The 274,628-nt window shown below is 49.1% G+C and overlaps 9 protein-coding genes across 17 annotated transcripts; 4 read left to right on the plus strand and 5 right to left on the minus strand.

Annotated features, from left to right (window-relative positions):
* Window positions 1-25,004: 25,004 nt before the first annotated feature.
* Window positions 25,005-60,178, minus strand: STARD10 (StAR related lipid transfer domain containing 10). The gene is made up of 6 exons (XM_070944124.1): window positions 60,017-60,178; window positions 36,147-36,294; window positions 35,191-35,294; window positions 33,237-33,354; window positions 31,220-31,272; window positions 25,005-25,232 (listed from the first exon to the last, which is right to left on the minus strand). The coding sequence occupies exons 1-6, from the start codon at window positions 60,176-60,178 to the stop codon at window positions 25,005-25,007; spliced, it is 813 nt and encodes a 270-aa protein (XP_070800225.1).
* A 9,436-nt stretch (window positions 60,179-69,614) lies between these two features.
* Window positions 69,615-139,326, plus strand: CLPB (ClpB family mitochondrial disaggregase). The gene is made up of 16 exons (XM_070943044.1): window positions 69,615-70,200; window positions 72,112-72,163; window positions 79,387-79,473; window positions 86,017-86,120; window positions 91,164-91,292; window positions 104,016-104,113; window positions 111,761-111,875; window positions 124,468-124,545; window positions 128,281-128,336; window positions 129,666-129,710; window positions 130,400-130,561; window positions 134,577-134,733; window positions 136,081-136,154; window positions 137,047-137,166; window positions 137,676-137,780; window positions 138,602-139,326. The coding sequence occupies exons 1-16, from the start codon at window positions 69,657-69,659 to the stop codon at window positions 138,854-138,856; spliced, it is 2,181 nt and encodes a 726-aa protein (XP_070799145.1). The 5' UTR covers window positions 69,615-69,656; the 3' UTR covers window positions 138,857-139,326.
* A 15,880-nt stretch (window positions 139,327-155,206) lies between these two features.
* On the plus strand, window positions 155,207-162,599 carry PHOX2A (paired like homeobox 2A). 2 transcript variants are annotated; one of them, XM_070944126.1, is made up of 3 exons: window positions 155,207-155,423; window positions 158,653-158,840; window positions 162,144-162,599. In XM_070944126.1, the coding sequence occupies exons 1-3, from the start codon at window positions 155,210-155,212 to the stop codon at window positions 162,597-162,599; spliced, it is 858 nt and encodes a 285-aa protein (XP_070800227.1). In that variant the 5' UTR covers window positions 155,207-155,209. The 2 variants fall into 2 exon arrangements, with proteins under 2 accessions (XP_070800227.1, XP_070800226.1); XM_070944125.1 differs by having other exon boundaries at window positions 155,210-155,423; window positions 158,653-158,867.
* A 7,635-nt stretch (window positions 162,600-170,234) lies between these two features.
* INPPL1 (inositol polyphosphate phosphatase like 1) lies at window positions 170,235-219,344 on the minus strand. Its single transcript, XM_070943046.1, has 28 exons — window positions 219,149-219,344; window positions 201,277-201,340; window positions 198,579-198,729; window positions 197,931-198,051; window positions 197,365-197,505; window positions 194,628-194,718; window positions 193,388-193,477; window positions 192,362-192,460; window positions 191,071-191,221; window positions 189,714-189,820; window positions 189,433-189,535; window positions 188,569-188,765; window positions 187,418-187,535; window positions 186,156-186,252; window positions 184,974-185,112; window positions 184,680-184,779; window positions 183,821-183,909; window positions 183,019-183,100; window positions 182,654-182,743; window positions 181,581-181,694; window positions 180,720-180,808; window positions 180,411-180,498; window positions 178,924-179,079; window positions 177,853-177,940; window positions 177,311-177,463; window positions 175,408-176,149; window positions 174,927-175,063; window positions 170,235-173,204 (listed from the first exon to the last, which is right to left on the minus strand). Exons 1-28 carry the CDS (start codon window positions 219,334-219,336, stop codon window positions 173,120-173,122), a joined length of 3,870 nt encoding a protein of 1,289 aa, XP_070799147.1. The 5' UTR covers window positions 219,337-219,344; the 3' UTR covers window positions 170,235-173,119.
* Window positions 219,345-222,612: 3,268 nt separating this feature from the next.
* LOC139317168 (folate receptor alpha-like) lies at window positions 222,613-228,077 on the minus strand. Its single transcript, XM_070944127.1, has 5 exons — window positions 228,031-228,077; window positions 225,795-225,930; window positions 224,202-224,390; window positions 223,592-223,727; window positions 222,613-223,082 (listed from the first exon to the last, which is right to left on the minus strand). The coding sequence occupies exons 1-5, from the start codon at window positions 228,036-228,038 to the stop codon at window positions 222,811-222,813; spliced, it is 741 nt and encodes a 246-aa protein (XP_070800228.1). The 5' UTR covers window positions 228,039-228,077; the 3' UTR covers window positions 222,613-222,810.
* A 4,834-nt stretch (window positions 228,078-232,911) lies between these two features.
* Window positions 232,912-237,882, plus strand: ANAPC15 (anaphase promoting complex subunit 15). Of its 8 annotated transcripts, XM_070944129.1 has the most exons (6): window positions 232,912-233,047; window positions 233,533-233,609; window positions 235,108-235,233; window positions 235,383-235,442; window positions 236,652-236,792; window positions 237,475-237,882. In XM_070944129.1, the coding sequence occupies exons 3-6, from the start codon at window positions 235,114-235,116 to the stop codon at window positions 237,550-237,552; spliced, it is 399 nt and encodes a 132-aa protein (XP_070800230.1). In that variant the 5' UTR covers window positions 232,912-233,047; window positions 233,533-233,609; window positions 235,108-235,113; the 3' UTR covers window positions 237,553-237,882. The 8 variants fall into 8 exon arrangements, with proteins under 8 accessions (XP_070800230.1, XP_070800229.1, XP_070800234.1 ...); XM_070944128.1 differs by lacking the exon at window positions 233,533-233,609; XM_070944133.1 differs by lacking the exon at window positions 233,533-233,609 and having other exon boundaries at window positions 237,505-237,882.
* Window positions 237,883-244,149: 6,267 nt separating this feature from the next.
* On the minus strand, window positions 244,150-248,575 carry TOMT (transmembrane O-methyltransferase). The gene is made up of 3 exons (XM_070943689.1): window positions 248,314-248,575; window positions 245,251-245,447; window positions 244,150-244,470 (listed from the first exon to the last, which is right to left on the minus strand). Exons 1-3 carry the CDS (start codon window positions 248,573-248,575, stop codon window positions 244,150-244,152), a joined length of 780 nt encoding a protein of 259 aa, XP_070799790.1.
* Window positions 248,576-252,289: 3,714 nt separating this feature from the next.
* LOC139317170 (secreted frizzled-related protein 2-like) lies at window positions 252,290-258,328 on the minus strand. The gene is made up of 4 exons (XM_070944137.1): window positions 258,282-258,328; window positions 255,869-256,374; window positions 252,751-252,828; window positions 252,290-252,597 (listed from the first exon to the last, which is right to left on the minus strand). The coding sequence occupies exons 1-4, from the start codon at window positions 258,326-258,328 to the stop codon at window positions 252,290-252,292; spliced, it is 939 nt and encodes a 312-aa protein (XP_070800238.1).
* A 5,913-nt stretch (window positions 258,329-264,241) lies between these two features.
* Window positions 264,242-273,248, plus strand: LAMTOR1 (late endosomal/lysosomal adaptor, MAPK and MTOR activator 1). The gene is made up of 5 exons (XM_070943047.1): window positions 264,242-264,418; window positions 267,998-268,140; window positions 269,136-269,213; window positions 270,611-270,737; window positions 272,463-273,248. Exons 1-5 carry the CDS (start codon window positions 264,377-264,379, stop codon window positions 272,553-272,555), a joined length of 483 nt encoding a protein of 160 aa, XP_070799148.1. The 5' UTR covers window positions 264,242-264,376; the 3' UTR covers window positions 272,556-273,248.
* Window positions 273,249-274,628: the final 1,380 nt, after the last annotated feature.

Genomic DNA, 274,628 nt, shown 5'->3' on the forward strand with positions numbered 1-274,628 from the left:
TCTTCGATTCTTGAAAACACTTTTCGGAGTGTTACTTATGAGCCAAAGCAGATGCCCCTTCCCCTCTTGTGACCTCCAGCCGATCGTCTTCAACCTCCTGCTCTGAGGTATCTTTAGACTACAACCCCCATCATGCCCAGCCAATGCACCCATTTTCCTACCCAACTGATCAGGTTAAAAGCCACAACCAAATCCGTCTGGCGGACGTCTGGTTAAGAAAGGCCGTATAGACAGTCCTCAATTTACGACTACAATCGATCCCCAAATTTATGTCGCTAAGTGAGACGTTTAGGTGAGTTTTGCCCCATTTTACGACCTGTTGCTAAGTGAATCATTGCAGTTGTTAAAATTCGTAACGCGTTAAGTGTTCAGTGAATCCGGCTTCCCCAATTGACTTGGCTTGTCAGGAGGTCACAAAAGGGGATCACACGTGACCCCAGGACACTGCAACCATCATAAATATGAATCAGTTGTCAGTTGAGTCACAGCTGAATTTGATCACGTGACCCTGGGGATGTCGCAACAGTCATAAGAATGTGAAAAATGGTCACAGGTCTCTTTTTTCAGTGCCGTAACTTTAAACAGTCACTAAACAAATTGTTGAAGTCTTACAATTCATAAGTCAGAGGTAGTGGTGAAATCCTACCGGTTCTGTGGGCGTGGCTTGGTGAGTGTGGTGTGGCCTGGTAGGCGTGGCTTGGTGGGTGTGGCAGGGGAAGGATACTGCAAAATCTCCATTCCCTCCCCACTCCAGGGCAAAGGATATTGCAAAATCCCCATTCCCTCCCCACTCCAGGGCAAAGGATACTGCAAAATCTCCATTCCCTCCCCACTCCAGGGCAAAGGATATTGCAAAATCCCCATTCCCTCCCCACTCCAGGGCAAAGGATACTGCAAAATCTCCATTCCCTCCCCACTCCAGGGCAAAGGATATTGCAAAATCCCCATTCCCACCCCACTCCTGGTGCCAGCCAAAGGTGGTATTTGCTGGTTCTCCGAACTACTCAAAATTTCCACTACCAGTTCTCCAGAACCTGCTGGATTTCACTCCTGGTCAGAGGACTCCCCGTACTGAAAAGCTGTTTTGCTCTCTTCAAGCCTTTTGCAAACTTCCTCCAAGCCCCTTTTCCCAAATATAATTGCTAAAAAAAACAATATTCTAAAATTTAAAACAGCCCAGCTCCTAACCTTAATCTCAGCCTGTTTTAATGCCTTTCGAAGAAGGGAAATTGAAAAAAAAAAAAACAATGCACCAGATTAAGTGTCCCTGCAATGCCAAGGACATCATAACAAGAGTTGTGTTGGTTTTCACTATCGGATTAACACAAACATCCCTATTCTGTATCTCGGCTTTTAAGAGCTCATCCCATATATGCAGACTCAACTATTCTCTTTGCAGGTGGCAAAGTTTTCTTCCACTATTTGCAAATTGCACATTTGCACATTTCTTTAGCATTTGAAATGTGGATTTACAGGCAGCTGTTGGGTTGACAAAATCAGAAAGGAGGAGGGGATAAGCCACCTGGAAAAGCCAAGGGAAATGATCAAAGCCATTAAAAAGCGAAAGTTAGAATATTTCAGACATGCGACACCCGGAAAAATACGCCATATTTCACTTAATCCTCCAGGGAAAGCTTGAAGGCAAAGGAGGTCCAGGCAGAAAAAGAAAGGACATCGTGGCTTCAAAATCTAAGGGTTTGGACAAAACTCAGCAGCCCCTTTTTCGTGCGTCTGTTGATCAAAATAGGATCACCAACAGGATCGCCAACGTCCGATGACGGATATGACACAAGAAGAAGAAGAGATTGGCAAGTTATTGCAAAGTTTGACAACCTCACAAACTCACACAAAGGGAACGCTGCAATAGGGGAAAGGACCAGGTGTAAGTCGCCTTTTTTTTCCCCCCAGTCCGGTTGTAACTTTGAACTGTCACAAAATGGACGGTTGTAAGTTGAGAACTCCCTGCCTTTATTTATATTCTTCGAGCATCAAACATGGTCAACCCCCGCAAACCCCCCCCCCCCGAAAGTCTCTTCCCAGGTGCAGAGGGGCCAGCCCACCTGTTTGTCGGTTGTTATTGTACTGCAAATTGCTGTGCCCAACCTCCCCCGTGGGAGCAGGCGAGGCAGCTGTGACCGCCTCAAAGCTGTGGCTGGAGGACTGAATTGTGTATTTGCCACGGAGAGCCACAAATGCTCCTTCTGGGTGGCTCTCCTGATGTTCTCCCCCCGGTGTCCTCTTTTGAGGGAGTTGTCTTCTTCTTCTTCTCCTTCTCCTTCTCCTCCTCCTTCTCCTTTCTCCTCCTCCTTCTTCCTTCTCCTCTCCTTCTCCTCCTTCTTCCTTCTCCTCTCCTCCTCCTTCTTTCTCCTCCTCCTCTTCTCCTCCTCCTTCTTCCTTCTCCTTCTCTCCTCCTTCTCTCCTCCTCCTTCTCCTCCTCCTTCTTCCTCCTTCTCCTCCTTCTCCTCCTCCTTCTTCTCCCCCTTCCCTTTCCCCCTCCTCCTCTTCCTCCTTCTGCTCCTCCTTCTTCTCCTTCTTCCTCCTCCTTCTTCCTCCTTCTGCTTCTCCTTCTCCTCCTTCTCCTCCTTCCTCCTTCTGCTTCTCCTTCTCCTCCTTCTTCTCCCTCCTCCTCCTTCTTCCTCCCCCTCCTCCTTTCCCCTTCTCCTCCTCCTCCTTCTCCTCCTTCTTCCTCCTCCTCCTTTCTCCTTCTCCTCCTCCTTCTCCTCCTCCTTCTTCTCCCCCTTCCCTTTCCCCCTCCTCCTCCCCTTCTCCTTCCTCCTCCTCCTCCTCCTTCTCCCTCCTTCTGCTTCTCCTTCTCCTCCTTCTTCCTCCTCCTCCTTCTCCTCCTTCTGCTTCTCCTTCTCCCTCCTCCTCCTTCTCCTCCTTCTGCTTCTCCTTCTCCTCCTCCTCCTTCTTCCTCCTCCTTCTTCTCCCCCTTCTTTCCCCCCTCCTCCTCCTCCTTCCTCCTCCTCCTCCTTTTCTCCTCTTCTCCTCCTCCTTCTTCCTTCTCCTTCTCTCCTCCTTCTCTCCTCCTCCTCCTTCTCCTCCTCCTTCCTCCTTCTCCTCCTCCTTCTTCTCCCCCTTCCTTCCCCCTCCTCCTCTTCCTCCTTCTGCTCCTCCTTCTTCTCCTTCTTCCTCCTCCTCCTCCTTCTCCTTCTTCCTCCTTCTGCTTCTCCTTCTCCTCCTCCTCCTTCTGCTTCTCCTTCTCCTCCTTCTTCTCCCTCCTCCTCCTTCTTCCTCCTCCACTCCTTTCCCCTTCTCCTTCTCCTCTCCTCCTCCTCCTTCTCCTCCTTCTCTTCCTCCTCCTTCTCCCCCTTCCCTTTCCCCCTCCTCCTCCTCCTCCTTCCTCCTCCTTCTCCTTCTCCTTCTCCTTCTCCTCCTTCTCCCTCCTTCTCCTTCTCCTTCTTCCTCCTCCTCCTTCTCCTCCTTCTGCTTCTCCTTCTCCTCCTCCTTCTCCTCCTCCTCCTTCTCCTCCTTCTGCTTCTCCTTCTCCTCCTCCTTCTCCTCCTCCTCCTTCTTCCTCCTCCTCCTCTCCTTCCCCCTCAGGGGTGAGTTTCAAAATCCGTTGCTACCGGTTTGCTCATGGGTGTGCGCACGCTCACGGACACTTCTGCACATGTGCAGAAGCATCCAGGCGGGTGGGTCGAGCCTCCCGCCACTGCCACTACCAGTTCGCCTACCGCTGTTTCTAATACTGATGATGCTACCTAGTTAGGTCATGAAACGTCTGCAAGAAATGGTGGAAGACTGAATTGTGTATTTGCTACCGAGAGCCACGAACGCTCCTTCTGGGTGGCTCTCCTGATGTCCTCTTTTGAGGGAGCCCCGAACTCAGCCAGACCAACCTCTCAATCAAAGGGGCAAAGCGCTTACTCATTTATACAGGCAGTCCTCGACTTACGACCATGTCTTTAGTGACCGTTCAAAGTTACAAAGGCACCGTAAAAAAAGTGACTCACACTTACGACCGTCGCAGCATCCCTGCGGTCCCGTGATCCAAATTCGGATGCTTGCCAACTGACTCGTATATTTACGACAGTCGCAGAGTCCCTGGAGTCGCGTGATTTCCCCTTTGGCGACCTTCCGACGAGCAAAGGCGATGGAGGAAGCCGGATTCACTTAACAGCCATGTCACTAACTGAAGGACTGCAGGGATTCCCTTAGCAACGGTGGCAAGAAAGGCTGGGAAATGGCTGGGATGAAGGCTATTGCTGAGCACATTGTAAGCCGCCCTGAGTCTTCGGAGAAGGGCGGCATATAAATCAAATTAAAAAAAAAAAAAATGGGGCAAAGCCCTCTTAACCAATGTCTCGCTTAGCGACAGAAATAACTAACCTATATTCACTTCCCCAAGGGTAAACAAATGGGGGGGGTCTCTTTACTACAGATAACTGGTGGTTTTTAAGAAGCCCCTTGTCTGGGATGGTCTAGGGCAGGGGTCTCCAACCTTTTGTCACATTCTGCACAGCCATTTTCTTCTCCCGATTCCCACCCCTCAACCCAGTTCCAATTCCCGTTCTGCCCCCAACCCCCTCCCCTTCTTTTTCCACCCCGTAAGAAACAGGCGGCATCGTGTCCGCTAAATAATTCCCCTTTTCCGTCTGCCCCATTTAATTCCTGGCATTCGGCCTCCCGGAGAATTCCCACAGGAAACGGCCACCGAAAAGACGGTCACCCTGTTTGCAGAGGGAGTCGCACGACCCAGAGCGGGACCCCAGACCCACCAGCTCACTCCTGCCTTCCTCCTTCCTGAGAAGCTGCTCTTCTAGCTGCGGGGAGAGGATCCTCAGAGCAACAGCTTTGCAAAAATGCCATCTTCTCTCCTTCCTAAGTGCTTGAAGCAAAGCGGTTCTGCAAACATGGCCAGTCCTTGATTTACGACCACAGCTGGGGGCTAGGATTTCCGTTGCTAAGCAAGGCAGTTGTTAAGCGAGTTGTACCCAGTGACCTTTTTCGCCATGGTTAAGCGAATCTCTGCATTCAAGTGAATGGCAGGTGGTTGTTGAGTGAGGGGTGTCCAATTTTATGCCTTTTTTTTCCCCATGGTTGTTAAGCGAATCACCACACAGGTAGTCCTTGACTTACGACCTCGATGGAGCCTTGTTAAATGAGTTTTCTCCCCTTTTACCAAGTTTCTTGCCAGAGTTGTTAAGTGAATGACTGCAGCTATTGAATTAGTAATATGGTGAATCTGGCTTAATATGGTAATTACCAGTAATAATGAATAAAAAATAAATGGTAATTAATAATAAAATTAATATGGTGAATCTGGTTAAGTGCATCTGGCTTCCCCATTGAACTTTGCTTGTGAGATGGTCATAAAAGGGGATCACATGCAACCGTCAGTTGCCAAGCATCCAAATTTTGATCTCGTGAGCCTGGGGGGGAATGCTACAACGGCCGTAAGTGTGAGAAATGGTCATAAGTCGCTTTTTTCAGTGCCGTTGTTAACTGCGAATGGTCACAAAGTGAACTGTTGTAAGTTGAGGACTACCCGTAGTTGTTAAGCAAATCACTATAGTTGTTAAATGAATCATTTGGTCTTTAAGCGAATCCGGCTTCCCCGCATTGACTTTGCTTATTGGGAGCCCGTTGGGAAGGTTGCAAATAACAACAGTGGCAAGAAAAGTCATAAAATGGGGCAAAACTCACTTAACAAATGTCTCACATAGTAACATTTGCAGTCATAAGTCGAACACTACCTGTACTTAGTTAAATCCGCTGGTGAAGCAGTAACTGTTGTGGCCCACCAGCTGCCAGTGGAGCTGTTGGCAGACCCAGACAATGAGGAGGTTGGGGAGGGACTGGGGCCGGTTCTGGAGTCTGGGGAAGGCTCTGATGGATGCTCTGCGACGGACGCAGAGATAGAGCCAGGGCCATCCGACATTTCCCAGCCACTGGAGAGGCAGCTGCCTTTGGAGGCTGAGATGAGTGAGGAGGAGGAACAGCTGGGGCCTGTTCTGAATGCACGTATGCACAGAGGAGGAGTTAGGAGAGGAGAGCAATGGAGGACAAGGAGTCAACTCGGGAAGCAAAGCAAACATGGACACAGATTGGCCTCTCCCTGGCTGGGGAATAAATAGAAGGAAAGGGGAGTGGTGATCGTAGGAGACAACCATTCGTATTTCTGGAGATTTTGCTCATGGCGTTTCGTGCCACAAAGACTGCTGGCCAGGACTTAAATTGCAGCCTTTTGACTGGGAGCTCAATGATCGCAAGGAGCTGATAAGCCCTGTTACTGCAGTGAACTCCTTGCAGGACTCTTGCCTGGAATTTTCGGTGGGCTGAATGCAATTAATTCACGAGAGGTAAATGAAGAGGGTTTTTTTGTGACCAGGAGTCCGTTTCTTCCTTCGGCTAAGGCTGGGTCAGAACAGGAACCAGGACCTTTAAATTAATGGGACTTCCACCTGCCCTGTGTAATGGGACATCTCACTCCGTGCTAAAAATATCCCTTGGGAGTTCTTGAGAACTTCCTGGCTGGCAGCCACTTCCCAGCGCTGCAAAGCCCCTTCCAGCTTCTCCTGAACAAGCCCTGACCGGCAGCTTGGCGGCTTCCTGCCTTTAAAAAACCCAGCCTCCGCTCTTGGCATCCATGGGCATTGGCAGAGGGAGAGAATCCAGATCACCCGGAGTGCTCATACCACTTTATAAGGCCTTGGTAGAAAGGCCACATGTGGAATTCTGCACCCAGTTTTGGTCACCACGATATTAAACAGACGTTGAGACTCTGGAAAGAGTGCAGAGAAGAGCAACCAAGAGGATTAGGGGACTGGAGGCTGAGACATATGAAGAACGGTTGCAGGAAGTGGGCATGGCTAGTCTAGTGAAGACAAGGACCAGGGGAGACAGGAGAGCATCTTCCAATATCTCAGGGGCTGCCCCAAAGAAGAGGGAGTCAAGCTATTCTCCAAAGCCCCTGAGGTAGGCAGGACAAGAAGCAACGGGTGGAAACTGATCAAGGAGAGAAGCAACCTGGAACTAAGGAGAAATTTCCTGACAGGGAGAACAATTAACCAGTGGAACAACTTGCCACCAGAAGTCGTGGATGCGCCAACCCTAGAGGCTTTTAAGAAGAGATGGGACAACCTTTTGTGTGGAATGGTGTAGGGCAGTGATGGCTAACCTTTTTGCCATCGTGTGCCAGGAAGGGGGGGCAGGGGGTCACACGCGTACATGACCACACCCATAATTCTATGCAACCCCCCCACGCCCCCCACTCACCCCGCTCCTGGCATGCAATGGCCTGGAAGGCCCATTTTTCTTTCTCACCTGGCTCCAGGACCTCTCTAGGCGTCTGGGGAGGGCGAAAACAGCCTTCCCCACCCCTCCGGAGGCCAAAAATGGCCCGTTTGACAACTTCCAGTCCCATCGGAAGCTGAGCTTGTGTGCCCACTGATATGGTTACGTGTGCCACCTGTGGCACGCATGCCATAGGTTCGCCATCACGGGTGTAGGGTCTCCTGCTTGAGCAGGGGGTTGCACTAGAGGACCTCCAGTTGTTCTGTTGTTGTTCTGTTGTTCTTTTATTCTGTTCTGTTATTTGCAGCATTCACCGGCTGCATTCACACCACACACCAAACCCGGATAATGAACCGATCCTCATTCTAGGTTTTCACAAGGCAGTGACCCCATAAAGTAACGAGACACAGATTTGCACGAACCCAGACCCACAGACCCAAACACAGACTTTAGCACGTTTGCTAATAGCAACGCCCCAATTTTCATTGGCCGGATCAAATGTTCGTAGGAGACCAGCCGTGGGAAGCCGACCGATGCCCTGCTCATTCCTTTGGACAAGTCTTTCCTAATTATTTGACGGGATGGGGGGAAAAAAAGAGAATGTAAAACCAGAGCAGTCCTCCCCATCCTCCCCAGCCAGCAGCCCCAGGATGGTAAGCAGTGGGAACTTGATGCAACCAATCAAAGAAGGCAAGACAAAGAACTGGCTGGCATTACCTGGCCACGTGCCCTGGGTGTGCACCGGGGGTCGGTGGGGGGGAGGAATATCCAGCTCAAATGCAGGATTTCATTTCAGGTATTCACATATAAATACCATGGTGGAGCCACATAGTAAGAAGGCAGCTCAGACACGAGACCAAAGAAATGAAAGAATCCTGGACAGAAACAGACACTGGTTAAGGGTGCTGTGGTACAGAGACCCTCAGGCCTTTGGGGTTGGAGGGCACGTCTGGAATTGATAGAAGAGAATATTTGTAGCTCAGGGTCGAACTGTGGGGTCTCTGGATTTGGTGGCTTTTCTTGCAGACGTTTCATTACCCAATTACGTAACATCCTCAGTGCTCCAAGAGAGGCGGGTCTGCTCCCTATTTATATACCAGTAACTTGTCCTGCCAGTATTGCTGGGAATGAGGTCTTCTCCTTGGCAGCTCCTTGATTAGGCTGGGCCAGATCACATTCTCTCCAGCGTCCAAATCCCAGATAAGCAGGGATTAACCCCAGACAAACAATACAGCAGAAAGCAATATCAGTACTATGGGGTGGTAGAAGATGGGGCTGCCCAGGGAAGCAACGCAAGTGTGCCAACTCAGCTCAAGATTGCTAAGGCAACCTTCACCCTGCTGGCCGACACTTGTCGAATGGGACTACCCCTTCCATCATCCTCAGCCTCGCCGCCTCCTACGCCAGCGGAAAAGTTACGGGAAGCGTAATCCAGAAGCCGACAGTTCCTGAACCGGCCTGCCCAACGATGCCACTTCGGCTATTCAGCCGGGCAGGCTGGCATTCCTGCAGCGAGGGGAGGTCAGCCACGGAGCAACGCCGGAGGAGAAAGAGGCTCTATTCTCCAGCCCTCCTTTCCTGGCAGGCGGAACAGGCCTCCCATTCTTCCGGCTTCATAAAAGAAGACGCCAATAGCCCCCCCACCCCTTTAAGAGCAAAAGAAGAAAACCCCAAACTCAGCCAGAGGGGAAAGTGGTCTCCATGCCCTTCCGAAGGGGCCTCGGGTGCAAAAGCTGCTTCCACAATGAGACCCATCAGCCAAAGCCTTCCAGGGCCCAGAGATGACCCCACACACTCCCCCCAGGGACCCACAAGGGACATGGAGGGAGGGGGGAATCCCAGCCTGACCTCCCTTCCAGCTGTCTCACCTGGCCGGAAGAGAGGAGGAGGGGAGGGGTCCTCCAAAGGAAATCTATCCGAGCCCAGCATTCAGTGTAACGCCGTTTCTTAACTTTGGCGACCACACAGGGGCCGGAGAGAGCTGGGCGGGCCATGCTTGACCGCCAAGGGATTGGGGGCCCCATTCTTCTCCGGCATAAAGAGCCATTCTTCCCTTGGGGGCTGCAGGGGGGGGAAGTAAGGGGGGCTGCCTCCTCCTCTGTCCAAAAGTTATTTCCCAACAAAAAAGCCAGAATTTTTGGCCGCTTTAGAGGCTGCACAGATCTGACCGGGGCATCTGGTCTTCCAAAGCCACAAACAACGTCCGAGTGGGTTTCCAAGGTGGGGGGACGGGACATGCCCCCCCTCCAGTATTACATCAACATATGGGACACACCCAGCAAAAGGGCCTAGAGCCCCCTCCCCTCCCTGCGTAAGGCCAGCATCAAAAGCAGCCTTTTGCAAAGATTTCCCTTCCCGGCTTTGACTGCCTACCAGATACAGGTAGTCCTCGATTTACGACCACAATTGAGCCCAGAATTTATGTTGCTGAGAAACTTGTTAACTTTTATTTCCTTTTACGACAGTGTTTCTCAACCTTGGTAGCTTGAAGATGGGTGGACTTCAACTCCCAGAATCCCCTAGCCAGCAGCACTGGCTGGGGGATTCTGGGAGTTGAAGTCCACCCATCTTCAAGCTTCCAAGGTTGAGAAACACTGTTTTACGACCTTTCTTGTCACAGTTGTTAAGTGAATCACTGCAGATGTTGGTAACATGGTTGTTAAGTGAATCTGGCTTTGCCCATTCACTTCGCTTGTCAGAAGGTCGCTAAAGGGGGATCACGTGACCCCGGGGTACAGCGAGCGTCATAAATACGGGTCAGTTGCCAAATGTCCAAAGTTTGATCACCTGACCACGGGGCTGCTGCAACGGTCGTTAAGTGTGAAAAACGGTCATAAGTCACTTTCTCCTGTGTCGTTGTAACTTCAAACGGTCACTAAATGAACTGTTGTAAGTCGAGGACTTAGCTGTATTCAGAAGGCCAATGCAGAAGGGAGATTTGGCAAATGTATCCCGGGCTTTATGGGTTGTCCTCGACTTACAGCGGAGGACTACCTGCAAATGGCTTTTTCGTAGTGCCATTGCCTGTCTGAACGGTCGCTAAACAAATGGTTGTAAGTCGAGGACAACCCATAAAGATCAGCCTGGGATACATTTGCCAAATCTCCCTTCTGCATTGGCTTTCTGAGTACAGCTAAGTCCTCGACTTACAACAGTTCATTTAGTGACCGTTTGAAGTTACAATGAGTAACTTCACGTAAATGACACGAGTTGTAATCCTCAATTGTGGGTTCAGTGCCAGTCTATGACCCACTCTGCCAGGCTGCCACGAATAAATAAACAAACAGTAAAATAAAATAATAAAATAATAAAATAATAAAATAATAAAATAATAAAATAAAATAAAATAAAATAAAATAAAATAAAATAAAATAAAATAAAATGAAATGAAATAATGAAATGAAATGAAATGAAATAAAATAAAATAAAATAAAATAATAAAATAAATAAAATAAAATAATAAAATAAAATAAAATAAAATAAAATAAATAAAATAAAATAAATAAAATGAAATGAAATAATGAAATGAAATAAAATAAAATAAAATAAAATAAAATAAATTGAAATGAAATGAAATAATGAAATGAAATGAAATGAAATGAAATAAAATAATAAATAAAATAAAATAAAATAAAATAAAATAAAATAAAATAAAATAAAATAAAATAAAATAAAATAAAATAAAATAAAATAAAATAAAATAAAATAAAATAAAATAAAATAAAATAAAATAAAATACATGCCACAACATGGATCCCAAGATCAGCGGAAAGAGCTCAGCCGGTGTTCCAGGGTTCCTCTCCAGCACCCTGGGCAACCTTGGCACCTTGGCACCCCACCAGTGCCAAGATGTTGCTAAACACAGACCCACCCACGCACCCACACACACAGACACCCCGAGGGCCAGCCCAGCCCCTACTTAGGGAGGGGCACACACCCCCAACCCCCTGCGTAATTCTGCTCTGGGTTCAGCCAACTGGCCTCCTTGGGAAACGCCCAAGAGAATCCATGAAACTTAAGAGGAAAATCTGGACTTTGGATGGTTGCACGTCAGGGGGGGGTGGGGGGTGGAGAGAAAGGCGACAACCGAAGTGTGGCCTGTTGTGAGAATCATTGATTAATCATGTTTCTGCACCACCCAAAGCCAGGGAGACTCTGGGCAGCTTTTCAAAAGATTGGAAACACCGATCGAACCGTGAAGATTTGATTCTTCCCACCAAAGGGCAGAAGTGGGTCTATCTACAGGCCATTTCCGGTCCAGAAGGGGCATCCTGAGAGCCTCCATCTTGCTTCCCCCCTTCCCCCTTTAAAAAAAAAAAAACAGCAAGAAGGGCACGTACAACAATTGCTAACCTTTCCCGTTGCAAAAATCTCTCCGAAGGGCAGGATTTGCACCAGGGACCCCCCTGCACTCTAGAAACGCACAGAGGGATGAAGAATTGGGTACCAGGAAATTGTGGGCTGGGGACGGTAGAGGAGGTGTAAAATTATCACCCACAGTTACCAAAGAGCCTTGGTAGTACAGTGGTCTAAGGCACCCTGTTATTAAGCTGGTTATTTTAAGACCAGCTGCCTGCAATTACTGCAGGTTCGAATCTCGCCAAGGCTCAAGGTTGACTCAGCCTTCCATCCTTTCTAAGGTAGGTGAAATGAGGACCTAGTTTGTGGGGGCAATAAGCTGACTTTGTATAAATATACAAAAGGATGAAGGCTATTGCTTAACGCACTGTAAGCCGCCCTGAGTCTCCGGAGAAGGGCGGCATATAAATCAAATTTAAAAAAAAAAAAAAATCTCTCCAAAGATGCTTCTGAGTATTGTCCTGACCAGGTCAGGGCACCAAACAGATTTTATTTTCCTAATAGGAGAGAATACAGGTAGTCCTCAACTTATAACCACAATTGAGCCCAAAATTATGCCGCTAAGTGAGACATTTGTTAAGTCAGCTTTGCTCCACTTTACAACCTTTCTTGCCACAGTTCTTAAGTGAAGCCCTGCCTTTCTTCAATGAATCTGGCTTCCCCCATTCATTTTGCTTGTCAGAAGGTCGCAAAAAGGGATCAAAACAACCCCGGACACTGCAACCGTCATAAGTACATGCCAGTTGCCAAGTGTCTAAATTTTGATCCCGTGACTGCTGGGATGCTGCAATAGTTGTAAGGGTGGAAAAAGGTCATAAGCCATTTTTTTTAGTGCAGTTGTAACTTTGAACAATAACTAAACAAACTGTTGTAAATCAAGCCCTACCTCAGGATTAAACAAACCCCTCTCCCACGTAGCACTGATGATGTTCCCTAGTTGGGTCATGAAACGTCTGCAAGAAAGCAACTCAGAGAGCACCAAGAACCCCATAGTTGTTCTCCTCCTCCTCCTGCTCTCCACAAATCCCCCTCCCTTCTAGCACTGATAATGAAACCTAGTTAGTTAATAAAACCACCAACCTCAGGGAGAAGAAAACCGCAAAAAAACCACCAACCTCAGGGAGCCCCGAGGACCCCACACTCCTCCTCCTCCTCTCTGCCAACTCCCCTCCCTTCTAACCCAGATGATGTTACCTAGTTGGGTCCTGAAATGTCTGCAAGAAAACCACCAACCTCAGAGACCCCCACGGATATTTTCTTGCTCAGATCAGAATGGAGATCCAGCCGCTTTCTCAATCTTTCAAGGAATCCCCTCAGAGAGCACATCGCTCCAAAAAGATCAGGGGCACAACCTCCTCTCTGCTGCCCAGCCATGTTACACCTCCTGCGCCCACCCAGAGAAAGCCCACCTGCCCCCTTTCCAAGCCCGGCCCAAATTTCCTTCCAGAGCAGGCCGGACTACATTCCCCATCGCTGCGGACTACATTCCCCATGGCTGCCCTGGCTTGGGGAAGTTGCCGCCTGACCCTTGAGAGGGGAAGAGGTTTGAGGAAGCTCAGAGGCCCCTCTGAAGGCTTTGGAGGTGCCAAGGACCCACCTGTGCAGGTAGGAGGAGGAGCAGGAGGGGAGGAAGGGGGGAGGGCTGATATCTGGGGAACCCCCTCCCCACCCAAGCCCCGGAAACCTCTCTGCCCAAGGACCCTGGTCTTCAGGCTGGAGGGCAGGCAGCGCAACCCCTTCCCCGGCCAAGGGCTTGGCGTGGGCAGCGTGTAAGGCCGGAGAAGCGGGCCGGGGGCTCCGTGCTGAGCCGCGCATCCTCGGACGGGTCCCGCGGTGCCTGGCGCTGCCTGTCCAGGTGAGAAAGGGGCAATGGGGAGAGACGGGGACCGCTCATCCTCGCTGCCCCGCTCTGGTTGCACTCCGCGGCCGCCCACCGGCCACCTGGCGCCCTCCGGAGATGGGGGCTCGCTGGAGGGGGCTGAAGCCTCCTCTTCCTCCTCTTCTTCTTTCTCCTCTTCCCTCCTTTTCTTCCCCCCCCCCACCCAGGAGAGCCTCTCCGCAGGCGGAGACTCAACAGGTGAAGTTTCCCGGAGCCGGGAGAAGCGGGGAAACCGCCGGCTGCCCCTTCCCCTTCCCTGCCCAGCCACTTACTTCCCTGCGGGGGCTTCGGGGGTCCCAGCCCAGCGTCCCCCGGGGGCCTCGGCGCGTCTTCGGGCTGCGCTCGGGGCGGCTGCGGGGGCGTCTCCTGGCCGGCCGGAGGGAGGGAGGGAGGGAGGAGCGGGTCGCGCCGCCCCCGCCGCCTTCCGCGGGCAGCCCTAGCCAGCCCGCCCCGAGGGGAGCGGCAGAGGCGCCGGGGACGGACCCCGCCGAGCTCCGCCTTCGCCCGCCGAGCCAAGGGAGGCTCTTGGGAGCGCTGCCCACCTGCCTTGCCCGCGGGGGAGGATGGGCTTTGGCATCCCGCAGCTCTCTGGCCGGGCAGCGCTCAGGCCAGCGGGCGGGCGAGAACCCGTAGCCGCTTCCCACGGCCGGTGAACGCTTCGGGTTGATCTGCGGGCCCCGGAATCAGGCCGCTAAATCAGGGTTTCTCAATCGCAGCAACTGGAGGATGGGTGGACTACAATTCCCAGAATTCCCCAGCCAGCATGCTTTAAGATGGGTGGACTACAACTCCCAGAATTCCCCAGCCAGCATGCTTTAAGATGGGTGGACTACAACTCCCAGAATTCCCTAGCCAGCATGCTTTAAGATGGGTGGACTACAACTCCCAGAATTCCCCAGCCAGCATGCTTTAAGATGGGTGGACTACAACTCCCAGAATTCCCTAGCCAGCATGCTTTAAGATGGGTGGACTACAACTCCCAGAATTCCCCAGCCAGCATGCTTTAAGATGGATGGGTCTCAATTTCCAAAATTCCCCAGCCAGCATGCTTTGAAACAGATGGACTTCAACTCCCAGAATTCCCCAGCCAGCATCCTTTGAGAGGGCTGGACTGGACTTCTCAAATTTCATGCAGATTTCTTTTTAACCCAGTAGAGCTCAAAGATCAAAGGAAGGGCAGACAAAAGGCCCACAACTCACCTGCTTGATCTTTGCTCCTTCTGACTTATTAAATCGTGCAGTGGGAATTAATTCAACCTCTATTAAAGGTAACCAACCGCAGGAAGAAGGTTGAGAAACGGGTGGCCTTACAATCCCAGGTACATGGGAGGGTGGGACTGATTTCCTGGACGCCTTTTTAAGTGGGATTTTGTCCACAAATTGTTTTTAATTAGGCCACCCATCCCACTTCCACGAATCTGGGCAATTAACAATAAATTAAATAAATTATTCTAGAAAGAGTGCAGAGAAGAGCAACAAACATAATTAGGTGGCTGGAGACTAAATCTAACAAAGAACCAGTTGCAGGAATGGGGTGTGTCTAGTCTTATGAAAAGGAGGATTAGGGGGGACATGACAGCAGGGCTCCAATATTTGAAGGGCTCCCCCAAAGAAGAGGGGCGTCAAATTATTCTCCAAAGCACCTGAGGGCAGGACAAGAAGCAACGGATGGAAACTAATCCAGGAGAGAAGCAACCTGGAATTCAGGAGAAATTTCCTGACAATGAGAAGGATTAATCGGTGGAACAGCTTGCCACCAGACATTGTGGGTGCTCCACCACTGGAGGCTTTTAAGAATAGACTGGACAACCATTCATCTGAAATGGCATAGGGTCTCCTGCTTGAGCAGGAGGTTGGACTAGAAGACCTCCAAGGTCCCCTCCAGCTCAGTTATTCTGAGATCTCCAGTCAGCTTCTCTGCAACTATTTTCCCTTCCAACTCTGCTATACTGTTAAATTAAAACTGTAACAGTCAAACAATTAAAGAGAAATTGTGTTGCCATTTTTGGGATACCTGAGGGTTTGTTTTTATATATCCTATCTTCCCCAAAATAAGACACCCCCCCCCGATAATAAGCCCAATTGGGCTTTTGAGCGCATGGCAATAAGGCCAAGCGCTTATTTCAGGGTTCAAACAAATATAAGACAGGGTCTTATTTTCGGGGAAACAAGGTAGATAGATAGATAGATAGATAGATAGATGATAGAGATAATAGATAGATGATAGATAGATAGATAGATAGATAGATAGATAGATGATAGAGATAATAGATAGATAGATGATAGATAGATAGATAGATAGATAGATAGATAGATAGATGATAGAGATGATAGATAGCTAGATAGCTAGATGATAGATAGAGATGATAGATAGATGATAAATAGCTAGACAGATAGATAGATACCCTGTTTCCCCCAAAATAAGACCTCCCCCGATAATAAGCCCAATTGGGCTTTTGAGCGCATGGCAATAAGGCCAAGCGCTTATTTCAGGGTTCAAAAAAATATAAGACAGGGTCTTATTTTCGGGGAAACACGGGTATGACTACAGCAGCAAGTTCGTTTCTATGCCCAAAGATGGAAAGAATACACATGTAATCCTCAACTTATCACCACAATTGAGCCCAAATTTTCCATTGCTTAAGTAAGACAGAAATTAATGGAAGCAGCTAGAAATGAGGAAATTGGTTGCATTGCTCAGAGACAATAATTTGATTAAATGTCAGGCAATCTGGTGGCCATTGATAGATTTCTTACAGGATAAAGAGAAAAAGCCACTTTTGACCTGGGATTTTGCTATCAGATGTAAATAATCTTATATTTAAAATATACAGTCTTTTAGATGACATGAAAAGTACATTTCAGGAATACTGATTTTTAGTAAATTGACTGTTAGTATTTTAAAATATTGTACAGATTGGCTTTATTTCTTTAAAAGTAGCTATATTGGTATTGTTAATATGAACTAAAAGTCAGTCAGAAATACCTTTGTTATATTTGGTGTATTTTTTGTCACTTTTAATGTGTTTTGTGATTCCCTTTCCTTTTTCCATGTATGTTAGTTTGTATTTTAATGTATGATGTTGAAACCTAATGAAGATGTTATTTTTAAAAATCATATCGTTCATTTGTATTTATTTATTAGCTTTTTCCTGCATTTATTATTATTATAAATAACTCAAAGTGATCAACAGACCTCATACTCCCTCCTCCTATTTTCCCCACAACAACAATCCTGTGAGGTAGGTGGGGGGGGACTGCCCCAAGGTAACCCAGCTGGCTTTCATCATGCCTACGGGCAGGACTAGAACTCCCTGTCTCCTGGTGATTGGCCCAGTCACTCAGCCGGCTTTCATAGCTAAGGCGGAACTAGAACTCAGAATCTCCTGGTGATTTTCCCAGAGTCACCCAGCTGGCTTTGACACCTAAGGGCAGGACTAGAACTCCCTGTCTCCTGGTGATTGGCCCAGAGTCACCCAGCTGGCATTCATGGCTAAGGTGGAACTAGAACTCCCCGTTTCCTGGTTTCTAGGCCAGCACCTTTAACCACTGGACCAAACCACCTCTTTCTAGAGTTTCAACATCTGTTTTATATTGTAGCAACCAAAACTGGACGTAATATTCCAGGTGCAGACTTCCCAGGGCTTTATAAAGCAAGATAACTTTAACAATACCGTAACGTTTTGCATCACGGTGGAGTCAGCGCAACTGAATCCAGCGTTTACTGACCGGATGCCCTTCCTGACGCCTATACAGAGTTCACAGCAGACAATTACTCATTGAGCCCAGAGACAGAAATATCTGCCGCAACCTGGGATCCAATTTACAGCCTCCTGATTGTGAGGCCAGAGCTCCATCTCTTGGCCAACGTTCTCACATGATCTTGAGTCTATCCCTCTGTTAATGCAGCCTAGGACTGCCCTGGCTTTTTGGGCTGCTTCTGCACACAGCTGGCTCCTATTTAAGTGATTATCCACTCGGACTCCAAGGTCCCCCTCGCTGTTAGTGCTATTGAGCCAGGTTGCAGCTGTGCTACAGGTAGTCCTTGACGTACGACGGCAATTGACCCCAACATTTCTGTTGCTAAGTGAGACATGGCAAGAAAGGTCATTAAAAAAGTCACAAATCTATTTCTTCACCCTCAAAGTTAAAAAAAGGCCTTTGCCATTAGCACAAGCCTTGCCGTGAGGTTTAGTCTCGGAGTTTATCCATCTTTCCCTTCCCTTCAGGCCTCATGAAAACCCTGGCAGAGACGTTTTTATTCAGGTTCTTATTATGTTGCATGATTCAGAATATCCGGTTCTTTGAAAGTCATCGGATCAATTTCAGGGAATTCAGTTGCAAACAAAATTCGCCAAGGGGGTGTGGGTATCTGTCTGACGAGGACAGTTGACAAATGATTGCACCTCTTTAGCCAGGAATTCTGGGTTTTTGCAAAAGGTGAGTGTCCCGTCCAGGAACTCCTTGCAAATTCTTGGGGATGGAAAGCAGAGATGACCAAGAGACGAAAGAGATATTGAAAGAAAGTGGGGAAACAATGACACGGAGTCCTCGACGTATGCTGATTCCTTTTAGGACCGTTCGAAGTTGCAACAGCATTGAAAAAAGTGACTTACATCCAGTCCTCGCACTTATGACCGTCACAGCTTCCTCACGATCACATACACAAAAGTCGGGCACGTGTAATTACAACACTGGCAGCATCCTGGCATCACGTGATCCCCATTTGCAACCTTCCCAGCCAGCTTCCGACAACCAATGTCAATGGGGGAAGTTGGATTCACTCAATGACCATGTGATTCACTTAACAACCATGGTTTGCTTAAGAACCACAGCAAAAAATGTAAAATTGGGTGTGACTCACTTAACAACCGCCTCACTTAGCGACAGACCACACCCTCACCAAAATGGCAGGGCAAGCCACTTGTTTTATAAAAAGGGAGCTCCCTATTAGCATTGATGATGTTAACTAGTCGGGTCATGAAACGTTTGCAAGGAAACAGTCAAGCTCAGAGAGCACCAACCCTGAGCTACCTATATTCTCTTCCATTGGAATGTTGTGGTTTTCTATCCTTTCAGCTTTCAGTCTTTTATTTTGGTTTCAATTCTTTGCAGAGTCCCCAGGGAGCAGAGTCTCTTGCAACATCTATCAGTGCGTGTTGCAAAAGCATTTCCATTCCAGCCCATCCCCACGGGGGAGTCTTAACCAAGACAACAGGAGGATGACTCAGTCACAGCTGCCCCCAGAGCTATGAGTCAGTGGGAGGCATGCCTTCCCCCCCTCCTCTCCCTCCCTCTCTCTTTCTCTCTCTTTCTCTCTTATTGTCTTGCTCCTTCATTCTCATTCTTTCTCATTCTCCCTCTCGTTCTCTCTCTCTCTCTCTCTCTCTCTCTCTCTCTCCCCCCACATGGTCAGCAGCCGCTATACAAACCTGGATCTGGACACTGAGTCACTACCTCTGCCGAGGCAGGAAGCCATTGGATGTGGGGGAAGGGAGGAGAAAGACAGGTTTACAAACTTACCTGTTATGATTCAGGGGGGGGCATTGCTAGCACTTTCATTCGCTATCATTTTTTGGTGTGGGAGTTAAAACTGGGAGGCTGGTTTAGGAGATGGTGGGGAGGGTGGAATGTGTGTCTGTGTATGTTTGTGTGTCTGTTGCATTTCCAGCTCTGCAGCTTTGCCCACCTGTTCAGAGGTGAGGGAGGGGCCTTCTGCAAACGGGACCCAGGGGGTCCCTCAGGTGGCGGAAGTTTGACCAATGGGATTCTCTCATCTCAAGAAACAGAGCAAACTGAGCTTTAAGTCTTCCGCATACAGCAAGTCCTCAACTTACAACTACAATGGAGCCCAAAATTTTGCTAAATGAGTCTAGCCCCATCTTACGACCTTTCTTGCTCCCGTTGTTAAGTGAATCGCTGCAGTTGTTAAATTAGGAACACGGTTCTTGATGGATGGTGGCTTCCCCACTCGCTTTGCTTGTCAGATGGTCGTAAAAAGGGATCGTCACGTGACCCTGGGACACTGCAACCGTCATAAATATGAGTTCAGTTGCCAAGGGTCTGAATTTTGATCAAAGGACCAGAGAGATGCTGCAAAAGTCGTGTGGTTTTTCAGTACCATTGTAACTTTGGTCAGTAAATGAATGGTTGTAAGTCAAGGACTACCTATATAATGCTTGGCTGTGAAGCCTGCAATCTTCTCTCTCTCTAAGGCAGCGCATCTCTTGCTTGGCCACCTTGAAGATGGGTGGACTTCAACTCCCAGAATGCCATGGTGGCTGGGGGAATTCTGGGAGTTGAAGTCCACCCATCTTAAAGGGCCAGGGTTGAAACATTGGAAAAAACAGCTAGCAGAATAACAGGTTTTGCATCCAAGGAGACAGCAGGGGGCGCTGTTTCATCCCCGCCTATTATTTCCCTGCCTCGAATTGGAAGAGAAGTTTGGCTAGAAATCTGAATTTCTTGGATGTTGCAGCTCTGGCTCGTTTTTTGGACTTGTTTTGGATGTTTTGAAGATAAATGGACGGACAGACAAACAAACAGGCCCTATTTTTCCCTCTTGTTCTGGGAGGCTGGCTGGCCCCTCTTCACCATCTTTAAGAGGTGAGCACCCCAAACACTTGCTGGTTTTTAATTCCCTTCTTTTTCTTTTTTTAACAGGCGAGCATTCTGGCAGTCTTGCGGGCTGGGGAGAATGGAGGCTGTAGTGGAGTGCCCTTAGAGGAATGTCCTCATCTACAGGTAGTCCTCGACTTATGACCGCAACTGAGTCCTAATGTGTTGTTCATAAGTGAAACATATGTTGAGTTTTACCCCATCTTACAACCTTCCTTGCTAAGTGATTCACTGCAGTTGTTAAGTGAGTAACATGGTTGTTAAGTGAATCTGGCTTCCTCATTAGACTTTGCTCACCAAAGGGGATCATCACATGACCCCCCAAGACACTTCAACTGTCGTAAGTATGAGTCAGTGGCCAAGCGTCTGAATGTTTATCATATGACCGCGGGGACACTGGTCGTAAGTATGAAAAATGATCATAAGTCACTTTTTTCAGTGCCATTGCAACTTTGAATGGTCGCTAAATGAACCTACGCGCTTTCCGCCGTGCCATCAAAACATTTCTATTTCAGCAGGCCGGCCTGGCCTAACCTCTCTTTTAAATTGTTTTTAAAAAAATTTTAAATTTTTAAATTTTAAACTTGTCTTATGAACTTGGGGTGTTTTAAATTTCGTTTTCCTGGCCAATTATCTAATTGTATTTTAATGGTTTTTTAACATTTATATTATATGTATTTTATTCGGCTGTTCACCGCCCTGAGTCCTTCGGGAGTAGGGCGGTATACAAATTCAATTAATAATAATAATAATAATAATAATAATAATAATAATAATAATAATAATAATAATAATAACAACTGTTGTAAGTCAAGGACTACCTGGCGGGCAGAGGCTGACCCACGTTTTGATGTCCTTGCTGATCTTGGAAAGTTCTGAATTTAACCTGCGCATGTTTAACTAAGGAGGAATTGCTCAGGTGTGGCATCCTTTCAGTTTTGAACTTTTCAAGGGTTTGAGTGGGTCAATTAATTTGATTGATTGGTTTCTATAGCTGCCCTGCTCACCAAACGACTCCGGGCAGCTCACAATTCGAAACATATTTTTAAAACATTTAAAAAAACAATTGATGAAGATTTTGCATTATTGTGTTGCTACTGTGTGAGCATCTCTCCCATGCAAACCAACCTTGGCACCTTTAAGACTTGTGGACTTCAACTCCCAGAATTCTCCACCTTGTAGAATGATGGAGGGGATGAGAAGGGTCATCTAGTCCAGTGTTTCTTGGCCCCTTTAAGAGGGGGGGGACTACAACTCCCAGAATTCCCCAGACAAGAGGAGGAAGAGAAAGAGAATGGTCTTGTTGGGGGAAGTTGGAAGAGCTGGCTAAGGAATTCTGGGAGTTGTAGTCCACAAGTCACAAGTTGTAGTTGCCCCCCTCTCAAAAGGGGCCAAGAAACCCTGGAAAAGATGACCCTTCTAGTCCCTCCCAACTCTATCATTCTATCAGGTGGAGACAGACTCTGGACAGCAAGGCAGGTCCATGGGCTTTGCGGTCACCTGCTGGCCCATTCTTTTAGGCCCCTCATTCGAATCCTGGCACTCGTTGCAGGACGTTTTGCTCCTGATCTTCAGGGCAGCATGTCATCTCCACCTCTTTGCAAGTGAGACACTCAAAGAATTTGAACTCCGTTTATTTTGAAACAAATGGTCCAGTAACAAGATATGAAATCCCCTTCCCCCTTTTTTTAAATCCCGCCCCCCCCCCCCAAATGCAAAAGGGGCTATAGGGAAAGCAGCCCCTGAAAGCTACAGTTACAATCCTACAGTTTAAGGCTAGTCAAATCTCACTTTTCCTGCTCCACTAGCCTTACAGACTCGGCAGGGGGCAGTGAGAGTAAGAGAACGAGAAAGAGAGAGAGAAAGAGAGAAAAAGGGGAAAGAGAAAGGAAAGAGAGGGAGAGGGAAAGAGAAAGAGATAGAAAGAGAGAGAGAACGAAAAAGAGAGAGAGAATGAGAAAGAGAGAACGAGCGAGAGAACAAGAAAGAGAGAGAATGAGAAAGAGAGAGGGAAAGAGAAAGAAAGAAAAAGAGAGAGAGAGGGAGAGAGGGGAGGTTCCATGGAAAGCATCCCCCCAATATCTCCTGCTGCTTGACCCCTGAGGTAGGGGCTCCCCCACCAGGCAAGGTACTCCCCAGCATAGAAAGAGTGTTAATAATCCCAGAACAAAGGTGGAAAAGTTGTCTCGGTTGCCCCCAGCTGCCTTTCCATGCTTGGTTTAAGGGAAGAAATGGCAGAACTGGGGGTGGCGTCAAAAGAGGCACAAGCCTAGAATCCTTACATAGCCGCAAACTAAGTCCAACTTCACTTGAATCCCCTTGACTCTAGCAGGTGCTGATCGCGAGTTGAGAAGATTCCCTAGGCTTTTAGCAATAAATCAGGTTCATTGAACCTTCACCTGTAGACCTGGCCTTTCCCACCTGGATTGGCCCAAGATGGCCTGACTGGGAAGGGCCCCCCCCCATGTTTTGTAGGCAGCTCATCCCCCCCAAAAAATTTGCTGACACACAGATACACACACACACACACACACACACAGAGCTCAATTTCATTGGGAGGAAGAGGAGCACAGCAGAGGGTGTCCAGCTGCAAACAGTTTAGGCTGGCAAGGTGACTCTGCTCTTGGACGTGGCCCATCTGGCAGCCGGAGAAGGCTGTTGCCATGTTCAGCTAGGTCACACCGTCAGAATATCGTGCCTCTATCTCTGGTGGCTTCAACTGCCCGTTGGACAAGAGCCTGAAGACCTCAGGGATCACTAATGATGCAATGTGATGGAGATGTCCTCTACAGCAGGGGTCTCCCACCTTGGCAACTTTAAGACCTGTGGAGTTCAACTCCCAGAATTCCTCAGCCAACTTTGCTTTCCATAGCTTTCCACAGGTCTTGAAGTGGCCAAGGATGGACTCTCCTTCTCCCTACCTATCCGAGAGCGGGCCCAGAAGGACATTGGCTTCTTGGGGGGGTGCCATCATTCTCCTCCTGGGTCCAGCTGAAACCAGCAGGGTCAAAGCAGGGAGCTGATGTCCCCCCCAAAGTAGCCGGAGGCCCCCCCATCTCCAAGCTGAAGGACTTTACAGGTGGACTCACCCAGGACATGAAGGCAGAACTCACAGCCACTACAGAAGGCGGCCAGATGCTTGCAGATGAGCCGTGGGAAAGAGTCTTAGAGTTAAGGTTAGGGTCCATCTCTACCTTCCATAAGCAAATCACACTTCATGCCCATCTTTGTACAGGTAGTCCTCGACTTATGACCACAATTGAGTCCAACATTTCTGTTGCAAAGCGAGAGACTTATTAAGTGAATTTTGCCCCATTGAACAAACGTTCTTGCCACCGTCGTTAAGCGAATCAATGTAGTAGTAGTTAAATTAGTAGCACGGCTGTTAAGCGAATCTGGCTTCTCCCTTGTCTTTGCTTCTCAGGAGGTTGTGGAAGGGGGTCACGTGACCCCAGGGATACCACGACCATCATAAATACGAGTCAGTGGCCAAGCGTCTGAATTTGGATCATGTGACCCTGGGGAATGCTGCAACGGCCGTAACTTCGAACGGTCACTAAGTGAAGTCGAGGACCACCTGTGAGGTGAGAAAGCAAGCGGACGTGCTACGGTGGAAGTCATGCCCACCCATAGGTCGCAATGGCCCTGCCCAACATCCAGGGCTTTCCATGAGACCCGGGGGAGGGGGGGCACGGGGGAGAGGAGGCGTCCACGGGGCACAAATGGCCGTTGGGATGTTGCCACCAAAGCTCTGGTGGCGTTTCGTGAGTCTTGCCAGCGGGAGGCACGCAAAAGACAGGCAAAGCTGTGGGCAGAACCATCGTGGCTGCCATCCTGACCCATCCCAGAATTTTGAATCTCGGAGAGACCCACAGGGAGGGGGGCACTCTGGGTGCACTCTGGGTGGGTTGCTATCGGTTCGCACCGGTTTGGGCAAACCGGTAATAGCAGCAGCGGGAGGCTCCGCCCACCTGCCCGGATGTCATCAAATGCACTCTGCACATGCGCAGAAGCTTCAGAAGCTGCACGAGCGAACCGGTAGCAAAGGTAAGTGAAACCCACCACTGCCCTGCTCCTTCTTGGGTCGAGAAATGGTGGGGAGAGGGCCTTGGCAGTGTGTGTTGGGGGTGGGGGGGTCCTGTCATGTGGGGAGGGGCTTTTTGGTAGGTTCAGATGCTGCCGTCCACTAGGATGCAGCAATAACGCAACACTGAAGAGGTTGCAGGCGTAGGTAGGACCCCCCCCCCAGGGCTCCCTGGTCAACGCTGGAGGAAGCTGAAATTGGAAATCCAGCAGCCTTCCACCTCTTGCTGGGGGGGGAGGCCTTCTACCCATGTTGTTCCCCCCCCCCAGTAAAGGCAAAAGGCTTTGCAGGGGGGGGGTTTCCCTGCCAAGGTAGCCCCCCCCCCCATCTCAACCTCTCCAAGGAGCAGCAGATGCCTTCATGGGAAGAAATGTCCTCCTTCCTCCGGATTACCTGCCGTCTTGCAAAGCTCAGGGGTCCCGTGGAAAGACCCCGGCTCTTCTTCCCTCCCCCCACCCCTCTGTGCAGCCAAAGGAAGGTGGCCGTTGCAGAAAAAGGTAGGAAAGAAACCAGCCACAGGAGGAGACGGGGGTGTCTGGCATGGGGGGGGGGTTGAAGGGGGAATAGCCAACATGATGGGGTGCCTTCCTCCGAAAACCTGGCTCTCTGCCTGAAGCGTCCCATGACTCACTGACCCTCCAGAGAAGGAGAAGAATCCTGTCCTATGACCGGCACTAAATGAGGCCGGCCCACCCTGCCTCCTTTGCAAAGACAGGAGTTGCACAGACAAGAAGGAGCCCAGGTGGGTGGGTGGGTGGGTCAGAGTGGGTGGGCGGCACAGCTCTCCCCGCCCTCCCCTCCCCCCCCCCTCCGGCCGGTGGGCCCTCAGTTGACGCTGTCCTCGTCGCTGCCTTCGGCCCGCTCCTCCTTGGTCTCGGCCAGGCTGCTCTCGTCAATGTTCTCCAGGGAGTCGGCGTGCTGGATGGAGAGGTCGGAGAGGGCCAGGCTGGGCAGAGTATTTTGCTCCGGGTAGAGCCAGGGCTTGAAGTGGGGGCTGTGCTTCTGCTTCCAGTCGGGGTACTTGACGCAGGCCTTGTACATCTTCTTCATGGCCTGCAGGAGGAGGAAGAGGGGGAGAAACAAAGTCAGCCGAGGGAGGAAGAAGGGAGGAGGAGGAGAGTTAGTTGAGACACAGGAGAAAAAAGGAAAGGAGGTAGAAGAGAAAGAGAAAAGTTAATAGAGGAGGAGGAGGAGGAGGAGGAGGAGGGGGGGGGAAGAAGAAGAAGAAGAAGAAGAAGAAGAAGAAGAAGAAGAAGAAGAAGAAGAAGAAGAAGAAGAAGAAGAAGAAGAAGAAGAAGAAGAAGAAGAAGAAGAAGTAGTAGTAAGGCGAGACACAGGAGGAAAAAAGAAAGAAGGAAGAAGAAGAGGAGGAGAAGTTAATGGAAGAGGAGGAGGAAGCCTTCGCCCGGCAAAGGGGGGGAGGAAATTCAGAAGGCTCTTCAGCTTCAAAAGTCACTTCCTCCAGAGATGCCTTCAGAACTGGAGGCTCAGCTGCTCAATCCCAAGGACATGCAGCTGCCTCCTCTCTTGAGGAACACCAAAAGACCTTCTGATGAGGTCAACAAAGCAGCCTTTTCCTCTTGGGCATTAAAGCTCCAATCCTAAAAAGGAGCAATCCCAGAAGCCTTCTTTTGGATCAAGGACATCAGCAGACCAACCAAGAGTTGGTCATCCCCAGGAGATGTCCAAGCTTCCAACCTGGAGCACCACCCAAAAGCCTCCTTATCGTTGCCCGAGGAACCCAAAGACATTTCAAACTGAGCTTCCAGGTTCTGAGGAAGACGGCTGGATTTCAAATGCCTTCAGCTTCCTCTGTTGAAGGTCTTGGTGGTAAGCTCAATGCTTGGTGGTGGAAACTAATCAAGGAGAACAACTAGCCACCTATCTGAGATGGTGTAGGGCAGTGTTTCTCAACCTTGGAAGCTTGAAGATGGATGGACTTCAACTCCCAGAATTCCCTAGCCCACTGTTTCTCAACCTTGGAAGCTTGAAGATGGGTGGACTTCAACTCCCAGAATTCCCTAGCCCAGTGTTTCTCAACCTTGGAAGCTTGAAGATGGGTGGACTTCAACTCCCAGAATTCCCTAGCCCACTGTTTCTCAACCTTGGAAGCTTGAAGATGGGTGGACTTCAACTCCCAGAATTCCCTAGCCCAGTGTTTCTCAACCTTGGAAGCTTGAAGATGGGTGGACTTCAACTCCCAGAATTCCCTAGCCCAGTGTTTCTCAACCTTGGAAGCTTGAAGATGGGTGGACTTCAACTCCCAGAATTCCCTAGCCCAGTGTTTCTCAACCTTGGAAGCTTGAAGATGGGTGGACTTCAACTCCCAGGATTCCCTAGCCCACTGTTTCTCAACCTTGGAAGCTTGAAGATGGGTGGACTTCAACTCCCAGAATCCCCCAGCCCAGTGTTTCTCAACCTTGGAAGCTTGAAGATGGGTGGACTTCAACTCCCAGAATTCCCTAGCCCAGTGTTTCTCAACCTTGGAAGCTTGAAGATGGGTGGACTTCAACTCCCAGAATTCCCTAGCCCAGTGTTTCTCAACCTTGGAAGCTTGAAGATGGGTGGACTTCAACTCCCAGAATTCCCTAGCCCAGTGTTTCTCAACCTTGGAAGCTTGAAGATGGGTGGACTTCAACTCCCAGAATTCCCTAGCCCACTGTTTCTCAACCTTGGAAGCTTGAAGATGGGTGGACTTCAACTCCCAGAATTCCCTAGCCCAGTGTTTCTCAACCTTGGAAGCTTGAAGATGGGTGGACTTCAACTCCCAGAATTCCCTAGCCCAGTGTTTCTCAACCTTGGAAGCTTGAAGATGGGTGGACTTCAACTCCCAGAATTCCCTGCTGCTGGCTGGGGGATTCTGGGAGTTGAAGTCCACCCATCTTCAAGCTACCAAGGTTGAGAAACAGTGGTGTAGGGTCTCCTGCTTAAGCAGAGGGTTGGACTAGAAGACCTCCAAGCTCCCTTCCGGCTCTATTCTGATGGAATGATGTGTTCCTACACCTTCAACCTGTTCGGTGTTGCCTCACCGCTGCATGGACTGCAGCATCCGAACCTACCCAACAGTCCCAACAAGACCCCCACACACACACACTCTGCCACGGCCCTCTCCCCACCATCTCTGGACCTAGGAAGGAGCAGGGTCCCCCCCCCTTTCCATGGGTCTCCCCAAGATTCAAACCTCCCTGCAGATCTGCGGGCCTCGGGGCTCAAAACGGGCCAAGCCGCTTTTGGCAATCTCATTCCCCACCGAAAGGGCTCCCGAACTCGTCTTTGTCACGGGAGAGAAACGCAACGATCCCTTTTCAAACAGGACGGCATTGTCGGGGAACACAAAGCCGCCCTCGAAACTTAAGACCTTTTCCGTCTCTGGAAAGCCGATACGCTTCAAGGCGACAACAAAGGCAGCCTCCTCGTTCTTTGTCTGCTTCTCCTGCAGGTTCTTTCTTTTTTTTTTTGTCCTCTTCCCCCTTTTCATTAGCGGGAGGTTCGGTTGCATTTGCTGACGGGGTTGTTTTGTTTTCCACGGCCATTGTGAGCAGGAGGCTTCACGCCATCTCTCAGCAACCAGGGGGGCCGCTCATGAAGGGAGGGGAAGGGGACGGGATCAGAATACAGAATAACAAGAGTTGGAGGACCTCGGAAGTCTTCTAGTCCAGGGGTCTCCAACAGGGTTGGCCACTTTAAGCCTGGAGGACTTCAACTCCCAGAATTCAACTCCCAGAATTCAACTCCCAGAAAGCAAAGCTGGCTGGGGAATTCTGGGAGTTGAAGTCCTCCAGGCTTAAAGTGGCCAACCCTGTTGGAGACCCCTGGACTAGTCCAACCCCCTGCTCCAGCTAAGAGCTTGTTAAGACTTGACTCATTTACCGTACAGTTACATTAACAGAATCCTACAACTACAGAGGTGGGAAGGGATCTTGGAGGTCTTCTAGTCCAACCTCCTGCACTATTTCATTCCAATGGCCGTCTAATCTCTTCTTAAAGACCTCCAGGGATGGAGCACCCACAACTTCTGGTGGCAAGTCGTTCCACTGGTTAATTGTCCTCACTGTTAGGAAGTTTCTCCTCGATTCCAGGTTGCTTCTCCGCTTGATTATTTTCCATCCATTCCTCCTTGAAGTGCCTTCAGGTACTTTGGAGAATAGCTTGACCCACTGGTGAAATCCAATTTTTTTTTACTACCGGTTCTGTGGGCGTGGCTTGGTGGGTGTGGCAGGGGAAGGATATTGCAAAATCTCCATTCCCACCCCACTCTGGGGCCAGCCAGAGGTGGTATTTGCAGGTTCTCCGAACTACTCACAATTTCCGCTACCGGTTCTCCAGAACCTGTCAGAACCTGCTGGATTTCATCCCTGGCTTGACCCCCTCCTCTCTGTGGCAGCCCCCCAAGTATTGGAAGGCTGCTATCTGTCTCCCCCAGTCCTTCTCTTTACTTGACTAGCCATGCCCAGGTCCTGCAACCGTTCATCGTATGTTTTAATCCTCTAATCACCCTGGTTGCTCTTCTCTGCACTCTTTCCAGAGGCTGAGAAGCTTGTGGGATGAAAAAAGGAAAAATTTCAAGGAAAAAAACCCCAAGAAAGTCCAACTTTGGGACAAACTGATTGATGATGGAGCTGATCCAGGAACATCAGTCCAGAGAGGTGCCTCTGCTAATCTCTGCCAAACACTTCTCACAACCCACAAATGCAGTCTTATATTCTTTTGAAAGCCTTTTCATGGCAGGTTTTCCTTGACCAAAAGAAGCCAATTTTGTCCATAGCCCCTGAAGGCAGGAGAGGAAGCAACAGACGGAAACTGATCAAGGAGAGATCCAACCTCGAACTCAGGAGGAATTTCCTGACAGTGAGAACCATTTCAGGTAGTCCTCGACTTACGACCATTCACTTAGTGACCATTTGAAGTTACAACAGCACTGAAAAAAAGTGAATGTTCACACTTACGACCGTTGCAGCGTCCTCATGGTCACGTGATCAAAATTTGGACGCTTGGCAACTGACTCGTATTTATGACGGTTGCATCCCTGGGTCACACGATCCCCTTTTGCGACCTTCTGGCAAGCAAAGTCAAGGGGGAAGCCAGATTCGCTTAACAACCGTGTCACTAACTTAACAACGGCAGTGTTTCACTTAACAACGGTGGCAAGAAAGGTTTGTAAAATGGGGCAAAGTTCACTTAACAACTTTCTCATTCGGCAACAGAAAATTTGGGTTCAATTGTGGTTGTAAGTCGAGGACTACTTGTCACTAGTAATTTGGCCATCTTCCTTAAGAACCAATCAAAACTTTCGCTATCTTTGGTCAATTTCACTCCCCAAATCCAAATCACCACCAGTTTATATTCCAAGCCCTGAACTGCATCTCTGAGAGCAAAGCGATTGCCCGCAAAAACGTATTAAACGTTCTTTGAAGAGCCTCATATCTTTGAAATGTTTCCTCTTCTTCTTTTTTAAATTCCATCCACCTCATTTCAAGATCAAAGGGACCTTCCAGCCGTTCCCCAGCAGAGACCTTGCCAACTCTTCCTCCCACACCTGCTGCCCTCAATAATTCATGCCCATCTCAGCTCCGCTTTTCAACTTCCCATAAAAAGGAATCAATAAGCTCCGAGTCTTGATTGATTAGCCCCAAAACCTCCAACCTCTGGATTTTTTTTTTCCAGCAACCTCCCCAATATTCTCCTAAGAAGAATCGCACAGAGATAAAACTTCTGTAAATCTGCAAAAGTAGGTTTTGCAAGATCTATTTACTATCCAAAGCGTTGCTTAAATGCCAGGGTGGAGAAACAGAGGAGTGCTTTTCAAGATTTAAATCACCTCTGAAGTCCAATATATCTTAACCTCACTATCTTCTCATCTCATAAACCAACAAGAATAATCCTTTTTTTACCCTCTATTAAATGTTTTCTTAAGCAATCCTGCCAGGGCAAGCTACACTATATAAACAGAGAGCAAACCCCACATTCTGTAGCACTGATGATGTTCCCTACTTGGGTCATGAAATGTCTAGAAGAAAATCAGCAAGCTCAAAGAGCACCCACAGTTCTCCTTTTCTCCTTTTCCATCTCCTTTTCCTCCTTCTTCCTCCTCCTCTCCTTCTCTTTCTCATTCCCTCCTCTTTCCTTCCTCCTCCTCCCTTCTCCTTCTCCTCTTTCTCCCTGCAAACCCCACTCTCTTCTGGAACTGATGATGTACTCTTCCTCCTCCTCCTCTTCCTCCTCCCTGTAAACCCCTCTCCCACCTAGCACTGATGATGTTCCCTAGTTGGGCCATGAAATGTCTGCAGAAAAACCAAGCTCATAGACTCCAAAGACCTCCTTCTCCACCAAGGACCACACAGTTCTTCTCCTTCTCTTTTCTTCCTTCTCCCCCTCTCTCCAACACCCCCTCTCTTCTAATACTGATGATGTTCCCTAGCTGGGCCATGAAACGTCTGCAAGAAGGCAGCCAAGGACCCCACAGTCGTCGTCCTCCTCCTCTTCCTCTCTGCAAACCCCGCATCCTTCTAGCGTTGATGACGTTACCTATTAGGGTAATGAAACATCTGCAAGAAAACCACCAAGCTCAGAGAGCACCAAGGATCTCACGGTTCAACCCTGAGCTACAAATATTATTATTTTAATCTTCCCAGAGAAGTCCTAATAGTGAATGGATTTGAAATGGAATAAACAATGGATGAAGATGGAGCTGCGTTTGGATGATCTTCTTATCCAAGGCACATCATTCTCCCACCTCTTCCCAAAGGTGCTTTTCAAAAGGCAACAGGACATTCTCGTTCTCATCCAAGAAGCTTCTTTAGATCTGGAAAAGTTCTGAAGCTTCTTGGACGAGAAGCAAAACGTCTTCAAGAAAAAAACAGAAAGTCCAGTTGCCTTTTGGGGAAAAAAGCACCTTTGGGATGGCTGAGAATAATCTCCACAGACATATTCCCACCTATTCCCAGCCAGAGGTCTTCAACCTCCAGCCACTCCTGGCCACTGGATGAGCCCAGGTGAGCCAGGTAGCTGCAGAAAGAAGAGAAAAATGGATCCCACCTTACCTTGGGAGCCAGGAATTGAGAAGATTTATTCACAACCCACTTTGGCAAAGAACCTGCAACGGAGAAAAAATCGAAATACTGATCAGGGCACGACTCGCTCAGGCTAACCAGTTTAGATTACAAGGTAATTCAGAGATACAGGTAGTCCTTGATTTACAACCATTCATTTAGTGACCGTTCACTTACAACAGCACTGAAAAAGTGACTTTTGAATGGTCCTCGCACTTACGACCTCCAGAGCACCCCTACGGTCGCATAATTCAAAATTTAGGAGCTTGGCCACCAGAGTGTATTTAGAATGGTTTGCAGTGTCCTGGGGTCATGTGGCCACCACTTGTGGCCTTCTCACAAGTTAAGCCAACAGGGGAAAGCCGAATTCACATAACGACCCAATCACTCACTTAACAACGGCAGTGAATCGCTTAACAGCCGTGATGAAAAAAGGTCGTAAAATCGAACACGGTTCTCTTAACAGCAGCCTGTCTCAGCCATGGAAATTCTTCTCCCAATTGTGGCCATATACACGAGACGCCGGTCAGTTCCACGGCCACCTGCGCTCCTTGTATCAATGACCCCCCCCCTTCCCCACTTTTGGGGAAGTGATCCACACAACACAACTATTGTCAGGGAGTTTGGAAGCCACACAAGCCATGAATATTTGATGCCACAAAGCGATTCCATGTTAGTAGCTACTGATTTATTTATGCGATTGGAAATCCACCAATTATGTTTTAGAAATGCAGATGGTCTCCTTTTCAGGAATGAATCAATCAGCTGGCATCTACGGATGGGATTTCGGGTAGTCCTCGGTTTATAGCCGTTCACTTAGCGATGGTTCAAAGTTACGACGGCACTGAAAAAATGGACTTATGGCCGTTTTTCACCCTTGCAGCATCCCCATGCTCAATCGATCAAAATTTAGTCAGTCGGCAACTGGTTTCATATTTATGACGGTCGCAGTGTCCCAGGGATCATATGATCATATTTTGTGACCTTCTGACAAGCAAAGTCAATGGGGAAACCAGATTCACTTAACAACCGTGTTACTAACTTAGCCACTGCGGTGGTTCAGTTAACGACTGTTGGCAAAAAAGGCCATAAACTGAAGCAAAACTCACTTAACAGCTTTCTTGCTTAACAACAGAATTTTGGGGCTCAGTTTTGGTTGTACATTGAGGATTACCTGTATTTATGACAGTTGCACTGTCCTGGGGTCATGCAGTCACCACCTGGAACCATTCCAGCCAGCTTCCGGAAAGCAAAGTCAATGGAGGAAGGCAGATTCACTTAACGATGTGATTTGCTTAACAACGGCACTGATTCGCTTAACAACTACGGCACAAAAGGTTGTAAATGGGGCACAACTCATTGGACCACTGCCTTGCTTAGCAACAGGTATTTTGGGCTCAGTTGTGGACTATATAGGTAGTCCTTGAGCTACGACCACAATGGAGCCCAAAGTTTATTTTGCCAAATACGATCACAATCGACCACAAAAATTCCATGGACAAGCAAGTCAGTTCTTAACTGAGCTTGCCCCATTTTACGACCTTCCTTGCCACGGTTGTTAAGTGAATCACTGTGTTTGTTAATTTAGTCACACGGTTGTTAAGCGAATCTGGCTTCCCCGCTGACTTTGCTTGTTGGAAAGTTGCAATAGTGGATCACGAGACCCCCTGCCACCGTCATAAATACGAACCAGTTGCCAAGCCTCTGAATTTTGACCATGTGCCCATGGAGACGCTGCAAAGGTCGTAAGTGTGAAAAACGGTCCTGAGTCCCTTTTTTTCAAGGCCACTGAGACTTCAAGCAGTCACTAAATGAACAGTTGCAAGTTAAACCAATTTCGTTGTCTACAGGATGTACAATGACAACAAAGGCTTTGAATTTAAGGATTACCTGACCAAATCAATATTTGCAAGCACAGCTTCCCAGGAAGCAAAGCCCAAAGTCTTGCACCTCTGCCCAACCGGGTGGAGTGACTCCCTTGGCGCACGGTGGGAGGGCACAACCTTACCTTTGGGGTCTACCTGAGCAAGGTAGGTGAGGCTGCAGTTCTTGGCTCCTTTGCCCTGGATCAGGTAGCCCGTTTGGATGGAGACGGCTCTGACCATGTCTTTCCGCGGAGGGTATTTCTAAAAAGAGACCAGTGGAAAACTTTAACTCCCAGCAGCAAAACCTGGAACCGGCCCTAACATGATGTGTGCATTTACTCCGATCAGAATAGAGCTGGTAGGGGCCTTAGAGGTCTTCTATTCCAACCCCCTGCTCGGGCAGGAGACCATTTCAGACAAGTGACTGTCCAATCTCTTCTTGAAAGTCTCCAGGGATGGAGGTCCCACCACTTCTGGTGGCAAGCTGTTCCACTGGTTAATTGTTCTCATTGTCAAGAATTTTCTCCTTAGTTCTAAATTGCTTCTCTCCTTGATTAGTTTTCACCCGTTGCTTCTTGTCCTGCCCTCAGGTGCTTTGGAGAATAGTTTGACCCCCTCCTCTTCTTTGGGGCAGCCCCTCAAATGTTGGAAGATGGCTATCCTGTCCCCCCTAGTCCTTCTCTTCACTAGACTAGCCAAACCCAGTTCCTGCAACCGTTCTTCGTATGTTTTAGTCTCCAGGCCTCTTAATCATCCTAGTTTTTCTTCACATTCGTTTTCTAACAGCCACGGAGCCCGTGGAAGCATCCTAGAGCAGAGTCTCCAACCTTTGCAACTTTTTAGCACCTGTGGACTTCAACTCCCAGAATCCCCCAGCCAGCCAGGTTTCATAACCTAAGATGGAACTAGAACTCGTAGCCTCCTGGCACCCAGTCAGAAATACCGGCTTCACATTTGGGTCACACTTTTGCTTCGGTGCCAGTCTGCCTGAACTGGGGTGGGTGGGAGGGAGGGAGGGAAGCTGAAGGGGAGGGGTTGCATGTAGGAGCCCACAGTTCACTGTGCCGGCTGGAGACTCGAATTCAGTCCTTTGCATACCAAGGATGACCACTCCAGCAACATCAGCATCTAGTTTGATTGGACCATCGAGGGCTAACCGGGGGGTAGGGGGTGGGGGGGATCCTGGCAAGGGAGGATTATTCTTGGGAATAATTGGTGTGGGAACCTTAGATCTGGCTTTGGTCTACTGTACTCTGCTTGATCTTTAGTAAACTATACCTTTTTCAACAAATGGAGTCTAGGATCGTTCTTACTTAAAGGTTCTAGCTGCTACAGGGCCCAAGGCAGAACTAGAACTCACCGTCTCCTGGTGATTGGCTCAAAGTCGCCCAACCAGCTAAGGCAGGACATAAACTCATCGCCTATTGCTTTCTAGCCAGGTATCTTAACCACTAGAGTCCAAACTGGTTCTCATTTGGAGTATTTTCTTGGTCATAATTTGGCAGTGGTTATCAGAGAAAAGTGGAGATGAGGTGAAGGGAGAAGGAACCGGAGATGGAGATGGGATGGGATGGAGGTGGGGTGGAGGTGGAGATAATCTGGGAATTGGAGATTGGATGGAGGTAGAGTTGGGGTGGAGATGGAGGTGGAGAGTCTCGGAGATGGAGATTGAGATGGAGATGGGGTGGAGATAATCTGGGAATTGGAGATTGGATGGAGGCGGAGTGGAGATGGAGATGAAGATGGAGATGGTCTTGGAGAAGACGATGGAGAAGCAGGAAGATGAAACCCCCTGGACAGCCTGAAAGCATTTCTCTCCTCTCTTGCCTTGGCTTTCCAGAGAACTGGGAAGGGGCCCCTTTAGAGAGGCTCCCCCCTCCATTACTTCTAGGGGCCGAGATCTCCCTTGCCTGCATCTCTTCCTCTTGCCTCCCTCCCAAGGCGATTCTCGTCCCATCAGCGCTTCAATGGCACAGGTGGTGGCTACAAAACCATCTCCGCCTTTCTGACCCCACTGAGGCTGCCCAGAAAATGCCCCCCTCCCCCCTCCCCAGCCCCCCTCCCCAGCCCCCCACCCCAGAAACCCCTGTTACCTACAGGATGCTTGACCGAATAGTTCATGATGATGTAGTCGCTGCCCATCGGTAGCCAGGAACGCAGCGTGATGACATCTCGGTTCTTCAAGGGTTTGGGACACTTCCCTGCCGGAGGGGGGAGAAGAGAAAGGGGCTCAGATGAGTCGGGGGGGCTCCAAACAGCTGGACAACCTCAGCGGCTGATTTCTGCTTCAGATGGGAAGGCGCTTCCGGGCAGCCAAAGATCCAGGGTGGGATTTGAATGATTCCACCAGCCTTGAGAGACTTTAGAAGGGAGGCGCCTGGGGATCAGGACTCTGGTTGAGCCAAGCCTAAATGCTCTCGGTCATTTGAGCCAGGCTAAATCCCGCACTGTCACAGAAATTAACCCAGCATAAATAAACACCTGAGATAATTTCTACTATGGGGTCCTTGGTGGTCCCTGAGGTTGGTGGCTTTCTTGCAGACGTCTATTGACCCAGCTAGGGAACATCATCAGTGCTAGAAGGGATGGGCATTGCAGGGGGGAGGAGGAGGAGGAGAACTGTGTGGTTGTTGGTGCTCTCTGAGCTTGGTAGTTTTCTTGCAGACGTCTCCTTACCAAACTAGGTAACGTCATCAGTGCTAGAAGGGAGTGGGGGGGTGTTCTTGGTGGTTCCTTGATGAGGCCGTTCTTTACGGTTTGATTGTTGGTCTGAGTTGGTTGTTCCTTGATCAGGGTAACACTGATCGGGCAAGCCGTCTGTATGTAAACAGAGGACAAACCTTACTCCCTTCTAGCACTGATGATGTTCCCTAGCTGGGTCACGAAACGTCTATGGAAGACTACATTTGATGACGAAGCTTCCTGCTCTAAGTATCAAATCCAGAACTATAACTGGGCACTCCGGGGTGAGTCCCCACAGCTCAGCCTCCCTCTAGGGCTTATCTGGTCCCACCTCCGCCTCCCCCCCCCCCCCGTCCACCCCAGTTTCTCACAGGCGTAGTATCCGACATCTGCGTTGACGGTCAGCTTGCCGATGTCGAAGGTCTCGATGACGTTGGTGTCCCACTTTTTCCTGTACTCGATGTCGTGCAGCACGTCGTACAGCGTTTCCGCGGAGATGTCTTTGCAATCCATCCTGCACTGGAGAGAAACCTCTGTAGGTTTACGTGGGAGTAAGCCCTGCTATGTTCCATAGGACAGCTTTCCACTTATGGTTAGTCCTCGACTTAGGACCACAATTTGGGAGGTCAAAATTCCCATCGCTAAGTGAGACATTGGCTTTGTCCCGTTTTACGACCTTTCTTGCCCACTGTCCTCGAGTGACGACCACAACTGAGCCCAGAATTTTTCTGCTAAGTGAAATAATACGACCACAAAAATTCTGTTGAGAAGCAAGGCAGTTCTTAAGTGAGTTTGCCCCATTGTACGACCTTCCTTGCCACAGTTGTTAAGTAAATCATTGCGGTTGTTAAGTGAGTCACGCGGTCGTTAAATGAATCTGGCTTCCCTGTTGACTTTGCTCTTCAGAAGGTGGCAAAAGGGGGTTACGTGACTCTGGGACACCCCGATTGTCATAAATATGAGTCAGTTGCTAAGCGCCTGAATTTTGATCATTGGCTCTGGGGATGCTACAACGGTCGCAAGTGTGAAAAATGGTCATAATTTTTTTTCAGTGCCGTTGTAATTTGAATGGTCACTAAATGGACTGTTGTAAGTTGAGGACTACCTATACTGCCCCAAAGTGCCTTACTCCGAATCCAGAAAGACAATTGCTGCCATTTGGATTCGGCCCACCGGTCGAGCAAGTGTCTAGCCAAATCTCCTCTTTCTCACAGGCCAAATCATTAGGATTAACGATGCGCTTTTAAGCTAATGACTCATTAAAATAATGAAAGGAAACCTCTGTCCCAGAAACGCGGCTGAAGAGCCTCCCATCAAAGACGCCACTGGAGGAAAAAGATATGCAAATTCAGAGATGTTTTTCGTGTTAAAAATAGTTTAGGAAGATATGCATTATTTATATATATTTTTTATTTATTCCTTTAGAAACGGCTCTTCTCTCTCGCGGACCGTGGAAGCAGGCATACAAACGTAACAGCTATATATAAATATTGTAATAGGAGGCAGTTACAAGCAGGAATAAAACAATAGGATTTTAGTAGTGATCAAATAATAGCATTATTAATTCTTCCCCCTACGGGGCAGCCCTCTGTCGAGAAGAAAGCCCCACTGAATTCAGAGGAATTTACTGCTGGATAAAAGGAGTATAAAATTTCAAAAGTCTTTATCATTATCTATACAGGTAGTCCTCGACTTATGACCACAATAGAGCCCAAAACTTCTGTTGCTAAGGGAAACATTTGTTAAGTGAGCTTTGCTCCATTTTACGACCTTTCTTGTCGCAGCTGTTAAGTGAATCACTGCAGTTGTTAAGTGAGTCACATGGTCGTTAAGTGGATCTGGCTTCTCCCATTGACTTTGCTTGTCAGAAGGTCGCAAAAGGGGATTTATTTTATTTTTTTATTTTATTAAATTTATATACCGCCCTACTCCCGAAGGACTCAGGGCGGTGAACAGCCAAAAAATAAAACACATAGATTACAAAATTTAAAAGACAGTATAAAACCACATTAGATAATTTGGCCCGGGACAAATTAAAACACCCCCAATACTCACGTGACTTCCGGGACACTGCAACCGTCATAAGTACGAACCAGTTGCTAAGCGTCTGAATTGTCATCACGTGACCATGGGGATGCAGCCACCGTCGTGAGTGTGAAACCGTCGTGAGTGTGAGTGTCATAAATCACTTTTTTTCAGGGATGTTGTAACTTCACTAAATGAACTGTTGTAAGTCGAGGACTACCTGTACAGATAACTACTGGAATATAAACTTCAGGACTTACGACCCTGCGTTTAGTGACGGTTTGGAGTTACAAAGGCATTGAAAAAAGGGACTTATGACAGAGTCCTCAGTCTTATGACCGTCACAGCATCCTCATGATCACATGATCAAAAGGTCTTTCCCACATCCCCCGTTTACAGGTCTAAAAACTAGCCCTGGAAGGAAACTTTTAGATGTCCAGGCTGAGCCTGAGGGACGGAGGCGTCAAATACGTCATCGGTCTCGAGTCCTTCTCCACTCACAGGAGATCTAAGTCGAGCCCACCTTGAATTCTGTTGACACTTATCTATGGCGATTCTCAGTCTTCCAGGTCATGGTTGTCCCAAAGGTGCTTTTACAAGAGACAACTGAACTGGGTTTTTTTTTTTTTGAAGAGGTTTCGCTTCTCATCCAAGAAGCTTCTTCAGTTCTGTTGACTCTTATCTACAGTCAATTTGCTTTGGCTGTTAGTAGTTCAGATTCTTGTAGAGAGTTTAAGCTTGCAATAAATCTTTACTCCCATTTGAACTGCCTGGACTTCCTGATTTTCCCACACTGGACAAGGCTGGAATTCACTACCCCTTCTCAGCCCACCTGCTCCAACATCTGGACCCCTGGCCAGCATCTTCCCCTCGCCCTGCCTTCTCCATCACATTGCCCTCAGTCCTTTGCAGTGAATTTGCAATGCATTCACCAAAGCCATGACACAAAGCAGGGAGTCCCTGACTTACGGGCACAATTAATTAATTTAATTAATTAATTAATTTATTAAATTTATATACCGCCCTACTCCCGAAGGACTCAGGGCGGTGAACAGCCATAAAAATAAAACATGGAAATACAAAATTTAAAATAGAGATAAAACAAATTAAATAAATTTGGCTGAACCATATTTAAAACCCCAATAATTTAAAACCAAATTTAAAATTCCCATTTAAAAGCGGAGAAGTTTAGGTCAGGCCGGCTTGCTGGAATAGGAACGTCTTAAGCGTGCGACGGAAGGTACGCAGATCCGGAATCCTCCGTATCTCGGGGGGGAGCTCGTTCCAGATAGTAGGTGCCCCCACAGAGAAGGCTCTCCCCCTGGGGGCCGCCAGTCGACATTGTTTGGCCGACGGCACCCGGAGGAGCCCCTCTCTATGGGAGCGTACTGGTCGGTGGGAGGCTATTGGTGGTAGCAGGCGGTCCCGTAGATAACCAGGTCCTAAGCCATGGAGCGCTCTAAAGGTGATAACCAAAACCTTGAAGCGCACTCGGAAGACCACCGGGAGCCAGTGCAGCTCGCGCAGGAGGGGCGTTACATGGGAGCGCCACGTCGCTCCCATCACCACCCGCGCAGCTGCACTCTGCGCCAGTTGGAGCCTCCGAGTGCTCCTCAAGGGGAGCCCCATGTAGAGAGCGTTACAGTAGTCCAGACGGGAGGTGACGAGGGCATGAGTGACCGTGCGTAACGAGTCCCGATCCAGAAAGGGACGCAACTGGCGGATCAGGCGAACCTGATGAAAAATCCTCCCGGTCACGGCCGTCAAATGCTCTTCTAAAGACAGCCGTGAATCCAGGAGGACACCCAAGTTGCGAGCCCTCTCCGTGGGGGCCAATGCTTCGCCCCCAATAGTCAGCGATGGCACCAGCTGACTATATCGGGACGTCGGAAACCACAGCCACTCGGTCTTGGATGGGTTGAGTCTGAGCCTGTTTCTCCCCATCCAGATCCGTACGGCCTCCAGGCACCGGGACATTACTTCAAGGGCATCGTTGGGGTGGTCTGGGGTGGAGATGTACAGCTGGGTGTCGTCAGCGTACTGATGGTACTCCACCCCGAAACCACGGATGATCTCGCCCAGCGGCTTCACATAAATGTTGAACAAAAGGGGCGAGAGGACCGATCCTTGTGGCACCCCACATATAAGGGGCCTCGGGGTCGACCTCTGCCCCCCTGTCAACACAGACTGCGACCGGTCAGAGAGAAAGGAGGAGAACCACCGCAGTACGGTGCCTCCCACCCCCAACCCTTCCAACCGGTGCAGCATGATACCATGGTCGATGGTATCAAAAGCCGCTGAGAGATCTAATAGGACCAGGACAGAGGAACAACCTCTGTCCCGAGCCCTCCAGAGATCATCCACCAACGCGACCAATGCCGTTTCCGTGCTGTACCCAGGCCTGAAGCCCGACTGGAACGGATCTAGATACGTCGTTTCATCCAGGTACCGGGGAAACTGTCGTGCCACCACACTCTCGACAACCTTCGCAACAAAGCGAAGGTTGGAGACTGGACGATAATTAGCCAATATTGCCGGATCCAGGGAAGGCTTCTTGAGGAGAGGTCTCACCACCGCCTCTTTCAAGGCGGGGGGAAAGACACCCTCACTCAATGAAGCATTTATAATCCCCTGGAGCCAGCCTCGCGTCACCTCCCGGGAAGCCAGCACTAACCAGGAGGGGCACGGGTCCAACAAACATGTGGTCGCATTCAGTCTACCCAGAATCCTGTCCACGTCCTCAGGGGTCACAGAGTCAAACTCATCCCAGATAACATTCTCAGGACCTGCCCCCGTCACCCCCACTGGATCTACCCAGTCGGAGTCCAGATCTTCCCGAATCTGAGTGATTTTGTCATACAGATACTGAACAAAGTCCTCGGCTCTTCCCTCCAAGGGGTCCTCCCTCGCTTCCTGGTGGAGCAGGGAGCGGGTCACCCTAAACAGGGCGGCCGGGCGGTTATCTGATGACGCAATAAGAGCAGCAAGATGAGTACGTTTTGCTGCTTTTATCGCCACTAGGTAATTCTTAATATGAGATCTTACCAGTGTCCGGTCAGATTCAGTGCGACTGGCCCTCCAACTACTCTCTAGGCGTCTTTTCCGGCGCTTCATCTCCCTCAGCTCCTCGGTAAACCAAGGAGCCAGGTGAGATCGGCGCCGGGTCAGAGGCCGCAAAGGCACGACTCGATCCAGAGCTCCAGCGGCCGCCCTATCCCAGGCGGCCACTAAGTCTCCAGTCGAGGCGTGAGCCAGGACCTCAGGCATTGGCCCAAGCTCCGTCTGGAACCTATCAGGTTCCATCAGGCGCCTGGGGCGGTACCATCTTATCGGTTAACCATCCTGTTGTTAAGCCAGACCTTTGTTAAGTGAGTTTTGTCCCATTTTACGACCTTTCTTGCCACAGTTGTTAAGGGGGAAGCTTTGTAATTGTTCTTGACTTGCTGTAGCATCTTGAGCTATGTTTCTAGACCTCAAGAAGACGGGTGGACTTCAACTCCCAGAATTCCCTAGCCAGCTTCAATTCTGACTTCAATTCTGGGAGATGAAGTCCACCCATCTTCAACTTCTTGAGGTCCAGAAACACAGATTTAGATTCTTGTTTTGCTCCTGAAATCTGCACAGCGCTTATTCTACGGATTGTCCAAAGCTCCACCACACACACACACACACACACGTGTGCGTTTGTGCATGTGGGCAGGCATGCCACAGGTCCCTTGTGCCACCAGCAAACTGTCACGTATCTGTCCTGCTTTCCCAGCCAATGTGGGCCTCAGGTTTCGCTTTCTATACTCTCTCATTATTAATCAAGTTACAATTTACGCCGGCTGGCAAGCCGAGCCACTAAATATTTCATCGGCCCCCATGAAATCATGCCTCTCCTGCCACCCGGCCAGCCGACCAGCGCCTGCCGGACAAAAGCAGAGGGGTCTCTGCCCCCCGCAAAGGTCGGGACCCTGCAACCTGAGAGTCACAGACAGCTGTGAGCATCCTCTGCGGAGCGTCAGATGGGGTGGAAGGCGAAGGAGGCCTTTTGCCCGGGGCCACGTTGCATAACTCTGCTGGTTTCAAAGGCTGATTTTTCCACCCTGGATGGATGAGGCCAGAGAGGACTCCTTGCAAAGGATAGCAGCAGTCCAGGATTTGAGGGGCTGCCCCACAGAAGAGGGGGGGGTCCACCTCTTCTCCAAAGCACCCGAAGGCAGGACAAGAAGCAACGGATGGAAACTCATCAAAGAGAGAAGCAACCTGGAATTAAGGAGAAGCTTCCTGACAGTGAGGACAATTAACCAGTGGAACTGCTTGCCACCAGAAGTTATGGTTACTCCAACACTGGAGGCTTTTAAGACGAGACTGGACAGCCATTTATCTGAAATGGTATAAGGTCTCCTGCTTGGATATAGGGGTTGGAGTAGAAGACCTCCAAGGTTCCCTCCAACTCTATTGTTATTAAGATTAAGTGCGCTGGCACAGTGGTTAGAGTGCAGTGCTGCAGGCTATTTCTGCTGACTGCCGGCTACCAGCAGTTTGGCAGTTCGATTCTGACCGGCTCAAGGTTGACTCAGCCTTCCAGCCTTCCGAGGTGGGTATAATGAAGACCCAGATGGTTGGGGGCAAAAGGCTGACTCTGTAAACCGCTTAGAGAGGGCTGTAAAGCACTGTATATAAGTCGAAGTGCTCTTACTCTCCTCCTGCTCCCTCCTTCCAGCACTGATGATGTTCCCTAGTTGGGTCGTGAAACGTCTGCAAGAAAACAACCAAGTTCAGGGAGCTCCAAGAACTCCACAGTGTTCTTCTTCCTCCTCCTCCTCTCCACAAACCCCCCCTCCCTTCCAGCACTGATGATGTTCCCTAGTTGGGTCGTGAAACGTCTGCCAGAAACTCACCCAGCTCAGAGAGCACCAAGGAGCCCCTCACGCCTACATCAGTCTATCCCAAATCCTCAGGAAGGAGTCAGCAGGCCAACCAAAGGGCCAAATCCATCTGTCTGACTAATCCAATCAACCTTAACAATTAATTTATTCAACGCATATGTCAGCCGACCCCCAGCAACTGCGAGTGCGAAGGAACGGCAAAGCGGCAAGGACTCCGACATCAGCCGAATGACAGAGTGAGAACAGAGATGCAAAAACAAGTAAAGCGAGAGGAATGTTGGATCCCAATTATGCAGCCTTTGAGGCCGTTTTTCAGTTTATATCTTCCTGTTATTCTCATTCCCTCGATTTCTTTCTTGGCTTTCACCCTCCTTCCTGCGGGTTTTCAAGTTTGCAGAAGAGGCACGATTGGTTAAAAATACTTCCCAATAAATCATTGGGAATCTGGGACTTAAATTTTGTTTTTATATTTTTTTTTAATCTCCTGGAATTTCTTCTACCAGCCCCTCCTGGCAACCGGCAGTCTAAAATAAAAGGCCAGCCTCCATGACCGAGGCTCTAAATGTCTGCACTTAGGAGGTTTTTAAATATATTTATGCATTCGGCACACCCCCATCAATATGCATAGCCGTGCAGGAAGTTCTCCACTTACGACCGTTTGGCTCAGTGCCCATTTAAAGCTACAGTGGAATTGAAAAAAAGTGGGTTACAGATCGTCCCCCACTTATGACTGTTCACTTACTGACCATTTGACCTTAAAACAGCACTAACGAGTGACTTGCAGGCAGTCCTCGACTTACGACCATCCACTTACTGACCATTTGGAGTTATAAGACATGGAAAAAAATGATTTTCAGGTAGTGCTCAACTTACACCATTCGTTTAGTGACCGTTCACAGTTGGGTACTGGGTGACTTTGGGCCAATCACCAGGAGATGGTGAGTTCTAGTTTCACCTTAGACATGAAAATCAGCTGGGAGACTTTGGGCCAATCTCTCCCTCAACCGGTCCTGTCCAACCCACCTCACAGGGTTGTTGTTTGCGGGCAAAATAGAAAGAGAGAATATGAAGTATGTTCCCCACCTTGAATTATCTACACTAATAATAAACGTGGGATACAAGTAAGCAAATAAATATAAATTCTCCCTTGCGTGGATTCCCTGCCACATGCGTGGGCCACTCCCAGACCCTCCTTCTGTGTCCTGGCCCCCCCCCACCTGGGTTTCTGGGGGTCCCTCCAAGGACTCCCCTCCAGACCAAAGTAGATCGCTTGGTCAGATTTGAACCCGGGCTGGGCTTCTCCTTTCCAACGAGGCCACCGAGAGAGCGGATGACATTTTCATGGATTTCTCACAGATGCTTCGAACTCCCTTTCGCCAACCAGGAACTGCGCCAGATGCCACAGGAGGGGGGGGTCTCTCTTTTCTCCCAGGGTCCTGAAATCCCCCCCCAAATCTTTGTTTCGATATCATGTTGGCGGTTGAGAGAGACGCATCGCTTCCCCCCACAGAGTGCTGAGTGCCCGCTGCCCCCAAGGATGGAAAGTCGGTTGCTGGCAATGCTTCTGCGCATGACGGAGCCAACATGCCAACCGACTCCCAAGCAGGCACTTTCTCACCTGGGGTGCCAGCCTGTTGTTTTTTTCACCTGCCACTTCAGCAGCTGCAAAAGCTCTCCTGGCGCACGCCCAGCCAAAATACAGGGAGCCCTCGACTTACGACCATCATGGGGCCCAACGTTTCTGCTGCTAAGCGAGACGTTTGTTAACTGAGTTCAGCCCCATGTAATAATAATAATAATAATAATAATAATAATAATAATATTTAAATTTATATACCGCCCTTATGACCTTCCATGCCACGGTGGTTCAGGGAATCGCTGCGATTGTTAAGTTAGTCACATGGTCGTTAAGGGAATCTGGCTTCCCCTTGCTTGTCAAATGGTCACAAAAGGGGATCACATGACCGCCAGGAACACGACGACTGTCATAAACATGAATCAGTTGCGAAGCACCCGAATTTTGATCACGTAACCACGGGGATGCTGCAGTGGTCGTAAGTGTGATAAATGGTCATAAGTGTGAAAAATGGTCATAAGTCATTTTTTTCAATGCTGTTGTAGCTTCAGACAGTCACTAAGTGATGTGTTGTAAGTCAAGGACTGGGGAGAGGTTGAGACTCTCCCTTGCTGTATACAGCAGAGAAGTCATAGAATCCTAGGCTGGAAGGGACCTTGGAGGTCATCTAGACTAACACTCTGAGCGTCAGTCCACATGGCCAGATCAGGGAAGCCAGCTCGCCCCTTTTACACATCGGAGCAAAGGTTTCTTAAGTCCTTACAAAAACCGGAGCTGTATGTTGTGAGAGAGAGAGAGAAGCTGAGGAAAGGGCAGGGGATCATGGAGGGAGCAAGGGTTGCGAGGAGGAGGTTTACTCCTGCTTTACAATGGGGATTTTATTCTAGTTTTGCAATGGGGATGCAAGGGGATTTACTTCTGCTTTACAACAGGAGTGCAAGGCTTAATTCTGCTTTGCAATGGGGAAGCAAGAAGGCTTACTCCAGCTTTACAATGGGGATGTGAGGGGAAAGTTAACTTCTGATTTTCAATGGTGTTGCAACCAGGATATTTACTCTGGCTTTACAATAGTGAGCCAAAGAGGAAGTTTCTCCAGCTTTACAATGTGGTTGCAAAGGGATTTACTCCAGTTTTGCAATGAGGATGCAAGGAAGAATTTAACTCCTGCTTTATTACCTGGTGGCATGGAGAAGGTTTACTCCAGTTTTACAATGGGGATGCAAAGAGGAACTCTACTCCAGCTTTACAACACCAGCCAGGCCTTGACTGCAAAACACCCTGTCCCAATGCGTTGAAGATAAAAGCATACCCAACCCCCCTCCCCAAATTCTTCTCCTGAGAACCCAGTTTGGATAAACAGTGGAGTGGGAAAAGGGGGGGGTGAGATAAGGATGCCCCTTCCACCCCTACCCCCACCCCCACACACACAGCCAAGACAAGGAAGGCAGAACTGGGAGGAAGAGCAGCCAGAATCAAAGGCTGCCTGTCAAAATGCGGAGGATTTGGGAGGTGGGGCTGACACCCCTCGGATGAAAGGGAAGGGAAGGAAGAGAGATGGAAGTGGGACAATCCACACGTTAATATTAATGGAGAAGTCAAAGCGACTGTCGACAGGCCCCCTTGCCAAGCTCTGAGCCGCCGATGGGGAAGGAGAAGTGAAAGTGTGAGTTCCCTTGCCTTGCGAGAACTGATAATGAATTATGTGCCGAAGAGGGGGAGGGGGAGGGGGAAGAAGGAGGGGGAAGGGGGAGGAGGGGGAAAGGAAGAGGGGAGGAGGAGGAGGAGGAAGAGGAGGAGGAGGAGGAGGAAGAAGAAGAGGAGGAGGAGGAGGAGGGGAAGAAGAAGAAGAGGAGGAGGGGGAAGGAGGAGGGGGAAGGGGGAAGAGGGGGAAAGGAAGAGGGGAGGAGGAGGAGGAGGAGGGGAAGAAGAAGAAGAGGGGGAGGGGGAAGGAGGAGGGGGAAGGGGAGGAGGGGGAAAGGAAGAGGGGAGGAGGAGGAGGAGGAAGAGGAGGAGGAGGAAGAAGAAGAAGAGGGGGAGAGGGAAGGAGGAGGGGGAAGGGGGAGGAGGGGGAAAGGAAGAGGGGAGGAGGAGGAGGAGGAAGAAGAAGAGGAGGAGGAGGAGGGGAAGAAGAAGAAGAGGAGGAGGGGGAAGGAGGAGGGGGAAGGGGAGGAGGGGGAAGAGGAGGAGGAGGAGGGAAAGAAGAAGAAGAAGAAAAAACAACAGCTTGACTGCGAGTGGAGTTGCATACACGCATGTGTACCAGCCCACCACTTGCATGGCCCAGTTCCAAGTAGGCCGTGGCCCAGTAGTAGGCTGCGACCCAGGGTCGGGGATCCCTGATCTAAGGAGCTGCCCCAAAGAAGAGGGGAGGGGGTCAACTTATTCTCCAAAGCCCCTGAGAAGACAGGACAAGAAACAACGGATGGAAACTAATCCAGGAGAGAAGCAACCTGGAATTAAGGAGAAACTTCCTAACAATGAGGACAATTAACCAGTGGAACAGCTTGCCACCAGAAATTGTGGGCGCTCCATCCCTGGAGGATTTCAAGAAGAGACTGGACAGTCACAATGTCTGAAATGTTATAGGTTCTCCTGCTCGAGGAGGGGGTTGGACTAGATGACCTCCAAGGCCCCTTCCAACTCTGTTATTCATTTATTCTGTTATTCAGAACCGTTGTAGCTTTGAACAGTTGCGGAACGAACGGTTGTAAGTGGAGAACTCCTTGTATTCCCAGGCAGTGGAGAAAGAGGATCGGATCCGAGCGCATCTGGCAGAAAGCTGCTCCGAGGGACCCCGCAGCCAACTCAGCAGAGCTCTCCGACTCCGAGCCCGTCGTGACTCCCGGGATAGAATTAAAGGGCCGTTTTTAGCTCCTGACGCAAGGCCACCCAGGCCCAAAGGCTCTTTACGGCCATTGTGCAGCTTCGGAATGGAAACGGGAGCTGGCTGTTGACCACTTATCATCCCGCAGAGAGGAGGCCGGTTCTGGGACAAGTGGAAGGCAGAGCGTTGGGGGATCTCCAAAAGAGACGGGCAGTTCAGAAATAGGAAATGTGCATGAATAAAACAAATAAATAAATACAAGTGGTCCTTGACTTATGGCCACAATGGAGCCCAAGATCTCTGTCGCTAATCAAAACAGCTTTAAAGTGAATTTTGGCCCATTTCACAACCGTTCTTGCCACAGTTAAGCGAATCCAGTTTTAAGAAGAGATTGGACGGCCATTGGTCTGAAATGGGGTGGGGTTTCCTGTTTGAACAGGGGGCTGGACTAGAAGACCTCCAAGGTCCCTTCCAATCCTGTCATTCTATAATTCTGTTACAGTTGTTAAGTGAGTCACAGGGTTGTTAAGTGAATCTGGCTTCCCCATTGACTTTGCTGCAAAAGGGGATCGTGTGATTCCAGGATGTTGTGACCGTCATAAATGTGAGCCGGTTGCAGAGGCTCCGATGTTGGATCACGTGACCATGGAGAGGCCGCAAGGGTCATAAGTGTGAAACATGGTCATAACTCGCTTTTTCAGTGCTGTTATAACTTTGAATGGTCACTAAACAAACTGTTGTAAGTCAAAGACAACCTGCTGAGACAAGTTTTTAAGAGACAGGTTGAGATGCCATTTCATAGAATCCTCGGGCTGGAAGGGACCTTGGAGGTCCTCTAGTCCAACCCCCTAAGTCTCAGCCCCTGGGACCAGCATAGCCCGATCAGGGAAAGGTTTGTTGTAACTTCGAAGAGTCCCTGAATGAATGGTCATAAGTTGAGGAGTAGGGAAAAACACATTGAGAAAAGTTGTGAAACCCGTCAGGAGTTTTCTTCCTTTTCCTCTTAACAAAAATGAAGGGGTTTGGGGCAGTAGTGGGTTTCAAATCCTGTCGCTACCAGTGGGCATGGGCGTGCTCACGCGCATGGGCAAAAGCTTCTGCGCATGGACAGAAGCAGTGGTGGGATTCAGCCAGTTCGCATCTATTCGGGAGAACCGGTTGTTAAAAGAAATCTTATTTTGGTTTTTTTCCACTTTGCAGGGCTAATCCTGTAAGGAAGGCAGGAAGGGAACATTCTGCTGGTGTTTCTAGCCTAATCTTTATTGCCCTGCTTACAGAAACTGCCTCTCTGCTTAACCCTTGCTACATTGTAACAGCTAAGACGAAGCGCCCATAGACGTGAGTGATGTTGAATTGGCCACGCCCACACAGTCACATGACCACTGAGCCACACCTACCCAGCTGGTCATTAGGGCAGAGAACCGCTTGTTAAATTATTTGAATCCCACTACTCGGCAGAAGCGCCCGGGCGAGTGGGCGGAGCCTCCCGCCGCCATCGCTACGCAAACCGGTAGCAACCCACCACTGGTTTGGGGCCGAATAAACACCACCGCCCTTCAGAAGTGGGGAGGAGAGGGAGAAGGAGCCTCCGGGTGGCGATGCCAAGGCCATCTGTGCAGGGAGGGAAGCTGCCACAATTTGCAGCGTTTGAGTTCTGCTTCCTCCTCTTAAAATAAAAAACACGATCTCAAACAGCAGCCACCACAGCGCGTAAATCCTGCAAATATTGACTCTGGGAATGTGTGAAAACAACACCAGGAGGATCCTCAGAGTAGGAGGCAGATCAGGGCTGGGGACCATCTGGGCTTTTGCAGCAGAAGTCAAAGCTACGAAACAACAAGCCTCATGCTAAGCCAGGCCAACTCTAAGAGGCCTGGACTTCAACTCCCAGAATCCCCCAGCCAGCAGGTCGCGAGTGTGAGAAGCGGTCGAAAGTCCCTTGGTTTCAATGCTGTTTAACGTCAAAGGGTCACTAAATGAACGGTCGTAAGACTCACGACCACGATCGAGTCCAAAATTTCTGTGGTTAAGTGAGACATTTCTTGAGCGAGTTTTCTCCCGTTTTATGATCTTTCTTGCCACGGTTGTTAAATGAATCACTGCAGTGGTTACGTCAGTAACCCAGTCGTTAAGTGAATCTGCCTTCCCCATGGACTTCACCTGTCTGAAGGTCGCAAAAGGGAATCACAATGACCCCAGGGACACTACGACGGTCCTAAATGTGAGTCAGTGGCCAAGCATCTGAATTTTGATCATGTGACCATGGGGATCCTGCAACGGTCGTTAAGCGTGAAAAACAGTCATAAGTCACATTTGTCAGGGCCGTTGTAACGTCAAATGGTCACTAAATGAATTGTAAGTACAGGTAAGTTGAGGCTACCTGGATCTGGCTCTTTTCCTGCAACGGGGAGGGAGTGTCATGCACGCAACACTCTGCAAAGTGCGACAACCCGCAACCAGGAGCACAACAGGGATTGCAATAACTTCCACTCTGAAGGCCTTCGCCAAACTGGAAAAACAAGACGAGGGTCACGGAAGTCCCCGTCCCCGCAGGAGGAGCCGAGGAACCGGTTCCCAGCCCCCGGGCAGGACGTGGCACCGCTTGGCGCGTAAGGGAGGCGCTCAGGGATCGCCCGCCTGCGGTTTTCCTCCCGGGGGGTGGGGGTGGGGAGTGGAAGGTTATACATTGGGAGAAGTCGCCATTAACTGAGCCGGAAGAGGAGAGCTGTTTGTCCAGGAAGACTCTGACTTAGCTATTTTAGGAAGGAAGGAAGGAAGGAAGGAAGGAAGGAAGGAAGGAAGGAAGGAAGGAAGGAAGGAAGGAAGGGAGGGAGGGATGGGATAGGGAGGGAGAGAGGGAGGGAGGGGGAGGAAGAAGAGAAGGGAGGGAGGAAAGACGGAAGGAAGGGAGGGAGGGAGAAGGGGAGGGAGGGGAGAGGAAAAAGAGAAGGGAGGGAGGGAGGACAGAAGGAAGGAAGGAAGGGAGGGAGAAAGAGGGAGGGAGAGGAGAGGAAGAAGAGAAGGGGGAGGGAGGGGAGGAAGAAAAGCAGGGAGGAAGGAAGGAAGAGAAGGGAAGGAGGGAGGGGGAGAAAGAAGAGAAGGGAGGGAGGATGGAAGGAAGGAAGGAAGAAGAGAAGGGAGGAAGGGAGGACGGAAGGAAGAGAAGGGAGGGAGGGAGGATGGAAGGAAGGAAGAAGAGAAGGGAGGGAGGGGAGAGAAAGAAGAGAAGGGAGGGAGGGAAGGAAGGAAGGAGGAAGGGTCTGTCTATCTATTCTCTCTCTCTCTCTCTCTCTCTCTCTCTCTCTCTCTCTCTCCCTCTCTCTCTCTCTCTCTCTCCCTACCTACCTACCTACTTAGCTGCCTGCCAAAGTATCTTCCTTCAAGCTACGGATGCTATTCTGGGTTTTGATGCCCTAGAGGCGGGGGGGAGGGGGGGAGGTGGAATTCCAGGGCTGGGAGGGGGACCTCCTGAAGCCAAGGCGGCCACATGACCAATCAGTTTTACAGCCCTTATGCCCCACCACCTTCATAGCTCCATCGTGGTCGTAACTTGAGGACTCCCTGCACAAGACAGCCTGAGGTGGCTGATGGAGGACGATGCCCACGGAAGCCTTTCGTGGCAGATTCAGATCTCGGCTTTCCTCCCACCCAGCAAAATCTCCCCTGGGAATCACTTTCCCCAGCCAAGAGCTCCGGGCAGATGCTGAGGTTGCCTTCTTCTCCAGCAACCTGCCTTTATTTAACCCCAACTGTAAACCACGCCGGCTGTCAAAGGAAAAACGCTTTACGGCGGCTCTTCCAGGCCTCTGCCGGTAACTTAAGCACCGTTAGAGACGCTGAGGGGATAACCACGGTGGGAGCAATTACTGGAGGGGGTTTGGAGAGGAGGGGGGGGAAGTCACCCATGGAAGAGAATATTTGTAGCTGTGAACTGAAAGGCTCTTCTCTTGCAGACATTTCGTGACCCAACTAGGTTACATCATCAGCGTTAGAAGAGAGTGGGCTTGCGAGGACGAGGAGGAGGAGGGAGGGGTCCTTGGTGCTCTCCGAGCTTGGTGGTTTTCTGGCAGACGTTTCATTACCCAATTAAGTAACATCATCAGCAAGAGGAGGAGGAGGAGGACTGTGGGGTCCTTGGTGTTCTTTGAGCTTGGCTGCTCTCCTATAGACATTTCATGACCCAGTTAGGTAACATCATCAGTGCTAGAAAGGAGAAGGGTTGCTCTCTGTTTATATTACAGTAGCTTGCTCTGACAGTGTCGGTGTGAGTTGTTTTCTTCTTCATAGTTCCTTACTTGGGCTATTGTTTGTCTGGTGTTAGTCCCTGCTTCTCTAAGTGTTGACTGCTGGAGGCGATGCATTCTGGTCCAGTCTGATCAAGGAACTACCAAGGAGAAAAACCACATTCCCACCAACACTGGCAGGGGCAAGCTATTGCGTGCCAACAGGACTGAACCCCACGCTCACGTGCACTGATGATGTTCCCTAGTTGGGTCATGAAACGCCTGCCGGAAAACCACCAAACCCAGAGAGCACCAAGTCCTCCTCCTCCTCTCCATAAACCCCCCTCCCTTCTAGTACTGATGACGTTACATAATTGGGAAATAAAATGTCTGCAAGAAAAACCACCAAGCTCAGAAAGCATCAAGCAGTCAACACTTAGATAAGCAGGGACTAACACCAGACAAACAATAGCCCAAGTAAGGAATTATGAAGAAGAAAACAACACTCAACCTGGAAGTTGTCCAATTTTTCCCTTCTGCTCTCTTTCTTCCCATGTTAATAAACAAGACTGACCATCTCCTGCTCCATCCCTTTCCTCTCTGACCACCAGGGATTACACACACACACACACACACACACAGAGAGAGAGAGAGAGAGAGAGAGAGAGAGACATGGTCTTCCTTTTGCAGTGCATCCATTGTCCTTTGGAGGTTCTCCTCCAACCACAGAGCTTGCAAACCTTTGGTAGATCAAGAGCCATTTAGAGCGGAGGCTCCCCCTCCCTTTGCATCGATGGGTCTTATGGGGGGTGGGGGGAGGGAAATGGATTAGGAAAGCAGAGGGCCATTAGTGGCTGCTGACATTACAAAAAATACAGCCAGCTCCACTGCAACCTTCGGATGCTAATAAACTTCATTTCACGGCCTCCTTAAATTAATTAGCTGGAATAAGCATCTACAAGGAGGCCCCCAAGATAAGATTTAAGCAGGCGGGCAAGGCCTCTGAACTAAGCCAGAACAACGTGCTAAGTACAGTTAGTCCTTGACTTATAACCGTTTGTTTAGGGACCGTTCGAAGTTACAATGGAGTTGAAAAAGAATAGGATAGCGTAAGATAGGATAGGATAGGATAGGATAGGATAGGATAGGATAGGATAGGATAGGATAGGATAGGATAGGATAGGATAGGATAGGATAGAATTAGTGGAATGGGTAGGATAGGATAAGGATAAGGATAAGGATAAGGATAAGGATAAGGATAAGGATAAGGATAAGGATAAGGATAAGGATAAGGAGAGAATAAGGAGAGGAGAGGAGAGGAATGAAGAATAGAACAGAATAGAACAGATTAACAGAGTTGGAAGAGACTTTGAAGGTCATCTAGTCCAACCCCCTGCCCCAAGCAGGAGACCCTACGCCAGTGATGTCTTACCTTTTTGCTGTCGCGTGCCAAAAGCGGGGGAAGCGCGGGGTCACACGTGTGCATGCCCACACCCGTAATTCAATGCGTTTTGCCCCTGCGCATGCGCCCCCCCCCACAAGAGCGTGAGACACCCACCCACCCCCTGCACTTGCCCCGCTTTTGGCACGTGATGGCCTGGTGGGCCCGGTACAGAGGTGGGTTTCAGCAGGTTCTGACCAGTTCCGGAGAACCGGTAGCGGAAATTTTGAGTAGTTCAGAGAACCGGTAGTAAAAATTCTGACTGGCCCCGTCCCCCCATCTATTCTCTGCCTCCCGAGTCCCAGTTGATCGGGAGGAAATGGGGATTTTGCAGTATCCTTCCCCTGCCACGCCCACCAAGCCACGCCCGTAGAACCAGTAGTAAAAATTTTTGAAACCCACCACTGGCCCAGTAGGCCTGTTTTTTCGCCCTCCCCAGGCTCCAGAGGCTTTCTAGGAGCCTGGGGAGGGCAAAAACAGCCTTCCCCATCACTCCAGAGGCCCTCAGGAGCCCGGAATTCCCGTTTCCGGCCTCCGGAGGGGCTCCGGGGGGGATGGGGAAGGCCGTTTTTGCCCTCCCCAGGCTCCTAGAAATCCTCTGGAGCCTGGGGAGGGCGAAAAATGGGCCTTCCCCAGGGATGGGTTCTACTTACCTTTACTACCGGTTCACAACGGGATTGCGTGCGTGCAATCGCTTTGCTTACCCACGCGCCAAGCTTCTGCATATGCGCTGATTGGCTATGATGACATCCGGGGCGGTGGGCGGAGCCTCCTGCTGGTTTTACTATCGGTTCTTGCGAACCGGTCCGAACCGGGGGCAACCCACCACTGTTCCCCACCCCCCTGGAGGCCCTCCGGAGGCCGGAAACAGCCTGTTTCCTGACTTCTGGTGGGCCCGGAAGGCCCCAAAATCAGGTGGCCGGCGTGCACATGCGCACTGGAGCTGAGCTAGGGCAATGCTCACGTGCCCACCGATATGCTCCATGTGCCACATGTGGCACATGTGCCATAGGTTTGCCATCACGGCCCTACACCATTTCTGACAGATGGCAGCCCAGTCTCTTCTTGAAAGCTTCCAGTGATGAAGCGCCCACAAAAAAATGACTTATGACCTTTTTTCACACTTAACGTCCGTTGTAGCATCCCCATGGTGACATGATCAAAATTCAAACACTTGACAACTGACTCATATTTATGACGGTTCCAGTGTCCTGGGGTCACGTAATCCCCTTCTGTGACCTTCTGACTAGCAAAGTGGAGGGGGAAGCCAGATTCACTTAACAACCGGATTACTAACTTATCCACTGCAGTGATTCACTTAACAAATGTGGCAAGAAAGGCCGTAAAATGAGGCAAAACATGCTTATCAAGTGTCTCATTTAGCAACGGAAATTTTGGGCTCCATTGTGGTCGTAAGTCAAGGACTACCTGTCCCCTGGATTTGTCAGCATTTCAAACTAGCCCTGGTCTACTTTGAAGGAGAGATGCGTCATCCCAGCAAAGCTGAAAAGTTTATTTAACAGATTAACAGAATTGGAAGGGACCTTGTAGGTCATCTAGTCCAACCCCCAGCCCAAGCAAGAGCAACCCTACACCGTTTCTGATAGATGGCAGCCCAGTTGCATTTCTGTGCTATGAAAAGATTTGGCTGCAAAATCTGTAACTCTTGTCGTTGGATATGCTGACTGCAGCAAAAATTCTTTATGTCCCCAAACGGAACGAGGGAACAATCTCCGCAATGAGAGAACGGATGGAGTTAGCAGAGGTGGCCAAATTAAGGCCTTTAATTAAAGAAAAGATCTGATCCTATTTTGTTTCCGCTTAGAAACCAGTTCTAGACTTTTGGGGGCTTCAAACAGAAAAAAAAATGAAATTCTGACTTATTGGGATTTATTGATGTTTGTTGTTACAAAAATGGCTAGTAGTAAAAAATAAAGTTGAGGCTGTATATTATTATTTTTTTTGTTCTACCACACTGAATAAAGTTGGAAATTAAAGATTTTGTTACACTTTTCTAGCCTCTCTTTTCCCTTCCCTGTTTCTCTATTCTTTTTGTTTTTCTTTGTATTTTATATGACCACAATTTCAATAAAACCTACATTAAAAAAAGAAGAGTTATATGCAGATTTCTGCCAGTGAACCTGCTGCTAAAAAGATAAAATGACATGTCTCTTTTTCATTTATATTATGATAATTTCAATAAAATGATATCAAAGTATATTTTTTTAAAAAAGAAAAGATTTATCTGCTAAGACTTCTGCTGATGAACTTGCTGTTAAAAAGCCAAAAGGACATTCCCTCTTTTTTATTTATATTATGACAATTTCAATACGACGATATTAAATTACATTTTAAAAAAATTATCTGCAGATTTCTGCCAATGAACCTGCTGTTAAAAAGCCAAACGGACATTTCCACTTTTAGCTTATTTATTTCAGGACCGGCTAGGAACCTTACGCAGAGGTTTATAATCCACGTGTTAAAACCAGACCGAAGAAATCCATAGCTTTTCGCTGAAAAAAATGCAAAGAGGGCTTTGAGCCTCTGGTTTTGGGAGGGATTCTTGCAGATAAAGGGCAGATTGTGGCTTTGATGGGGATGGAGAGGACAGCAGGCCCTTATAAGATGGATTGCTTCCCCTGATCTCTTGAGAAGATTAAGGGGAGGGAGGGGGGTCATTGCTACGAGGCTCAGACGGCTGGTCTGAAGCAGAGAAATGGCCGAGGGAAGGTGGACAGAGGAGGGGGCCATAAAAGCTCCCCCCTCCTCTGTGAGGCAGATGGGCGGTTTAAAAATCTGATAAAAACAAAAACAATACAAAACGATCAGAAAAAAAAATCATCCCAATTCCATAAAAGAAAAGCTTTGGGTTGGTTTGTTTGTATCCTGCCTTTATTACTTTTACAAATAACTCAAGGAGGAAAATCTATCCAATACTGTATGACTGTAACCTTGTTCCTTGCATCCTTACGATTTATATTGACTGTTTCCTAATATGGTTTTATTGCTTATTTGTTCCCTACGACTATCATTAAGTGTTGTACCTTATGATTCTTGATGAACGTATCTTTTCTTTTATGTACAACTGAGAGCGTATGCACCAAAGGCAAATTCCTTGTGTGTCCAATCACACTTGACCAATAAAGAATTCTATTCTATTCTATTCTATTCTATTCTATTCTATTCTATTCTATTCTACTCTACTCTACTCTATTCTATTCCTTCCTCTTCCTGTTTTGCCCATAACAACAAACCTGTGAGGTGGGCTGGGCTGAGAGAGAAGAACTCCGTTTAAATTACTCAGCTGGCTGTCATGGCAAAGTCAGGAGCCACCATCTCTTGGTGATAGGCCCAAAGTCACCCAGCTGGCTTTCATACCCAAGGCAGGACTAGAACTCATGATCTCCTGCTTTCCAGTCTGGCACCTAACCACTAAACCAAGGGTCTCCAACCTTGGCAACTTTAAGACTTGTGGACTTCAACTCCCAGAATTCCTCAGCCAGCAAAGCTTTGGGAGTTGAAGTCCACAAGTCTTAAAGTTGCCAAGGTTGGAGACCCCTGCCCTAGACCAAACTGCCTCAACCTATTTTATTGTGGGCAACTGGGTGACACGGGAGTCGTTTCCGTTTTGTTCCCTGGAGCTGAACTTTCAGCTTCCTTTTCCTTGGCGTTTCGAAGCCTGCCAAAGCTTTTTCTCCCTGGACCGCACAGGGAATTTTGCTAAATGCGCAAAGAATCTGCTAATCAGCTTTGAGCCAAGAGGCAAGAATGGCAGATCGGAGGGAGGAGTGGATTGTGCTTTTTGTGGTGCCCTGGAAGCAAATTCCTTGGCAGCCTGCAGGCCAATTCAAAAGCCAAAGAAAAGAGGAGATAAAACACTTCGGGGTAGAAAGGAGTATGAGTGGCAGAGGTCAAACCTCCCTGGGGGGAAACAGGCCAGCCTGCAAGAGAGCAAAACCTTTGTGGAAGGCACTAGATGGGGAGGGTGGGATCCCACCTGCCTTCCTCTCCAGAAGTACCATGGGGCTTTGTGCTTCAGGTAGAAAAAAAATGAAACTTTGATTTTTGGGTTTTGCTGATAGGTTTGTTATGATAGAAATGGCTGGTCTATGCAGCATATTACGGTGTAAAAGTAAAAAGTTGAGGTTGTAAGTTACTCCCTTATGTTACTGTGCTAAAAAGAGTGGGAAGTCAGTATTTTTTCCTCCTCTTTTCCCTTTTATCCTACACTTTTTCCTCTTCCTTCGTTTTCTAATTTTTTTTGTTTCTCTTTGTTTCCTGTATTTTGTATCTGGATAAATGAATATAAAATTTGAACACACACACACACAAAGAAAATAAAATATTAAACAGGAAAACTAGCAGAAAGATCATAGTGGGGAGGATTGGGTCCTTGGGATCCCTCGATCCCAGATCCCTCAGGGACTGCAAGGTGAAAAGCAGGCCTTGGAATAGATCCCCGTGAGGGCATCAACACGTCTCACCCACCAAGCAATTAGAGGAAGGTTTGGCCACCATACCTGGAAGAGTCAGAATCTCCACACCTTTCGCAATGCAGTGCATGGAGGTTGTTGCAAAATTCCAGGTAGGGCATTAGGAGGGGGTGCCCCCCTTCTCCCCCCATGCCCTGCACCCCCAACCTCCTGTGCCTTGGAAGAAGACCAGGACACACCAACAGGACCTCCAAGTCTCTTGCCTGATCCATCCTCTGCGGGAAGCCCAAGCCAAGGACCACCAGATCACCATCTCAGGTGGGTCCACCTCAACCCATAGTCTCCATCCAACCCAAGACCTTTCTGATCACGCCTCCCCCCTCCCCTAATCACAACTTCCCCCCTTAGGGCACAGCTGGAGAAGAAAGGCCAACCCCCCCAAGGGCCGGTTTACCATCCACAACCATCCAACAAGGAAGTCCACCCTCTGCATCTGGCAGGGTGTGAGTTGGGTTGTCCAGTCTCTGAACCTTCAAAGGAAGATCCAAAAGATCAGACATCGAAATAAGCCTGCATTCAACACAACCACAAGCCAGAACTGAGGCACGTTGCAAAGGCTGAGTTTGTGTTACAGGCCAAGATAAAACGGATAGTTTGGGGCTGGTTGTGTGGTGGGAATCCAACTTTTGGTGGAGTAGAGTTGGTGGGCGAAGGCAGGCGGTCATCTGAATCACCGCCCATCTAGGTGGGCCCTGAAAGATACGAGAACCAGCGACTGCCATTGGCTTTGGTTAACCTGGTTAGTTTGGGGAGAGGCGTCACTGCTTCATAAAGGAGGGTTATGGCAGAATATTATTGTTCAAATGCAGGCAGTCTTTGATGGACGACCCTGATGGACCACAAGAATTCTGTTGGCAAGCAAGACAGTCCTTAAGTGAGTTTTCACTTGCCACAGTTGTTAAGTGAATCACCGCAGTTGCTGAATATAAATGAATAAAAATAAATAAATAAATACAAGTGACTTACAGCCACAATGGAGCCCAAGGTCTCTGTCGCTAATCGAAACAGCTTTAAAGTGAATTTTGGCCCATTTTACAACCGTTCTTGTCAGGGTTAAGCGAATCCAGTTTTAAGAAGAGAGTGGACAGCCCTTGGTCTGAAATGGGGTAGGCCAGGGCTTCCTATTTGAACAGGGGGTTGGACTAAAAGACCTCCAAGGACCCTTCCAATCCTGTCATTCTAGAATTCTGTTACAGTTGTTAAGTGAGTCACAGGGTTGTTAAGTGAATCTGGCTTTCCCATTGGCTTTGCTGGTCGCAAAAGAGGATCATGTGACTCCGGGACGCTGCGACCGTCATAAATGTGAGCCGGTTGCTGAGCCTCTGAATTTCGATCACATGACCATGGGGACCCTGCAACGGTCGTAAGTGTGAAAAATGGTCGGAAGTCACTTGTTTCAGTGCCGCTGTAACTTTGAACGGTCACTAACCGAACTGTTGTAAGTCGAGGACTATCTTTGTAGAACCTGGTTCACACAAGCGTGAAAGCTTCCCCAGGATTCTTCCTTGAAGGGCAACCGAGGGGGACAATTGTGATTCACTTAACAACTGTGTCAAGAAAGATCGTAAGATACGGCAGAACTCACTTAACAAATGTCTCGCTTAGCGACAGAGATTTTGTTTTCAATTTTGGTCGTAAGTTGAAGACCATCTGTATTTTAAGTTTCTCACAGCAAGCGTGTGTGCATGCATAAACACATCCTCAAATGCACAGACGCACCATATTTGCTCTTTTTTGGAAGCTGCTCAGACCTACAACATACAGGTAGTTCTCACAAGGGAGCCCAACATTTATGTGGCTAAGCGAGACGTTTGTTAAGTGAATTTTCCCCATTTTAAGACCTTTCTTGCCACCTTTGTTAAGTGAATCACTGCCGTGGCTAAGTTAGTAACACCATTGTTAAGTGAATCAGGCATTCCCCCTTGACTTGGTTAGTCAGAAGGTCGCAGAAGGGGACTATGTGACCCCAGGATGCTGCCACCGTCATAAGTACATGCCAATTGCCAAGCCTCTGAATTTTGATCCCGTGACTATGGGGATGCTGCAATGGTCATAAGTGTGAAAAATGGTCATAAATATGAATTAGTTGCCAAGCCTCTGAATTTTGATCACACGATCATGGGGATGCTACAAATGTAACTGAAAAACGGTCATCGGTGCTGTTGTAACTTCGGACGGTCACTAAAAGAGTAAGTCGAGGACTGCCTCTATGGGAACTGGCCTTCTAAGGAGGAGGCTCTGGCCACCCAACAAACATATACAAGAGAAGAAGAAGCAGCTTCTTCTCTTGTATATGGAGAAACCTTCAGCTGCAAAGTCCCCCAAAGTCCCATCCTGGTTTTTGGGGTGCCAGGAAAACCCAGAAAAGCACACACACACACACACACACACACACACACACACACACACACACAAATGCACACAGAGCGAGAGAGGCTTCCTCTTCCGGTCACAACCCTGGCCGGCTGACCACACCAGCCTCAATGCTGCCAAACTACCTCTGAAGGACACCTCTGTGGCAGCCAGAAATCCCCAGAACCCCCAAGCCCAGAAGGGGCAGCCAGGAAGTGAGGGGGGGCTGCCTGGGGGCTTGACCAGCCCCCCATCCAGTTTGCACCCCACAAACTCTTGGAGTGGCCAACCTGGCCCATCCCAAACCCGGGAGTGCAACTGAACCCCAAAACCTGGTCAGGCTGAAGCTGGGCCAGCATAGCAGCAGCCAGCGCTTGGGGTCTCCGCCCCCCCCCCCAAAAAAAGGGGAGGGGCGGACCAGGGCAGGTCTTACCTTGATCTTGTGCAGGGACTTCTCGGCCTCCAGCACCTGGATCCAGACGGCGATGCCGGATCGGTGGTAGGTGAGGTGCCAGCCGGCTTCCGAGGTGCATTCCGTTCGGAAGTGGTCGAAGTCGCGATCGTCCGGGATCTGCACGCTCTCCCGGCCGGACATGCCGCCGCCGGAGACCCCCGGCCGAGACCCCCGCCCGGGCTGGGCAAGGAGGAGGAGGAGGAGGAGGAGGGCTGGCCGAGCCAAGCGCCTCGGGATGCGGCTCTGGGCGCAGGTCTGGCCGCGGCAGGGCGGAGTGGCGTGGCGTTGGCGGCCGGCCAAGCGGACAGGTGAGTCACGCGCAGGTGAGCCGCCTCCTCTTCCTCTTTCTCCTCCTCTTTCTCCCCCCTCCTTCCTCCTCCTCCCCTTTTTCCTTCTCTTCTTCCTCCCCCTCCTCTTCCCCCTCCTTCCTCTTCTTTCTCCTTCTCTCCTTCCTCTTCTTCTTCCTCCTCCTCTTTTTCCTTCTCTTTGTTTTTCTCCTTCCTCCTCCTCTTCTTCCTTCTCTTCTTCCTCCGGCTTCTCCCTGCCCCGGTCGGGGCTCGGCAGCCGGGCTGGGCGGAGGGAGGGATGGAGGGATGGAGGCTGCCCGGGAGCAGCTGCAGAGAGGCGGCCGGGCAAGCTCGCCTCTGTCGGGATGCGGCACGGGAGCAGCGGCAAGCCGGCGCCCCCTTCGCCTCCCCCCCCTCCTCGGGCGCCGCCGGTGTCTGCCGGGTCCTACCGCCGCTCTCCGGGGCGGCCGCCTTCCCCAAGCAAGCAGGTGTCCCTGCATTCACACGTTTGGCCGGACACGAGTCAGGAGGCTTGCTGAGTGGAGGGTGGTCGGAGTCGTATTACCTGGACTTCCCCCCCCCCCCAGAGAGGGCTGGTGGGACTCAGCCAGATCCCAGCAGGTTGGTTTGAAAGTGGGTTACAGGTAGTCCTCGACTTACAACAGTTCATTTAGTGACGGTTCAAAGTTACCAAAAAATGGCTTATGGCCATGTTTCACACTTACGACCATTGCAGCATCCCCATGGTTGCATGATCGAAATTCAGACACTCGGCAACTGACTCATATTTATGACGGTTGCAATGTCCCCGGGGACACGTGATCCCCTTTTGTGACCTTCTGACAAGCAAAGTCCATGGGGGGGGGAAGCCAGATTCATTTAACAACCAGGTTACTAACTTAATAACGGCAACGATTCACTTACTAATTGTAGCAAGAGAGGTCGTAAAACGGGCTAAAACTCACTTAAGAAGTGTCTCGCTTAGGAGCAGAAGTGTTGGGTGCCGTTGTGGTCGTAAGTGGAGGACTGCATGTATTTTGTGGCTTCCTGTTGGATCAGCTCCCTCTGCCCGCAAATTGACCCTCTGGCTATATTTGTTAATTTGCAATAAATGCAGATGCTCCCTCTGAATTGTATGGGTTTATTGATAAATTTACATCTGCCCCCTTCTGGCAGGCGAATAGTTACCAACAATCAAAACTTCATTAAATAAAGCAACAACAACAAAAAAATCAATAATACTAAATTAAGATCATAGCCCTCCTACTGCCATTACAGAAAAGCATGGAAGACTGGAATGGTATGAGAAATTCTGCACTGGGGGTGGGGGTTGGACTAGATGGTCTCCAGGGTCCCTTCCAGAGCTAGGATTCTATAAATTAAGGTCACTTCTTGCATTCTCTCTTCAGGCCACGGTGAGAAGCATTTAGGATGAGGGTCATTTTGTATTTTGCATTGATTATGCTTTCAATTTTTTTTTTTTTTTACTGGTTTTCTAGAGTTTGCGACTGGAAATTCTCAGTTTCTTCCAGGCCTTATTACAGGTAGTCCTCGATTTACGACCATGGCAATTTGCACCACAATGCAGCCGCCATCGACTTTTACTGGCCCCTGCAGCCCACAAGAGCAGATGCCACGGGGCATCCATGGCTCTGGGTGAGGCTTTTACTGGCCCTGCCGGGAAACCTGGCCAACCCGCCAGAATAAATAACATTCCGGCTGGTGGAATATTTGCCCACGGAACACAAGCCGGCTTCCCCCTCCCTGGGCAGGAAAGAGGAAGAAGGAGCAGCCAGGCAGCAGAGGCCTCGAAACCTCCTTCTCCGTCGTGGGTGAGACGGGAGGGGCGTTTCCTTCCTCCTTTTTGCAAAATGCTCGGGGGAGCTGGACTCTGCTTTGCACCCGGGGCCTTGCGGAGAACAAGGGAAAAAAGGGATTGAGCCCAGGGTCAACAGGTCAAATTTATATGCTGCCCATCTCACTATGTATGCAGAATTCATCTTGGAATTAGTTAAATTAAGAACCACTGTGCTGTAATAGTTTAGGTGCTAGCTTGTAAAGCAGGAGATGGTGAGTTCTAGTCCCGCCTTGGGCACGAAAGCTGGCTGGGAGTCTTTGGGCCAATCACCGGGAGACGGTGAGTTCTAGTCCCGCCTTAGCAAGAAAGCTGGCTGGGAGACTTTGGGCCAATCAGGAGGAGACGGTGAGTTCTAGTCCCACCTTGGGCACGAAAGCCAGCTGGGAGACTTTGGGCCGATCACCAGGAGACGGTGAGTTGTAGTCCCGCCTTAGCAAGAAAGCTGGCTGGGAGACTTTGGGCCAATCACCGGGAGACGGTGAGTTCTAGTCCCGCCTTAGCAAGAAAGCTGGCTGGGAAGACTTTGAGCCAATCACCAGGAGACGATGAGTTCTAGTCCTGCCTTAGCAAGAAAGCCGGCTGGGAGACTTTGGGCCAATCACCAGGAGACGGGGAGTTCTAGTCCTGCCTTAGCAAGAAAGCCGGCTGGGAGACTTTGGGCCAATCACCAGGAGACGGGGAGTTCTAGTCCTGCCTTAGCAAGAAAGCCGGCTGGGAGACTTTGGGCCAATCACCAGGAGACGGTGAGTTCTAGTCCTGCCTTAGCAAGAAAGCCGGCTGGGAGACTTTGGGCCAATCACCAGGAGACGGTGAGTTCTAGTCCTGCCTTAGCAAGAAAGCCGGCTGGGAGACTTTGGGCCAATCACCAGGAGACGGTGAGTTCTAGTCCCGCCTTGGCCACGAAAGCTGGCTGGGAGACTTTGAGCCAATCATCAGGAGACGGTGAGTTCTAGTCCCGCCTTAGCAAGAAAGCCGGCTGGGAGACTTTGGGCCAATCACCAGGAGACGGTGAGTTCTAGTCCCGCCTTAGCAAGAAAGCCGGCTGGGAGACTTTGGGCCAATCACCAGGAGACGGTGAGTTCTAGTCCCGCCTTAGCAAGAAAGCCGGCTGGGAGACTTTGGGCCAATCACCAGGAGACGGTGAGTTCTAGTCCCGCCTTGGGCACGAAAGCCGGCTGGGAGACTTTGGACCAATCACCAGGAGACGGTGAATCTGGAGTTGGGCCAGTCCCTAACAGCTCAACCCGACCTCACAGGGTTGTTGTGGGCAACAAGGAGGACGAAGCAACATCAGGTACATTCTAATCCTTGAGTTACTTATAAAGTCATAAAGACAGGATAAAAATATAAGAAACAAACAAAAATAACAAATGAGCGTCTCCCAGCCACCTGTGAGGCTATACTTGCAGTGTCTGCAGCTGTGGCCTGAACCCCCCCCCCCCCTTCTGCCTGTCGGGTGAGCATGGCCGACAGCCAAAGAGCCCTGGTAGCGCAGCAGTCTAAAGCACTGTTATTAACATCAGCTGCCTGCAATTACTGCAAGTTCAAATCTCACCAGGCTCAAGGTTGACTCAGCCTTCCATCCTTTCAAAGGTAGGTAAAATGAGGACCCGGATTGTGGGGGCAATAAGTTGATTTTGTATAAATATACAAAAAGTATGAAGGCTATTGCTTAACGCATTGTAAGCCACTCTGAGTCTCTGGAGAAGGACGACATATAAATCAAATTAAAAAAAAAGACACTATGGCAAAGGTTTGGATCTCGCTAAAAAGAGTCGGAAGGGCTGTGAAGGAAGTTGTGTGATTCATACACACCCATACACAAACACAAACACACCCCACTGCCCCATTCCTGCTTTTTTCTTTTTAAGCTTCCAATTTGCCTTAGGAGATGTTGGCATGGAGCCCCTGGGATACTCGTTGAACTGGTTCACACCGTGCCCTAAAACCAGGATTGATTTAACTACGGTTTACTGATTGATTGTCTGGATTTGGGCAAGCTACTGAGCCATAAACCGTCCGTTAGCCAGCAGGGTGGCTGAGCCCACAAAATAGGATAATCCACATTAATGTGTGTTATGTGAGCTCCATCGCACAAGCCCTTTTATTTATTTATTAAATTTATACGCCACTTGTCTTGCTGCCTCGAGCGACTCTTGGGTGGCAGGTTTACAACAGTAAGAAAGCACGCAGGTAGTCCTCAATTTACGACCACAAACGAGCCACAAATTTCCGCTGGTCACTGTGCTTGGCCCGTAAAGACCCTAAACCAGTGTTTCTCAACCTTGGAAGCTTGAAGATGGGTGGACTTCAACTCCCAGAATCCCCCAGCCAGCGTTGCTGGCTGGGGGATTCTGGGAGTTGAAGTCCACCCATCTTCAAGCTTCCAAGGTTGAGAAACACTGCCCTAAACCCTGTGAAGACTGGAGGGAGGCAGGATTAGCCTTGCCCCAATTCGGGGCTGTAGGTCGATCCTTTGTAAAGGATTTAGAAAAAAATTGCAGAATTTGCTGGCTTTCAGCAGGCAGCTTAATCTTCTGCAGTAAAAAAATCAGATTTTATTGCACCTTAAAGCCCAACTCGTTTATTCAGATTTTTTGGGAATCACATACAGCCAAGGGACTTTTCCTAACGTCGTGAATTATTTGGCGGGGTAGGGATGGGGGATTTTCTAAGAATTTCTCCCTGCGTCTTCCAGGCCTGCAAAGTTGATGCTACATGGAGTGGAATCTCTTCGGTTTCTTGGCAACGCTGCTCTAGGAAGATTGGCTTCCTCTGGAGAAATTCCGCACCGAAAATGGTCTGAATGCGGTGACCGAATTGTGCAGCTTGGAATAAATAAATAATTGTCGATGTTTGTAAAAAAACAAGGTTTAGGGAACAGTCAAGAAGTAGCTGGTGGAGCCCACCTGTGCAGCTTTTCTATTTTATTTTATTTTGTTATTATTATCATTATCATTGTCATTATTATACTTTTATTTATTAAACATGAAACTCAGTCAACTGAACGTTTAAAAATGTATCACAAATACCACTGACTGGCACTGGTGGTTGATATGGGTTGCTGCCAGCATCCTAGGGATCAACCAAGTTAAAATGAATGTTGTTCTGAGTAGCACAGTTTTTTGCAGCTCCAATGGTGTTATTACAGAAAGCTGCAATATGATTATCAGTTTTGTTTTATTGTTTTATTTCATTTTATTTCATTTCTTATTGCCACGTATCTCAAGAGTCACTGGGCTTTATTTGATGTTTGATTGGATTGGATTCCATTGTCCTTATTTTTAGTCCAATTGTATTCTTTTTGGGTGTGATTTATTTATAGAATGAATGACTGATTGATTGATCTGGTTTGATTTCTATAGTCGCCCATCTCAACAAGTGACTCTGGGATCTCACTGGTGCATTGGATTGGAATTTGTCGTATGTGTTTTTAGTCCAAATATTTTGACCCTCTTTTAATTCTGTATTAGATTAAGGAGCAAAAGGGCCCACTGGGGGCAGCCTCTAGCTGATTGTGGGTGAGGCGGATGGGAGACCACTCGGAAATCTCAGCTTGCAAGCTGGGCTGGAAAGTGAAAAATTTGTGGAACGCTGCCCAGATCAGTGCAGGATGCATCATCAGGAATTGAGTGGGTCTTTGTGTAAGAGGCGAAGCAGGTATACAGGACAATGGCTGGCACGCACAAAACGCTTGGGTGAAAAGAGGTTCCCCTCTGCAGATGCCAGGTGTGCCTGCACAGGGCACTGATGCAAAGCTGCGTTTCTTGCAGCTGAGAAAAAGCTAAATTTGTCTCTCCGGTTGGGTAGCTGCCTGTCTTTGTCACTTCCGGTTGAGCTACATGTAACCCAGTGTGTCTCAGCCTTGGCAACTTTAAGACAGGCAGACTTCAACTCCCAGAATTCCCCAGCCAGCATAGATGGATAGATGGATGGATGGATGGATCAAGATAGATAGATAGATGATAGATAGACAGACAGACGGACGGACAGATAGATAGATGGATGGATGATATTTATTTATTTATTTATTTATTATTTAATTTATATTGCCGCCTATTCACCCATGGCGACTCAAGGCGGCTTACAGAATATAAAAACCACATTTAAAAACAGTAAAACTAATAAAAAATCAAATAAATTAATGCAATAAAATCATCCCACACCCCCTACCTCCTGCCCAGAGGTGGGTTTCAGTCTGGAGAACCGGTAGCGGAAATTTTGAGTAGTTCGGAGAACCGGCAAATACCTTTGACTGGCCCCGCCCCAATCTATTCCCTGCCTCCCAAATCCCAGCTGATCGGGAGGAAATGGGGATTTTGCAGTATCCTTTCCCTGCCACACCCGCTAAGCCATGCCCACCAAGCCACGCCGACAGAACCAGTAGTAAAAATTGTTGAAACCCACCACTGCTCCCCCCCAGCGACAGCCGATCACACGGGCCTTTTAATGGGCTCCATCCGGCTCTGGGTTCTCCAGGCCCACTGGCAGAACCAGGTCTTCAGCGCCTTCTGGAAGAGAATTAGAGTGGGATAGATAGATAGATAGATAGATAGATAGATAGATAGATAGATAGATAGATAGAAGAGAGAGAGAAAGAGAGAGGGGGGCAGGCAGGCAGGCAGTTGGAACAGCTTCCCTGCAGAAGTTGTGGGTGCTCCATCACTGGAGATTTTCAAGGAAATATTGGACAACCATTTGTCCAGAATGATATAGGGTATCTTGCTCAAGGAGGGGGTTGGGCTAAATGACCTCCAAGGTCCCTTCCAGGCCAGCCCTATATTTTTATGAGTCCATGATCAGGACCCAGGTTGTTGGAGGCAAAATGCTGACTCTGTAAACCGCTTAGAGAGGGCTATAAAAGTACTGTGAAGTGATATATAAATCCATGTGCTCTTGCTAACCTGGGCAGGGGGTTGGACTAGAAGACCTCCAAGGCCCCAGGCGATTCTATGATTCTCTGCTGGACACCTCAAAGGGTCCCAGGGGGAAGACACCCCCCCCGAGCTCCTTTGCCAGACTCCAGGCACTGAGCCAGACCCCACAGCCCCCTCCCCAGCCCTTCCTGCCAGTATTTGTTTCCCTGCCTGGGCATGTGTGGGAGGCCGAGGAGAAGAAACAGGGGCCTGGATGCGAACCTGGGCATGTAAACAAGGGCAGATGGGAGACAGCAGCCCAGAGGCTGCAGGGATGAGTCACACAGGGGTGGGAGCTGCCTCTCTGCCACAGCGAAGGTGCAGAGCACATGTCTGCCTGCGTGCGTGTGTGTGTGTGTGTAGCCACAGGATGCTTTGCACACATGTACAACTCTCTTTACTTTCCTTGCCGGTCCCACATTACCTGCCTTGATTGCAAAGTCAGTTGGTTTAGCTGACAATGATATATATATATATATATATACATATAGATAGATAGATAGATAGATAGATAGATAGATAGATAGATAGATAGATATGACAGCCTGTTTTTTTTTTTAAATCCCAAGAGGGCTTGGGGGTTAAGCGACCCAGCAGCTGTTCCCCAACCAGCACCTCTCCAGATGAGCAGGGCAAGATGGGAGTTGGAGTCCCAAATATCTGGAGGTTTAGAAGGGGCTTCCTGCCAGCAAGGAGGCTGATCATCTCGCTTCCTCCTCCTTCCACAGTCTAATATGGTATTTTTTCCCCTTCCTTCCTTCGTTCCTTCCTCTCCCTCCCTTCACTCTCCACCCTCTTCTTTTTTCTCCTTCCTTCCTTCCGCCCTCCCACTCCCTCCCTCCCTTTTCTTTACTCCCTCCCTCCTTTTCTCTCCTTCCTTCCTTCTCTACCTCCTGCCTGCCTGCCTGCCTTCCCTCCCTCTACCTCCTGTCTCTCTCCCTGCCTCCTTTTCTTCTTCCCTCCCTCTTGTTGTCCCCAATTCGGGTCTGAGCCTGGGGCCGCAGCCAATGAAGGAGGCCTGGCACAAGGTGCAGGTTTTGATTGCTTTTTATTGGGGTACCCCAAGGAAAAGAGTTCCTGGCCAAAATGCCAAGAGAGCCAAGAACAAAGGATTAAGAAAGCTTTATACATTTTCACTAAAGAAGGCGAGACAAGGCGGGATAATAAGAAATATCATCTAATAAACATTTTAGTAATAATTCTACAATTTGTTCTCTTGGTCTCTAGCTGTCCTTATTCCTAAGCCTTGGCTAATGAATGCCCCAGGAGTTATCTAATATACATTTTATTTGCTGCAGGCCATCATTATTCCTAACTTTTAGCTGAGCTCTGCAAGTTGTCTAACTTTTGTTACTTTTATCAGCTTTCTAACCACCCAGAATTTTTACAAGCTTTAGACATGCATACTTCCTGTGGATAAGCATTCTTTGTTCTTGCCAGACTCCATAATTACTTCCTGATTTACTTTCAAGTGTGTGCCAGGACCTCGCTTTATTTTAACAGACAGCCAAAAGTCACTTAACAAATGTTTCACTTAACAACAGAAATTTTGGCCTCAATTGTAGTCGTTCGCAACGGAAGCACCTGTGTGCAGGTGCATAAGGTTCTGCACATGCGCAGATCGTCAATTATGACGTCCAGGTGAGTGGGCGGAGCCTCCTGCCGCTTTTACTCACTGGTTCTATAGAACCGGACAGAACCCGGAGCAACCCATCACTGGTCGTAAATCGAGGACTACTTGTTTAGCTTTACCATTTAAAAAGTCCTTACATGGCCTCCGTTTCTTACTCTGCCCCCAATTGTGGTTGTGTTTATTTAGCATCTAGCATAGAGCTCATGGAACCAGCACAAGTAGTCCTCGACTTATGACCACAGTTGAGGCCAAAATCTATATTTGCTAAACAAGATAGTTAAGTGAATTTTGCCCTGTTTTACCACCTTTCTTGCTGCAGCTTTCCCCCCTTTGACTTTGCTTGTCAGAAGCTGGCTTTTCTGGGCAGGTTGCACAAGGCTTTGAATGACAAACGTTGCAAACTGTGGGGATTTGCACAATCCTCTCCTCTGCAGACACACACTCACACAGACATTCCATGCACAGAGGCGGCTGGGGTGGAGCCAGCAGACAGCTGGAAGGGTTGAAGTCGCCAGTGGGATAATTCTCTGCTATTACATCTTTCCCATAAACCTAACCATCAACAGAGGTTTCCCCATGGTCCCCCCGCGCCACTCGGGTCTCGAACTCGCGGAGCCCATACGGCTGCCGCGCTGCCAACTCGAGGCCACGCCCTAGGTTTCCCCGTCTGGCCGTGACGTCAATAAAGCGCCTCTTTGTTTACGCATGCGCTCCCGCGGCTCCATGGGAATCGTAGTCTCCCGCCGCCGGACGCCGTGGCGCCAAGCCGAGCTGGGCCCTTCCCGAGGACTACAGCTCCCATGAGCGCCCCCTCGCCTCCCCTGGCGCGTCCCCTTCGCAGTGGCGCCGCCCTCCCTGCCGCCATCTTGGTTTCCCGGGTGACTGGAGGAGCTGGCCGGCAGCGCTCGGCCGGGAGAGGAGCGCGATGCTGGCCTGCCTGATGACCAGGCCCGTCCCGCCCGCTCTCACCAGGCTCCTGCGGGCCACGGCCGGGCGCCCGCTCGCCAAACGCGGCACGTCGGCTCGGGAGTCGGCCGGCCGAGAAGACGCGGCCCGCTGGGCCGAGCGCGAGGAGCTGCGCTTCCCCGCGGCCGCCGCTAGAGGTCGCCATGGGCCCGTTCGGACGGCGGAGGAGAGCGGCGCAGAGCTGCGGAGGCGGCCGGCGGCCTCTAGGGGGCGCCCTCTGGCCGGCGGGGAGCCCTGGGGGGCCCCGTGGGGGCCCGGCGTGGCCCCCGGAGGCGTCTGGCTGCCCAGGCTGCCCCGCCCGGAGGAGGAGGAGGAGGAGGCCCGGCGCCCCCCGCTGGAGGAAGCCCCCGGCCGGCCTCGCTTGTGGCCCAACCCGGCGCCCGCGGGCCGCCAGCGGCGAAAGGAGAGCCGGGGTCGCCGGGCCAGGACGCCCGACCTCTCCGCCTCGGCCCTCGCGGCCGCCGGGCTCGCCCTGTGCTACAGCCGGGGCCACCTGGGCAAAGGTGACTGGAGGGGGGGCTCCTTGGGGGGGAGGGGGTGGGGGGACCCCCCAAGACCCTCTGAGGAGCAGGACTGAAGGTCCCCTCTGCGGACACAAGGCATTGACAGCCCCCCCCAAGAGCCAGAATGGCCCTGTGTGTTGGGGGGGGTACAGGAGCCCCTGGCATGGAGGCTCCCCTTCCACTGATTGCCCTGCCTGGCTTTGATGGGGGGGCGGGCTGGACTAGAAGGCCTCCAAGGTCCCTTCTATTCTATTCTAAAGGCCCTCCCTGCCTAAGTGCCCTCTCAGCCCTCCCCTTTGGGGAGGGGGGTTTCCCCCAGACCCTCTTGAGAACCAGGGTTGGGTCCCCTCTGGCCGTGCCAGGGACGGCTGCCCTCTTCTGCAAAAATATAATAGGGGAGCTCCGGGGTTTGTCCCACCCCAGGAATCGGTGATCCTGCAGTGCTTCTGCAGAAGGTGGCAGCTGCCCCTGGCATGGACTCCTCTAAAGGCCCTGCCCTCAACCTGGAAGGTGCCCCCCTCAGCACCCATTGGGATGAAGGATGTGTGGGGAGGGGGGTGCCCCCAGACTCTCTGAGAACCAGGACTGAGGGTCCCCTATGACGATACCAGGGGCAGCTTCCCCCTCCCTTGCAGGAATTTGCAGAGTGACCCTGGTTTTCCCTCCCTCCCCTCCCACCCCAAGAGCCAGAACGCCCCTGTTGTGCTTTTGCAGAAGATGGCATGGGGGTACCTGGATCATAAGGGTCCTGCCCTCAACTTGAAAGTTGGCTGTGGGCTGCTTCGGTCCATCCCCCCCCCCAACATTGGAATGAAGGAATTGTGGGGAGGGGGATCCCCAGGTCCTCTAAGGATTGGGTCTGGGTCTAGGCAGCCCTTATACACAGGCCAGGGCAGTTGCTGCCTGTCTGTAGAAACTTTGCAGGGTGACTCTGCCTTTGATCCCACCCCCACCCCCCAAGAGCCAGAATGCCCCTGGGGTGCTTTTGCAGAAGGTGGCAGCTGTCCCTGGCATGGGCACGGGGGCTGCCTGGACCATGGATGCAAAAGGTGATTAGGGTCTGCCACAGCCTCCATTGGGATGAAGGATGCATGGGGAGGGAGCTGGGCTGCTGGGTGGAAGAGGCTCTGCCATGCCCTTAAGGATCGTGGAGCTGCTGAGTCCAGGCAGTCCCTGTGCCCATGCCAATGACTGTCGTGCAAAAACCTGGCAGGGTGATTCAGGCTTGTCCCCCTGCCCAGAGCCCAAATGACTCCGTAGTGCTTCTGCAGAAGGTGGCAGCTGGTAGCCCGGTTGATTCAGGGCTGGGGGAGATGCCAGCCAAGCTGCCCCCTCCCAGGGTGACTTTCACAGCCATGACACAAGATTTAGCCCATCTGACAGGCAGAGAGGGGACCTGGGGCCCCAGCACAGGCAGCCCTTGACTTAAAACCACAGTTGGGACCTGTTTTTCCACCTTGCTTAGCAAGGTGATTGTTAAATGAGTCACCCCCAAGTTTTACGCCCTTTTTGCCACAGTTGTTAAGCAAATCATACAATTGTTAAGCAAAACCCACAGTTGTTAAGCGAGTTCGGCTTCTGCCATTGATTTTACTTGTCAGAAGCCAGCTGGGAAGGTCGCAAATGGCGATCACATGACCCCTGGACAGTGCAGTCATCATACATACATGCCGGTTGCCAAATACCTAAATGTCTATCACGTACCCTTGGGGATGTTGTGATGCAGCTGAGTGCAAGGACCAAAATCATAAGTCACTTTTTGCAGTGTTGTTGTAACTTTGGACGGTGGCTAAGTGAACGGTTGTTAAATTGAGGACTCCTTGTCCATGCTGCAGATGTGGCTGCCAGTCTCTTCTTTTACCCTGGTCCCCTCCTCTTCCTCACGTTCCTTCTCTCTCTATCTTTTTTCAGAAGAGACCCTCCTGGAAGCCGTGCGACTCAACAGTGTTCCTGAAGTGGAAAGGTGAGATCTTGAGGACAGATTTTCTGAGCAGTGGGCCTGGGGGGGTAGGGGGGGTGGAGACGCTGTCTGGGAATCCCTACTAGCTCTGCACACACCTGTCTTTAGGGGTGGTTGTGCCCATGCTGGCGCTGAACGTGGTATTATGGGGCTCATGTTTCTTCTGAAATACGTCGCTTGGCTCACTTGCTTGAGATAGCAATAGCACTTAAACTCATATGCTGCTTCACGGTGCTTTCCAGCCCTCTTTAAGCGAATCCTGGTCCTGGGTTATCTCTCCGCTTGGTGGTTTGGTGGGATAGGGCCTGGCTGGCCCTGCTTCCTCGCCGAGATCTTGGCAGAGGCAGATTCTTCAGCCAGCCGGACTATGAAACTGTAACCTGTAAGTGGGAGAAGAAATGGGATCTGCCCACCTCCCAAGGAGAGCAGCTTTGTTGTGGCTGCGGAGTTCAAGTTTGCAGCTCCCTCTCTTCCTCCCTTCCTTCCGTCACCTGCCAGGCGGGCGAGGCGCTTGGCTGGCAGCCCTGAGCACAAAGTCAAACATGCCCTTTGGGCTTCGGCTTTTAAGCAGCGGCTCCCGGAGTCACTCAGCCAGAACTCTGAATAGAGGCTCCATATGTCTTGGGCAGGGGGCCGGGCCGGGGGAAGCCAGGGCCTGGGCTGCAAGAGGAGATGCCCGGAGAGGTCTCAGGGTCATCTGCCTTGGCGGGGTGGGTGGGGTGGGGTAGCGGGACTGCTTAAGAGCCCAAACACATCCGGACTGATACTGGGTGGGGGGGGGCTTTGCCCCATCGGAAGGCCTTTGGATGGGATTGTGGCTGGTGCAGGTGGGGAAGGGAGCTGGCCCCCTAAGATTCCTGCTAGGGAAGGATTTGTAGCCCCTGGGAAGCTCTTGCACGGGGGTCTTCCTTGTGCAAGCAGAGGCCTTTGCTGATAGAATATTCGTAGCTCAGGATCCTTGGTGCTCTCTGAGCTTGGTGGTTGTGTTGGCAGCTTTCTTGCAGACCTTTCACTACCCAGCTAGGCAACATCTTCTGTGCTAGAAGGGAGGTGGGTTTGTGGAGTGGAAGAGGAGGAGGACAAGGAGAAAGACTGTGGGGGCCTTGGTGCTTTTCTTCCAGATGTTTCATGAACATCATCAATACTAAAAGGGAGTGGGTTTTGTGGGGTCAGGGTGAGGAGGAGGAGGAGGAGGATGGAGGAGTATTTGAAGCTCAGGGTTGAACTGTGGGGTGCTTGGTGGCAAGTTTTCCTACAGACTTTTCATTACCCAGCTAGGCAACATCATCAGTGCTAAAAGTGGGGTTTGCTCTCATTTTCTACAGAAGTGGCTTGCCCCATCAGTGTTGGTGGGAGTGTTCTTGGTAGTTCCTTGATTAAGCTGTTCTCTACTGTTTGATTGTTTGTTTATTTGTTTGTTTTTTTAATTTGATTTATATGCCGCCCTTCTCCGGAGACTCAGGGCTGCTTACAATGCGTTAAGCAATAGCCTTCATCCTTTTGTATATTTTATACAAAGTCAGCTTATTGCCCCCACAAACTGGGTCCTCATTTCACCTACCTTAGAAAGGATGGAAGGCTGAGCCAACCTTGAGCCTGGTGAGATTTGAACCAGCAGTAATTGCAGGCAGCTGTGTTAATAACAGGGTGCTTAGACCACTGTACTATCAAGGCTTTGATTGTTTGTCTGGGTTCCTTGATTGGGATGTTGTTTATGCCTTGGTTGTTAGTCTGGTATGAATCCACAGCTGACGGGGCAAGCCGCTTGTATGTAAACAGACCAAACACCCCCTCCCTTCTAGCACTGATAATGTTACCTAGTTGGGTCATGAAACGTCTGCAAGAAAACAACCCCTGCAGGGCCCCCACAGATCTCTCTTCTTCCTGATGGGCAGCTGAATTGGCCTCACCCTCAGCATCTTCAGCCGGGTTCCACCACCTGGTGCCGCTGCCCTTCTGTTGCATTAAAGAAGTGACTAGATGGCAGTAGAGGCTGTCAGAGTCATTAAAGATTCTCCTGCAGACCCTTTTGCTCTAGAACGGCTCTCCGTAACCCAGTGGATGTCCTTGAGAGGTTTGGGGAACGCAGCTCACAGAATTTGCAAACAACACGGGCAGTTGCGATAGCTGGAAATTCAGTCACTCTCCTTCATTTTGTGAGGCGCCAGGCTGGGGGAACCTGCCCTAGAGTTTGCGCAGCATATGTGGGGTTGCGCCAGTGGCTCAGCAGACTGATAGCATTGTGATTAACACCAGCTGTCTGCAATTACTGTAAGTTCGAATCTCCCCAGGCTCAAGGTTGACTCAGCCTTCCATCCTTTCTAAGGTAGGTAAATTGAGGACCCAGTTTGTGGGGGCAATAAGCTGACTTTGTATAAATATACAAAAAAGTACGAAGGCTATTGCTTAACGCCTTGTAAGCCGCCCTGAGTCTCCAGAGAAGGGCGGCATATAAATCAAATAAAAAAAAAAAAAAGTGGTGGGTTGCTCCCGGTTCGCAAGAACCGGTAGTAAAAATTTGTAGTAGTTCAGAGAACCGGTAATAACATTGGCTGGCCACACCCCCGAACCGGTCCCTGGCCCGGTCGCCGCTCGCTTATCCCACCCACCTCATCAAAGGCTTTTTTAAAAAAAAAAATCTTTAAAAGCATTTTTTCTACAACCTCTTCGGCCGAAAGAAATGCTTTTAAAAGTAAAAAAAAAAAAAAAAAAAAAGCCTGATGATTGCGTGGCTCAGCTGGGATCGTCAGAGGCTTTTAAAAAGCAACCTCAGCCGAAGAGGTTGTAGGGAAAAAAAATGCCTTTAAAAGCCTCTCTGACAATCCCAGCTGAGTTGCCTGATCGTCAGAGGCTTCTAAAAGCATTTTTTTCTGCAACCTTTTAAGGTTGTAGAAAAAATGCTTTTAAAAGTAAAAAAAAAAAGTTGGCCACGCTCACCCAGTCGCATTAACCCCCACCAAGCCACGCCCACAAAATAAGCCATGCCCACAGAACCAGTAGTAAAAAAATTTAGAACCTGGGTTCCACCTCTTTGGGCTGCTCTTCCGCCAGATTCCTTGGGCCTCCTTCAGTTAAAAATGTAGACGACGATCCACATCGGAGAATTATATGAAATTAGCAATGAAACGTCCTTGCTGGTAAATACGTTTGGCTGTCTAGGAGCTGAGCGGTGGCCACCCCTTTATTGATCAGTGATTGTGATTAAATCAGACAGGGAATATATTAACGGTGATCATGAATCCTCCGAACACGAAGTTCAGTCGTTTCACAGAGCTGCTAAGTCGCTCAGCATCAACATGCTGGTTTTATTTTATTTTTAAAAAACCCACCTATAATGGAACCTTCGGCACCCATTACATTGCTCACTGCAGCTCTGGAGTTTTTCAGTTCATCTTGGAACCGCCAAGCAACCGACCCCCAACCCGTTGCCTTCCAGAAAAAGTGGACTTCACTTCCCATAGTCCTAAGTGAGAAGTCCGGCCCAACATCCCCAGAGAGCAGCAGGTTGAGAATTTATTGTTGAGGGAGCATCACAGGTTGGTGTTTCCTGTCTTAGCAAGTGTGGGTGGATTCTGTTCGGAAAGACCTCAGCTCAGCCTGGCCTCTTCACGGCCTCAGTGGTGCATTCATGGCTGCTGTAATTGAAGCCATGGAATGTCCTTTCCCTCTTTTCCTGTCAGCTTTCCCAAGCAGGTTGAGGAACCTTACAATAGAAGAGAATATTTGGAGCTCAGGGTTGAACTGTGGGGTCCTTGCTGCTCTCGGAGCCTGGCTGTCTTCTTGCAGATGTTTCATGACCCAACTAGGGAACATCATCAGTGCTAGAAGAGAGGGAGGATTGTGGAGAGGAGGAAGGGAGGAGGAAGGAATGAGAAAGAGAAAGAAAGGAGAGGAGGAAGAGGAAGAAAAGGAGAATTGTGGGGTCCTTGGTGCTGTCTGAGCTTGGTGGTTTCTTTGCAGACGTTTCATGGCCCAGGTAGGGAACATCATCAGTGTAGGAGGGAGTTGGGTTTGTGGAGAGAAGGAGAAGGACTGTGGGGTCCTTGGTGCTATTTGAGATTACCTGTTTTCTTGCAGACGTTTCATGACCCAACTAGGGAACATCATCAGTATTACAAGAGAGTGGGTGTTGGGGAGAGGGGGAGAAGGAAGAAAAAGAAAAAAAGAAGGAGAAGAACTGTGTGGTCCTTGGTGGAGGAGGAGGTCTGTAGAGTGTATGAGCTGAGTGGTTTTCTTGCAGACATTTCATGATCCAACTGGGGAATATCATCAAGGGAGTAGGTTTTGTGGAGTGGAGGAAGCACAAGAGGACTGTGGGGTCCTTGGTGCTCTCTGAGCTTGGTGGTTTCATTGCCTACTTAGGTAACACCATCAGTGCTAGAAGTTTACTCTCTGTTTATATACAGTAGCTTGCCCTGCCATTTTGTTGAGATATGGGTTTTTTCCTCCTCTGTTGTTTCTTCATTAGGGTTTTCTGCTTAATTATTTGTCTGGTGTCAATCCATGCTTATCTGGTGATAGGCCAGAGAGCAAACTCTCTTTTGGAGGAGCTAAATACAGTGGTGAGCAAGGATCCCTGGCTGGTGGGATTGCCGCCTGGTGTGGGAGGAAGACAGCACTGTATCTGCAGTCTTTCCCCGCTCTCAAATTTGTGTACATCTCCTCTGTATTTCTTCATTATGAGGTGGTTGCACTTGCACAGCTAAATTTTGCAAGCTGCAGGAAAAGCAATGAGAATTTGCTCCTCTGGCAGGCTTTATGGGAAGGCAGAGAGATGCGTTTATGAAAAATTGGGAACCGAAGAGGCTTTCCAAGTATTTCAAGCCCCCCTCTCTCATTGAGATATTAAGCATCCTGTTTATGAGAGCAATGAAATTGCTTGTTTTCATACTTTGCGTACTCCAAATGTGATTTATCGTTGCGATATTATTCAGATTCATTTTGTTTACGTCTTTGCAATGATCGCAAATAAAACAAATGTTGTTTTTAAAGCAAAGCTTTTGTTTAAACATCAGAAGCTTTCAGGCTTATAACATACGATTAAAACTCAAGTGATTCTCTTTGACTTAACAACCATTATTAAAATAATCCGTGCATAAGAATCTGTGCTGCAGGAGCCCATGAGTGAAAATAGCTGCAGAAAACGTTATACTGATTCTTTTACGCATCTCAGGAGTTTATAGAAATCAAAAAACAGATAGTCCTTGATTTATGGCCACAACTGAGCCTAGAATTTCTGTCGCTAAGCAAGAGAGTTGTTTAGTGAGTGAGCTTTGCCCTGTATTACAACCTTTCTTGCCACAGTTGTTCAGTGAATCACTGCAGTTGATAAGCTAGTAACCCGGTTGTTAAGTGAATCTGGCTTCCCCACTGATTTTGCTTGTCAGAAGGTCGCAAAATGGGATCACGTGACCCCAGGGACACTGCGACCGTCCTAAGTATGAACCAGTTGCCAAGCGTCTGAATTTTGATCAGATGATCATTGGGGATGCTGCAACGGTCATAAGTGTGAAAAACAGTCATAAGTCACCTTTTTCAGGGCCATTATAACTTTGAATAGTCACTAAACGAACTGATGTAAATCGAGGACTGCCTGCACTGTTGTAACTTAGAGAAGTCCTTAAGTGAACAGTTTTAGACCAAGGACTCGATGTGAGGAGAACGCAGGCGCTCTCTGTTTGGAAAATGGAAGATTTGATTTATTGCATTGGGAAAGACTCAAAGCTGATGACTGACTTTCCAAGAAAATGAGGCCTTTTGAGTCTTTTTCGTATGTTTGGAGTCATGAAATCCATTGTTGCCTTAAGGGAAAACAGCAGCCAGGCTGCCAGCGTAGACTGGAAGCAGCACTCTAGACTGGAGCTTGGGGAGGGGTCTCTCTGAGCCCCCGCTGAGCCTGTTTCAACTCCTGAGCCACTGGAATTGCAAAGCTGCCATCCTACTATGGATTAAGCCCCATTGACCTCAAGGGAGGAACCCTCTGGGTGATGTAATACGATAAGGAGCAATTAGCTGGAGACAGGGGTCTGGGTGGGGAATCTTGGGGGAAACACCCCCCCCCCAAATGCAGCTGTTGGCGTGGATTCCATGGAACTGCATCCCCATTCACAAAGGGAGCTCTTGTTGCTGCTGTAAACACAACCATCTGCCTTGTTGGCATCTTGTCTTCTCTTGTAGACAATGGATGGGACGTCTTAGATCAGGGGTCTCCAAGCTTGGCTACTTGGAAGACTTGTGGACTTCAGCTCCCAGAATTCCCTAGCCAGGACTTACATCCAGCACGTATTGTGGGGGGCGGGAGGGTGTACTTACGACCTGATTCAAAGTTCCCACGCTGTTGTCATTGCTTCCCCAACCCATGGTCACAGGACGGGATTTCAGGAACTCGGCAATTGGGCTGCACTGTGACCCACATTCAGGTGTTCACTTCCGGTTTTGGGTGAGTCCAAGCTGGCAACCCTGACAACCTTTTTTTCTGCTCTGTATCCATAGGTGAGGCTGTTGCATATCCTGCTCTTCCAGAGCCCCCAGATAGAATAGGATGCTTGTCATGTGGGGTCTTTGAGCTGGGTGGTTTTCTTGCAGACGTTATCAGGATCCAACTAGGTAACATCATCAGTGCTAGAAGGGAGGGGGGGGTTGACCTCTGTTTATGAACAAGTAGCTTGCCCTGTCAACGTTGGTGCGTACACCTGTCACATATATAAACAAGGAGCTTTTATAGCACTGATGATGTAGCCAAGTTGGGTAATGAAATGTCTGCAAGAAAAGAACTAAGCTCAGGGAGCACCGAGGACCCCGCCACAGCCTTCCTCCTCAACCCTCTTCCTCCTCCCCCTCCTCTCTTCAAACCCCACTCCCTTTCAGCACTGATGATATTACCTATTTGGGTCATGAGGCGTCTGCAAGAGAACCACCGAGCTCAGAGAGCACTAAGGACCCTACAGTAGTCTTCTTCCCCTTCTTCTCTTCCTTCTTTCTCTTCCTCTTCCACTTCGCAGTCCCCCCTTTCCTTCTAGCCCTGAAGATTAGGTAATGAAAGATCTGCAAAAAAAACCCCAAAAACCCAGCCAAGCTCAGAGAGCACCAAGGATAGCACAGTTCAACCCTGGGCTACCAATATTCCCTTCTGTGATGCCTGTAGAAACTCCGCTGTTCCCAAACCATGTTCTTAGATGCAAACTCGCATCCTGGCTGATGAATATGTTGTCTATTTGTCTCTTCAGGTTGTTGCAAGAAGGAGTTAGTGTGAATACCCGACATAAGCTTGGCTGGACTGCCCTGATGGTAGCAGCGATAAACAGAAATTCAAGGTAAATAATTAAAAATATTGGAACTAAACAAACAAACCGGAAGAAAAAAACCCCATCACATTGTGGTGAAAATTGTCTCATGGGGCCTTAGGAGTTAAAGAGACGGCCTGGGTTGGAACTGAAATTATGTTTGAAGGAAACTCTCTGGCAAGAATTCCAGACGAGCCGAGCAAAACAATTTCAGGATTTCAATGCAGGAAGTCCTCGCCTTAAAACCATTTGTTTAGTGACCGTTCAAAGTTACAACGGCACGAGAAAAAGAGACATACAACCAGACCTCACACTTACGACTAGTGCAGCATCCCCATCATTGCGTGATCAAAATTCAGACGCTTGGCCAACTGACTTGTATTTATGACGGACGCAGAGTCCTGTGGTTACTTGATCCCCTTTTGCAACCTTCTGACAAGCAAGGCCAATGGGGAAGCCGGATTCACTTAACAACTGTGGCAAGAAAGGTCGTAAAACGGAGCAACACTCGCTTAACAACTGCCTCGCTTATTAACAGAAATTCTGGGAGTTGAAGTCCACAAGTCTTAAAGCTGCCAAGTTTGAAGACCTCTGCTTGAAAGCTTAAGGGTTGTGTTTTTTTTAGAAGAGTGTTTTTTCAAAGTTGGCACTTTTAAGATGTGTGGATTCCAACTCTCAGAATTTCCCAATCTATCACTTCCCTTCTCTCCTCCACTGGCCTGGAGATAGACTGCTACACAACTTTTGGGTGTTGAAAAGGAAACTTACCTGCTCTGGGTGTTAGAAAAAAGGTCAAGTCATAATCTCGTCGTCAGCATGATAGCTGCTTGTGGGGAAGTGTGGGGATTTAGTGGCAGTTCCGTAAAACTCTGGGCTGGAGAGAAGAGTGCTCTGCTTTGATGTGGGGTCCTTGGTGCTCTCTCAACTTGGTTCTTCCCTTGCACACGTTTCATGACCCAACTAAGTGACATCATCAGCACTGAGGGTGTTCCCTAGTTGGGTCATGAAACCTCGGGAAGAAAAGAACCCAGCTCAGAGAACATCAGTGACCCATAGTTCAACACTGAGCTACAAATACTCTTTTCTATTGGTACCAAGTAAAAGGTCAAGCAGAAAGAGGTACCTTAATCAAAGAGCTACCAGGGAGAAAACCAGACTCCCAGCAATATTGGCACGGCAAGCTACTGTAAATAGACCAGAAGCACACCCCACACTCCATTACACTGATGATATTAACTAGTTGGGTCATGAAACATCCGCAAGAAAAAAACAAGTTCAGAGAGACCCACAGTTCTTTTTTTCCTCTTCCTTCTCCTCCTCTTTTTCATTCCATCCTCTTTCCTTCCTCCTCCTTCCTTCTGCTTCTCCTCTTTCTCTCTGCAAACCCCACTCTCCTCTAGCACTGATGATGTTCCCTAGTTGGGTCATGAAATATTTAAAAGAAAACAACCAAGCTCAGAGAGCACCAAGGACTCCACAGCCATCATTGTCTTCCTCCTCCACCTCCTCCTCCTCTCCACAAACCCCACTCCCTCTTACCACTGATGACGTTCCCTAGTTGGGCCGTGAAACATCTGCATAGAAACCACCAAGCTCAGAGAGCACTAAGGAACCCTACAGTTCTCCTTTCTTTCTCCTTTTCCTTCTCCCTTCTCCTTCTCCTCTTCCTCCTCTTCCTCTTCCTCCTCCTCTCCTCTTTCTCATTCCCTCTTTCCTTCCTCCTCCTTCCTTCTATTCCTCTTTCTTTCTGCAAACCCCACTCTCTTCTAGCACTGACGACGTTCCCTAGTTGGGCCATGAAATATCTGCAAAGAAACCACCAAGCTCAAAGAGCACCAAGGACCCCAGAGTTCAACCTCGAGCTACAAATTTCCTTTCTCTCTCGCTCCCTCTTTTTTTTCTAATTTTTCTCCCCCAGTCCAGGAATAGCCTGTCCGTTCTGTGCCCTCACACCCCATAAGTTCCCAAGACAATCACCCGCCCTTTCAGGCCAGCTCTTCACAATGCCTTCGGTCCACAACTAAATTCAATTAACTTTTATTTAAAGACAAAAGGCAAAGAGGGAGAAAGAAATCCAATTTTGGGGAACGCGGGACGGCTGGTTGGAAGGGGCTTTGATGCTACAACCTCTCAGAGGCGCTTGACTTAGTCACAAGTTCATAAGCCAAAAAAAAAAGGGGGGCTTAATGTTTTGGGAAAACACTGGTATTAAACGGGCGGACAAAGGCCGAATATCCGCTCTCGGGCGACAACACTACGAATCCGTGTGCCGAGTTCGTGTGTGGTGGAAACTTTGATGTGCGCTATGACAAGCTGAAAGTCACGAGCTCCTTGGGGAAGGCCTTCGGAAGGGGCCGAGAGGCAGGCGGGAGCCTTGAATCTGTTGGTTTAACTTTGATGTCCCAACAGCCACAGGTCCCCTTATTTGCACGGCTGTGCAAGGATGAGTTTAGCAGCCCCTTTGCACTTTTTTCCAAGGGACAATGGTCAGCAATAGAGTGTGACCGTTGTTGACCATTCCGAGGGACCAGTGGAGGGGAACGAGGTTTTCGGAGGCGCAAAGAGAAGGAGGAGAAAGCCTGTTCATGCTACAGCAGTTTATCCCAGATGGCCTTCCGTCCTCGTCTTCTCTCGCAGTTTTTCCGCTGGAGAAATATCCCCTCAGCCTCTCATGCTGCCTGGTTCAACCAACGTGGTCTAGATCTGCAGTAAATAGACTCTCTAACGCAGTGTTTCTCAAGCTTGGTAGCTTGAAGATGGGTGGACTTCAACTCCCAGAATCCCCCAGCCAGCGCTGCTGGCTGGGGGATTCTGGGAGTTGAAGTCCACCCATCTTCAAGCTTCCAAGGTTGAGAAACACTGCTCTAACGGAATGACAAGAGTTGGAAGGGACCTTGGAGATCTTCTAGTCCAACCCCCTGCTCAAGCAGCAGACCCTATACCAGTGACGGCAAATCTTTTCGGCACCGAGTGCCAAAACTGGAATGCGTGCCTGCGTGCGCTGGAGCCCGGAAACCCAAAGACTGCGCCGGCCAGCTGGTCTTTGCATGCACCAAAGCACCGAAAGAGCAGAGGACTCTGCGTACCACATCTGTCATGCATGCCATTGGTTCGCCTATACCATTTCAACCGTTCCATGGTTGTCCAATCTCTTCTTGAAAACCTCCAGTGTTGGGGCACCCACAACTTCTGGTGGCAAGCCATTCCACTGGTTAATTGTTGTAACTGTCAGGAAATTTCTCCTTAATTCCAGGTTGCTTCTCTCCTTGATGAGTTTCCATCTGTTGCTTCTTGTCCTGCCTTAAAGTCCTTTGGAGAATAGGTTGACTCTCTCTTCCCTGTGGAAGCCCCTCAGATACTGGAAGATGCTATCCTGTCACACCTAGTCCTTCTTTTCATTAAATTAGACATACCCAATTCCTGTCATTCTTCGTCATATGTCCCATAGGTGCTTTTTCCTTTGTTTTTTCCTTGAAGACGTTTCGCTTCTCACCCAAGAAGCTTCTTCAGCTCTGACTGGATGGTGGGGAAGGGAAGGATTGATATTCCTTGCAGAGCTGAAGAAGCTTCTTGGGTGAGAAGCAGAAACTCCTTCAAGGAAAAATAAAGGAAGTCCAGTTGCCTCTTGAAAAAAAGCAGCTTTGGGACAATCCTGACCTGGATGACTCAGGATCTGCAGAGACATATTCATTATATGTTTTAGCCACTTTTTTCGGTGCCCTTGTAACTTCAAACGGTCACTAAATGAACTGTTATAAATCGAGGAGGCCCTGTACTGAGACGAGCTCTCCCCCGTCCTGCTGAGGACCAGTGATTTGCTGGCTGAGAGGTGCCACGGTGGCTTCCAACTGGAGCAGATGATGGGCATTCTGACAGGTGGGGGCAGGAGGAGGCTGCAGCCCAAGACCGAGGAAGGTCGACTTGAAGCCGATCTAATAATTAATATGTAATTATCTGCCTGCTTTTGTTAAGCTCCTCCAGCGGGGGTTCACCTTCGCCAGGGGCTCCCTCAGCAGCTGGCACCCCCCCCTCCACAACACACACACACACACACACTCCGAGCTTCCTCGCAAGCATCCCCCCCCACTCATCCAGCCCCCCCCACCCCACCCCATCCACCCACCCCTCACAGCAGAAAGCACTTACTGTCATTGATTTAACTGCCTGGTGAACTTTAGTTAAAGGCTGCCCTCTGGGGTCAGGGCAGATTGATATGCCTGCAGATGAGGGTCTTTGTGGCCTAATGCAATTAAGGCCTGATCAGCAAATTAAAGGCCTGGTTGGGAGAGGCAATGCACACATTATTGAAGCTGGGGAGGCTGCCCCTCTCCCCCCACCCCCCACCCCTCCGAAATGACGAAGGACGCCTCTTGCAAGAACCCCCTTGGTTTCGGGTGCACCTGTCCAGGTCTTTTCATCCCCTGCAAGGCTCAGTCGCATCATGCAGGAGAACGTGAGAAAAGCCCAGTGGGTCTCCAGGTAGTCCTCGACTTACGACCACAATTGAGCCCAAAATGCACATTCCTAAGCGAGACCCTTATTAAATGTGTCTTAACCCTGTTTTACGACCTTTCTTGCCACAGTTGTTAAGTGAATCACTGCAGCTATTAAGTTAGCAGCACGGTTGTTAAGTGAATCTGGCTTCCAAATCGAGAGAGAAACGATAGATGACAGACAGACAGATGTGGAGAGATGGATGGATGGATGGATGGAGAGAGAGAGAGAGACTGTACTTGCACCCTTCCCTTCTGAGCACTGGAAAGGGACCTCCGTTTCGGAAACAAAAGACTTTTCTTACATTTTTTTTTCCTTTCCGTTTGTTTGAATTACCTAAACGAAAGGCATTCATCCCACAGATTTGTCCTTGGTGTTTAATTGTTTGTCTCTGGCCATAGCCCTCTCCCCGTGCCCACTGGATTCTGGGGCTGCATGTCAATGCAATAAAGACGTCAGAATGGCCTTTTAATGGCTGTGCCACTTCCCCGTCCAGCTTGGCAAAGGCTAATTCCACTGGCAAGGGGGGCTCTGTTTTGCTACCTGCGAAATTGGACAGGCGCAATCAATACCTGCCATCACTCAAATGTCAGGCTGGCTCTGAACGATGGGAAGGATTCAGCCTGGCATTCGGTTGGGGCGCTAGGCTGAAGGGCAGCTGGGCTGGCAGGACTGGATCCAAGAGATCTGTTCCCAGAAGTCAGCCGGTCCTGGCCATCTGTGTGGAAGTGGGCCGGATCCATTGGGCAGGAACCGATTTGCATTGGAAGAAGCAGAGAGTGGCAGAATCTCTCACCACCCTCACAAGGCAGGAATGAATAAATGAAGCCACCTCGGACACGAAACAGCCTGGCTTTTCTAGTGTATTTATCAGGAATTGCTTAAAAATAACCAGACAACTTTCCAGGCGATCGTATGAAACAATTTTAAAATATACCCAAAAATGGTGTATTTGAAAAAAGGCTGCCTTACATTTCCCCCCACCCCCCTTTCAGATCAAAGGACTTCAATCAAATGGACTGTATTGTTCATTTGTTATTTATTTTATATCCTGCCTTTATTATTTTTTTATAAACAACTCAAGGCGATGAAATAACTAATTCCTTCCTCATCCTGTTTTCCCAACAACAACCCTGTGAAGTAGGCTTGGTTGAGAGAGAGGGACTGGCCCAAAGTCACCCAGCTGGCTTTCATGCCTAAGGCAGGACTAGAACTCACTGTCTCCTGGTGATTGGCCCAGATGCCTGCCTGCCTGCCTTCCTTCCTTCCAGGGTGGATAAAAATCAATGATTTTTTTAAAAAAATAAAAAAAATCAGATTTTTTTGATTTAAATCGGATTTTTTTGATTTTTATCGAATTTATTTTAATAAAAAACTTTTGGGGTAAAAATCTATCGTAAGATAGTTTTCTATTTAAGATACATAAATAATTGAGTTTATTCAGCATGAAACGGAGCTTAGTTATGTAGCAGGAGGCTGTATATTTTGCAACATTGGGACTATCAGTGAGTCAACAGTGGGTCAAAGGAGTAGCAGAGATGGCAGTTGCTCTTTAAAAATTATGATTTAAATCGAGTTGATTTAAATCAAGCCTTTTTACTAGTGATTTAAATCATGATTTAAATTGTGATTTAAATCAACTCGATTTAAATCAAATCCAGCCTCCTTCCTTCCTTCCTTCCTTCCTTCTACCTACCTACCTACCTTCCTCCTTCCCTCTCTCCTTTCCTTCCTTCCTTCCTTCCTTCCTTCCTTCCTTCCTTCCTTCCTTCTACCTGCCTACCTTCCTCCTTCCCTCTCTCATTTCCTTCCTTCCTTCCTTCCTTCCTTCCTTCTACCTACCTACCTTCCTCCTTCCCTCTTTCCTTTCCTTTCCTTCCTTCCTTCCTTCCTTCCTTCCTTCCTTCCTTCCACCTACCTACCTTCCTCCTTCCCTCTCTCCCTTCCTTCCTTCCTTCCTTCCTTCCTCTGCCACTGTTTTCCATCTCACCCTTTCTGGTAGCTATTTAAGTCCTTTCTCAGCTACTTCCAGCCCTTCCCGGATCTGACCTCGGCCTCTCTTCTGTTCCGCCTCCACAGCGTGGTGAAGGTGCTGCTGGCGGGAGGAGCTGACCCCAACCTGGGAGATGAGTTCAGCAGCGTCTATCAAACTGCCAAAGAGAAGGGCATCCATTCTTTGGAAGGTAACCAAAACTCACATCCCGCTCAGATTGTTCTTTCCCTACCAGGAGACCCTGGAACAGGTGCATGCAGTTAAAAGCACCTGTTCAGATGAGGATAGCTTCACCTTCATCTGGGTTTGCAAGCACAAACCAAGGCTTTGATGGTCCAAATCTCACCAATAGAGACCCACGTTCTAGATTAGGGGTCTCCAGCCATGGCAACTTTAAGACTTGCGGACTTCAACTCCCAGAATTCCCCAGCCAGCTGGAGAATGTAAACCACCTAGACAGAATGAGAATTTTTCCGTTTTGAAGAGCAAACGGGATTTTAAGAAATCCTCCTTTTCATTCTGAAGCAGCAGCGGAACTAAAATTCGGCACAGCTTGTCTCTAGAACTGGCCCTCTTCTCCCCCACCCCAAAAAACCTCCCGCTGTTTATTTGGGAAATGCCAAAATAATAACAGTACAATGTTTCTCAACCTCAGCGACTTTAAGGTGGGTGGACTTCAACTCCCAGAATTCCCCAGCCAGCAGCCATAACTGATGGGGAACAGAGGGATTTGAAAATCAGTGAAATTGAAACAGATTTGCACTAATCTGCTGATTTTTTTCTTTCTTTTTCTTTACATATATAGTATGATTAGACGTTGGGTCAATTTGATTATGAGACAGATAGACTTCCTCATCCGGAATACTTGTGTATTCAATATAGTATTTTTCTTAAATAAGGACAAGAAAGCTTGTAACAATTTGTAGACCCCTTAAATAAGGGGAAAATTTCAGCATCCAGCCAGGATGGATTCTTTATGTTTAATGTTAGATCTATTTGACAGTTGGGGTCCCCAACCCCACTTTTTTTTTTTTTTTGTACACAGGAATTACTACCAATAAAGGAGAATTACTTTTTTGGTCGTTTGTTAGTGTTGGATGTTCACTTTTCTCTTTTGTTTTTTATTCTTGTTGATAAAAAAAATAAATACAGGTAGTCCTAAATGTACAACAGTTAACTTAGTGACCGTTCAAAGTTACAAAGGCACTGAAAAAACTGACCTATGACCATTTTTCACACTTACAACCACTTTAGAATCCCCCTGGTCACAAATGCTTGGCAACTGGCAGGTACTTATGACGGTTGCGGTGTCCCGGGGTCACATGATCCCCTTTTGCGACCTTTTGACAAACAAAGTCAATGGGGAAGCCAGATTCGCTTAACAACCATGTGACTCACTGAACGACTGCAGCGATTCACTTAACAACTGTGACAAGAAAGGTCGTAAAACGGGGCCAAACTCACTTAACAGATTTCTCACATCATAAATTTTGGGCTCAATTTTAATCATAAATTGAGGATTACCTGTATATATATATATATATATGTGTGTGTGTGTGTGTGTGTGTATGTATTGTGTGTGTGTTGAGAGAGAGAGAGAGAGACGCCAACAAAGGCTAAACTCAGGGTCAGGAGATCAGATTTGCCAGGAGAAGGAAATTCCCTGAGTCACAACAGCCATTGTGCGTGTGCAAGCACACACACACACACGTGGTCAACCAGCCTCTTACAGCACACACCGCACTATTAAACACAGACAACAGGATGTCGATTTATCTTGCTAGACTTTATTTAAGCCCCAAATACATCAAGCCGTAAAGTTAATATTTTTGTCTGGGTTCCCTGCCCTTTTCAGCCCATATATATTTATATATTATATGACGTTCTGGATCAGGGTGTGTGTCGGGGGGGGGGTGGAGAGGAAGAGCTGGAATGTAGGAAAACCAGGCCCCCTCGAAAGGAAGCCGCCTTAATTTGTTTGCTTGACATGTTTTATTAAAAAGAATAAATTCACTTGCATTAAAAGAGAGAGAGAGAGAGAGAGAGAGAGACGGGGAGGGTTTGAGAGAGAGAGAGAAAAACTGCCTTTGTTTTCTGCAGCTATTTTTTAACGATTTGCATATTTTGTGTGTAAATATATATATATATATTTTTGGTCATAAAAGCCTCCGAAGCCAGGGAGAGGGGTGGGCTCCACTGCCACCCTCCTCCTCCTCCACCACCGCCGCCACCACGCCTGCTGCACAAAATATATTAGAGACATTTATATGGATGGCAGGGAGGAGAGATGGAGAACTGAAAATTTCCAGGCTCTCCGTGATGGATGGCGGAAGAGGCTTCCCTTGACGCTTTATTGAGTTTGCGATGATTATCTCTCTCCCGGAGACATTTTTTATGGATGACGGTTGAGCTGTCATGCCGGACCAGGGGGGGGGGAAAGCTACCTAACAATAATAACACTTTAATCTTTTTACTGCACCGCTCCCTAGTATCTCAGATTCATCTTCCCTGACACCAGCCACTTGATTATCCGGCCCCTCCCTGGATAGGCAAAGGAGGGAAATAAATAAGCGGACAGCCTCTCTTTCCCCCACCCCCTTTTTTTAAAAAAGAGGGAAACATACAAAAGTGTGGGGTGGGGGGAAATGCAGCCCAGGAAAAGAAGGTCCACCTTATCACTCTGATGGCTCCTTCTGTAGGTGTTGAGATTTATTTGCGTTAATGCCAGCTGGGAGGGATGCTGGCCATTAATTACAATATTTTAGATTTGGCTGGGCTCATCCTTAACCAGCCACCACCCAGGAAGGGGAGGGCTGCCTGCTGCTTCTCAGGACCCACCTCTGCAGGAAGAGGGGGGGGGCATCTTCAGGGGCACATGGGCTCGCTAAGTGGCTCAAACAGGGTTGGACTAGAAGATCTCCAAGGTCCCTTCAAACCCTGTTAGTCTGTGTTCTATTTGTGTTTTTTGTTTCGTAGTTTGTATGGCTGCCCGTCTCGTGTGCATGACTCTGGGTGGCTAGCAGCTAAAAACAGGCTTAAAAAAGTAAACGTCTCTGGACATTCTCCATCATCCAGGTCATGGTTGTCCCAAAATTGTTTTTTTCCAAAAAGCAGCTGGACTTTCTTGGGGTTTTTTTCCTTGAAGACATTTCACTTCTCATCCAAGAAGAAGCTGATTAAAGAACTTTTTGGATGAGAAGCGAAACATTTTCAAGGAAGAAAATCCAGTTGCCTTTTGGAAAAAGCATCTTTGGGATACTTAAAATAGTAAAAAGCAACTTAAATTCATGGCATGGGTCCAAGATACCTGAGGAACCATCTTGCCCCAAAGGGACTGGCCCACCCACCCACTTTGGCAGGGTCCAGGAGAAGGGCCTTTTCTGCCATGGCTCCCACCCTCTGGAGCACCGTACCCTTCGAGGCAAGATCCGTGCCCTCCCGTTTCGCCTTCCAAAAGGGCCTTAAAATCTGGCTGTGCCAGTTGGCCTGGGGCCCTGGACGAGCCTTACTGGGCGTTGCCATTGAATTGAACAGGCGAGCCCACCTTCCCCCATCTTGGCTAAATCTCAATTTTAGCATGATAGAGCCAAGGCGCTACAGCTATATATAATATTTATATATTAATGTGCTTTTAATGTGCTGTAAACCACCCAGATTTCACATGACTGCAAGACGGGTGGCATATAAATTTAATAAATAAGTAATAAAAAGTAAAAGCAATAGGAATGACGTAAAATAACAAGAGCAGCCAAGCCACCCAGCGTCACAATGAATGAGTTGAACAGCCATGTATGTTCTCTTTAATAAATTATTTTTTTTAAAAAATGTATATTTACTACTTGGATCTTTGCAAGAGAAAAGCAAGATTTAAATATTAAGAAATTAAGAAATGAAAACTGAGACAATAGATTGATCAAACATGGTGGGTTTTTAAAAAATTATTTTTTAATTTTTCTGTTCTAGAAAAATCTACCATGTTTCCCCAAAAATAAGATCCTGTCTTATATTTTTTTTGAACCCTGAAATAAGTGCTTGGCCTTATTGCCATCGCTCAAAAGCCCGATTGGGCTTATTATCAGGGGAATGTCTTATTTGGGGGGAAATGGGATAAGCATGTATGTTCCAGAGTGGGGAAGAAATAGATCACTTTTTTTCCCCCCAGAAGCATAAGAAATTTCCCATTGAACTTCTTCTAATCTTTAAATAATGTGTGTGCTTCAAATTTCCCAGTCTAGTTCTACCATTGAAAAAAATGCCAGTAATGCCAGGGGAAAATTTGCTCTGGAAGGTGTACGTTAGCAAAAATAATATTTCAAACCATTTGTATGTTTGTTTATGCAGTCACTGCATTAAATATAGACTGATCTATGCCAGATGACTTGCTATATTCTATTAGGAAAACTCTGTTTCTTCATTAGTTTTACCTCTAATAAATTTACATCTCACCCCCTGCCCCTCCGGGATTTCGAGGCATAGAACTGTGCAAAGTGAGGTCTCTGCCTTTTTGTGCAAGGCTGCCAAAAACAGACACACCACACAGATTCCTCAGGAGAATGACTCAAAGTCGGTCCGGTTAAATTGGCAGGTTCATCCTTTGTTGGGCATCTGGAAGCTCCTCTTTTGGTCTGGGCAGAATTGTTTCCATACGGATAGAAGAGGAGCTTTGTAGATCAGGTTTGAACCGTGGGGTCCTTGGTGCTCTCTGAGCTTGATGGTTTTCTTGCAGATGTTTCATGACCCAACTGGAGAACATCATCAGTTCTGGGGGTGGGGGGGAGGTTGCAGAGAGAGAGTGGAGAAGGAAGAAGAAGAGGATGGTGAGAGTCCTTAGTGCTCTCTGAGCTTGGCTGGTTTCTTGCAGACATTTCATGACCCAACTAGGGAACATCATCAGAGCTAGAAGGAAGAAGGGTTTGCAGAGAGGGAAGGGGAGGAGGAGGAGGAGGAGGAAGAAGAGGAGGAGGATGGTGAGAGTCCTTAGTGGTCTCTGAGCTTAGCTGGTTTCTTGCACACATTTCATGACCCAACTAGGGAATATCATCAGTGCTAGTAAGGAATGGGATTTGCTCTTGGATTATATACTAGTGGCTTGCCCTGTCAGTGTTGGTGGAAGTGGTCTTGGTGGTCCCTTAATTGCACATCACACACACACACACACACAAAATGAAGCAGCCTTTTTTTGCTAGAGAGCATTGCTTTGTCCCTAACTGACTTTCTCCCACCGCCCCTGCAGTGCTGGTCACCCGGGAAGACGACTTCAACAACCGCTTGAACAACCGGGCCAGTTTCAAGGGCTGCACGGCGTTGCATTACGGGGTGCTGGCGGACGACTACACCACCGTCAAGTTGCTCCTGGAAGGAGGTAAGGGGGCCACTCACGGGGGTGGAGGAGGGGAGCTGGGCTTTCTCTTCCCTTCTGGACCTTCTCCAGGTGGTCTCCCTCCCTGTGGGGTTAGAAAGACGTAGGCCAAGGCTGGAGACGAGGCTTACTGCCAATTGTGGAGGGTGGTTTTGGGGTGAAAAGAGAAGGAAAGGAAGAAACTGTCCAGAGATGGGGGTGCTGAGTCCTTTGGCCTCTGTGTTTTCTCTCTGAATTTGTCCCCATTTACAGGTAGTCCTTGGCTTACGACCAAAGTTGAGCCCGAAATGCCTGTTGCTAAATGAGACATTTGTTAAGTGAATTTTGCCCCATTTTACGACCTTGCTTGCCATGGTTGTTAAGTGAATCACTGCAGTTCTTAAACTAGTAACACAGTTCTTAAGTGAATCTGGCTTCCCCATTGACTTGGCTGGTCAGTAGGTCGCAAAAGGGGATCACGTGACCCCAGAACCCTGCAACCGTCATAAATATGAGTCAGTGGCCAAGCGTCCGGACTTCGATCATGTGACCATGGAGATGCTGGAACGGTCGTAAGTGTGAAAACGGTCATAAGTCACTTTTTTCAGTGCGGTTGTAATTTTGAACAGTCACTAAGTGAAATGTTGTAAGTCGAGGACTACCTATACTTTGCTTCCTTCTGTCACTTTAGAAGGGGCTCACTTAAAACAGAGAAGCGTCTTTCCTTGCAGAGGAAAGTACTATTTAGTGTGTAGCTTTCCAGATTCTTCTTATTCCTCAGCATTCAACCGATTTTACTACAGGTTTTCCCTAAAATTGTTTCCGTCAAATGTGTGACGAAATGGGGTTGAGGGGTACCCCCCGGACCGTGAACCAGCTCATGAGTAAACACACTGAGACTGAAATGATTCTGACAGAGGCGTCTTGTGTAAAAATACAATTTACTTTAAAACATTTAAAAGGCACTATGTCTTTAAGAAAACACATTAAAAACAAAGTCTTATCTGGGTATGTGAAGCAAGGCTATCTCCCTAGATCCCTCTCCACAATACCGAAACAGTTCACAAAAGAATAAAGCTAGCATGAAGGTAAGCAGCTTCGGCGTCGATACATCATCAAGGCCATCATAATGGGAGCAGCACGAGCTTCACAGCTGAAAGTCACCTGAAGTAAAAACAGTTCAAACAGCAAACATTGCTTGAAGCTTGTGGGAGGAAGAAGGTCCAGCAACAGCAGTCCCGATGATAGCTTGCGTGCTACAAAACAGCAAAAGGCAAGCATCTGTGGGAGTCTCTCTGCAGCGGCGTCTGGAGTCCTTATCTGCATTCTTCTCCCATCTGCGGCATTGCACCAAGCTTCCTGCAGGAGTCTAGGCCCGAGTAGCAAGCAAAAGGTCCTTGCTTATATAGGGAGTTAACCTGCAATTAACTAGGGCGGGGAAGGCTTGCAGGTAATTGCCAACAGTAGATGGCTTGATTAAAACCATACTGTTTGTGAGTAGGCAGATAGCCACAGCAATCCTGGAAACACTCGTGACAAAATGTGTTGACTGACAGATGCCCAGCCCATATTTGGAGGAAAGTCAAGTTAGGAAGCCAAGAAGAGCCAGAAGGTTATCAAAGATTGCTGGTTGGTGCGGATGACTCCTAAGTCAGGAGTTTCCAACCTTGGCAACTTTTAAGATTTGTAGACTTCAACTCCCAGAATCCCCCAGCCAGCCAGGAATTCTGGGAGTTGGAAGTCCAAAAGTCTTCATGTTGCCAAGGTTGGGACCCCCCTCCCCTGCTCTAAGGTATATGAAGAATTGCCACGACTCATACAAAGCGGCCTACACTGCAGGACTGGCCAGCAAAACTCCTGCTTGTGAGCTAAGCTGGCAGTTACAAGGGACAGGTCCTTTTTGGTGCCAGAAAGTATTCCATGAACATCAGCACCTAATCCTGACTAGCAAATCCCAGCTTGTGGCCTTCTGGATATTCCTAAAATTCCATTCCTGGCGTCTCTCCCCTTCCCATCCCGTTTCCCTTCGCCTGTCATTAAGCAACGTATCATGTAACATGATGCATTAAGCTTATATGATGATCTCCCTGCCATTCTGTGGTGGTTGTGATGACTTTTGTGCTTACACTTGCTTGTGTATTGTTCTTGGCCGTTTGAGCTCTTAAATTTTGCGGAGGGTTTGTCTTGACTCTCAAAGGAAGAAGCTACGCCAGGGCTAGCCCAATCGTAGCGGAGGGCACGCATTCCTGGGACTTTGTCCCGAGACCAAAGCTTCAGGCCTCCCCCCCACCCCTTTTGCTTATCGCCTCCTCCAACAGCCTGCAGCCCCTCTGTGGAGAATGCCACTTGCACTCTGACACCCGAGAGGCGGGCACTTCCTCCCTGCCTTGGGCAAACAGCCTCCCCCCACTCTCCTTTCTCCAGCCCCCTCACCTGCCTTTTCACAGGGTGCCCTCTGGTTCCTGAGCTGGCTGCTCTGCCCTCGGGGCCAAAGCCATTAACTCCCCCCCCCCCCCGCCAGCTCCCTGCTTAAACCCGGGGCCCCCTTTCCTCCCTCTTCCTGGCTGGAGGCAACCTCCCCGTCACCCTTCACCCTGCTGGCAGCCTTTGGGCTGAATCACTTGACCCTTCCTTGTGGTCAGTCTGTGTGTGCCCAGCAGACCGCGAGAGGCAAGCCCCTTCTCGCTCAAACCCCTCAGTCTCCTGACCCCAACTGACACACACCCAGGGAAGGCAAGCGTCCGCCCTGCCTGGCCAGGCCTTCCATCCTCAATCGATCCAGAGGTTTTGTCTCCCTTTGATGGAGAAAAGAGGGCCTACAGACCTCCCCCCCCCCCTCTTTGCAGCGGAGTTTGCTATTATCACGCCCACCCACTCGCCCGCCTGCCTGCCTTTTGAAGCAAGACGGTTATTATTACGGGGATTTCCATGGTTGGGAATGGAAAGTTTTGTCACCCTTCTGGCTCTGGGGCATTTGGGGGAAATGGAAGGCACCCTAAGAGGACGGAGAAGGCGCCCCAACGTCACGGAGCCAAGCCACCACGGCTGGACGGGTCGGGGCAGGATCGATGCGCAGCCCGAGGCCAGGAGCATGGGCAGCTTTTGACCCCTTGGCAGAGGGGCTGTGTTTGCCTTTCTGGGTCAGCACACTGTGGGTAGTGGCGGTGGTGCAGCATTATTACTGCTACGCCTGGTCACACAATCTACCAGATGTCTAGGCTGGATTTGGCCAAGGAACTGGGGTAGGCAGAAGTTGGTGTTGGAAGTTGGTGTTGAAAGTATCCAGAATAACAGCATAAAGAGTTGGAAGGGACCATGGAGGACTTCTAGTCAAGCAGGAGACCCCTGCCCTAGACCATTCCAGATAAGTGGGCATCCAACCTCTTCTTAAAGACCTCCAGTGATGGAGCCCCCACAACCTCTGGAAGCAACCTGTTCCATTAAGCTGTTGATTACTTGTTCTAACTGCTAGGGCGTTGGTTATTCCACATGTTTTGGTCCTCTCCTGCATTAGTTTCCATCTGTTGCTTCTTGTCCTGCCTTCGGGGGCTTTGGAGAAGAGACTAGAATAACAAGAGTTGGAAGGGATCTTGTAGGTCATCATATCATTGCAAGATGCCAGCTTCTGTTTCTAGTCAAACTGCCTTTTGCAGTTGACCGATGGCAGATTTGTCACTACTGATGGTGTTCAGGTGGGGCTCCAGATGTTTTGGGATTGCACCCAAGATGGCTGTTGTTATTATGGTTGCCTAGTCAGCCTGATGTTTAGACTGGATTTGGCATTTTTAATCTAGCTGACAAGGTTTTTCCAAGGATCTGGGATAGACAGGTGCTTTCATTTGATGGGTGCTAAACATCGTCGCAGGATGAAAACTGTTCCGAGTAAAACTGCCTTTTGCAATCGACCAGCGGTGATTTTTGTCAATGCTGGTGGTATTCAAATAGTGTTCAAGTAAAATAATCATTATTACATTATTATTATTATTATTATTATTTATTTATTTATTTATTTATTTATTTATTTATTTATTTATTTATTTAATTTGTATACCGCCCTTCTCCCAGAAGGGACTCAGGGCGGTGAACAGCCAAAATTAAAAACATACAAATGCAAAAGTTAAGATAATTAAAAGAATTAAATCATTGGCTACCCAAATTTAAAACCCCATATTATTATTATTATTATTATTATTTACTAAATTTATATGCTACCCATCTCCCTGTCCAGCAGCTCTGGGTGGCTTGCAGCCTCTTAAAACCACAGTGTAAAACAGTGAGAGCATTAAAAACTTTTAAAATATTCAGCATTAAAATTAAAACATTAAAAGTACCCTGCCCAATGCTCTGTTGCCGTTGCATTTGGAGATGATGTCTTTCTTTAGCTCTCTTTCTTTATTCAACTTTAGCTCACTATAAGCATCAACTGATTATAACCCCAGCATCAATCAATCAGAATAGAGCTGGAAGGAACCTTGGAGGTCTTCTAGTCCAACCCCCTGCACCATTTCAGACGAGTGACTGTCCAGTCCCTTCCTGAAAAAGAACTCTTCTTTGTCCTCACCGTTAAGAAGTTTCTGCTTAATTCCAGGTTGCTCCTCTCCTATGCAGCAAGACAAATTCCTCTATTCTATTCTATTCTATTCTATTCTATTCTATTCTATTCTATTCTATTCTATTCTATTCTATTCCATTCCATTCCATTCCATTCCATTCCATTCCATTCCATTCCATTCCATTCCATTCTATTCTCCTTGGTGAGTTTCCACCCATTGCTTCTCCTCCTGCCTGCGGGTGCTTTGGAGAATAGGTTGAGCCCCCTCTTCTTTGGGGCAGCCCCTCAAATATTGGAAGGCTGCTATCATGTCCCCCCTGGTCCTTTCCTCTAGAGTAGCCAAACCCAAATCCTGCAACCGTTCTTCATATGTTTTAGCCTCCAGGCCTTTAATCATCTTACCATATTTCCCTGAAAATAAGACCCTGTCTTATATTTTTCTGAACCCTGAAATAAGCGCTTGGCCTTATTGTCATGCGCTCAAAAGCCCGATTGGGCTTATTATCAGGGGATGCCTTATTTTGGGGGAAACAGGGTAGTTGCTCTTCTTCGCACTTTTTCCAAAGTCTCAACCTCTTTTTTGTACTGTGGTGACCAAAACTGGTTGCTGGATTCCAGCTGTGGCCTTACTAAGGCTTTACAAAGCGGTACTCATACTTCATGTGATTTTGATTCTATGCCTCTGTTTAGACAACCCAGGATTTTTATTAGCTTTTTTGGCTGCTTCCCCACATGGCTGGCTCACGTTTAAGTGACAAATGCTGAGGTTATAATATAATATAGTGTAATATCGTACAGTATTAAAATCATACAATATAATATAATATTTAATAATATAAGTAGTACTTATATTTAATGATGTAAGTAATCCTCTTACAACAGTTCATTTCGTGACCGTTTGAAGTCACAACGGCACTGAAAAAAGTGACTTATGTCTTTTTTCACACTTACGACCGTTGCAGCATCCCCAGGGTGGCAACTGACTCATATTTATGACGGTCCCAGGGTCACGGGAGCCCCTTTGGCGTCAAGGGGGAAGCCAGGTTCATATTAACTGCAGCAGTGCACTTAACAACCGTGGCCAGAAAGTTCGTAAAAATGGGGCATAACTCACTTAACCACTGTCTTGCTTAGCGACGGAAATTTGCTCGTAAGTGGAGGACTTCCTGCGATATTAGGAAGGAGGGTTCCTTCAAAGCCCCCGGAGCTTTGGTGATGGGGCTGAGGTCCTAATAGGATCCAGACACCCCGGAGATTTCTTTGGGGTCCCGTCTATGGGCTGCTTGCTATTTTCAGTCCCAATTCCTGGCTCCAGGAAGGGTGGCGTGGCAGGCCTGGGCCTCAGTTGGTAGCCAGGACCCCCACTTGCATCTAAGCCTGTTTGTGGGGAGGGGAGGCTGTTGACTTAGTCGTGGCCGAAGAGAAGGACACAAAGGGAGTCCGGCCTTCGGCCCCCAAGAAGGACGCCAGCTACAAAAGAAGCCCACACACGGAGCGCCTCCTTCGGCTGGATTTATTTGTTTATATATCAAGCTTCTTAACTGGCCATCTCCCTCACAGAGGGGCTCCGGGAGGCGTTCGGTTTAATGAATATCAGAAAACATTAAAAAGCCAATAATTGAAGATTAATTTTTTTTAAAAAAAAACCCTAGAACAGCATTGCCAAGATGGAACGATCCAAGATGGGAAGACTAGGAGTTGTTCATGGGGGGCAGGGGGGGTTTCCTCATGGGGCCATGGCAATGGGGTCACTTAACAACCATAATAAAAAAGGTCATAAAATGAGGTATTTAAAACACAGTAAATGACCCCACAGTCGTCCTCCACCTCCTCTACTCCACAAACCCTATTCCCTCGTAGCACTGATGATGTTCCTTAGTTGGGTCATGAAACGTCTGCCAGAAAACAACCCAGCTCAGAGAGCTCCAAGGGCCCCACAGTCCTCCTCAAGTCCCACTTCCTTCTAGCACTGATGACGTTACATAGTTGGGTCATGAAATGTCTGCAAGAAAACAACCAAGCTCAGAGAGCGCTAGACACCACACAGTCCTCCTCCTCCGCTCCACGCACCTGTCTCCCATGTAACACTGATGATGTTACCTAGTAGGGTCGTGAAACATTTGTAAGTAAACAACCCAGCTCAGAGAGCATCAAGGACTCCACAGTCCAACACAAGCTACAAATATTTCCCTTTAATCCTGGTTTATGCACATGCAGACTGAGGCTACGTTTATCTACATTGTGTTCCATTATAAGGTATTTTGTTTCATTTCTGGCTTAACCCAGTGCACGGACCCAGCTTTCGATCTTCCTGCACAATGAATTCAGAGGGGTGATTTCTTAAGATTTGGGCTGGGAGCAGGACATCTCCCGTGCCCTTTGGAGAATTTCCAGCAGGAGTCCCAGAAGATGCAGGGGTCACCCCCATGGAGCTCCTTCAGGAGGGAGGGTGGGGCACCCACGAAGGGGCTGCAGCTGAGGGCAGCCCGCCTTCCCCACGCCGTGCCCCGAATCCTCCCTCCCTCCCGTTCAACATTTGCCAGAGAATGTGATAAATTCCATATTGATTCCTTTGGTCACACTGTAAATTTTGCAAAAGATGATTAAATAGCTCAATCGTCTCTGCCGGTGCCAAGGCTCAATATTTTGCAGGCCGGCTGTATCGACCTCTCCTGCCTGCGAAGGCCGCCAGCTCCAACCCAGAAGCCCCAGATCGGCAATTAAACTCCAATGAGACCAGGATGTAAAAGCCAATCAGCTTTGGCATGCCGACACGGGCAGCGCCATCCGTGCCTGGCCGGTCCACAGGTTTATGTCGGTGTCGAAGCTTTTAAGAATAGTTTCCCCACAACTCAGCCTTTCCAAACTACTTTCTACCAATAACAGCCGTGTGTAAGGCATTAAATGGCAAAGTCGGGTGAGCAGTGCGTGTGTGCGGAGGCACGCTGGGCAGGGATCAGCAAAAGTCAGCTGCGTGGCTTGCCAATCGGCTTCCGGGTCCAAGGCAAGATGTTGGTCCTTGACTTACGACCACAATGGAGCCTAAAAATTCCTGTTGTTAAGTGAGCTTTGCCCCATTTTACGGCCTTTCTCACCCTGTTCGTTAGATGAATCACTGCGGTCGTTATCTTAGTAACCTGGCTGTTAAGCGAATCCGTCTTCCCCACTGACTTTGCTTGTCGGAAGGTCGCCAAAGGGGATTGCTTGACCCTGTCTGGAATTTGATCCCATGGCCACGGGGATGCCACCAGAGTCGTAAGAGGAGAAAACGGTCAGGGGTCACTTTTCAGTGCCCTTGGGATTTTGAATGGTCACTGAATGGACTGTTGTAAATGGAGGACTCCCTGTGCTTTAGAAGCCCCATACGGCGTGGGTCCAGGAGCTCTCCCAGACTTCTCTATATCGCTCCAGAGCGCTTTGCAAGACTCTCTATGTATAATAAAATAAAGTTTTTAAAAAATAGACACCTGGTTTCTCTACTCTCCCCACAATAGAGGGAAAGCCTGTAGATGGATCGGTTGGAAGCTCACCTGGGATCTTCTCTCTCTCTCACACACACACCCCACTCCGTTCCTGCAGTGATGAGATTTATTTATTTATTTATTTATTTATTCCTATTTCTATGCCGCCCACTCTCCAAGGACTCTGGGCGGCTTACAACAAAGACAGTATACTAGATAGCACATTGTCCCCAACAATCTGGGTCCTCATTTTACCCACCTCGGAAGGATGGAAGGCTGAGCCAACCTTGAGCCGGTGAGATTTGATCCGCTGATCTGCTGAACTAGCAGTCTGCTGAAGTAGCTGCACTACTGCACCCTAACCACTGCGCCACCTCGGCTCAAGATTCCCTAATTGGGTCATCAAATGTCTGCAAGAAAAACCACCAAGCTCGGAGAGCACCAAGGACCCCCTCCCCCTCCTCCTCCTCCTCCTCCTCCTCCTCCTCCCTTTCTCCTTCTACACAAATCCCCCTACCCCTCCTAGCACTGATGATGTTCCCTAGTTGGGTAATGTAAACGTCTGCCAGAAAACAAAGAGCACCAAGGACCCCACAGTCCTCCTCCTCTTCCTCCTCCTCTCTTGCCAACCCCTCTCCCTCCTAGCACTGATGATGTTCCCTAGTTGGGTGATGTAAACGTCTGCCAGGGAACCACCCAGCTCAGAGAGGCCAACCTTCTCTTGCTTAGCACAACAGTTCCAGAGAGAAGATGGAGAGCCTGGTCCTTGTGTGGCCTGTTTTGGGGCGGTTGAGGCGTCGCCCCTTTGGAGACCAGGCACCCATGGACACCCGAGGAGCTTTCACCCCTCATCTCAGTCGCAGGCCGCTGCCTGTTGTGGTGGGCCCCTAAGTGAGAAAAGGCTCACTTCGCTCTTGGCAAGCAGAGCAGAGGGTTCCTCTCCTCCTTCTCCCTGTCTTTCTTCCTTTCTTCCTTCCTCTGCTTTCCAAAGCCACCTGCTTTTGAAGTGTTTGTGCCGCCCCCATATTGGAAGTGCGTTTATTTTACCGGAAAGAAGGGCGATCATGTTAATTCAATCACGGCCAGGCTCTGGAGGACAGGAGTCTCTTCCTATTACTTTAACTAGCCATGTAGAGCAATAAGGATGTCGGGACTTGTCAGGGATGACGGCTGATGACACCGCGTCATCTCCTCCTATCGCTCCCAGCGCCGCTCCCTCCCGGCAAAGCCCGGCTGCTTTGGCGCTGGGAACGCCTCTGGGAGTCGGTGGCCCTAGACAGCTCACGCCTACCTACCTGCGTGTGTCAGCGCAGACGTGCAAGCTCACCCTGCCCTTGTGAGTGAGTGGCTGCTAGACTCCAAAGGGTTGTGGCCCTTCGGAATCTGATGAATACAACTCTGGCCTTAGACCTGTAGGTTTGTTTGTTCATGTATTTTATTAGATTTCTATCCCGCCTTGATTGCATTTATATTTCTAAGGAATTTCATTTCTTTCACGAGCACGGAGGGAGGCGTGGTTGCCTTTTAAGGTCATGAAATTGGAAAGTCCAGCATCTGATTCCCACCTCAGGCTGAAAGGGGGATCGGACACCCATCAGTCTTGACTAATTCTGCACGTTTATATCCATCCATCCATCCATCCATCCATCTATCTATCTATCTAGCCATCCAGCCATCCAGTCATCCATATCTATCTATCATCTATTCCATCTTTATTATTTGTTTAAATAACTCAAGGCAGTAAAGAGCCCTGGTGGCACAGCAGACTAAAGCACTGTTATTAACATCAGTTGCCTGCAATTACTGCAAGTTCAAATCTCGCCAGGCTCAAGGTTGACTCAGCCTTCCATCCTTTCTAAGGTAGGTGAAATGAGGACCCAGTTTGTGGGGGCAATAAATTGACTTTGTATAAATAACAAAAGGATGAAGGCTATTGCTTAGCGCATTGTAAGCCGCCCTGAGTCTCCAGAGAAGGACGGCATATAAATTAAAGCAAAAAAAAAAAGTACTACTTCCTTCACCTATTTTCTCCGTAACAACAACCCTGTGAGGTGGATTGGTTTGAGAGAGGGACTGGGCCTAAATCACCCAGCTGGCTTTCATGCCTAAGGCAGGACTAGAACTCACCACCCCCTGGTGATTGACCCAAAGTCACCCAGCCGGCTTGCATGCCTGAGGCGGGACTAGAACCTGTTTTATGAGGCTTTTCAGCTACATATTCCAAGAAACCAGAGATTTTGGAGGGAAAGAAACATTTCATTGGAATGTCGGAAACATTGCCGGAGTACAGGCAGTAAAATGTGCTGAAAGTGGGAAATGCTGCATAGAAAATGTTGAACCTGGAAATTTTTTCCAACCCTCTTCTTCTGTTTTCTTTTGGACAATCAGTGGAACAGAAGTTGCCTCCAGAAGTTGTGAATGCTCCAACACTGGAAGTTTTTAAGAAGAGGTTGGACAACCATTTGTCTGAAGTGGTATAGGGTTCTCAGCCTGAGCAGGGGGTTGGACTAGAAGACCTCCTAGGTCCCTTCCAACTCTGTCATTCATTCTTTTGCCACTGAAATCAGAACGGGTGTTCTGGAGAGGCTGCATTCAATGTTGCTTTACTACACTTATGTGTCCTGTACACACACACACACACACAGATAGACAGACACCCATGTGTATGTTCATTTAGGAGGTTGACAGCCAAACACCAGGGAAGACCCCCCCACACCTCACCCACCAGTGGGCTTCTCCTTCTCCTTCCCGCTTGGCACCCCCCACTCACCCCTCGCTGTGGTGTTATTAACTAAGCCTCCTCCCAGCAGGTTCCCCCCCCGCCCATCCATAATCCCTTCCCCGAGCCCCTCTATTGACAGCGATCCGGAATCTGGAGGAATCCAAGACAAATGATGAAGAGGATGGAGTTAATAAAATTTGAAAAATTGAGAACTGTCGCTCTGCTAAACTTTTTTCAATACCTCTGACGGAAACATATTTCCCCAATGAGTGACCTTCGGCAGCTGCTCGGGCTTTGCTTTGCTGCACCGATGCTGGGGGTGAACCAGCCTGCTATTTATCAAATATTATAAGTCAGGGCCCACTCGTACCGGCCAAGATTTGGGGAGGGGGCCTCCCAATGCCCCGCAGAGCCCCCAGGCGTTGCCCAGGTGTTGATTCTCGGCCGAAGACAGCTAGTGGGAGGTGACAAATGACATCCCGTTCCGATTCCCAAAGGTTGGAGCCCTATCAGCAGGCGTGGGCCTGGCTATATCCAGGAGAGGCACTTGCTGCTTGGGAGGGGGAAGGACAGCTGCCCCCCCCCTCCCGCTACAGAAGGGGGCCGGGGTCAGGCCACGCCTCTTAGGACAGCCAGCAGCCCCCTCTGCGCCCGGCTAGCAAGTGTCCTGCCACCAAGTTATTTATGAAAGCATAATATTTTATTGCCGTGGGTATCGGAGGTAGAGATCGACCGGCAGAGTCTGGTGGGTCTATCAATTATTGCAGCAATTAGTCAAGTCGTCAAAGCCATTAACAGGGGAATTAGACCAATATTGGTGAGCCGTTATTAATAGATTGACGGCAGGAGGAAGTCCTGATGTTCTCTGAAGATGAGGCAAAAGGTAGCCTCCAGGCTGGCTGCCTCCAGGGACCCCCCTCCAAAAAAACTTTTCTCCTCTTCCTTGGAGACCCCGGCCATTGCCTCGTCACAAAAGAGCTGCTGCGTTCTGTCTCTTGAAAAGGTTATTGAGCGGCCTGCCCTGGCCGCCCATAGAGAATGTCACCTGTTCGGATGGTCTCTCTGGGAGGCGATGAGGTCCCACCACCGGAATGACTCTGCGTCGGAAGTTTATGGAACGCATTTTTCATTCCGTAAGCAAATATAGACAGGAGGATCTTGGAAAGGGCTAATTTTGGTCTCTCGGCCCGCCTTCTTTCGTGTCGGTGTCTCGGGCTCGCACTGGGCTTCAGGGGAGAAGCAGGCAGGGACCCCTTTCAGGGAAGGGCTGTGATGTGCACCCCTTCTTTATGCAAAAACATGGCACCCCCAAGGTACCTGTTGCTCATCTCTGTACCTTTCTGGATTGTGATGGAGGGAAATTGCCCTCCCCTTTCTTCCTGGAATAGAATAAGAGAGTTGGAAGGGACCTGGGAGGTCTTCTAGTCCAGCCCCCTGCTCAAGCAGGAGACCCTATCGCATTCTAGACAAATGGCTGTCCAGTCTCTTCTTAAAAACCTCCAGGGTTGGAGCCCCCACAGCTTCTGGAGGCACGTCGTTCTCATTCCCTCTTCTATCCTTTCTCCGCCTCCTCCTCTTCTCCCTGCAAATCCCACTTTCTTCTAGCACTGATGATGTTCCCTAGTTGGGTCATGAAACATTTGCAAAAACAACAACCCAGCCCAGAGACCCCCAAGAACCCCGCAATTCCACCCTGAGCTACAGATACTCTGCTCCATTCTTTTGATGCTGCCTCCTCTGGCCTTCATACGTGTTCCACGGTCCTTCCCTCTTTCCAGCCTTGGTCATCCCACGGATGAAGATCGAGGCCATAACCCAGAGGTCTTCAAACTTGGCAGCTTTAAGACTTTTGGGCTTCAACTCCCAGAGTTCTCCAGCCAGCACAGCTGGCTGGAGAATTCTGGGAGTTGAAGTCCACAAGTCTTAAAGCTGCCTAATTTGAAGACCTCTGCCATAATCAGAGGGTCTTGGAAGTCCCTCCCAGATGTTGAGTTGCGTTTCTTTCTTTTCAGGTGCCAACCCCCTGCAGAGAAATGAAATGGGGCACACACCCTTGGATTACGCCCGCGAGGGAGAAGTCATGAAACTCTTGAAAAGTTCAGCCACAAAGGTGAGGAATGGGGGATTCATTTTCAGTGGGCTCTCTCTCTCTCTCTCTCTCTAGCTCAGAAGCACAAGTCAAACGTTTCCCTTAATTATTTGACTGGACAGTCAGAAGGGTGCTTGCCAAGTGTTTGGGCAACCCCAAATTAAAAATTAAATGGTATATATATTAATACGCTAGAAGTTAGTCATACAGTTCAAAATGGGTCTTTGGAGGTTGTAGAAGTGAAAGCAGGGTTCCCCTGGACAAGTGAACGTAAAACATACAGGAGGGTTAGCAGTTTAATTGGCCCTGGGTATGTGGGTGGCAGAATCCTGATCAAAATAGCACAAGAGGTAAAAAGATTGGGGAAGAGCAGTGTGACGTTATGCTGGCCAGGGAGGGTAACAGAGCAGAGGTTTGCTCTTGAGTAGCACACCAAGAAAGACTGTTTCTTAATATGTTTCTTAATTTAAAGAAAACATGCGATAGAGTGAATCAAATGGAATACTTTGTGCAAAGTATCAGATAGAAAAGCTGGTTGCTCAATGCAACCAGCAATAAGAGAGAGAGAAATTGATTGATTGTGGTATTTATATGCTTACATTACCTTCCATGTAAAGTCAATAAGAATGACCACTTAAAAACATTTTCGCTGCCGAATCTCCCTGTGATGAAAGGCGAGCCTGTGGGATGGAGATGCTTAGAAATAACTCACTATTGAGCAGCGAGTAAGTTAAAAATGCCCCATTGTTTGTTAAGTGTATGGATAAATTTATAAGGAATGCTTGCGGTGACAGTAAAGGCAGGTTGCTTCGAGACATAGACGTACGTGTGTTTTATTTATTTTTATTTATTACATTTATGTGACCGACTGTAGCAAATGTGCAACTATTTTTGTATGTAAATGATGATCCCATGTTCCAAACACAAGCTTGAAGGCACCCAAAAATGTTAGGTAAATTGTAAGATGCGGTCAGAAGTACAGATTTGAGAATTAATACATCAAAACCAAGTACGGCAGAAAAAAATGAATGGTAAATTGTACTATAAATGTACAATTATACTATAAATTATACTATAAATGGTGGATAATTAGATCAAATAGATCAATCAATCAATCAAACAGAATAGAGCTGGAAGGGGCCTTGGAGGTCATCTAGTCCAACCCCCCATTCAAGCAGGAGACCCACAATTGAGCCAAAAAATTATGTTGCTAAGCGAGATAGTTGTTAAGTGAGCTCTGGGTTGGGAAGGAGGCAGATTATAGAAGTCCATTCTGTAGCTTTTGGGAAGTGAATTCAGGAATATAGGCCGTTCTCTGTATTCCCCCCGCCCCTCAGTCTGGTGTCTTTCTTGCTCAAAAGGTTTTTTTACTAATTTGTGACACCTTTGAGGTGACTGAGAAGGAACACACATTTTATGCTGATACCCCAACTAGAGCCTTCTGGACTTCCACGCTTCCTTTATGTTGACACTCTACCAAAGACCTGAACCCGAAGGCGTTCCAGCTGTTATAGGTATGACTAGACCTGCTCTTCCTCTTGGTCTCTCCGATCAAAAACCAGTTCTGGAGACCTCACTTAAAAAAAATATTGGTAAGATGGAGCAAATCCAGAGACGGGCAGTGAAAATGGCGCAACGTTTGAGGGGCAAAACGTATCAGGAGAGATTGGAGGAGCTGAATAGGCAGAGCCTGGAAGACAGAAGAGAAAATGGGGAAGGGGGTTGAAACCTTGAATGGCCCTGACCTGATGTAATCTCCTTATCATAAGACCAGGGGTGAAATCCAACAGGTTCTGACAGGTTCTGGAGAACCGGTAGCGGAAATTTTGAGTAGTTCGGAGACTACCACTACCACTAGTAAAAAAAAATTGGATTTCACCACTGCCTAAGACCCATCAAAAGACTCACAAGTGACTCACAGCTGACCCACTACAAGACCTTCACTTGTCACACCGACATCTGAAGCCCGTATCAGCAGAAGAATACCGACAATGACACCCCCTAAACTCGGCTGAAGATGTTACTCGGCTGAAGTGAGTAGGCTTCTAGAAGGCAGCGTTTTCAATAGGAAGCAGAAACCAAGCCGCCCCCCCCCCCCCCGGCATCCCCTCCAACTGACAGAAGGGAAGCTCAAGGATCAGGTTACAAAGGATGAGTCCTGGAAGCCACTTCCAGCAGAGGCAGTGGGTCAGCCGTCATCAGTAAGTAACTGGGTTTAAACATGCTTGGGAACACAGGTCCACCCATGGACAAAAAAAGAAAAAGAAAACAAAAACAAAAGAGCAGACTTGATGGATCAGTAGGTGGTTTTTTTTTTTTCTGCCATCAGTTTCCCATGTTTCTGTATTTCTGAAATAATGCCTTATTTTGGAATCTGCGCCATCTCTGTATGCTGGTGAAGGTGATCTCCAATTGCTTTTCTCGTTGTCGTCTCCATACATACGATGGAGGTGATCAACCCAAGGGTGATGTTGACTGCAAAATCCAGAGGCCATCGGTTTTGGGGGAGGGAAAGGAGGACAAGCTAAAGCCGTCACCATTTTAATTTGGGTAAAAGCAACATCGGGTGTTGGCGTCTTCTATCTCTGCGAGGAGGAGAAGAAGAAGAAGAAGAGAGAAAAACAATGTCTTGCTAGGTTGGATGAGTCCCCGGGGTCTCCTCCTGAAAGTCAAAGCTCTTCATTACTTAAAAGATGGTTAGAAGAGAGTCTCCGTGTCTCCCGTACAGACCCTTCAACCTTGGACAGAGAGAGAGAGAGAGAGGCTGTGATTTGTGGATAGACGGGAACCACTGAAGGAAATGCGATGGTGCGCGCATAAAATCTTTCAACTCTTCCTGGCTCATCTGGTGATGAATTCACCGCTGTAGGGGAATGCCGTGGCAGATGTGGCACTCACCCAGGAGAGCTGGCTCCTGCCCCTTCCCAACCTTTGAGGATTTATGGGCCGCTATCATCCCCACTGGAGGATGTATTGGGGCTGCTACTCACAGCAGAGACACGTCCCATCCATTGTCTTCGCACACCAGTGACAAAGCAACAGGAGGTTTCCACTGACGGCTTTCGTTTGCTTCGGGAAGGGCTCCCTTCTTCCATGTAACGGAATATAACAGAATCTCAAGAGTTGGAAGGGACCTTGGAGGTCTTCTAGTCCAGCCCTATAGCATTTCAGACAAATGGCTGCCCGTTCTCCTCTTAAAAGCAGACCAGTGATGGAGCACCCACAATTTCTGACAACTTTGTGCCCACCTGCACAAAAAGAGGTCAGGTTACGGGTGGAGCTTTTTCTGAGGCAGCCCCTCCCTCAGCAATGGAAGTCTGCCGTGGAACAACAGAATAGTAGCATTGGGAGGGACCTTGGAGGTCCTCTAGTCCCACCCCCTGTTTAAGCAGGAGACCCTACATCATTTCAGGCAAATGGTTGTCTGTCCTCAGTTGCACACTGGCTCACCAGCTACATCCGTCCTGCTCCGTATCACGACAGCCACGAGTTCTCCAAAGTATCCCAGTATGCAATAAACGCCCATTTTGTCAGCTTCAGCATAAATAAACCTCTTGAATTTGGAATGTGAGAGAAAGAAAGAAAAGTTGATTTGAAACATTGGCAGTTCTTCAAGCTGATGGAAATCGGAGCCCGTTCTTTTACGGAATCCACCTGTCAGTCATCTCGGATAATATATCCAGCAAGAAGCCTTCAAAATGTGTTATGGTTTTGTTTGTTTTTTTGCAAACATAAAAAAGCAAAGGAGAAAAGAATTGGCCTATATATTCAGAAAGACATAGATGTATAGGTGGGGGAAAGGACTTGGAGGGCAATGATATATGCAGAGCCTGAGGGGGGGCAGCGGCAGGCTCGGTCCTCCCGGATTCAGCCCGGCAAGGAGGTTCCTCTGGGATCAGCCAGGAAGTTATTGCTCCATATTGAAACATCAGGACGGGTGGGGGTGGGGGGGAGTCTTCCGTCTCAACGGATGCCAGCAACCAAAATTGGTCGCTTTTGTTTATTTAAAAAAAAAAAAAACTCCATCACAGTCGTTCCCACAACAGGAAAAACTTCCCTGTCCTGCAATCGGTTATGCAATCAATTTTGAGGCTGAAGAAGCATTTTTTAATGCTTCCATCGTGGTGAAAACGGAGAGTGCTAATGAAACCAGTGGGAAGGTACCGATAGAAGCGAATATTTGTAGCTCAGGGTTGAACTGTGGGGTGCTTGGTGCTTTCGGAGTTTGGTGGTTTTTCTTGCAGACGTCTCATGACCCAACTAGGGAATATCATCAGTGCTAGTCCTCCTCTTGCAAACCTTCCTCCTTCTAGCACTGATGATGTTTCCTAGTTGGGTCATGAAACATCTGCCAGACAACAACCCAGTGCAGGCAAAGGGAAAGTGGAAAAGAAAAACTGCCTTGTTGGATCAGATCATTTAGCCAACTGTAAATTAAAAGACCCTCTCTGCGACCACTTTTGAGTAATGCAATTCCCCCTCCCCGGAAGACAATACATTTCTTGGCCAAAGATGAAGCCCCTCTCCCTACCATGAATTCTTTGGAACAGGGGTCTCCAACCTTGGCAACTTTAAGACTTGTGGACTTCAGTTCCCAGAATTCCTCAGCCAGCTTGGCCAAGGTTGGAGACCCCTGCTTTGGAAGAGGACTCTTGTCCCACCACGGTGCAGGGTTGTTTCTATGCATAGATTTTTCCTCCCATTTGCTATGCCATGGGAGAAATTCTGTCCCGTGGGTTGCTGGATTGGGCACACGGAGCTTAAACTTTGGGGCTGCAAATGCCAGGATCCTTAGCCGGTTGGACGAAAAGACGCTGCCAGGAGAGGGAAGGCTACCAACACAGATTTTATGGTTGGGTTTTGGCTCCAGATGAATGTTACATCATGGCCTTTGATGATCTGCTTTCAGAAGCCAGCAGTTTCTTAAGGCTGTTTGTTTACCTCTCATTCACTAGTGGATGTTTTGGTTTATATCTGTGATATTTATACCCTTTTGTATTAGAAGAAGAAGCAGAACGGTACAAATGAATTCAATATCAGTAATCAAAATAAAATTTCTCGTCTTCCCGTTATGCATAAATTATGCATTCTGCCGAAATTGGAACCCTGAAAGAACACAGCCAATGCTTTGGTAGAAACATCTTAAAGCAGGATGAAAAGTTAGCCTGAGTAGCGTATGTGCACTTTACAAATTGAGGCAAAAGATGGAGTTTCTGTGGAGGGTTCCTTAAAAACCTCCCTGATCATAAGGCCCACAGCCATTGTGCCCTGGTGTGTACTTGCGGGTGCGATGTGTGCCACATCACTGAACACCTACAACGGACCTTGAAAACTCAGCAAACAGGAAGAAGAAGAATCGGAATCCTAAGAGAGCTGGAAGGGGCCTTGGGGGTCTTCTACTCCTACCACCTGCTCAGGCAGGAGACCCCCATACCACTTCAGACAAGAGACGGCCCAATCTCTTCTTAAAAACCTCCAGTGAGCCCCCACAAGTCTGAAGGCATTCCACTGGTTAATTGTCCTTGCTGAGACCTTGAGCCAATTATAGGTGTCCTCGACTTATGACCGCTCACTTAGCGACAGTTCAGAGTTTTCCCTGAATCTGATCGCCCTGCAATCACATGATCGTCCTTCAGGCTCTCTGCAAAACAGCTGCATTAACTCTAAAGCCACATCTGGTTTTCCACACCCATAGAAAGCAGTGGGTTTGCATTTACGACTGCCATGTTCGCTTAATGACGGGGTGCTTGCCCTTAACGACCACAGTGATTCACTTAATGACCACTGCAAAAGAAATGTCATATGACTGATCTGAAAAGGGGGACTTACGACCTGAATTCGAATTTTGGGCCAGGTGTCGTCCCTCCCCCCCCCCATAGCAGTCACGTGATTGAGACACTGCAACACGGCTGCATTAACCCTAAAAATATAGCAAAGAAAGGGGTTCACACTTACGACCACCGTGTTCGCTTAATCACTCGCACTTACAAGTCTGATGATTCACTTTAATGACCATTGAAAAAAAAAAAGTTCATAAAATCAGATTGGTCACACGACCAGCCCCTTTTACAACCTGACGACCATAATGAGCAGGCTCCATTGCAGTCATAACTTAAGGACTACCCATATTGTGCCATCATACAAATGATGTAAATCGGCAATCGCCCAATCTTTCTGCCCCCAAGAACTGGTTTCATGGAGGAGCATTTTTCTATAGACCGGGGTGGGGGTGGGGTGGGGGAGTGGGATGGCTTCACACACTACCTAGCTCCTGCCCAAGTGCAGTCGAAGCTTCACATTCCCGCCCGCTGCTGGTGTGGTCCGGTTCCTAACAGACCACGGCCCGGGTTGGGGGCCCCTGATGGATCTGATCTGCATCATGGCATGTCAGTCTGGCTTCCACTCTGTTCACGCCAAAAGAGGCATGGGAATTTTTTTTTTTTTTATTGAAAAAGTTTTAAAACAAACACAGTTTCCCCACAACCCTCCCTCCCAACCCCCCCTCCCCCTCCCCGACTTCCCAGAGCAGAACACAAGGTATTTCTATTGACCTTTAACAATAAAACTAAATTGCATAACCAATCATTAAACTAACACCCCCTAAAAAAAAAATCCTTAACCCCCCATATATAAAATCCTATTTCTTAAACATATTACTTCTAATATCACTTATATGAGGACCCAGTTTGTGGGGGCAATAAGCTGACTTTGTATAAAATATACAAAAGAATGAAGGCTATTGCTTAACGCATTGTAAGCCGCCCTGAGTCTCCGGAGAAGGGCGGCATATAAATCAAAATAAATAAAAAAAAATAAAAAATAAATAAATATAGCGCTTATATCAATAACAGAGATCATTCATAAGCTATTTGATATTTTTTGGTCTGATACTTATTTTGTATATAATCAATCCATCTTCTCCAGTCCTGTATATACCTTTCTTGTGTGTGATCCTTCAGATATGCTGAAATTTTAGCCATTTCAGCTAAATTAGTTACTTTCAATATCCAATCATCATTAGTAGGCAAAAAGTCCTTCTTCCAATATTGTGCTACCAACAATCTTGCTGCTGTTATCAAGTTCAAAATCAGTTTAGTCTCTGCAACTGTACAGTCCGTAGTTATACCCAGTAAGAACAACTGTAGAGTAAATTTCAGTCTCTTTTTAAGAATAATTCATGGGAATTTTGAACTGTGTCCCGTGTCTGTTGCTTTCCTGCCCACTTCTGGCCTCCATGTCTTCTCACCAAAGCCTTGAGACTTTTGAGCCTTGTCCTAGAGCAGGTGTCTCCAACCTTGGCAACTTTAAGCCTGGAGGACTTCAACTCCCAGAATTCCCCAGCCAGCTGGCTGGGGAATTCTGGGAGTTGAAGTCCTCCAGGCTTAAAGTTGCCAAGGTTGGAGACACCTGTCCTAGAGGGAAGCCAAGCTGGTTTCCCGCCACTGACTTACCTCCCTCTTCTAGAACAGGGAAGATGGGTGGCTGGACAGAGAGTGTCCTGGTCTCCTGGGGTGCTCTTGAAAAGAGGGTGCGGTGCAGCTTCCTCCAAGATGGCTGGGAATTTCTCTGTCCCCCTGCAGGGAGGTTCTCACCACAAGCCAGACTGGGCAGGGCTGCGAAAGGGAGACCAGGATGTCACGAGCGTCTCTTTTCCTGCCTTTCCCACAGTTCCAGGAAGAGAAGCGCCGGAGAGAAATCGAGGAACGCCGGCGGTTTCCCCTGGAGCAGCGACTCCGAGAGCACATCATTGGCCAGGAGAGCGCCATCGCCAACGTCGGAGCCGGTGAGATGGGGAATCCGACTCATTAAGACAGGGGTGTCAAACTCGACTTCCTTGAGGGCCGCATCAGGGTTGTGTTTTTGACCTTGGGGGCGCAGAGTGGGTGTGGCCAGGATGGGCGTGGCCAGCTTGACATCACTCACGTTGGGGGCGCCTGTGGTGGCCTGAGCGCTCTCCCAGAGAAAACGGGCTCCTAAGACGGCCCCCTGCAACCCTCTGTCAGTGAAAACGGAGCTTGGGAGGGCCCGCAGGCAGGCAGGCAGGCAGGCAGGCAGGCAGGCAGGCAGACAGACAGATAGATAGATAGATAGATATCTGATAGACAGATAGACAGATAGATAGATAGACAGATAGACAGATAGATAGATATCTGATAGATAGATAGATAGATATCTGATAGATAGATAGATAGATAGATAGATAGATAGATAGATAGATAGATATCAGATAGATAGATAGATAGATAGATAGATAGATAGATAGATAGATAGATAGATATAGGAGGAGAGAACATAAAAAAATGATGGATGGATTACATAGATAGATGATAGAAGACAGATAGATGGGTGATAAATAAAGGAGATAATAGATAGATAGATAGATAGATAGATAGATAGATAGATAGATAGATAGATAGATAGATGATAGATAGATATAGATATCTGATAGATAGATAGATAGATAGATAGATAGACAGACAGACAGACAGACAGACAGACAGACAGACAGACAGACAGACAGACAGACAGATAGATAGATAGATAGATAGATATAGGAGGAGAGAACATAAAAAAATGATGGATGGATTACATAGATAGATGATAGAAGACAGATAGATGGGTGATAAATAAAGGAGATAACAGATAGATAGATAGATAGATAGATAGATAGATAGATAGATAGATAGATAGATAGATAGATATAGGAGGAGAGAACATAAAAAAATGATGGATGGATTACATAGATAGATGATAGAAGACAGATAGATGGGTGATAAATAAAGGAGATAACAGATAGATAGATAGATAGATAGATAGATAGATAGATAGATAGATAGATAGATAGATATAGGAGGAGAGAACATAAAAAATGATGGATGGATTACATAGATAGATGATAGAAGACAGATAGATGGGTGATAAATAAAGGAGATAACAGATAGATAGATAGATAGATAGATAGATAGATAGATAGATAGATAGATAGATAGATAGATAGATAGATGATAGAAGACAGATAGATGGGTGATAAATAAAGGAGATAACATAGATAGATAGATAGATAGATAGATAGATAGATAGATAGATAGATAGATATAGGAGGAGAGAACATAAAAAAATGATGGATGGATGGATTATGTAGATGATAGAAGACTGGATCGGTGATAAATAAGAGGAGATAACAGATAGATAGATAGATAGATAGATAGATAGATAGATAGATAGATAGATAGATAGATAGATAGATGAGGAGAGAACATAAAAAAATGATGGATGGATGGATTATGTAGATGATAGAAGACAGAGATGGATGGGTGATAAATAAGAGGAGATAACAGATAGATAGATAGATAGATAGATAGATAGATAGATAGATAGATAGATAGATAGATAGATAGATAGATAGATAGGTATAGGAGGAGAGAACATAGAAAAATGATGGATGGATGGATTACATAGATGATAGAAGACAAGGATGGATGGATGATATAGATAGATTGATAGATCTGATAATGGATGAGATAGATAGACGATAGAAGACAGACAGATGGATGGATGATAGATAAGAGAGAAGGAGAGAAGATAGAAAGAGATGATAGAGGGATGGATGGATGGATGGATCCAAAGACGAAAGAGCAGGACATGAAGCAAAAGGTGGAAACTTACCAAGGGCAGATCCAACCTGGAACTCAGGAGGAATTTCCTGAGAGACAAATGGCCAGTGGGTGCTCCAACACTGGAGGTCTTCCAGAAAGAATGGGCAGCCGTTTGTCTATGTTGGTAGAGGGTCTCCTGCTTGAGCCGAGAGGGGAACTAGAAGAGCGTTGCCCAACCTTTTCAGCTTGTTGGCCCGGCGCAGGGGGCGGGCACATGTGAGTGGCAGGCACTTAGGCTCATGCGCAAAGCACCATTCGCACAAATGGGACTTCTCCCCCGAGTGCAAGCGTCCTCCGCTCACACGAGTGGAACTTCACGTGGGCACACTTGCCCATTTCTTCCGCAGCTCAGTTTCGAACAGGCTGCAGCCCGGTTGTGGGGTTAGGGATCCCTGGACTAGATGACCTCCGAGGTCTCTTCCAACCCTGTTATATTCTATGTTCTGTGAATGCCAGCTTGGGACTTGGAGGATGCCTCTGCCTTCTGGGTCCCAGGGGACAAACCCTGGCTCCTGGCAGAGGAGACCCATTCCTGTCCGGTTGCTAAAACCTCCAGCGTAGAAGGACTCCTGGCGTAGAAGGATTTCCACTTCCAGCTCTGTCTCAGGGAGCGTAGTAAATAAAGAATATTGAAACTCTTTGTCAGCCTCCTGCTCCAGAACTCCCCTTTATGTGTTCAGGGGACGATTACAAGCCGGAGATGAATGGATGGATGGCAGGGGTTAAGGGTTTGCCTTGCTTTGTTCTCCAGGGCCAAAGGGCACATTGGGACTCTGGACCAGGTTACCCATCGCCCGGGCCTGCTCCCTGGCACTTAGAACCATCCAGACAATTGGCCTCTAATGGGGAAGGGGGGGTCCTTACTGGCTTTGGCGCTGACGGAGAATTGCTGCCAAAGGGCTCCATGGCCCAGCCTCTTCTGTGCAAGGCTTGCTTATTTACTTATATACTGCTGATGCCACTTGGACTCCAGCAGATTGCAAGAACACATGCGAAATCTGCAGCCACTCAAAAGCAGAGCCCTGGAGCAGCTTAGCATTTCACATGTGCAGTGGTAACCCGCTGCCTGCAAGTTCGTTGCTGCAGAGACCAAGGAGAAAGATAAAAGTTGGGTCCAGAACGCGAAATTAACAGCTATTTGATCTTCCATTTAGCCATGAAAGAAAAACATGTTTTTGGTCCACTCTAAAATAAGCCTGAAAACCAGTAGGGACTATACTAGTCCCTCCCTCCCTCCCTCCCTCCCTTCTCCTTTTCTTTCTCCCTCTTCCTCTTTGCCTCTTCCTCTTTCTCTCTCTTACACTTTTCTCTCTCCTCCCTCCCTTCCTTCCCAGTTTCCATATTACCTCCCTCCCTCCCTCCCTCCCTCCCAGCCATCCATCGCCCAGATAGGCATGGAGAGTGACTTTAGACCTTTGGTGTTCATTGCAGCTCAGAGGAGGAAGTGCCTGGGCCACCCTAAAGCCAGGTCGGGAACCCATTGGAGGGATTTTTGCCTGCAGGCACAGGCAGGAGCTGGAATTAGATTGCAGATAGAAAAGGGTCTTCGTAGCTCAGGATTGAACTGTGGGGGCTTCATGCTCTCTGAGCTGGGTGGTTTTCTGGCAGACGTTTCATGACCCAACTAGGGAACATCATCAAAGCTAGAAGGGGGTGAGGTTTGCAGGGAGGGGGAGGAGGGGGATTGAACTTGAAGGGAGTGGAGTTTTTGCTCTGGGAACTGATGATGTTCCCTAGTTGGGTCCTGAAACATCTGCAAGGAGACCCCAAGCTCAGAGGTCCCCAGAGGTCAAGGGCGCAGTTATGCCTGTTTTTGCAGTGCCCAGCCTGCAGATTGGAGAAGGCAAAGGGTGGGGAACCAGAGGGAGCTGGCAGGAAGAGGCATCGCCTGCCTGGAGTTCATTTGACGTCTCCCAAGACTCAGCGAAGGGAACAGTCCTCCCGACTCAGCTGCAGGAAAGGAGGCTGCCTCCCTCTCTGGCTGAGAGAAGCATCTCCTGGGCCAGCGTGAGAAACAGAGCATCGGATTAAGGTGGGGCCTCGCTCGGATGCAGCCGGCCTCTGTTTTGGCTCCAAGACCTGGAAAATACAGGTAGTCCTCGACTTACGACCGCAATTGGGCCCAAAAATTTATGTTGCTAAGCCAAACGTTTTGTTAAGTGAGTTTGGCCCCCTTTACGACCTTTCTAGCCACAGTTGTTAAGCGAATCACTAGTTAGTGACACGGTCGTTAAGTGAATCTGGCTTCCGCATTTGACTTTGCTTTCCGGAGGGTCACAAAACCCCAGGACACAGCAATGGTCATAAGTATGAACTCGTTGCCAAGCGCCTGAATTTTGATCTCATGACCCTGGGATGCTGCAAGGGTCAGAAGCGTGAAAAACGGTCAGAAATCACTTTTTCAGCGCCGTTGTAACTTTGGACGGTCACTAAGTGAACTATTGTAAGTCGAGGACTACCTGCAGAATCTGAGAGACTCTCTTCCTTAGCCCAGAGGCAGAAACGTCCGAAGGCTCAGCTAGGAAGTGGGTGGGTGGGGGGCAGCTGTCCTGGAAAACAGGACCTCCAAGTTCTCTTTGGAGACGGGTGGTGGGTGAGAGGATGTGGGTCCCCCATGCTCACCCACAGCCTGGCACCCTGGTAGGACTGAGGCCGTGGCGGCCGGCAGCTGGGGAAGCTAATTCAGAGGCCATGATTAATGGAGAGGGGTCCTCTGATGGGGGGGGGGGGGCTGCCTTGGGCACAGGAGAGAGCAGCTGCCTCCCTTCGGGAAAGTCTCTTGATTGAATTACCAGGGAGCAGGCGCCCGGCCTCGGCTGCCTTCGCTCTTGGGCAGGGACCAGCTGCCCTCTGCCACCCTCTGGGTCGGAGCTGGTGGGTGTTCGTTCCTCCCACTGGGCTTGGCGTGCCTGTGGACTTTGGGGAGAAGCGGCAGCCTGGGGTTCCTGGTAGCCTCTGGGCAACCCAGAGCCCCCCTCTTTCTTTCTTTCTTTCTTTCTTTCTTTCTTTCTTTCTTTCTTTCTTTCTTTCTTTCTTTCTTTCTTTCTTCTCTCTCTCTTTCCTTCCCTCCTTCCCTCCCTCCCTTCCTCTTCCTTTCTTTCTTTCTCTCTCTCTCTTTCCTTCCCTCCCTCCCTCCCTTTCTCTTTCTTTCTTTCTCTCCCTTCCTTTCCTCCATCCCTTTTTCTTCCTTCCTTCCATTTCCATTTTCTTCCTTCCCCCTCCTTCCTTCTTTTTTTTCTTTCTTTCTCTCTCTCCCTCACCTTCCTTCCTTCCTTCCTTTCCTCCCTCTCACTCCCAGGCTCAGAAGCCCCTAGCCAGGTTTTTAAGGCCTTGCAAAACGCCAGCAAGGGGGGGGTTGGCTCTCTAATCTCCGAGGGGAGGATATCCCACAGAGCAAGGGCCACTGCAGAAAAGGCCCGTCTTCTAGTCTCCCACCAGCTGATACTTTTCGGATGACGGGCTCTGCAGCACACCCAATCTGATGGATTGAGTTGTAAGGTAGAGACCCTTGGAAAAAAAGGCAGGTAACCTGGTCCCAGACCACGTAGGGCTTTTAAAGTCGAGAACCAGGACCTGGAATTGCACCCGAAAACCTACCACTAGCCAACGCGGCTCATACAGGTGTGGTGTTCCACCGAGCCATGTACCGGCCACCATTTGGTACCCGCCTAGCCGCATTCTGCACCAGGTGAAGTTTCCAACTTCTCTTCAGCCTGTCTCCTAAGAGCCCTGGTGGCCCAGGGGTTAGTGTGCAGCATTGCAGGCTGACTCTGCCCACTGCCAGCAGTTTGATCCTGACCAGCTCAGGGTTGACTCAGCCTTCCGTCCTTCCGAGGTTGGTAAAACGAGGACCCAGATGGTTGGGGGTGAGAGGCTGGCTCTCTAAACCGCTTAGAGAGAGCTGTAAAGCACTGTGAAGTGGTATATAAATCTTAAGTACTATTGTTATGGCTATGAGCCGTGACGGCGCAGTGGTGAGAGTGCAGTACTGCAGGCTACTTCTGCTGACTGCCAGCTACCTGCAATTTGGCGGTTCAAATCTCACCAGGCTCCAGGTTGACTCAGCCTTCCGTCCTTCGGAGGACCCAGATGGTTGGGGGCAAGGTGCTGTAAACTGCTTAGAGAGGGCTGGAAAGCACAGAGAAGCGGTATATAAGTCTAAGGGCTATTGTTACAGCTATTCTGCTCAAGGAGGGACACTGAAAGATTGCAGAAGGGAATAGCCAGTTAACAGCCATGGCTAGAGGTTTTCAAAAATGGACTGGAAAACCCTTTGACGGGGGTGGAATTGAGCAGGGGGTTGGACTACAAGACCTCTGAGGGTCCCTTCCGGCCTTAGGATTCTATGTTCTTCTGGTATCACCGACCCAACGGGTGCCCCATCCAGCCCCACAAAATGAATTGATTTGATAAATGGACATTTATTACGCTCACAAATTGGCTGAAACCAATTTTGCTCACGTCGACCTCTGATAACTGCTGGGGTATTGATTTGTGTAAAGTAATACAGTGAATTTATCAGTTCAATCGCTGGCTGAAGGGCCTCCCAGAGACCCGGCACTCTCTGGCACTGGCGTAGTTGCAGACGGCAAAATAAAACCTGCCTTTGGAAAGAAAGAAAGAAAGAAAAAAGAAAGAGGGGAAAAAAAAAAAGACTTTCGACCTAGGGCCAGCCTGAAGCCCCCCCCCCCCCCCCCGGCCTCCCTCCCTGCCTTTCCAGAGCCCCCGGCAGCTCCTGAGCTGGAGGGGGTCCTGGGACCCTTGGGTCAGCGCTGGCAGAATTTTGCCTGGTTATAAGGGCCTCATCCGTCTGAAGGATGACTTGGAGTCCCTGAATGTCCAAGGATGAAAAATTAATGAAGTGGCAACACAAATAAGAAGTTAAACTTCTGATATTTTTAATGCCTCGTCAGGCCGGGTTTGCTGGGCTGCTAAGTGACTCTTTTCACCTACCAAGCCTAATAGTGACAGTGGCTGGAGCGTTTCTGCTGTCTTTGACCCTCCAAGGAGCTAGTCCTCATTGGAGAGGACAGTGCTTTAGGGTGGGCACCCTAGGATTAGGTCTCAGCCCTGGAGGTTTTCTGCATTTTCCTTTCTTTTGGGGGCTACTTTCTAGCACTGATGATGTTACCTAGTTGGGTCCTGAAATGTCTGCAAGAAAACAGTGAAGTTCAGAGAGCCCCAAGGACCCCTGAGTTACATTCCCCTACGGTGGCTTCCTTCCGTCCGCAGACGGCACAGAGGAAACCGGAACAGCCTCTGGGAGTGACCGGAAGGTCTAAGGGGAAGGCTGACGGCCTCAGTGAAACGGAGCAGAGGCCGAGGCCACGTTCTCTGCTCAGGAGAAGGGAGTCAAAACTCAGGTTTTGGATAGGAGATTTGGGCTGGTTGGTAGGATATCGTACAAAGGATCAGGATTGCAAGTTGAGTAGGAGCCTGGCTTGTGATGATGATCTGCTAGTGAGGCCACGCTTGGAGGCTGAAACATATGAAGAACTTCCTTCCTTCTTTCCTTCCTTCCTTCCTTCCTTCCTTCCTTCCTTCCTTCCTTCCTTCCTTCCTTCCTTCCTCTTCTCTTTCTCCCTCTTCCTCTTTTTATCTTTGCCTCTCCCTCTTTCTATCTCTTTGCCTCTCTCTTACACTTTTTTCCTCCCTCCCTCCCTCCTTTCCCTTTCTCCCTTCCCATCTCCCTTTGGGGATTGCAGGAATTGGGTATGTCTAATCTAACAAGGAGAAGTTCTAGGGTGACACAATAGCATCTTCCAATATTTGTGGGGCTGCCCCAGAGAAGAGGGGGTCAACCTATCCTCCGAAACACCTGGGGGCAGGACAAGAAGCTGCGGATAGATGCTCCTCAGAGGGAGAGCCAACCTGGAAATACTGCAAGGAGAAATCTCCTGACAATGAGGACAATTAATCAGTGGAAGAGGTTGCCTTCAGAAGTTTGGGTGCTCAGCTGGCGGTTTTTAAGAAGAGATTGGACAGCCATTTGCTCAGAATGGCATAGAGTCCCATGCTTAAGCAGGGGGTTGGACTAGAAGACCTCAAAGGTCCCCTTCCAGACCTAGTATTCTAGGATTTTATGTGGCTTCCTGCTAAAAGGGCAAAATGAACAAAAACACGGATTTCAAATCGTGGACGAGACTGATTTGTTCTCCCTTAGTGAGACACATACACACCCTTGAATATTGTCTCCCGTTCATTTAAGGAAAACTTCAGATAAGCCTTGAGAAGAAGGACATTTTCCTAGTTATCTGATGGAACGAAAGCACTGATTCACCATCCAGATCCTGCAGCAGAATGACTCATATCGAAATAGGAAACCGTGTGTTGCTTTGTTGCTATCTAAACTCGTTTCTGCCACTCGTGCAGAGAAAGTTAGAGAGCCAGGGATGAAGTCCCCTCTCTTGGCTGCTGAAAATCCAAGTCAACTTTGCTTTGATCAGCTGAGATTTTGCCAAGTTCTCTAAATATCTGTGGGCCTTGTTATCAGAAGACATGTTGGAGTATCCCCATGCTCAGTCCATGGGGAGGGAGGGAGGAAAAGGAAGGGAAGGGAGGAAGGAAGGAAGGAAGGAAGGAAGGAAGGAAGGAAGGAAGGAAGGAAGGAAGGAAAAGTTCCAGTGCTCCCTGCTGGCTTCCCACAAGGAAGGTCACTGGGGAAGCCAGCAGGAAGTCAGAAGTCGCTGCTCCCATTAATTTTCCCCCACCTTTGGTCATTCTGTTTCTCTGTTTAGATAAGGAAATTCTCTGAAACGATGACCCAACAGGACAGAGGTTATCGATAAATATTTTTAGCATCTAACTTTTACATTTTGTTATGCTGATATTCTATATCCAGAAGTAGCTGTCCTACAATGTGGCAGCTATTTTCCCAGACTATAGATTACATCAGATGTTGGGCAATTTTTGAAGAAAGACCAGAATGAATAAGGGCAGGACAGAAAATGTTCTGAGCTCTCAAGGTAGCCTGGAGACAAAGCTCAGATATTGAAAAGGTCACTTTCTGAGATATTGACTAGAGGAACGTTCCGTCTTTCTCTAGACATGTGAAAAGCTAAAAGTATTTACACACGGGTTCCTTGGTGCTCTCTGAGCAGACGTTTCGTTATCCAAGTAGCTAACACCATCAGTGCTAATGACGATGCTAGCAATGGTGATGTTCCCTCGTTGGGGCATGAAATGTCTTCAAGAAAACCAGCAGGCTCAGAGACCACCAAGGGGCCCACAGCTGTCCCCCTCCTCCTCTCAGGGAAACCCCTTTCTAGCACTGGAGATGTTCCCTAGTTGGGGCACGAAACCCCTTCAGGAAAACCCACCAAACTCAGAGAGCACCAGGGACCCCACCGTTCAACCCTGAACTACCTATATCCGGTCAAATGCCGGGGAAAATCAGGAGATTGAAGTGAGGAGAAGGATTTATTGCAAGCTTAAACTCCCTACAAAAACCTGAGCTACTAACCGTCAAGGGAAATGAACGGGAATTACAGCATTGATGGTGAGGTTGGATTTAGATCTCTTGCGGGCACGCAGGGATGGGTGAGTTAGGATGCATTTGACCCTCAGGTTCAGCCTGGTCACCTACATTCAGGTAGTCTTCAACTTAACAACAGTTCATTTAGTGACTGTGCAAATTACACCGGCACCGAAAAAAGTGGCTTATGACTTCTTCACAGTTACAACTGTTGCAGCACCCCCCACGGCCCTGTGATTTACATTTGGACGCTCAGCAACTAACTCGTACTTAGGACGGTTGCACCATCCTAAAAGTCACGTCATCCCCCTTTGCGACCTTCCGACAAGCCAAGTCAATGGGGAAGCCAGATTCACTTAACAGCCGTGTTACTAATTTAGAACTGCAAGTGATTCACTTAACAAATACGGAAGAGAAAAGTCGTAAAATGGAGCAAACTCGCTTAACAAACTTCTCACTTAAGAACATAAATTTGGGGCTCAGTTGCGGTCGTAAGTTGAGGACTACCTGTATTCTATCGATAGTATCCTTTCAGTACTTTCTGTTCTGGAAATCATCAGAGGTCAGGGCAAAGTATCACGGGCATTGGTTGGCCAAAGGGCCTTTTGAGGGTCTCCCAGTGGTCACTTCCTCCACGTTTCCAGTTGAGAAGACCTGGAAGAACCATGGCCGTCCCACCTACGTACAGCTGCCTTAGCTGGCACTCCTTGGAGACTGGCCGGAAGGTTCCCAGGCCGCATGTGGTCTTAAAAATGTGTCTTCCTTAAAACTGGCCCTCAGCTCCAAGAAAGGAAAGAGTTGAGCTCTCCGTATGATATCTAAAGCCTTCGCTGTACCGCTTGCTGACTTTCCTGGTTGATCTTGGCATGGTGAAGTGGTTCCCCTGAATATGCGGCAATGCCTGCCAAATTGGCGGTTGCCCCCCCTGACTGAAACCTGCTTCTTGAACATTTTCCAGGGCGTGTGGCGTCAGGGTCAGGAGGTGGGCTGGCTGGCGTAGTCAGGAGAGGGCTCCCCCATGCCGGAGTGGCCTTGAAAAGTCACGTTGTGGTAAGTAGACCTTCTAACAGGAACCAGGGGGATATTGGGGTGGGGGGCAGGAGGAGGAGGAGGACAGGAAGCAGAGAGACAAAGAGGGCACGAGATTTGTTCCAGGCTTGGCTTTTGCCAGTTTTGACCAAGAAAGGAAGCGGAAATGGTACGTGAGCATTGGGCAGAAAGCAGGACTCTCTCTGAAATGTAGGATCAAGGCTGAAAACAGAATTCAGAAGGTGCCTGGAGCACCTTTTCAAACCAAGCACTTGCATTCAGAAGCTTTTGTGAACGTGTTGTTGGTTAGGCAGATGCAGGTTTCGTGGGAGACGCATCACAAGAAGATGATCTCTGTAGCTCAGGGTTGAAATGAGGGGTCCTTGGTGCTCTCTGAGCTTGGCTGTTTTCTTGCAGACGTTTCCTGACCCAACTAGGGAACATCACCAGTGCTAGAAGGGAGGGGAGTTTGCAGAGAGGAAGGGGTGAGGAAGACGACGGTTGGTTCTTTGGTGCTCTCTGAGCTTGGTGGTTTTCTTGCAGACATTTCCTGACCCAACTAGGGAATATCATCAGTGCTAGGAGGCAAGGGGGATTGCATAAAGGAGGAGGAGAACTGTGTGGTCCTTGGTGCTCTCTGAGTTGGGTTGTTTTCTTGCAGATGTTTTATGACCCAAGCAGGGAACATCATCAGTGCTATTACCATCATCATTAGCAGTGAAGATCTTACCTAACTTGGTAATGAAACATCTGCAAGAAAACCACCAAGCTCAGAGAGCACCAAGGACCCCATATTATCACTTAACAATAGTAATGTGTTAAAAACAATAACCTGTGTTTGTTCGTGACTTCTAATATGGCCTGAAACGTTTTGATGTTTATGAGATGGGCGACCTCTCACAGTTTAACTCCTGCTGACATTTTGGAGTTTCTGAGAGGGAGCTGGCTCATACATTTAATACCTGTTGCTTCATTATTCTGTATCCCCAGATATTCCTTCCTCTGCAGTAGAGTCTCTTGGGAGGCTGAAAAGCTCTGATCTTACTTAGTCCTTCTTTAAAATCCTGATTTCAAACTTCAGCCTGCTCATCTTTTTCCAGGAGCTTTTTGTTGTCTTCTGTAGAATCCAAATGCGACTTTAGGGGAAGAGCATCTGATCCTTTGTGTGAAGTTGTTGGGGGCTGGGAGGGGGCCGTTGGTCTAGAGGGGTGGGCGCAAAGGAGATTCTGAATTTACAGCAAGTTTGCTCCCTGTGTGGATGATCTTGCCCTCTTTACTTGTTAGAATCTCCCACTTGTTAGAAATATTCTACTTCTTAGAATTTGCTTCGGATGCTACCAGATTCCCCTAGAATTTTGCCTAACATGGGTGCTTTGGAAGCAGAAGACCCACAGATAAGGAGTCAGCCCCCACTGCCGCTCTCTCCTTGGGGCTGGACAAGGCCCTTTCCAGCCCTATGATGCCATTATATTCTGTTCTGCTCCTCTCGCCTCTCCTCCATTCCATCCTTCCTTCTTCTCTTCTCCATCCTTCTTTTCTCTCCTTTGCCCTCCTCTTCTTCCCTCTTCTTACTCTCCTCTACTCCTGGCATTTCAGCCTTCAGTGCTCCTCTTCTGAAGAGGACCTTCCTCTGTGGTGGATGTGGCACCTTCTCCGCATCCACCCTTACACACACACACCCCCCGGTGACCCCCACGTGCTGGTCTGTTCTGTGACCTTGATTGCAGTTCTGCTTGCCTTCCCGTCAGCATCAAAGAAGCATTGAGCCTCTCCTTGCCAGCCCTTTGCAAGCTGAGCCCCCTTCCCCTTCCCTCCCTCCCTCCCCCCCTCCCCCCCCCCTTCCAGATCCCTTTCTGGTTCATTCAGTCTCCATCCTCCTCTCTGGTTTCCCTGGCAACCCTAAGTGCACATCCTGGAAAACTTTACCCGAAATCTGCTCTGGGCAGCTTTCCAAATCCATGCTAACCTGATTAGGTACCTCTGGGGCCCTTGCTGGCTAATCAAATTAGGTCTCTCTAATGGCAGCCAGGACTCTGAGTGGGCAGAGAGCAGTAAAACATAGTGTATACTTAGTGATAATTATGCTGGCTGTTGTGTCATTGATTTATACGCCATTCCCTTTTCTCCCTTTCTTCCTTTCTTTCTTTTTTTAACTTATGCGCCCAGATATATAACACTCCCCCCCCCTTTCTTTGTTTTTCCTTTTCCACGGGCAGCCATCCGGAGAAAGGAAAATGGATGGTACGATGAAGAACACCCGCTCGTCTTCCTCTTCCTGGGATCTTCGGGAATAGGTAACGCTGTTTTCCTTCCCTCGAGAAAGGAGACACGGCGACCGAGAAGATGCTCTGCGGCCGTCTGGGGCCTTTGCTGCTGTGTCCCTTTGCTTCAGAGGGATAAACGAGGAAAATTGGGGGAAAGGAAGCCACCAAGATCTCAAAACACCCCTGAGCTTCCTTGTTTTCTTGCAGACGTCTCATTACCCATGTTACGTGACACTGATGAAGTTACCTAGTTTGGTCATAAAACGTCTGCAAGAAAACAAGCAAGCTCAGAGAGCACCAAGGACCTCACAGTCCTTTTCCTCCTTCTCCTCCACTCCCTCTCCCACTTCTTCCCCTCCTCCTCTTTTTCCCCACAACTCACATACCCTTCTAGCACTGATGAAGTTACCTAGTTGGGTGATAAAATGTCTCGAGGAAACCACCAAGCTCAGACATCAGCAAGGACCCCAAAGTCTTCCTCCTCTTCCTCCTTTTCCTTCTCCTCCTCCTCTTCCCTGCAAACCTTCCTCCCTTCTAGCACTGATGATGTTCTGAAACGTCTGCAAGAAAACCTCATTTCAACCCTGAGCTACATATATTTTCCTTTATTGATCTCAAACACCCTTCTGCCATACATTTTTAAATTTTATTATTTATTAACAGAGTTTATAAGGCCATCCACACACTCCTGGTGACTCCACAAGGCTTACAGAAGTCAAACTCCAACCCCCCACCCCCACCCTTGGTGACAACAGTTAGATCAAATCTTTGGTGGGCTCCATATCTGCACTGCCACTCAAGGGGGGTGGGAGGAGGCTACCTGAGTTTAATTTGGAGATTGTTCTCTATGGGATGGTGAAAACCCTCAGGTGAGGAGGAAGTGTATGTTGGTTTAAGGCAGGGGAGTCCGACCTTGGCCCCTCTTAAGACTTGTTGGACTTCAACTCCCAGAATTCCTCAGCCACCTGCCAAGATTGAGACTCATTGGTCTATATCAGTGTTTCTCAACCTTGGTAGCTTGAAGATGGGTGGACTTCAACTCCCAGAATCCCTGCTGGCTGGGGGATTCTGGGAGTTGAAGTCCACCCATCTTCAAGCTACCAAGGTTGAGAAACACTGGTGTCTAGATGGATGTCATCAACAAGTTTTCTTCCCCACCCCCCCACACGCACACACACTTTTGTCTCAATTTCTAATTCCACGAATCCAGGTTGCAGAAAATGAATCCTCCTGAGTAGCCAAGAAATCCAAATTAATCCAGATTGAGCATTACGAAAAGAATAAATTTCCCTCCCACCAACAAATAGATTAGCCTCCATCGAGAACCCTACAGAATACATGTAGTCCTTGATTTACAACCACAATTGAGCTCAAAATTTCCATTGCTAAGCAACACAATTGTAAAGTGAGTTATGCCCCATCTTATGACCTTTTTTGCCATAGTTGTTAAGTGAATCCGGCTTCCCCATTGACTTTGCTTGTCAGAATGTCACAAAAGTGATCATGTGACACCTCTCCCCCCCCGATCACATGACCATGGGGAGGCTGCAAGGGTCGTAAGCTTGAAAACTGATCCTAAGTCACTTTTTCAGTGCCGCCGTAACTTTGAATGGTCACTAACCGAATAGTTATAAGTTGAGGACTACAGTTCTATTAATTCTACATTAGTCCTGTAGAACTTAACGAATCAAAGAGTTTCTTGTCTCTATTTCAAAGCAAGTGGTTAGAAGACCAGCTTCTTGGAAATTCTAATCTGGTGTTTGTCAGCTGTAGCTATTTGATAGACTTCAACTTATGGGTGGATTTTTTCCGATCAGAACAGAGCTGGAAGGGTCCTTGGAGGTCCTCTAGTCCAACCCCCACTCAAGCAGGGGACCCTATACCATTTCAAACAAGTGATTGTCTAGTCCCTTCTTAAAAACCTCCAGTGATAAAGCATCCACAACTTCTGATGGCAACTTCTGTTCCATTGGTTGATTGTCCTCATCGTCAAGAAATTCCTCCTCAATTCCAGGTTGCTTCTCTCCTGGATGAGTTTCCATCCATTGCTGCTTGTCCTGCCTTCCGGGGCTTTGGAGAATAGTTTGACCCCCTCTTCTTCTTTGGGGCAGCCCCTCAAGTACTGGAAGACTGCTCTCATGTCCCCCCAGTCCTTCTTTTGTCTAGACTGGCCATTCCCAGTTCCTACAACCGTTCTTCATACGTTCAACCGTTCTTTAACTAAGAATTCTCCAGCCAACATACTAGATCCACGTATCTTAAAAGTTACTGAGGTGGGAAAACCAAGGAATGGCTTTTGACGGTGCTGAAAAAACAATGGCAGCAAAGAAATATCAGGAGTTTTATCATGTTACTGTTTTTAATTTTTGTAGTTTTAGAACTGTAAACCGCCCACAGTTGCTTGGTTGAATTGGGCAGCTATAGAAATAAAAAAAGAAAAGAAGGAAAGAATTTCTCTTCTCTGGTGTTCCCCTCTTAAGCAGGCAGAATACATTTTTTTATAGATGGATAATTTCTGGGTTTTTTTCCTAATTTGTTGTGTTGTTTCCTATTTTTACATTGTTGTTTATAGGCTGCTTAGAGTCAAAGAACTACAGTAGAAACAAACCCCTCATAATCTATAAATAGTAAATAAATCTCAAAGGTGCTTTCACCTTCGGGACACCTGCCAGGACATCGGCTACTTGCAGAGACACACCTGGCCAGGAAAAGCTCTCCAACTCTTGTGGGCTGCCCTGCCTGCTGGTACATATCAAAATAGATTTGCTTTGCAGTATACATTTTGAATTATTAATCGTCTCGTGCCTAGACTTTTACGACCAGAGTTGCATATAAATCCAGTTCTCAAAGAATATTGTGTTCCCAAGCATTCACTGCTCCTTGTCTCAAGATCATCGGAAAGCTGCGTTTTAAACCAGCATTCCTGGCCTGATCTGTTTGCGACCTTCCCAGCTAGCTTCCAACAAGCAAAGGCAGTGGGGGAACCCTGCGATTCACTTAACCAGCAGTGATTTGCTTAACAACCCTGCCAAAAAAAAGTTCATAAAATCGGGTACAACTGCCTTGCTTAACAATGGAAATTCTAAAAATAATAACAGGATAAAAGAATTGGAAGGGACCTTGGAGGTCGTCTAGTCCAACCCCCTGCTCAAGCAGGAAACCCTATATACCATTTCAGATACTCAGTGGCTGTCCCATCTCTTCTTAAAAGCCTCCAGTGATGCAGGGCCCACAATTTCTGATGGCAATTTCTGTTCCACTGTTAGGAAGTTTCTCCTGAATTCCAGGTTGCTTCTCTCCTGGATTAGTTTCCATCCAATGTTTCTTGTCCTGCCTTCAGGGGCTTTAGAGAATAATTTGACCCCTCCTCTTCTTTTTGGCAGCCCCTCAAATACTGGAATATTAGAATACTGCTATCCTGTCTCCCCTGGTCCTTCTCTTCACTAGACTAGCCAGGCCCAGTTCCTGCAACCGCTCTTCGTATGTTTTAGCCTCTGTTCCCTAATCCTCTTGGTTGCTCTTCTCTGCACTCTTTCCAGAGTCTCAACATCTCTTTTTTTTTTAACATCGTGGCAACCACTATCCTCACTCTCTAAGCATCACCAGCAGCTGGCTCTTGTGCTATTGTTGCAACAGGTGTTCTATGCCCTCACAGTTAGGGACACATAACCCAATTGTGGCTGTAAGTGGAGAACTACCTGTATTTTGTAGCGTTCATGGGAGCCTCTCTCCTCTCAACATCTCCTGCTCTTGCCTCCTGAACAGGTAAAACTGAGTTGGCCAAGCAGACTGCCAAGTACCTGCACAAAGACGTCAAAAAGGTAAGATCTCTTCTCACTGGGAAGCAACAGCCCAGGTGGGCATTGTGTGCAGGGCCAGGAACGGAAGGGTCAGGCTGATACACGTAGAATCGGAGGCTCTAATCTTGCCCGTTTTAGAGCGTGTGGACTTCAACTCCCAAAATCCCTTTGGCTGGCTGAGGAATTCTGGGAGTTGAAGTCCACAGGTGTTAAAGTTGCCAAGGTTGGAGACCCCTGTACTAGAGGACCTGAATCTTGATGGTAACTTGAGAATCAGGCGTTTTTTTAACCTTTTGCCAGACGGAAGAATTCTTAGAGAGAAAAGGAGCTTTGCTTTACATTCCAGTGAGGCCTCTCTCTTTGCAAGCAAACTGGTGCTTTTCCCACGAGTAATAACTACCCATTCCCCGGAAGCCTTATTTCACTTCCACAGACATCTGCAGATTTAATTTGGCTTGTGTTTTATTCTGCTCATAATTTAAATTCTTTGTTTGCGGAGGGATGCCATATATCTCTTGGTATGTTTGCAAACATTTAAATAGTTTTAATACTCTGCTATTCCATTTCACAAATTAGCGTTAAATTTCCTTTTTTTTTTTTCCTAATCACCCCCCAAAAAGGAAGAAAGCAATCTTAGTGACAGCTCCTGATGGGGATTTCCAAGAAATGCAACTAAATTTCCATTGTCAGCGATAAAACTCAGTCTTTCACCTTACTGTAGGTTTTATTGTTTAATATCCTGCCTTAAAAGTGGGATACGCACAGGCCTTCCTTCAGTCACGAGCACAACTGGGACCAGGATTTCTGTTGTTAAGCAAGGCGGCTGCTAAGGGAGTCCTGCCCAATTTTGCCACAGTGTCAAGCCGATCAGAATAGGGTTCCCTTCCTTTCAGTGGATCTGGCTTAGGAGCATTTCAGGGAACGGAGTCTTGCGAACGGCATCAAATAAACAGTCAGCCTCCATGGTGTAGGAGGACATGAGTCCCTCAAAGAGATCGGCCTTGACCTTGTCAGCAGACGCCAATTTAATCTTCAGAAGGGGCGAAACGTTACCCCAAACCTTTTGTAGAGGTTGCTCCCTCACTTGAATGGCTTGAGTACTTTCGACAACATCTCTAATTCAGTGGTGAAATCCAAGTTTTTTTACTACTGGTTCTGTGGGCGTGGTGTGGCTTGGTGGGCGTGGCCTGGGAAGGATACTGCAAAATCCCCATTCCCACCCCACTCGGGGGCCAGCCAGAGCTGATATTTGCCAGTTCTCTGAACTGCTCAAAATTTCCGCTACCGGTTCTCCAGAACCTGCTGGATTTCACCTCTGCTCTAATTCCCCTTTGCTTCTTTCCTCTGCAGGGCTTCATCCGCTTGGACATGTCGGAGTTTCAGGAGAGACACGAGGTGAGGAGGAGGAGGAGGAGAGGTGCCATTTCTGCCAGGCCTCACCAGCCTGGTGCCCTCTCAACCCATCAGCCCCTCTTGCATACCCCAAATACCCCTCTCGCCTTCAGAGGTAGGACTCTCCCCAAGGGCTTGGCTGCACTCCGCCAGGACCCCAACGTAGCCGGCCCTGCATGGCGTGAGCTGCTGTTTCTCTTGCTAACATTTCTTACTATTTGCTAGTCTCAGTAGAAAAGAATACTTGTAGCTCAGGGTGGAACTGGGGGGGTCCCTGGTGCTCTCTGGGCCAGGTGGTTTTCTTGCAGACGTTTCAGGACCCAACTAGGGAACATCATCAGTGCTAGAAGGGAGTAGATAATGAAGCTGTGGGTGAAGGAGGTCTTTCCGTTTTCTTCGTAGCACTTTCCTTCCTTGGTCTCTCTCCAACCTTTGCCAGATAACAAAAAATTTGCGTATCGATTGAGCCACAGAAATCATGTTTCTCAGGATAAGATCCCAAGGAGTAATACGTATGAATTGGGATCATAGCTGGTGTGGTTGGATTCTCTCTATTCCACATACGGCTAATTCCTCCTCAGGTTGTGGCTTCAGGAGCCACGTCCTCTTTCATAGGGGGAGGGAGGGGGAGGGACGGCTTGCTTTGAACCCCAGAAGTCTGGATGAGGTAACACGGGGGGTGTCTCTTGCAGGTGGCCAAGTTCATTGGCTCTCCCCCGGGCTACATTGGTCATGACGAAGGGGGGCAGCTCACAAAGAAGCTGAAGCAGTGCCCCAACGCCGTGGTTCTCTTTGATGAGGTGGACAAAGCCCACCCAGATGTCCTGACCATCATGCTGCAGCTCTTCGATGAAGTAAGATCAGTCTCCTTGGGGTTGCTCTGGGTTCCAGGTCATTCATTCGTTTGTTCATTTCTTCTGGGTTCCAGGTCATTCATTCGTTCGTTCATTTCTTCTGATTTCCAGGTCATTCATTCATTCGTTCATTTCTTCTGGGTTCCAGGTCATTCATTCGTTCGTTCATTTCTTCTGAGTTCCAGGTCATTCGTTCGTTCATTTCTTCTGGGTTCCAGGTCATTCATTCGTTCGTTCATTTCTTCTGGGTTCCAGGTCATTCGTTCGTTCATTTCTTCTGGGTTCCAGGTCATTCATTCGTTCATTCATTTCTTCTGAGTCATTCATTCATTCATTTCTTCTGGGTTCCAGGTCATTCATTCGTTTGTTCATTTCTTCTGGGTTCCAGGTCATTCATTCGTTTGTTCATTTCTTCTGGGTTCCAGGTCATTCGTTTGTTCATTTCTTCTGGGTTCCAGGTCATTCATTCATTCATTTCTTCTGAGTTCCAGGTCATTCATTCATTCATTTCTTCTGGGTTCCAGGTCATTCATTTGTTCGTTCATTTCTTCTGGGTTCCAGGTCATTTGTTTGTTCATTTCTTCTGGGTTCCAGGTCATTCATTCGTTCATTCATTTCTTCTGAGTCATTCATTCATTCATTCATTTCTTCGGGGTTCCAGGTCATTCATTCGTTCGTTCATTTCTTCTGAGTTCCAGGTCATTCATTCGTTCATTTCTTCTGAATTCCAGGTCATTCATTCATTCATTTCTTCTGAGTTCCAGGTCATTCATTCATTCATTTCTTCTGAGTTCCAGGTCATTCATTTGTTTGTTCATTTCTTCTGGGTTCCAGGTCATTTGTTTGTTCATTTCTTCTGGGTTCCAGGTCATTCATTCGTTCGTTCATTTCTTCTGAGTCATTCATTCATTCATTCATTTCTTCTGGGTTCCAGGTCATTCATTCGTTCGTTCATTTCTTCTGGGTTCCGGGTCATTTGTTCTTTCTTTACTTCTGGGTTCTTGATGATTCATTCATTTGTTCTAGGTTCCAGGTCATTCACTCCTTCATTCGTTTGTTCCTTGGCTGTCCCATCTCACTGCAGTGACTCTGGGTAGCATATAGAGTTAAACCAAATAGCTTTTTATGCAGCACTCCACCAGTTGAATTCCATCCCACCTCCTCTCTGACTTCCAGTGAAGTTGGTTCAGGCTGCGGGGTAGAGAACCCCCATACCATTCATTCATTGGACCTTGGAACCTTCAGATAGATATGTCAGCCTCTTCTCCAAAGCCCCTGGAGGCAGAGGAAGAAGGAACGGGTGGAAACTAATCAAGGAGAGAAGCAATCTGGATTTAAGGAAAATTTTCCTGACAGTGAGGACAATTAACCTGTGGAACAACTTGCCTCCAGAAATCGTGGGTTTCTCCATCACTGGAGGTTTTGAAGAAGAGATGGGACAGCCATTTGCCTGAAATGGTAGAGCGTCTTCTGCATTGAGCAGGAGGTTGGACTAGAAGATCTGCTTCCAAGTGTATTCTGTGGTTCTGTTAAGCTGGACCCCTAAAAGCTTCCAGTAGACAGTCAAAAACCAGGCTGGTAGATCCCCTCCCCCTCCCCAAAAGCTCATAAAATCAGGTCAGCCCTGTGGGTGACCCACAATACGACCATCCTGACTTAACATCTGTAATGGGACCAGTATGCCCAGCTGTGTCATTGAGTGCCAGGGAGCCTCTGCACCCAGCTGGGTCAGGGGAGGCAGCCCCCAACCCTAAATCCCATCAGCCGGCATGGAGTGTCCCAACCCTCTGCCAACCTCAATTCTTCGCATTTTGTTAGGGGAGGGGGGAAATGGCGGCGTCCTTGGTGGTGCCATTTCAGGGTTCTGTAGTTGTTGTTTTTTCCTTTTCTCCAGGATTAATAACGCTGGCATTTTTCTTGCATAGATCACGGTGGCAGCCGCTAAATGCGAAATCAATTCCTGAACTGCCGGTCTGACAGAGCAATAACCGAAATGTTAATCCCCAGCTCTGACACAAATGTGTGTCGTTCGGCTGGACAGGACCGCTCCTGGCGACACTTAGAAAGGGGAGGGGGGAGCAGACCCGCCCCCCCCCCAATTCTCTCTCCTCCTTGCTGCTGCTGCTCCTCCTCCCCTTACCAACCATCCCTATCTTTAAAAGATCCTTAATTTAGCATTCTCAGAACCGGATAGCCATGCATGCAGGGGCCAGCGGTACTCCTGCCCTGCCCCAAAATTCAGCGTCCCGTCTCCCTTCTGGGTGGGGGGGTCTTTGGACCCCCCCCCCAGCTCAGAGCCTGAAGCCCAGGCGGTTCATTTACCCTGAGCAAAAGTCCTCGATTCAGGACCACAAGGGAGCCCTAGATTTCTCTGGCCAAATGAGTTTTGCTCATTTCACCAAAATGTACGATGTTAAGTGAGAAATTCGTTAAACGAGTTTTACCCCATTTTACGACTTTTCTGCCCACGGCTGTTAAGTGAACCTCTGCAGTCATTAAATTACTAACCCGGTCATTAAGCGAATCTGGCTGGCCCATTGACTTTGATCGTCAGAAAGTCACCAAAGGGGATCACACGATCCCAGGACACTGCGACCGTCATAAATGTTGAGCCAGTTGGCCACCAATTCAACAACAGGTGCTCCCTGATCTGGGTGGTTTCCTTGCAGACGTTTCATGACCCACCTAGGGAACCTCATCAGTGCTGGAGGGGAGGGTGGGTTTGCTTTCATTTATACCCAATAGCCTGGGGGACTTCTCTTCGGCCTGACCAGGCTTACGTCCACTTTGTCCTTTTTTTTTTTAAATCAAGTTTTTTATTTTATATTACATATACATATCAATGCGTGAACAGTACAGATAAAATAGTATTATTGATCATAGTTATCACATTCATTCAGCTTATATATTTCTAATACACATTTATATCAAATTATAATTTTCCATTATTTCATATTGTTTAAACATAGATAAAACTACCGCCGTTCTGTTTCTAAATCTCCCTCTTATCCTTGCACTTGTCTTATTTTATAAAAGTATCTACTAATATTCCCCCTTTCTCTTATTTCTGTCTTTATTCTAACTTTTATTCATGTCACTATTATATTAAAAGACGTTCCCTTTGTATTACAATACTATCCTTTACTATTTCATTGTTCAATATTTAAATATTCAGTTCTAATACCAATCACAATATTATTTAAATATGCAAATTAATTCTATTCATATTCTTTTTATATTCTTCCAATCTATATGATTCCACTGTTAATACACCTGTTTATATGAAAATATGTTCTTTCATCATTTTATTACTCATTATTTCACTTTATTATTCCACTGCAAATCATAATATTATTTAAACAACTCAGTAATACTATTATTTAATCTCTAATTTTCCCATTTTTAATACTTAGTTCTTATTCATATTTCCCATATTCACTCTTTGAATCTATTTAGATTAAAATACTATCCTTCATTGTTTCGTTATTCAGTTTTTCAATATACTATTCTAATGCCAATCATGATATTATTTAAACATACAAAATAACTATTCATATTCTTTGCTTTCATCCAATCTATATAATTCTAGTATTAATACACATGTTTATATTCAAATATGTTCTTTCCTTATTTAATTGCTCAATGTTTACCAATCACAAATGTTATTTAAACTTACTTAGTAATTCCATCATTCAATCTCTAATTTTCCCATTTTATTATTACTTTTGTTTCATCATGTAAAGGTATATATACAAGTAATCCCTCAATCTCTTATTGAACACATTCCTATCTCTGTTCTAATTCCTCCTCCTGCCACCGTTATAAAAGAAAGAAAAAGAAGAAGAAAATATTTTTTCTTTCGTTTTCCTATCCGCCTTCTATCCGTCATCTCTTGCCCGCATCAATACTTTAACTCTTATTCTTTCTTTAACTTGCCTCCCATATTCTTCTCTTGAATCTTTATCTGTGTCTACATCCTGCCCAGTCAATCTAGCGTCCGCTCTGTCTTCCGAAGGGCCGGCTGACCGACGGGAAGGGGAAGACCATTGACTGCAAGGACGCCATCTTCATCATGACCTCCAACGTGGCCAGCGATGAGATCGCCCAGCATGCGTTGGAGCTGAGAGAGGACGCCATGGAGCTGAGCCGGAAGAGGATTGCCGAAAAGCTGGGTGGGTACCTGGCCCTTCCCTGCGGAGGAGACCCCAGAACCCCTGGAGGCAGCCCCCTGCCATTCTCTCCTCTTGGCTGGACTGCCTGCCCTTCAATCACAGGCAGTCCTTGACTTACGGTTGACAGTTGAGCCCCACATTTCTGTTGCTAAGCAAGACATGTTGTCACGTGAGTTGTGCCCCATTTTACAACCTTTCTCACCACGGTTGTTAAGTGAATCACTTCCATTGATAAGTTAGCCATACGGTTGTTAAGTGAACCTGGCTTCCCCATTGACTTTGCTTGTCGGAAAGCTGTGAAAGGGGATCCCGTCACCCCAGGACCCTGCTGCAACCGTCATAAGTACATGCCAGTTGCCAAGCGTCCAAGTGTTGATCACCGGACCAAGCGGGTGTTGCAACGGTCGTAAGTGTGAAAAACAGTCCTAAGTCCCTTTTTTCAGGGCCGTTGTAACTTTGAACGGTCACTAAATGAATGGTTGTAAGTTGAGGCCCACCTGCAGGGTAGCTCCAGACCACAGGACCGCCTTGGCTACTCAAGAAATAGAAGGGGGTCTCCCCTTTGAGAGAGCTGACTTGGAGGGATGGACGGAAGGATGGAATAGAGGGAGGGAGGAATAGGTGAGTGAAAGGAGGGAGGGAGAGAGAGATGGATGGAGGGATGGATAGAGGGGGTGGAGAGAGGGAGGGAAGGAAGGATGGACGGATGAATGGAATAGAGAGGGAAGGAGGAATAGATTGAGGGAGGGATGGAATAGAAGGAAGGAGTGAGGAAGGAGTAGATGGAGGGAAGGATGGACAGGGATGGAATACAGGGAGGGAGGGAGAGAGGAATAGATGGGTGGAAGGAGGGAGGGAGAGAGAGATGGATGGATGGATGGAGGGAAGGATGGATGGACGGATGAATGAATGAATGGAATAGAGCAGTGTTTCTCAACCTTGGAAGCTTGAAGATGGGTGGACTTCAACTCCCAGAATCCCCCAGCCAGCACTGCTGGCTGGGGGATTCTGGGAGTTGAAGTCCACCCATCTTCAAGCTTCCAAGGTTGAGAAACACTGGAATAGAGGGAGGGAGGGAAGAATAGATGGATGGATGGAGGGAGGGAGGGAAGGAAGGATGGATGGACGGATAAATGGAATGGAGGGAGGGATGGAATAGAAGGAAGGAGTAGATGGACAGAAGGATGGATGGAGGGAAGGATGGACGGAATACAGGGAGGGAGGGAGGGAAGAATAGATGGATGGAGAGATGGATGCCAGCTATCCCTTTCTCCACCCCCAGAAAGGGTCCTCCTCCCCCACCCCACCTGCTTCCTAACTGCTGTGTTTTGGGCTTTTGTCTTCCAGACGACGTCCAGGTGACGGACAAGATAACCATCTCCAAGCAGTTCAAGGAGAACGTGATCCGGCCCATCCTGAAGGTACAGATGGGGCTGTTTACCGCCCTGGGCCTGACCGCTCTGGAGTGTCAGAAACGGCAGCCGGGGGTGGGGGGGTTGTTTTCTTTCGCCCGCTGCTTCCACTGCCAGCTGTACCCAGAAGGCCTCGGCCTGAGTGGACCCCAAATCTCAGGCTGGTTTCTTCTTCGCCTTTGGAGGGCTTGGCTTTTGCCCCCTCTCCCCCCCCCCGGGAGAAATCTCGGAAGCCCCCAGGGCTTCACAGAACAACAGGGTTGGAAGGGGCCTTAGAGGTCATCCAGCCCAACCCCCTGCTCAAGCAGGGGACCTTATAGCAGGGAGCTGCCAGCTGGCTGAGGAATTCTGGGAATCGAAGTCCACCGGTCGTAAAGGGGCCATTGTGGTCCACCCTTGCCCTACACAGGTAGTCCTCGACTTACGGCCCTAATTGAGTCCAACCTTTCTGTGGCTGAGAATCTGAATATCTGTTGTAAGTCCAATCTCTCCTGAGAAACCTCCACGCACAACTTCACAAGGGAATCCTGCCTCTTCCATCAATAGCGAGGCAGTAACTTAGTGGGCGTCGTGATAGAATAATTAGCCAGTGGAACAGCCTGCCACCAGAAGTTGTGGGTGCTCCATCACTGGAGGCTTTCAAGAAGGGATTGGACAACCCTTTGTCCAGAATGATATAAGGTCTCCTGCTTCAGCAGGGGGCTGGACTAGAAGACCTCCAAGGTCCCTTCCAACTCCGTTATTCTTTTACCTGATTCAATTAAATTTATACGCCCCCCTATCCCGCTCTCCAGAGCCATCTTATCCCTCCCCGCAGCAATTTCCAAAGGGACAGTAGCGGATGGGTCTGTGCCGGCCGGTCCCCCTCCCCCTCAATGCTCCGTTCTTTGCCCTTCCGCAGGCTCACTTCCGGCGGGACGAGTTCCTGGGCAGGATCAACGAGATCGTCTACTTCCTCCCCTTTTGCCAGTCGGAGCTGATCCAGCTGGTCAACAAGGAGCTGAGTTTCTGGGCCAAACGGGTAAGTCCTGCCAGCCTTGCCCTCGCTTGGACCGCCCGCCGCTCCCACTTCGCTACAGGTAGTCCTCGACTTACAACCGTTCATTTAGGGACCGTTCAAAGTTGCAGCAACACTGAAAATAGGTGACTTAAATTTTCACACTGACGACCGTTGCGGCCCCCTCCCCATAGGCCACGTGATCAAAATTCAGACGCTTGGCAACTGGCTCACGTTTACGACGACCAGCGAAGTCAGTGGGGGGAAGTCAGATTCACTTAACAACCGTGTTGCTAACTTAATGACTGCGCTGATTTCACTTGACGACTGCGGCAAGAAAAGTCGTGGGATGCGGTTTCAAAACTCACATAGGGAATGTTTCACTTAGCAGCAGAAATCTTGGGCTCGATTGCGGTCGTAAATCGAGGATTAACCTGTATTCAGGGAGCAGAATCTTCTCCTGCTGAAAACTTCTGATCTGGAAGCCCCCTGTTGGCAGATTCGCTCATTGCTGCTCCTTCCTCCCCCTGCAGGCCAAAGCGAGGCATAACATCACCCTGGTCTGGGACAGGGAGGTGATGGACGTGCTGGCTGACGGCTACAACCTGCATTATGGAGCCCGGTCCATCAAGCACGAGGTGAGCTGAGGCCGGCTTGGCTTTCCTTCCATGCCCCCCCCCCCCGGAGCTCAGGGGCAGGACCCCCACCCCACTTCATCCTTTTCCTTTTGCATTGGGGTCACCATTCACTTTTTCCCAAAGGTTTCTGTGCCTGCTATTTATTTATTTCTCTGTCTGTCTATTTATCATCTCTCTCTCTTTCATTTGTCTGTCTGCCTATCTATCTATCTATCTATCTATATCTATCTATCTATCTATCTATGTGCCGCCTTTTGTTGTTGTTATAAGTAACTTAAGCAGTGGATGTATTTAATACTTCTTCCTCCTCTTTTCCCCACAACAGCCCTGTGAGGTTGGTTGGGCTGCAAGAGAGAGACTGGCCCAAAGTCACCCAGTTAGCTTTCTTGCTAAGGCAGGACTAGAACTCACCGTCTCCTGGTGTTTAGTCCAAGGCTACCCAGCCATCTTTCATGCCAAGACAGAACTAGAACTCACCATCTCCTGGTTTCCTACTTTTCCCAGGTGCAGTGAGTCAAGAAGCAAAAAAAAACCTGCACCTCCTTTCAAATTCTTTTTCACTGAAACACAAGGACATTCTGCCAACTCCCAACCAGTCTGGGTCCCACTGTATCCCAGTTATAAATTATCCCCCACCCCCTCCTGTAAATTCTGAACAGAGAGCGCAGCGTAAGGTCCCTTTCACTGGGTTTATTTCCCCCCCCCCCGAGATCTGAGGTTTGGGGCCCTGCTGGCTGATGTTCCTTTGGAAAAGGCCGCCTGTGCCAGTCTTCAGACACCTGAAGTTGCCTTCCGCAGTGCCTGATTTCCCTCTTGGCCAGGTCGAACGCCGGGTGGTGAACCAGCTTGCCGCGGCCTACGAACAGGACCTTCTGCCCCACGGCTGCACCCTGAGGATCGCAGTGGACGACTCCGACAAGCAGCTGCTGAAGGCCAGAGGCCAGGACGGCTCCCTGCCCGCCGAGGGCCAGCGGAAAGGGCCCACGCTGCGGCTGGAGATCCTGGAGGACAGCAAAAGCCGGAAACTGGACATCCAGGCCCCGCTGATCCCTGACGAAGTCTCCTACCCTTCCTAGGCGCCAGCCCTCGGTGCCCCGGGGCAGCGCCTGGCAGAACAGAACAAGAGTTGGTAATAAAGCAGTCATAGGACATGGATCTGTCTGTGGGGAGGCAGCTTTCTCTGGAGGGCAGCAGCAAGGGCAGCTCTCCACCCTCCAGATACCGGCTGGGTGCGTGGGAGTTGTAGTCCAGGTCAACCGAAGGGGGTCGGAGGAGGAGGGTCCCAGGAAGAGGGGCGTCAATCCGGGATGATCGCTTAGAACCCAGGGGAAGCTTCAATCCGGTGTCCTTATCATGTCTCAGGTAGTGGGGTGGTTCCTTGTCCCATCATCCCCGCCCAGGTTGAGTGCCTGATCTCTGCCCCAGAGGCTCTCCTCCCTGGTGAACGGGGTGTGGGGCGGAGTGGAGGTGGTTTCCAGCCCCCAGGGCAATAGGGGGAGGTTTAAGTTATTGCAATTGTGTTGGAATAAATGCTGTGTGCATCTTAGCTGTGTCTTGTCTTGTTTTGTCCTTGGTCCTCGAACGGCCACCCGGGAAGCCCTCAGGCGAAAAAGGGGGAGGGGGGCTTTTGGGACCTGGGATCTCTGCTTTCTTATCCTCTAATAAGGCCCTCTTGTGGAATTGCACGTAGTCCTTGACTTACTTGAGCCCCAAATTTCTGCAAGACGGTTCTTCAAGTGAGTTTTTACGATCTTTCTTCCCACCGTTGTTAAGTTAGTCACACGGTTGTTAAGTGAGCCCGGCTTCCCCATTGACTTTGCTTGTGTGAAGGTTGCAAAAGGGGATCACATGACCTGGGACAATGCAGCCGTCATAAATACGAGTCAGTTGCCAAATGTCTGAATTTTAATCACCTGTCCATGGGGACGCTGCAATGCTTGTAAGTGTGAAAAACTATCACAAGTCACTTCCTTGAGGCCGTTGTAACTTCGAACGGTCACTAAATGAGCTGTTGTAAGTCGAGGACTACCTGTAATACGCTAGTCCTTTTCTCTAGACTGGCCATCCCCAACTCCTGCCAGCCGCCTTTGCCAGTTTGAGCCTCCAAGCCCCATGATAGTCTTTGTTGCTCTTCCTAGCGTCTCCATCCCGTTTTTCTCTCGGCAGCATCCTCTCCTCTCCTCCGTCTCTCAAGGCCTCTCCCACAGCCCACACCGGTGGCAGAGCTGCTCGCTGCCCTTCGTCAAAGCCTCCAGGCGTGTCCAGAGTTGCCCAGCCAGGGCATTTCTCCTGGGGGTGGTGGTGTACCGAGGCGCCCTCTCCAGCCCCCTCCACTCAACAGAACCCCAAGCGTGCGTTGATCGATGGCTCCCCACCAGCCGAGCTGCCTCGGATCGCCTGGTGTGGCGTCTGCCCATTGATTGAGCTTGCCTGGAGGTTCGACTCCTAATCAGATTAGGGAGGCAGGATGGAGGACGAGAGGAGCGAGCGGGACGCGAAGGCCTGGGCGATGAGGGGCATTTATCATTCTCCGCTCTGGTCTGCCGTTTGCACGGGTTCTTTAAAGGGGGGGGGGAGGGAGGAAGCGCAGCTGAGAATGGGTGGAGAACCCCCAGATACGTCAGCCTTACCAAGGGTTGGAGGAACTCAGTTAAAAGGAAGGGAGAGAAGCTGTGGTCATCTTTCCCTTATCGGACTCACAGAGTTGGAGGGGACTTTGATGGTCAGAGTAGAGCTGGCAGGGACCTTGGAGATCTTCTAGTCCAGCCCCCTGTCCAAGCAGGAGACCCTATCCCATTTCATTCCAATGGCCGTCTAATCTCTTCTTAAAAACCTCCAGTGATGGAGCACCCACAACTTCTGGTGGCCAGCTGTTCCACTGGTTAATTGTCCTCACTGTCAGGAAATTTCTCCTTAGTTCCAGGTTGCTTCTCTCCTTCATGAGTTCCCATCCTTGTTGTTCCTTGTCCTGCCTTCAGGGCCTTTGGAGGATAGGTGGACCCCCCTTCTTCTTTGTGGCCACCCTTCAAATCCTGGATGACTACTAGGGTGCCACCCCTAATCCTCCTCTTCTGTAGCCTAGGCCTGGTGGACACGGGCTGGGCCTGTTGAGGAAGACCATGGTCCTGGGGAGGGGACGGAAGAAGGGACACCTGGCTCCATGTTTTGATTCCTTGGCTATCTTGGAGCCTCCGTTCCTCAAAGGTTCAGTTTGCACAATGACTGAGACCTACAAGCTGCCTTCCAGGTCAGGCCTCCTTGGTCAGGGAAGAAGTGCGGCTCAGACGGAAAGTGAACTCGGTCACTAAGCGAAGGGTGCCTTTGCAAAGGCCACGCTTTGTGTTTGGTGATGACGATGATGATGTCCCTTGGGAGGCCAACGCTTGGTGACTCTCTGGGCCAGACCTCTCCACATCTTCCGATCTTGCACTACAGGTAGTCCGCGACTTACAACAGTTCATTTAGTGACCGTTCAAAGTTACAACGGCACTGGAAAAAGTGACTTAGGACCGTTTTTCACACTTATGACCGTTTCAGCATCCCCCACGGTCATATGATCAAAATTCAAGTGGTTTGGCAACTGGCATGGACTTATGACGGTTGCAGTGTCCCGGGGGGGGGGGTGTCAAGTGATCCCCTTTTTCAACATTCTGACAAGCAAAGTCGATGGGGAAGCCGGATTCACTTAACAACCGTGTGACTAACTTAACAAATGCAACGATTCACTTAACAACTCTGGCATGAAAAGTTATAAAATGGGGCAAACCAGAGGTGAAATCCAGCAGGTTCTGACAGGTTCTGGAGAACCGGTAGCGGAAATTTTGAGCAGTTCGTAGAACCGGCAAACACCACTTCTGTCTGGCCCCAGAGTGAGGTGGGAATGGGGATTTTGCAATATCCTTCCCGCAGGAGTGGGGAGGGAATGGGGATTTTGCAGTATCCTTCCCCTGCCACGCCCACCAAGCCACGCCCACAGAACCGGTAGTAAAAAAAAATTGGATTTCACCATTGGGGCAAACTCAATTCACAAGTGTTTAACTCGACAACATAACTGTTGGGCTCAATTGTGGCCATAACTCAAGGAACGTGCCCTAGCTGGCCTCGGCTTTGATGGTGTCCAATCTCCAGTCAGTTCCCCCCGCGTGACGTGGCCGAAGTACGTGAGACGCCCTTTCGTAATTTTGCTTTCTAGTAACATGCCCAGTGTTAGTCACTCCTTGATTTACGACCACAACTGAACCCAACATTTCTGTTGCTTTGCCCCATTTTACGACCTTTCTGGCCACAGTTTTTAAGTGAATCACTACAGTTAAATTAGTCACACCGTCATTAAGTGAATCTGGCTTTCCTCTATTGCTTGTCAGAAGGTCGCAAAAGGGGATCACGTGACCTCTGGAACAGTGCGACCGTCATAAGTCTGAGTCAGTTGCTAAGCGTCACAATTTTGGTCTGGTGACCATGGGGATGCTCCAAGGGTCGTAAGTGCGAAAAACGGTCCTGTCCCTTTTTTCAGTGCCGTTGTGGCTTTGAACGGTCGCTAAATGAACCGTTGTAAGTTGAGGACTGCCTGTACTTGGTTGTAGGTCCACTTTGCTGTCCAAGGAATCCGCAGGAGCCGCCGCCTCCAGCACCCCAGCTCAAACAAGTCAGTGTGTGGGGCTTCCTGCCTAAGCAGGGGGTTGGACTAGAAGACCTCCAAGGTCCCTTCCACTATTCTATTCTATTCTTCCTCTCTTGCTCTTTAAAGGTCTGCCTTTCCCAACCATGGTTAGCTACGGGGAAGCCCATAGAGCGAACTAACCAACATGGATTTGGTTGCCAGGCTGATGCCCCCGGCCTTTCTATATTCGGCTCCTGATCATCGTTGCTGGGCGACCCGGTGCCATCCGGCCGCATTGGGCTGCATGTGCCAGTTTGAGCGATGGGCAACCGCAGGGAGGTGATTTTTTCTAGCCTTATTGACGTTTATTTCGGTGATGGAAACTTCACCGGCTGCACAAAACCTTCCCTGTGTTTCGAGAGTGGAGCGTACGAGGCAGATGATGCCGTCTTGATGGCATGTGGCCGTGTCCCCTGGGCACAAGGCACGGGCTGCCCACCTCTCCTCCGGAGCCTTTAACTCGCCAGGGGTGGGCACGTGCGCAGGAGAGACCCAGCCAGTCTGGCATCCCGGCTGTCCTTGAGCAAATTGTATTTCCATCCCAGGGAAACATTCAAGCCTTACCGAGACCTGGCAAGCGTCAAGAGCAGCGTAAACATCTCTCCGGAGGAGGCAGCCTCGGGCAAACCGGGCCCTGGACTTGGAAGTCGTTCTGCTTGATATATGAATCCTCGTGGGACAGAAAGTCTGTGCCTCCCCCACCCCACCCCACCCCACCCGCAGAACGAAGGCTGCCTGGTTTGGCTTGGCTCTGAAATCTAACCCACAGTGGTTAGGCGGAGACCATCCTGGCTTAATTCTCTTAGAAAGACCAGGGGAGACAGGATAGCAGTCTTCCAATATTGGAGGGGCTGCCACAGAGAGGAGGAAGGGGGGGGCAAGCTATTTTCCAGGGCACCTGAAGGCCAGAGAAGGAACAATGGATGGAAACTGAACAAGGAGAGATTCAACCTGGAAATGAATTTTCTGACAGTGAGAACCATCAACCCATGGAACAGAAGTTGCCTTCGGAAGTTGTGGGAGAAAGGGCGGCAGTTCGAATCCCTAGTATAGGTCTCCTGCGTGAGCAGGGGGTTGGACTAGATGACCTCCAAGGTCCCTTCCAACTCTTACTGAGCTCCATCCCTGGAAGCTTTCAAGAAGAGACTGGACTGCCATCTGTCAGAAATGGTGTACGGTCTCCTGCTTGGGCGGAGGGTTGGACTAGAAGACCTTTAAGGTCCCTTCCAACTCTGTTATACTCTGTTATTCTATGTTACTCTCAGAGTCACCCACACCCTAGTCACTTCCCTTGACTACTACAATGAGTCCTACCTGGGCCTGTCCTTGAAAACTATCCAGTAGCTTCAATTGGTTCAAAAGGCAGCAGCCTGCATGGTTCTGTGCAAAGGTAGGATTTGCACACAGGTCACCTCTCTTGCAGGAGCTCCATGGGCTGCCAATCTGCTGCTGGGTCCAATTCCAGATGTTGGTTGTCACCTTTAAAGCCTTACATGGTTTTGGGCCAGGTTCTTTGAGGGACCCTCTTTTCCCAGTGACAGACACCTGGCCCACCAGAGCAGGGAGGCAGGGGGATGTTAGGGGTCCCTCTTTAAGGAGGTCCACCTGGTGGGACTAAGAAGAAGAGACTTCTCCATGGTGGCTCCCTCCCTGTGGAGCATCATCCCTGCAGGGATAAGATCAGCCCCCATCTTGGAATGTAGACTAATCGGCGTTCATTAAAATGAAATTTCGTTGCATGCAGCTCTCAAAGGGTGACCACCTCCAATAGACACTACACGAACATGACAGAATAAATAAATACAAAACTATGCATATACCCACATACATTATATGACATGGAGAAACAACACAGTCTAGTTCAGATGTATGCATGTACATGGCGAGAGAAACGAATCTTGCAAGTTTACCAGACAGATGGCATAAGGAATAAAGCTGTTCCAGAATCTGGTAGTCCTGCTAGAAATACTTCAAAACCTCCTCCCAGAGGGGAGCAACAGAAATAGACCATAAAGTGGGGGTGTGGGGTCTCTCAATGCTTTGACCTCTAAGCACATGGCGCTTATAAGCAGCATCCTGAATAACAGGAAACGAGCTCCCTATAATCTTCTCCACTGTCCTCACCACTCTCTGTAGGGACTTTCTATCTGAAGCGCTGTGGCCACCTAACCAAACAGGGATGCCGTTTGTTAAGACGCTCTCTTTCGTGCCTCTGAAAAAGTGGCTAGGACAGAAGGAGAAAGACGTGCTCTCCTCATCCGACGAAAGAAATGCAGACGCTGGTTTGCACGCTTCATTAAGGATGACGTGTGAAGAGACCAGTTCAGATTGCTAGTTATTTGCACCCCCAGATACTTAGTACTGTTGACCATTTCTACACCCGCATCCTTGATTGATCCTTGATTAGTGCTTGGTTGTCCCCAGGGGAATGGAAGGTTTATTGGGGTTTCGTATTCGGTTTTTCTCCTTGCAGAGTCACCGAGAGTGAGTTTAGGGGATGTACAAATTGTCTTCATAAATAAAGACACCTCCTTCCACCACCAGGAAGGCAGCAGGCGTAGAGCCCACTGACCCACCTGTTTGATGGTTTTTCCGTGGTGTCTACGTGGCGTCGGCAAAGAGGCTGCAGCAGCGGCACGCTTTTTCAGAGAGCGGGCGAGGGTGACGGGGCTGCCTTTGACAGATGAAATAAATGTGCCAGAGCAGCCGAAGCAAGAAACAATAAAAACCAGGCCGAGGCTGCAGGAGAGAAACAGCAGCCTGTGACGCCGAAATTCAATTACCGGCAGCCTTCAGCCCCATGTCGGATGGTAATTCAATTAGGGCCAAGCAGGTTCCCAAAAGCAGAAGGGCTGCTGAACAGAGGGGTCGTCAGCCCCACGGCGGGCCGGCTTCAGCTGCCTGCTGAACAAACAAGGCTACCGAGGGGGCAGGGGATCGGGGGAGGAGGAGAGATGGGGGGCCCTGCTGGAACTGTGGGGCTCCCGTGGCCTTGGGCCTGTCTTCTCCCAAGATGGGAAGCCGAAGGCCACCTGAGAACGGCAAGGGGGGCCCTGGCTTGAGGTAGCCTCCTTGCCTCACGGTGGCAAGGGTGGTCTTCCATGCCTGGGGGGGGGGTGAAAAGCCTCCAGGCCTCTGGGTCCCTTTTCCAAACCCTGAAAGGTGGTGTGGCCACCAGCCTCATCTCCAGGTCTGAGGAGCACCAAAAACCTTGATATTGTGGCTTTTTGGAAAACAGGTTCATTGGGTCTTGTCTATCCTGAACATCTGGTTGAAGAAGCTCATCGATGTTCCTCAAGCTTCAGCCTTCTAGGCCTAGGGCAAGGGTCTCCAAACTTGGCCACCATATGGCTGGTGGACTTCAACTTCCAGAATTCCTAGGGCACCATGGCTGGCTGAGGAATTCTGGGAGTTGAAGTCCACCAATCTTAAAGTGGCCAAGTTTGGAGGCCCCTGTTCTAGGGCATCAACTCTTTTCGTCTTGGGAAGCTACCTAAGATAGGTGGCGATCATGTTACACAACCAGTGTCGAACCCAGCAACTCACGGGAAGCTTGTGCCATGAGGGAGGGTCAGAATCCTTGGGTGGGGATGTCTTTCCCTGAGAAGACCTTGCTTTGTGCCTTGGTTGCCTTCCCATTGACAGCCACCAGAGAAGGAGGGAAGAGAAGATCTGAAGTTCAAGGTTGAGCTGTGGAGTTCTTAAAAACCAGAATCAAAACCCATCCACCCTCATCCTGGTGATGTTCCTAAGTTGGGTCATGAAACGCCTGCAAAGAAACAACCAAACCCAGAGGGCACCAAGGAACCCACAGTCTTCCTCCTCCTCCTCCTCCTCCTCCTCCTCCTCCTCCTCCTCCTCCTCCTCCTCCTCCTCCTCCTCCTCCTCCTCCTCCTCCTCCTCCTCCCCATAAACCCCACTCCCTTCTAGCACTGATGATGTTACCTAGTTTGGGTCATGAAACGCCTGCAAGGAAACCATCGAGCTCAGAGAATACCAAGGATCCCACAATCCTTCTTCTCCACTCGGCAAACTCCACTCCCTTTTAGCCCTGATGATGATCCCTAGTTGGGTCATGAAAGGTCTTCAAGAAAAGCACCCAGCTCACAGGGCACCAAGGACCCCCAGTTCAACCCTCAGCTACAAAGATTATCTTCTATTGGTACCGGGCAAGGGAGCAGGCAGAAACCCTCATCAAAGAGCTACCAAGGAGAAATCGTAACCCCACCAACATTGGCAGGTCGAGCTACAGAATATCAACAGTGAGCCAACCCTCTTCCTTCTAGCACTGATGATGTTACCAAGTTGGGTGTGAAACGTCTACGAGAAAACCACCCAGCACAATGAGCGTCACAGATTATGCAAGGAGGTGAGTTTCAAGCTACCCAGGAATGCCAAGAGGTCCAGGACTCCGTAAGTGAGCAGATTCTCCCTGGACCAACAGCCCCTCATCAAGAAACAGTAGATTTGGGTCCAACCTTGGGAGCCAATCCTTGGGAAGAGAAGGACCCTCCCTCCAAGGCTGGCCATCAGGAACCCTATGCTTAACAGCTCTTGGCTGAATCCTCTGGTCTTGAGGAAGCCAGTTGGCATCCGCCCATCTGCTGAGAGGCACATCTGGCTCAGAGGGATGGGTCTCCATCCTGACACACCGCAGAGGAAGGGTCTCCTTTCTGCTAAGGCCCTTTAGTTCTTATGTCCTACCGTATTTATTTATTGCAATGTCTTGGATTATTGTGAGACCGTGGGGTAGCAGAGGAGTTTAAATTAATATTAATATTTTTGCAGATCCCCTGCGGGGCTCCTCCATCCCCTGGGGAAACTCTGTGTCCCGGAAGTGGGTCTCCCCAGTCTGAAGGCAGCACCTTCACTGCCACACACATCATCTGGCTGGCTGTGGGCTTAGAAGAGGACAAGGCTGTTTCCCCAGTCCTTGCCAAACTCTGCCCAGAATAGAATACAAAGTTGGAAGGGGCCTTGGAGGTCTTCTAGTCCAACCCCCCGCTCATGCAGGAGACCCCATACCATACCACAAATGGAACAAATTCCAATCTCTTCTTGAAAACCTCCACTGATGGAGCACCCACAATTTCTTGTGGCAAGCTGTTCCACTGATTAATTGTTCTCCCTGACAGGAAGTTTCTCCTCAATTCCACGTTGCTTCTCTCCTTGCTCAGTTTCCATCCATTGCTTCTTCTCCTGCCTTCTGGTGCTTTGGACAATAGTGTGTCCTTGCTGGATATGTTCAGGTGGAAAATCAGGGGTTGCCCCCTAAACCGGGAATCTCTCAATGGCCCTCCAATCCCTCCCCCCTATGTGATGAGGAATCTTCTGCTTTCTGGTTCCAGCACAAAATGTGGTGAGGGGCCCTTGCATGTCCAAAGGTTGCCCACCTCCATGGGTCTCCATAGGATACGGTCAAAAAAAGTTAAGATGGCAGCCACAATAGGCAACTCGAAACCCTCCAGGCTCCTGTTGCACTATTTTGATTATTTTGAACATATCCTGCAGAAACACCCCCCCCACAAGCCCCCTCCCCCCACCTCTGAGCTAAGCCCCCGGCCCCTGACTGGATTCACCCTGTTTTAACCCTGGCTCAGATGTACAGGTAGTCCTTGACATATGACCACAATTGAGCCCTAAATGTCCATTGTTAAGCAAGACAGCTGTTAAGTGAGTTTTGTCCCATTTTATGACCTTTCTGGCCACAAGGGAATCACTGCCATTGTTAAGTTAGTAACACAGTTTGTTAACCGAACCTGGCTTCTCCACTGAATTTGCTTTTCAGAAGGTCGCAAAAGGGGATCACGTGACCCCCGGGACACTGAAATGGTCATAAATGTGAACCATTGCCAAGCCTCCAAATGTTGATCACATGACTATAGGTGTACTGCGACGGTCGTAAGCATGAAACACGGTCATAAGTCCCTTTTTTCAGTGCAGTTGTAACTTCAAACCGTCACTAAATGAATTGTTGTGACTCAAGGACTGCCTGTACTTATGTATCGTTTATTATTAATTTATTAAACTTATTCACACACGCGCAACCCCCCCCCCCATCTCGATGCGGCTTACAATCGGAGTCTTCCTAAACTCCGTCCTTTCCCAAGGTCTGCATTCCATCTGGGAGCAGTAAAGAAATCTTCCCCAAAGAGACCCCCGACCCTAAATGAAGACACCCGCTCCAATGCAGAACTCTCACTGCCCCCCTCTGCCCACCCCCGCGCGCCTCTTCTCCACGGAGCCCACCGGCGCTCCAGCAGAGAAGGATGACGTAACTCGTGGCAGGGAGGAGGAGAAAAATAAAGACAACCCCCCCCGTCGTAGTCCTCCTCCACCCATCCACCCACCCACCCACTCGTAGCTTTTTGCAGCAGCCTGGCCGCAAACTCAACCTGCGACTTTCGATTTGCAGAGCAGGTGCTGCACTTCCCGCCTCCCCCCTCCCCCTCCCCCCTCTTCTCTTTGTCAGGTTCCCCCCTCCCCTCCAGAAATGCCCCCCTCCCCCGCCCCGGCTTCGGGACAAGCGGGGAAGCGCGCCTCTCCTCCTCCTCCTCCTCCTCCTCCTCCCTTCGCGTGGCAGCCTCCTGCCTAATTAGTTTAGAGGGAAAACTTAATTCAATTAACTTTTTCACAACTCCGGCAGGCTGACAGTTGGGACTCTCTTCCACCAGGCGCCTTGATCTAATTAGCTAGTTTAGCAACCTGCCCGTCTCCCTCCCTCCCTCCCCCCTCTCTCCCCCCTCTCTCCCCAGCCCGGTCTCCCCTCCAGCTGTGGGGGGAAGGGGGGAGGCTTCCGCGGGATGGGTTGGGGAGGGGGTCGCTGGAATCCTGCTGGGCTCCCTCTGCCAAGGGGAAGGACCGACCCTCCGCTGACCGGCCAGCCCCAGACAGCAAGGGATATCCTTAGTCCAGGGTGAGCCATGGTGGTGGTGGTGGGTTGCCTCTGGGCACGGGTCTAAGGGGCCCATACAGGAGCATGGCCCTTCCCTTTGGGGAGACCAAGGCCCATTAGCCCTTGCAAATGTAATGTAATGTGGTGTACAGGTAATCCTCGACTTACAACCATAACTGAGCCCTAAATTTCTGTGGCTAAGCGAGACAATTGTTAAGTGAATTTTGCCCCGGTTGTTAAGTGGATCATTGCATTTGTTAAGTTAGTAACATGGTTGTTAAGTCCAAATTTTGATCCCCTGACCCTGGGGAGGCTGCAACGGTCATAAATGTGAAGAATGGTTCTGTCCATTTTTTTCAGTGCTGTTGTAACTTTGAACAGTCACTAAACCCTTTGTTAGCTGAGGACAACCTGCCATGTAATTTTAATGTGATTATGCACACACATGTATGTGTATGTGTATGTTGATATATATATATATTCATTTCAAGGTTGTAAAGCCACCCAGAGTCACCTCGTGGCGTGATGGATGGCAAACAAATTAAAGAAAGAAAGAAAGAAAGAAAGAAAGAAAGAAAGAAAGAAAGAAAGAAAGAAAGAAAGAAAGAAAGAAAGAAAGAAAGAATTGAGGCTTCAACTTGTTGTGGGCCATCCAGGAAGGTGAGTTGAATGTTGGGTCATAGCCATGTGCCGGTTTTGCCCTCAGAGGGTCCCTGGCATCTTACTCTGCCATCTGTGGCTTCACATAGTCTGGGCTGAACTGGCCAAGTGTCCAGAGAAGCCTCTCTCGCCCAACATGGTTACAACTGACCTGCAACTTTTGAGCGAAGAAGGCAGTGAAGGAATAAAGATTCTGTTTCACAGCAGCCCAAAACCTGATCTGCAAAATTTAATAGGGGGGGGAGGTAATAAACTGACATTTGGGGGTGCTGGGCAGAGCACATCAAATCCAATCCTGCCCTTTAAATATAAGCCAAAGTCTAAAGCAAGAGTGTCCAACCTTGGCAACTTTAAGACTTGTGGACTTCAACTCCCAGAATCCCCCCAGTCTGGATGATAGGTAGATAGGAAGGAGAGGAGGGAGGGAGAGAAAGAGAAAGAGAAAGAGGAAGGAAGGAGGGAAGGGGAAGGGGAAGGGGAAGGGGAAGGAAAAGGAAAAGGAAAAGGAAAAGGAAAGGAAAGGAAAGGAAAGGAAAGGAAAGGAAAGGAAAACAAGGTGAAGGAAGGGAAGGAAGAAGGAGGGAGGGAGGGAGAGAGGGAGGAAGGAAGGAAGGAAGGATTGATTCAGTGTTAGGCAAAGCTGTAGAAACTAGAGACCCTCAAATTTTAAAAAGGCTCTACATTCTTCCTTTAAACTAAAGCAAGAAACCTCTCCACTCGATAAGCGTTCTCCGGATACAATCCAACATCATTTTAAGGCCGGGAAACATTTTTTTGAATGAGCATCCATTCACGAATCTGGCGGGTCCTTTGATTAACAATGTGGGGACTCGGAGGCGGGCTTGCAAATTTCTCCGCGGGGCCCCTTCCCTTCCCCGCCCCCCCCCCTTTACATACACACAATGGAGAAACTGCAGCCTTCTCGCCCCAAACTTGATTTCAAGCAAACCTCGGGATGAAACGCGGCCCGATTCGAGGTCAGGAAAAGACTCGGGGGGGGGGGTCCCCCGTTGGCTGCTGAAAATCACCGTGTCAGCCGCTCGAAGTGGCTTGAGAGCGAGATGGGCGGCGCAGAAATGTAATAAATAAAGAATAAAGCAAAAAATGACCTGGTGCCAATCCCTCCACCTGTCCAGGGACACAAAGCCTTGCATGGAAGGGTTGCACGGGGAAGGCCGGTGTGCGCGCGCGCGTGGGCAGGCTGGGGCCAATTTCTCACGACCACGAGTCAGGCTTGTGCGAGGCTCTTCTGTGCAGGGAGCTTCACCCAGCTGGTCTCATGAGGGTGGCAGGAAATTGATCCCACGCGCCTGCCCGCCGGCCTCCCCTGTGCAACAGTTGCTCGCCGGTTTTCCAGCAAGGTTTTGGCGTCTCCAACGGATTTTTTGCCGCGCTGCTCCCGCTTCGGGTCTCTGATTTCCTGGCCCGTTTGGAAAATCGCGGAGGATGCCAGCGCTTTGCCCTGCCAGTCGCCAACCTCCCCTCCTCCGTCCCCCCCCCAAATTCTTCGAGAGGCTCCTGAGGAAAAGTCGCCCCCCTCGAAAGGGCGGACAAAGGCTTGGATGCTGATTTAGACTTTGAAATCTCCCTTAGCGAAAGTGTTTGTCTTGAAAATGCCCTTAATCCTTCTGCTTTGCGCCCCTGGGGTGGGAGCGGGGGAAAGGGCCCGGGCTTTCAAATGCATTCGTATCCAGGGGGGCTTTTACCCTAACGGGGGTGGGTGGGCTGCATAAACAAAGGCAACAGAGACCAACTGAAAACGATGGGGAGGGGCAGCTGGATTGTTAAACATTTTTTATTATTATTTTCAAAACGGAAAAACCTGGAAGAGTCTTCCCCGAAGGAGTGAGTCTTCAGAAGGATGGACCACCGCACCCATCATCCCCAGCAGTTGTTAGGAAGGCAGGCTCCACGAGAGGGGAATTGGCGACCAGGTTGTCTCCTCATCGAATCCACCCACTGAAAACTCCCCGTTTCTCGGAATGATCACAGGGAAGAGATGGAATGACAGCATTCCGATCGCCAACTTCTCTCCTGGAATCCATTGGCAGGGCGGGGCTGGGGGCTGGGGGCGCATCAGTGATTTATTGTGCAAGGGGTACACCGGGCAACGGCATTGGTGTGCAAGAGAGACGAGTGCTGCCTTTTCTGTCGTTTACGGGATAACAGAATACCAGAGTTGGAGGGGACTTTGGAGGTCTTCTAGTCCAACCCCCTTTCCTCCAGGCAGGAAATCCTCTACTATTCCAGACAAGAGTCTGTCCAGTCTCTTTTTTAGAAACCTCCAGGGATGGGAGCACCCACAACTTCTGGAGGCAAGTCGTTCCGATGTTAATTGTTCTCACTGTTGGGAAGTTTCTCCAGGTTGCTTCTCTCCTGGATAAGCTTCCATCCGTTGCTTCTTGTCCCGCCTTCATTTGGAGAAGAAGTGGACCCCCCCCTCCTCTTTGGGGCAGCCCCTAAGATACTGAAACGCTGCCATCATGCTAGTCCTTTTTTTCGCTAGACTAGACATCCCCAATTCCAGCAACCGTTCTTCGCATGTTTGAGCCTCCAGCCCCCTAATCCTCTTGGTTGCTCTTCTCTGCACTCTGAGAGTCTCCACAGCTTACAAATGAAGGCGAATCATCATCACCGTAGATTCTAGCGGTTTTAAGTACTACAGCCAGAACAGCCCAAAGCAGAGAGAGAAGTCCCCGAGGGAGGATGGGCTCCAGCCAGAGTTCAATACTTGGCAGATAAAGCCAACCCAGATGGGATCCTCTCAACATCTTTTTGATATACTTTCTGGAGCTCAGTCCCAACATTGACAGGAAATCTGGAAGGGGCAGAAAGTCCCACCTAGACTCCCCCCCCCCGCCCCCGGCTCTGCAACCACAGCCAGGCCAGGCAGGCAACTGACTCCGAAGGAGCCTCCAGGAATGTCCGAGAAATGGAGGTCAGAGGAGAAAAGTCTGGTGGGAAGAGGTGCTTAAAAGCAGGATGCCTGAAATGCAGATGTTTCTTTGGCAGAAACTAAGATGGATGTTGGCTACTTGGGGGGTGGGGGGGCTTAACAGGCAGCTGGCGGAGGTTTGCTTTCCTTGGTGAGTTCTACATTGTAGGAGAAGAGCCAGGTTAGTCCGTAGGAGGGTGGCTCAGCTTCAGCAGGTTTAAGGTGAGTGGACTTCAACTCCCAGAGTTCTGGAAGCTGGGGGATTCTGGGAGTGGAAGTCCATCAGATTAAAGGATGCAGCTGGGGGAATTCTGGAAGTCCACAAACCTTAAAGCATGCTGGGGCGGGGGGGGGTCTGGGAGTTCACATTGCTGAGGTTGGGAATCGGGATTCTAATTTATGGGCGGATTTCACTCGAACCGGAGGGGGGAGAGGTTAGGAGTCTAGGGCCCCCAAGAATCTTCTCTGGCTCCTTGAACTCTCATCCTTGTGGCCATATATTAATAAACGTGTTTTCAGTTGGTTCTCGGGGACTCCAGCCTTCTACTACAACTCCGGGGCCGGCTTGGTTTGCACATTACATCCTGCACCCAATCCTAGTTAAAATAAAAAGTCTTTTTTTTTTTAACTTTTCACTTTTTTCTAACGTTTCCTTCCGGGAATTAATAGGGAGGATCTGTTTGGAGATGCCCTAGTTAAACAGAACCAAAGGCGCACGAGTGTGTGTGTGTGTGTGTGTGTGAGAGAGAGAGAGAGAGAGAGAGAGAGACAGACAGACAGACAGACAGACAGACAGACAGACAGAGAGAACATCGTCTGTCCATCCGTCCGTCCATCCATCTGTCTGTCTGCAAGAACAAGACAGGGAAATACAGCAGTCCTTTTCTTTTCCTCCGATATTATTTCCTTCCATTTGTTTTATTTTGAAAGGGTATCTACTTTATTCTCTCCTTTCCTTGCATTTCCACACTCCGTTAAAAAAGAAAAGAAAAAAGAAACAGGGCGGCCAATGACACCCTGCTTTCGTTAAGCCTCCCCCCAATTTTAACCCTTTCAGCCCAGGGGCAGTCTTGGGCAGGATGAACAACAGGAAATGCCTGTGGATTCACCTCAAATTGAATAACCTTTCCCCCAAGAGGATCCCGGGGTTCAGTCCGGCTGTGGGGAGGGGGAGGCAGTGGGATTAGGGAGGAATATCTGCCCCATCTTCAGGGGAGGGGAGCCAGGCCAACAGACCCAGAGATGCGCTCCTCCCAACACCTGGCCAGTCACAGGTACCACAACATTCACACAAGACGCTTAACCAGGCCTGTGAAAGACCAAGCGACTTCCTGCAAGCAAGGATTAAGGTTAACCTGGATTGGGATGGGGGCAGTCCTGACGTGTTGCATCAACTCATCCTGTTGGCTTAACTGCTACCCTCCTTGGTGAACAGAAAAGACGAGAGGGGGGAGGGGATATCTTGAATTTGCGTCCTGAAAGTTGATTTATTGTCCCTAACAGGTATTTTGGGGTCATTGGGCAGGGCTGTAAAGCAGAATGAGGCTGCAGAGACCCTTATGAATTACGGGAGAGGGGGCACAATGGAGCCATCCTGAGAAAATGCCCTGTAATGGGGGTCCCGCCAAAGACCCTCCCTCGGGCACACTGGGAGGTCCAACCCAACAGCAATACCTGAGAAGGTGAGAAAATTCATACTCTTCCTCCTAATATTCCCCCCTCCCACTGTTTCTTAGCTGGATGGGGAGGCTGTCCCACGCCCACTCCCATTTGACTCTTGAGGCCAAAACCTAGCCAGGCAGGCCGATCTTTGCAAGTCTGTTTAAGGCGTGGCTGGCTGGGGAATCCTGGGAGTTAGAGCCCACAAGTCTTCAAGTGGCCAAGGTTGGGAACCCCTGGGCTGGGCTCTGATGCTGCCACACACCAGCCAGACCAGGTAGGCCCTCTTCTGCAACTTGGAGAAGAGGCAGCTTTTCTTGGGGAGACCCGAAAAGAGACCCTCGCGGAGAGGAGGGCCGCTGATCTTTGAGCCTCTTTTCCCGGCGACCCCCTTCCAAAGCCAAGAGGGTCAGGTTGAGGGGCAACCCGTCGGGGCAAGAGCGCACGCGGGACCCCCGAAAGGGTTAAGGGAGGGGGCGGGGCGGGGCGGAGGGGGGCTTGGCCGCCGAGCCTCCTGCCGCCGCCGGTCCCAGCCGGCCAAGTATATCTCGCCCGCCCCGTCGCTGCGCCGCCACTTGGCGGGCGGGCGGGCGCAGAGCCGGAGCGGGGGTCTGGGCGCCATGGATTACTCCTACCTGAACTCGTACGACTCGTGCATGGCGGCCATGGAGGCGTCGGCGTACGCGGACTTCAGCTCCTGCAGCCAGGCCGGCTCCTTCCAATACAACCCCATCCGCAGCTCCTTCGCCGCCAGCCCCGCATGCCCGCCGCTCGCCTCCGCCAGCTGCGCCCTGGGCGCCCTGCGCGACCACCAGCCCTCGCCCTACGCCGCAGGTAGGCGCCGCCGCCGGGATTCCCGGGGAAGGGAGGGGATGATGGGCCGCCCCAGCTGGCCGGAGTTCCCCGTCGGGCACCCCGGGTAGTTTCTGCCCGCTGCGCTGCGGTATGGAGGGTCGGGGGCCCTGGAGGGTCGCAGGGGTGGCGGGAAGGGTCCCGGGTGATGGAAGGGAAGGATCTGATTTGGCAAAGGAGCTCCCTCCGTCTTTGGGGAGACTTTGCTGCTTTCCAAGCGGGTCCAGTCCGGGGACGGAAAGTGTGGAGGGCGGGGAACGGACGACCCCGGACCGGCTCACCCACGAACCGCCCGGCTCACCGGAGGAATGTAGAGAGGATGGGCTCTCCCCGAGAGGAGCTTTCCTGGCATGGTGGCTCTTCTGGAGGGGTGCACTCCCCCCCCCAAGAGCTCGTATAACGGCGCTCCCGCCCGTCCAGAGTTGGCTTCGGGTGGGGGGGGGCGGCGCAGCTGGGCAGCCCCAGAACCCAGCCGTCGGTGCTGAGCCGCGCTTTCGGTCGGTCTTTTCTCCCTCCTTCCAGCCAGAAAACGTTTTTTCCTCCACGGAGGGAATTAATTCCGACGGTCTGGAATAGTAAGAGTCACCATCGCAATGTGCAAAAGCGAGGCGAGTTTGCCCGAAGCGCAGCCACCGCTTTCGCGGGACTTGGGACTTGGTGGGCTGTTCTCAGCAGTTCGACACTCCGTCGGAAGGGCGCCTTCTCCGCCCCCGACCAGCCCCCGCATCCGGGGAAGAGCCCTGGCCTTGCCTCGGTAGTCCAGATCCAGCGGAGGGTCTTGGATACCTGGCGAGGCTCAGGGAAGGGCTCCCCTCTCTCCCCTTCCCGCAAGGAGACCTCCAGCGTTTTCCTCAGCCAGGAATGCCCTCCCCGCTCAGGAGGGGAACGATGGGAGTTGTAGTACACAGGTGGTCTGGAAATGAGGCGCCCAGAAACCAAGTCAGGGCCACCCGCCCTTCGGGTCCAGCCATGGAAAGGCCGGCGCCGCGCGGCCCAAATGGATGGCGTCCCTTCGGGCGGATCGGTGCCGCCCTCCCGGCCCGCCGACTCTGAGCCTGGCCTCCTCCTCGAGGACTGGGGCGCAGGACTCCAATATGGGTGGCGGCTCCGACCTCGGGAACCCACGGCTGACCGGCGAAGTCGCTCGGGGTTTCGAGAGTCCTTCGAAGCCGCGCTTGGGCCGAGTCAAAGTCCAAACAGGAGCGCAGAGACCGCTGCCCCTTCGCCTCCAGCCCGGAGAAGCGCAGCTGAGCAGGAAGGATCCGCACCTTGCGCGACGTCAGCCGGGCGCGGAGAGGCCCAGAAGGGTCCCAAGTTGGTTTAGCGCCACAGTGGATTGCGGGTAACTAGTTTATCCGGACAGGTGGGAGGAGAAAAATCTCCTTCGAGTACGAACACGGTTTTTATCCATACAAGTGATTTGTTCACATTTATTTGTGGTTATTCCGTTAGAAGCCCCCTCCTCGCCCTTTCCCTCCGGGTCAGCCACTGAAACGGCCAAAGCCACGCGGGGAAAAACAGACTTGCTCGCCCGGCGCCCACCTCGCAGCTTCGCGGTCACGCGTGGATCCAAAGCAATTTGGTTGCGCAGAAAGGAAACGGGGAATCGCCTAATTCGGAAGGAGAAAGTGGCAAGAGGGGATGCGGGGACGCTCGCTCTCCGGCCTCCGGCCGGGAGCGAACACGCGCAGCTTCCTTCGCTTCGGCTCCAGGATTTATTCAAATGGGCCACGTCGGAGGAATGAAGGCAGAAGCGGCGCGTGGGAACGGGGCGTCCTCGGATTGACGGGGATGCCTCATTGCTCGTTGTTTTCCCGGCCGGAGGCGCCGCCGCTCCAAGCCCCGCAGAGCCCGGGCGAGGCCCAGGAACCCCGCGAATTGGGGCGCCGCAGAACCGACAGATTCCCCTTAATTTCCCGACAAACGGAAACACGGAGCTGGTGCAGGGCGCTGACCCGCCCTCTGGCCCCGTTTTATGTCTCTTATTCTAAACTGGGAGAGAGAAAGACGTCCGCGAAATGAGTTCTCACAACCCACTAATACACACAAGACGACCTCCCAATCTAACCGTTGTGTGAATGAGACCTTTTCCCTAAACTGAGCTACCCAGAGTCCGCGCTGAGCCGCTGGGCCGTTCACACGAGACAGCCTGCCTGCTTCCCTTCCGTCTCTTAAATAACCGATTCCAAACGGTTAGTTAAACTAAAACCGCATCTGGAACGTGAAAAAAAAAGGGGGGGGCAAAAATCCCTCATCCATTCCAGCTGAAGGGTCTTTAAATCCGGGTCTTCCCGCGCGCCCCGCTTCGTTTTACGGAGAAGAGTCGGGCAAGGTTTCCGGACAGAAAGACGCAAAATTCCTGGCCGTCGGCAGTTGTTTCTTTATTCCGTGGATGAACAACGGGGGCTAAGAAAGCCAATTCCTTGGTAGTCGTGGAGGCTCTATGTCCCCAGCAAACGGCTTTCCTAATGTTTTGTTTCTGGGGAGCAACCTCTTAAGTACCGACGGAGGAGAGTATTTGTAGCTCAGGGTTGAATTGGGGGGGTCCTTGGTGATCTCTGAGCTTGCAGATGTTTCATCACCGAACACTGATGCTGTTACCTAGTTGGTTCATGAAACGTCTGCAAGAAAACCAGCAATCTCAGAGAGCACCAAGGACCCCACAAACCTCCACGTTTTCTGCTGGGCATCTTCAGGGATGGGGGTGAGCCTCGCAGATGGCCCTGGCATCCATTTCCTTCACTGATGCCAACCTGTTGGCAGCAGACGAGCGTGCTGGGCTACAATTCGTACCAATAAGGGAGAATATTTGCAGCTCATCGTTGGACTGTGAAGTCCATGGTGCTCTCTGAGCTTGGCGGTTTTCTTGCAGATGTTTCATGACCCAACTAGGGAACCTTATCAGGGCTAGAAGGGAATGGGGTGTGTGGAGGAAGAGGGGGAGGACGAGGAGGAGGATGGGGTCTTTGGTGCTCTCTGAGCTTGGTTGTTTTTCTTGAGACGTTTCATGACCCAACTAGGTAACATGATCAGTGCTTAGGAGTCCACGATTCCTACCCAACGTTTATAACCCAGCACGACTGAAGAGAGCTGGGATGAGTCACTGCGCGGATCCAGGATCCCCAAACTAGCCCCCCACTTGTGCAGCCTCCCCTCCTGGGGGTCCTAACCCACACCCTCTTTTCCTCCTCTCCCCGTCCCCCCCTTCCAGTCCCGTACAAGTTCTTCTCCGACCCTTCCACCATCAACGAGAAGAGGAAGCAGCGAAGGATCCGGACCACTTTCACCAGCTCGCAGCTCAAGGAGTTGGAGAGGGTCTTCGCCGAGACTCATTACCCGGACATCTACACCCGGGAAGAGCTGGCTCTCAAGATCGACCTCACCGAGGCCCGAGTGCAGGTGAGTCGCTGGGGAGGGGCGGCGAGAGCCCGACGCCTTGAAACGCCTGCGGGACCCTCGCCCGCCCGCTCCTTCGGCCACAGCCAGCGCCAGGGGCCGACTAGGGTGGGGTGGGACTCATCTTCCACCCCCGTCGCCCCTCTTCCTCCTCCTGCCCTGAACCCCTGAGCCCGGGAGGGAAGAAGGCGATTCCCCCCGCAGCTGATTCTCCGGCCTGAATTCTTGGGGTGGCCTTCCGTGGCAGGAATGTCTCCCCGGGACCCACAAATGGAAAACGGGGGAAAAAAACGGAGTTCAGACTCTTTAACAGGGTCCCCCCAATTCCTGGCACGTATTTAATTTCCGAGGGATCCTTGGTGCTGCCTGAGCTCGGTTTCCTTGTAGAAAAGTCCGCGGAGATTCTAAGTCATCCAGGTCGTAGGAATGATGCAGTTTCTTGGATGAGAAACGAAACGTTTTGTTCTTCTTCTTCCTCAGCGAAAAACAAGAAGCGTCCCGTTGCCTTTTGAAAAAGCACTTTTGAGTTTTCTTGTAGAAGTTTCATTACCCAACTAGGGAGCCTCATCATTCCATACCATTCCATTTTTTTTAGAGTCCATTCAGTTGAAATCTGGCTTTTTTAAATGCTTAATTCCTTTATTTCAATTGGGTTTCTCGTGCCGATTTAATCCTATAATTCTAGTTAATGATTTATACTGTGTTAATCAGTTATCCTTAGCTTAATAGCAATTCGATTTTTCCTTTATGAATCACTCTGCAAGTAATTTGAAATCCTGTGTTTACTTACATAATTTACTAATTGCATTTCGTTAATTTGCATTTCACTAATTGCATTTTACTAATTTACTCTTTTGAAAGGCGTGTTACTTTCCTCACTTATATTATTTCTTTTTTTTTTTAAAAAAAGGCCAATTACTTAAAAAAAAAAAAAACAATTCATAAGCCTTGGAGGATCGCAACAGAGTAAAACGCTAGACACACCAATAAAATAAATAAAATAACAGCAACAATAAATCAGCCATGATAGATAAAACAGAGAGGTCAGTAAAGCTTAGCTCCAGGCGAAAGGCCGGTGTCCATAAAGCTCCTAAAAAAAACGGGAGGGAGGAAGCTTTACAGACCTGGGGGACAAGCAGCCGCAAAGTGAGGAAGGGGCACTAAGCAGCTTTGAACAGTTTTCCTTCTGGATTCCAGGATCACCCAGAGACGGTTTTTCATTTCATATTCTTGCAATTTTATAGACTGCAAAACATTATTTGTCAATTGTTATTTGTAAAAAATATTATCTATTTATCATTCCACGTAGCTATTTCTAAAAACAATGAAGGCGGAATATATAAGCAAACAGCACATAAATAAAAATAACTAATTAAATTACCTTTTTGGGGGGAGAGACGGAGATGCGGGGGAATAGCCATTTGTGGGCTCTTCCCGTTTGGGTCCCCCTCCCCCAGATCCGTTTCTGTTTTAACAGGAATTCTTAAGGTTGACTTTTAAAGGATTGATCTCCAAATGCGATTTTCTCCCCTCTCTCACACGCAGCCCACCCTCCTCCTCTGCCGTACCAAGAAATTGCAAATAACAATTTTGGGCGCTGTTTTTAATTCTGTTTTTAATCATTCACTGCCCAGCATCCTGTGCTTAAGATGGGCGGGGCACGTAAATGGGATAAATTAGCAAATTTGCTGAAGGGAATAATTAGGGCATTTTATTTGTCAGATAGAAAGAAGTTCCTTGGGATAAAAATGGTTTAAGTAAGGCTGATTACTAAGTTTTGAATAAAAAACAAAACAAATTTTAAAGCAGGGAATCAAACGATTTAGGGTGATATGAATTCTCCCTTCCCAAATGTAGAATGGTGGCCAATTTCAAACTAATTGTGTGGCATTTAGGTAAAAATATATAAAAATCAAAATGCTGTAACTGGACCAAATAATAATAAAAATAAGAATTTCTTAACCTACTTACATTGCTTAATTGCGGAGAAAAAGGCTTTCTATTCCCCCCCTGAGAAAAGCAACGGATTTTGCTGATATTCTCTGGAAAGATGGGGCAGGGTGTGAAATTGCTTGTGGATTTTGTCTTCCGCGTGAGTCCAGTCTCTTCAAGCCGCTTGGCTTTCTTTATAGCTAAAAGGAAAACTTCATGACATGTCATTTAATCAGGGAAAAACCAGATATAGAAAGATAGAACCTGCTCTCCCAATAAAAGAAACTCTGCAGAAATAAAAGGCACTTTAAAAGCCCACCTAAAGAAAATGGAAAATTCTCCAGAAATTCAGACTCTTCTTTTGCAGGATTTTCATTTTTATATGACGATGCCATTTTATATATCATTTTAGCGTATATAAATGAAGGACAGTATTTTAAAAATACATGGCATTTGTAGGGGTCCATTTACATTTCAAATATTGCCGTTTGTGTTGCAAATACACACTCGCTGCCTTTTGAAAGTGTGGGGGGGGGGAGAAGCAGAGAAGGAAGACCATTGCTGGGTCCGGCAGTTAAGGGTGGGTGGGTGAGGGGGCTCCTTTCAGGGCTGCAGCCATCCTGGCTCTGTGGTAGAAGAGAACGTTGGTCACTCAGGGTTGAAACTGGGGGGGGGTCCTCGGATGCTCTTTGAGCCTGGGGGATTTCTTGCAGTCCTATTGTGACCCAATTAGGAACCTTGATTTGTGCTGTGAAGGGAGGGAGGTTTGTGGAGAGGAGGAGGAGGAGGACGACTGGGGGGGGGGGGTTCCTTGGTATTCTCTTTGCTTGGTTGCTTGGATATTTCATGACCCAACTAAGTAACATCTTCAGTGCTAGAAGGGAGTGGGATTTAGAGAGAGGGGGAGGAAGAGAATGACAACAACTCTGGGGTTCTTGGTGCTCTATGAGCTGGGTTGTTGCATACATTTCATGACCCAACTAGGTAACATCATCAGTGCTAAAAGAGAGTGCGGTTGTTCTCCATTTATATCCAGTAGCTTGCCTAGACAGTGTAGGTGGGAATGTGGTCTTCTTCTTGGCATTTCCTTGATAAGGCTGGTCCAGAACACTTCCTCTCCAACATCCAACACCCAGATAAGCAGGGCTTAATACCAGACAAACAACAAAGCAGAAAACAATCGGGAACCACCAGGAAGAAAACAACACTGGCAGGATAACCACATGTATAAATAGAAGGCAAATCTCACAACCTTCTAGCACTGATGATGTTACTTAGTTGGGTCATGAAAGGGAACATCCAAGCTCAGAGAGCACCAAGGACCCCACACCCTGGTTGTATCTGGGGGAATAAATCTGTCCTCTCCCGGTTTAGGTCTGGTTCCAGAACCGCCGGGCCAAGTTTCGGAAGCAAGAACGGGCCTCCAACGCCAAAGGGCAGAATGGTGGCAACAACAACGGCAGCAGCTCGGCGGCAGGCAAGAAGCCGGACCCCCGATCCTCCTCCGAAGATGACGAGTCCAAGGAGTCCAACTGCAGCCCAACACCAGACAGCACGGCCTCCCTGCCCACCGCCGGGGGCCTGAACAGTCCTGCCGACAGCCTGAGCCCCAGCCCTGGCACGGGCCAGCCAGGCCTGGGCACTGGGCACGTCACCCCCACCCTCAAGTCTCCCCTGTGGGCAGGTGTGAGCACCAGCAACGGAGGCACCAACACGGCTGAGCTGCTGAAGGCCTGGCAGCCCTCGGAAGCTGCCATGCCAGGACCTTTCTCCGGCGTGCTGTCCTCCTTCCACAGGAAGCCAACTCCACTCAAGGCCAACCTCTTCTAACAGAAGCACAACCACATGCTGCTGACCCACCACAGTCCCCTCCCTCCCATCACTGCCGGAGGTCCTGCCCTGCTTGCCCCCAAGGCTGCAGAGTCAACTCGGGAATCTCCGCTTGAACTTCAAGAGCAGCAGCATCTCTGGACATCCTGGCCAAGCCAGCTCTGAAATGGCTTCCAACAGTCCTGGACAATGATGACCAGCACACACCATCTCCTGCCCTGGGGGTGGAACCAAGAATGGACCACCCAGTCTCCAAGAAGGAGATCCAGGGCTTCAATGTGCATCTTCTTCATGAAAGTCAACTTAGGAGTTGGTGGACCAGCCGAGCTTCTCCGTTGCTCCACGAAGCTGCTCAAGATGTTTCCATTGGTGCATGAGGAAGAATAACCTGGGGCCCACCACATTGGCTGGACTACACCTCCTCTCATCTCCTGCCTGAACATTCATGAGGCTGTGGATGAGAGAAGGTGAAGTCCAGCACATCAGCTTGGTGGAAGTGCTTGTCTATCTACTGCTGGGTTGGAGTCAGCAACGTCGGCCAAGAAGGAGAATCTGCTGAGCTTGGTGGCACCCATGCACTTCACAAAACCTGACAGGGAGGTCTTCTGGTAGATTGACAGCTGGTGGGATAAGAACTTTGAGGGTGGTCAGGTGACAAGAGACAACTGCTGAATTCCCACAGCCTTCCTGTGGGTTTCAGGAGGCTGTGAGTGGATGAACTCAGCTCTGCAAGTAGAGGCTCCACACCTCCCCCAAGAAGGAGGGAAGACTGTGCCTCCTTCCCCCCCCTCACATCCCCCCCTCCTTCTTTTCCTCCCTACGGACTCTGGGATTCTTTCTAGCCATGGGGTGAAGGTCCTGTGTCCCCATCTTGAATCTCCAAAAGAGATAGGAAAAGGGCACGAGGCAAAGCTGCTATTGTCCTCTCTTTATATTCCCACCCCCTTCCTGGTCTCGCCATGCCCAGTTCAGAAGCTTCCAAAGAGCTGGGTGGTGGTACAGAGCAGAACCCAGAATGCCAGAGTTGGAAGGGACCTTGGAGGTCTTCTAGTCCAACCTCCTGCCTGAGCAGGAGACCCTACCCTATGCCAGACAAATGGCTGTCCACTTTCTTCTTGAAGCAAGGGCTTCCTGGATAGAACCTGGCTATTTTTTTCTCCGTGGAGAAGATGACTTGTCAGAGGGGACAGAGCTCTGAAGCTGCTTGGAGAAGAGGAGAAGGGACCTCTGGGTGAGGGCAGCAGGTCATTCCTTCTTGCTACTCTCTTTGACTTGGGGTTGATCCATCTTCAGGACCTCACCACCATCAAAGTGGGCACCAGCCAGAGCACAAAACAACTCAAAGAAGTTGTCCAGGATCGGTTCATGGAATCACCAAGAGTTGGAAATGACTGAATGGATATCATCATCATCATCATCGTCGTCGTCGTCATCATGAATCTCGCCATAGGAGAAGGAAGAAGTTCTTCTTGAGGTTGGCAATCCATAATGCAAACATGACTGAGATCTGAATGGGGTCTTGCTATTTGGGGGTGGGGTCTTGCTATCTGCACAGTTGGATCATTTTCTTCCTCAATATGAATGGATTTCTGCCCCGTTCACAGACTGGACTGGGAATGACCACAGTGTGGTAATCCAGCTGGGCTGCTTTGCTTCAGAGTGGGGCCTTGGGGTATCACCCACCCCCCAAATCCTGCCTTCAGGACAGCTATGAAGATGAAGCAGGGAAGCAGGACCAGGGAGGTGGGGAGCTTCTTCTGGAAATGGCTGATTTATGGGGGCCTGGAGCTGAAACCTTTGCTGGATTTCAGGAGAGAAACCAGATTCCATGAGCACAATGGTGCATTGAGTGTCTACCATAAGTGCTGCATCCCCCAAACTTGTGTCCATAAAACTGCACCATCACTCTTTGAAAATGTCCAAACTTTCCAGGTACATGAAAGCTGCTTTCCCAACTCTGAACCTTGAAATGGAAAGGAAGCTCTTGGAGAACCTCAACGGGTCCTGTTCTTTCCACTGCTGGTGGCTTTTGAAGATTCAGTTGTGTTGGCCTTCAACTCCTACAATCCCTACAGGTTGACCTGAAGGACATGTGCAGAACGCAGAACCTAGAGAAAAAAAAATAGGTCCATGACAGGAGATCCAGAGGGTTCATCTACAAGGCTCAGCAAGGCACAATACACCAAACCGAGGAGAAATTTAACCGATGATGTGCAGATTCAGCCACTTGGTTTTGGGTCATCTATTTGAGGATGTTCGATGAACATGCCACTCTCCTCCACTGGTCTGAGCCTCTTTTGACTCCATCATTTGGCCAAGAATAATACCAGCTCCCAGAAGGAACTAGTCTGTTGTTCTGGAAGCCCAGAACTCAGCTCTTGAAGAGAACCTGGCCAATGGTGTCCTTCCGCCTCCTTTTGAAGACCAAGTAACAGCAAGCTCTCTCCTGTTTCGTCCTTCAGCAACAACAATACCGTCATGCAAAAACTCTAGAAATGGCAGAGAGGTGAAGATGCACCTGGATGAACGCAAATCTTTTGCAAAGATGCTACTGCTGTGGTCCCAGATGGACATCTATCCTCTCCAGAGAGTGGGCTCTACTGCCCGTTGCTGCCAACCTGGTGCCACAATGGGAGATGCAGACACCATAGTCACATGTCTAAGGTGGACAACCTCAGCAGGTACCCTTAGATACCTTCTGCCCTTTGATGGTCTTGTTGCTGCTGTAGCACCTGGGCGTAGAGAGGGTGGGGGGTGGGCTCTTGAAACCCCCCTCTGGTTTTGGAGGAGTTCTGGCCTTCCAGGCAAAGTGTTGCTGAGACAGGCCCATCTCTGCCTTGGTCCATCCGAGGTCGGAGGGCTTTGGGGCTGCCTTGAAGAAGGGAGGTTCCAAGGGGGCAGTAGGATTCTTGCCACCTCCTGCCAAGAAGGTGAAGGGCCCAGGAGCTCCTCCAGCAGCTGAGGAGAAGGGATCTTATGCTGAGTGAGATGGAGAGAGGACCCTATCCCCTCTCCAAGCTTCTGCCATGGCAGACAAACATCACATTTGGTCCACGTCACCAGCAGCCCACGGATTCGATTCTGGCTTGCCCACGGAATAAGGCTGAAGCCACTCCTGACCAGGTGTGACTGAGAGACAAAGAGGGCAGCTTCTCTTGGTGCCACGCTTCTAAGTGAGTTGGTTAAATGTCCCCTCTGTCCTTGAAGCTTGGCAGTGTTAATCTTGGGTGGGCCTTGCGTCTCTGTGTGCATGCAGTTTTGTGCATGTGGGTGCTGGACACATTGTGTAAACCAGGAGAAGAGAATATTTGTAGCTCAGGTTTAAACTGTTGGGTCTTTGGTGCTCTCTGAGCTGGGTTGTTTTCTTACAGGCGTTTCATGACACAACTAGGTTACATCATCAGTGCTAGAAGCAAATGGAGTTTGTGTAAAGGAGGAGGAGGAGGAGGAGGAGGAGGAGGAGGAGGAGGAGGAGGAGGAGGAGAATTATGGGGTCCTTGGTGCTCTCTGAGCTGGGTTATTTTCTTGAAGATACTTCATGACCCAACTAGGGAACATCATCAGTATTAAGTCTTTGAGCTTGGCTGTCTTCTGCTAGCATTGATGATATATTTCCTAGTTGGGTCATGAAACATCTGCCAGGAAGTAACCCAGCTCAGAGAGCACCAAGGACTCTGTAGTTCTCCTCCTCCTCCTCTTCTCAGCAAACCTCCCTCTCTTCTAGCATTGATGATGTTACCTAGTTGGGTCATGAAACATCTGCCAAAAGCAACCCATCTCAAAGAGCACCAAGGACCGCACATTGTGTAAACTTTGCACATTTGGTTCTTTGGTGGGTTTGCACACCAATGCTTACTCAGGCCATTCACAACCTGGTGGCTGCATTCGCACATTAAGCTTGCGTAGGATTAACCTTGGTCGGTTACTACGTGGAGTAGCATGTTATACAAATCCAGTTGTTGGGTTAGATTAGGCACCATTGACTCTGGGAAGCCAGAAAATGGGTCAACCCAAGAACCAAGTTCAAGCCTGCTCTATAAAACACAGGTAGTCCTCGACTTACAATCATTCATTTAGTGACTGAAGTCACAATACCACTGAAAAAAATGACTTTCCATCATTTTTCACCCTTACGACCATTGCAGTCCATAGTCACGTGATCAAAATTTGGACATTTGGCAACTGGCCTGTACTTATGACGGTTGCAGCATCCCTGGGGATACGTGATCTCCATATATGACCATCCCAGCCGGCTTCTGACAAGCAAAGTCAGTGGTGGAAGCCGGATTCTCTTAACAACGGTGTGATTCAAATAACAACTGTAGCAGCGATGAAATCCAAATTTTTTAACTACCGGTTCTGTGGGCGTGGCTTGGTGGGCGTGGCAGGGAAAGGATACTGCAAAATCTCCATTCCCACCCCGCTCTGGGGCCAGCCAGAGGTGGCATTTGCCGGTTCTCTGAACTACTCAAAATTTCCGCTACCGGTTCTCCAGAACCTGTCAGAACCTGCTGGACGTCACCCCTGAACTGTAGTGATTAATAAGTCTTTGATTCACTTAACCAGCAGTGATTTGTTTAACAACCCTGTGGAAAAAAGGTCATATAATCAGAAAGGAACAGCAATGGAAAAACTGGTTCCGATTTTGGTCGTAAGTTGAGGACTCCCTGTATTGTATTGGAGATTCTGCAACTTTTCTGATTGCTGGTGGCCCCATCTTGGAGAATAAATTAATCAGAATAGAGCTGGAAGGGATCCTAGAGGTCATCTAGTCCCACCCCTTGCTCAAGCAGGAGACCTTATACCATTTCAGACAAGTGGCTGTCCAGTCTCTTCTTAAAAACCTCCAGTGATGAAGCACCTACGATTTCTGGTGGCAAGCAGTTCCACAGGTTAATTGTTCTCACTGTTAGGAAGTTTCTCCTTGATTCCAGGTTGCTTCTCTCAATTAGTTTCCAACCGTTGTTTCTTGTCCTGCCTTCTGGTGCTTTGGAGAATAGGTGGAAACACCCCCCGCCCCGCTTCTTTGGGGCAGCCCCTCAAATACTGGACCACTGCTATCACGTCATCTCTAGTCCTTCTTTTCATTAAACTAGAGTTCCTGCAACCGTTTTTAATATGTTGTACAGAGAGGAAGGAGCACAACCTCCCTTCAAAAAAGGCAGGGGTGGCAGAGCAGCTGTATAGCTCCTAGTTCCCCACCCCAGGTCCTTTGCAGCAGGAGATGGCATCCATTGTACCCAGGGAGGTTTCTCTAAAGGGCCTCAATCTTGGCATCTTTGAGTGGACTTCAACTCCCAGAATTCCCTACTTCTCGAAGGCCTAGAGAAGCCATTTTGTATTTCCGTGATGAGGAAAGGATTTCATGACATGGAGGCCTTCTGAATTTGTAGAAGGAGGGAGAGAGGAACAAAAAGAAGCAATGGATAAACTTCTTCCAAAAAAAAGCTGCCTCCGTCCACTTTCTTCCTCTCAACTGGCCATTTCTACGTTCCTCCTGGTTTTTTTTTTTTCTCCTTTGAACATTCTGGGCATCCGGCCAGTTTCTTCATTTTAGTGTGAAGTCCCGTGTGTCCTGCGTGTGCCTCTTTATTGAGGGAACTGCGTTTACGCCACAAAAATCCAAGCAGACTTTGTGAAATGGAGGGATTGAAGCAGGGGGTGTCCAACTTTGGCCACTTGAAGACCTGAGGACTTCAACTCCCAGAATTCTCCAGCCAGCCATGTCATGGCTGGCTGGAGAATTCTGGGAGTTGAAGTCCGCAGGTCTTCAAGTGGCCAAAGTTGGACACCCCTGGATTAAAGGAAGCTGTGAAAGCTCTCGCCTTCTGGTGGTTCTTCATCTTGGCACAAATTAGGATAGATAGAAGCCTGGATCAAAAGTGGTGCCTCTCATCCCAACCAACTTGATAAGACGAAGCAATCTGAAGAAGCAGATTGGGACCTCCCTTGTCTATGAACCAGTAGTAACATCTCCAGTAGCCTCATCCTATGCAGAAGCAACCGAGACTTCTTCAAGAGGTGAAGATCTGGGTCTCACCTGGTTTAGAGAGGAGAGGTCTTTGAGATCCAGGGTTGGGAGCTCAGAAGAAGTAATTGAAGAAGGGGTGAAGTCCAACCACGATGGTAGACAAGGATTTCCAGGGAGATGATGGCCACAAGAAGGGTTGGGTTTTACCACCCCATATCATCCAAACTCTGGTGGAGTTATTGCCTAACACTCCCAGAGAGGTCACTGAATAGGAAAGGCTAATTAGGCAATTGTGGTGGCCACAAGCAAGTCAAATGTGGTATCCCCCCCTTCAAAACTGGATCTCTGCCCCCCTCAATCACAAAGCTGAGCCCCCATCATCCCTGGTCAGCTGTTCCGTGTGGCTTTGCTTGCTTTTGTTTCTTCCCTGCTCTGTAATTTATTGATTTGCAAAAATCTGCTAATCCAAATAAACTTAATTTATTGAAGAACGCAACGGGGAGTTCCTTTCGACTTCCTTATTTATTTGTATCCTGCCTTTCTTTCTTTTTTCTTTCTTTATTGCAAATAATTCAAGGGGTGGTGGCGAACATGCCCAACGCATCTTCTTCCGCCTCTCCTTTTCCCCGTAACAACAACCCTGTGAGGTGGATGGGGCTGAGAGAGAAAGGGACTGGCTCACCCAGTCAACTTTCCTGGCTAAGGTGGGGCTTGAACTCGTGGCCTCCTGCTTTCTAGCCAGATACCTTAACTGCTAGACCAAACTAACTCTATAGCTTTATTTGAAAATCAAAATAAATATGCCGAAGAATGATAGACAGCAAGCATTTTGATGCAACAGTGCTTCAGAATGGACTTTCCCCACAACCTTTTAGTCCAGATTTTTTCCTGATCTTTAGCTACTCTCCCATCTCAAGAAGGGGTCAAAAACGGCCCTCCAAGAAGAGCCCTTGGGATGGCAAGGGACTGACCGTGTTTTAGGGCATCCTTGGCAGATGTGGCTTGGCTCATGATGGTGTGGGAAGCAGCTTCACACAACTAGGTTTTGTAATGGAGGGGCTGGCTTATTCAGCTGCTGTTTCCCTCTAGTTGCTTCTTGGAAGATAGGCAAAACAAGGCCCTGTCCTGGCTCCATCAAGTTGAGTTTGCCAAACTTGGGAAGTTTAAGATGTGTGGACTTCAACTCCCAGAATCCTCCAGTGTGTAGGTGATAGAATTCAACTCCTAGAAAACCCCCCCGCCTCCCAGCATGCATAGATGGACTTCAATTCCCAGAATTCCTCAGCCAGCATGTTAAAATATTGATGTTCCAGAAACCCCACAAATTGGACAGGAAAAAAATTAGTTTAGAGGTGTGCATGGCTGGATCTGTTTTGCATTAAATTTACTTTCTTGATTGAGGGTTAGCTGAATCAGTCAGCAACCCCTTTTTTCGGGTTTCCACAAAACACCCATTTCGCAAGGGCCTCCACAACACTCACAACACCCCTCAAATTGTGATATTATCCGCTTCTAGCTAGAGAACGATGAAAAGGACACTTCAGTACGCAAACAAGCCCTTTTATTGTATCATGACGTATCAATCTAAGGCAGAAGTGGGGAACAACGATGGGCCTTTTATGACTTGTGGACTTCAACTCCCAGAATTCCTGAGCTACCCTGGCTCAGGAATTCTGGGAGTTGAAGTCCACCAGTCATGAAAGGCCCATCGTTGTTCCCCACCTCTGATCTTCTAAGGCATGAAATGTGAACAGGACCGGAAGAACGTTGCAGCCGTTTCTTCTGCCCCTAAGATATTAAGCATACAAAGAGTTTCAAAATAGAAATTAAATTAAACATTTAAAAAGCACACATGCACACACAACACAACAGAGTAGAATTAGGTAAGGTTAAACTCACACCAAACATTAGTAATAACTGAAGAGAAAAAAAGATGAAAGGCAGCACAAAATCATTGACTTCTCCCCCAAGTGGCAAAGGAACCAAATAAAGGAACGACAAACACGGAATATCCTTCATTTCTGTCTTGGAGAACTGCTCTTGGCAGAGGTGGGGGCAGTCATCCTGGAAGCCTGACCCAGAGCCTCCTCCGTTCCTGGGGAGGACTACAACTCCCAGCTTCCCCGGATCCCATGTCCGTGATCTGGAAATTACGGAGGTTCTCAGCAGCATCTCCATGGAGGGACCTCAAGTGTCTTCTCACGTCATCCAACCATGGTTATGCCCATGGTTTCTCAACTTTGAAGAGGGGTGGACTTCAACTCCCAGAATTCCCCAGCCAGCTATGGGCAGGAAGGAGGAAGGGAGGGAGGAAAGAGGAGGGAAGAAGAGAAGAAAGAGGGAGTGAGAGAGAAGGAAGAAAGAAGTGAGTGGGGAAGCCAGGGAAAGAGGGAAGGGAGGAAAGGAAGAAAGAAGAGGGAGAGAGAGAAGAAAGGAAGAAGTGAGTGAGACAGGGAAGCAGGGAAAGAGGGGAGGAAGGGAAGGTAGAAAAGAAAGAGGGAGGGAAAGAAGAAAGGAGGGAGAAAGGGAAAGAAGGGAAGGGGGAAGAGACAAGAGAGATGGAAGGAGGAAGGAAGAAGGGAAGGAAAAAGATGTGAGTGAATGAAGGAGGGAGGGAAGGAAGAGGGAGGGAGGAAGCTATGCTGATTTGGGAATTCTGGGAATTGAAGTCCCCCCCATCTTCTAGCCACCACAGTTGAGAGATCCCAGTTGTGCCAATCAAACTGCCACAAGGACAATTTCAACACTTGTCCACAAGGTTTATGAGATGCAGGAAGAGACTGTCAGTCACTAACTGGGATCTGAGCTGTGTTGAAACCCCTCAACAAGGCCCCACTGGGTTAGATTTCACTTGAAATTTCTTGCAACGGGGGGGGGGGGAGCTCCTGTCTCTCAGCCTCCCCCACATCTTCCTAGTGTAAAATAAGGCACAGAGCAAGGGGGAAATCCCCCTCCCCAGAGAGAAAGGAGAGCAGAAGCAAGGCAATGGCCTGGGTTCCAGCCTTTTGCTGCCTTGGCCCGAATCGAAACAGGCTCTGCAGGCACCATGGTTTGCACAGGTAAGGAGAGCAGCCCCTGGCTCCCAGGTCGCTCCCGAGTCAAGACGAAAAGAGGCTGGCCTGATGTGGCATCTGCTGGATGAAAGGACTTGAAGGAACGAGGTGGTCAGGAGAACCTCAACGCTGGCGGATCTCCAGCAAAACACAACAGGACTCTACTGTCCTCCTCCAGCACTGAACATCCCAACTAGGTCCACCTAGTCAAGAGTCAATCCTTGCCAAGATCCCAGCTCTACAGCTTGGACAACATGGTTCTCTTGGTCAGCAACTGGTCCATCCCCCCAGTGGTTGAGCCAGACTTCTTCATGATGGGCTGCTCTGGAGAACCGGCAGCTTCTAGCAGGCAGGCAGGAAGACCTTGCGGAGGTGGTGGTCCAGGGCTTCAGTAGCTTCATCTCTCCGGTTGTCCAAGAGCATTCTACCAGAACTGGCACTGCCACTCAAGAGGGGGCCTTCTTTCCTGGAGGCTACCTGAGTTTAATTTGGAGATTGTCGTCCACGGGACGGTTAAAACCCTCGGGTGAGGAGGAGATGTATGTTGGTTTAAGGCAGGGGTGTCCGACCTTGGCCGCTTGAAGACTTGTGGACAACCAGACTGGGGAATTCTGGGAGTTGAAGTCCACAAGTCTTCCAAGTGGCCAAAGGTGGACATCCCTGGTTTAAGGCTTAAAATGCTCCCAAGGCAAGATACCAAAAAAGGATTTCTGGCTGGACGTTGAAAAGCTTTGTAAAAGTTTCCAGAAAATTGTGAAATGATGGGACAAGGGAAGACCCACACGGTAAGTGGGTGGCAGAAGAAAAGCCGGCCATTGCCAGCACCACGAGGCCAGGTGTGGGACGTGACAATTCACCTCCCGTGAGTCCTGTCTTGGGGAGGGAGACAAACGGACTCTGGAACATCCTTCTGGCTCCGTCTCCAAATTCCCTCCCCACCCTGTGAAATTGTTAAGGAATTTACTCCAGCTGCCTCTGATCTCTGAATTGAGGGGAGGGGGGGGTGTTGGCTGGTGACATGTCCACTGGCATCTCAGGCCTGGAAGCCACAGGTTTCCCCATCAGCAGTTCAGCGGGGGGGGGGGGTGTCTTCTCCTGGGAATCCCCCCTCCCAGGAGTCAGGGGACCTGGAGGGGGAATGTGGTTCTCTGTGAGGAAGAGGGGGGAAACACAGGGGTCCTTCTTGCATGGCAATAAATAAGAATAACTTAACCCAGGGCAGCCCCAACCCACATACAGGACGAGGACATGTCGCCTTCCAGCTGCTCAGACCCCCCACCCCACCCCCAGGGTCTCCAGGAGGAAAGATGTTCCGGCCCCATCCGGAAATGGGGGCTGCAGGCCACAGGTGAGCTTCGATCCTCCCCTCCAGGGGGGGATGGCCGGAAAAGGAGGCAGACGGACCCTCGGTGGGCAGCTGTAAGGGGGGAGGGGGTGAAATCTGAAGGAGAAGGCACATCTGGCTTGCGGGCCAACGTTGCCCCCAGAAGTCCTGGTTATTTCTTGAGCTTCTCCAGGAGGAGCTGCTTGTGGCTGGCATCCATCACCCCAGCCTCTTCCAGGTCCTCTTCGGTGATGTCACTGCAAAGGGGAGGGGGAGACAGGGGGAGGAGGAAGGAGGATATGTTAGAGCGGGGCTCTGGAGCCACATGTGGCTCTTTCATCCCTCTGCTGCGGCTCCCTGTCGCTCAAAATATGAGTCACAACCACCACTGTGCGATACCTGCTGGCACCTGATTTATTGAGCTTTTTTTTTTTGGCGTTCAAAATGTTTTTGTTCATTGGAGAAATAAAAATTTCTTTTGTCTGTAGCAGTTCTTTGATTTCATAAGTGCAACACACTATCATTTTTTGGTACATAGCATAAAGGTAAAAAACGATATATGCAGAGTGTTATCTGCATTTTAGATGTCAAAAGGGTTTTGTGGCTCTCGGTGTTTTCTTTTCTGTGGGAAACGGGTCCAAATGGCTCTTTTGAGTGTTTAAGGTTGCAGACCCCTGTGTGGGAGAATCGGAAGGGAAGGGATCTTGGAGGTCCTCTAGTCCAGGGGTCTCCAGCCTTGGCAACTTTAAGCCTGGCGGACTTCAGCTTTGCTGGCTGGGGAATTCTGGGAGTTGAAGTCCACAAGTCTTAAAGGGGCCAAGGTTGGGCACTTCTGACCTAAATCTTCCCTAGAGGCTGATTACTAAATTACTAAAAAGACCCAGGAGCAAATTCCCAGATTTGCTACCTGGCAGAGGATTCGAGCACACCTGTCCTGCCATTGCTCGGGAACGACCGCCCCCTGGTGGCCAAACTGGGCAGTGGCAGGGCTGGTCCTTCAGCTGCAGGGAGATAGTCAGCAAGCAGAGGCCAATTAAGTGTGCAAGCTAGCATTCTTTGGCTAAAGGCTTGTTTGTAGGCAGGCAAGATGGGAAGCAAAGGTGATGACTTCTCAGCAAGACTTGGGTGCTCCTCAGAGGATTTATTTCATGACACTCGACCTGTGAAATAGGCCCAAGGCAAGGATCTCTGCGGAGGTTGTTCCAAGATGGAAAGATCTTGACATTTTGGACCACGGGGTTGGCACATCCCCTGGCACACGTTGCGTGCCTTGGCTTTTGCACCAACAGAGCAGCTGCTGTTCTACTTGCTGCCTCTCTCTTGTCCTGAGGCTGGGTGTTCTTGGAAGCAAAGGCCGTGTGGTCCCTTCCTCGCTTCCCCCTTGTCTTAGAGACCCTCCCCCCTTGAATCCTCCGGTGATGCTCCCTCATGGCATCTCAATTCCCAGCCAGAAAGCAGTTGCCTCACAAAGACTATCTCGGTTCTGCTTTCTCCCAGCTCATTTTATTTACTTACTTACTTACATACTTATTTATTTATTTATTTATTTATTTATTAGAACTTGGCCTTTATTATTTTTAAAAATAACTCAAGGCAGCAAGCACATTCAACACACTTCCCTTCTCTTATTTTCCCCACAACAACAACCCTGTGAAGTGGGCCAGGCTGAGAGAGAGAGGGACTGGGCCTGAGTCATCCAGCTAAGGCAGGACTAGAACTCTCCACCTCCTTGTGATTGGCCCAAAGTCACCCAGTTGGCATTCATGCCTAAGGCGAGGCCTAGATCTGCTCTCCTGGTGATTGGCCCAGTCACCCAGCCAACTTTGGTGCCAAAGGCAGGATTAGAACTCACTGTCACCTAGTGATTGGCGCAAAGTCACTCAGCTGCTTTCATCTTAACGTGGGACTAGAACTCACCATCTCCCGCTTTCTAGCCAGGCACCTTAAGCACTGGACCAAACGGCCCACCACAGACTCACCTGAGGAACTCCAGGTCGTCCCATCCGTTGTGGATGAGCCCTTCCTCGTATCGCTCCATGCCGATGGCCCTCAGCCATTCCCCCACGCTGGACTCACTGCGCCTGGAGCCACCACTCTGGCCCTCCTGGCTCAGGGTCTATGAAGGAGCAGCAGGAGGAAGTCAGAGACCAGGCCGGGCCACCCAACAACCCCAGCCTTCTCTGCAAATGCGGAACGTGGGGAGGGGGAAGGTTTCTAGCATCCCCCTACCCAATGTGACCCCATCTCTGCAGAAAGCATCTGGATTCTGGGTTGGACTACAAAGCCCATCCTTGGAGGGTAAGGCAGAAGACTTTGAGGGAGGCAGGTGAGATCCGTTGCCAAGGCAACAAATCCAAACCCAGCAGAAAATACAAGTAGTCCTCAACTTACGACGGGTTGCTGAGCAATTCTTTTATGTTATGACAGACCTACCTCTACCCTCCTGGCACAGGGACCTACCTCTTCCGCTTCTTGGATGCTCTCCCGGATGGAGCGGGCAGGGAAGCCCCCGGGGCGGCTGTACTCGGGCGGCAGGCAGCGGTGGGCCAGATCCAGCCTGACTTTGCTCAGTGGGTGGGAGGGGGGCCGGCCCGTTTGCTCCCTCCCCAGGCCGCCTCCGCTGGAGTACTCCACCTCGCTGAGGGTCTTGGCCATCTGAAGCACGGAGCAAGAACGGTCGTCCAGGATGCCCGGGCCAATCTGAGGTCCAGTGGGAGTGTCCAGCAGGTACCCCGACCCCAGGGACGAGGCCGGCCTGGGATGCAGCTTGGGGGGCTTGGTCTTGAGGGGCTCGCTGAAGACCACGGTGGCGCGTGGCTTGCCGGCCACGTGATCCTCTCCTCTGACGCCCACAACTGGGTTGTAAAGGGCCCCTTCCGCCATCTCCAAGGCCACCGATTTGGGTAAGGGAGGGGGCGGGAAGTCTGGGGGAGGCAGGTTGAGGACCCCGGGCTCTTCCTCTTCGGAGTTCTCCTCAGCCCGTTGGGAGGCCGGCTGCTGTGAGGACCGCCAGGACTCCGGCTGGATGGGCACTGTGATCTGGACCTTGTTCCGGGGGGCGGGGGGCTTGGCCGAGGTCGCCGGTGACAACTCTGGGAGGAGCAGCTGGTGGGGGACCCCCTCCAGCACATAATAGGCAGGGTTGTTGAAGCTGTTCTTCAGTGGGGGGCCCTCGGGGTCCATGGCCACCTCCTGCTTCGGCCTACACAAGAGGAGAGGGGACTGCTCAGTCCTGGCTGCACCGCCAGACCCTTCCGAGATGAGGCATGGTCCCCATATGTCACTGGCGGGGCCCCAAAAGGAGAGAGACCCCCATCGCTGCCTTTCATTGTTCACGGTGAGCAAGCAGATGCACATCAGAAGTGGCCCCTTCCCTGGGCACCCTAGCCTAGGAAGGACACGGCAAGCAGAGGAACCACGAAGGACCCTGTCCATGCAGATTCTCCGTCATCTGGGCCATGGTTGTCCCAAAGGTGCTTTTTCCCCAAAGCAACTGGACTTTGTTTTTCCTTGAAGACATTTCGCTTTTCATCCAAGAAGCTTCTTCAGTTCTGACTGAATGGTGGAGAATGGAAGGACTTACTGTATATTCCATGCAGTCATCTGGTCGTTAGCGCTCTCTCTGGGAGTCCTGGAGGTCACTTGGAGGTTTATCTAGGCATTTGTCTGAGCACAGATAAACCTCCAAGTGGCCTCAACGACTTTCATAACGACCAGATGATTCAAGGAATAGAAATCCTTCCATCTTCCACCATTCAGTCAGAACTGAATGAAGCTTCTTGGATGAGAAGCGAAGCGTCTTCAAAGAAAAACGAAGCCCAGTTGCCTTTTGAAAGAAAGCACCTTTGGGACATGAAGGAACCTGGAAGGTAAAACCTACGAGGAATGGAAGCTTTGAACATAGATTTGTGGGGCTGGAAGGGACTTCAGAGGTCTTCTAGTCCAACCCCCAGCTCAAGGCAGCAGACCTTATACTGAACTTTAAGACTTGTGGACTTTAACATGGCTGGCTGGGCAATTCCGGGAGTTTACATCCACAAGGCTATAAGCTGCCAAGGTTGGACACTCCTTCCTTAAACAGAGTGCAGGACCCCATAAGTGAGATGGGTGCCATATAAATTTAATTAAATAAATAAAATAAGATCGTGGCTGCTGATGGAGCCATGTCTGCAGGGACATCAGGAACGAAGGGAAAAAAGGAGAAGAGATGATCACCTGGAATGGGTCGACACTACAATCAGAAGCTCAAAGGTGGATGTGAAGAGTGGGCAGAAGACCAGATCTCCAGGAAAGGAATCAGGAGAGCCCTAAACCCCTCCGTGGCTAATGGGCCACCCGGTCCTTCTGGCTGTGGCTCACTCACCTGCCCTGCTGGGAGGCCTCCTCCTTGGAGGTACCACGATGTGGAGCAGGTGGGCGGCCGGTTGTCAGGACGCTGGGCTTCTCCTGTTCGTCTGAGAGCTTCCCAACGGGACAGGTGGGACCTTCCCCTAAAGAATGTTTGCGCCCGACGGATCTGGGGAGAAAGGAAGGTGGAGAGAAGTTGGAGTGGGGGAGATGCTCCCCTGCCTCACGAACGTCCAGCCTCCAGAAGAACGTGGGAAGGCTGCAGGAGTCCATCTTCCCCAACCAGGTGCCCTCCAGGAAGAGAGACCTTATCTAAGGGAGGATGAGAGGAACCTTGAAGACATTTTTAGACCAGGGGACGGGAAAAACCAGACCCAAAGCCTCTGATTTGCTGTTACACAAATGTAGAAGTGAATCCTAGTGCAATAGACCTCCTTTCCCGACCAGTTTTCCTTAGCAACTCTCTAAAAAAAAATACCACCTCCGTGTGTTTTGAAATAAACTCTGCCCAGGGCTCCATTTTCCCCCAAATTTCCCATTTCCCCAACTGGGCCTTACTTGGTGTGCTCCAGGTTGGTCCGTGATGCCGGAAGGGGCAGCTTCCCCTTAGCAGCTCCGGTCTCGTCTTTGTCGACGCTGATCCATTCTGAAGAGGAGGAGGATGGAGGACAATCTCAGGGGTGTGTGTGTGTGTGTGTGTGTGTGTGTGTGTGTGTGTGTGAAAGGGTGACACACAGACCCCCCTGCAAAGCACCGCTGGCCCAGAGGGCTCCCTGGGGACTTCTGTCTTCTCTTCCCCATCATGTAAACAAGCAACTGTCTTAGGAATCTAGAAATTGTGTGTGTGTATCTTGAGAAGCTCTGGATTCAGATCTAATCAGTTCTAATCTACCAACGCAGACAGACAAGGAACCACCAAGAAGCCCCTCGCCCATACTGGCAGGGCAAGCCACTTGTATAGAGAGAACAAACCCCCTCCCTTCTAGCACTGACATTGTTCCCTAGTTGGGTCTTGAAATGAGAAGAGCCTGTAGTACAGTGGACTAAAGCACTGTTATTAACATCTGCTGCCTGCAATTACTGCAAGTTCAAATCTCACCAGGCTCAAGGTTGACTCAGCCTTCCATCCTTTCTAAGGTAGGTTAAATGAGGACCCAGTTTGTGGGGGCAATAAGCTGACTTTGTATAAAATATACAAAAATATGAAGGCTATTGCTTAATGCATTGTAAGCCGCCCTGAGTCTCTGGAGAAGGGTGGCATATAAATTAAAGCCAAAAAAAAAAAAAAAATGTCTGCAGAAAAACCACCAAGCTCGGGGAGCACCAAGGACCTCACAGTCCTCCTCCCCCCCCGCCTCTTTCTGCTTTTCCTTCTCCTCCTAGTCCTCCTCTTCCACTCTGCAAACCCCACTCCCTTCTAATACTGATGAGGTTATCTAGTTTGGTAATGAAACATCTGCAAGAAACACACCAAGGTCAGAGCGCACCAAGGACCCCTCGGATCTAACCGGTCTCCCTACTCCAGATCTGTCTTTCATATTATCCAAATGTTGGCTCTTCAGCCCGCCTGCTGAGTAAGCCCCCCCCCCAACACCTCCCATCCACCTCACTCCTCTTCTGCCAACTCACCATACAGCCTCTCACGAGTCCCCATCCGTTCTGCTGGGACCCGAACCCTCATGGACCCCCGAATGTTGCCGGTCTCCTCCCCCCGGTGGGAGAGGTAGGTGAGGAACTGCTGCGCCGTGCTCCCGATCATGGATTTGAGAGCGATGACGCACTCGCCTGGGGAAGGAAGCAACAGAGTCGGTGGGCTGGGAGGCACAAGGAGAGAGGATCTTGTGTTGGATTGACTCTTGGTCAACAAAGTTACTCTTGATGCTTGAAACACAGCTTGAGCGAAGGCCTGAGGAATGGATCTGGGGGATTCACCCTCTCCGAGCTCACAATTTCAGAACTGTGGAGAAGTTGAGCCTCTCAATTCAGTTGGCTTACTTAGGAATCCCTTATTCTGCCACTGATTGAGGGCATCTGTTGTGGCCTGTCGGCCGATGGCCCCTCAGAGGAAGAGGAGGAGGAGGAGGCGTGGGAGTCAGGGTCAGCATCAAGGCAACCTGAGAGCTCCGAGGGGGAAGAGGGAATGGAGCTAGCAGAGAGAGAGAGAGAGAGAGGCGGAGCCTGGGCCGTCTGTCAGCTGTCAGATGGAGAGTCAACAGCCCCCAGGTCTGGAGGTGGCTGATGAGGAGGAGGAGGAGGAACAGCTGGGTCCTGTGCTTGATATGCGGATGCGCAGAAGGCAGAGGAGAGGAGAGCAGTGGAAATCTATGGGCCAGTCCTTGGGACAGAAGAGCCACCACTGCTAGTGAAGCCCCACCCTGGCTCTGGGGAAAAAAGGCAGTGTGGGGAGGTAAATAAATGTGGCAGACAACTATTCATCTCCCTGCCGGATGGACTTGTTAGCCTGAGTTGAGAGAGAAACTTTTTTGCGGGGGCTGCTGGGCTCCTAATAAAGGAATCTTTGAGTTCACTTCAGAGAGTTTGTCGTGTTTGGGGATCCGAGTCAGAACAGCGTCTCAGTTGACCCAATGAATGCTGAATCCCACTTAGCTAATCAAGGTGAACAGGCCAATCAGCCTGCTCATGTCTTCCACCTGTAGCTCTGTGACAATCTACAGTCCAGACAATCTACAGCTGGGCTCCCCAAGTACCATGCTGTGGATCAATACCAGGCCTGTTAAGAACCGGGCCGCACAACATTGAGCAAGCGAGCTCAATGTTTTAACTGCATCTACACAGGATCGTGAAACCATCCCAACCCTGGTCTGTGGAAAAATTGTCATCCATGAAAATGGTCCCTGGTGCCAGAAGGTTAGGGACCACTGATCTACAGAGAAGGCCTAGTCTCCGTGACTTGGAGAAGGTCCATGACCTTGGTGAAACTATGCAGCGATGGCTTCAACGAGGAAAACAGGGTTTCAAGGTGGGGTTTCCCAACCTTGGCAACTGTAAGATGGGTGGACTTCAACTCCCAGAATTGTTCCCTTGCAAAGTGAGCCAGGGGTTTATACAACCAGGACGAGGTCTTGGAGACCCACTCGACTGTTTCAGCTCCTCACCATAGGACTCGTAGCTATCCAGAGACTTGACGGTCAACAAGATGTGCTGGTCTTGCAAGTATTCGATGTCCGAGAGGATCGGCTTGAGCTGTGGACAGAGAAGTCAGAGATGGTGGCCACCTTAGCTAGCGGTGCTCCTGAGGATCAGCGTTGGAGCATCTCCTAATGCAGGGAAGCTTCGAGGTGCTTCTCTTCCAGAACATTCTTTCCTGCCCCCTTCCCATCCTTGCCCCTAAGCTTCTCTCCTCTACCCTTCAAGGACCCTTGCAGCAAATTTGACCTTCTGGTTGATGGGAAGGGAGCACTCACCGTGGGCAGTTGTCTGGAGGACCACTGGACCTTCAAGAAATTGATGTTGTCACTGCTCTGGGAATCGTTCTCAAAGCTCTTTTTGAATTCTAGGAGGAAAAAGAGAAGGAACTAGGCTGAGATGCTTTCAAAACCGAGAACCTGTTTTAAGGCTGGGAAACAGAGACAACATTAGGAAGAAACTCACACTGGCTTCTTCCTAGTTTACTGTGGAAGGCAAACACACGTTCTGGATTCTGCTTATCGCAATATAGCACAGCTCCAGTCCATGACTGGAGTCTTTGTCCAGATTTGGACTACCTTGAAGGGTTATTAGTAAAGGACTCTAGATGTAGTCTCTAACTGCCAAGTAAAGATGTCGTACTTCCCTCTCTACAAAGAAATGGGTGATGCTTGGGAGAAATTTGGAGAATGTTCTGCCAAATCACGAGGACCCATGTGACACAAGTTAAAAAGTCCAGATGACTACCAATGAGTGGAAGAGCAGGGAGAGGTTCGTTTGATGTCTCATAATGGTCACTCTCCAAAGAGAACGTGGCTTCCCAACCTGAGCAACTTTAAGATGTGCGGACTTTACAACTTCAACAATTCTGGTTTTAGTTGTATGTTGGTTTCTACAAGTCCCTGTATTACTATGATATATTTGAACCCAATATTTTCCAATGTTTTTGTAAGTCCACAAAACATGTTGAGTTCCTTCAAATTTCCAACATTTAGTTTCCAACTACACAGTATCCTTAACTCCGTGGGGTCCTTGGTGCTCGGTGGCTTATCAAAAGTTGAGGAGGAAGTTCTGAGTGAAGGACCTCTATAGTTGACTGGAGATCCTTCTTGGCATTCGCACATTATGGGCAACCTCACCTTCCAGACAGGTGGAGTAGAATTCAATGAAGAATTTTGTCCGGCTGGCTGTCTTTACAATGGCTTCGATGCTCTCAAACTCTATGTAGGCCTGGTCTGAGGACTTGGAGAGTCCTAGAGATGGAGAAGAAGGAACGACGTTACTTTCCCCGAATTTGTTTTAATAAAAATGTAAGGCTGCCCTGTTGAATCAGGCCAAAGTCCACCTTAATTCCAGGTTTGTTTCACTCGATGTTGGAGAGCAACCATTCTAATTGTCCTAGACTTCCCGTCGGAAGGAGGGATCAAAGGAAGGATTAGCATGGACTCGTTAGTTCAGGGTGGGGGAACTACGGCCCTTTATGACCTGTGGACTTCAACTCCCAGAATTCCTGAGCCAGCTGACTCAGGAATTCTGGGAGTTGAAGTCCACAGGTTATAAAGAGGACGTAGTTCCCCCACCCCTGCACACAAGAGGGCAAGATATGACTCCCCCATGCCTTTGTGCCTTATCTAGTCTTTCCCTGGACCAACCTGCTAGTCTGGGAAGATTCCTGTAAAATAGGCAGAGAGCAATAAAGTAGCTAGTTTGAACTCTACCCCTGTGGGTCTGGTTGTTCGGGCCCGATACCTGGTGGCCAAATTACCAAATTCCCCCTCCTCCTGCTCCTCCTCCATCACTGATGGTGTTAGCTAGTTTGGTTATGAAACATCTTGAAGAAAACCACCAAGCTCAGAGAACACCAAGGAACCCTGAGCTACAAATATTCTCTCTTACAACAATAATTATTATGTTGCTCCCTGTAATTGGTATTCTGGAGATAACATGTTTTAAAGACTGTAGCCCTCAAGGGACGTCTCCTCGTGGACCTTTGAAAGCAAATCCAGGTTAAATGGATGTAACCATTCTTCCAGGTTGACGATACACTTGTGAAAAAATGCTCTCTACTATTTTAATTTCCTTTCCATCAGGTTTCTTAGATGGCCCCGGATCCTCCTGTCTGGACAGAAGTGAAAAGCCTTTTCCCTGGATAAACTCCTTATCAGATCATTTATTCACACACACAGCACCCAACCCTCTTCTCTGGAAATACCTTTTTTGGAAACGAACTGGGACGTGACTCCAACTTCAAAGGCTGCGAAGACCGGAGAGTGGTCGCTGCTCATGATATCATCCGTACAGCCTGACCAAGAAAAGAAGAGATGCCTTCAACCAGGGTGGGATCTACCCTTCTCCCTGGAGAAGGAGGAGGAGGCTGCAGATGGACCAATGAGCCCCCATGGAACTGGGATGGACAGGAGGCTGGCCAAGGGACTGTCATTCACCCCACAAAGCCTGAAGTAACCTCATAGTTGTATGGGAGAGAAGATGGGGAGATGCTTGCAGATGAAGGTGTCAAGGGTCCAGCTACGACCACATCCAGGGAAGCCCAAAGAGCCACGGTGGCGTGGAACTTACCATAGGAGGTGCTGTTGATGTGTGTCTCTGGGTAGGACTTCCAGAGGATGCGGTCACACCAAGAAGGGACATTGGTCCTGACCTGGGACAGGGAAAACAAGAGACGTTTTGCATATTGGATCAAGAGCACTCCACCATGTTGGCTGGACCAGATTTTTTTTAAAAATAATCCAGGCTCTGAACATGGAGGAAACAGCCAAGTAAACCTCGGTGAGGTCATGTGAGGTTTACAAAATCTATTGGATTCACTCAGAGATGTTTGGAGTCCATTGGTAATACCCACCACAAGGTAGATGGATGTCCTGTTTTTGGCCAAGACAACAAGACCTCAGGAGATGGGAGGTCTCTCCATTTGTTCCTGGGTCACACTGACAGGCTAGAGCAGTGTTTCTCAACCCTGGAAACTTTAAGATGCATCAACCAACTCCCAGAATTCATTAAAAATTAAGATGTGTGAGTTTCAAATTCCAGAATTCATATTTAAGATGCATAGACTTCAACTCCCAGAATTCAACTTTAAGACGGGTGGACTTCAACACCCAAATTCTGGGAGTCCACCTATCTTGAAGTAGCTAAGAATGAGAAAAACTGGGCTGAAGGCTCAGGACACTCGTGCCACATGAAGTGCTTGAAGGAACTCCAGAAAACTCCCATGGTGGGTCTGGATTCTGCAACGGAGCTGGACTCTTTGATGGCTATTCAAGCTGGGTAACCTGCAAACAGAGCATACCTCCACAACTCCCCCCTCCTCCTCCTCCCGAGCCCCCCAAAACCAGCTCCACCTGGACCCCCAGGCACTTACCCCTGTGGGCTTCTGTTTATGCCACACGTAGGTGTCCCGGGAGCCCCTCTCGTAGCGGTAGGTGGGAGGGAAGGTGACTTCCTCCTCACCTGGAAGAGGAAGAACAGGCAATCCTGTCAGACGTTCTGCCCACCTGGTTTTATTAGGGAGGGGCTTTGAGCCAGGGGAGCAGGCTCTTCTTGGAAGGGTAAAGGGGTGGGGGAGCAGGACTTTCTCAGAGAGACCCTCGTGTTCCTGTTCAGGGAAACCTTCAGTTTCACACCTGGGTGCAAGAAAAGCTGCTTTTTGCAGCCATTTTGGCTCTTAAATGTGGACCTTCCCCCCAGAATTGGGGCTCCTAGATCGCCCGTGGCAGGACTGGGCAAATCCTACTCCCTTCTTCCACTGATGATGTTCCCTAGTTGGAACATCATGAAGTGTCTCCAAGAAAACTCCCTCCTAGCATCATTAAATGTTTGCAAGAAAACCACTGAGCTCAGAGAGCACCAAGAACCCCACAATCTTCCTTCTCCTCTCTGCAACCCCCCTTCCCCCCTAGCACTGATGATGTTACCTAGTTGGATCATGAAACATCTGCAAGAAAACAGCCACGCTCAGAGAGCACCAAGGAGCCCACAGTCCTCCTCCTCCCGTCTCCTCCTCTCTTTTTCCTCCTCTCCTCCTCTCCCATCTCCTCTTTTCCTCTTCTCTCCTCAAACCCTCCTCCCCCCCAGCACTGATGACGTTCGCTAGTTGGGTCATGAAACGTCTGCAAGAAGATCACCCAGCTCGGAGAGCACCCTCATTTCAACCCTGAGCGACAAAGGTTCTCCTCTGTCGAGAGCAAGAAGGGATCCCTTTGGTGGGACCGGCTGCTCACTGAATCTCAGGAAGATCTTGTGTTTCTCCTTCTCCAGGTTGAGCTGGTCCACTTTGAGGAGAGGCTCAAACTCCTTGCGGTTGATGTAGTTGAGGATTTCCTAGAGGAGGGGAGAAAAGGGGCGTGTCCCTTTTAATCCGTGGGTCAAGCCCTCCTTCTCAGCCAAGGTCACTCCCCCCAATTGGATTCCCACCGTCTCTGTGGCAACGGAGCGGCCCTCTGTCCATGCTCAGGTGCACCATCCCCTTCTCAATTCCGTCCCCGGCACAGCCCGCCACCCAACGTCGTCCTCACCTGGATGTCCATGTCCAGGCGGTAGTTGAGGTCCCCGAACCAGAAGAGGTGGGTGAAGCGGAGGGAGATATCGAAGGAGCTCAGCTGCTTGTCACCCAGGGCCAGAAGACGCAGGATGTCCAGGTAATTCTGGTTTCTCCTGCAAGGCACAACGGGAGGCCGGAGGTTGTGCTTAATGGGCTCTTGCTCAGGCAGGGAGTCCTCGACTTATGACCACAGCCGAGTCCAAAATTTCTCTCAGGTGAATTTCACCCCGTTTTAACGACCTTTCGTGCCACCGTTGCTAAGCGAATGATTGCAGTTGTTTCATTAGCAACTCCTTTTTTTAAAGTGAATTTGGCTTCCCTGCTAAGTTTGCTTGTCAGAAGGATGCAAACACCAGTCACGTGACCCTGGGACACTTCAACCGTCATAAATATGAGTCAGTGGCCAAGCATCCGAATTTTATTCACAGGGCCATGGGGATGTGGCAATGGTTGTAAGTGTGAAAAATGGTCATAAGTTCGTTTAGGTTACAACAGCAGCAGAAAGAGTGACACCAACCATTCTAAGTTCCCCCAATTCCAGTTTGTCTTAATATGCATGTCTGAATATAGGTAGTCCTTGACTTACAACCGTCCATTTAGTGACCATTTGTAGTTACTGAAAAAAGGTGACTTAGGACCATTTTTCACACTTATGACCATTGTAGCATCCCTATGGTCACATGATTTACATGTGGATGCTTGACAGCTGACTCACCTTTATGACGGGTGAAGTATCCCAGAGTCACATGATCTCCTTTTGCGACCTTCTGACAAGCGAAGTCAGTGGGGAAGCCGGATTCGCTTAATAACAGTGTGACTCATTTAACAACCGTGGTGATTCACTCAACGATGGTGGCTAAGAAAAGTCATAAAATGGAGCAAACTCTTAACGAATGTGTCAACAGAAATTTTGGGCTCAGTTGTGGTCATAAATCAAGGATGACCTGTACTCGTGCTAATTGTGTTGTGTGAATATACAACCTTGTGGTTTGGTGCAATGATGTGACAAGCGCAGGGACGCTTCCAACCACTGGGGGGGGCAATTGGGGGAGGGACTCTCAGTCCACCTTTGACTCCCGCTCAGGGAGAGCCCCAAACTCAACCCCCTTGTACTGTGTTTGGGGGGTGGGTGGGAGGGAGGGAGGAGGGGGCTCACCTGGCGGTCTTCTCGTTGCCGGAGGTGAGGTGGCAGTTGACGAAGCCGAAGGAGGTGCCGTTGAACATGAAGGAGACCCCCACGGCCCCCTTGTTGCCTGCGGAGCAAATGGGAGAGGATGTGCGTTACTCCCTGGTAAGAAACGGTCGAGCTGCCCCACCCTGTAATTTCATATTTAATAATTAGAGAGAGAGAGAGAGAGAGAGAGAGAGAGAGAGAGAGAGAGAGAGAGAGAGAGAGATATGAAACAGACAGAGAGAAATGATAGATAGATAGATATGATAGATCAGAGGTCTTCAAACTTGGCAGCTTTAAGACTTCTGGACTTCAACTCCCAGAAAGCATAGCTGGCTGGAGAATTCTGGGAGTTGAAGTCCACAAGTCTTAAAGCTGCCAAGTTTGAAGACCTCTGCAAGAATGGTCTGGCTGGCTGGGGAATTCTGGGAGTTGAAGTTCTGGGAGTTGAATTCTGGGAGTTGAAGTCCACCCATTCTGGCTGGGGAATTCTGGGAGTTGAAGTCCGTAAGTCTTAAAGCTGCCAAGTTTGAAGACCTCTGCAATAGATAGATAGATAGATAGATAGATAGATAGATAGATAGATAGATAGATAGATAGATAGATAGATATAAATAGAGAGAGAGAGAGATAAAGATAGATAGATAGATAGATAGATAGATAGATAGATAGATAGATAGATAGAGACAGACAGATAGATAGAGATAGATAGATAGAGAGAGAGAGAGAGAGAGAGATAAAGATATAGATAGATAGATAGATAGATAGATAGATAGATAGATAGATAGATAGATAAATAGATAGATATAGATATTTAATTTGTTATCTTGCCTTTATTATTTTTACAAATAATTCAAGGCAACAAACATATCCAGCACACCTTCCTCCTCTTATTTTCTCCATAACAACAATCCTGTGAGGTGGATTGGTTTGAGAGAGAGGGACTGGCCCAAAGTCGCCCAACTGGCTTTCAAGGCAGGACTGAAACTCTCCGTCTCCTGGTAATTGGCCCAAAGTCACCCAACTGGCTTTCACGCCTAAGGCAACACTAGAACTCTCCGTCTTCCAGTTCCTAGCCAGGCACCTTAACCAGTCAACCAAACTGGCTCTCGTGAAGCCGCCCTGCCTCTTGCAGGAGAGGGTCTGACGTGGTCCTGAAACCACTCCAGCATGGCACTCTGGGCCCATCCTCCTGAGAAGAGAGCGCAGCACAGCCCCTTCCCCTTCCCCGACGGACGGCTCCTTACCCAGAGTGTTGGCGATGCCGGTTTTGACGCTGGAGGTGCCAACGTGGCTGATCCGATTCTCGTGCTCCGGCTTCACCAGGACGGCTATTTTGATGTTCCAGAGGGACTGCATGGCGATCTGCAGGGACATTGAGAGGGGGGGCTTCAATTGGGGGACAGAGGAGACCCCTGTGGGCTGTGTGTGAAGCCACAGCTTCCCTCCTCAAGGACTTCGCTGGTGTTGCAGCGTTTCTGGTGTTTTTCTGTCTGTCACTTCCAACCGGACCCCCGTTGACACTCTCCCCCTCACCCAGAGAGGATGGTGCACGGGCTGCTGCAAGAGGTGACTTCACCCCCCAAAGTCCCCTGTCCTGGCAAAGCTGGCACCAGGAGCCGACAGGCCGTCTTTGTGTAGCCACTATAATAGGAACTTTGATTGCCTCCCAATCGAAGTTGTGTGGGAAAGACAACTGCAATCAAGACAAGCCATCGCAATTGATAAGCATCAGTCTTCGCCAGGCCGGGAAGCCAGAGATGGTGCGATGGTCCAGCTGACCCACAGAGAGACTGTTGTGGCCTGTCGGCGGATGGCCCCTCCAGCAGCCGACTCAGAGGAGGAGGAGGAGGGGGCGTGGGAGTCAGGGTCAGCCTCAAGGCAACCTGAAAGCTCCGAGGGGGAAGAGGGAATGGAGCCGGCAGAGAGGGAAACAGAGGCAGAGCCTGGACCGTCCATCAGCCGTCAGATGGAGAGTCAACAGCCCCCAGGAGGTCTGGAGGTAGCTGATGAGGAAGAGGAGGAACAGCTGGGTCCTGTGCCTGATATGCAGATGCGCAGAAGGCAGAGGAGAGGAGAGCAGTGGAAATCTATGGGCCGGTCCTTGGGATGGAAGAGCCACCGTTGCAAGCAAAGCCCCACCCTAGCTCCAGGGATAAAAGGCAGTGGGGGGAGATGAATAGATGGGACAGACAACTATTCATCTTCCGGACAGACGGAATTCTTAGCCTGCAGTGAGAGAGAAACTTTTTGCCGGGGCTGCTGGTGCTCCTAATTAAAGGAATCTTTGAGTTCACTTCAGAGGGCTTGTCGTCTTTGGGGAGCCGGGTCAGAACAGAGACCCTGGGGGGGCGGAGAGAAGGAATGGGGACCCCTCCCACAAGTCCTGCGCACCCACCAGCCGGTACTCGATCTCCGTGAAGTCCTTGAGGGCGCTGCGTGTGACATCCACCCACTCCTTGTCCCCCATGGAGTTCTCTTGGGTGCCAAAGACATAGATGTCGTGGGGGATGGAGACGGTCATCTCGTCCAGGGTCTTGCCCAGCCCCTTCGAGGCAAACCAGGAGGCGATGTTCTTGGATGGGGGGACGCTGCCTGCGGGGGGAGAGAGGAGGGAGGCTGATTAGGAGGTCTTGGATGGAGTTCAGGGTGGAGAAGCGGGTTGCCACACCTTTTCAGGCCAAAATTTGTATTGTGAGCCTTCCCAGAGTTTCCTTGGGTATTGATATCGGAAGCATATAAATTTAATTAAAGGAAGGAAGGAAGGAAGGAAGGAAGGAAGGAAGGAAGGAAGGAAGGAGGGGGGAGGGAGGGAGGGAGAGAAAGAGAGAGAGAGAGAGAAAGAAGCCGAGAGAGAGGAAGGAAGGAAGGAAAGATTTTGTGTACCTTTATCCATACAGTTTTCAAGAAGGGACTGGACAGCCACTAGTCCAGAATGGTATAAGGGGCTGGACTAGAAGACCTCCAAGGTCCCTTCTAATTCTAGGATTTCTATGGCTAAGCCCTTTTTCCCCTCTTAGCCCCATCAAACCCTTCCAACTCCCCATGGGCCCCTGTTTGAAAAGCCCCCCATGTTAATGAAGGTGCTTTCTCTTGGCAGGCATCAAAGCCTTTTCCTGGCAGTGAGACTGAAGGGGCTTCTGGCTTCCGGCTCCAGCTTTCAGCTCTGGATTGCTGGGACGTCTCCTGCTCAGATTCTCCCCCAAATCTCCCCAACTCCAGAAGCCCCTCCTCCTGCCCGCTTCCCCCTCACCCGGCTCACCCATGTTCCAGGTGCCAATGAAGACGGAGATCATGTCCGGCTCATCCTGGCTGGAGTGCCAGTTCTTCATCAGCTGCAGCAGCTGGCAGAAGGCCTCTCGCTTCTGGAGGGGGAGGGGGGGACAAGGAAGCCCCAGTTGGTTGGGGGGAGCCAAAGCATTCCCCACTTTGCTTCACAACTGGACACACACCCAGTTGGGAGTCCAGCAGGAAGAATCAGCCGCCTTTCTGTGAGCAGCACATCTGCAACTGGCATCTTACATTGAGGTCATCCAAACTCACCCTGGCGCTGACGAAGACGAAGTCCTTCCGCTGAGTCTTGTCCTTCTCTTTCTCAAAGACGATCCCCAGTTTATTCTGCACCCGCTGGGATTTGATCAGCTGACGGACTGGGAGGAGGAGGAGAGGGAGGAGGGGTGGGTGGCCAAGAAACACAGATTCCCTCTTTCCCATCAACCCATCCCCAGGAATTGACTGTACAGGTAGTCCTCCACTTACAACCCTTCGTTTAGTGACTGTGAGAAGTTACAACAGCACTAAAAAAAGTGACATGAATGCTTTTCACTTAACACCCATTGCTGCATCCCCCTGGTCACATGAGATCTGGCTGCTTGGCCACCGGTTCATTTTTATGACGGTCTCAGTGTCCCGGGGTCATGTGATCACTTTTTTGTGAACTTCAGACAAACAAACTCAATGGGGAAGCCAGATTCACTTAACAACTGTGGCAAGAAAGGTCATGAAATGGAGCAAAACTCACTGAACAAGTGTCTCGCTTAACCCCAGAAATTTTGGGCTCAATTGCAGTCATAAGTCAAGGACCACCTTCTAGTCATATGAGAGTTAGGGTCAGAAAATCTGGACGTGAGCAAAACTAGAAAGAGATGGAAACTGGGCCCCCCCAGACAAAAGAGGAAGGGCCACCCAGACCCTTGCACAGCTCAAGGAGAAGAAGAAAAGGATGGAGAATTCTTCCACAATGGCTTTTTCTTTCTCTGGAATAAACTTCCTTATCAGAAGTTCTGGATTCTTCTCCACCGGTAGTCCTCAAATTACAACAATTGAGCCCTAAGTTTTTGTTGTTGCTAAGTGAGACATTGGTTTTGCCCCATTTTGCGACCTTTCTTGCCACAGTTGTTAAATGAATCATTGGAGGGATTAACTTAGTCACAGGGCTGTTAAATGAATCTGGCTTCCCCAGTGACTGTGCTGGTCAGGAGATCCCGTCATCCCGGGACACACACAAACACACACAAATAAAGAAACAAACAAACAAATGCATGCATACATACAAACATACATACATGCCAGTTGCCAAGCACCTGGATTTTGATCACCTGACCATAAGGATGCTGGAACTGTAGTAGTAAGCATAGAAAATGGCTCTAAGTCACTTTTTTCACGGGCATTGTAACTTCAAATGGTCACTAAATGAGTGGTCGTAAATTGAGGACTATCTGTAGTTGTTTCTAGTCTAGCCTGCTGGGCAGAAGCCCCTCCATCCTGCATCAATTTCCATTTAGAGGTTGGCAAACCTTGGATACCCAACCAGAACTTTGAGAAGGTGGGAAGCGAGCCAGACCATCCGCTGAAGGACCAGCTCAGGTTTGCAGACCGAAGCGGGTGGGAGCGGACTTACTCTTCTCGTGGGTGAAGGTATTCCAGTCCTCCTGGGAGTCCTTCTGCTTCTTTAGGACCACCAACTTCCCCCCTTCCACGTCCACACTTAAGGTGTACTTTTGCGACTTCCCGATTTTGGTCAGATCGCCCAAGGTCAGGTCCAGCTTCACCTGAAAGCAGGCATAGTTGTGAGACACACTCTGACACACAAGGCTGAACATGTTTGGTGGGACAGAGGACTACAAAGCAAGGGCAGGGAGATGAATGGAGGGAAAGATAACCTCCAACTCAAAGCAGAGTGGCAGACTCATTGAGGACAAAAACACGTAAGGGTATGTGGGAAAGACCTTGAGAGAGGGAAGAAAAGAGATTCAGGCTAGGGGAGCAGTCAAATAAGAGACAGCTTAGTCCTCAGCTGCACAATGGGAGGAGAAAGAAACTCAGAAAGGAAGGAACTTCCATTGCTTCTCAGACTGTAAAAGAGATGGCGGGAGATTGGTACTTTCAAACTTGCAAGATTCTGTTAATGTAACTTTGCAATAAAATTAGCTCCGCTGGTCACATTTTTTGTCTGGACCATCTGGGAAGGCAGCTTTACAAAGAGATCCATTTCATTTGCCTTCCTATGATGGAGACTTCTGGGACTACAATACCCAGAATTCCAGAACAGCAGGGTGGGTTGAGCACCTGCAGAGAGTTCCCAAAGGTGTCTTTTCAAGAGGCAGCTGGACTTTCTGGTTATTCTTTGAAGACGTTTTGCTTCTCATCCAAGAAGCTTCTTCAGCTCTGACTGAATGGAAGGATTTATATTCGTGTCAGAGCTGAAGAAGCTTCTTGGATGAGAAGCAAAATGTCTTCAAGGAAAAACCAGAAAGTCCAGCTGCCTCTTGAAAAAAAGACTTTTGGGACAACTGTGACATGGATGGCTGAGAATCTCCATAGACATTTAATCTTACCGTCTATCTAAGGCTCCATAAAAGGAATCTTAATTTCTATCCAGATGACACATGACTATCACATGTCTCTTATTGATATTATGATTATGATTATCATTCTGTTGCTTTGCATGTACATTGACAGCAGACAAATTCCTTGTGTGCCTAATCTCTCTTGGTCAAATAAAGTATTCCATTCCATTCCATTCCATTCCAATCCAATCCATTCCAATCCAATCCAATCCAATCCAATCCAATCCAATCCAGCCTCTTGGTTCCTCAAGAAATCATGTTTAAATATTGCCCAGTGTTTTTCAGGCTTCAGGGTTTAAAAAAACCAGATTCACATCCAGCCTCCCAGTCCTCATCCCTCACCTCGAATGTCTGAACCGGGATACTCTTCACTTTGCGGAAACATGGCTGAGCCTGTCCAGGCTGGGCGGTGGAGCTCATGTCTTGGAGAGCTTTGAGGGCCTACAAGAGATACAACGGCAGTTCAACACGGGGCCTCCACACCAGCCTCCTCAAACCACCCCCTTGCTCCCTTCATTCATCGGTACCTCAAAGTCTTCGGCCCCCTTTTCCCACCCCTCCTAATCCTTTTCCAAGGAATCCCAGAGATTGGAGTTCCTGCCGTCTTTCCAAATGTCCACCTGCTGCTTTCTGCTTCCTTGTAGGAAGTGCTAATTCTCCTGCCCAACATCACTTGGTCCTTGGAAATCTATTTTGACCTTTCCCAATTGGTTCCCACCAGAAACTGGCTGTGGATGATGGGCTTGAGAGGCTAATTTGTAGAAAGCACCCCAACTGGGCACACGGCTGGTCTAACTGCTCAGGTTAAAACAACACAAAACTTTCCCTTACAAACAGGTAGTCCTGGATTTATGACCATAATTGGGACTGGAATTTACGTTGTTAAGCAAGGTGAATTGCACTTAATTTTACAACCATTTTTTTGCCATGGTTGTTAAGTGAATCATTGCAGTTAAGTGAATCTTGTGGTCAGTAAGGGAATACAACATCTCCCATTGACTTTGCTCGTAAGAAGCCAGCTGGGAAGGTGGCAAGAGGGGATCACGTGACAACTCCCATAAATATATGCCAGTTGCCACGCAACCAAATTTTTCTTGCATGACTGGAGGTTGTGTGAAAAATGCTCATAAGTCACCATGTTCAGTTCTGTTGTAATTTCAAACGGACACTAAACAAGTATAGGACCACCTACATTAGGGAATTTAAGCTCAATGGATGGTACCGACTAGAGAGAGTTCTGAAGCTCTTGGAGAGGAGATCCTGCTGGGCTCCCTTGGGGGGAGCATCGTTTGGGGGTCAGGACAGCTGCCCGAAGAGACCCTTGGATGCTCTTCAGCCCAAGATAGGTGAGGCTAGGAGAAGACTTACCTTCTTCTCAATATTAGAGAGGAAGTCCTTCAAAATGGACAGCTTCAGGACCAAACTGTCCAACTCCTGCTCTCCTGTCTGCCCGGCAGTCTGGAAGTGAACAAGATGGAGTTTTGAAAAGCCAAAGGTTCAAGGTGGAGACTTAGAGGCCCCAGATAGTCCAAGGGTGCCAGAATCGAATTGGGTCCAAATATTCCAGGTCACCTTCTAAGCTCCCTCAGCTCATCCTCAACAACGACAGCCGAGAGGAATAACAGAATAACAGGGTAGGGAGGGACCTTGGAGGTCTTATCGTCCAACCAAGGAAAGCGACTCCTGCCCAGGATTATCTGCTGCAGAGACATGGAGGGAGTCAAAATGACTAACCCCCACCCATACAAGTTGTTTGTCACTTTCATTTGGGGATGGGGAGATCACAGTAATTAAAAAACCCAGCCCCCATCTTATTTGTTGATGGTTCCTGTAGTCTTTCCACCAGCCCACAATGGAATAAACACAAAAACATACTAAGGACACAACACTGGTAGCAAAAGACTTCAAATAATCCTGACATTGCTTACGAAAAACCCACTTATGATGAGCTGGAGGATTTTCCAGGTAACAATGTTCACCCTGTCCCTTCCACCAGGAGACTCGCCCCAAACCTATCTCCAGACAAAGCTGCATTCTAAAGACCTATTTGGGCAGTGTCGCCTATGAGGACATCTGATGGAATTCCAGAATCTAGGGATGGAAGAGCCCTTGGTGGTCTTCTAATCTACCCATTTGGTAAGGCAAGATATCCTCAGATCACCCCCATAGAAACATCTGCCTGAACTTCAGGTGAAACCTCCAGAGATGGAGCATCCATAACTCCAGAAGGCCAGCTGTTCTCTTGCTTCATAGCCTACATCAGGGGTCCCCAAACTTGGCAGTTTTAAGACTTGTGGACTTCAACTCCCAGAATTCTCCAGCCAGCTGTGCTGGGAGTTGAAGTCCACAAGTCTTAAACCTGCCAAGGTTGACAAACATTGGCCTACAATCACCACACAACACAATAGTTTTTCCACCCTGCCCTGGGGAGGGAAGGAAAACTTGGGCCAAGAGACCTCCAAAAACCAAGGACCAGAGCAAATGGAAGGCTGTCAATCCCCCAGATCCCTCTGTTGAAGAAGTGCCATGCATTGCCCCAGACCTGCAAAAATTCTCCCTTCCTTGAGACACCTCGGTGGCCCTTTCATCTCACGCGAGCAACGTTTACCTGCTGCAGGATCCGAGACACCATCGGGGAGCTTTGCTGGTCAAACACCTTGGACAAGATCTCCAGGCCTGCTAAGACTTTGTCCACCTCACTGGAAGGAGAAAAGACACGGAGGAGTCAGCCTCCTGTTGCCTGCAGACCCCCAAGCTGGGTTCCTTTGCAGAAGACTTTATTTAGAAAATGTATATGGCCGCCCAACTCTCTCATGGTGACTCTGGGCGGTTTACACAAGTAGAACCCCAAATACAAAATCCATCAGGTCCCACTCCTCTGGCAACAGCAATCACTCCAACCCCTGGATGGGCTTCGTATCCCTCTGAGGGATCTCCATGCCCATTGGCAAAACCACGTCTTCAGGGCCTCTCAAAAGAGGATGAAGGTGGGGGCCAGTTTTATCTCCACAGGGATGATGTTCCACAGGGAGGGAGCCACAGCGGAGAAGGCCCTTCTTCTCGATCCGACCAGATGGACCTTCTTAAAGAGGGGGGACTCATAACATCTGCCTCTCCGTTCTGGTGGATCAGGTGGATGTAACTTGGGAAAAAATGGTCCTTCAAGCAACAGGGAGGGAACCACCATGGAGAAGGCCCTTCTTCTAGGTCCCACAAGATGGACCTCCTTAAGGGAGGGGACCCCTAACATCTCCTGCCTCCCCCACTTTGGTGGGACGGGTAGATATGACTGGGAAAAGATGGTCTTTAAAAATAACCGGGAGGAAGCCACCACAGAAAAGGCCCTTCTCCAGTGTACTGGAAGGCTAATCCAATCGTGTGGGTTGTAGACCTCTCTTGCCTTCTTCTCAGTCCCACCAGATGGACCTCCTTAAAGGGTGGGGGGGGTGTCTCGTAACATCTCCTGCCTCCCTGCTCTGGTGGATCAGGTGGATGTAACTGGGAAAAGATGGTCTTTAAAAATAACAAGGAGGGAGCCACCATGGAGAAGGCCTTTCTTCTCAGTCCCACCTCTTTAAGGGAGGGGCCCAGTGGTGGGATTCAGCCGGTTCGTACTGGTTCAGGCGAACTGGTAGCAGAGATTGCAGGTGGGCCCACCCACTCGCCCCGGTGTAAAGGCGTCCTATTTAGCCATGTTTCCGAGGCCGGGTACATGCGTGGGAGGCGTGCACATGCATGAAGTGAGCGTGCGTGAGGCAAACTGGTGGTAAGAATATGTGAAACCGACCACTGGAGGGGCCCTATACCATCCCCTGCCTGCCTGCTCTGTTGAAGTTCACAAGCCTTAAAGTTAAAAATGAAAGTTGAAGTTGAAATTCAGAAGCCTTAAAGGCTCCAAGGGTGAAGGGCTCCATATGAAGAGAAAAGCCTTCATCTGTCTGGAGCGTGGCTCAGCTGCTGGAGGTCTCTCCGGCAAAGGCCGACGTTGGCCAGAAGAGCGAGACACCCTGTAATTTCCTCTCCCACCACGGAGGTAATTGCTCTGAAATGCTACACCCCGGATTTCTAACTGGAGGACATGCCAAAGCAAAAAATAATGCAAGGCGGAATTAAAATATACCGCTCGGCCCATTGTGCTGCGTAAGCAAATTCCAGCGTAGCCTTAGAAATGGGTTGTCTAGCCAAATAAATTATTTCGGGCTGGATGCTAACAGCTCAAGATCGCTGAAGTGAATCGCCAGAGAAGTCCCGTTCTCGGAACTCGGAAAGAATCAACGTTTCCAGTTTCAGGGATCCATCATGTGCCGTGAATGAGTTCGGGTCCTTTTTTCCCCCTTGGAGCGTGTTGTCTATAGCAGCGGTCTCCCACCTTGGCAGCTTTAAGCCTGGCGGACTTCATCTCCCAGAATTCCCCAGTCAGCAAAGCTGGGAATTCTGGGAGTTGAAGTCCGCCAGGCTTAAAGCTGCCAAGGTGGGAGACCTCTGGTCTATAGGACCCCACCGGAGTCCGTTTATTCCTCCAAGCTTTTGGGCTGATGCTGAAGCTCATCATCAGGGAATAATAGAACCACAGAGCTTGGAGGGACCTTGAAGGCAAGTTGTTCCACTGATAGTTTAATAGAATAACAGAGTTTGAAGGGACTTCAGAGGCCATCTAGTCCAACCCCTTGCTCAAGCAGGAGACCCTATACCATTCCGGACAAAGGCTGTCCAATCTCTTCTTAAAAACCTCTAGTGATGGAGCCCCCACAACATCTGGAGGCAAATGGTTCCATTGGTTAATTGTTCTCACTGTCAGGAAATTTCTCCTTAATTCTAGACTGGTTGACGTTGAGGGAACATTGGGCTGTTCTACGCCTTGTATTCATAGAGTTCCAGGTGGTAGGTTGCATTAGTTGTTGATTAGGGTGTTGAGGCATGGCTATTATGTTCTCTGTGTGCCCTCGGCTCCAAAGTACAGGTAGTCCTCAACTTATAACAGTTCATTTAATGACCATCAAAGAAAAAAGTCACTTATGATTGTTTTTCAAGCAAAGCCAATGAGGAAGCCAGATCCACTTAACAACCGTGTGACTAACTTAACAAATGCAATGATTCACTTAACAACGGTGGCCAGAAAGGTCATAAAATGGGGCAAACCTCACTTAACAAATACTTCATTGAGCAACGTTAACTTTGGGTTTATGTGGTCATAACTCGAGGACTACCTGTATCTGACAGGCTGGTATTAAATCAGCATCCCTATTAACCGACAAAAGGGGCCCCTTTCCCAGGCTCCAGTCATTCCTCTGGCTCTTTTTGTCCCTGCTCGGCCGACAATCGTAGTCTTGTGCTGATGGCCTCACCTGTGCAGGCGCCTGCAGGACGTGACGAGCGTTTTGTTGAGGTGGGGCAGGTTGCTGGCCCCTCCCTTCACGGCCTCCAAGTCCAGGGAGTAGCTGCCTTTCAGGTATTCGTGGGAAATGGTGCTGAGTCCATTGGTGGGGCTGGAAGGCAAAAAAGGAGACCTCGTGTTTCAGCACAACGTCCAGCTCCTGGGGCAGGAAGGGAGGTTTTATGCCAGGGTTTCTTGGTGGAGAAGCCAAGCTCTCTTGAGTGAGTGCAGGGAGTCCTCAACTTACAACCATTTTGGGATTGAAAAAAGTGACTCACAATCGGTCCTCGCACTTACAACCACTGCGGCATCCCCACGATCACATGACCAAAATTCAACCAGCATTTCTTGCAGCGATCTTATGATAAGCAAAGCCACCGAGTCAAGGAAGCCTGGAGATGGGTGGGTCTTAGCCTAGATGGTGGGGGGGGAAGGGGGGGCGCATACATCTGTGGGTTGAGATGGGCGGGTGGTCCAATGCAGCAGGGCAGGACTCCTCTTCTTCTCCCTGCCCTTCGAGCGTAGGATCTGCCTTACCTTTCGAGGGCTCTGTCCTGCACTGCAGGGGTGTTTGTCATCAAGATGGAGGTGCTGCTGCCCCCAGGAATGCTGGTGGAGCCCGAGCGGGGGGGCAAGGGGGGCTTGTCGTCCTCCCCATCTGCAAGAGAGAAGATCAGCTGAGACGGCCTTCCCAGAACAAGAAGGAATAGCGGAGGGAAGGGAAGAGGAAGAGGCAAAGAAAGAGGAAGGGAAGAGGAAGAAGGAAGCAAGGGGGAAGAGAAAGAGGGAGGGAGGGAGGGAAGGGAATGAAAGAAAAAAAGAATAGAAGGGAGGGAGGGAGGGCCTTGGTGGCGCAGCAGACTAAAGTGCTGTTAAGTAACACCAGCTGCCTGTAATTACTGAGAGTTCAAATCTCACCAGGCTCAAGGTTGACTCAGCCTTCCATCCTTCCGAGGTAGGTAAAATGAGGACCCGGTTTGTGGGGACAATAAGCTGACTTTGTATAAAAAAGAACACCGCTTGGGGGGAGGCCAAAAGCCCTACTAAACAGGTATATACAAAAGTATGAAGGCTATTGCTTAACTCATTGTAAGCCGCCCTGAGTCTCCAGAGAAGGGCGGCATATAAATTGAACCAATCAATAAATAAGTAAATCAATCAATAAGGGGAAGGGCTGATGGGTACCGGAGTAGTCCCTCTCCTCCGCATTCTCTTTCTCCTTCTCCCGTTCCACAGGGAAGAGCAGAGTGCAGGCCAGGCCCTGGTTGGGCTGCAGGTAAAGGGCAATCAGCTCGCTCAGCGTCTTGAAACGTCGCACCGGGACTCCCTGGGACGTCTGTGGGAAGAAAAGGACACCGTCCAGCAGGCGGAAGAACCAGAGTCCCCTGGACCCGGCCTCCGGGAGGAACTGCCTGCCAGTTGAAAAGAGTGGACACCGGGATCCCATCTAAGACCTGGCAGGACTGGGGAGGGCAGCTTGGGGGCACTGGGTTGGAGAAGGGTGAACTAAGCAATCTCTCTCTCTCTCTCTCTCTCTCTCCCCCACTCTCTCGATTAGGTGGTGCACAATAGCAGTCTTCCAGTATTTGAGGGGCTGCCCAAAGCAGAGGAGGGGCTCCACCCATTCTCCAAAGCCCCTGAAGGCAGGACAAGAAGCGACGGATGGAAACTCATCAAGGAGAGAAGCAACCTGGAACTAAGGAGGAATTTCCTGACAGTGAGGACAATTAACCAGTGGAACAGCTTGCCACCAGAAGCTGTGGGTGCCTCCATCACTGGAGGTTTTGAAAAAAAGACTGGATGGCTATTTGTCCAGGATGGTACAAGTTCTCCTGTTTCAGCAGGGGGATGGACTAGAAGACCTCTAAGGTCCCTTCCAACTCTGTTATCCTGGAGTTTGGGGGCCTGTCCTGGTTGTGGTTAAGGTACAAGCTAGAAAGCAAGAAGCCATGAGTTCAAGACCCACCTTAGCCATGAAAGCTTTGGGTCAATCACCAGGAGACTGTGAGTTCTAGTCCTGCTTTAGCCATGGAGACTGTGAGTTCTAGTTCCATTTTAGGCATGAAAGCCAACTGGGTGATTTGGGGGCAGTCAGCAGGAGACAGTGAGTTCTAGTCTTGCCTTTGCCATGAAAGCTATCTGGGTGACTTTGGGCCAGTCCCTCTCTCTCTGCCCAACCCACCTCACAGAATTGTTGCTGTGGGGAAAACCGGAGGAGAAAGTTGTGTTGGATATCTTTGCCGCCTTGAGTTATTTGTGTAAAGTGTGAAAAATGGCCAAAAGCCACATTTTTCAGGGCCTTTGTAATTTCAAATGGTCAGTAAATGAACTGTTATAAATCAAGGACTATATGTACTATATTGTGTTTGATTTCTTAAGAAAGACACCCGGTCAGCCTCTGGGAAGGATTAACTATGGTTCTGGCTTAACCAGGATGAAGCTGGTCTTTGGGGTGGACGTTTCCTGGCATGGGCACTGGCTGGCCCATTCCGGCCTGGCTCGGCTGCCCGCTTGCCACGCAGACCAAGGGCCGGCTTAGGATGCCCTGTCAGCCCACAAACTTCCTTTCCGCAGCTGGCGCACCCTTTGCCCGCCTCCTCACTTATTCCTGCTTGGCGAGGAGCACAATAGGGCCACTGTTGCCCTGTCAATGAGTCCGGCTGGCCTCGCCCCAAGATCAGCACTGTGTGGGCATCTGCTGGGCTCTCACCAGCTGGGGCTGCCCAGGAGAAGCAGCCGATGATGCCGCATGCAGAAAAGGAGGCTCATGACCCAAATTTCCCGGAATGGCTCTCTCCGGCGGCCCCCAGGCCTCATTCTTCGGACCCCGGCCTCTATTTTTCTTCCCCTTGGGCCATTTCCAAGCAGAGGGGAGCAAACCTTCATACAGAGCTCAGCATGGAGAAGGGGGCAGAGGAGGATCTGGCAGGGAAGCAGGATGTGAAAATACAGAGCCCAGAAATGCCTGGTCCAAAAAAATTTGGAACTTCAGCACCCAGAATTCCCACTAGTAGATTCCTCCATGGCCAATTGTCCTCTACTTATCACTGTCAGGCTGTTTGATTTGATAAAGGGGAGAGCAAACAACTCTTCTAGGCTACATAAACAGAGGGAGAGAATCAAGATCACCTGAAGTGTTAATACCACTTTATAAGGCCACACTTGGAATCCTGCATCCAATTTTGTTCATCGTGATATAAAAAAGAGGCTAAGATTCTGGAAAGAGTGTGGAGAAGAGCAACAAAGAGGATTAGGGACCAGGAGGCTAAAACATACGAATAATGGTTGCAGGAATTGGGTATGGCTTGTGAAAAGAAGGATTAGGGACAACATGATAGCCGTCTTCCAATGGCCACAAAGAAGAAGGGTGGGGGGTCTACCTATTCTCCAAAGCACCTGAAGGCTAGACAAGAAGCAACAAATGAAAACTAACCAAGAAGAGAAGTAACCTAGAACTAAGGAGAGATTTCCTGAAAGTGAGAACAATTAACCAGTGGAACAACATGTCTCCAGAAGTTGTGAATGCTCCCACACTGGAGGTTTTAAGAAGACACCGGATAGCAATTGGTTTGGAATGGTTTAGAGTTTCCTGCCTGAGCAGGGGGTTGGACTAGAAGACCTCCAAGGTCCCTTCCAACTCTGTTATTTTGTGCCTAGGAAGATCCAGATGAGTAATGCAGAAAGTCTTGAAGGAGTGATACCTCCTGACTAAAGCAAGATTCTCAGCAAGTTTAAGATGTGCGGACTTCAACTCCCAGGATTCCCCATCCAGCATCGCTTCATGGAATTCTGGGAGTTGAAGTCCACAAGTCTCAAAGTTGTGGAGGTTGAGAAAGCCTAACCCTAAACAAGAAGGGGTGCAGAAACAAACGGAAGCGCTCACCTGGACGGCCAAAAACTCCTCTTCATCAGGCAAAATCCGGTAGGTGTGGACATGTTTCTGGAACCTGAAAGGGACAGGAAGGAGACGTTAAGCATGGCGAAAATGGAAAGTGTAACATTCAGAGTCACCTTCTCAATTTTAAACCTTGACCACTTGAAGATGGGTGGACTTCAACTCCCAGAATTCCCCAGCCAGAGTTGCAGGATTCCAAGTGTGGCCTTACCAAGGCCTTATAAAGCGGTATTAACACTTCAGTTTTTCAGTTACGATCTTTGGAGCACGATCAAAATTTGGCTGCTTGGTTCATACTTATGACGGTCACAGAGTCCCCGGGGTCACGTGATCCCCTTTTGCGACCTTCTGACCAGCGAAGTGAATGGGGAAGCCGGATTCACTTAAGGACTGCATTATTAACTCAATAACTGTAGCAAGAAAGGTCACAAAATGGGGCAAAATTCACATTGCAACTGCCTTGCTTAAGCACAGGCATTTTTGCACCATTGTGGTCGTAAGTCGAGGACTCCTGGTATCCATATCTGGGGTTACATTATACAAAGCAGGATCCTGGCACTGGCTGGGCTTTTGCAAATGGGAGTCAAATAAGCGAGTTCAGTTGAACTCAGGGCCAAACTCTGCCACTAACATTCTTCCTCCCCCCCCCCCAGCTTCCCAGCACAGGTAGTCCTCGACTTATGACCACAATTGAGCCCAAACTTTCCGTGGCTAAGTGAGAGAATTTGTTAAGAGAGTTTTGCCCATCTTGTTATAGTTGTTAAGTGAAACACTGCAGTTGTTAAGTGAGTCACACGGTTGTTAAGTGAATCTGGCTTCCCCGCTGACTTTGCTTGTCAGAAGTTCGCAAAAGTGGATCATGTGTGCCCGGGACACAGCAACCGTTATAAATACGAGTCACTTTCTGAGGGTCTGAATTTTGATCACGTGACCGCGGGGATGTTACAACAGTCGTAAGTGTGAAAAACGGTCCTAAGTTACTTTCTTCAATGCTGTCATAACTTCAAACGGTCACTAAACGAACTGTTGTAAGTCGAGGACTACCTGTACAGCCCAGGAGATTCTCTCAGCTGTCTCAGACTGGGGGCGGGGGGAGAAGGGAGCAGCCACACAGCCGGCTTGGGACTTTCTCACAAAGGGTGTTCCATGCCCAAAATAGCTGGGAGGATTTGGGGCAGGCCAGAAAAGGCCGGCAGGAGCCAGACGGGTTCAGCTCAGACCCAAACAAAGGCTTAGGCAGCCGGGAGGGACGGGGCAATCGTGCGCTGTTCCTCCAGCGAGTTGGGACGTGCCGGCCAGCCACGTAACGGCACAGGCACCACTTCGGAAGAAGATCGTGGAAGCAACAGGCTGGCATTCCTGGCGTGGGGACTGGTTGCGTTCTGCCCCTGGCACCGCTTGGAGGTGGCTGGCCAGGGACTTGGCGAAGGACGAGCAGATCTGGAGGGGGCCGGTTGGGGAAGGGGCTGCAGGCAGAGACCCTTTCCCTGGGCTTGATTTAGTACTGCTTGACAAGGCTCCAGGTCAGGGTTTCTAAACTTTAGCAGCTTCAAGACTTCAAATCCCAGAACCCCCCCAGCCAGCCAGCCAGCCAAGACCACCCCGAGACCTCTGTCTGAGAAATATGGCCTCTGATCTGCATTCGCACCCAGGGCTGTTCTGAGCCAGGGGCCTCCTTGGCTGCCACAAAGCCGGAGAGGAGAACGAGGGGTGGTCAGAACAGTCTGTTCTGCTTCTTTTTCAAGAAGTCTTCGACGTAAGACCATGACTGAGTCCAAATCCACTGTTGCTAAGTGAGACAGTTACTAAGTGAATTTTGTTCCATTTTTATGACCTGGTTTACCACAATTGTAACTTGGTTGTTAAGGGAATCTGGCTTCCCCATTGACTTTGCTGGTCAGAAGGTCGCACAAGGGGGATCAGCGTTTGCTCCGTTTTACGACCTTCCTTGCCACCGTTGTTAAGTGAATCACCGCAGATATTAAACCGGTAACACGGCGGTTAAGTGAATCTGGCTTCCCCCTTGAGTGTGCTGGTCAGAAGGTCGTGGCCCCGGGAGATTGCAACCGTCCTAACTACGAGTCGCTTGCCGAGCCTCTGAATTTTGATCACGTGACCTTGAGGACGCTGCAACGGTCGTAAGAGTGAAAAACAGGCCATGTCCCTTTTTTCCCAGGGCCGTTTTAACTTGGAATGGACACTAAACAAACTGCTGTACCAACCAAGCCGTTTCCATTTGCAAAGCTGGTCCTTTTGATCCAGGGGGGTGGGGAGGTGCGGGGGGGGGGGGAGGAGGGGGGGGTTGAGCTTGCAATTGCAGGGTCTGCATAATCTGGTCTGCCACCCCCCACCCCCCAGGACCCTCAATGCTGTCTCTCTGGCCGCCCATCACGGAAGGGCGTAATAATCCCCTCCAGACAGTCCTGTTCCAGGGATAGCCCAGCCAAGCAGCTGAAGAGCAGACAAAGAACTCTTGTGCTGACCGAGCTGACCAGCCGGCTGATGACTTCGTGGGGGGGGGGCTCCCTCGACTGTCTCTTCTCCCCCCCTTTTCCCCCCTTGAGTTCAAGCAGGGGGAGACAGGAGGAGATGGAGCCTCTGTTTCCCCAAGGGCTCTTGGACACCCCTTCCTAGGGTCATGGGGGGAGGGGGTAAGGTCTGTACCCCTTTGTGCACTGCGGGTCCTCCCTAGGGAAGAGGTGTGCCCCAAAGGGGACCCCCAGGATGGGATTTGAGGGCCCATCTGCTCCAGCCGTCTTCTGCCCATTGGGAAGCCTTCCTTGCCTGCCAAACGCCCGACCCAGGAAGTGGGACAATTGCTACAAAGCCACGAGCAACGCACCACCCTACCCATGTGCCACAGCTATACAGATTGCAGCTGAGTTTGCATGTATGAGGCATCTCTCTGTGGGAAGGGAAGGGTCTCCTGGTCCATTTGGGGGACAACAGGCAGGGGGGTAAAATGCTTAAAATTCCCTTAATGTTCTCAAGCGGGGGTAGCCTACCTTGGCCACCTGAAGATTGGTGGAATTCTGGGAAATGAAGTCCACCAGTCTTCAAGTGGCCAAAGATTGGATACCTCTCTTCTAAAGCCACCCTACCCTGTCTGGCTGTTGTTCGGTGCAGGGCTTAAGGGTAAGATGCAGAATGACAGATGCCAGCTTGAGCCCCTCCCCCCCAAGGACCCCCTTCAATGAAAGCCGCCCCCCCCCAATCAGCCTTGCCAAGGGTTAATGGGCGGCAGCCAAGGATCTCGTCTTTCTGTGGCAGCAGGATTTATAACCGGCTCATGGCAGTGACCGGTTTCCCCATCTGGGCTGGAGGCTCCGTGCCACCCCTGCGTCAGGCTGCGTCAGGCGTGACTCAGGGAAAAGCCTACGCGGAGGGGAGAGGGAAGGAAGGAGGGGTAAGAGGGGGCAGCCTATCTTTAGACGGCAGTGGCAGGAGGGAGCCCTGGCTGGACAGAGGGAGGGAGGGAGGGAGAGAGAGAGAGAGAGAGAGAGAGAGAGAGAGAGAGAGAGAGAGAGAGAGAGAGGAATAGAAAGAGAAAGAGAAAGAGAGACAGAGACAGAGAGAGAGAAGAGAGAAAGAGAGACATAGACAGAGAGACAGAGAGAGAGAAGAGAGAAAGAGAGTGGAATAGAAAGAGAAAGAGAAACAGAGACAGAGAGACAGAGAGGAATAGAAAGAGAGAGACAGACAGAGAAGCGAGAAAGAGAGAGACAAAGACAGAGATACAGAGAGAGAGAGGAGAGAGAGAGAGGAATAGAAAGAGAAAGAGTGACAGAGATAGAGAGACAGAGAGAGAGAAGCGAGAAAGAGAAAGAGAGAAAGACAGAGAGATAGAGAGAGAAGAGAGAAAGAGAGAAAGGAATAGAAAGAGAAAGAGAGACAGAGAGAGAGAGAAGCGAGAAAGAGAAAGAGAGACAAAGACAGAGAGACAGAGAGAGAGAAGAGAGAAAGAGAGAGAGGAATAGAAAGAGAAAGAGTGACAGAGACAGAGAGATAGAGAGAGAGAAGCGAGAAAGAGAAAGAGAGACAAAGACAGAGAGACAGAGAGAAAGGAATAGAAAGAGAAAGAGAGACAGAGACACAGAGAGAGAGAAGCGAGAAAGAGAGACAAAGACAGAAACAGAGAGAAAGGAATAGAAAGAGAAAGAGAGACAGAGACACAGAGAGAGAGAAGCGAGAAAGAGAGACAAAGACAGAAACAGAGAGAGATAAGAGAGAAAGAGAGAGAGGAATAGAAAGAGAGAGACAGAGACAGAGAGACAGAGAGAGAGAAGAGAGAAAGAGAGAGAGGAATAGAAAGAGAAAGAGTGACAGAGACAGAGAGACAGAGAGAGAGAAGCGAGAAAGAGAAAGAGAGACAAAGACAGAGAGACAGAGAGAAAGGAATAGAAAGAGAAAGAGAGAGAGAGAAGCGAGAAAGAGAGACAAAGACAGAAACAGAGAGAGATAAGAGAGAAAGAGAGAGAGGAATAGAAAGAGAGAGACAGAGACAGAGAGACAGAGAGAGAGAAGAGAGAAAGAGAGAGAGGAATAGAAAGAGAAAGAGTGACAGAGACAGAGAGACAGAGAGAGAGAAGCGAGAAAGAGAAAGAGAGACAAAGACAGAGAGACAGAGAGAAAGGAATAGAAAGAGAAAGAGAGAGAGAGAAGCGAGAAAGAGAGACAAAGACAGAAACAGAGAGAGATAAGAGAGAAAGAGAGAGAGGAATAGAAAGAGAGAGACAGAGACAGAGAGACAGAGAGAGAGAAGAGAGAAAGAGAGAGAGGAATAGAAAGAGAAAGAGTGACAGAGACAGAGAGACAGAGAGAGAGAAGCGAGAAAGAGAAAGAGAGACAAAGACAGAGAGACAGAGAGAAAGGAATAGAAAGAGAAAGAGAGAGAGAGAGAGAGAGAGAGAGAAGCGAGAAAGAGAGACAAAGACAGAAACAGAGAGAGATAAGAGAGAAAGAGAGAGAGGAATAGAAAGAGAGACAGAGAGACAGAGAGAGAGAAGAGAGAAAGAGAGAGGAATAGAAAGAGAAAGAGAGACAGAGAGACAGAGAGAGAGAAGCAAGAAAGAGAAATAGAAAGAAAAAGAGACAGAGACAGAGACAGAGAGAGAAGAGAGAAAGAGAGAGGGATAGAAAGAGAGAGAGAAAGAGAGAGAAGACAGAAAGAGGAGGAGAGAGAGAGAGAGGAGGAAGCACCTACCCTGTGTGTGTGTGTGTGTGTATCTGTTGGTGGGGGTGATAACCCAGCTGATGAGTCTTGAATAGCACATACACACATACATGTGCCAGACAAGCAAACGTGTGTGCGTGCATGTATGTGTGTGGCTGACACACACATTTGCCAGAAGAATCTTGCACTAGCATAGATGTGCCAGGCAGACAAAGGTGACAAGTCTTGCACTAGCAGGCAAGCAGACACATGTATGTGTCTCTGTGTGTGTGTATGTGTGAGAAAGAGAGAGGTTGATGCAGTTGAAGATTCTTGCACTAGCACAGATGTGCAGGCAGGTCACGTGATCAAAATTCAGACGCTAGGCAACTGGCTCGTATTTATGCCGGTCGCAGCGTCCCGGGGTCACGTGATCCCCTTTTGCGACCTTCGGACAAGCAAACTCAGTGGGGAAGCCAAATTCACTTAACGACCGTGTTACCAACTTAACAACTGCAGGGATTCACTTAAAGACCGTGGCAAGGAAGGTCGTACAATGGGGCAAAACTCACTGAACAACCATCTCGCTTAGCAACAGAAACGCTGGGCCCAATTGTGGTCGTAAACCGAGGACTACCTGTACTGCAGTGAATAATCCAGAGGTGCCATATTGGCACGCAGACCAGGTGTTGCAAACCAGCCCCTCTGGCTACTCAAATGCCAAGGAAGCTCTGTCAGCCCCAAAGGGAGACCGAGAGGCTTGGAGGGGGCAGGGGAGGACTTGCCAGGGCCTGCCCCACACTGGAGCTCGGAGGCTGCTGCTGTCGGGTGGAGCGTGGGGAAAATTCCAGCAACTGAGAAACCCGGCAGCTGCTTCTCTTCCCAAGGTCTGCAGAAGAGCTAAGAGGGCAGGAAGCCAGAGGAAAACAGCTGGCTTGGGAGACTGAGCAGACCCCCACCTGAAAGACAGGCGGGCGAGACCCCTATGCCACAGAGGCTCGGTCAGGGAAGCCGAGCTTGGACATCCCGGATTGCAAAGCCCATCCTTCTCCTCCTGTTCTTGCCCCCGGATGCTGGAGTTGGCAGAAGCCATCTAGGCTCAGGAAGGGGGCTGGAGAGTCCTGGGGGCCTCTTTCCCAAGGGAGGGAAACTAACCAAGGAGAGAAGCAACCTGGAACTAAGGAGAAACTTCCTAACAGTGAGGACAATTAATCAGTGGAACTCCTTGCCACCAGAAGTTGTGAGAACTCCAAACACTGGAGGTTTCTAAGAAGAGATTCGACAGCCTTTTGTCTGAATGGGTCTCCCGCTTGAGCACGGGGGGTGGACTAGAAGACCTCCAAGGTCCCTTCCAACTCTGTCGTTCTGTTTCCTGCCAGCCCTTCCTCCCTCCCTCCCAAACATCCAGTTAGCAAGAACAGACCGGAAAAAACAGGAGCAGAAGAAGTCCCACATGCCGCTTTGTGGCTGGCAAACTCCGTGCATTCCCGTAACATTCCCAGGCTGACTCAGAAGCCCATGAAAACCCACCCCTGGCCAGCAAGGAAGGCCATGAGGAATCAGAGGGAGGGGGAAATTCCAAACCCCCCACCCACCCCCACAAGCTATACAAATAACTCTCTCCAAATGCAAAAGTGAAGAAAGAGAGAGAGAGAGAGATTCCCTCCTGGGGATTGGAAGAGAGCACAAAGCTAGAGGGGAAAAATCCCCCACTGCCTTCTTGTGATCTCTTTCAAACCACAACTGAAGCCGCCCCCCCTCCCTTGACTAAATCTCCCCCCTCCCCTTTTTAGCAGAAGCGGCTTGAACGTTTCCAAGGAGTTTGCACAAGGGAGGTCTGGCGCACGGCTGGGAAACGTTGCTTTTTAAAAGTCCAATTTGCACAGCAGCCTGGAAAATCCAGAGCGAGCTAAAGCTGGCACGGTAATAACAGGCCTTGGGGGTAAACTGGCATTTACGGCAGCCACTAAATGGGTGTTTTGAAGAGAAGGGCCCTGCACCAGTTGCTGTTCAGTTGTTCAGGGCTGGATTTTGGCAGAGCCTCAAACTCAAAACAGTCAACAACGGCAACTGGACACATATCCTGCCCCCACGCCCAAGTCTTCTTAAAATGGGGCACCATCCCCGCTGGATGGAGGAGGGTAAAATGAGCTGTCGAAGCTTGGGAATAGACCCACGTTTTGGGAGCCTCCTGATGCCATCTCAGGCTGGTGAATCAAGCCGGCCCATCACCATAACCTGGTTTATTTTTCTCGTCACAAAAAACACCTCTTCTGACCAGGGAAGTCTCAGAGGCTGAGAAAGGTGGTTTCAATCAGTTGAAATTGACATACCCCCTGATCCTAAGAAAGTTGATTTTTTTCTAACAATCAGGGTTGAAATTGACACTTTTTCTGATCTTGGGAAAGTTGACTTTATCTAGCTATCAGGGTTGAAATTGACACATCGCCTTACAGGGAAAGAGCCGGGCATATTCTCGGTCGCCATTTAACTTTGTCAAATTTAGGGGTGCATAGGCAGCTCTGCCCCCCCTTCCAATGCAGGGTAGGGGGCTTCTGCTGACAATGGGGTGACAAAGGAGGGGGGGCAGCAAGGCCAGGGGTCCATTGCCCCAAAGGTCTGGGTCCACAGCAGGGGTGAAATGCTCCCAGTTTGGATCGGATCGCCTGATCCGGTAGCGATGGCGGAGGGTGGTTCGGAGAACCGGTAGCAAAAATCCCTGCGCCCGCCCCCCCCCCCATGCCCAGCTGAGCCACGTGATCATCAGAGGCTGTTTTTATTACTTTTAAAAGCATTTTTTCTACAACCTCTTCAACTGAAAAAAATGCTTTTAAAAATAAAAAAAAAAGCCTCTGATGATCGTATGGCTCAGCTGGGATCGTCAGAGGCTTTTCAAAGCATTTTTTTCTGCAACCCCTTCAGCCGAAGAGGCTGTAGAAAAAAATATGCCTTTAAAAGCCTCTGGCAATCCAGCTGAGTTGCCTGATCGTCAGAAGCTTCTAAAAGCATTTTTTTCTGCAACCTCTTCAGCTGAAGAGGTTGTAGGGGAAAAAATGCCTTTAAAAGCCTCTGGCGATCCCAGCTGACTTGCCTGATTGTCAGAGGCTTCTAAAGGCATTTTTTTCTGCAACCTCTTAAGGTTGTAGAAAAAATGCTTTTAAAAGTAAAAAAAAAGTTGGCCCTTGCCCACCCAGTCACATTTACCCACCACCACCACCAAACCACGCCTAGAGAACTGGTAGTAACAAATTTTAGATTTCACCCCTGGTCCACAGCCTTGTAAATCCAGATCTCCAGATCTTAAACCCAAAACGTGACTCCCTTCCCATCCCTTCCCAGTCCACTTCCTCTCGTCTTGCAATCCAACTTTGAAAAGAGGAAGTTCCTAGTGGGTCAGGGATCTACAGGGAGCAGAAACGTCCTGGGTTCCAGCCCCACTTAAAATATTTACCATCTGCTGCCCCCCACTCACTGCCTAAAATAGCCTCTCTCCTTGAGCACTCGACCTGCGTTTCTAATGTTTACAATTCATTCAAAAATGGAACTTTGTAAAATCCCAAAAGGAAACTGAAAATAAAACACCTTCATCAGAAAACAAAATCTGGGTGAAAAGCCCTGAAGCTGAACGATGGCAGCCTCTTCGCTGCCCCCCAAGGAGGGAATGGTGGTTGTGAAGGTGAGGGAACTGGCAGAGATGATTTGCTTAGGGAAAAGGCAGCATTTACATTTACGGCTGACTGGAAACTCAGAGGTCTTTTGCATGAAACAAGACAAAACTGAACTTATGATTTGTGGTTTTGAAAACTAGAAAAAAAAACTACATAGTAGAAACAAAATGGTTTTTGCTTTGTAACTAAAAGCAGTCTTAGACTTACAACAATTCGCTTAGTGACCGTTCGAAGTTGCAACGGCAATGAAAAAAGTGACTTATGACCATTTTTCACACTTATGACCGTTGCAGCATCTCCAAGGTCATGTGACTTACATTCAGATGCTTGACAACTGGTTCGCATTTATGACGGTTGCAGTGTCCTGGGGTCATGTCATGTGGCCATATTTTGTGACCATCTGACAACAAAGACAATGGAGGAAGCCAGATTCACTTAACGACCGAGTGACTAATTTAACAACTGCAGTGATTCACTTAAAAACTGTGGCAAGGAAAGTTGTAAAATAGGGCAAAACTGACTTAACACATTTCTCACTTAGCAACATAAATTCTGGGCTCCATTGTAGTCGCAAGTCAAGGACTACCTATCTAGATCAGTGTTTCTCAACCATTGCAACTTTAACACCTGTAGACTTCAACTCCCAGAATTCCCCAGCCAGCCATAGAGACCAGAAGGGTCCTCTAAGTCCTGTATTTCTCAACCTTGGTGACCTGTGGACTTCAAATCCCAGAATTCTCCAGCCAGCCATGAATGATAGAGTTAGAAGAGACCAGAAGGGTCCTCTAAGTCCTGTATTTCTCAACCTTGGTGACTTTAAGACCTGCGGACTTCAAATCCCAGAATTCTCCAGCCAGCCATGAATGATAGAGTTAGAAGAGACCAGAAGGGTCCTCTAAGTCCTGTATTTCTCAACCTTGGTGACTTTAAGACCTGCGGACTTCAACTCCCAGAATTCCCCAGCCAGCCATGAATGATAGAGTTAGAAGAGACCAGAAGGGTCCTCTAAGTCCTGTATTTCTCAACCTTGGTTGAGTTGCAGTCCACAAGTGGCCAAGTTTGGAGAGCCTGCTTTATGCCTTGAGGTTGGAAGCGTGCCTATCTCTAGTCCAGCTCACCGTTGTGCTTTTAAAGATTTGGTGGGTGGAAGCCGGGCTGGAGAGATGAAATCCTGACATCCACACAAGACAGAAACGGTCTCACAAAAGAACACCGCAACAAAGCAAAAAAGGAAGTGGTCCGTCTTCCCTCCTTCACCAAATTCTTCCACCTTCTTGCAAGCCACGAGACTTGAAAACCCAATTATCACCTCACTCATCTGCAACTTCAGCTAAAGGAATCCCAAAATTCAGCTCCCCAAAAATCATCAATCTTTCCTCGCACGTTTCAGGCAGTCCTTGATTTACAACCATTCGTTTAATGACCGTTCGAAATTACAATGGCACTGAAAAAGGTGACTTAGGGCCATTTTTCACACTTGCGAATCTTGCCGCATCCCCATGCTCACGTGGTCCAAATTCGGATGCTTGGCAATGGGGCAAAACTCACTTAACAACCATCTTGCCTAACAATGGACATTTTGGGCTCGATTGTGGTCGTAAGTTGAGGACCGTATGACAATCTTTGGCTTCAGCAACGTGTGAAGAGAGCAGCTGTGAACATATGGAGCAGCATTACCTTTAAAAAAAGGAAGTCCTCATTTAGTGACCACAATTGGAACTGGGGTGATAAAAGGACCCCTGTTCACGTAGCAGGTGTCGCTAAGCGAAACCATGATGGTGCTTGCGATCAGTTTTCCTTTGCTTCACAGACCTGCAAAGGTCGTAAATGTGAGGACCGGTCACAAAGTTAATTTTTTATCACTGCCATAACTGCAAATTATGGTTGCTAAGTGAGCACCACCTGTAATTTAAAATAAGGGCAGCTGGGTTGCAGGTTTTCAACTTAACAAGGTTTATTAAAAGGCATTTTTAATAATCATCTCATAAACTGCCTTATCTTTCTTCCTTATATCATCATCATCATCTTTTTTTAATGACCCCATAATCCCTTGTGGGGTGGAGTCTGGGCAACTGAATGGAGCTGTGTTTACTGGCCGGATGCCTTTCTTGTCGCCAATGCAGAGTTTTTTTCAGCAGATACAATCTCATTGTGCCCTGAGTGAAAAATATCTGGCTCTACCTAGGATCGAACTCACAGCCTCCTGATTGGGAGGCGAGAGCTCCACCTCTAGGCCACCACACCACTCATCTTTCTTCCTTACATCCCCGTGATAATTTTAATGTCTTTCAAAATTTCTGAGAAAATAAAAGCTTGACTGTTTCAAATTCCTGAATCACCTTCCCTCTTCACCATCCAATTTATGACCACAGTGGGGATTGGAACTTCCGTTGCTAAGTGATGCAGTCGTTCAGCAAGACATGCCCTATTTTACCACCTCATTTTGTCATGGGTGTTAAGCGAATCATGCCGTTGTTAAGCGAATCCGGCTTCCCCCATTGACTATGCTTGTGGGAGGGAAGGTTGTAACCCCTGGGGCACTGCAATCATCATTCTAATTATAATTCTAATTATAAACTCTGTGGTGGTTGCCAAGCAACCACATTTTGATCATGTGATGCTGCAACGGTCCTAAGTGCAACAACAAGTCCTCGGCCATTTTTTCCCAGCAGTGTCGTGACTTTGAATGGCTATTAAACAGATAGTCGTAAGTCGAGGACTAGCTATATGCTCTTTTAAGCATGCAAAACCAAGGAGAGCTTGCAAACCTCCCACCTGCCCCATCGTCTTACAGAACCAAGATGAGAAATAATTTTATTCTGGTCAAAGAAGAAATCTTACCTCCATGTCCACTCTACTTGAGCAAAAATAATTAAAAAAAAACCCATATAAAACTACTCTAAATGCAACACCTTTTGCCAACATGTTGGTTAAAACGACAAAGTTTTTCTCTTCTTGGGAAAGAACGTGCAATAAAAAAAATGAACCCAACTCTTGTCTGCTCAAGGTTACTGATAACCACAATAAAAATGTGACATGTGAAAGATTTTCAGCTCTGGGTTCTAAGAATTGTGGTGCACCGCCAGCCCAGATGACGCACAATCACACCTTTAAAAAAAAACACCACACACCTTTGTGGGTTTTTTTAGCATATGCACAAAGAGGAACAGCTGCCAGCTGGGATACTCGCTCAGGACAAAGTCTAGATTGGGATAAACAAAGCTTACGGTTGCGTTAGGAAAGCCAGAGAGAAAGAAACTACAGGTAGTCTGTGACTTACGACGGGTTGCTTAGTGACCTTTCAAAGTTGTGACAAACCTCCCTGGGGTGGGGGGGTAGGGACTTATGACATTACACCCCTTCCCCCGTAGTTACATGGCTGCATTTACAGCTGTTTAAAGCGCATTTTACGTTTTTCAGCAAAACTGACAAAATAACAAACCATTGAACCATTGAACACCGTAGTGTTCACTTAATGACCGCCGCAAAAAAAGGACATAAAATCAGGTGAGGTTACCCTATGTACGACTGCCAGAAGTTACAACCTTGATAGGCAGCCTCCATCATTACCTGTAATTTTATATTTTTAGTGGATTGGTCTCCGACTGTCTTGACACGGGCCAAACGCACTCTAACACAGGGATATTTTTTTTTAAATGCAGGTAGTCCTCAACTTACGACCGCAATTGAGCCCAACAGTTCCATTGCTAAGCGAGACAGTGCTTAAGTGAGTTTTGCCCCGTTTTACGACCGTTCTTGTCACAGTTAAGTGAATCACTGCACATGGTTGTTAAGTGAATCTGTCTTCTCCATTGACTTTGCTCATCAGAAGGTCACAAAAGGGGATCACGTAATACCGGGACGCTGCAACCGTCATAAGTACGAGTCAGCTGCCAAGTGTCTGAATTTTGATCATGGGACCCTGGGGATATTGCAACGGTCATAAGTGTGAAAATTTTTCATTACTTTTTTCAGTGCCGATGTAACTTCAAACGGTTTCTAAACGAATCCTTGCAAATTGAACATTACCTATACTTTTTTCCATGCCATTTTAAGTTTGAATGGTCATTAAATGAATGGCCATAAATTGAGGACTACCTGTAAGTCACGCTGTATTACGGCTTAGCAGGAGCGCCCATTCATACAACATGGGTAATCCAAGCACTCCCAGGACACAATGTGAGTTGCCCCCTTCCTGCCCTATTTTAACCAAGTAACCAACCTAAAAAGGCCACACCTGGAATACTGCAAGCAATTTTGGTCTACTTAAAAGATTTTGAGAGCTTGGAAAAAGTTCAGAGAAGAGCAGATATAGAGACTAAAAGAAGAACAGACTAAAACATATATAGAACGGTTGCAGGAACTGGGTATGGCTAGTTTAATGGAAAGAAGGACCAGGGGTGACATGATATTGTATTTGAAGGGCTGCCCCAAAGAAGAGGGAATCAACCTATTTTCCAAAGCACCTGAAGGCAAAAACAAGAAATAATGGTTGGAAACTGATCAAAGAGAAAAGCAACCTGGAATTAAGGAGAAACTTCCTAACAGTCAGGACAACTAACCAGTGGAACAGCTTGCCACCAGAAATTGCGGGCTCTTTCATCACTGGAGGTTTTCAAGAAGAGGCTGGGCAGTCACTAGTCTGAAATGGTATAAGGTCTCCTTGAGCAGGAGGTTGGACTAGAAGACCTCCAAGGTCCCTTCCAGCTATTCTATTCTATTCTATTCTATTCTATTCTATTCTATTCTATTCTATTCTATTCTATTCCATTCCATTCCATTCCATTCCATTCCATTCCATTCCATTCCATTCCATTCCATTCTATTCTTTATTCTATTCTCACACTTTGCAAGCCCAGCACTGATTGTGCCCCAGACTAAAATTGCAGACTTCATCCCAGCTCCACTTCAGCAGGCAAGGAGAAGAGGCGTGCAAGTTAGAAAACTTCCTCGATCTACCAGTTTCTTTCAAAGGATGTTATTTCTTTTATGTTGCCTCCCACAGTGAGGGAGGGAAGGATGTGGAGGAATCCAGCTCACTGGGAATTTCAGAAAGGGAGGGAGGGAGAGAGAGAGAGAGAGAGAGAGAGAGAGAGAGAGAGAGAGGGAGGGAGGGAGGGAGGGAGGGAGGGAGGGAGGGAGGGAGGGAGGGAGGGACGGTGGTTCATAAGGCAGGCTCTTTTTTATCAGGTTGCAGTGAACTGCAGCTGTTAATTATTCCAAACAGAAAGCTAAACTTCAAAAAGTAGAACTATGGATCATATCATCCTATCTGATGAAAAGATTGAGGGACCTCAGTATGCGTAACCTATCAAAGAGAACAATTGGTGTGTGTGGGGGGGACATGGTAACTCTCTTCCAATATTTTGACGAGTTGTCACAAGAAGAGGGGGTCAACCAAGTCTCCAAAGTCCCAAAAGTGTTTTTTTTTTCTAAGAGGCAACTGGACTTTCTGGTTTTTCTTTGAAGATGTTTCACTTCTCATCCCAGAAGCTTCTTCAGCTCTGACTGAACGGGGGAGAATGGAGGGATTTATACTCCTGGTCACTTGCATCTTTTTAGCAAGTTGTTAAGGTCACCTGGAGGTTTCTCTGTGTCCTTGGGGGTCACCTGAGTGACGCAAATGGTTGTGGAGCCTTCTTGGAACAGTTGAAAAGACTGTGTTGTAGACTGGAGATAGCTGATGTCGTATAAATCCTTCTCTTCTCCACCATCCAGTCAGAGCTGAAGAAGCTTCTTCGACGAGAAGCGAAACGTCTTCAAAGAAAACCCAGAAAGTCCAGTTGCCTCTTGAAAAAAGCACCTTTGAGACAACCGTGGCCTGGATGCCGGAGAATCTCCGTAGACATCTCGTCTCCAAAGCAAGAGAAGAAGCAACATAGGGAGTGTCTATTGGAGGTGGTGACCCTTTGAGAGCTGTATGCAATGAAATTTCATTTTAATGTATGCCGGTTAGTGTTCCTACAAAGTGACAATAAAGTTATTCTAAGATTGAAACTAACCAAGGAGAAATGCAACCTGGAAATAAGGAGAAATCTCCTGACAGTGAGAACCATCAACCAAGTGGGACAGAAGTTGCCTTCAGAAGTCGTGGGAGCTCCATCACTGGAGGCTTTCAAGAAGAGACTGGGCTGCCCTCTGTCAGAAACGGTGTAGGGTGTGTCCTGCTTGGGGGCCTGGGTTGGACTAGAACAGCAGTCCCCAGTCTTTGTGGAACTAGGAGGCAGCAGTGTCGAAACAAACATTGTCTTCCAGAAACTGGGGGTGGATGGATGGGTTGGTTTGGCATGCAACCTACACAGATGAAGCTTCACCTGCTCGCTGGCTGCTTCTGTGGCCCAGTTCCCAACAAGCCATGAACTGGTACTGGGCCGTGGCCCAAGGGTTGGAGACCCTTGGTGGAGAAGACCTCCAAGGTACTTTCCTGCCCTAGGATTCCATGAGATAGAAAGATAATATATACGATAGATTGAACAAATGGAAAATAAATGGACGGATGGACGGACATATAGGTAGAGATGATAGATTAGATAGATAGATGATAAATAAATAGATGGATGGATGGATGGATGGATGGATAGATGGGTGGGTGGGTGGGGAGACAGAGAGATGGGTGGGTGGGGAGATGGGTGGGTGGATAGGTAGGTAGGTAGGTGGGGGAGAGAGAATGAGAGACAGACAGACAGACCAGAAGTTGCCTGCAGAAGCTGTGGGTGCTCCTTCGCTAGAGGCTTTTAAGAAGAGAGTGGACAGCCATTTGTCCAGTCTGGCATAAGGTCTCTGCCAGTCCAGGGGCTGGACTAGAAGACCTCCGAGGTCCCTTCCAGCCCCAGCTCCATTCTACCACACGGGACGTCTCGTTCCAGCAGAGAGGCCTGGAGAACGAGGAGGTTGGCACATGCAGCCCTGCCAATGTTTCCTTCGTGTTCTCACACCAGGGGCCTTTGCCAGCGCTGGGAGGGTGCCAGGGGGTGGCTGTAATGAGAGGGGTATAAAAAACAGGCCGCTTTCTATTTTTTCCTCCACTCGGGTTTTGTGACCGGCTCAGCAGCTGCCAAGGTCCAGCAGCCTCTTCATCCGCCACAGCAACAGAACAGGCTGTGCCCAGTCGGAAGGAGAGAAAGCATTGCAGGACAAGGAAAAACCAGCTGGCACCAGACCTGGCACTGCTCCCTCTTCTCTCCACCTGTGGTGCCCACCCACCCAACCCCATTCCACAGCCACCAGTGCTTGAAGGCTTGGCAGTGTGTGTGTGTGTGTGAAGGATGGAGTCTGTCCCTGGACAAGCAGGAATGGCTACATCACCAAAGAATCCCAGGCACTGTTTGTGTGTGAGTGTGTCCCTTCCAGACACTCTCCTGTCCTGTTTGGCAGCTGCCCCCCACCCTCAACTCTTCCAGCAAGAGGGGCTGACCCAGGATCTGCTGTGGGGAAGGCAGGGAGCAGCCCAGAAGGATGCTCGCAGCCAGGGAGCCCTTACTCGATGGGCAGGCAAACAGCATCAGCGGAAATCCTGCAGGGTTTTCCTGTGTGTGTGCCTGTGAGACACAGAGAGGGAGGGAGGGAGGGAAGATAAACAGAGGAAGGGAGAGAGGAGGGGGAGGGAGAAAGAAACAGAAGGAGGGAGAAATAGAGAGAGGAAGGGAAGGAGGGAGGAAGAAATGAAGGGAGAGAGACAGATGGAGGGAAATAAAGAGGGAGAGGAAGGAGGGAGAGAGAAAAGGGGGGAGAGGAGGGAAGAAGGGAGGGAGAGAGAGACAGACTGATATACAGATAGAGGAGGGAGAAAGACAGACTTTTGCAAACCTTACTTGGAAGCCCATCCAGCCCCACAAAAAACAAAACAAACCCACTCCCCACCTCCCACAATACCTATTTGACAATCCACTCCAACCGTGTCCCCTTAAGAATGGAAAATCAAAGCCAGAGTCTCCCCAAGCGGTCAGTTCTAAGGAACCAAAGTTTCTCCGCTGCTTAACCCTTGGCCTCCCTCAGTTTTACTTTATCTGCTTTTCTCTCTCCCAGCCCCCAGCCCCAAATGGTGGGGGGAGTCCCCTCCCACCCTCTCAGCATCCAGGGAGGGCAGAGAGAGGCTGGCACCCCCCCACCCCCACCCCCGCATCTATTCTGGGCAGGAGGAAGCCCAGGACCTCGGCTGTCTCTCAGGGGAAACCACAGGCGGGAGACGGGGGGGGCAGATGTGGGGGAGGCAAGGGCTCTCTTAACTGCCCCCCACCCCACACAAGGCCAGGAAGCCTCAAGGTGCCAAAAACAAACATTGTCTCCACATCTGGCAACTTTAAGATTTGCGGAGAGCTGGGAGTTGAAGTCCACCAGTCTTCCTTCGAAAGTTGCCAGATGTGGAGAGCCTCGGCCTGAAGAGCCCAGCCGGGCCCTGGCCACGCTGCCTGGGGGATTCTGGGAGTTGAAGTCCACAAGCCTGAAAGTTGCTGAGTTTGGAGACCCCCGCTGCCTCCGGACTCCGGGGGAGGAAGCCACAAGACGCACAAAGCCGTTGCCCTCGGGCCGCACGTGAGGAGGGGGCCTGGGACGCGGGTTCGGACAGGGGCCGGGGGGCTCTTGCTGGGGTTGCTCGGAAGTGCCGGTCCAAAGCGCTTCCCGAAAGGCGGGCGCGGGAAGCGCTGCACAGCGGCAGCTGCCCGGGGCTTTTCTGGGCAGGGAGGCAAGGAACTGATCGGATCGGGACGAGCGCTAGACGGGGAAGCTGACTGCGCAGCCCGAAGGCTCCTCTCGGGCGGCGTGGCGGAAGGAAGGTCACCCCCGGCAGGGCTGAGAGAAGGGAGGGAGGGAGGGAGGGAGGGAAGAAGGAGAAAGAGAGTAGGAAGAGAAGGAGGAAGGGAGGAGAAGGAGGGAGGAAAGAAAGAAAGAAAGAGGGAGGCAAAGGGAAAGGAGGAGGCTCGGCCAGGCGATGGGGAGAGTGGGGGTGGGGGGGAGGGAGGGAGGGGGTCCCCAGGCGCGCCCCGGCCGCCCCCTCCCCCTCCCCGCGCAGTCCCCAAGGCGGCGCCCGCGGGCCACTCACAGCACGCAGAGGGCGAAGGCTCCGGCCACGCTCTCGCTGTCTCGCACCAGGAAGCTGCCGTCCCGCCCGGCCCGCGCCAGCAGCTCCTCGGCCGCCGCCCGGCTCAGGTCCTTGTGGTACCAGAGCGGCGGCGCCCCCGGCCCGGAGCCCGGCCCGGCCGCAGAGGGGCCCAGAGCCGCCAGCGCCATGGCCGGCCCGGGGGGGGTGAGGGGTGGGCGGGGGGCGCTCAACAAAGGCGGCCGGGCTCCGAGCCCCACCGGCCGCCCGCGACCCCCGCCCGCTCAGGGCATGCCCGGCCCCGCTGCCCCTCCGGCCGCGCCGATCGCCCCGAGGCTGCCCAACGCCGGGACTTCGCCGCTCAGCGCTGCTCCGCCGCAGGGGAGGCGCCCGGGGGCCACCGAGGAGGAGGAGGGAGCCGCGCGGGGCCCCGAAGCGTCGCCGGGGAGCTCGGCCGGCCTCCGCTTCCTGGGGCGGCCCCTCGGCTGGGCAGGCGGGGGCGGCTCCCAAAGGGGCGGCCCTCGCCTGCCTGCCTGCCTGCCTGCCTGCCTGTCGGGCGGGCGGGCGGGCGGGCGCCGGCTTGGCCAAGCGGGGAAAGAAAGCAGCCCCGCCGGGGGCTCCCTCGACGGCATCGCCCCAAAGGCCGGGGAAACGGGCAGCCCACCGCCAGGGCCCCTGAGGCCGCCAGCCCCTCCCCCCCTTGAAGGGGAACCTTGGGGGAGGGGGGATGGAGGGGCTCCCCGGGGAATCGGGGCGGGGTCTGCCCAATTCGGGCTTTCGGGGTGCGCGGAATCCGGCTTTGCTTCCTCAAGGGTCGCTCCGGCAACGGGAGCTTGGTTAGGGGAGCGCAGCCTTGGGGAGAAGAAGAGGGATTCCCCTCGTTTGAGCATTTGCAGGACTGGAGGAGGGGATTTGGGGGGGGGCTTCTGGTCCGACACCTTGCGGGGGAATTCCTCCTTATTTCGAGTTTGGATCTGCCCCCCCCCTCCGCAGCTTCCTACCTGTTGATCCTTGTATCCCGCCCCCCCCCCGGGGCAGCCCCTCAAAGATGGGGGCTCCCCTGCACCCAAACCCTCCCTCACCCAGCCTGCAAAGCCCATGTCCGGGTTTCCCAAGAGAGCCACCCCCAAACCTTCAACCCCATCTTAGCTGAGGCTGGCATGCGGGGTGGGGACCAGCTTTTAAAGAGACGCTGGAGGGCTGTTGGTCTGAAATGGCACAGGTGGTCCTCAATTTACGACCACAATTGAGCCCAACATTTCTGTCGTTAAGCAAGATATTTGTCAAGTGAGTTTTGCCCCATTTTACTTGACAGTGATTCGCTTAACAACTCTGGCAAGAAAGATCGTAAAATGGGGCAAAATTCACTTAACAAATGTTTCACTTAACAGCAGAAATCTTGCGCTCAGCTGTGGACACAAGTCGAGGACTACCCATATGGTATTTGGACTCCTGGCTGCAAAAATTGGGACTCTCTGAAAAGTGGAAATTTCTAAGTCGCTTATGATGGAATAATTGGCGTGTTGAAGGGACTGTCTGGTCAGTTTTTCTGATGGAAAAAGTGATGGATAAAATCTGAATGCCGACTTCCCAGAAGGATGAATCATCTTTTTTATCAGATTTGGAAAGATTATAAGAGTTGCACTAATAATAATCGCTTTTAGGATAATTAAGTGTTGTATGTAAGCCATGATTAAATGTTGAGATATATTATCTTGGGCTGTTAATTTGTACAGATAAACCTCAACAATCTTTCATTTAGCGACCAAAATTATAACAGCACTGACAAAAGTAACAGGATCGGTCCTCGTACATGCGACCAATGCGGCATCCCCACGGTCACGTGACCAAAATTCAGGTGCTTGGCAACTGGCATGTATGTATGACAGAAACATTAGACCAGCGGTCCTTCTGGTCCCTTTCAACTCTATCATTCATGACTGGCTTGGGAATTCTAGTCCACACATCTTAAAATTGCCAAGGTTGGACGTCCCTGCCTACATAGTTCAAGATTTGAGGGGGGGTTCCATGAATTGATGCACCCACTCCAAGGCTCAGAGAGTGTCTTACAGCCCCCTCCCATTATTGAGTGCCAAGAGGGGGGAAGGGCTGTAGCCCCCACCCTTGTGACCTTGGGCCCTCCTGAAATTTTTGGGTTTGATCCCTATTTTGCCGCTTGCAGAGGGGAAAGCTTGTGGGGGAGAAAGTTTCCACCAAAATGCACAAGAGACACCTCACCCCCCACTGTGTGGGTAGAGAAACTGCCCCCTATCTGAAAAACAGCACCTCCCACCCCAATGCCCCTCTCCCCTCGTTATTGCCACCAGCAATAGGCCGATATGAGCAGCCAGCGCCCCCTGCTGGCCACCAGGGAAACCTCAGAGGGGCAAGGAAAGAGCAGAAGCTGGTTTGAAGCAGGAGAACCAGCATCTGGATAGGCCTGTTTAGCCTCTCTTGCCCAGGTTTTGTGGCTAAACCTCCTGTGGTTTCTTTGGTTTTTGGCTTGGTGCGGCGTATGAATTCAACCTTGCCATCAAGGCTTGTTCAGGGGACTGTGATGAACTGCAGTCATAGGGTGTTATAAAACTGCATTTGTGTTTGCATGCAGGCCCCGTTGGCACCAGGGAAGCCACTGCTTTTACAAATCAAAATATTGTGGGGAGGGGGGTTTATGGTTTTTTTTGAGAAGGATTTCTTTGGGGACCAGAACTTCTGCCAAATCTCCCATTTTGTGAAGCTTGAGAGACAAGCTTGCTTCTCCTGGGATATTAAACCAGGGTTTCTCAACTTTCTCACACGTGGATGCCCACTCCCAGAATTCTCCAGCTAACCATGAATAAGAGGGTTGGAAGGGACCAAAAGCATCACTTAAATGCAGTGTTTCTTAACCCTGACCACTTTTAAGATGGGTGGACTTCAGCTCCCAGAATTCCCCAGCCAGCCATGGGAATTCTGGGAGTTGAAGTCCACCCATCTTAAAAGTGGTCAGGGTTGAGCAACACTGGATCAAACCCAAGTCTGCCCACCATTCAATCCAGCTCTAAGCCTGTGGGAGATCCACCAAAATGCCAGCCTGGAGATGCCAGCTCCATGTTCCCCCCAGCTGCCCAACCAAAACAGCCTTGGAGGACAGTGCCCAGCCTCTGGAGGTGGGACTTGTCCACTGCAGTGCAGGAACTGGGCACATCCCCACCGCTGCACCCTGTTAACCACACTGTCCAGGTGGCATCCAGTTGTCTTGGGTGTGGAAGGCAACGGCATGACAACTGCAAGCAAGCAATGGGGCTTTTGGTGCTCCAGAAAATAATGTGCGAAGGACTCAGATGTTGGTCCAACGTCTAAGGTGAGATTGGTGGAGTCAACTTCTGGCTGAGTGCTACTCCTCACCTGAACAGGTAAGGGACAAAAAATCCCAGAAACAATCACCACTACTGGCTGTAGAAGACTTAATATTTATTCTTGCACCTCTGTATGTGGCATTCTTGTGGTCAACATCACGGTCAGCTTCCCATCCAAAGGAGAGCAGGAGATCACAAGAACCTCCTGCAGACACTCTTGGGTGAGAGGTCCTGATGAACAGGGGACTCCAAAGCCCCATAGATTCCTGTTTCCCCTCCTTGCTGATGTTAGTCAAAGTTCTGGGGAGCCAAGGGTCCCTGCCAACCTCAGAGCAGGCCCAGGAGGGCTGAACAGAGCAACAGAGTCAGGGCTGAGTGGAAGGCCAAGGTCTCTCCCGACGACTCATAATACTTGGCCACTGCTTCGTTGGGGTTGCCATTGACAGGATCAAACCACATCTGGATGCAGCGCCCGCTTCCCCGGGAGAAGGTGGTATGTTTGTAAGAGTTGCTCCAGATCTTCTCGCACAAATCTTGGGGCGTAGGGAACACCCTCTTCATCTTCTGACACATCGAGCCCAGCGGACAGTGGTTGATTCCTGGGATGAAAAGAAGGAAGAAGAGTTTAGGGACCTCCAAGATCCCTTTTAAGTCTGTTATTCAGTGGAACAATTTTTGCCTCCGGAAGTTGTGGGTGCTCCATCACTGGAGGCTTTCAGGAAGAGGTTGGGCAGCCAACCTCTTTGGAATTGGAATGATACAGGGTGAAGAGGTCTAACCTCAGGAACTGTAAGCCTTGTGGACTTCAACTCCTTGCTGGCTGGGGAATTCTGAGAGTCGAAGTCCACAAGGCCCACTTCCACTTTGTGGGCAGAACAAACTCTTTCCACAGGATCTCTACTCCTCCATAAACCCCACCAGGTCTTTGAAATTTAGTGGCACCATTGTGTCCTCCGAGCGGAGGTCTCTGCCTTATTCCAGAGCAGCCTTTCCTACGTCAACGTCGGGGAAGTGGCTCAGCCCAGCTAGGTGGCCCCTGATCCCCGTTCTCGGGGCCCCTGGCAATGAGGGGGGGAAGGAGCAACAACAGACTCTGGAGCCTCCTGACCTGTGGTCCAGTTCCAGCCTTTGTGCCAGTTCTCTTTGCAGGTCAAGTCATCCTGGCAATCCTCCCACCAGCCCTCGCAGTCTTCCAGGCACAGTGGCACATTCAGGATTCTCTCCTTCCGCCAGCTCTGGTCCACCTGTGGGCAGAGGAGAATATCAGTAGTTCAGGATCCTTGATGCTCTCTGAGCCGGGTTGTTTTCTTGCAGACATTTCATGACCCATCTAGGGAACATCATCAGTGCTAATCTGATGAGGTTTCATTACCCAAACTAGCGCTGCTGATGTTACCTAGTTTGGGTCATGAAAACCACCCAGCTCAGAGAGCCCCAAGGCCCCCTCCACACCTGTGAGCAGAAAGAAAAGATGGGTAGGGGTCTACTTCCACTTCCAGCTCCTCCAATTGTCTGGTGTGATGGCTCCCTAAAACCGGTTCCATCCTGGCTCTCCTAGATCCGTTGGGACCATCTGCCCCCATAGATCTTCAGGGGGTCTCCAACTGCCACCAACTTGGGTGTTGAGGAACCCAAGGCACCAACCTCCCTGACTCCACCCTCACAGTTCTCTGACTGGGTCTGGGGGCATCAAGGCCAAGACCAGCCTGGCTGCCCACCTTCTGAATCCAAGGGCCCAGGTTGGGGGAGCATTCATAGAGACAGGTGTCCTGGATGAAGTGCTTCTTGCATTTGTCCGACATGGCCCCACAGTGGTTCCAGTTGAAATTGTACAGGTAGGAGGCATCTTGGTGGGCCGCTTGGGTGGTGTTGAGCGTGCAGCAGGCGTTGTCTTTCCAGGGCGAGCACTGCGGGTGGAGAGAAGCAGAGAGAGAGGGGCTGGTTTGAGCTGAGGAGGGTCTGGTGGCCTCTTTGGAATGGGGCATCTTCTCCCGAGAAGTTCTCAGGTTCCCAACTAGCAGCATTCCCAGCCCACCTAGGTTTCCCTCTGAAAGTTGAGGTGACTCGGGGAGGTGGGATTGGTGGACATCTACAACGGGGGCTCTACGGCTCTTGCTGAAGGTTTCTATAGAACAAGAACTGCAAGTCCTCAAAGGAAGGTCCTTTAAGGCATGGTGGGAACCTCCAAACATTTTCTATCTGTTAAGGTACTTAAGATATCCTTAAATAGTTCTCAAAAATTGTTCCTCAACCTGTGGACATCCCAAAGATGCTTTTTCCAAGAGGCAACTGGACATCCTTGGTTTTTTTCCATGAAAAGGTTTCATTTCTCATCCAAGAAGCTTCTTCAGTTCTGGAGAACTTCTTGAGCAAGAAGGGAAACGTTTTCAAGGAGAAAAACCAAGGACGTCCAGTTGCCTTTTGGAAAAAGCACTTTTGGGACACCCATGACTGAGAATGATTGACAGTCTCCCTAAACGTGTGAACAATGAAGTTCATTCTTCCTCAAACTCTCCTATCATCTCAAGAGGTGAAAGCATCTATAGGCCAGCCCTCTGTTTAGTGTAGGATCTGCCAAAGCAGGGGGTGGGGTGGGGGGAAAGACCCCCAGGCTGCCCCTTCATGAGTCCACCTGTTCCTCTGGTTGACTGCAGCTGATCCCGAGAGCTGGCAGTCCACCTGAGACCCAGTAGGAGAAGATCAGGAGGAGGAAGAGGAGAATGAGATGACTTCTGTCCAAAATACAGGATACAGGTAGTCCTCAACTTACAACAGTTCATTTACTGATCATTGGAAGTTACAACGGCACTGAAATAAGTGACTTATGACCGTTTTTCACACATACGACCATTGCAGCATCCCTATGGTCATGGGATCAAAATTCGGATGCTTGGCAACTGAGTCATATCTATGACAGTCACAGTGTCCCAGGGTCATGACCTTCTGACAGACAAAGTCAATGGAGAAACCAGATTCACTTAACAACCATGTCACTAACTTAACTTCACAAACGTGGCGAGAAAGATCGTAAAATTGGAGCAAAACTCACTTAACAAATGTCTCACTCAGCAACATCCATTTTGGGCCCAATCGTGGTCATAAGTTGAGGACTACCTGTATATGAGCTGGAGAAACCTCTCTGGGTCAGCCCTGGATTTCTCAATCTGACTCACAACAACCATTCCAACAGATAGGTTGGGGGTCCCAGACCAGACAGTTCAAAAACCCCTTTCCAGCCTCACTTCCGAAGACCCTCAGAAACCTGACTGTGGTCAGGGGTCCCAGTGGCCCTTCTGCCCTGGCTTTCCTACCTGTTCATGCAGCTTATCCTCTGGGCCCGGTTTGGTTTTCTGGTGCTTGGCATCCATGCAGACATTCAGCATAGACTCCTGGGCAGCTGCCATCGCCAGGATCAACAGCAGCACCTGCCCCATGGTACACATCACTCTGCGGGGGGGGGGAGAGAGTGAGTTAGAGAAGAGGGGAGCCTGCTGGGGGTGGGAGGATTCCCTGACCCACACATTCCCTGCATCCAGTTTGGGTCACCACGATATAAAAAAGATGTTGAGACTCTAGAAAGAGTGCAGAGAAGAGCAACCAGGATGATGAGGGGACTGGAGGCTAAAACATAGGATGAACGGTTGCAGGAACTGGGCCTGGCTAGTCTAGAGAAGAGAAGGACCAGGGGAGACAGGATAGCATCTTCCAATATTTGAGGGGCTGCCACAGAGGAGGAAGGGGGTCCAGCTATTTTCCACAGCACCCAAAGGCAGGACAAGAAGCAATGGATGGGAACTCATCAAGCAATCTAGAATTAAGGACAGTGAGAACATTAACCAGTGGAACAGACGTTGCCTCCAGAAGTTGTCGGTGCTCCATCAATAGAGGTTTTCAAGAAGAAACTGGACAATTACTTGTCTGGAATGGTCTAGGACTCTAGGGTCTCCTGCTTGAGCAGGGAGTTGGACTAGATGACCTCCAAGGTCCCCGCCTGCCAACTCATTCTGTTAGGTCTAGGCACCAAATGTCTAAAATCCCAATCATTTGAAGTCCTTCGAAATTATAGATGGAGAGCAGGTGGTGATTTTGTAAGGTCAACCTCCTTCCCCAGTTTGGTGGAGTTGGGTTTTGAGGTCCCACCCGGAAGTTACTGGCTGAACCCATCCTCTTTTTGGGGTGCAACAGGCTGAAAAACTCAGAATATCTACCATGGAAAACTGTTCAACCTGACTTTCATTTCAAGGCCAAAGAAGAGGCTTTAAGTGACTTTATCATATCACAAAACTATTATCTATTAATTATTAAGAGAGGTGGGTGGTTTCTAAATATGATATATAACTATAAATGAAATATCCAGTTCTTTTTAAAAATCTGTAAATCTACCAACAAGGCACTGGGAATGGAAAAAAAAAACCAGTAATCCCTCCCCACCCCCAAACTACAATAATAGGAGCAATTTAAAAAAAAAAATAAGCATACACAAAGCATATTGCAAACCAAACATTAAATCTGAAACTCTACCCAAAAAATATTTGCATATGTCGAGTTGAAGACTCTCAACGGAAATTTTAAAATGGAAAGCAAATATTAGTCAAAGAACTACAGGAATTTCCAGTAATTGGGGGTGGGGGTGGGGGGGGTTCTTAAATCCCATTTCTTCTTTAGAATATAAAAGGAAAACCAGGACCGAAATGCAAGTTGCCTTAACCCATGATTTATTTAACCATGTTGCATTAAGCCATAATGCATTTAACCTGGTTTCCTGAACTAACCATAATTGGCAGTTTTGAGAGAGAAAAGCTGAGCAGATACACCTGCACTCAGGGCTTCCTTTCAGCAATGCTTTGGCCTGCTAGGGAAGACAGATAGGACCCTCCCCCTCTATTATTTGGTGGGCAACAGGTTGGGGAATCAATTCCTTGGCTTACACCACCATAAAATTGGGTTTTCTCCTTCCCACGCAAGGATGATTACTCAAGATAATGGAGATTGGGAGATTAGGAAAAGCTACCCATCCTCCCTAGAAGACTCGGGGAGATGGGAAGGGGGTTTATTTATTTCCATCCCACTCTTTTTGTGTTTATAAATAACTGAAGGCAGTAAACATATCCAACACACTTTCCTCCTCCTCCTTCCCTGTAACAACCACCCTGAGAGGTGGGTTGAGCTGAGAAATTGAGAAAGACCTAGTGGCCCAAAGTCGCCCAGCTGGCTTTCACGTCTAAAGCAGGACTTGAACTCACAGCCTCCCACTTTCAAGCCTGGTGCCTTAACCATAGACCAAACTGGGTCTCTGAAGCACTAACCAACACCAGTTGATAAGAGGCTTAATCTAGAACTTGGCCACTTCATGAGGGGTGGGCTTCAACTCCCAGAAACTCCCAGCCAGCCAGCCTGCCTGCCAACCCCAGACCCCCCCCCCATATACCACAGCAATCTCTCAAAAAAGTAGAGCCCCCAAGGCTGTTCCAGGTAAAGCCAGACCCAGACCCAGACCCCATGGCTGATGGAGAAACCGCTGCTTCTCACCCCTCAGGTGCACCATACCTGCACATGGCAGCTTCTGGTCAGCAGCCCCGCCTTCTGGCTTTAATAGTGGAGGCTGGCCGGTTGCAGGTGGAGCCCCTTTCCTCCTCTGGGAGGGCCAGCACAGGTGAAGAAGCGCTGGCTGCAGAGCAAAGGCTTGGCTGGGAGGAAGGGAGCTGCAGCTGCCTCTTAAAGCAGAGAGATCGGTCCAAAGATCAGGAGATCACTCCTTGGGCGATGATTGGACAAGGAGACAGTCTCACATCTTGGACTTTTTCCTTTGCCCAGCTCAGGGGGTTGTAAGGGAGGCAGGACTCCTCTCTGAGATGCTGGGGGGGGGGCAGCTCTTCCCCACAACCCTCTCAGGTAGTCAATCCCTCTGGTGGGAATTGTAGTCCAGCAGACGTGGGTGTCACTAAAGGGGGAAGGGGGAAGAGGAAAGGGGAGAGGCTCCTTGGTAATCCTTCCTGACCTAAAACTGCAGGAGTTTTTTTCTCAGAGGAGCCCTGTGTGTGGGGAGGGGGTCATGTGAGGTGAACCCCCAGCAAAGGATTCATACAAAGGGCTTGGCCGCCTCCTTTTTAACCCCAGTTTCCTTTTTGTTTCCTTTTCCTTTTCCTCTTTATCATGTTGTGCAAACAAAAATGCTTCTTGGCCAAATTAAAAAAAAAAAAAGTTAATTCAGCAGGAACTGCTAACTAATTCAGTTTGTAAGACAAAATTCAGTTTGTTTGGTGTATAAGCTAAGTGTTGAATTCACCCAGTCGGAGTGCTTTGAAAACCACTGCTTGTGGTTAAGCGTGTTTTGATAATCCAGCCAACCATGGTTTATTCATTAAACCAGGATTAAACTGGGATATGATAAATTTCAACCTTACTCTGGAAAGCTTCTTGCTGAGAAATATTTAGGGCCAGAGAAATAAGAAAGCCCACTTTATTCAATGTGTGTGTTTTGAGAGGTGTGAAAACTTTGACTGATTAAAGATATGATGGATGACAGGTCAATAGATGTGGACATCATCTATCCCCATAGGATGTTTCCCAAAGAGCATAATTTGGAATGTAGTGGGAAGTAAGTGGTAAAGGAGAGAGGAAGGAAAGAAGGAAGGAAGGAAAGAAGGAAGGAAAGAAAGAGAAAGAAAAAAAGAAAGAAAGAAAAGGGGAGAACGAGGAAGGAATAGAAAAGGAGGGAGGAAGGGAGAGGGAAGAAGAGAAAGCAAGGAGGGAGGGAGGACAAAGGAAGGAAAGGAAACAGATAAGAGGAGGGAAGGAAGGAAACCAAGGAAAAGAGGCAGGATAAATAATCTGAATGAAAAGATCTGATTGTCTGGCAAGACGTATAAGGAAGTAAAGGTGTAGCTTTAATTACAGACAAAAGTAAATTCTATATCAGAAAAAATAAGTTGAGGTCATTTAGTTTTTTCGAAGTGTGTATTAAAATGGAAATCCATAAATGGGTATCAGTTGCAGTTTAAACGTTAGCTCTCCTGTAAATAGAAATAAGAAGTAGAATCAGAAGTGAATTCTGAGAAAAATTGTGTGATACCCAGTGAATACCGTTCAGAAGATAAATAAATTGGAGAAACAGACCTTATGCTACCCCTCTGCCCTGCATGCCACCTGCCAACCCAGTCAGTCCCTGACCTGCCAGCGAACCTAAAGACAATAAAAGAACACAACAACTTTTCTGCTGATTCTGACATCTAGACAGAGAATGACGAAGTGTGTCATTGATAAGAAATTGGCAAACTCCAGCAACTTAATTAGATCCTAGAAAAGTCCCTTCCAGATACGACAATTCCTCAGACTCGGAAAATATTTCCTTCCCTGTTCAAACCATTCATCTGGAGGTCACCATCCTTGACTCAAAAAAGCTGACAGTTGCATATAATCCTTTAGGGCAGAAAGTTATATTTCCACTCTACTGAACCTGCAGTGTTCTCTGGTAATTCCTAGATAAAGGGCTAAATTCAAGCCCACTTGGATGGACCTCTCTATAAAAATTAGCAGTCCTTTATGACCCATTTTGATCACTGGCTGTCAAATAAACTTCACCTGTCGCGCGACAGTTTCCACAATTCTTGGAGGAAACATCCTATCTAGATCCGTTCCAGTCGGGTTTCAGGCCTGGACACAGCACGGAAACGGCATTGGTCGCGTTGGTTGATGATCTCTGGAGGGCTCGGGACAGGGGTTGTTCCTCTGTTCTGGTCCTGTTAGACCTCTCAGCGGCTTTTGATACCATCGACCATGGTATCATGCTGCACCGGCTGGAAGAGTTGGGGATGGGGGGCACCGTATTACGGTGGTTCTCCTCCTTTCTCTCCGACCGGTCGCAGTTCGTGTTGGCAGGTGGGCAGAGGTCGACCTCAAGGCCTCTTATATGTGGAGTGCCTCAGGGGTCGGTCCTCTCGCCCCTCCTGTTCAACATTTATGTGAAGCCGCTGGGCGAGATCATCCGTGGCTTTGGGGTGAGATACCACCAGTACGCTGATGACACCCAGCTGTACATTTCCACCCCAGGCCACCCCAACGATGCCCTTGAAGTGATGTCCCAGTGCCTGGAGGCTGTGCGGATCTGGATGGGGAGGAACAGGCTCAGGCTCAACCCTTCCAAGACTGAGTGGCTGTGGCTCCCGGCATCCCGATATAGTCAGTTGACTCCATCACTGACTATTGGGGGCGAGTCGTTGGCCCCCACAGAGAGGGCTCGCAATCTGGGAGTCCTCCTGGATAGGCAGCTGTCCTTGGAGGAACATCTGACGGCTGTAACCAGGGGGACCTTTTGTCAGGTTCGCCTGATCCGCCAGTTGCGGCCCTTTCTTGATCGGGATTCCCTGTGCACAGTCACTCATGCCCTCGTCACCTCTCGCCTTGACTACTGCAACGCTCTCTACATGGGGCTCCCCTTGAGGAGCACCCGGAGGCTCCAACTGGTCCAGAATGCAGCGGCGCGGGTAGTGACGGGAGCAGCCTGGCGCTCCCATGTAACACCGCTCCTGCGCGAGCTGCACTGGCTCCCAGTGGTCTTCCGGGTGCGCTTCAAGGTGTTGGTTATCACCTTTAAAGCGCTCCATGGCATAGGGCCTAGCTATCTTCGAGACCGCCTGCTGCCACCGACAATCTCCCATCGACCCGTGCGCTCCCACAGAGAGGGCCTCCTCGGGGTGCCATCAGCCAAACAGTGCAGGCTGGTGACCCCCAGGGGGAGGGCCTTCTCTGTGGGGGCACCTACCCTCTGGAATCAATTGCCTCCAGAGATAAGGAGAATCCAAGACCTCGGTGCCTTCCGCCGTGCCCTTAAAACCTTCCTTTTCCAGCAAGCCGGGCTGGCCTAATTTTTTTTTTTTTTTTTTTTTTTTTTTTTAAGTGTTTTTAGTGTTTTGTTTATTGTTTTTAATTAATGGGGCCAAATTTATATATGTATATTTTAATTGTATTTTAATATTTGTACTTGATGTTTTTACTTGGCTGTTCACCGCCCTGAGTCCTCAGGGAGAAGGGCGGTATACAAATTCAAAATAAAATAAAAAATAAATAAATAAACCTCTGCTTCAGGCAATTTTCCTGTGTTGTTTTTGGGAAATCTGATTTGAGATCTGAACAGAATTTCTTCTGAGAAAGAATCAAAGAGATCAATTCACGCATAAGACTAAACTAAAGGTGGTTTGCAAGAACAGAAGGATATTTAAAAATGGTTTATGAAGTTCCTGAAGAGATTTTGAAAAATTCCACAGGCAGCAGCTCATAAGGGTTTAAAAATTAGCAGTAATTTAAGAACCAACGGAGGCTAAATTAGTAAATATTAATAATTTAAAAAATCAGGGATAGTGTTAAATGCCAGGTTTTACCCGAGTGACCTAGGTTGAATCCATGCAAAGATGGCAGTTGAGTTCACCCTGCATAGTTAACCAGGGCATTTAAGGACCTACAGATTTACATAGCAGGTTATGGTGGGTTGGTTATTGCTGATCTTGGTTACGTTTTTTCTGTATCATAGTTCATGTGTGAAACCAACCTCTTTGGTTCATGCTTCAGTGTTTTGTTCGACGGCAAAAAAACGTATTAATTCAGTGAAACTTCGGGAGAGGCCCATCATCCCCATGCCATCTGCGGACGATGGGCACTGATGACCTGCAAAGCATAAAATATTAATTTTAATGGTTTAGGTTTTAAACCATTAAACCATTTAAACCACTAGTCTGCTGGTGGCGCAGCAGACTAAATCACTGTTATTAACACAGCTGCCTGCAATTTCTGCTGGTTCGAATCTCTCCAAGGCTCAAGGTTGACTCAGCCTTCCATCCTTTCTAAGGTAGGTGAAATGAGGACCCAGTTTGTGGGGGCAATAAGCTGACTTTGTATAAATATACCAAAGTATGAAGGCTATTGCTTAACGCCTTGTAAGCCGCCCTGAGTCTCAGGAGAAGGGCGGCATATAAATCAATTTAAAAAAAAATGTGTGATGTTTTCATGTTTTAATCCTATAGTCGAATAGGAAGGAAGGCAGGCAGGCAGGCCTCGGGTTGCAAAATCGTTTAATTTGTTCATTAATATTTTTCAAATATTTTGCTTGGGAGAAGCTTCTGCTTTCTTGCGCAATCGCACTGTGCGCTGCTTCGGAGTGGCATGGCCAGAAGCCAACCTTCTCCTTGCGCGCATGCGCAGTGCCTACTGTAAAAGCGTTGGGTTGAAATCCCAGGAGGGACGCACTTGAAAAGCACACGTGATGGCAAGCCTGGGCGCCGCTCTAGGACATATCTTTGTGGTAGCTTCTCGCGTTGGAAACCAGGGACCGGAAATGCCTCTTCAAACGGCTCCCTAGAGCGACGGAAGCACTTCCGGCGCTGTTTGTACAGGCCTCCCAGCACCCCCAAAAAAATCGGTTCCGGGTCGCGGTGGGAGCACTTCCGTCCGTGATTCTCCCGGCTTCCAGTCTCCGCCGGTGGCAAGTGAGGCTCCGTCGGCGCCGGCAAACGCGGAGAGTGACGGGGGACTGAGAGCGGAAGGCCCGCCTCCGAATGCCGGAAGCGCCCGGGTGATTTGTCTTTTGGACCGGCCTACCTCGCAGGGTTGTTGTTTCGGGGCAAAGGAAGGGGGAGAACCCCGAGAAAGGCCGGGGGGGGTCTTGAAGGGGCGCCTGGATGACCCGGGGAGACCCTCGAGCTGGTCGGGGGCGCTTTAAGTCCCTTGAGGACCCCCTGGGTTGAAATCTGGTTTTGAAAATTCAGTGGAAATGTATTTATTTTATTATTTATTTATTATGAAATTTATTTATTATGAAGTTTCTTTGCATTACCAAATGACTCTGGCCCGCTTGCAGCATAAAAACCTTTAAAAGCATTAAGATCATCCGAGATTAAATGACAAAACTAGATAAATTAAGATCATTGAATGAAATTGAGCATATTTCATAGATTTATTTATTAATTGGATTTCTTTATCCTGCCTTTATTACTATTATAAGTAAGTCCAGGCTGCTACCATCCATAAGCCTCCTCCCATTTCCTCTTTTTCCCCCAGTACAACAACCCTGCGAGGTGGGCTGGGCTGAGAGACGGAGAAGGAGGGGTCCCATCTCTCAGGCAAACACTTTTCGGGTCAAATAAATGCCACTTTTCCTTTACAAAAAAAAAGAGAGAGACTTTTCCATAAAGCTAGCTCCTGCCACCATGGCATAAAAAGAGAAAACTCTGAATGGAGAGCCTCTATGGAGATTGTCCGTCATCCAGGTCACGGTTGTCCCGAAGGTCATTTGCATCCTTTGAGAGAGATGTTGAGGCCACTTGGAAGTTTACCTGTGTCCTCAGGGTCACCTGAGTGATGCAAATGGGTGTGGAGCCAACGCGTATTTGCACCACTCAGGTAACCCTGAGGCGACAGGTAAACCTCCAAGTGGCCTCAACCACTCTCTCAAAGGATGCAAATGACCAGCTGTCTGACAGTTTCACTGTCAGGAAATTCCTCCTTATTTCTAGGTTGCATCTCTCCTTGGTTAGTTTCAATCTTAGAATAACTTTATTGTCACTTTGTAGGAACACCAACCGGCATACATTAAAATGAAATTTCATTGCATACAGCTCTCAAAGGGTCACCACCTCCAATAGACACTCCCTATGTTGCTTCTTCTCTTGCTTTGGAGACTAGATGTCTACGGAGATTCTCCAGCATCCAGGTCCTGGTTGTCCCAAAGGTGCTTTTTTCAAGAGGCAACTGGACATTCTGGGTTTTCTTTGAAGACGTTTCGCTTCTCGTTGAAGAAGCTTCTTCAGCTCTGACTGGATGGTGGAGAAGAGAAGGATTTATACGACATCATCTATCTCCAGTCTACAACACAGTCTTTTCAACTGTTCCAAGAAGGCTCCACACCCATTTGCATCACTCAGGTGACCCCCAAGGACACAGAGAAACCTCCAGGTGACCTTAACAACTTGCTAAAAAGATGCAAGTGACCAGGAGTATAAATCCCTCCATTCTCCCCCGTTCAGTCAGAGCTGAAGAAGCTTCTGGGATGAGAAGCAAAATGTCTTCAAAGAAAAAAGAAGAAAGTCCAGGTGACTCTTGAAACAAAAGCACCTTTGGGACTTGAATGGAGATATTAGGTGCCATTAAATCATTTAGCAAATGGATGTTCTCCAGGATGAGAATCTGCACCTAATTGGGCCCCCATCGCCTCCGTAGCTGAGTCGATCCATCCCATCTTCTTTTTCCTCCAGAAAATGACCATTAAAAATAGTGTTTCTCAAGCTTGCCGGCTTTCCCAAGGGTGGACTACAACTCCCAGAATTCCCCAACCAGCTATACAGTAAACACAGAGTTAAAGTGACGCACAGGGCTCCATTTGCAGCTCCTGGCTTCCACAATTGAAGCAAGGGAGACTTAATTTGCACCGAATGTGCAGATCTTAATGTTGCGTTATTGCTTAACGCACTGTAAGCTGCCCTGAGTCTCCGGAGAAGGGCGGCATATAAATCAAATTAAAAAAAAAAGATCTGGATGGTAGGGAATCCCTCCCTGACCCCCCCCCCCACCCCCCCAATCCTTTTTCCTCCTCTTTGAGGGTCTTACCTCTCATCAGCCCCTCTTTCTGACCCCCAGGGAGCCATGTCCACCCTCTTCCCTTCCCTGTTCCCGCGAGTCACCGAAGCGCTATGGTTCAACCTGGACCGGCCCTGCGTGGATGAGAATGAATTGCAGCAGCAGGAGCAGCAGCACCAGGCCTGGGTGAGCAGAGAGGGGGTCACCTTCCTTTGCTTCTCCCCTCCCCCCCACCCCACCCCTCAACGTTGCCTCCTGCCCGGCCTTTGGGAAGGGTTGACAACCTTGGCTCCGTGTTTCCTTCCGAACATTCCTTGCTTTTCTCTCCTCTTCAGCTGCAGAGCATAGCTGAGAAAGACAATAATTTGGTGCCAATCGGGAAACCAGCATCGGAGGTAAGAGCTAATTTTCCCCGTGGCACCAGCTGAGGATTTGGGGTGGGGGGGAATCTGTACGTTGATGGGTGAAAATTGAGAATATTAGAGCTTTTAAAATCACCCCTTGCCAAAGTTGTAAGCGGAGATTCATGTGAGTGAAACATCAGTTGTCTGATTGCAGCTTTTCCCACTTATAAATGTTATTAACAGGTAGTCCTCGACTTATGACAATCACTCAGCCCAAAATTTCCATTGCTAAGTGAGACAGCTGTTAAATGAATTTTGCCCCATTTCTTGCCACTGCTGTTAAGTGAATCACTGCATTTGTTAAGATAGAAACATAGTTGTTAAGTGAATCGGGATTCCCCCATGGACTTCGCTTGTCAGAAGGTCACAGGGGGATCACGTGACCTGAGGAAACGGCCATGGTCGTAAATAGGAGTCGGTTGCCAAGCATTTTGATCACCTGGGGATGCTGCCATGCTTGTCAGTGTGAAAAACCAGCCATAACTCACTTTCCTCAGTGTCATTGTAACTTCAAGCAGTCACTAAATGAATGGTTGTAAGTTGAAGATCACCTGTAAAAGGCTTAAGAAGTGGCTTTGCTGGCTGGTTTGGTATCCCATTGTGGATGCCTATGCTGGGTGGGGGGGTGGGTAGAGATAAGGTCCCCCACCTCCATGTCGATGGGAGGAGTTTTTTTGCTTTCTGGAATTCCAAGCCGGCCATGACAAGGAGATGACCGCACCAGCGCTTAGACTTATATACCACTTCACGGTGCTTTTACAGCCCTCTCTAAACGGTTTACAGATTCAGCCTCTTGCTTCCCAACAATCTGGGTCCTCGTTTTACTGACCTCGGGAAGGTTGAGTCAACCTTGAGCCGGTCAGGATCGAACTCCTGGCAATGGGCAGGATTAGCCTGCAATGCTGCACTCTAAACTCTGTGCCACCATGGATGGATGGATGGATGGATGGATGGATGGATGGATGGCACTTAGACTTATATGCCACTTCACGGTGCTTTATATCCCCTCTAAGTGGTTTACAGAGTCAGCCTGTTGCCCCCCAACAATCTGGGTCCTTGTTTTACCGACCTCAGTAGGACAGGAGGCTGAGTGTACCTTGAGCCGGCAGCTGGCAGTGGGCAGAGTCAGCCTGCAGTGCTGCACTCTGACCACTGCGCCACCAGTGGTCTCAAGATGGCTGCCTCTCTGCTTTGCCTTAGCAGACTTATGACGAGGAGGAGGAAGAGGACGATGAGGACGACGAGGACAGCGAGGAGGACTCCGAAGACGATGAGGACATGCAGGACATGGACGAGATGAACGACTACAATGAGTCCCCCGACGATGGGGAGATTAACGAGGTTGGGCCGCTGAGAATTTGTCCCTCCTTTTGGCCTGGAGAAACCCCTGTGGCTTTCTACAGCACAAGGAGCCCCAAGGAAGATCCCCCGGGCAGCCTTTCCCCGGTTGCCAACTGGCAGAAGTCTCTCTGGAGATTTGGGGCCAGGCAGGGACTGTCCCTTAAAAGGAACATTGGCTGGATAAACAGCCCAAACATGTTTGTATTTACTTATCTGTATATCATCCCCCTTTCTTATTTTTACAAATAAGGCAGTGAACATCTCCAACACACCTTCCTCCTCCTATTTTCCACAGAAAAACAACAACCCTGTGAGGTGGGGTGGGGTGAGAGACAGAGAGAGACTGGCTCAAAGTCATCCAGATGGGTTCATGCCCAAGGCAGGACTAGAACTCACCGTCTCCTGGAGAGTGGCCCATTCCTGAGGTTATGAATGCAGGAAGTGCTAGGGAAGTCGATTTGGGCAGGGGCCTGGGCTTACGTTTGTTCTCTCCTAGGGGCAGAACTGGTGGTCTACAGCAGGGGGTCTCCAGCCTTGGCCACTTTAAGAGCTATGGACTTCAACTCCCAGCACAGCTGACTGAGGAATTCTGGGAGTCGAAGTCCACAAGCGTCAAAGTGGCCAAGGTTGGAGACCCCAGATCCACAGAGTTGCCTTGCAGCAGTAATTCTCTTCTCCTAAGGGTCCTCCCACTTTCTCCCTCTCCCCCCAGGTGGACATGGAAGGGGCCGAACAAGACCAAGATCAGTGGATGATCTAGACATCGGACAAGCGGCCACCGCTGTGAATTGCAATCCATATGCACCGACGGGGTTCCTGAGCCTGGCTGCCCCCACCCAGACCCACGTGGGTGTCCTGCGCCCGCCATGACTCTCTGCCAGGGAGGGGGCTCTGAATGCCAACTGCCCTGTGAGCTGACCTCCTGCGCTGCTCTGCTGACGGCTGACCCGCTGACCAGAGCGAAAGCCTTAAGGGGTGTGCCTGTCTCTCCCAGCAGGGCCAGGGCTGCGTCCGCTCTCTTTCGGCCAGTTGGTGGGCTTCCTGCTCTCGGTTGAAGCTCTTTTGTAAATAAAGTATTTCTTTTTTTTTACTCAACCTGTGCTTAATCTCCCTTGCAGGCTTCCTCCTTCGAGCAATAATGCAGACAGTTCTGCAATAGTAGCGAATATCTGTAGCTCGGGTGCAGGATGAAGGTTTCTTCTCCGTGTTTGTGGGTTGGTTCCCGAACGTTTCATTACCGGGTTAAGTAACATCTTCAGCGGGAAGGTAGTCCTCAACGTACGACCAGAATTCAGTCCAAAATTTATGTTGCCAAGCGAGACAGTTGTTAAGTGAGTTTTGCCCCATATTATGGCTTTTCTTGTCCCAGTCATTAAGTGAATCACTGGTGTTATTAAGTTAGTAACACCTTTGGCAAGAAAAGTCGCAAAATTGGTCAAAACTCACTTAACAACGTTTGCTTAGCAATGAAATTTTTGGACTCCATTCTGCGTTGTAAGTCGAGGACTACCTGCTAGGTGAGGGGTGTGTCTCCAAAATCATTTCCTGGTTCAGAGCGTTCTTTGCAGTTTGGAGAAATCAATTCAAGGTAAATTCTTCCAGGTTTTCCTTCTGTTGGGTGGATTTATTTCCACTAGGGAGAGGCTGGGAATGGGGCTGGGGTCAGGGCTACTGCAGGGAGATACAGGGCATAGGAGAATCAGAGCTGTCACCTTCATAAATCATTGAAATGCTTTTTAGAAGGTTTCTGGGTAGAACTGAACAACACAATGCAAAATTTAACACAATAAAGCTGTCGGCACAAATCAAACAAGGCCAAACCAACATTTTTTTTTTAATTTGATTTATATGCCACCCTTCTCTGAAAACTCAGGGCGGCTTACAATGCGTAACGTTAAGAAAAGAGACACACACACACATATTCCACAATATCTGAGAATGGACAACCTAGCGCAGGGGTCTCCAACCTTGGCTACTTGAAGACTGGTGGACTTCAACTCCCAGAATTCCCCAGCCAGCCACGTGTGGCTGGCTGGGGAATTCTGGGAGTTGAAGTCCACCAGTCTTCAAGTAGCCAAGGTTGGAGACCCCTGCCCTAGCCAACACAGAGAAGGTGTTCTCATAAACTCCAGTTCTTTCAGATTGCAACCAGGAGTGGGACAAACATCGATTCAGAAGACTACTAACCACCATCGGAGGTAACCCAGCTGCATCTCCAAATTTAAGATTGGTGGCTTTGCTTTCTCATGAAGATCTCACGTACGAGCTGGTCAGAGAATGGGAGTTTTGTCAATTCTTCACCAGCTGCTCAAGCGTCGTATCTTGAGGACTGGGCAAGGAAGGTCCAACTTGGAGATCTTACTGCACCATCCATGGACGCAACATGGAATCTCTTTACAGCAAATCAGCAATTTGATTTAAAACTTCAGTGGCAAATTATGGTGGATGTAAGAAGAGTCCAGAAGGAAATCAAAGCTTCCTTCGTTCCATCTCTTGTACAGGTAGCCGTCAACTTAACAAGCACAATTGGATTTCTGTTGCTAAGCCAGACGGTGGTTAAGTGAGTTTTGCCCCATTTTACGACCTTTCTGACCACAGTTGTTAAGTGAATCACTGCAGTTCTCAAGTTACATGGTTGTTAAATGAATCTGGCTTCTCCATCGACTTTGCTTGTCAGAAGGTCGCAAAAGCGGATCACGTGACCCCAGGACACTGCAACAGACATAAGTACCTGCCAGTTGCCAAGCCTCTGACTTTTGCTCATATGACCATGGGGATATTGCAATGGTTGTAAGTGTGAAAAACAATCATAAGTGACTTTTTTCAATGCTGTTGTAATTTAAACGGTCATTGTAAGTCTACAATTTAACTACCTTTAACTGTAAACTCAAGTTTGTGAAGCTTCTTGCGATCCCAACATTGATAGAAGATTAAGGAGAACCCTTTGTTTTTAAGGTTTTTTTTTTTAAGTATTACAGGTAGTCCTTGACTTAAAATCAATCAGAATAGAACTGGACGGGACCCTGGAGGTCTTCTAGTCCAGCCCCCTGCTCAAGCAGGGGACCCCATACCACTATCTAGTCTCTTCTTAAAAAACCTCCAGCAATGAAGCCCCCACAACTTGCCACAGCACTTAAAAAACAACAACATAACTCTTTTTCACACACTTCAAATGGAGCAAAACTCACTTTTATTATTGCAAAAGTTTTTCAATTACATTTTCACCCCTTTTTTCACCCCCCCACCTCCCTCCCCAAACTTCCCATCCTCCCTAACCCTCCCTAACCCTCCCCCCCCAGACTTCCCTATTACATACTCATAACTAATAACACTAATGATATAATATGTTTACAAGAAACGCATATTACAACTCAAGATCAGAAATATTTGATAAATTCAAAATTAGGAATACATTATATATCTTCAACTTCGCAGAAAAAGAATGGTGTGGTTATTTATGTAAATAAAAAATTAACAGCAAAAGTTATAGAAGTAGATCAAGATGGTAGGTTTGTAGCAATTGAATTGCTCACAGCAAATGGTCAAATTCTTTTGATTGGAATTTATGCTCCCAACCAACAACAGGATTATTTTTACAAGATGTTACATGCTAAAATATTGCAATGGGACTATAGATCTATTTTATTGATGGGAGATTGGAATGGAGTAATTGATTCTAAATTAGACAAAAAGAGCTTGGCAAAGTCTAGAATTAGACTACCGCAGACCTTTTTTGATATGAAAGAAGATATGGAACTAAAAGATGTTTGGAGAATACATAATCCAAATGAATTGGATTACACTTTTTTTTCCGATAGACATAGATCTTTTTCTAGGATTGATTTTATCCTGTTGTCAAATGATCTACTTGTTAAGACAAAAAGAACAAAGATTTTTCCAAGAACTTTGACTGACCATAGCCCTGTATGGATAGAAATTGAGATGGATAAGGTTGAGAGACGTTCTTGGAGATTAAATGAGAACTTGTTTAGATATGAAAAAAATACAATAGAACTTAAAAAGCATTTGAAAGAATTTTTTGAAATAAATTTGAATAAAGGTACCCCAATTGAAATTGTTTGGGACGCTAGTAAAGCTTATATGAGAGGGGTACTTATCTACATGAATTCTAAACATAGACTGTTCCGACAAAAGAAAAGATTAGAGTTGGAAATGGAAATAAAGAATAAAGAACAGTTACTTATTAAAAACCCAACAGATGAAAGAATACGAAGTGCTATAAAACTTTTGAAAGACCAATTTCAAATGCTTATGGCGGAACAAGTTGCAACAAGTTTACAATATGCGAAGCATAATACATTTTGCAACGCTAATAAACCGGGCAGATGGTTGGCTTACACTCTGAGGAAAAAACAAAGTATACGGACTATTGATAGTATTGACATTGGAGGGAAAGAAATTTTTCAACAAAAATTAATTAAAGAAGCTTTTGTGGATTATTATACTAAATTATATGCCAAAGAAGAGGTGCAGAATGGACTTATAGAAAAATATTTAAAGGATAAGAGAGTTACAAAAATTACTGATCAACAAAAAGAAAGAATGAATTATCCTATAACAGAGGAGGAGATAATAGCAGCAATTAAGCAGCTAAAAACAGCCAAAGCTCCTGGCACGGATGGTTTGACTGCAGTGTATTACAAAACTTTACAAGCTGAAATGGTGGGACAACTTAGAGATTTATTTTGCAATATTCAACAAGGGGGTAAAATACCCCCATCTTGGACAACTGCTTATATATCTTTGATACCAAAGGAACAAGTTGGTCCTAAAAAACCAGAGAACTACAGACCAATATCTCTTTTGAACACAGATTATAAAATTTATGCGAAGGTATTAGCCAACAGGTTGATGCCAGTAATCCAAAAAGTGATTCATGAGGACCAAGCGGGATTTATTGAGGGCAGATACATGAAGGACAATGTAAGGCAAGTAATAGACTTATTGGAATATCTTGATAAGAATAAACAGATTTCTGCAGTGCTGGTTTTTTTGGATGCGGAGAAGGCCTTTGATAGAGTGGATTGGAACTTTCTACTAAAGACTTTAAAAAAGATGGGCTTTGGGGACCAATTTATACAGGCGATTTCAGCAATTTATCAAGAGCAAAAAGCACAGATTATTATTAATGGAAGTTTGACGACAGAGTTTAAAATTGAAAAAGGAACAAGACAGGGTTGTCCGTTGTCCCCACTTTTATTTATTTTAACATTGGAAGTCTTGCTAAATACAATATGGGACTCAAAAATTTTGAAAGGTATAGTGATAAGGCAAGAGGATTATAGAATAAAGGCATTTGCAGATGATCTGGTTGTTACCCTATCACAACCAATGGAATCAACAATCCTGATGAACGACATTATACAAGACTATGGTAGAGTTTCAGGTTTTAAACTGAACTCAAAAAAGACTAAAATGATAGTTAAGAATATGACACAAGATCGTAAACATGAGCTTGAAAGGAAGGCAGGTTTTGAAATTGTACCTAAGGTAAAATATCTTGGAGTTCAGGTTGCAGAATCAAATATGAAATTGTTTCAAAATAATTATGAGGTGTTGTGGCGAGAGGTTCAGAAAGACATGGAGACTTGGAAAAAGCTGCAACTGTCTTTACTTGGAAGAATAGCAGCAGTTAAGATGAATATTTTGCCAAGATTTCTGTTTTTGTTTCAAATGATTCCGGTGCTTAAAAGTGATAAACAACTGAAAGTCTGGCAGTCTGGTGTGAATAAGTTTGTCTGGAACGAGAAAAAGCCGAGAGTGAAATTGAAAATTATGCAAGATGTTCCGGAAAGAGGAGGCCTTAAACTCCCAAACCTACAGTTATATTATGATGCAGCAGCTTTAACTTTAACAAGTGATTGGTTTGGAAATAAAAAGGCTGGAATATTGAATGCAGAAAGTTTTGATCTTGAATTTGGATGGCATGCTTACTTATTTTATGATGATAAAGTTGATAAAGTATTTAAAAGTCATATACTCAGAGACTCTTTGATGAGAGTTTGGAAGAAGCACCGACTCAAATGGGATTATAAAATACCGCTATGGCTGGATCTTGGTCATACCTTGTGGAATACAAATATAATGTCACTCGGGGGGTTTTTATACAAAGAGGTTCTTTTTACAGATGCGGGCAGATGGCAGCTGAAGACATTGCAGACACTGTTGGACGAAGGGATTAATTTAACCTGGTTACAATATAATCAATTACAAATGAGATGGAAAGAGGACCAAAAAACTGGTATTATACTGCATGAGGAAGAATTAGTTAGACATATAAGAGAGAAAGGTCCAATGCATATTAAAAGGCTTTATAATGTTTTGTTAGAAAGGGACTCAGAAACTGAATTAGTTAAAGATTGTATGATTAAGTGGGCACAAAATTTTGAGGAACCAGTGATGTTGGAAACATGGGAAAAAATTTGGGTTCAGAATGTTAAGTTCACACAGTCGCAGAATTTGAGGGAAAATTTTTATAAAATGTTTTATAGATGGCATTTGGATCCTAAAAAGTTGTCATGTATGTACCCTAATGTTCAGCCAAAATGTTGGAGATGCGAATGTTTGGATGCTACGTATTATCATGTATGGTGGACCTGTAGGAAAGTTAAGGCTTTTTGGATAAAAATTTGGTGGGTCATGCAGAATGTTTTGAAGAAAAAAATTCAATTTTCTCCACAATTGTTTTTATTGGGTATAGTTAAGGGTTTTACACGGGGTGAAATAAAACTAATATTGTATATGATAACAGCAGCAAGATTGTTGATAGGTAAATATTGGAAGAATGAAGCTTTGCCTACTATCGAGGAATGGACTTTGAAGATGGCCAGTTTTGCAGAGATGGCGAAGATTTCAGCGTATTTAAAAGATTGTTCACAAGAGACTTATGAATGGGAATGGAAAAGGTGGATAGAATATGTTCAGAACAAATACCAAACTAGAAAGTATCAAATAGCTTTTATTTGAAAATAATGTATTAGAAATATTTTATGTAAAGAGACAAAGAGGAAAAATTATATAGGGGGAGGGATGGGTTCAGGTTTATATATTAGTGTTATTAGTTAGGAGCAAAACTCACTTAACAAATATCTCGCCTAGCAACATAAATTTTGGACTCAATTGTGGTCGTAAGTTGAGGATGACCTTCATGGGATCTTTTGACCAGGAGAAGCTGACCACAGAGATTTTGGACCGTATGCCCATGTGGCATTTTCCAGAGGTTTCAAACTCTGCCTGGCAGAGATTTTTAGTCTGCTGGGCAATTCGCCTGCCCCCTTTTTCCCAGAGCGGAGGCCCCTCTGCGCCCCTCCCTCTGGCACGGAGGCAGCCCTGCCCCTCACTCCAGCCCCACGTACGTCAGCTGGGCCATGCCGTCGGGAATGCCGCGGAAGTACTGGAGGCTGGTCCGGTGCACCCTCCACTTGTACTTCCCGCAGGCCTTGGCGTACTGGAGGAATTGGGGGGCGCCGGGGAAGATGACGTTGTCCGCCAGGATGGTGGCCCCCGGCTGGAGGAGGCCTTGATCTTCCAGCAGCTGCAGATCCCGGAGGTAGCATCGCTTCCAGTGGCTCATGACCACCAGGTGGACCTCCATCAGCAGAAAGGTCTCCTTGAGGAGGGGGATGACCTCCTCCGAGGGGCCCACGATGAGTTCCACCTGCACGGGGAGGGAGGGGAAGAGGGGTGAGGTCATCAGAACGGTTCCTGGGGGAGAGGTCCTGAGGGTCTGCAGCTCCCTCAAAGCCACATTCTTGGAAACCAAATGGGGAGGGGGGGTTGAGAGCCTGGTCACGGGAGGCATCTTCAGGGTGCCAGGATAAAGGGGGAGGGCCAGGAGACCAGCTTCCCTCCACCGGGGGAAGCAGTTGGGCGGCTTTGGAGAAGTCTACTCCCCAGGCTGGCTGTGGAAGAAGAATATGGGGTCCTTGGTGCTCTCTGAGCTTGGTTCTTTTCTTGCAGACCTTTCATGACCCAACTAGGTAACATTATCAGGACTAGAAGAGAGCAGGGCTTGCAGAGGTGAGGAGGAGGAGGAGGAGGAGGAGGAGGAGGAGGAGGACTGTGGGTCCTTGGTGCTCTCTGATGGTTCTTTTCTTGTAGACCTTTCATGACCCAACTAGATAACATTATCAAGACTAGAAGGGAGTAGGGTTTGCACGTGGCTGGCTGGGGAATTCTGGGAGTTGAAGTCCACCAGTCTTCAAGTCTCCAAGGTTGGAGACCCCTGAGCTTGGTTGTGGAGTCTCAGATATTGTTTGTGTGACATTTCTCTTTTCCTACTGCTTGTTTGGCCTGGCACATGAGAACTCCTTCCCTTCGTTGGTTCGGGCAACGAAGGTCTCCAACCTTGGTGACTTTAAGACTTGATTCTCGCTCCCACCCACCAGCAAACACGACCTGCCCAGGGAGACCTGCAGACGAACGCAGCCTTGCTCACCGTGTCATCGTCAAAGCCAGCCAGCCGGATCACCTTCTCTGCCACGGATGCCCGGCACACATCCATCTCCACCGTGTACAGCCGGGCACCCAACGGTAGAGACTGCGCAATGAGGACGGAGGCGTAGCCACAGTAGGTGCCCAGCTCCAACACGGTCAGGGGAGCCCGGCCATAGATCAGACGCTCCAGGATCTTTGCTAGGGACATCAGAAAGACCAAAGGGGAAGGGGGAATGAATGCCGGACGGAGGAGGTTCAGAATATACAGAATAACAGACTTGGAAGGGACCTCGGAGGTCATCTAGTCCAACCCTCTGCTCAAGCAGGGGACCCTCTACCATCCCAGGCAAACGGCTTTCCAATCCGTTCTTGAAAACCTCCAGGGATGGAGCACCCACAACTTCTGGAGGCAAGTCGTTCCACTGGTTATTTTTTTTTTTTAAATATTTTTATTCAGAATTCAGCACTAGCAATAGCGCTTAGACTTAATACAGGTAGTCCTCAACTTACGTCCACATTGGAGCCCAAAATTTATGTTGCTTTGTTAAGTGAGTTCTGCCCCATTTTATTTATTTATTTATTTATTTATTTATTTATTTATTTATTTATTTATTTATTTATTTATTTATTTTGAATTTGTATACCGCCCTTCTCCCTGAGGACTCAGGGCGGTGAACAGCCAAGTAAAAACATAAACTACAAACATTAAAATACAGTTAAAAAGATATATATAAATTTGGCCCCATGATTAAAACAATAACAGACAATTAAAAACATTTTAAAAAGTGTTAGGCCAGCCCAGCTTGTTGGAAAAATAAGGTTTTAAGGGCACGGCGGAAGGCACCGAGGTCTTGGATTCTCCTTATCTCTGAGGGCAGCTGATTCCAGAGGGTAGGTGCCCCCACAGAGAAGGCCCTCCCCCTGACTTTTCTCACCGCATTTGTCAAGTGAATCCTTGCAGTTGTTAAGTGAGTCACACAGACACGGTCGTTAAGTGAACCCGGCTCCCCCATTGACTTTGTTTGTCAGAAGGTCGCAAAAGGGGATCACGTGATCCTCCCGGGACGCTGTGACCGTCATATATGAGAGTCGGCTGTCAAGCATCTGGATGTAAATCATGTGATGTCTGGGGAGGCTGGAAAGGTGGTAACTCTGAAAAACATCCGTAACTCACTTTTTTCGGTTCCGTTGTAACTTTGAATGGTCACTAAGCGAACTGTTGTAAATTGAGGACTATGTGTATTTTACTTCACAGTCCTTTCCAGCCCTCTCTAAGCGGTTTACAGAGTCAGCCTCTTGGCCCCCCAACAATCTGGCTCTTCACTTTACCGCAGTGTTTCTCAACCTTGGCAACTTGAAGATGAGTGGACTTCAACTCCTGGCTGGGGAATTCTGGGAGCTGAAGTCCACTCATCTTCAAGTTGCCAAGGTTGAGAAACACTGCTTTACCAGCTTCATTAATAAGGAAGGCTGAGTCCGTTGAATAGAAATTCAATAAATGGAAAATAAAATAAGAATGCCAGGTTACGTTCTCGTGTCACGCTAGGCTTTTATGGACCAACCATCTGTTGCATAACATTGTAGGCCATAAACCATAATTTACAGGCCTGGGTTTACACAACCCAAAGCTATGATTTCCTTGGTCACATTGTCCTTAAGGATCCTGTCACGATTGGCTGAGTTCCCATGTTAAGCCATAAATCATGGTTTACGAGGCAGGGTCAATGCCGCACACTAAAGATAAAAGATAAAAGCAATCCATGTTTTGGCATAACAAGTTGTGTCAACCCAGCCTCAACCGCTTTGTCTATTGGACTTGGTCTAAAGATCTGGGAATGAAAGGCAGCAGCTGTGAACAATAGTAGTAGGTTTGTAGTAAGGAAACTGTGATTGCCACTCCACACAGGAACCTGCCAGGGATGTGTTTTACCAACAAGCCGGCTTTGGGATGTTGTGTGAAAGCAGTCAAGGTCTCAGGGCCAAGTCAAGCCCAGAGACGGGCAATGAAAATGGTGCAAAGTTTGAGGGACAAGAAATATCAGGAGATATTGGAAGAACGGAATATGCACAGCCTGGAAGACAGAAGAGAAAATGGGGAATACGACGGAAACCTTTCAATATATTAAGGATGTGAGGAGGGTTCTAGAAGGCAGCAGTTTCAATATTTAACGGGGAACGGGGAAGCCAGATTCACTTAACGACCAGATTACTATCTTAACAACTGCAGTGATTCACTTAATAATTGCAGCAAGAAAGGTTGTAAAATGGGGCAAAACTCAATTAACAACTGTCTCACTTAGCAACAGAAATTTTGGGCTCTATTGTGGTTGCAAGTCAAGGATCATTTATAGTTCACAGAAAGCGTTGTGGAAACTTGGGACCAACTTAGAATATAGAATAACAGAGTTGGAAGGGACCTTGGAGGTCTTCTAGTCCATCCTCCTGCACAGGCAGGAAACCCTATTCAGACAAATGGCTGTCCAATCTCTTCTTAAAAACTTCCAGTGTTGGAGCACCCACAACTTCTGGAGGCCAGTAGTTCCACTGGTTAATTGTTCTATGTCAGGAATAGTTAGTCCAGCAGAAGTGGTGGGTCATTCATCAGGAACTGAGTTTAAACATGTTTGGCATATAAACACAGGTCCATCATCTGACAAAAATTAAAACACTAAAATAAGATAAATAATTCAAAGAAATTCAAAAGGCAGACTTGATGGATGGGTCTTTTCTGCTGTCAGTTTTTAACTGAAGAAGAAAATGGAGTGGAGCTTCCTTGCAATACTCTTTCTATCTAAACTGCCAGATTTCTCTCTTTTTTCTTTCTTTCTTTCTTTCTTTCTTTCTTTCTTTCTTTCTTTCTTTCTTTCTTTCTTTCTTTCTTTCGTTTGTTTCTTTCTCCCTCCGCCCTCCCTTCCTTTTTTCCTTTCTTTCTTCATTTATTCATCTTTCTCTCTCTCTCTTTCATCTCTCATCTCTCCATCTGTATCTATCCAATATATTGGTCACTCATCTTACTACAAGGCAACTCTAGGCAGGTGCGTGGGAGGGTCTCCGGAGTGCCCACCTTTCTGGGGTCCCAGGTTGCTGAGATACTCGCAGTGGTAGCTCCATTGGTCGAAGGTCTCCAGGATGTGCAGGGGGTCTCCGGGGATGGCGTGGGTCAGGACGTAACGGACGGCCCTCTCCTCCCGGGAGACGCCAGTCAGGTAGTCCCGCAGCTTCCGGAGCAGCACCGCTCGGTAGAAGAGCAGGAAGTAATGGCGATAGCGGATAAGCAGGGTGACCACGAAGGGCACGAAGGCCAGGGCGATGGCCGGAGAGACCATGGGGGCACTCAGGAGGGCTGGCGGGGTGAGAAGACCAGTCGGACAAGGACAGATGGACAGGGAGGGATCGTGGAGCCCCTCCGCTCACTCCCCACTTTAATTGAAAGCTCTGTTACTTGTCAGGAAGTCTTCCTAGGAAGAAATGATTCTGTTGAAAACTGGTCAAGATGGACAATTCTAAAATTAATTACTTAAATTAATTTTTTATTTAATTATTAGGTCTAGTCTAGTGAAAAGGAGGACGAGGGATGTCATGGTAACTGTCCTCCAATATCTGAGGGGCTGCCACATAGAAGAGGGCCTCAATCTATTCTCCAAAGCCCCTGAGGGCAGGACAAGAAGCAAGAGATGGAAGATCATCAAGGAGAGAGAAGCAACGTGGAAGTAAGGAGGAATTTCCTGACAGGGAGAACAATTCATCAGTGGAATGGCTTCCCTCCGGAAGAGACTGGACAGCCATATACAGAATAACGGACGGGACCTTGGAGCTCTTCTAGTCCAACCCCCTGCTCAGGCTGGAAACCCTATACCCATTTTGGTCCAGTCTCTTCTTTAAAGCTTCCAGGGAAGGCAAGCCATTCCACTGAGAAATTGTTCCCACCCTCAGGAAATTCCTCCTTACTTCCACGTTGCTTCTCTCCTGGATTAGTTTCTAGCCGTGGCTTCTTGTCCTGCCTTCAGGGGCTTTGGAGAATAGCTGGAGCCCCTCTCCTTCGTCTTGATATTGACAGACTGCTATCAGGTCACCCTTAGTCCTTCTTCTCCTGCTCTCACTCCCAGCCCCAGAGATGGGCGGCCTTTTGTCCTCGGTGGTCCAGGGCCCTCTTCACCCCACTGCATGGTCTGGAAAGTTTTGGATTTGCTCTCCGGACCTTGGAGGGAAGTCAGACAATTGCTGGACATTGATTGGTTTCAGGCCAGTTGCTTCTTTCTCCAAGGATGTGGGGCGACCAAGTCAGCTGGTCACAGGGAAAAACCCTAACCTGTGGAAACTGCCATGGGGCGGCCCCTCAACTGCCTTACCTGTCCGGAGCTGCAGCCAGCCGAGTCTTTTGTGTGCTTGGAGAACACCACCTGCCTCTCAAAGGACAATGGACAGCATGAATGATTGATGGCAACCCTGAAGCCACTTCCTAGGTTACCTGTCCACCTGAGACAGGTGGCAAATAGGAAAGGAACAACACAGAGACTGCGCTGGATCTCAACCTTGGTAGGTCGAGCCTGGAAGGGGAAGCATTGGTGAGGGATAAACGCGACTCTGCATCTCAAGGGTGGCATCCTGTCCAGGTAGATGGAGGACAGAATGGCCACGCCAGGTATGTCTTTTGTGCCACCCAGGGATGCCCTTGTCTCCTCCCATCTTGGAGGTTCTGAGCATTTTTAAGATGGAGACCCTTCAAAGATGCCACTCTGGAATAAGGGGAGGACTGTGACCGGAGGGCCCTAGAGACAGAGTTAGCTGCTATTCCTCCCTAATTCTTACTATAAATATCTCACTTGGAATAGAATACAGAATATCAGAACTGGAAGGGACATCGGAGGTCATCTAGTCCAGCCACCACCTCAAGCAGGAAACCCTATCCCATTTCAGACAAATGGTTGTCCAATCTCTTCTTAAAAACCTCCAGCGATGGAGCACCCACAACTTCTGGTGGCAAGCTGTTTCACTGGTTAATTGACCTCACTGTCAGGAAATTTATCCTTAGGTCCAGGTTGCTTCTCTCCTTGATGAGTTTCCACCCGTTGCTTCTTGTCCTGCCCTCAGGGGCTTTGGAGAATAGATGGACCCCCTCTTTTTTGTGGCAGCCCCTGAGATTCTGGAACACTGCTATCATGTCACCTTCTTTTCATTAAACTAGACATCCCCAGTTCCTGCAACCGTTCTTCATATGTTTTAGCCTCCAATCCCCTAATCCTCTTTGTTGCTCTTCTCTGCACTCTTTTCTAGAGTCTCCACATCTTTTTTCCATCGTGGCGACCAGAATTGGATTCCCTTCGTGGTTTGCTTCCCCACCAATTAGACATGAAACCAACAGGCTGGGTACATGGGCTTCCTTTAATAACAGCAAACTATTTAGCTAAGGCATAACCAAAAAAAAAAAAAAAAGTCACAGAACAGAGCTAGAGGTTGACTTTCAGGAGCAGCTTCTGATGGCATTTTGGATACCACAAAGCTAGCGGTATTGTCAGAATGGTGGGCAGGCAGAACTTCTGGCACCTCAAATGATTCTACCTTCACCAGCCTGGATTAATGAGAACACAGGTAGACCCTGCTTGCATTAGGAGGCTCTCCATGCAGTGTATCAATCACATGGAAGTTGGAGCTGCCAAATGTCTAAGGCCTGCTCCTGCTGGGTCCCTCACGCCCACCTTAGATGCCACAAGGACTTATAAAATAGGTTGGCAGACAGACGAACGCCGGAAGCAAATCTCACTCAGGCCATTTCCACATTCTGGGGCGCCAAAGGCTGGAAACCCATGAGACGCTGAACATCCCCCCCCTTAGCCAAGACCACTTTGGTCCAGCCTATGGCACGAAACTGGGCAATGTGGGGTATTTGGCATTTGAGGTGGTCATCCACAACCATTTTGCTTAGCAGGGCAGTTGAGAGAGCTGGTAGCCGCCTGGGTCCGAGTTGGTGCCAATGACTCAAGGGCTCAGGAATTGTGTTTTGCCTGGTCACCACATCTACCCATTTCCTGGGTTTTACCATGGATTGTAAATTCACCAGGTTGGTAATTGCCCAAGGATGAACCTCCAGAAGAAACCTGCCACGTTATTCTTGTGCCAATGTGGACAGACGGCCATCCGCTAACCTGCAACTATTTAGTGGGCCTGAAACGGCGGTGGCCTTCCGTGGGCTGTTTGGTGGGGCACTGAGAGGAGAGAGGTGCCAAGGTCCCTTCCAGCTGGGCACAGCTTCTCTTCTTACGTGGGCGCAAAATGGATAATCCGAAATTGTTCCCTGATCAATGCAATTCAGGCTGCAAATTTTAATATTGCTGCATCTCTGGCTTTAAAAAACAGAATTGCTCCCTATCAAGTTTCCTGCACTTGTGACTGTCTAGCAAAAAGTGGCCCTCCCTCTCTTGCTTCTTGTCTTGACATTTTACAGATAATCCTCAATTTACAACTACAACTGAGCCCAAGATTTCTGTTGTTAAGCGAGACTTTTGTTAAGTGAGCTTTGCCCCATTTTATGACCTTTCTTGTGAAGTTGTGAAGTGAATTACTGGAGTGGATAAGTTAGTAACCTGGTCGTTAAGTGAATCTGGCTTCCTCATTGACTTTGCTCGTCAGAAGGTCGCAAAAGGGGATCAAGTGATCTTGGGACACTGCAACCGTCGTAAGTATGAACCAGTTGCCAAGCGGCTGAATTTTGATCACCTGACCCTGGGGATGCTGAAAGTGTGAAAAATGGTCATAAATCACTTTTTCAGTTCTATTGTGATTTTGAGCGGTCACTAAATGAACTGTTGTAAGTCGAGGACTACCTGTATTATGCCCCCCCCTCCCGATCTTCCCTTCTCTGTAGGGCCATAGGAGAACCGTTTGACCTCTTCTGTTCCTCATAGTTTGCTAGCTACTTTCTTAGTGCCAATTCATCCGTGATCTGGAAAAACCGGTTGCCTGCAACGTTTGGGGCAGGCCCGACTTCCACCCCGAGGGTCCACAGCTGGCAGAGGATGATGGGCAACGAGGAGCCCCCCCCTCTAACACTGCAGCTTCCGCACCGCCCTGGAGAACCTCTTCAGCTCCTTCTCCCCGTGTTTCCACCTCCTGACCCAGGAGAGGACCAGACGGTTGCTAAGACGGTGCCCCATGGCCAGGACCAAGGTGCCCGGCCCCCCTGCCAGCTCTTCGCAGGAGCAGGCCTCGCCGTCCACCAGCCACAGAACCGGCTTCTTCCGCTCCTCTTCGGACCAGTTGGCCTGCTTGTAAAGCGTCCGGCCACGGAGCTCCGGGATGACTTTCAGGTCGCCCCCAACGCCAGACAAGGATTTGATGGTCATCTTCAGAGCTGTAAGAGGGAGAAGGAAGCGGTCAACTGAAGGTCAAGACTTAATACAGAATAACAGGGGGACCTTGGAGGTCTTCTAGTCCAACCCCCAGCTCAAGCAGGAGACCCTGTCTCAGTCCAGACAAGTGGCTGTCCAACCTTCTCCAGACTCACCGAAATCCTGGTTGCAGACTTTCTCCAAGAAATCCTTCTCACTCGGTCCAGAATCAAGGCAGGCTGTGCATACGGCATCTGGAAGGGGACAAAAAAAAAAAGGGGGGGGGAAGGATGAAAATCAGTTGTGGTTGTAAGTCGAAGTCTACCTGTAAATGAAGATTATTGTTTAAATGTATTTTTTATTGGTTTTAATGACTGCTGTCGCCTAGAGTTGCCTCCAGGCCAAATGGGAGACATATTAGATAGATAGATAGATAGATAGATAGATAGATAGATAGATAGATAGATAGATAGATAGATGATAGATAGATGATAGATAAATAGATAGATAGATTGACAGATAGATTAGATAGATAGATAGATAGATAGATAGATAGATAGATGATACATAGATGATAGATAGATAGATGATAGATAGATAGATAGATAGATAGATAGATGATAGATAGATAGATAGATGACAGATAGATAGATAGATAGATAGATAGATGATAGATAGATGATAGATAAATAGATAGATGATAGATTGACAGATAGATTAGATAGATAGATAGATAGATAGATAGATAGATAGATAGATGATACATAGAGATGATAGATAGATAGATGATAGATAGATAGATAGATAGATGATAGATAGATGATAGATAAATAGATAGATGATAGATTGACAGATAGATTAGATAGATAGATAGATAGATAGATAGATAGATAGATAGATAGATAGATAGATATGAATGAATGAGTGGAGCTACAGAAGATATATGCAGTGGCTCTGTTCTCCCCTTCCCACTCCCTGGATGAGGGAGAGATCTGGGAGGTTCGCAGACCCCGTGGGTCAGAGGGAGGGAGGGAGACCCCTCCCACTGCAGATCTACTCCAAGGATTGTGTAAAAGTTCTTTGCAAATCAGCTCTCAATGATGGTTGCAACTGTTTGGATTGTGCTGGTTGCTGTGTGGCTCAGCTGGTCTGTGAGCAGCATGGAGCTTTGATGGGTTTCTTCATCCGTGTGCTGTGCGTGCAGGACCGCCAGCCACCCTTTGGCTGACTCACGGGATGTTGCAAGGGAAACCCCACCCCCACCCCCAGTCAGTTCTGCTCCTAGGAGAATGAGAAGGCGGTGGCCATGGACAGGCTCAGGAAGGGTTGGGATGAAAAGGGAGGAGGCGGGGCTGAGCGTCCCCTCCCTCCTGAGCAGAGGGGGGCTGGTCCCACCTGGGATGGGGCGGGGAAAGAATCACACTTTGGGGTCCTTGGTGCTCTCTGAGGTGGTTGGGTTGTTGTTGTTTTTTTGCAAATGATTCTTTGTAGATAACATCAGTGCACTGATGATGTTCCCTACTTGGGTCATGAAACTTCTCTGCAAGGAAACCACCAAACTCAGAGAGCACGAAGGACTTCACAGTTCAACCCTGAGCCACAAATATTTTCTTCTGTCTGTAAGAATCACCCCCCCTTCCTCCCCCCCCCCGCCCACCTACCCCTCAGTTCTACCCTCTGAAAAACTCTGCAGTTGCCAGGAAGTGACCATTTTCTCCTCCTGGAAGGAAGGGTGACCATTGGGGAGTTAAGGAGGAGACCCACAGGAAAAGACCCCCCGCAAATGGCTGGTAAGGACCCTTTCTTCACTGACAACTAAGTGCCACCTCTCTCAATTTGAGAGCAGTGTGTGTGTGTGTGTGTGTGAGTGAGAGAGAGAGAGAGAGAGAGAGAGAGAAAGCATTTTGCGAGGGGGGGCTCTGATGTAAGTGAGACCTTTCTCAACTGATTTGCATCCTCTTTTGTGTTTGGTCTGTGTAAATATTTGGCAAGGTTACCTTTTTAGATTGGATCTCACCTCCTCCCTTGATCCCTTTGTACACAGGCTCAACAGCTCTTCAGCCAACAATGCCTTCCCTCCCCCTGCCCCCCAGGCCAAAGGGTCCTTGTTCCAGCTGTTAAGACCCTCAGAAGAATAGAGAGATAGATCATCTTTTTAGCTCAGGGCTGAATTGGGGGAGGTCCTCCGTGCTTTCTGAGTTTGGTGGTTTTCTTGCAGACTTTTACAGAACCACAAGAGTCGGAAGGGACCTTGGAGGTCTTCTAGTCCAGCTGGAGCAGGGGACCATTCTGGACAAAAGGCTCTCCGATCTCCCTTTAACAAGGCCTTCCTTGATGACGTTCCATACTCGGGTCATAAAATGTCAGGGAGAAAACTACTAAGCTCAGAGAGCATCAAGGACACCCCACCCCCAGAAGAATCCTGGTAGGGGCTCCAGACTGACTTTCTGGATCCTTCCGTGGCTAAGAAGGAGATGGGCTCCATAACTCCCCACCAGGGATGGACAGCAAGGCCTCCTTCCCATTTCCCGCCCCAGGGAGGTTCTGATGGAGACCCAGCAACTTGTTTAGGTAGGAAAAAACCCTATAGCATCACACACGCACGCACGCACGGTGTAGGGTTTCCTGCCTGGGCAGGGGGTTGGGCTAGAAGACCTCCAAGGTCCCTTCCAACTCTGTTATACTATTCTAATCTATTCTATTCTCTGTGTGTGTGTGTGTGTGTGTCTGTGTGTCTCTCTGTGTCTCTCTCTCTCTCTCTGTGTGTGTGTGTATTACAACACACGTTCATTTAATAACTATTCAAAGTCAAGGGCACCACAAAATGTGACTTAAAACAATTTTTCACACTTACAACCATTGCAACATCCCCGTGGTCCCATGATCAAAATTTCTTGCCAACTGACTCCTCTTTATGACGGACACAGTATCCGGGGGTCACGTGGTCCCCTTTTGCAACCTTCTGACCAGCAAAGTCAGTGAGGGAACCAGATTCACTTAACAACCTGGCTACCAATTTAACATCTGCAGTGATTCACTGAACAACTGGCAAGAAAGGCCACAGCATGAGAAAAAACTCCCTTAGCAACATAAAATTTTGGTCTCAATTCTGGTCGAAAGCCGAGGACTAGCTGTACTTGAAGGAGCCCCCTTGGGTAAGGGGCGCAGTGCACGGTGCGTTTATGTGCCGAAGTGGGTCCGCTCCGCTCGCTCCAAGCAGTGCCTGGGCCTGGGAGGGGGTCTCCCTGCTGCCCCATGGCCAGCCCGTCCCTGCCTCTCCCCCCCCCCGCTCACCTTCTCGCAGGGGCTGTTCTTGGTCTTCGGGACCCACCGGGGGGATGCAGAGCTCGTTGCCCCCAGGAAAGCGGCTGCAGTTGAGCATTTCGGGCCAAGGAAATCCGAAGGCGGCCATGACGGGCAGGCAGCTGTCCCGGACGGCCTCGCAGAGGGAGCGGCAGGGGAAGATGGGCTCTTCCATCTGGCTGATGCAGACGGGGGCGAAGAGGGAGCAGAGGAACTTCTTGGTCTCCCGGTGGCACTGCTTGGTCAAGAGGGGCACCCAGGAGGCGGCCTGCTGCAGAGCCTCCTTCATGGTGTCGTGGCCCAGCAGGTTGGGCAGCCGCATCTCGCTGTAGCCCACGCCGTGGCACAGGCTCATGCTGCTGGGCAGGGGCTTACAGGCGCTGCGCCGCGAGCTCAGCTGCACCAGGTGATGCGGGAAGGAGGAAGAGGAGGAGGAGGACGAGAGGCCGCAGCAGCCCCAGAGGGCCAGCAGAAGCAGGAAGGGAGCCATCAGGAACCTGGAGGAAAGAGAGAGAGTGGGTAGCTTGGGGGACCCAGTGGCCCACCTCTTCCCCAAAGCCCCTGAGGGCAGGACAAGAAGGAATGGAGGGAAGGAAACTCATCCAGCAGAGAAGCAACCTAAGGAGAAATTTCCTAACAGTTGGATCAATCAATCAATCAATCAATCAATCAATCAATCAATCAATCAGTGAAAGGACTTGCCACCAGAAATTGTAGTTGCTCCATCACTGGAGGTTTTTAAGAAGGGATTGGACAACCATTTATCTGAAATGACATAGGGTCTCCTCTTGAGCAGAGGGCTGGACTAGAAGACCTCCAAGGTCCCTTCTGACTCTCTCGTGGAGGAGGAAAGTGGCTTGGAAGGGACCATCCACCTGTCCCCCATGAATGTTGAGGCTGATTCTTCCCTCCTTGGCCAGCTAGTAGATCCTCCCCCCCTCCCCACTTCATGAGCAGAGGGTTCACCCTACAAACTCAGCCTGAAGAGGTTCACACTAGGCTGCCTGTCCCTGGTAGAAGGAGCCACACAAAGGAAGAAATCACAGGAGGTTTTTAAGAAGAGACCCTAATCCTATTTCAGACAAATGGGTCTCCATCTGGTCTTAAAACCTTGTCTGGAATGGTAGAGGGTCTCCTGCGTGGACGGGGGTTGGAGTAGATGAGCTCCTTCCAACTCTGGTATTCTCTATTCTGTGCTGCCCAGAGCCCTCCTGGCAACTCCACTCCTTTGCCCCGGTTAGGGCTCCTCCATCCTGTGGCTCCTCTGCGGGGTGGCCCACGGACCGAAGTGGGGGTACCCCAGCTTTCTTCCAGGGGATTGGTGGGGCCGGGAAAGCAGGGGCGACGCGGCTCCAACGGGGGTCTCTGGTTACATGGAGCCCGCAGCTCAGCTCCACTAAGCGCGTGGAGCGGAGGGACCTGCAGGGGAAGGCTGAGGCTGGGCCGGGGGGTCCCCGGGAGCGCCTCCGCCGCCGCTTGGAGCTTTGCCCCTTTCCCCCGGCTTGGTCTCCCCCTGCCCGGGAAAAGCAAGTCCTGCCCAGCCTCCCCACGGCTCCCACCCGCGACCCACCAGCGCACCTGCCCGGCTGAGAAGCTCCTTCACGTGGAAGCCGCGCGGGCTGCGATCCGTCTGCGAGAGGCGGCCGGGAGGGGAGTCTGCAGGGCGGCGCTCCGGGTCGGGAGAAACCCCCAGCCCACGCCCGCCCCCTGCCCGCCTCGCCTCCTCTTGGACGGCGGCCAGAGGACGCAGAGCCGCGGGCGAGCGCCGCTATCGCGCCCAGGCATCAGCCGCCCCTCCCCGGCGGAGAGAAGCCAGGAGGACGGCCTTCCGCGGGGTGGGGGATCGCCTTTGCACCCCTCCCACGCCTGGAGGCTTCTGCCCGAGTTGGGGAGGGGGTTGGCCCCGCGGGAGCCAGACTCCGCCAAGCGCAGCCAGAATCAGAATCCCTGAAGGCGGGTTAGGTTGGGGCGCAGGGAGGGTCTGGAGTTGGGGGCATCCCCGGTGGCAAAGCCCCGGCATCGCGGGGAGGGGAACTTTTTTGGGGGGGATTGCGAGAGGGGCGCAGGCTTTTCAAAGGTTCTGCCTGCGGAAACTCTGCTTTGGTGTAAGAGCCACATCTGGAGAGAGAGACGCGCGTTAAGTGAAAGTCCTAAACTCTCCTTTGCCAGCGGTGGAGGGGGGGGTTAGGTCCCCACCAAAGCTGCCTCTCCCCCAACCAACCAAACCGGCCCCCTCGAGGCTCGGTGCAAGGAGCAGAGCCCGGCAGGAGAGCTCCCGCAGGAGATCCCGGGTGGGTCGGGGGCGCGATCCTGCTGTCTCGGGGATGCTGCCTGGATTCGCGCGACTCCCCACTGCAGATCAAAGGGGTCTCCGTGGCTTGGCACGGCTACAACGGTCACCCACCGGGAAGAGGTCCAGAGTCTGGGAGACCCCCGCCTTGGTGGGCTCATAAGCCTCGCGAGCGCTGCAGCTGGAGAAGCTCCCTGGGCCGGCGGGGAAAAGACGCAGTGGGAAGCGGTGGGGGATGGATGAAAGTACACAATAGTGTTACCCAACACTCAGTCCCCTCCCCCCCGGCTCCTTCTCGCCCCCTCCCTCTCGAGCGACCCCCCCCCCGCCCCTGCGCTCCGGATCAGCTCCGCTGGGCTCCTGCTCTTGACCATCTGCGCTCCGGAAAACCGGTTTAGTGACCTGGCAGGGGGTCCCCGCACTCCGGGGCTGTCTGGCGCCCCCCCACCCGCCCAGGGGGGCTCCCTGGAAGTGGATTCCTTTTTTGGCAAAAGTCCAAGGATCAAAGGGAGGCGCCCCTTTGTAGTCCTTTTAGAGCGCCCTGTTTTATGCCCCCAACAATTTCTGCACGTTGAAGGGATTCGCGCTCAATTTCAGTTTTTTCCAAAGTCAGGAATTCCTTTAGGGATTTTTCTACAGGGAAGATTTTTATTCATTTGTCCTGTGGCAAATTCACATCACATTTTGATTAAAAACAAAACAAAACAAGAGATAACAATAGAAAATATGAAAACTAAAATATTATAAACATATCTAGATTACAGATATAATTGTTTAGCTTCGTTTGTCACAGCCAGAAATCAGCAAAATCTCCATTATCGGTTCTATTTTGGCACCCTGTGCCAAGTTAAGTTGGATAATTTGTATTTTGTCCCTGCAGTCACAGTTCGGTGATGGTGTTTTGCTCATTTATAGAGGGCCTCTGCACATCTACTGCGAATTTGGTTCATTGTTGTCCATATCGCACAGGGCTGGTCAAATCCAGGAGGTTTTTCCAAGATGCAAGGCAAACTTTGACATTGTGGTGGTGAATTTTCTATCCAACGTTCTTTCCGCATATTGTGTACGTACCAAAATCATCATCTACAAGTAATTTCAATTTCAAATCTTTATTGTCAGTGCACAATATATGTACAATGAGATTAGTTGAGCTCCCTCAGTGCAGCCCCCCCAACACTATACAACTCACTGTGAAGACAGAAAATCCCTAACCCAATAAATCATATTAACAAAACACCCAGTCCTATTGCACCAGTGTGAACATGTTACACATTGCACCGGCCCTGCAGTCCATCATACTACGTAGTTATGATGTTATTATGCATTCAGGAATCTGACAGGCCACGGATAAAAACTGTTCTTCAGCCTGTTTGTACGGCTGGCTCTGCTTCTATATCTCCATCCTGTTGGTAGGAGGGTAAAGAAGTGGTGACCAGGGTGAGAGTCATCCCTGAGAATTTTCCTCACTCTTCTAAAGTACTTTAGCAATAGAAATATAGGGGTACCTTGGTACTCAACCGCTTTGGAACTCATCAAATTTGGTACTCAATGCATTGTGACGAAAATTTTGTCCCGGGACTCATTGATTGTTTGTACTCAACTCACAAGTTAGAACTGGGGTGACATGATAGCAGTCTTCCAATATCTAATGGGTTGCCACAAAGAAGAGGGGCTCAATTTATTCTCCAAAGCCCCAGAAGGCAGAATAAGAAGCAACAGATGGAAACTAATTAAGGAGAGAAGCAGCCTAGAAATAAAGAGAAATTTCCTGACAGTGAGAACAATTAACCAGTGGAACAGCTTGCCACCGGAAGTTGTGGGTGCTCCATCACTGGAAGTTTTTAAGAAGAAGCAAATCATGAAGGGAATCCGATTTTAGTTGTCACGATGTAAAAAAGATGTGGAGACTCTGAAAAGAGTGCAGAGAAGAGCAACAAACATGGTTAGGGGACTGGAGCTAAAACATACAAAGAACGGTTGCAGGAAATGGGTTTATGTAATGTAGTGAAAAGAAGGACTAGGGGTGACATGATAGCTGTCTTCCAATATTTGACAGGCTTCCCCAAAGAAGAGGGGGTCAACCTCTTCTCTAAAGCTCCTGAAGGCAGGACAGGAGGCAACGGATGGAAACTAATTTAGGAGAGAAGCAGTCTAGAAATAAAAGAGAAATTTCCTAACAGTGAGAACAATTAACCAGTGGAACAGAAGTTCCACTGGAGGTTTTAATGAAGAGATTGGACAACCATTTGTCTGAAATTGTATATGGCTTCCTACCTAAGCAGGGGGTTGGACTAGAAGACCTCCAAGGTTCCTTCTGACTCTGTTATTCTGAGATGTTCAATGTCCTGAGCGATGGATGATTGGCACCCAAGGTCTGCTTAGAAAACCTGGCCAGAGTCCCAGCAACGAAGGATCCCAATGGAAAGGCGTGGAGGGCCGGATCCAATTTCCCTGCATGGCTGAGAGAGAAGGAAATTGAATCAAGGCCAGGAGGCCGGTGGCGGCCAGACGGGCTGATCAGATCCATGTCCCTGATGGCGCCTCACCCACCATCCTGCCGGGCTGCAGCTGTGATGGTTGAGTGAATTTCCCCAGGAAGCCCGGCTCCCTTTGAGGCTGCCGGTCCTTTCCAAATGGTGAAGGCCATCTCCCCAAGGTTGGGACCACCAAGGCTGGACCAAATGTGCTTGCAGTCTTATTTTACTCTAAACTCTTATCTAAAGAACAGCATGGAAGGGTTGCGATGTGATTCGCAACTTCTAGATTAGCAGTTCAAAGGCTGTGCAGCTCCAAAAATATTTGGTTAGTCTCACATGCAGGCTTTTTTTAAACCTCCCTCCGAATTTTCAGGTTTTTAAAAAACTTTTATCCAAGTAAGTAGTTCTAAACATATGCTGAATTTCCTTTTATCTCCACTTCCCCTCGCTCCCAAAATATTTGGGTTGGTTTTACTAAAGTGGGTACAACTCTGGATTTTCAGATTTAAGACAGTACGCTTGTCCATGAATCTGATCTAAGCAGAAGGCGGCATTTCGTGTTTGAATTCACCAACGTAGTCACAACAAATGGGGGCTCCAACACTGGAGGTTTTTAAGAAGAGATTGGACAACCATTTATCTGAAGTGGTCTAGGGTTTCCTGCCTGTGCAGTGGGTTGGACTAGAAGACCTCCAAGGTCCCTTCCAACTCTGTTCTTCTGTTAAATCTTAGGGGAAAAAGCTTTCTCTTGCAGCAACATTGCAGTCAATTTGGGGCTGGGGGAAAAGGCAACTCAAGAGGCAGCAGGATTAGCTGTCGGCTGTGGCTCCTTCCCTTTGGCATATTTCTCTTGCCCTGTATAGGTAGTCCTCATCTTACGACCATTTGTTTAGTGACTGTTCAAAATTACGGCACTAAACAAAAGTGACTTATGACTGCTTTTTACACTTAGAAGTAATCATGCCCCCCCAAGAGAATGAAATATTTTGGGGAATATTAAAAGAGGCAGAATATTATATTTCCCCAAAGGAGAAATAGAGAAACATGTTCTTAAAGGCAGAAAGCCTCAATAGCCTCCAGCAGATGCCCGAAGTCTTTAGAGGCGGAGATTTTGTGCCCATTAAGAAACCCTGGGCCAATCTATTCACAAACAAAACACCTCCAGCTCCAAATGATGGGATTAAAATTTACACCCCCACCCCCCACCCAAATTCTAAGAACAGGACATGACTTTTAGGACAATAGGATTAACCCACCAGCTTTAGAATAGCAACATACACCAGGCTCACTACATTGCACATCCTCCTAGGAGTATTTCAGACTTTGCACAATCCCCTGCAGCATCTCAGAAGCCTATAAAAAAATCATCAAATCAATTTATCAATTTATGCATGCTGCTTTTGGTTCTGCTCATCGATAAACAAGTCCTTCTTTCCAATCAGCCTCCATTTTATTTCCAGCGTCTTTCTCCTGGATTGGAACTGGACCGGATTTTTCTTAGTATATGACCATTTCAGCATCCCCATGGTCACATGATCAAAATCCAGATACTTGGCAACTGGCATGTACTTATGACAGTTGCAGGGTCCTGGGGTCACATGATCCCCTTTGCTGACCTTCTGACAAGCGAAGTCAACGGGGAAGACAGATTCACTTAACGACCCTGCCTCTGACTTAAATGACTGCAATGATTCACTTAACAAGTGTGGTAAGAAAGGTCGTAAAATAGGGCCAAGCTCACTTAACAACTCTCTTGCTTAACAACGAACATTTTGGCCGCAGTTCTGGTCGTAAATCAAGGACTGCATTTGTGAGGGTTGCACTGTCCCAGGTCATGTGATCACAATTTGTAACCTTCTGACAACAAAGTCAAGGGAGGAAACCAGATTTGCTTAATGACCATGACTGACTTAACAACTGCAATGATTCACTTAACAGCCATGGCAAGAAAAGGTCGCAACATGGGGCCACACTCACTTAACAACTGTCTTACTTGGAAATTTTGGACTCAATTGTGGTCATAAGTTGAGGACTCTCTGTATAGGCAAGAGAAGGAGGCTGTGGGTGGGGGAGAGAGAGGCGGAGCAGGAGATGCTCAGCTTTTAAGGAAGCCACTTAAGAGCGGATCCAGAGAGTCTCACTGTGGTGACTTGGTTAGTGTCAACTTTTGAAACGAAGATCTCAGCCTTGGTCTGCGTTAGGGGTGACATCCAGCAGGTTCTGACAGGTTATGGATAACCGAGTTCGGGAGATCCGGTAGCGGATAGCCAGGGAGCTATCCTAGTTTAACCTGATTAAAACAATCCAATGTTTCTACAATTCCAATACTTTCAGATATGTGGACTTCAACTCCCAGAATTCCCCAGCCGGTATGCCACCTAGGGAATTCTGGGAGTTGAAGTCCACATATCTTTAATTTGAACAGTATGGCCGGCCAGGAAGTTCTGGGAGTTGAAGCCCTCACATCTGAAAATGAGGTCCAGTACAGGTAGTCCTTGACTTACAACAGTTCATTTAGTGACCATTCAAAGTTACAACGGCACTGAAAAAAGTGACTTATGGCCTTTTTTCACACTTATGACCATTAGAGCACCCCCATGGTCACATGATCAAAATTTGAATGCTTGGCAAGCGACTCATACTGTATTTATGACGGCTGCAGTGTTCTGAGGTCACCTTTTCTAAACTTTGGAAAAGCAAGGTTGCCCTCAATCTTTCCCAGCATTAGGCTCTTCTCCAGGGAGTCCTTCCTTCCCCTTAGGTGGCCAAAGGATTTTTTTTTTTTTTTATTTGATTTATATGCCGCCCTTCTCCGGAGACTCAGGGCGGCTTACAATGTGTTCAGCAAATTTGAGTTTCTTCTTCAGGATTTGGCCTTCTGAAGAGCAGTCAGGGTTGATCTCCTCTAGGACTGACCGGTTGGATGGCCTTGCCAGAGTCTCCTCCAGCACCAGAGTTCAAAGGCCTCAATTCTTTGGCGCTCAGACTTCCTTATGGTCCAACTTTCACAGCCATCCATTGCGACTGGGAAAACCATAGCCTTGACTATATGCGTTTTTGTTGGCAGGGTGATGTCTCTGCTTTTTAATATGCTGTCTAGATTTGCCATGGCTTTCCTCCCCAGGATCAAGTGTCTTTTCATTTCTTGGCTGCAGTCCCCGTCTGCAGTGATGTTGGAGCCCAGGAAAATAAAATTTGTCACTCCTCCATTTCTTCCCCATCTATTTGCCAGGAATTGAGAGGGCCGGATGCCATTGATCTTAGCTTTCTTAAGGTTGAGTTTCAAGCCAACTTTTGCACTCTCCTCCTTCACCCACATCCAGAGGCTCATGTATGCATAGATGGAGAGATATATTAGATATAGATATAGATATATAGAAAGAGAGAGAGAGAAAATAGAAGACATTTAGAGAGAGACGATAGAGAAATAGATAATTTCAAACTAGCGCAGGCGCAGTACCGGCTGCCAGATGGGGCGGAGCCAGGGGAATCCGGCCGCGGCGAGGCTCACGTGACCCCAGGGGGAGCCCCGCCCCTTTCGTCTCGTGCCGCCGCCCCACCCCAGTTCCCCGGAAGTCCCCGCCGCGTGACCGGAAGCCGGAAGGAGGCGAGGCGAGAGCTGAGGGGGCTCGACAGGGTCTGCCGTCCCCTCGGCCGGAGGAGGAGGAGGCGCAGCAGCAGCAGCAGCAGCGAAAGCAGCAGAGCCGCGGACGCCCCTCTCCCGCCGCCGCCATGGGCTGCTGCTACAGCAGCGAGAACGAAGCCTCCGACCAGGTCTCGGCCCCGCCCGGGGGAAGGAGAGGAGGAGGAGGCCGGGTCCCCTCTGGCGGGTCTGGGGGCTTCGCGGCCTAGTGGGCTCCCCGTCCCCCCCTCACGTGCCGAGGGAGCCGGCTGGGGGAGTGGGCGCCGCGGAGGGAGGCGGGGTCGAGGGAGGCGGTGCCTGCGGGGGGGGGGCGAAGGGAAGACCCCCCCAACTCCCCCCGGCCCCCACAGCACAAAGCCAGGCCGCCCGGTCTCCCCCCCCTTCCCCCCCTGCTCTTATGGGGGGGCTCTCTGGGTCTGGGGGCCCCTGTGGATGTGGGGATCCCCCCTCCTAGGGCTCCCTGTGGAGGTGGGCGGCAGCGCTGGGGGAGGGGGCGGCTCGGCGGGTGACGCAGCTGCAGGAGGGGGGCTCTGGGGTCTTTCGTTGGGGTCCCCTCTGGCCTCTGAGCTGCCTGCTTTGCTTGCAGACGTTTCATGACCCAGCTAGGGAACAGCGTCAGTGCTGGGAGGAAGGAGGCATTGCAGAGTGGAGGAGGAGGAAGAAGGGGAAAAAGAAAGAAAAAAGAGGAGGAGGAGGATTGGTGGTTTCCTTGCAGACGTTTCATGACCCAAGTAGGGAACAGCGTCAGTGCTGGGAGGAAGGAGGGATTGGAGGATGGGAGGATCTCGGTTGTTTCCTTGCAGACATTTTATAACCCAAGTAGGGAACAGCGTCAGTGCTGGGAGGAAGGAGGGATTGCAGAGTGGAGGAGAAAGAGAAAAAAGAGGAGGGGGAGAACTGTGGGGTCCTTGCTGGTTTTCTTGCAGACGTTTCATGACCCAACTGAGTAATAACATCAGTGCTAGAAGGGGGTGAGGTTTGTTCTCTGGTTATATATATAAACTGTTTGCCCTGCCAGTGTTGGTGGAAGCATGGCTTTCCCCTTGCTAGTTCCTTGACTGGGGTATTGTTTTTGGCTTAATTGTTTGTCTGATGTCAATCCTGGCTTATCTGGGTGTTTCATATGACCTCTGATGATGTTACCTACCTGGTCTGTGAGAAAGCCATGCAGCTCAGAGAGCACCAAGGACCCCACAGTTCAGCCCTGAGCTACACACATTCTCTCCTATTTATTTGTTGTGCCTGCAGTTTTCTTGGCAAGATTTCTGGATTGGTTGTTTTGCTCCTCCTCCTGGCGAGGGAGGGAGGGGAGGGAAGGGCTGCCCCAAAGCCACCCAGCCGGCTTCCCCGCCTAAGGGAGGGCCAGAAAGGCCACTCTTCCTGTTCGAAACCTGGGGCCTTTAGTCACGGCTGCAAACTGGCTGCCTTCAATTTGAATCCTGGTGATTGCCTGGAGGAATCCCTGCAAGTTTCTTGGCAGCCGGTTTTGGGGGTGGCTTTGTCATTGCCTCCCTCCTGGGATGAAAGAGTGAATGGTTGAAAGTCACTCAGTTTTCTGTCTGAGGCAGAACTAGAACTTGCAGCCCCCCAGTTTCTCTAGCCTGATGCTTTACCCCCTACTACACAACTGGTTCTCTCCCTTTATTTTACAGAGCCCAGGTTTGTTTGTTTATATTTATTGATATCCTGCCTTTATTATTGTTATAAATAACTAAAGGCGCAAATATATTTGAGTCATTCTTCCTCTTTTCCCCTGCAACAACAATCCTGTGAGGTGGGTTGGGCTGAGAGTGGCTGGCCCAAAGCCACCCAAGTGGCTTTCCTGCCAAAGGCAGGACTAGAACTCACCGTCTCCTGGTGATCGGCCCAAAGTCACCCAGCCTCCTTTCATGCATAAGGCGGAACTAGAACTCAGAGTCTGCTGCCTTAACCACTAAGCTAAATTAGCTCTAGACTGGTTCAGAGTGAAAGCCAGCTGGGCGATTTTGGGAGCAGTCATTCTCTGTGAGCTCAACCTACCTCATTGTTGTAGGAACAAGAGGCAAGAGGTTTGCTGCTTGAATTATGTATAAAAAGGTGGGATAAAAGTATAATTTTAAAAATGATTTGCCAAATTGCCAAGCTCAGAGCTCCGGCCAACAGCCCATAATTTTAAAAATGTCTGAATTGTTTGCCCATTAAAAATTGTGCACAGGACAGTAAAGGCATGATAACAGTTAATGGCTGAGCTGGTTTTTTGGAGGTGATTTGAAAGCTTCCTTCCAGTTGGGAGGTTGCTGATTCTTCTGCCTCTGATCAGAAGTGCAGGCAGTCCTTCACTTGCGACCACAATGGAGCCCAACATTTCCATTGCTAAGTGAGGCAGTTGCTTAAGCCGCCCAGAGTTACCCTGTGGTAAGATGGGCAGCCAGTAAAATGTTAAAATAAATGACCTCATTTTACAACCTTCCTTTCTCCAGTTGTTAATTGAATCGTGGCAGTTGCTAAATTAGTAACATGATTGTTGAGTGAATCTGGCTTCCCTCTGACTTGGCTTGTCAGAAGGTCACAAGATGTGATCCAAATTTATTGTTGTTAGTAGGGTAATGAAGGTCATGTGATCAAAATTCAGGTGCTTAGTAACACACCTATTCATGACAGTCGTGGTGTTCTGAGGTCTCCTTTTGCAATCTAACAAAGTCAATGGGGAAGCCAGATTCTGCACTGGTTCATTTAACAACGGTGGCAAGAAAGGTCACCAGATGGGGCAAAACTGATTTAAAACTCTTCCTTGGCAACGGAAATGTTGGGTTCAATTGTGGTTGTAAGTTGTAAGGCCGAGGAAAGTCCCAGAGCCAAGACAGACGCTCTGGAGCAGAGGTGTTTTCCCTGCTTGTAAAAATATCGGAGAGTTCCAGAGATGGCAAAGTTCCCGTTGGCGAATAACCGAAATAGCCGGCGTGGGCTAGAATGTGACTGGCAGCATCAGGCTTGTCGGCGGTTCCTCCCAGCTGCAGTGGAGAGCAAATGGCTCCTTTGTGGTCACGTGAAATGCAGCAGGCCGGTGGGAAAGATTGTTCCGTCCCTTAAGGGAAGTTGGCAGAGGGAGGAAGGCAGCTCTGATGACCAGAAAGAAGGTGGAGATGTCTGCCTCTGGGGTGTCCTTGGCGCCCTCTGAGCTGGGGGCTTTTCTTTCAGACGTTTCATGACCCAACCAGGTGATCTCACCAGTGCTAGAAAGGAGGGGGGTTTGCTTGTTCGTATACTAGTGGCTTGCCCTGTCAGTGTGGGTGGAAGTGGTCATGGCGGTTCCTTCTTTAGGCTGTTTATGGTTTCTTTGCCTGAGTTTGTAGTTCCTCAGTTGTCCCACCCACAGACAGGCAAGGAAGCAAATCCCCCCCCTCCCTTCTAGCACTGATGTGGTTCCCCAGCAAGCTCAGAGAGCCCCAAGAACCCCACAGTCCCTCTCCGTCTTCCCTTCTCCTCTCTGCAAACCCCTCTCCATTCTAGCCCTGATGAGGTTACCTAATTGGGTCATGAAATGTCTGCAGGAAAACCAGCAAGCTCAGAGAGCCCCAAGAACCCCTCATTTCAACCTCCAGCTACAAATATTCTCTTCTATCGAGAAGCCTGTCTTTCTGACCCAGTCCAGGAGGGATTTGGGAACGTCTGCCGGGTTCTGTTTGCTCCTCCCCAGACTGACTTCCTCCTCCTTGTTCTCTCATTTGCAGGGGGAGGAGTCCAAGCCCCTGCTGCCCCCAGCCTCCAGCCCACCCAACAAGTCCATGAATGGGATGGAACCCTGCTGCACTCTGCCTTCAGCCCGGACGGACGAGCAGGCGCTGCTCTCTTCCATCCTGGCTAAGACAGCCATGTAAGTCTTTGGTCCGGGGCACCTGGGGGTGGCCTAAGTTTTTATTGATTAAATTTACATGCCGTCTGTCTCACTTTCCTGAGTGACTCTGGGCAGCTTCAAAAAAATAAAAGCATAGGTATAAAAACATTGAAAAAATATTAAAAGGATGAGGGCTTAGTTAAATTAAGCAGTTCTTTTGGGGGGGCTGCTTATTCTGGGGGACCCAGGTGAATGGAATTAATTTCCAGGGGTACCTCTGGGTGCTGGATGTCCTATTCAGTACGTCCTTTTTCCCTCAATCCTTTCTGTTACTATCATTCATTGCAAAGTCAGCCAGATGATCAGGCTGGGTTTGGCATTTTTATCCGCCTCGCGAGTCCTTCCCAAGGACCTGGAAGAGGCAGGGGTGGATGTTTGATGCCGTTACAGGTATCGTCATGGGATGTCGGCTGATGGAGATTTTGTCAATGCCAAAATAATATTCAGAACGTTGTTTTCCCTTCATCCCCTCTTTTGTTGTTTTCATTTATTAAATCTACCTGACACCCACTGCACTGCCAAGCGACTCTGGGAGGCTTAGAAATCTCATACGAACAGAAGTGGAAGCATTAGAGCTTTAATAAACAGAAATTAAGTTAAGGACTGGAGTACTACAGGGTGGAAGTGGGATCTTCTTCCTGGTCCACTATCCACCCTCTTCTGCCACGGAACGTCCCCAGGCCAGTTGGCCGAGCCAGGTTTTGAGGCTCCGAGTGTGCCAAGGCCTTGGGTCATGGAAGATACTGCCCCTCGCTGAAAGCCTTGGACTCTTGGCCCCTCCAGGCCCACCTTCCACAGGTAGCCCTTACCTAGCCCTGAGTATTGGCCTGCTTCTGGCCACGGTTTTGGCTTGGGGCCAAGGGCTGACTGCTCCAGAACCCCCCACCCCCACTGCAGGATGGTTTGTGTGATCCTGAGTGAGGCAGATGGAGAGAGGCTTTCTCTAACCCCTAGGCTCTTCTGCCTTTTTCCAGCAACATCATTGATGTTTCAGCTGCAGATCAGCAGCAGATGGAGCAGCACGAGTACATGGACCGAGCGCGGCAGTACAGGTAGGGGGCCCTGGGCAGAAGACTGGCCCTGCTTGGGAGGGGTGGGGGGGCTCCTTAACCTCTCTTAGGCAGCCTTGCCGTGAGATCGCAGTTGTAAGGAGCCCTCGACTTGCTACTACCTGTGCGCATTTTACAACGGTGCTGAAAAAGTGACTTACAACTGGTCTTCACCCTTATTTATTTATTTGTTTAGACTTATATGCCGCCCTTTCTCCGAGAGGACTCAGGGCGGCTCACAACAATAAAGCAGAAAAATAAAACAAAAACTCCGGGTTAAAAGTTACACATAAATCCCTAAAATGACCATCACAGGCTCCCCATTCTCAGGTGGCATGTACTAACAATGGTTGCAGCCTGCTGGGCTCCTTCCCAGCCACCTTCAAAGTCAACGGGGGCAAAGCCAGTTTCACTTAACACAACTGCAGTGATCTGCTTAACCGGTGTGTGTGTGTGTTAAAATTAATGTCTTGTCACTTAACCGCCTTGCTTAGCAACGGAAGCAGCTGCTGCCATTTGTGGTTGTAAATCAGGGACTGCCTGTAGATCTGTTCTCTAACAGAGCATTCACACAAGCCAAGCCAGGCAGTTGTTGCCTGTCAATCACAGATGGGGGGGCAGACCACCCTCCAGAGATTGGGGAGGGGGCTTGGGAGAGTCCGAGCTCCCTCTCTGGGGGAGCTGCTGTGTCCAACTCAGTTTCTGGTTCCGTTCTTGCAAAATCACTTTCAGCCACACCTTCCTTTAGGGCCTACAGGTCGGTTTCACACCTCGTCTTACGACAGTTCATTTAGTGACCGTTCAGAGTTACAACGGCACAAAAAAGTGACTTGTGACTGTTTCCCACCCTTAGGATTATTAGGATTGTTTCTCACACGCGTTGCAGCCTCCCCAGGGTCACGTGACAAATTCAGACACTTGGCAACGGGCTCATATTTATGACAGCCACAGAGTCCCGGGGTCACGTGATCCCGTTTTGCGACCACCTGACTGGCAGTGGGGAAGCCAGATTCACTTAACAACCACGTTGTTAGCAACTGCAGTGATTCACTGAACAATTGTGGCAAGAAGGTGGGTAAAATGGGACAAACTCACTTAGCAAATGTTTCACTTAGCAGCATGAATTTGGGGCGCCATTGTGGTCCTAACTCGAGGGCTGCCTGTACTTAAACTGGTTGTCTAGCATATTCAGTCCTGGAGACTGAAATTCCCGATGGCCCTTAAGATGAAACGGGCACCAGCCGTGTTGGGGAGGGGGTGCAGGTCAGAATCGTCCGATGATTTGGTTCAGTTCAGCCGCTGGTCGTAAGTGGAGCATTGTATGCATCCTGTGGGCCTTCTGGGGCTGCCCCGGTCACCCCTCTGTCTCACTCCATCCCTCTCTCCCCCTCCCCCCCCAGCACCCGGCTGGCCGTGCTGAGCAGCAGCCTCACGCACTGGAAGAAGCTCCCTCTGCTGCCCTCGCTGACCAACCAGCCGCACCAAGTCCTCGCCAGTGACCCTGTGCCCTTCGCAGACCTGCAACAGGTAGGTGGCTCGGCCGGCGGAATTAAGCCACGGTGTCCGTCTCCCTTTCTGTGAGGCAGAGGGGCTCCCTCTGGCTTTCCTCTCGGAAGCAGGAGCAGGCAACAGCTCCCATGTGCCCCAGCCAGCCTGGCAAGGCACCCTAACCCCCCACCCTCTGTTCCCCAGGGCTCTTGGACTTTCAGCTGCAGGAGCTGGTCTGCCATCTGCATATTATGTATTTTTTTATCCACTTTTATTTTAAAAGTAACTAAAGGTGGTGAACATACATATCCGTATATACTCGAGTATAAGCTGACCCGAATATAAGCCGAAGCCTAATTTTACCACAAAAACCTGGGAAAACTTATTGACTCGAGTATAAGCCCTAGGGTGGGAAATGCAGCAGCTACTGGTAAATTTCAAAATAAAAATAGATACCAATAGAATTGCATTAATTGAGGCATCAGTAGGTTAAATGTTTTTGAATAGAGCCTTGGTAGTACAGGAGTTTAAGGCACCCTGTTATTAAGCTGGTTATTAAGACCAGCTGCCTGCAATTACTGCAGGGTTCGAATCTCGCCAAGGCTCAAGGTTGACTCAGCCTTCCATCCTTTCTAAGGTAGGTAAAATGAGGACCCAGTTGTGGGGGCAATAAGCTGACTTTGTATAAATATGCAAAAGGATGAAGGCTATTGCTTAACGCACTGTAAGCCGCCCTGAGTCTTCGGAGAAGGGCGGCATATAAATCAAATTAAAAAAAAAATATTTATTTCAAGGAAAAACAGTAAACTAGTTCTGTAAGTGCTTCTTTTAGAAGCCTCTGACAATCAGGCAACTCAGCTGGGATCGCCAGAGGCTTTTAAAGGTATTTTCTTTTCCTCACTCGAGTATAAGCCGAGGGGGGCTTTTTCAGCATAAAAAATGTGTTGAAAAACTCGGCTTATACTCGAATATATACGGTAATATTCCTTTCTCCTCTTATTTTCTCCACAACGACCCTGTGAGGTGGGTTGGACTGAGAGGGAATGAATGGCTCAAAGTCACCCACCTGGCTTTTATTAGGTGTTACCTAAGATGGGACTAGAAATCTCCATCTCTTGATGATTGGCCCAAGGTCACCCAGTGGACTAAAGAGGGGACTAGAACTCCTCGTCTCCTGGTGGTTGGCCCAAGTCACCCAGCCTGTTTTAATGGGACTGTCCTTAGTTCTTTGATTAGCAGTAGCAATAGCATTTAGACTTATATATAGCTTCACAGTGCTTTCCAGCCCTCTCTAAGCGGTTTATAGAGTCAGCCTCTTGCCCCCAACCATCTGGCTCCTCATTTTACCGACCTGGGAAGGACGGAAGGCTGAGTCAACCTTCAGCCAGTGAGGATCGAATTCCTGACTCTGGGCAGAGTCAGCCTGCAATGCTGCACCCTAACCACTGGGCCACCGTGGCTCTTAGGGTGCCGCTTACGGTTTGAGTTGCTAGTTCCTTGATTGGGCTAACAGGGATAGGGCTAGTTACTATATATAAGCAGAGAGAAACCCTCCCCCTTCCTTGTAGCACTGATGATGTTACCTAGTTGGGTCATGAAACGTCTCTAAGAAAGCAGCCGAGCTCCAAGAGCACCAAAGACCCCACAGGAGTGCCAGCATCCTGGCAGAAGTCTCTCCTCCATGGCTGGGGGGGGGATGGGTAGAAGCTTCTCCCGAAAGCCTCCCCCTTCCCCTCATCTCACGTCTGTGCCCCCTTCCTCTAGGTCTCCCGGATAGCTGCCTATGCCTTCAGTGCCCTCTCCCAGATCCGCGTGGATGCGAAAGAAGAACTGGTGGTGCAGTTTGGGATCCCCTGATGCCCATCCTCTCGCCCGAGTTGGGTTTCCCTCCTCCACTTTTAATTTCTCTCCTCCCCACCACTGGATCGACACCGCAGTGGACCTTGTGCACAAGAAGAGACACTGGATCTGTTATCTGGCCACAGGGACACTAACGTGTGGACAGCCGAGGCTGACGAGACCCGTCACTTGGCGCCCTCCTCCTCTTCTCCCTGGCTTGGCAAGGCAGTGCCCGGTCGGCCTGGGCCAGGAGGCAGAGAGCGCTTGCTTGGCTCAGCCGTGAGGAGGAAGGTGACTCCGGGACTCACGCCGGGGGAAGGGGGGGGAGTCGTCGGTGGGCTTCATTTACCTTTGTGGTTGTGGCTCTGGGATTTTGAATTTGTGCAGGAGAAGATGGGATGGTGGCGGACAAGCAAGCCAGAGGGGGCCCCTCTTGTTCTTCCCCCCCCCCCCTCTGCTGAGCTGGATCGTTCCCTTTCATCACCTGATCTTTGGATGTTTTAGAGTGGGGAAGCAGCACTGGTGAATTAGAGCTTTTTAAGGGGGGGGGGAAAGCAACACAACCACGGAAGCGAAGCCTTTTGATCTTAGCATCCTTCTTGGTCTGTACCCCTCCCCTCTTTTACCTCGCTGAGCTGTCATTTTAATTTTTTTTTTGTTGGTTTTGCTAAAGTAGATTAAGAAAAGTATAAATATATTCATCCGAGCAAAGGCCTGCTCTTTATTTGACTGGAGGCGGAAGGACGGCGCTACCGTTTTATACTTTATGGTGAGGCCTCCCTTGGAACAGTTTTGGTCACCACGGCACAAAGAAAGTTGTTGAGACTCTGGAAAGAGTGCAGAGAAGAGCAACCAAGAGGATTGGGGGGCTGGAGGCTAAAACGTACGAAGAACTCTTCCAGGAATTGGGGAGGTCTAGTCTAGCGAAGAGAAGGACCAGGGGAGACATGACAGCATCTTCCAATATTTGAGGGGCTGCCCCAAAGAAGAGGGGATCAACCTCTTCTCCAAACAGGAGAAGGAATAACAGACGGAAGCTTAACAAAGAGAGATCCAACTTAGAATTAAGAGGGAATTTTCTGATGGAACAATTAACAGCTTTCCTTCAGACGTTGTGGGTCACTTAGCAACAAAAATTTTGGGCTCCATTGGGGTAGTTAGTGAAGGGCTAACCGATGTGATGGGGTCAAGCAGAAACAATCATCTATGCCAGTGGCTTCTCAACCTGTGGCTCACTGGCCCCTGGGGGCCCGCAAGGTCACAAGGGGTCCACCAAGGCTGGAAGAAATGTTGTGCTTTCAATCTTGATTTCAGCCTTGGGGCTCCATGGCTACAGAAGGTATTTAAAGGGGGGTCCCTGGTGAAGGAAAGGTTGAGAACCACTGACCTGCGCCACCAAGTGCAGCGTACAGGTGAAACTGCAGGCAGAGCACAGCTCCAGAAGAACCTGTGGGGTCTTGCCGGGAGGGAAGAGGGTGGGGGGGCCCTGCGTTTTCTGCCTGGGCTGCTTGGGCCCCGTGGCAGGCAGGGCTGAAGCAAGAGGGAGGCAGGGGGCCGAATCGACCTTCACTGATGGGTGCCTTGAGGCCATCCAGCCTGAGCACCTGTCCCCCTCAAGTGGAATTGGACTTCTCTGATGAGAGGCTTGGGAAGAAAGGGGGGCTTCTGGCTTACAGATACAGCATGACGGTAGCGTCAGAAGTCTCTTGCCGTTTGTTTTCCCCTTCTACAGCACTGGTGGGTCTCGGGGGGTCCTTGGTGCTCTCTGAGCTTCTAGCTTATTAGCCCTTATACGCCCTTTAGCATTGAAGATGTTCTCTAGCTGGGTCATAAAAAGTCTGCACAAAAATCACCAGGCTCTGAGAGTATCAGGGACTCCACAGTCGTCCTCCGCAAACCTTCCTTCCTTCCAGCACTGATGATGTTCCCTAGTTTATTTATTTTATTTATTTTATTTTTATTAAATTTATATGTTGGGTTGGGTTATGAAACGCCTGCCAGAAAACCACAGAGCTCAGAGAGCACCAAGGACCCCCCAGTTCAACCCTGAGCTACAGAAATTCCCTTCTATTGGTATGTCTTTTTTTGCCT

The sequence above is a fragment of the Pituophis catenifer genome, unplaced genomic scaffold (genome assembly GCF_029215685.1).
Source record: "Pituophis catenifer annectens isolate HBS135680 unplaced genomic scaffold, rPitCat1.0.hap2 SCAF_4, whole genome shotgun sequence".
In the NCBI taxonomy this organism is placed as follows: Eukaryota; Metazoa; Chordata; class Lepidosauria; order Squamata; family Colubridae; genus Pituophis; species Pituophis catenifer.

What these genes read in the sequence shown, in the direction of transcription:
- STARD10 (XM_070944124.1), bottom strand. Translation starts at nt 60,178, where the DNA reads ATGTCCGGCCGGGAGAGCGTGCAGATCCCGGACGATCGCGACTTCGAC. An exon ending in AGATGTCGGATACTACGCCT is followed by an intron (nt 35,295 to 36,146) that starts GTGAGAAACTGG and finishes CCCCTCCGGCAG; the next exon opens with GGAAGTGTCCCAAACCCTTG. An exon ending in ACTATTCGGTCAAGCATCCT is followed by an intron (nt 33,355 to 35,190) that starts GTAGGTAACAGG and finishes GTCTCTTTTTAG; the next exon opens with AAATACCCTCCGCGGAAAGA.
- CLPB (XM_070943044.1), top strand. Translation starts at nt 69,657, where the DNA reads ATGCTGGCCTGCCTGATGACCAGGCCCGTCCCGCCCGCTCTCACCAGG. An exon ending in AGTGTTCCTGAAGTGGAAAG is followed by an intron (nt 72,164 to 79,386) that starts GTGAGATCTTGA and finishes TTGTCTCTTCAG; the next exon opens with GTTGTTGCAAGAAGGAGTTA. An exon ending in CATCGCCAACGTCGGAGCCG is followed by an intron (nt 111,876 to 124,467) that starts GTGAGATGGGGA and finishes TTCCACGGGCAG; the next exon opens with CCATCCGGAGAAAGGAAAAT.
- PHOX2A (XM_070944125.1), top strand. Translation starts at nt 155,210, where the DNA reads ATGGATTACTCCTACCTGAACTCGTACGACTCGTGCATGGCGGCCATG. An exon ending in GCCCTCGCCCTACGCCGCAG is followed by an intron (nt 155,424 to 158,652) that starts GTAGGCGCCGCC and finishes CCCCCCTTCCAG; the next exon opens with TCCCGTACAAGTTCTTCTCC. An exon ending in GCTGGGGAGGGGCGGCGAGA is followed by an intron (nt 158,868 to 162,143) that starts GCCCGACGCCTT and finishes CTCCCGGTTTAG; the next exon opens with GTCTGGTTCCAGAACCGCCG.
- INPPL1 (XM_070943046.1), bottom strand. Translation starts at nt 219,336, where the DNA reads ATGGCGCTGGCGGCTCTGGGCCCCTCTGCGGCCGGGCCGGGCTCCGGG. An exon ending in TACCTTCACCCACGAGAAGA is followed by an intron (nt 189,821 to 191,070) that starts GTAAGTCCGCTC and finishes TCCTCCTCCCAG; the next exon opens with TCCGTCAGCTGATCAAATCC. An exon ending in CGGAGATCGAGTACCGGCTG is followed by an intron (nt 187,536 to 188,568) that starts GTGGGTGCGCAG and finishes ATGTCCCTGCAG; the next exon opens with ATCGCCATGCAGTCCCTCTG.
- LOC139317168 (XM_070944127.1), bottom strand. An exon ending in TGGGCCCTTGGATTCAGAAG is followed by an intron (nt 223,728 to 224,201) that starts GTGGGCAGCCAG and finishes CTCTGCCCACAG; the next exon opens with GTGGACCAGAGCTGGCGGAA. An exon ending in AGGCTGGAACTGGACCACAG is followed by an intron (nt 223,083 to 223,591) that starts GTCAGGAGGCTC and finishes TTTTCATCCCAG; the next exon opens with GAATCAACCACTGTCCGCTG.
- ANAPC15 (XM_070944129.1), top strand. Translation starts at nt 235,114, where the DNA reads ATGTCCACCCTCTTCCCTTCCCTGTTCCCGCGAGTCACCGAAGCGCTA. An exon ending in AGCAGCAGCACCAGGCCTGG is followed by an intron (nt 235,234 to 235,382) that starts GTGAGCAGAGAG and finishes TCTCCTCTTCAG; the next exon opens with CTGCAGAGCATAGCTGAGAA. An exon ending in TCGGGAAACCAGCATCGGAG is followed by an intron (nt 235,443 to 236,651) that starts GTAAGAGCTAAT and finishes GCTTTGCCTTAG; the next exon opens with CAGACTTATGACGAGGAGGA.
- TOMT (XM_070943689.1), bottom strand. Translation starts at nt 248,575, where the DNA reads ATGGTCTCTCCGGCCATCGCCCTGGCCTTCGTGCCCTTCGTGGTCACC. An exon ending in CAACCTGGGACCCCAGAAAG is followed by an intron (nt 245,448 to 248,313) that starts GTGGGCACTCCG and finishes TGATGTCCCTAG; the next exon opens with CAAAGATCCTGGAGCGTCTG. An exon ending in CTGGCTTTGACGATGACACG is followed by an intron (nt 244,471 to 245,250) that starts GTGAGCAAGGCT and finishes CTCCCCGTGCAG; the next exon opens with GTGGAACTCATCGTGGGCCC.
- LOC139317170 (XM_070944137.1), bottom strand. Translation starts at nt 258,328, where the DNA reads ATGAGCCCACCAAGGCGGGGGTCTCCCAGACTCTGGACCTCTTCCCG. An exon ending in AGAACAGCCCCTGCGAGAAG is followed by an intron (nt 252,829 to 255,868) that starts GTGAGCGGGGGG and finishes GTCCCCTTCCAG; the next exon opens with ATGCCGTATGCACAGCCTGC. An exon ending in AGTCTGCAACCAGGATTTCG is followed by an intron (nt 252,598 to 252,750) that starts GTGAGTCTGGAG and finishes TCCCTCTTACAG; the next exon opens with CTCTGAAGATGACCATCAAA.
- LAMTOR1 (XM_070943047.1), top strand. Translation starts at nt 264,377, where the DNA reads ATGGGCTGCTGCTACAGCAGCGAGAACGAAGCCTCCGACCAG. An exon ending in ATCCTGGCTAAGACAGCCAT is followed by an intron (nt 268,141 to 269,135) that starts GTAAGTCTTTGG and finishes GCCTTTTTCCAG; the next exon opens with CAACATCATTGATGTTTCAG. An exon ending in GACCGAGCGCGGCAGTACAG is followed by an intron (nt 269,214 to 270,610) that starts GTAGGGGGCCCT and finishes CTCCCCCCCCAG; the next exon opens with CACCCGGCTGGCCGTGCTGA.